The sequence below is a fragment of the Microcebus murinus genome, chromosome 2, assembly GCF_040939455.1.
Source record: "Microcebus murinus isolate Inina chromosome 2, M.murinus_Inina_mat1.0, whole genome shotgun sequence".
NCBI classification, from domain to species: domain Eukaryota; kingdom Metazoa; phylum Chordata; class Mammalia; order Primates; family Cheirogaleidae; genus Microcebus; species Microcebus murinus.
In genome coordinates, this window is record NC_134105.1 from 30030928 (window position 1) to 30319285 (window position 288358).

At 41.3% G+C, this 288358-nt stretch overlaps 3 protein-coding genes, 1 non-coding gene and 2 pseudogenes across 9 annotated transcripts; 2 read left to right on the forward strand and 4 right to left on the reverse strand.

Annotated features, from left to right (window-relative positions):
• The first annotated feature begins 1471 nt into the window (after nucleotides 1-1471).
• On the forward strand, nucleotides 1472-1526 carry LOC142869813 (uncharacterized; annotated as a pseudogene).
• Nucleotides 1527-19979: 18453 nt separating this feature from the next.
• Nucleotides 19980-47025, forward strand: CTPS1 (CTP synthase 1). Of its 3 annotated transcripts, none has more exons than XM_012735830.3 (19): nucleotides 19980-20134; nucleotides 23277-23455; nucleotides 24943-25113; nucleotides 27290-27390; nucleotides 28181-28297; nucleotides 29539-29622; nucleotides 30141-30221; nucleotides 33322-33473; nucleotides 34925-35057; nucleotides 36960-37048; nucleotides 38223-38317; nucleotides 38991-39053; nucleotides 41022-41065; nucleotides 41671-41767; nucleotides 42691-42746; nucleotides 42835-42931; nucleotides 43500-43644; nucleotides 44237-44330; nucleotides 46117-47025. In XM_012735830.3, exons 1-18 carry the CDS (start codon nucleotides 20043-20045, stop codon nucleotides 44319-44321), a joined length of 1881 nt encoding a protein of 626 aa, XP_012591284.1. In that variant the 5' UTR covers nucleotides 19980-20042; the 3' UTR covers nucleotides 44322-44330; nucleotides 46117-47025. The 3 variants fall into 3 exon arrangements, with proteins under 3 accessions (XP_012591284.1, XP_012591285.1, XP_012591286.1); XM_012735831.3 differs by lacking the exon at nucleotides 19980-20134 and adding an exon at nucleotides 20314-20596; XM_012735832.3 differs by lacking the exon at nucleotides 19980-20134 and adding an exon at nucleotides 20314-20583.
• On the reverse strand, nucleotides 32849-32910 carry LOC142869803 (U7 small nuclear RNA). The gene has a single exon (XR_012918358.1). It is a non-coding gene; the product is annotated as a U7 small nuclear RNA (small nuclear RNA).
• Nucleotides 47026-48516: 1491 nt separating the features above from the next.
• On the reverse strand, nucleotides 48517-55473 carry SLFNL1 (schlafen like 1). Its single transcript, XM_075997105.1, has 5 exons — nucleotides 55395-55473; nucleotides 54134-54557; nucleotides 51827-52372; nucleotides 51417-51560; nucleotides 48517-50689 (listed from the first exon to the last, which is right to left on the reverse strand). The coding sequence occupies exons 2-5, from the start codon at nucleotides 54518-54520 to the stop codon at nucleotides 50567-50569; spliced, it is 1200 nt and encodes a 399-aa protein (XP_075853220.1). The 5' UTR covers nucleotides 54521-54557; nucleotides 55395-55473; the 3' UTR covers nucleotides 48517-50566.
• Nucleotides 55474-60510: 5037 nt separating this feature from the next.
• On the reverse strand, nucleotides 60511-234892 carry SCMH1 (Scm polycomb group protein homolog 1). 4 transcript variants are annotated; one of them, XM_012735822.3, is made up of 16 exons: nucleotides 234766-234892; nucleotides 195489-195569; nucleotides 179482-179611; nucleotides 169194-169262; nucleotides 168709-168732; nucleotides 159975-160045; nucleotides 149476-149710; nucleotides 125891-125979; nucleotides 120965-121208; nucleotides 90381-90613; nucleotides 86024-86150; nucleotides 76552-76752; nucleotides 74589-74780; nucleotides 68938-69132; nucleotides 62764-62906; nucleotides 60511-61671 (listed from the first exon to the last, which is right to left on the reverse strand). In XM_012735822.3, the coding sequence occupies exons 3-16, from the start codon at nucleotides 179492-179494 to the stop codon at nucleotides 61546-61548; spliced, it is 1962 nt and encodes a 653-aa protein (XP_012591276.2). In that variant the 5' UTR covers nucleotides 179495-179611; nucleotides 195489-195569; nucleotides 234766-234892; the 3' UTR covers nucleotides 60511-61545. The 4 variants fall into 4 exon arrangements, with proteins under 4 accessions (XP_012591276.2, XP_075853218.1, XP_075853219.1 ...); XM_075997102.1 differs by lacking the exons at nucleotides 179482-179611; nucleotides 195489-195569; nucleotides 234766-234892 and adding exons at nucleotides 160973-161115; nucleotides 167550-167756 and having other exon boundaries at nucleotides 60512-61671; XM_075997103.1 differs by lacking the exons at nucleotides 179482-179611; nucleotides 195489-195569; nucleotides 234766-234892 and adding an exon at nucleotides 160973-161115.
• LOC142864030 (eukaryotic translation initiation factor 3 subunit I pseudogene) lies at nucleotides 133251-142740 on the reverse strand (annotated as a pseudogene).
• Nucleotides 234893-288358: the final 53466 nt, after the last annotated feature.

Here is a 288358-nt window from a genome sequence, read left to right on the forward strand (position 1 = left end):
AAAGTGTGCAACTGGCTCAGAAATTGATGATGGAGAGATAAATGGAGTGGAATAGAATTCACAAATAGATCCAAATGTATAAGAAAATTTGGTATCTGATAAGGTGGCATTTCATTTATGTAAGGGAAAAACACATGTTAGGAAGGATAATTGATGAGCCATCCTGGAAAAAAAAATCAAACTGTATCCCTAATTTATTGCATGCACTGAAATAAATTCCAGATAGATTAAATATGTATGAGTAAAAAACAAAACCATAAAAATACTAGAAGAAAATATCAGAAAATATTTTTATAATCATGGAGCGGATAAAATCTTTCTAAAATATCACACAAATCCCAGAAGTTATCAAGGAAAAGGTGGACAGATCTGACTACATAAATATTTTTAAGCTTCTGTAGGGGGAAAAAACTCATACACAAAGCAAATGACAAACACCAAACTGTAAAAAACATTGCCTTGCTTTCCACATGACAGATGAAGGATAATAACCTGATATGCAAAGACTTTTTACAAACCAACTTTTAAAAAAAGTAGATAGGAAGAAACTGAAAGAAAGAAAACCATGAGTAAGAAAAATATGCAAATAACATGGGAAAATGCCTCTTACAGAAGATGACATTCAAATGGCAATAAACACATGAAGAGATGTTTCACTTCACAGAAAAACAGATCCAAATGAAAACAATGTGATAATATTTTTCATGTATCAGATTGGCAAAAATTAAAAGGCACTGATTTTGGGCAGACTGTCAATTGGCCTCTCATCACTGCTGGCACAAGTCCAAATTGGTAGATTATTTTGGAAAGAAATTCATCAATTTCATTAAAACTTTATGTGCCCTTTGATCGAATCAATTCCACCTTTTATGTTGTCGAAATAATGGCAAAAGTGAGCAAAGATAAACATACAGGAAGTTCTTTGCAGCATTGTTTGTAATAACAAAAGACAAGAAATGCCTGTGTATAAGCAGAGGATTGAGTAATTCATGATATGTCCATAGTATACAGCTAATAAAAAGAATGAGAGAGATCTGTCTACATGTGCCAGCATGGAAATATGTCTACAACTGACTGCTCTGTTTTGTAGAGGAAACAATTTGCAAAACATACATATGATATATCTATATATTACTACATAGATAACATAACACGTATTTTTATCTTTTAAATATTTTATTATAGTTTGAAAAGGACCTCTCTCTCACTCTCTCCACATATATTCATATATAAAAACATACACATATGTGAATCTATATAATTACATGTATTATATGTATCTGGATATTTACATACCAAGGTGTTAACAGTGATTTAGATTGAAGGCAAAGATTGTAATTCACATTAATTTCTTTACTCTATCACTTAAATCTTTTCTGAATAAGCACACACTACTTTTGTATTAATATTAAAAATAATTTTTATTAAAAATATTGTAACTGAGATTGTGGTTTGTATACCAGTTGGTTACTAAAGGTTACAGCTCTTTTAGAATTTGTCTAGCAGGTCCTCACTGGAAGACTCACCACCATGCTAAAAAAAAAAAAAAAAGTCTGACTGAAAGGACAGATGACTCCAAGACTGCTAACAAATACAGTTTTCTCTTGGATCACGTTTCCCTCCCCTGGCTATTTTTTTTTTTTCTTTCAGAAATGAGAGAGCCAGACAGGTCCTTGTGTTTGCCCAGTACTCACTGGGGCATAATAAGTGCAGTCCAGGCCCACCCTTAACAAGCAAGCCTTTTCATCACAGAGTGTGGTAACAGCAGCCTCTGCTTCCCACCCTACACCGTGAACTTCCCCAGGGCAGACACCAGGTCTACATGTGGTCTGTATTCCTAGGAGCCAGCACAGAAAAAAATGTCACTTGAACTAACTTATTCACACAAACACAGACCAACAGAACTCGACCACTGGGCAGATGGTGAAGCCTGGCTATAAAACTGCTATAAGGAAGAGAGAAATTGATTAGCAATAAATCACCAATGACAGGAGGGCGGAGGGGAGAAAGGGAGATCCAGGAAGTCAGTTACCAGATGGTCCCTTTGGAGGAAGGGGGAGGCAGCCAGTGCCCCCAAAGGGCTAATGGGGCATGGAGTCTGCCCATCTTAGGAAGAGAGCAGAGAGGTGGATAGGGATGGCAGGGTGGGGAGGTGGGACAGGCTGTATATACTATATTCTATCCCGCAACTCCGGTGGGTGACACTACCGTAGGTGTTGCCATTGATGACATCTGCTGGCAACTGCCTTTGTGGTGGAGGAGATAGCTCATATAGCATGTGACAGCAACATGCGACAGCCCACGAGAAGTTGAAAGAATGGTGGGAAGTCCCTATTTGTCCCTGTGTCCTCAGCACCAGGGTCCTGGCACAAAGCAGGGGCTCAGTAGATGCTTGAGAAGGAAGGAAGCCAGGGAGGGAGGGAGGTGACGGGCAGAATGACCCAAGGACCAGGGCGCTCTTTCTAGTTCCATGAGTTCAGGGGTGCTTTGAGGAGGCTCCTGGGAGGCTGCCCCCATAGCGCTTCACTGCCCCTTTTACATCCTTGCCTATCCAGCCAGTGTGGGAGCAGGGCGAGAGAAGGGTGGACGAGCTCAGTGATTCTGACCTGGAGTCCCAGAACCCTAGGGAACTCTCAAGATAGAATGGGTACCAGGAGCTATTTTAGTGCTTCTAAATGCATCACAGGGATTTTGCATCTGCCCAGGATGAGACGGTCGGTATGTGCTGACAGGCCAGGTATCTTTCTCTGAGGCTGGAAGCCACCGCTCCCAAAGAACAGGGAAGCGTTTTGGTCAAGTCCGCTCTGCAGGAGGACAGGCCGGGTTAGACCACACTCAGTGTGTGCCTTGGGCAAGTCGTGGGGTCAGTTTCCTTTTAAGTAAGTAGGGGTGATAAGATCCCGCACTCAGAGGTTTGTAGTGGCAACTGAGTGAATTCGTGCACGTGAAGCAGTTGGCCTGGCCCCCAGAGTGAGCCCCCAGCAAATGGTAGTTACCATCATTATTAATTCAGATAGGAAGTCTGGACATCTCATACTAATCTGAAACTCTGATTGGAGCTATATATTGATTAATAAATAGTAGGAAATGAATGAATGATTAATTATTTAAAGCAGCTTGTTTCGAAGACAAAGTCTTTTAAAACATGAGACCTCACTGAGAGAGAGAAGTCACAAGAGCGTACTTTGTGGCACTAAGGCTGAGTCCCTCTGCGTTAGCCTGAGCTGGGGTTTAATAAGAGGCTCACTCTCCTTCTTCTGAGCCTTGGAATTCTCCCCTTAGAATGCCTTTCTCTCTCCTCTGCGCCTGGCTGACAGACACCACCTCCAGCAAGTCTTCCGAGCAGGGCTCTGCGCATCTGGGTCAGGGCCCTTCTGCGGGAGCTCTGTCAATCCTTGTCGCCACTTACTACATTGCGCCCTGCTGTCTTAGACTAGTATCCCAAGCTTGACCTGCTCAGAATCACCCTAAAGGCCTGTTAGAATAGAGGCTGCTGGCCACCAACCCCGGGGGTCTGATTCAGCAGGTCTGCAGGGGTCCGGAGGCTGGGGGAGGGGCGTACTTTGAGAACAGCTGGCTTAGACCACGTGCTCCAAGACAGCCGAAGATCTTACCTGCTTGTTCCCCCTGGTTCCCCCAGCAGCACTTCACAATCTCAGCCATTACACAGAAAGAGAACATCAAATAACAAGACACGATGCACAAGCTCTTCCGAGGCCTTGTGTGCTAGAGTTGGACAGTGGGCGCGCCGGCTGCAAGCGTGAGCCGTCTCCGAAGGCTCCAGCGAGGTGCCCAGCGCCGCTGTCAGCGATGGCAGGAGCTCCTTGTCTTGAGTCGTAGCGCCCTCTGGTGCCCACAGCTCAGCTCTGCACCTGGAGCTGCAAGTGGATGAGTGACAGCAAGGGAGCCCCAACTGGCCTCCCAAACCCTGGATTTCCCCTCGACTTTGTCCATGTCGCCACCACCGGTAACTTGGGAAAACCCAGCTCTCACCATACTCCCCTGTGCCCCTCGCCCAGCTTAAACCCATTTATGGCTCTCCACTGCCTTCTGGACAAAGCTCAGTGCTCAGGGTCTCTGCTGTCCTCCCCTGACTCTCCTGCCTTCTGTCCCTCAGTATCCTGCAGCTCTCCCCAGGGACTCTCTGTTTTGTCCACACAGACAGGCCTTGGACTTTATGCCTTCCCACGAGCTATTCCTAACAGGACTGCAACCCCACCTTCTCCACCATGAGAAACTTATCCTTCTTTAATGTCAAACGTGGCCTCTTCCGTGAGGTCTTCCTGGACCGTCCCAGGCAGAAGTGATTGTGTCTTCCTCTGTGTCTGTATAGCCTGGTGCACAGACCACTACAGAGACCACACGGTCATTGGCTTTCTGTGACCTGCCACTGGGCACCCTCCCTAACTTATGCTCCCTCCTAAGAAGAGTCTGGTGAATCTACAACGCCTCCCACCTTGTATGAGAGCATCTGTTCCCACTCAAGTGCCCTGGGTGTTATAAAGCTTTCTCGGGTTTGCCAGTCTTCCATCTGACAATGTATGTCTTGTTTTATTGTGCATTTATTTAGTTATGAGTGAGACTGAGCATTTTTACATGTTTGCTGAACATTTGTGTTTATGTAAACTGTATGTTTCTGTGCTTTGCCCATTTCCACTTGGAGGGCAAAAAGGATTCACAATGTATGTTGGCATCTTAAAGGTTCCGAAGATTCCTGCAGTAGCAAACGTGCCATTTAACTTTGGCACTAAGTTATTTCAAAATTATTGAACCCAGAACATGTTCTGTCTTGGGATCCCTATTCCGATTAGTTAGGACAGAGCTCTCTATCTGGCATGCCAGAAATGAGCTACAGGCTTGTGGACCTGTTCAATCACTCAGAAATTTATTGCGCGACAGCTGAAATATAGTTGAAAGCTATTAGGTGGCTCCCTCTGCAAACTTCCTGGAGTCAGTAATGATTATTTTGGTGGCTAAGATTTTACTCAAAGCACCTGCTGCCAGAAAGGCTTTGTTGTGACCACACTGTGCTGCGCTCTGCAGAGGTGCCTGTCAAATGATCTCAGATAGTCTGATTGCCATCCTGATCATGACTTATCATCTGCAACATTCGTGTAAAAACATTACCTTTTCTTTTACTTAATTTTCTCTTATTTTTCACATTTTTCTAACACCGAAGAATGGATATCATTATTTAGTGTTAAGTGTTTCCATATAGAACATAAGTTGTTTTGTTAATTTTCTCAATTGTTATTTCTTGATTGGGTGAGTGACTTTTGATTTTTCATGCTAACATTGAATACAGTTTGATTCTCGATGGCATTTCAGGATGAATTATTGTTTGCTTTTAAAAGTGAGAAAATTTTTCTAAAGTTATTAGTAAATATTAATATATACCCACTCTGATCTAGTGTTTCCAGTTCTAGATATTTATTTACCCAATAGCAGGGAGTAATGCACAAATATGTATGTAGCAGCTTCATTCATTATAGCCCCAAACTGGAAACAATATAAATGTTCATCAACACATGAATGAATAAAGAAATTGTGATGTATTCACACAATGAAATATTACTTAGCAATAAAAAGAAACAAACTATAGCCACATTCACAAGGATGAATTTTCTGAACATGATGCTGAGTGAAAAAAGTCAAATAAAGAGCACATGCTGTATGATTCCATTTATGGGAAGTCCTAAAACAGGCAAATCTAACCTATGTGATAAAAATCAGATTAGTGGTTACCAGCAGAGGGATGAGGCCACCTTCTGGAAGGATGGACATTGTCTCTGTATCTGGTACTTATATAATGTAAAAATTCACCGAGCGTGAAGTGCAGATTCATGTGTACTTCATACACCTCACTATGTGTGTTTTATTTCTCAATAAAAATAATTGAAAATAAAAAATTATTTAAAATCTTATGTCTAGAAGACATTCTTAGAAATGCAGAAGGCTATCTATAGCCATACCACCCTGAACACGCCTGATCTTGTCTGATCTCAGAAGCTAAGCAGGGTAGGGCCTGGTTAGTACTTGCATGGGAGAAATGCAGAAGACCTGTAGGCATAAAGGCCTATAATAACCTTAAGTACTTTATATTTAAATAGATTTAATTTTTATGGATAATTATCTTTCCACCATAATGGACAACTTTTTAATTAGAACTGGGAAGTCATCAGAATCAGTAAACACTGTAGTATAAAAAATGTTTGTCCTTCAACAGGCAGTAAATATACCAAGGTGATCTCATATTTGTACTCTGGCCCCTTCCAGTTCTATCCCTTGGCCCAGAAGTCTTATATCCTGGAAAACTCCTTGTGAAACAAGGTGGCCAGACCATGTCTTCCTACACCTAACTATAAACCACTCTGCAGGAAAATGTTTGTTTGCTCTTTGGTAAATGTTTGTTATTGCAAAACAAGAAACAAAGTTCTTTATGAGCTCTGTTACACCACTTTCAGGTATAGCTCAAGAAAACTGCTTGCAAGGCTCTGCACTTAATAGCCACAGCCAATATATCTTACTCCATTGCAGACTTGCTCATTTTACCAGCTCATGTGAAACACTGGTACATTATCTGTACCAAGTTTGACACCAAAGAAGTAAATAGAAAAATTGCCACTTCCAAACAATCCTATGGATGCATTGAAAACATCTCAGACAACATAAAACCAAAGCTAACCCAGAAGCTCAGAAACATGCTCATTGCAGAATGATGAATCTACAGGCATCAGTAATTACGGTCAGTTGGAAGCACCATCATGATGCTCGGAATCCAGTGAGAAGGAAGCAGCCAGAGGTAACTAAGCACTTTGAATGGATGAAGATCCGTGACTACACCAGATAAATTTGTGTTCTCATAGGGCGGTTACAATGACAACAAGGTATCAAGCCTTCACCAGTCCATTCCAAAAATCCTGAGAGTCAAGCAACACATTCTTTTATGCACAGACAAGCTATTGTATGTAAGGTTTCCTTGAAGATCTGAATTCCACAATAGATGATGTGATCAAAAATGGGGAATTAAAACCCGAACCTTTCGGCTTTGTATGTTTTCAGCTTTGTGTGAAGAAATAAGACAATACAACTATTCTCTGTTGTTTTGTACAGAAATGGGTTGATTTTCCAAAGGAATAGTTTTGTCAAGAGCTTATGAGCTTAAGAAATGAAATTTAAAAGTGTAAATCACTCTCACTTTGCAATTTTTTTGAAGGATAGTAATTGGCTTCAAAATATGACTTACTTGATTGACATTTTTGAGACTCTGAATGAACCTGCTCAAAAATTCTAAGAATTATGTGAAAGTATATGTGTGTAATAAAGGGTTAACTCAGTAGGCCTGGGTTTCCCAAACTCTGCATGCTAGCTCCTGGAACATACCTCTGAGCACTTGGAATGCCTGCTTGATAAGAGAGTTTTTGTATGCCTGGCCTTGCACAGTGCTGTGTCAATTTGACCTCCGGGGGCCGGAGACTTGTAGCGAAGCTCAGCCATCCCTATGTGAAAGACCCCTAACTAAAAACCCCGGACACCAAGGCTAAGGGAGCTTCCCTGGTTGGCAACATGTCACCCATGTTTTCACATATCATTGCTGCGAGAACTAGGTGCTCTCCGTGTTACTCCACCAGACGATGAGAAGCTTGAGCCTGGTTTTTCCAGGACTTCACCATGCGCCTTTCCCTTTACTCCTTTTAATCTGTATCTATTCACTGTAGTAAACTCTAACCATAAATATAACAGCTTTTCTGAGTTCTGTAAGTTCCAGCAAATCATTGAGCCTGAGGGTAGTCTTGGGAACCCCTCCCAGAATATTAGTTAGCGCTGACAGCATTTATGGATTCAAAGGAAAAATGTGCCTTTGCAAAAGCGAAATTACAAATGGTTTCCCAGGGAACCAAGTTGGAGTTATTATTTGAATCCTGAAGAAAAATTATTAAGATTACTGAGGCAATACCTGTTTATGTTTGAAGAAAATTTTATCATAATTTAAAAATACTTGACTAGAAAAAATACTATTGTATTCTAAAGCCATTTATATATTATAAGAAATTTCGATGTTACATCTTGTCAGTGAAAGAAGAGGCGGAACTGTTAGATTTAGAGAACAATTACATTGTTAAAGTAAAATTCAAAGGATCAAAATTCTATTAAGGACAAGAAAGGAGTTCTAACAATTACAAGGAAATAATAGCTGTCGTTGCCATTTGCAGCACCTACTTGTGCAGAGTTTCCTGTCAATGGTGAAGATCATGAATTTGAGGAGAATATAATTAGAAAAACATAATCAGGAATTTTATAGCCATTTCAAGTAAAAAAAAAATCTAATATAATAAAGCATGTTCTTGGAAGAAAGCTGATTTCTCATGAAAATTTGAAAATATGTTATCTGAAAGTTTTATTCTAATTCAATATTTAGTATATTCCTAAATGCTTTGTATTTTCCCTTCTTTTCATAATTATGTTCTGTAAATAAAATGTAATTAGTATTTCACCAAGTCTTGTATAGACTTTCGTAAATCTCGAGTTTACCCTAATGACCACAAGTCTAACTACTGCCATTTCCCACATGTCCCAGGGTGTGAAAAATGTTGGAAAGCACTGAGTTAAAATAGTTTGATTACTGTAAAAAAAGATTCAACATCCTGGTGGCTTAAAAGTGTAGAGTTTTATTTCCCTGTCAGGTAAAAATGCAGATGTAAGTGGCCCCAGGATGTCGTGCGACTCCCTAGCTTAGCACACGGTTGTATTCCAGCCAGCGGGCAGTCTATCATCTCTCCAGTTTTATGTGCTTTACACTCAGTGCCGGCCATTCCCTTACCTGCCCAGTTTCTGCCTTGACTGGAGGCTCTGGGGGCAGGTAGCAGCTCTCCTTAGACGGCCAGAGAGAGCAGCGGTCTTGGAGCCCGGCAGATGTGGGTTTAAACCCCATCTCTGCTGATTACAAGCTGGGCACTTGGGAAGATGCTTATCCTTCCTAAGCCTCAGTTTACTCATCTGTGAAATGGAGAGAAGAGAATCAACCTCAAAGGGCTGTGGGGAGAAATGAATGAGGGATGTGAGTAAAGTGCTCAGGACTGGGGCTGGCACAGCATGTGCTGAAGGAAGCTCAGGCCTTTTCTCTGTCCGCAGTGTCTAGCACAGAGCCTGGCACAGCGAGCCTGCATTCCTGCGGGTTGAGATGAACAGAAGTGAATTGGGCTCAGGGGAGGGTGGTTAATTCCCAGCCCATCCAGCCTGCCCTGTAGGCACAGCCGGCTCTGGAAGCCACAGAGAGCCCTAGGTGAGGCTTTCAGGGAAGGATCTGGACAGAGCGCTGTGCCCTGGGGGTTGAGGGCACGGGCAGGGAGACGACAGCACCTGCTACGCTGGTTAACACCATCTTTCATTTACGGAGCAAAATCTCTGGGTGGACTCTAAATGGAGTTTGGGATGGGGAAGGAATATCACCAGAGTGGGCTGCAGCAAGCAGCGAGTAATTGTCCTCCAGGGCTGAGGCGGGCAGGCCGTGCTGGGCTTCGGGCTGTCCCCTCCCATCTATTCTCCACTCCTTCCCTTTGCATAGAGTTTACCTGGGGGGACGGCTTCAGGGGAAACTGTTCGTCCTTCGCTTCCTTTCCTTCCCCTTCCTGTGGGGATGAGAACACAGACAGGCAGGAACCCAGCCCTGACCACAGCGACAAGGACAACGGCCTGCGGGAAGGCAGAGTCCCCAAGATGGAAGGAAGATAGTCATCCTGTTGGCCAGGACCATCACACTAAGACTGTCACATAGGTGAGAGGTAAGTATTTATCTTATTGAAGCCACTGCATTTGTGGGTTTCTGTCACGGAAGCTTAGCTGTCATAGGCCCTGACGCAAGGTAGCCTTTGATTAAGGCAGAAGGGCGCAGCCTGGACCCATAGGAGCTCACTAAGCATTCGAAACCCTCCCCACGGCTGCCCACTAACGAAATGCGTGAGAGGCCACACTGGGAGGGGTGCTTGTTGCCAGGGGAGGGGGGCTACAGGGCAAAGAGCAAACTGGCAGCCAGCTCAGGGAGGAGGCAAGAAAGGCGGGGCTTACCACAGAAGAAAACAGAGGCTGAGCAAGTGGCGGCAGTCTCTCTTCTGCCTGCAAGAAGAGAGCCAGGTGGTGGCCGGTGAGGCCCTTGGAGGCAGTGGCAAAGCGTGGCTTGGACTGTGGCCGGCTGCAGGGTTGGGGGCTGCCAACCAGAATGGGAAGCCCAGGTGCTGAGGAAGAGTGAAAGGAAGTGGTAGATCTGCAACTTGGAGGTATTAGAAAGTAAAAATGGCCGGGCACAGTAGCTCATGCCTGTAATCCTAGCACTCTGGGAGGCCGAGGCGGCCGGATTGCTTGAGGTCAGGAGTTTGAAACCAGCCTGAGCAAGAGCGAGACCCCATCTCTACTATAAAGAGAAAGAAATTAATTGGCCAACTAATATATATAGAAAAAATCAGCCGGGCATGGTGGCACATGCCTGTAGTCCCAGCTACTCGGGAGGCTGAGGCAGGAGGATCGCTTGAGCCCAGGAGATTGAGGTTGCTATGAGCTACGATGACGCCACGGCACTCACTCTAGCCTGGGCAACAAAGTGAGACTCTGTCTCAAAAAAAAAAAAAAAAAGAAAAAGAAAAAAGAAAAGAAAAGAAAGTAAAAGTGACACTTACAAGAGGAAGAGTAGAGGGTATTTTAGTTGGGATGTGCATTCAGTGGAAGGAACAGATACCCCAAGTTGCAGTAGCCTAAGCAAGATAAAATTTCTTTCTCTCTTCCCCAAGTGTCCAGGGTCTTGCATGGTTGCTCCTTGGTAGCAGGGCCTGGACCCCTTCCATCTTGTTGTTCCCCAGCACGTGCTGGTGCAAGTTTTATTTTTCAGTTGGTTAAACTGGAGCTATATTTCCCAGGAGCCCCTTTCCTAGGTAGTGAAATTTGGCCTAAAGAGGAACTGTGATGAGAACGGGGAGGTGGAAGTGAAGCAGGGGTGGTTGTTCTCTGAAGGGGAACAGTGGTGACAGATGCAGAGGTACTCTTCCCATTCCTGGCCCAGGTGGCCACAGTGACCCCAGGCCCACCACCAGGGGCTTGGACCCACTGAAGAGGTGGCTACACAGAGGCTGCAGTTTCTCACAGACCTTCCCCAAGTTCCCCCTTCCCAGTGGCTGGACGTGCCTGGCTCAGATTTCCCAGCGAGATCCTGTGTGTCCACCATGACAGCTCTTCAGGAGGATTGGGACTGACCCTTTTTGCTCTCCCACACTCCCCAGCTCCTCCTGCTGCTGTGCAAAGTCTGATTCCTTACCCCATCAGTGGAAATCAAATGGGTCCTCAGTTTTCCCCTCTGCTGGCTGGGGTTTGAGCTTTTTTTGAGTATTCTCAGTTTTCATTCATTCATCTAATTTCTTGTTTCTAGAGTTTTTACTCCTGTCACCTCTCCTATTCTCCCTGCCTTTATAGATTTATGTATTTTTCAAACATTTCTTTACCACGATTTTTTTTTTTTTTTTTTAGAGTCTCACTCTGTTGCCCTGGCTAGAGTGCCATGGCGTCAGCCTAGCTCACGGCAACCTCAAATCCCCTGGGCTCAAGCAGTCCTCCTGCCTCAGCCTCCCAAGTAGCTGGGACTACAGGCATGTGCCACCATGCCTGGATAATTTTTTCTATTTTTGGTAGAGACGGGGTCTCGATTTTGCTCAGGCTGGTCTTGAACTCCTGAGCTCAAATGAGCCGCCTGCCTCAGCCTCCCAGAGTGCTAGGATTACAGGCTTGAGCCACTCGTGCCTGGCCTTTACTGTAGTTTTAATGAGGTTTCAGAGGGGAGGGAAATTCCGTGTTTGTTCAGTCTAACATCTTAATCCAGAAGTCTTCTCAACACTGTGTCTTCCTTCACAGGCAATAGACTGTTTGCAGTTTCCTGAACAGACTGAGTCCCCTGCCTCTGTGGCTCAGCACACGATCCCCTCCCTCCATTCCACCCTTAATCCCAGCCCCTCCACCAGCCTGGCCTCCCTTGTTCCCTGTGTTGATTTCAGCCCATCCTTACAGACTTTGCTCTGGGAATCTCCTTTTGGCGACCTGGCTGGGTTAGGTGCCACCCCAGTGGGGGGCTCCCCACCACATTCCTCAGCTACAACCCTGACTTCAGGAATGTGATTGTCTTTGTAACCCTGGTGCCCATGACAGTGCCTGGAACGTGGGAGATGCCAATAAATGTTTGGTAAATGAATGAATGAAGTAGATGACAGTTTTGCAGACTCCTTTGCTTTGTTTGCATAGTAAGAATCAGAAGGAAAGAATCTGTTGACCTAAAAAGAAAAAGGATCTGGCATGGAGAACGGAGAGAGGGGACAGGTACAATTTAAAGAAGCCAAATAAAATATTGTGAATCTTACCATTCTCAAAAAGTGATTTCAGAGCTTTAGTAGATAATCATATTATGTTAAGTTTACCTTTCAAAAGAGCCCTGAGAAAACTAATCTACGGTGCCTAAGGTCAAGGCTGTGGTTGTGCTGGGGGGATGGTAAGAGGAAGGGTAGCTTCTGGGGTGCTGGTAATGCTCTGTTTCCCCATCTGGGTGCTGGTTACATGAGTGTGGTCAAATATGATAATATTCATCAAGTTGTACGCCTACGATTGTTACATTTTTATATGTCTGTAATACTTCGAAGACAGTTTACAAAATATAAGTACATTTTTTTTTAAACTGCAGAAGAACAGAAATCCAGCCCTTAACCTCTTTCTCTAGAACAACATCACCCCTGCCACCTCATTCTCATAAATCTTTCCAGTTATTTAAACTCACAAACAGATGGGTGTTTTTTCCATATCCCCTTAAGCTCAGATTAAATATATGTTGAATGCAGTTATTTTAAAAGGTTGGATCATTTAAAAAACTCTCATCATGTGCAACAGGAATCAAAGTGCTAATTATGTAAACTTGGAGGTTGTTGCATACTTATGAGTCCCTGTTTTTCGCCAGGTTTAAAAGGTGCCTTTCAAGTGATCATAGTACTAATGACAGGAACATGAGTTGTTGCTTTTGGAGACAGAAATATACCTCTTAGATAGATCTTGGATACAGATGTCTGGAGCCTGGCCCTAGAATTTGAAATTATGACTATTGAGCTTTATATACATATTACTGCTCCATTGAGTGCTTGCTGGATGGAAATCTTTCTGAATCTCCCAGTCTCCTGTCTGTCCACTTTGCATCATTAGGTCATTCAGCTCTGCGGGAGGCGTTCAGTGGGTGCCCAGAGAACATTGACATACTGACCCCTTAGTAATCCTCTGTCCACAAAATCGCCCTTGGGAAACATTTGCCTGGAAATGTTTGAGACCCTTGAATTATTGATCTGGGCTGATGTAAGGATGGCCTTTGTGGTGTCTTCCCACCAACTGAAACGCAATAATTGGTTTTCTTGAAAGAATGCTCCTTTGTCTTGGCCAGCTAGGTGGAGAAAAGCCAGCCCATGAGGAAACTAAAAGTCACGAAGTAATTTCATAGTATTAATTCAATTCATCAAATATTTACTGAGGGCCTGCGGTGTGCCCAGGACTGTGCTAGCTCCTGTGGAGAGAATGCTCTGCTTCTAAAGTGGTGACACAGAGGGGTGCAGAGGCCACCATTTGTTTGGAAGCAAGTGGTGGGAGCTGTCTTGAAGCTCTGTCTGCACAATGAGCGCAGTTTTTGTGTAGACGGTATGCTTGAGGTGGTTCTGGAGGCTTGTGGGAGTTTGGGGGAAGCTTTACCACCCATCCCTTCTTGCAGCTACTACAGCTGAAAGGGGGCAGTTTTCTTCTTTCCAAAGGAGCCAATCCAGAGAAAGACAATAGGATGTCATAAATGCTGAGACAAAGGAATGAAGACAGGGCCCTGCAGATCAGGTGAGGGGTACCTAACTAGCACCCCCTTCCACAGGTGGGGGTGCTGGAAATGAGTCCTGTTTGCCATGATTTTTGAACCCAAAAGCCGGAACATACGATCTAAAAAGTATTCATTTCCTCATTTGCCTATTTCTTTTCATTAAAAGTCTCATAGGGCTACAATAACAAAATCACATTTAGGTATACATATAAACACATCACTTTTATTAAAAATAATAAAATTGTAAGAAATCAGAACTATTTCCCCAAATATGGGTTGTGTGATGATATTAACTAGGGTATATTTTTCAACTAAGATTTCGTTCTTATATTTGAGAGCATGTTTTTATAAAGTGGCTTCTTCTTTCTCTTTTACCATTAATACATTTTCCCCTAAATGTATTATTGAGGTACTAGTGTATGATTACGCCACATTGCATACTCACACATAATAGTAATATCCACTATTATGGGCTCTATGTGAGATAAATGTCTCTATCAGATTATTCTGCCATGTCATCATGTTCCCGATGAAGGACGTCAATTAGTTCTAAGGTGGAGATGAATTCCACTCCCAAGCTCAACTGCTTATTGAAAGCACCTGTATTTAACTTGACATTCAGAATAGCTTCATTCCATGTATTTTTCAGAGTGGTATTGCATTCACTGTCCCTCAAATCTATCCAGCACTCAGGTTAGAGAACAACCTTTGTAGATGAACAGAAGCAGATGCCTTATAATCAGGTGGCTTCTCCCCTGCACTGTGTCCTGATGGCATCCCATTGGTTCTCTGTAAAATCTCTTTGCCTGAATTACACTTTACGGCACTGCCATCAGCCTTTATTGAGAATCAGTATAGGGAACAGGCCTGTGACCCTCACCTGTATATCTGCTATATAGATGTTATTAAGACCTTTCATCCTTACATTACATATCCTGTATCCTCTTCATGAAGACTCAGGAGAAACTGATTTCTGAGCTTAGTAGCAGGAATAATGGTCTTTTTTGATTCATCCAATAAACATTTACTGAGCACAATATGAGAGCTGCCGGGGAGACACTCATCAATGAAATACAGTCTGCTGGAGAAGACAGACATAAACTAACCCATTATCCCACCAATTATTACCATTTTGATAAATGCTACCGGGAAAAATAGGCAGGACTTAGGGATGCCAGTAAAGGGAACTGGGGGTCAGTGGAGGGTTATTTGAGGAAGTGATACTTCTCAGCAATTGTTGTAGGTTGTGTTGATCCTCTTTACTTTGGTTGCTAAGAAGTTAAAAGTTAATTTGTGACTCGCTTCCAGAAAAGGTTTGTGATCTAATTTAACTTCTAAATTCATTCATTTGTGGAACACATATTTACCAAATGCCTACTATGTGCTGGGACCAGCTAGGCACTGGGCATGGAACAGTAAATAGGACAAACAGGTCCCTGACCTCACAGAGCTTATAGACAAGTGGTAGATTTGAATGGGAAATGAATTATTAAAACGTAATTTGGTAAATGCAATGCTCACGGAAGTCCAGGCAGCAATAGAAGAATTGGAGAGAGGGGCCAACCCCAACTTGAAAGAGGGAGGCTGTTCAGAAAAGTTACTTTAGGGCGTGAAGACCAAGCGGAGATGTGATGTTAATAAGACAAAGGCGGGAAAGGCGGGTGATGTGCCCGCAGAGATCTATGCGGAGATCCAGATGTGGGAAAGACCATAAATGGCATGTTCGGGAACCAAAAGAGTTCATTGTGGCTAGAGAGGTAAACTGAGGCCAATTTCTGCATTGCCTGATGAATCAGAGTGTGGTTTTGACTTTATCCCGAAGGCAATGGAGTGTCACTGAAGACAGAGAGCTCCTAGTCTTATTTTTCCTCTGCTTCATTTTTCTCATATTTCACACGCACGCGCGCGCGCGCGCACACACACACACACACACACACACACAACAGGCTTTGAATCCTTTCTTGAACAAAGTGAGGGTATAGCCAACTAATTCACTAAATAACGTCATTAAAGAAAGCCAGCTCAAGTGAGGAAAATCCAATGTAACACACTCATATTAAAACAACAAACAGCCAATAAGAAGGGTCTAGACACATGCACAAAGAATCTCTTAAAGGATAAGCATGAAACAGGGAATACTGGTTGCTTCTGGGAGGACCCCTAGGTGGCCTGGGAACAGTATGGGAGGAAGGCTTTTACTCTGTATTCCTTCTCACCTTTCAAATTTTGTACCAATTACATATTTATTAAAGGCTAATAAAATGTAAATTTAAAATCAATCTGGAGGAAAAAAATCCAACAAATTTGTCACTAGTTGCAGTCCCCTCATGCCCCATTCCCCACCCAGACAACCTATTAGAATGCTGGACTAGGGTGACAACATATTGCTGTGAAAGTGGAAAAAGTCACTCAAGGAAGCCTTGATGAGGAAACAATTAGCAAGATGTGGTGGTGGGCAGGATGAGGAGGCAGAAACCGAAAGAGGATTCCAAGTGAACCTTCCTGTGTGCTCTCAGGAGGGCGTTTACGTGTGTTCGGTGTTGGCTTCATCATCTGTGATATTGAATAATGACGGCATTTGCATCATTGAGTAATAGTGGGAATTAAACACGCTAGATGCTGGTTATGAAAAGGTCAACAAGACTGGGCCTGATAAGGAAACTGAGGCACACAAAGGTTAAGTAACCCTGAAGTGATTCCAATCTGGTGTGGAAGAGACCAGTAAGTAAACAGGCAACCTCAGCACACTGGGATCAGCACCGCAGGGTGAGCACTGGGTGCTGTGGGACATGCGGGAGGCGTCTGTCTTAGGCTGGGTTCCCTGAGAGCAGGCCCAAGGTGGGGCTGTCATGCGAGAGAATGAGTGCGGAATGCTCTCAGGTGAGGCCTGTAAGAGACAGAGCCGAGCACAGGGCAGGAAAGGGGAGAAGCTAGACAAACGTGTGTTTAGCCCAGGGGTTGGCAAACTGTGGCTTTTAGACCAATTCTGTGTTTCTGTAAATAAGAGTTTTAGTGGAACACAGCCACAGTTTTATTAGAATAAGTCACATTTATTTCCTTTATATGTTATCTAATTCTGCGCTATGAAGGCAGAGTAGAGTAGTTGCAATAGAGATCACCTGGCCCTTTCCAGAAAGCTTGCCTCAGGTGGGTCCCACGGGAAGCCATAGAGCATGAATGGCGTCGCAGACCTGGCCCACTTGAAGGCGAGGCACCTGGCTGACCTCAGGACCTCTGCTTAGAAGTGCACTTGGAGTTCAGGAGAGAAGTCCAGGCTGGGAATATAAATTTGGGACATAGCAGATGACAGATGGTATTTAGCAGTTAGAGTCTGGATGAGGTCATCTAGAGAATGATGTAGACAGAGAAGAGATCCTAGGATTGGGCCTTGGGGCACTGCAATGTTTACAGGTGAGAAAGAGGAAAAGGAAGGGAATAGAGGAAGGGAGACCCAGGAGGAGAAGCTTGTGAAATAGGAAAAAACTGAGAGAAAGTGGTTTCCTACAAGCCAAGTAAAGAACATGTTCCAAGGAGGAAGTGACCACCTGTGCTATTTGGGAAATGGTCAGTTTAGGAGCTCTGAGGGCAGTATGGCTGCACCCAGAAAGTCCTCAGGAAGACTGAGCGAGCCCAGGGTGGGGAGAGGAGCAGCCCAAATATGCAAACACACACACACACACACACACACACACACACACACGCACATGCACACACACACACATGCACACACGTGCATCCATGTCATGCACATACAGCTGCACTGCTGTCTTTATCTGGGAGTTGTGAACAGACATTAAAGATTAGAGTCTAGCTTGATATATAGTGAAGAGGTCTGAGAACACAGGCTCATTTTTGACAGGAGCAGTTTCGGGGGAATTACATGAGCAGTAGCCTGATTGGAATGAGTTCAAGAGAGAGGGAAGAAATTGGAGACGGCAAGTACAAACAACAATTTTAGGAGTTGTGCTGAGAAGCGACACAGAGAAATGAAGGGGCAGCTAGAGAATGATACAGAGTCAAGAGAGGGGTTTTGTCTGAAGATGGGAGAAACTGTAGCATATTTGCATCACACTAATCTAGTAGAGAGGGAAAAACTGATGGTGCAGGTGGGGAGAACTGCCAGGCATTCTTGAGTTGATCAGAAGATATGGCACTCAAAGCAATAAGGTTGACCTCTAGGAATATGGGCAGTTTGTCCACAGTAACAGGAGAAAAGGCAGAGCTGTGTGCACAGATACAAGTAGGTTGATGAATACCTAAGTTCTCTTGACAGCTTGTATTTTCTCTGTGAAATGGGAAGCAAGACCATCAGTGGAGACAGAATATGGGGAAGATGGCAGGGGTTTAAGGAAGGAGAAAAAAAGGTCAAGTGGTCATCCAGAAGAATGATGGGGTGAATGGCTCACCGCGTATCTCCTACAGCATCTTCATTGCTTCAGCAGGTATGTTCTCAGTGTCTATTATTTCCCAGGCATTTTGATAAACATCAAATGCTTCTTGGAAGAAGGTGTGGTAGAGCACCTTCAAAGACATCCCAAATGTTTTTCAGATTTGCAGCTGAGGGCAGCTTGGCCAGGATGTCAGGGTAGAAGCAGTGGTGATCTGGATTTGGATGGAACCAGAAGCCTCAAAGAGAGGCCACTGCAGGAGCCTCCTTACCTGGTTTCTTGGAATCATGTTTGAGTGATTTTCCTGAAACACAAAACTGATCATGTCATACCTTTAACTCCTTCAGTGAGGACAGATAAGAACTTGGGGGCAGCTCATGCCTATAATCCTAGCACTCTGGGAGGCTGAGGCAGGAGAATCACTTGAGGTCAGGAGTTCAAGACCAGCCTGAGCAAGAGTGAGACCTCATCTCTAACAAAAATAGAAAAAAATTAGCTGGGTGGCATCATGGTGCGTGTCTATAGTCCCAGCTACTCAGAAGGCTGAGGCAGGAGGATTGCTTGAGCCCAGGAGTTTGAGGTTGCTGTGAGCTAGGCTGACACCACGGCACTCTAGCCAGGGTGACAGAGCAAGACTATGTCCAATAAATAAATAAATAAAAAGAACATGGGGCAAATTGCTTCTAGGAAAGAAAACAGGAACACTGGGGTACAGAGGAAAAGAGAGACTTTTCATGGATACCCTTGTGTAATGTTTGGGGGCAAAAAAACTAACCATGTGCATATATTCACTACTTAAAAGAAAGACAAAACTCTCTCCTCAGAAGTTTCTATGGCTTTCCAATATCCTTAGGAGAAAGAAAATGCTTAACTTGGTCATAATGCCCTGCTTGGCATGGCCCTAACAACCTCTCCACTCAGCTACACTGACCTTTGAATTCAGCTGCGCCAGGCTCTTCCAGGCTTCTGCGCCTTTACACAGGCTTACAGGCTTTTCATTCGGCCTCACTTTCTTATTCCCATCTCTCCCTTCCCTATCTGTGCTGGTCAATTTAGGTCTAAGCCGCAAAGTCACTTTTTCAGGGAAGACTTCCCTGCCAGAACCGCAAGCCCTGCCAGCTGGTCAGTCCCCGTCTGGGCACTCACTCCCTGGGCACCAGTTTGCCTCACTACACCGGCAGTCCAAGGGCAGGGCCCCTTGGTGTCCAGCACAGACGGTGGCATAGAGTCAGTGCTCGGTGCCTGTCAGCTGGACGAAAGTGAACTTCTCAAGACCCGCGTCCACCCATAGCAGCCGCCGTCAGGGCAGATGTGGGGAAGAGGGAGCCAGCGCCGACCGGCCCTCTTGGACTTCCCTCTTAGCAGCCTGGCGACACTGCTGGCGGAGGGACAGGCTCGGGGGCACCGCCGCGAGCTCCCAGGTCGCACGCGTGAGACCATCAGGTGGGAGCCCTGGCAGCCCAGATGGAAGGGGGACACCAGAACTGCAGACGGCTGCTGCGGGGCGGGCGAAGCCAGGCGACCGATTTGCCAAGCGTGAGTCACAAAACGGCCTGTTCCCCCTCAAGTGAGGAAGCTCAGACCACCGCTGGGACAAAAGGCGAGAGGCGCAGACACCACAATCCGCCTAGCCCCAGGCAATCGGCAGCGCTGCCCAGCCGAACCAGGGTGCCGCGGCGGCATCCCTGCGCCTGCGCACTCGGGCCCCGCCCCGTGCCCTCCAGGGCCCGCCCCGCCCTCTGCGTGCGCACCGCCTAGAGCCCGCCTCCGCTAAAGACTGCTGGCGCATGCGGCCGGGCTTATTCACTGGCTGCCAGGGTCTCCGCGCGCGTCGCCTCTCAGCTCTGTGGCAGACGGGAGGGTCTGAAGCCGGCCTCAGGTAGGCTGACTTCAGGGATCCCGGGGGAACTGTTCTCTCGTGCAGGAGTCGGCGGCGTGAGCTGAGCCCGGCGCGGGACAGCCCCGCTGCCGGGGTGACAGACACCGCTCCCCACCAATCAGGGGCGAGATGGCTCGGCGTCCTGCCCAATGGGCTGCGTGCCTAACGGGAGTGGGGCGGGCAGCCCCGGCCGGCTAGGTGCCGGCTCCCGCGCGCGGGCCGCGTGGCCGGGCGCGGCTGGGGAGGGGTCGTCCGGTGGCTGCAGGCGCCGAGTGGCCGGTGCTGCAGCGCCCGGCGGCACCCTATCAGCCTAGCCTGCTCGTGGGACTGAGAGGGCCGTAGAGGCGCGGAGCCCCTTCGCTCAGCCGTCTCCGAGGAAGCCCGGCTGCTGCCACTCTGCTCTGGCCGCCCCGGGCCTCGGGCCTGAGGGCCCGGGCTCAGCCTCCCCGGTGCGGGTTCCAGGTCCGAGCGGGCCCACCGCGCGCTGGGGGATGGGATGGGCGGCCCAGTGCCGTGGGAGGAAGGGGCCTTTGAGCTCGCGGTGCCGACGGTCCCTCAGGCCGGCCTCTTTGGCCCCACAGCTCCCCTCCCTTCCTGGCGGCCGGGAGAGCGGATGCGGGCGTGTTAGAGCCCTCAGGTTTGCGCGGCGCCCTTAGGACCACACTCGTTAAAATTTTGAATTCTCAGCAGCCCTGTGACCGGGCGATGCGGAGATTCTCATCCCCATTTTACGGAGGTGAGAACCCGGGCTTCCGGCAGCTCGAGTGACTCGACTGAGGTCTCAGCACACGAGTGATGGAGCTGGAACTTATCTTACAGCATTGAAGAAAAAGGAAGCTTTTTAGTCCAAATCTTTGTTAAATTTCTCTGATGCATTGTGATTTATGTTACTTTCGTGCCTGAAAACCTTCTGATGTCTTCAGTCACCTTCAGAAAAAAGTTCAGATCGGGCATTTGAGTTTGTACATGATTTGGCCCCTTGCCTACCTTTACAACTTATTTTCCACCATCCTTTTCTTGGCCCTGCCTCTGTTCTCTGTAGATGCCCTCACCTGCCTGTTCACTCTGCTAAAAGTGTGTAGTCAGTCCTTCAAGGGCCATTGCAAGTCCGGCCCTGCAAAACCAGAGCAGTGTGGATCCTCCCCCACCCCCAGGATGTCTCTCCATTCTGAAAGCTTTTTGCTCTCTTCTTCCTCCTTTATAGCCTTAGTATGTTTTCCTCTGCTTTCCACCATGGCTGGATTACTCATTTATGTGTAAATGTTTCGTCTCTAACTGGACTGCCAGCAACTTGAGAGCTGTTGGGCCCAAATCTGATTAATATTTGCTGTCCCCAAAGTATGTGGCACAGCCACTCTCACAGTGGGTGGCCCATAAATGTGAGCGAATGAGCCTCCCACTTGATCTTTGTGTACATTGAATATTTATTGCCAGGCACTGTCGGACTGCGTGAATATCCCTGAGAAGTTACCCCCTTAGTAAAATTGGGCAAATCAAATGTAAGTGGATGAGATGACTCTTTTATAAAAGTAACCCATTCAGGGAGGCTGAGGAATTTCTAGGAACATCTAAAATTCAGTCAATGAGAGCAGGGTATAGTCTCAGTAAGGGGTCCGTCTGGTTAGGACATACCTAAAACGTAGCCAAGTCTGATATTCATGTGTCAGTATGATACTGTAAGGTGACATATTTCCTCCAAACTTAGAGTCAAATAAGTTTGGGGAAACTGCATCCTGTGTAGCCCTCTTGGGAGATCACAGTGTGGGTTAACTTATTAAATGCTCCCAGAGGTCATGCTTTAAAGAAAGCAAATGACTTTGTTTAATCAGCATTTCTCTGATTTATCTATCCATAAAACCCTTTTTGGGACTGTCATGCATTTTGCAGAAACTGAGGAGCAGCACTTTTGGAAATGCCACAACAAAGGATAGAATGGGAGGACAGTGTCTTCCTGGCTATCTCAGGAGGAAGACATTCTGAACATTTTATGTTCTTGCCAAGTGTGTTCATTCCTGCTCTGAGGGGGGAGTGGAATGGGGGAATGCTTCAAAGAGACCTCCCCAGTTTTCTTGTTCCTTTCTTAGCTTATTTTTATTATAATTTGGCTTCACATGGAACGTCCCTGGAGGAAGAAAATATCCTGACCGTGCCAAAGTAAGCACTTTGTGCTACTTGGCGATTGTGTTTCTCATTTTGGTCACATTTGGCTTTGCTGACCAAATGATATTTCTGGGCCTCTGAAGCTAGGGACAAGTGATAAATCTTCCCTGGTGAGCTGTCACTGTCTCCTCACTTCTTGTCTATGCTGTCCTTATATCTACCTCTTTCATATCTCATTAAGTCTGCTTCTTCATTTCCTGCCTTGATTGTTCTGCTCTTTGGATTTAATCTACTCTCCCCTCTTGAGTCCTCTGCTCATCATGTGCTTTAGACTGGTTTATTATCCGATGTTCCTTTCTCCCAGTATATACTGCCAGTCTCTGTTCATGGCATACCTGGGAGATTGCTGGCAAGGATCAAGCTGTTAAATTACAGACGAGAATTACCTTTAATTAAAAGCATTTTAGGTTTAGCTGCACCTTCTTTTAAGTTTTGAAGTTCTTTCCTTTTAGTCTATCTTCCATAACCTAGAGTGGCTGTGTTTTCTTGGCGATACATTGTAGTTTAGCCAAAGACATTACTTTTTCTTGGAGAATTGGAGTGCTTATCCAAGCTTGAAATTTTTTTCCCATATAGGGAAAATAATGAGGCACCTGCCTGGTATTCCAGTGTCTAGCCGTGATGTCAGACAACATTTGGGGGATAGTGTTCTGTCAGCCAGTTTGGAGCTGGTTTTTTGGTTTTATTAGGTTGACTCTTGAGGTTCTTAATTGTCAAAGCTTTAAACAAAAGCTATGTTATTTGAGTAGCAGTTGTTTTTCTACCCATATTTGACTAAAGCCATCTAGTGATCCAAGACATGTTTGTTATTCTATTTAAACCTGACAAGAACCTTCCGAAGGCATGTGACAGTTGAAGCAACTGAAAGGCTCTAAGAGGGTTCATAGCTAGTATTAATAATTGGCAGAGCCAATATTTGAACCCAGGTGAGTTTGGTTTGTTGAGATGTATTCATTTTATCTGTAATATTTTATTCTTCCAGGTCAAAAAGTAAAATGAAGTACATTCTAGTTACTGGTGGTGTTATATCAGGAATTGGAAAAGGTATCATCGCCAGCAGCGTGGGCACAATCCTGAAGTCATGTGGTTTACATGTAACTTCAATTAAAATTGACCCCTACATTAACATCGATGCAGGAACATTTTCTCCTTATGAACATGGTAAGCAGAATGCATTTTTCCCTCCCTCTCCCTTTCTTTTTCTTTCGTTCTTCCTTCCTCCTTCCCTCCCTCCTTTCCTTCCTTCCTTCCAGCCCTTGGGAATTCTGTGCACATTTTGCATAATTTCCATTTTTGCCCTCTAAAAAGGTTCTCAGTATAGCAGAATGATGCTTTTCTCACCTAGACAGGAAGAAGCAGAAGTCTTAATAGGCAATGTAGTGATTAGTCTTTAAAGGTGTCTGTAATAAAAATGATCTTTTTGGTGGCTGAATGAAAGTTTGTCACTTCTCTTGAAAAAAGATGTCTGGTGACATAATTACGTTCTTCTGACTATTTGAGAAGAGGGAGTATGCTTATTCTTTGAGACTTCAGTCTTTAGAAATAGGGTAAGTGGATATAAGTTGTAAGAAATAGGTTTTGGCCCAATATAAGGAAGACCTTTATAATAGTAAGCAACCCTCCAAGAGTAGGGTGACAGGCTTCAAGAAGTTGTTGAATTATCTTTGGTAAGATCTTGAAACAGAGGCTAAAGGACCACTTTGTAGGGATGTAAGTGACATCTAGATGCTGGATTTGGAGGACCTATAAGTTTGGGATTCTAGTTTGCTAATACTTTGGATAATATAAATGAAGATCTTTGAGGTGAGTGAAAAGTTGAAACCATTAAGGGAGGGTAGGAAAAACATATCTCTTAAGTTTTTAAATTCTGTATTCATACTCATACTGTTTTAGGCTGAGGTAAAAAGTCTATAAAGATTAGTGTCACTAGAGTAAAAGTCCTCATGTAACAAACAGTGTCAGGAAAAGATCCATATACTGGAGTGATAGTTATACAAAAATCTTGAGCAGAGGATTAGTTATCTCTGAGGGGGAAAATAAGGCATTTTTTCCTCTCCTATTTTTGAGCTTGTCTCCTATTGTGATGGTAGGATTGAATCATTCTGGGCACAGTTTCAAGAATGAAGTTTCAAGGAATGAATGTGAAACAAAGGAATAGGGGGAACGTGTGCAGTTTCCCAACTTTGTTGAGAACTAAAGCATAGCTTAGAAGCTGATTTTTATAATCATAAACCATATGCGTTATCTTATATAAGTTTTGAATCAAATCATACTTTTATCATACTTTAAACTTTATTATGCTCAATTGGGAGACTTTTCTGAAAGTTCTTTTTCTCTGGGCAGCAAATGCCATACTATTGTAAAGTCCTATATATTCCTGCCCTGGGCTGTCATCTCCTTTCAATTTATACTGTTTTATAATTCTTCCTGAAGAAGCGTGAGTTTGTTGACAGAAGTCTGATGTTAGCTTGGAAAATGGTTGGTAATTTTTCTTTTTTTGTGTCATAGTTTTCTAGAAATAAATTTCTCTGCTTCATATCAAGTTAATGCAGACTTTGTTCTAGCTGAATGTTTATATTTCAGGATTCAAGTTATGCCATGGTCTGTGTACTTTTCACCTCCCTAAATGTTTGCCCTGTTCACTGCAGGTGAAGTTTTTGTGCTGGATGATGGTGGGGAAGTAGACCTTGACCTGGGTAACTATGAGCGGTTCCTTGACATTCGCCTCACGAAGGACAATAATCTGACCACTGGCAAGATCTACCAATATGTCATCAACAAGGAACGGAAAGGAGATTACTTGGGGAAAACCGTCCAAGGTAAGACTGAATATACCTTTAAGATTAAAAAATTTTAACCAGTTTAATTTCTTTTGAGTACAAAAATTTACATTTTATGTGATATCAGCATGTAACTGTCAAGGTATTGTTACTAAAATACGTCTTGAGTTGAAAATACAGAATTGTATAGCCATTTACTAAAAAAGTAATTTGAAGAAGCCATTGCTGCTCTGCAGATGGCATAGGAGTCTCTGCTAAAAATAGAAAGAAATTAATTGGCCAACTAAAAATATATAGAACAAATTAGCCAGGCATGGTGTGCATGCCTGTAGTCTCAGCTACTTGGGAGGCTGAGGCAGAAGGATTGCTTGAGCCCAGGAGTTTGAAGTTGCTGTGAGCTAGGCTGACACCATGGCACTCTAGCCAGGGCAACAGAGTGAGACTCTTGTCTCAAAAAAAGAAAGGTGGGATTGGAAAACCACTGGTCTAGAAAAATGGCAGCAGCCCAAATTTTGGGAGTCGCTAAAAGGTGGCTTTCATCTGATTTATGAGAGCATATCTGCTGTTGGCTTCAGACTCTACTGGACTGAAAGCTGAGGGCCATACTGACCGCTGGCTCTGGTCTGGGGCCGGGCTGGCCAGATTTGGGACTCATTGGATCATGTTTGGATCTTAGCTCTGCCACTTACCAGCTTTATGAACATGAGCAGATTATTTAACTTCTTTGAGGTATGGTTTCCTTTCCTGTAAAGTGAAGATAACAATATCCACTTCTGTGGGTTGTTAGGAGGATTAAAGCAGCTAAGTCAATAAAGTGTTTCCCTGAGTTCCTGACACATAGAAAGGTCAATTAGGAATAAAATGATTTTGATCGTATAGTTTGTTGTTCTTGGCCTCCAATGTGTTCATTCATTTATTCATCACTCATCAAACATGTGTCGAATGCTCACTGCAGTCAGATCCTCGCTGGTGCCGGTAAAGCGAGTGATTCACAAGACCAGCGAGGTCACTGCATGGAGTTTCCCTATGGGAGAGACAGACAACTAACAGATAAAAAGAAACATCTGCTAGGAGCTGTGAAGGAGACAAATGTGTGAGGAAAGAGTGGCTGGGGCAAACCACTTTGGACAGACGGTCAGGGAGCCTCCCAGCAGAGGCCAGTCACGGGGAGGACGGAAGGAGGAGGGCACAGTAAGGGCAGTGGCTCAAGGCCACAGAAGGCTTGGTTGGTCAAGGAACAGACGGGAGGCCGGTGTGGCTGAGGCATAGTGACCAAGGGGGATGATCAGAGAGGCGGATGAGGGGACAACAGCCAGGTTCTACCTGGCCAAGGAGTTCAGATTTTACTCAGAGCACTGGGAAGCCACTGAAAAGTTTAAACATGGGAGTGATGAATTCTGATTTGCATTTTAAGAGATCACTTGGGCTACTGTGTATGGAACAGATAATGAATATCCCTGTGCTTGAGACACTGCTGTTTAACTCCAGTGACTAGAGTTAAATAGTAGTTGTCAGCCCTCAGGAACTTGCAGTATGAGCCTAATAACTATGATTTTTAAAAAGTATTTAGCAGTAGCTGGCATTTGTTGAGCACTGACATGCTAGGCACTCTGAGCATTTTATAAGTGCTATCATAAAATTTCCATAGTTATCACCTCCACTTAACAGATGGGGGAAACAAGCTTAAGGGTAGTGAAGTAATTTGCCCAAAGATCTACAGCTAATGAGTAGTGGAACTGAGATGTGGATCCAGACATCCTGACACCACATTCTGTGCTCGTAGCCATTCTGCTAATTGTACTGTCTCTGTCGTGGATTGTTTACCTTTCGGTAAACTGGAAACATAGGGAACAGGGTCCTGGCAGGCACTTGTTCCTGGAAAAGCACTCAGGTGTGGTGTGCCCACCTTCAGCCTTGATTTGAGCGGCCGGGGCGGCCGCACAGTCTGTTGTGTTGGTGTGTGGCCAGGACACTGTGCTCTGATGTGCTTGGGACACCTCTTTTGGCCTTACTCTCTTGCGGGGACTCCAGCAACAACTGGGAAATCTGGGAAAGATTAGTTGAGGCCAGTCAAAGGGGGCCTCAAGAGTATTTTTATAATCCCATTGCTACTCTGTCTAGGCAAAGAGTGCAACAGTTTGGTTTAACAAGTGTATTTGCCTCAATCAGTGCCGACGGACAAGCGTCAGTTGTGTATATCTTTTCTCTCTCCCAGTTGTCCCTCACATCACGGATGCCATCCAGGAGTGGGTGATGAGGCAGGCATTGATACCTGTGGATGAAGATGGGCTGGAACCTCAAGTGTGTGTGATTGAGGTTTGTATGAGAGCTGCATATGTGAACAGGTGTTATTCTTCTCCTCAGTCAGCCATCGACAACTGATAGGACAATTCCAGTGAAGCTTTGCCTTCCTGTCTCTGTCAGTGCAGTGTGTTGTAACGTGGCAGGTAAGGGCACAGTGACAGTCACAGAATGGCCACTCAGGAGAAAGCAGTACTTTGTCCAAACAATACTTCCTTTTTTTTTTTTTTTTTAGCATTTATAGATTTACTTAGTACCAAGTGCACCAATAAGAGTGGTGTGACACATCTTCATCCATCTTTGGAGAAAGTTGGTAGATCTTTTGCTTTCCTCTGGCAGGGACATTCCTCTCTGAATGAACTTCATTTGGTTTCAGTTTCAGTACTCTTGCTCTGCTGACCCTAGCTGTTGGATCTCAGTGTTTCTCTGATAACAGGAGACTCGAAAATTCTAGCAGTTTATAACTGATGCTTTTTAGTACAAAAGTTACAGTTGCTTATCTAAGGAGATTTAGATTTTTTTGCTTTTGATTCACATACAAATAAAACTCCTGGTCCCTCTCTCACCTGCCTTTTTTCTTGAAATGATGTGGAGAAAGACCCATAATAACCTTGGGGAATGATGAGCCTATCCAAAAAAGTAAGCTTTTAGCACAAAGAAATGTCTAATCACTGTTAACTGACGTTGTAGAAAGTCCATGTCACACTGTTCATGATCCCTGAATCAAGATGACAGAGCAGTTAGAAAACTAAGGCACCAGAGAAGGGTTTAGTGCTTACCATCTAAAATGACTTTGTTCTTCCAGCTGGGCGGCACCGTGGGGGATATAGAAAGCATGCCCTTCATTGAGGCCTTCCGTCAGTTCCAGTTCAAGGTCAAGAAGGAGAACTTTTGTAACATCCACGTCAGTCTAGTTCCTCAGGTAAGGGTTTGTCAGAGTTTTACTTTGGGGGAGTTAGGAGGGAGAAAAGGTTGATTTTCACTTGTATCTAGTAGTTTTCAGTAGTTGATGTACAGGAAGCTGGGAATAAAGAACTTCTTGGCCGGGTGTGGCTCACCATGCCTGTAATCCCATGCTAGCACTTTGGGCCTCCAGGCGTGAGGCTCGCTTGGAGCCAAGGGTTTGAGGCCAGCCAAGGCAAGAGCACCTGTCTCTACAGAAAAATTAGAAAAATAGTCCTAGCTACTCGGGAGACTGAGATGGGTGAATTGCTTGAGCCCAGGATTTCGAGGCTGCAGTGAGTGAGCTATGATCATGCCACTGGGTTCCAACTTGGGTGACAGAGTGAGACCCTTCCTAATTTTTGTCACTATTGACTCTTTACAATATTTGTCTTTATGAATTTTTGTCTTTAAAAAAATAACCCCTCTACTCTCTTATACCATATAGCAAAGACAGATGCCCATGGTCAATCTACCATTGTTAACTATACCTTCCTTGATTTTAATTTTTTGAATTTCCTTTTGATCTTTTAAAATGGTATGATTATAATAAAGTTAAGTTCACAAAGAAGTTGTTTGTTTTATTTAGAGTCAGGGTCTCACTCTGTCACCCAGGCTAGAGTGCAGTGGCATGATCATAGCTCGATGCAGCCTTGAATTCCTGGGCTCAAGCGATCCTCTTGCCTCAGGTTCCCAAGTAGCTGGGCCTATAGGTCCTCACCATCGTGCCCAGCTAATTTTTTTATTTTAATTTTTTGTAGAGACAGGGTCTTGCTTTGTTGCCCAGGCTGGTCTCAAACTCTTGGCCTCAGGCCATCCTCCCACGTTGGCCTCCCAGTGAACAGTATTTAGATATTCAAAAGTATGTCAACCCTGAAGAGGCTGCAGGCACGGGAGGGTGTCCACTGTGGCAGGGGAATGAGAGAGGGCGGGGTCCTCATTTAACAGGGTAATCAATAGAAAATGTCTCAAACGAAATGTCAGGAATTAGCAATAAAGCATGCCAGAGGGATCAGTTAAAAGAGTTGAAGAGCAGTTGTTCCTAGAATTTAGAAAGTGGGAGAGGGTGGAGAACTACCATTCGTTAGGACAAACCCTGTACAACTATTGGACTCTAAAATACATGCACTTGTATCTTTGACAAAAGTAATTCTATGGGAAAACTCATACTTAAATGCCTTATCATAGAGAAACTAACTTGTTTTTCTTTTTGTAAAATAGCCAAGTTCAACAGGGGAACAGAAGACTAAACCCACCCAGAATAGTGTCCGAGAACTTAGAGGGCTTGGGCTTTCCCCAGACCTGGTAAGATTTCTTGGTTATCTGATTTCAGCACGATCTTTTACATCTAATTAAAATCACTTCTCCATGACAGGACAAGATCTTTGTGTCTTAGAATGCTCGTGATGGTCACTGATGACGAGAGAAAGGTTTAGTGCTCTGAACTGGGGCTATTGTTGTAAGATTTTCTTACCTGGCTCGTGTGAGGTCTTATACTTTCTGTGCCTTATGTCTCCTCTCTGTCCTTCACTTCCTTTCCTTTTCCTTGCTGCTCATGAATGTTAATTAAAGAGGAAAACCCTAGTTACCTTTGTAGTTCATTATCTATTCATTTGTACTACCATTTCTCCAATTTGGGATTTAGGATTTCAGTTTTGAAACAGGCAATGATATTTTTGTGGATTACCTGCAGTGTGCTGAGAATTAACATTTTCATACCTCTTAACAATGTGATATCTATTTTCATTTCAATCATGAACCCCCTGCCCCAGTTGTATAATTCATTCCTTCTATTAAACCATCTTATTTTTTTTTACTGCCAGGTTGTGTGCAGGTGCTCAAATCCTCTTGACACCTCAGTGAAAGAGAAAATATCAATGTTCTGCCATGTTGAACCTGAGCAAGTAAGTAGAAATTCCATCTCTGTGTAGGTCATTTGTTGCTTCTAATTATCCTAAAGCCTCTTCGTCGGTTTCATGAGGCCTTTTATTATTCTGTAATCTGAGACAGTCACCTGTTCCCTAGAAGGATCTATTGCCTTTGGCTGTGATTCACCTTCACCTGCCTCGTGGTTCCCCGAACACACTTGGATCCCTCCTGCCTCCTCTCTGCCCACTCCTTGTACTTTATGCTCCACCAGGCTGAATGTCTTTCTGTTCCCCTAGTGCACTGACTGATTTCTGTCACAAATCCGTGTTGCCTGTCATTGGCCTGGCAGTCTACTCTGTTTTCATCCTTGGGGGCTAATGAGGACAGAGTGTTGTTGAGAAACTTTACCTGCCAAACCACTACTGGCCCTCAACCCTCAGGGTTAACACATCCTTCTCTGGGCTCCTTGGTGAGCCTATCCTTCTGTCCCTTGTGTGTGTGTCCATGTTTGTCCTCCCTCACAGACCATGAGCTTCTGCAGGGCGAGGACCACCTTATTCCATTTTGTGTTTCTGGTGCCTGGAATCTGGGGTGCAGTAGGCTCTCACGCATATTGTAGTCTTTTTGTTACTGTAACTATGGTACAGGAAACCCAAAATTCTGGAACCTGTAACTTATCTAAGTATGGTGCTTAGTATGGGAATTCTAGTGGCGGTAAGTTGAGACCTGGCTTTGGCCAGGTTTGGCTGAAGAAGAGTAGAAGGGAAGTTAGGGTCCAGGAATGTGCAGATTAGGCTATGGAGAGTTTATTTCACTACTAGATTATTTGAGGGCCAGGAGACTAAGTAGGAGAGCCCAGCTGGCCCAGAGAGGGCAGCAGCAGCACCAGGGTTACGATAAGAGCAGTCTATTTATTTACAAGATTATGAGGGGTGTGGAGGTAAATAGAAAGCAGTTAAAATCATTGGCCAGGCATTTATATAAACAGCAAGAGGAAAGTTTTTGGCCCCAAGCTTCAGGGTGTGAGGGCCTGGAGTCAGGGCTCCTGGATCTGAGCTCAGTCAAAGGAGTCTGCTTCTCACGGAGCAGGTGGAACACGGAGTAATTTTAGTGTGCTCAGCAGCCCTTTATCATGCACTTTAATCATTTTAGATATTTCTGTCCTAGCAAGTAAAGGGAATTCAGTTCTGTAGCAGAAAGAATTGTCGTTAAAATTATTTACTATTAAAAATGTAACAAGTACTTAAATTTCCACACTTCAATTTCAGATCTTTTGCCTGTTTTTTAAATTGGGTTGTAAGATTTCCTTATGTAGCCTGAATGCAAGTTTTTTATCAGGTATATGATTCATATATATTTTCTCCCTGCCTTTGGTTTGTCTTCCTCATTTCTTAATGGTGCCTTTTGGAGCACAACAGCTTTTAAATTTTGATGAGGTCCAATTTATCCATTTTTTCTTTTATGGATCTTTTTGTTTAGTCAAGGTCATGAAGATTTTCTTTTTTCTTTTTGAGTTTATTTTTGTGTATAGTGTGTGGTAAGGGTTGAAATTCATCTTTTTGTATGTGGATCTCTGGTTGTCTCAGCCCCATTGTTGAAAAGACTATCTTTTTATAATCTCCTATACTTTTCTTTATGAAGGTGCTTTTTAGGTTTATTAATCTTCATAAAGTTGTTTAGATTTACTTATAGCAATTCATAATTTTTGTTACAACAGTGAATGACGCTTCTGATTAGATATGGCCCACATGTAGAAAAGCCTGCTGATCTATAGCCATAGATCAAAATCTATAGCCAATTTCTCCCCATTGATCTATAGCCTAGCATCCTTGACTAAAATTCTATGTATTCTAATTGTTTATCTGTAAATTCTCTTGGTTTTTATGGATAGGCAATGATTTTTTTTGTAGAAAAGGAGAGCTTTATTTCTGCATTTTACATATGACCCATATTCACTCTGGGGTGGAAACTTACATGTAAATGTATCACAGTTAGGCCCTGTGTCTCAAAGGGTGAAGCAGGTGCATGAAGGTGCTCAAGTATACAGCAGCTCCTGGCCGGTGGCCTCTCAGGAAGAATGTTAGTGAAATCAGTCTCTTGTCCAGTTGAAGCTGTAGTTAACGGCTTGCGGTACAGGGGTCTGGCATTGGATGAGCTCTAGTTGCTTCAATATTGCGATAAGCAATGACATTGCATGCGTTATTCAGAGGCACTTTTTTCGTGTTTTCCAGTTATTTTTTTCCTTATCTAATTGTAATGGCTAACATTTCCAGTACATCCTTGAATAGAAGTAGTGAGAGCAGTCATTCTTGCCTTTTTCTGGACTTTAAATATTAAACATTAATATTTAATGTTAAATCATGTGATGTTTCTCTTGGTTTTTCATATTTTTAAATTTTCCATAATCTTAATTAACCAAGAATTTTTAGTATGGATTGGTTTTGAATTTTTATCAAGTCTGTATCCACTGAAGTTTTTTTTTCCTCCTTTAATCTGTTTCTGTGGTGAATTCCACTCTTAAATGTCCTAATGCAGTTGTTCTCAAACTTTGCTGCATATAGAATCATTCCGAGAGCTTTAAAAAATATTGATGCCTACCTCCCACCCCTAGAGATTCTTTTTTTTTTTTTCATTATTTTTTAAAATTATTTTTTATATAATAGGGAGTCTTCCGGTGAGGACCAGAAAACCTGCTAAACAAATTCTAAAAGAGCTATAACACTAACCCTAGAGATTCTAACTTAATAGGTAAGAGGTCTGGGGTAAGCATGGGCTTTTGTATTTTTATAAATTCCTCTGAATGCTTCCAATATGCATCTGAGTTTGAGAACCACTGTTTCATGAGTTCCTGGGATAGGTCCTCCTTGGATTTTTTTTTTTTTTAAACTCCATCTGTGGTTTGGATTGTGATTTTTTTTTTTTTAAGGCTTTTTGCCTCATTTTTATAATAGATTAGCTGCTAACTTTTGTATTCTTCTTGAGTTTGTTTTGGTAGTTTATATTTTTGTAGGAAATTGCCCTTTTTTCTGTGTTCTAATTCTGAACACTTATTTTCTCAAGGTTGCATGGCTAGTAGGAGGCTGCAAGCCCAGTGCGTTTTTGTACTTACTAAATGACTTGCTTTTTTCTAAACAGGTGATCTGTGTCCATGATGTCTCATCCATCTACCGAGTACCCTTGTTGTTAGAGGAGCAAGGGGTCGTAGATTATTTTCTTCGAAGACTTGACCTTCCTATTGAGAGGCAGCCACGAAAAATGCTGATGAAGTGGAAAGAGATGGCTGACAGGTTTGTTTTGCCAGGAGGAGCTGGGAGAGCCAGCCTGCTTTCTCTCTTTTCTAGGTGCTCACTCTTGTGGTAGCACTTTAGCACTCCTGCCATCAACTCATGTCAGAGAGGTCTTGGTGGTAAGAGATGTTAAGAAAGGATCTGGGCTGCCATGTAGCTGCGGCGTAGATGAGGTGCTGGGAGGGCTGGGTCAGGTGCCAGGCCTCCAAGCAGTGAGTTCAGGTTATGTTCTGTCATGCTTGTCTCTTACTGACTAGAAGATGAGTGCAAACAGGCATCCTAGTGACAGCAGGTTAGCGCACACAGCTGAAGCCCACACACTGTCTGACCACGGCTACAGCACTCCTGGGTAGTGTCCTGGATGTTTGAACTGCATTTGGGAACGTGCTGCTCACCCTGCACCAGAAGGGGTCAGTGGGGTGTACTGAGTTGCTGCTACACTCAGTACTTTAAGGACTGTCCCATTCCACTACCTTCTCTTAGAACTCTGCAGTGCTCTCATGTCACTTCAGAGTTTTAGTCAGTGTCGCAGAGCAACAGTTGAGCCTTATTATAGTTGCATAATCAATATGATATTAGAAGCATTTGGGGAGGGAGGACCTGTTTCGTTGCTTTTTTTTTTGGAGACAGGGTCTCACTTTGTTGCCCAGGTTAGAGTGAGTGCCGTGGCATCAGCCTAGCTCACAGCAACCTCAAACTCCTGGGCTCAAGCAATCCTTCTGCCTCAGCCTCCAGAGTAGCTGGGACTACAGGCATGTGCCACCATGCCTGGCTAATTTTTCCTATATATTTTTAGTTGGCCAATTTCTTTCTATTTTTAGTAGAGACAGGGTCTCGCTCAGGCTGGTTTTGAACTCCTGACCTTGAGCAATCTGCCTGCCTCGGCCTCCTAGAGTGCTAGGATTACAGGTGTGAGCCACCGTGCCCAGCCGTCATTGCTTTTTGATATTTACTTTCATTTTGACATTTTCCCTTTCAATCTTTGTCCGTTTATATGTAGCTACCAAAATGGCACATACTTTTATGATCCTTGTCTTCATAAAACATTCTAAGCATTTTGTTCTGTTAATAATTATCCTCTACAATGAAAGTTTTTAATGAGTACAGACTTTTCTATTGTGAACGTCCCATGATTGTGAATTGTCTGTTCATGTGTGTTAATTTTTCTCATCATTTTGTATTTAAAAAAAGATTTTTTTTGGAAGCAAATTTGTTTGAGATTTTGAACTATATCTTTGTAACAGCATCTAAAATCCTACTTTCTTTACAAAGCCTGCCATGTTGATCTGAAAATTGCTGCCTCTTTACTGGTCTGTACACAGAACTCAGATAACATCCACTCCCATTATAATCTTCTCGGACAGATTTTCTTCCTCTTCAAAAAGCTATTATGATCTCATGATGGTGTGTACATTCTAAGTATTGGATGTTTCTTGACATTTGTTTGACAGATATGATCGCTTGCTAGAGACCTGCTCTATTGCCCTTGTGGGCAAATACACCAAGTTCTCAGACTCCTATGCCTCTGTCATTAAAGCTTTGGAGCATTCTGCATTGGCCATCAACCACAAATTGGAAATCAAGGTAAGGAGGGTTGGTGGAGGCACAGCAGGGGTGGTGGGGTGGGCAGGGAAGCAGCATATATTCTCCTAGATGCTGTATGTGTATTTGCTTTATAGTTTTGGAGCTCTGAATTTCTTTTTAGGAATTAAAAAAAAACAAAAAATACTCTTGGTTGCTTCCTGGCTTTGGGAAAACAGTAGAGCATTTTCAGGAAATAGTGGAGAGGAAAGATGACCTTCAGAGAAGAGGGTGAGAGGGTGACCACATAAAATTGCTCTGTGGGAATGGGGGCCCTGGTGGACCAGAGGCTTGTTGCACAGTTGATGGCACGGCTTAGAATCCGTTCCAGACACCTGGCGGTTTTGGAAACTTTGCCACACGGGCTGCCTTTCTAACCTGCGCTGGTACCACTTACCTCACCTGTAAAGTGGGAATGAAAGTATCCACCTCATGGAGCTGTGGGGGTTCTCTGAGACGTGTCTGGTCACCCAGCCGGTTCCCGTACCATGGGTGGCACTCAGTTAATGGTAGTTCCTGTGTTCTAGTTGGTGCCATGGTGGGAGTGTCCGCGCACGACCCTGCCATATCTATAGGTAGAGTGTCATGGTTTAAGAGCATGGATCCCAGAGCCAGATGGCCAGGGCTCTGTCACCTGCAAGGTGTGAGACCTGGACAATATACTTGATCCTCTTTGTGCCTCAGTTTCCTCGTCTTTAAAAAGGGATGGTGATAGTGCCCTCCTTCTGGGGTTGTTGTAAGAGCTTCATGAATTAATACAGAGGGCTGAGAGCTGCCTGGCCTGTGGTAAGCACTGTCTGTGTCAGCTCTCCTTGAAAACCCTTCTTTCTACCTGTCCCCTCTGTATCTTCCAGCTCACTAGCTGGAGCTTCTCAGGAGGAGACGAGAGTCAGAGGTAAAGTGGACTGTGGTTCTGAGGCTGTTAACTAGACCCCATGGAGCCGTCCCCCCTGCTGGCTTTGGGGTTTGCTTCTCACTTCTCCAGGTGTTCCTCAGTGTGAGGATCGAGTTTGCTTTGTGCTGGTGGACAGGTTCCTGCAGAATGACCCATTACATGTGTTTTAAGAATTGGAGGATCCCATTACACTGCCCTGACTTATTTTTTGCTAGTTCCTCCATCATTCATTTATTCTGCCCAACTGGAGTTGGTCTGTGGCTACTAGATGTTAGATGGTGGGGGGGGGGGCCTGAGAGACGAACAGTCAATAGCCTCTGCCTTCGAGGGTTATCGAGCCTCTTAGATCAGAAGGAAACACAGGAGAGAGGAGGAGCCTGCCTTGGTAGACACAGAAGGAGGACAAACTTCCCAAGGAGGGGCCCCAGGGAAGGCTGGGAGAGATGAAGAAGGCAGAGGGAAGGGTGTTCCCGACAGAAGATAGATAGGCAGAGCATGTCCGAGGGCTTGGGGATGTGGAGCAACGTCGGCAATGCAGTGGACGGAGACCATGAATTGGAGGCTGTTTGGAGATAGGCCGGCAAGAGTCTGGTCTTGATTCCTGTGACCAGGGATCATGCCTGGATCTTACCCTGAGCTTAAAATGCTTGCATTTTATTATATGTAAATTATGCTTCAACACAGTAGGAAAAAATGAAAAACAACAACCACAAAAAAAAAAAACAACAGGTGGGGGACGGGCTGGGGAGAGTGTCACTTGATCAGAGAACGCTTCAGAGTCTGCTCCGGTGGCTTGGCTGAGGCCAGATCCTAAACAGACCAAATGTAGAGTGCAGAGAGCCGAGTTTGGGAGTGAAATGATTCTGAAGAAAACTGTTGTATATTAAGATGACCACTTTAAAGCCAACATTAGGAAAGATGGGACATCGGTGATAGTATTTAAAATTTATGAAAGTGCAGTCTGGAGTCATGAGCCTGTTTCTCTCCTTCCCTGTTTGAACAATGCCCAGTACATAGACTCGACGGACTTGGAGCCAGGCACCGCGCAGGAGGAGCCCGTGCGCTACCACGAAGCGTGGCAGAAGCTCTGCAGTGCTCAGTGAGTGGCGCTTCTGCCTGTGGCTTCCAGGGAGTTGTTTTAATGAAGTCCTGTGCTTGCTTGTACTCTAGTAGTAAGGAATGTACTTGTTAAAATATCACTTAATTTTAGCAAAGACTACACACCATATTTAATTAAGCCTCATAAAAATGCAGCTTACCAATATCATTGGATCTGAAGAAAACCTGATTTTTTTGATATTGTTTACTGTAGGCATCTATCAATGAGGCTTATTTAAAGATTTTTCATTCAGAACATTGGATGAGTACCCATCAGTAGTCTCATAAATTGTTTTAGGAAGCTTCCTAAATCCCCCTGGAATGTTCAGCAGAAAGAAATTTTAAAAAGGAAAAAATATCTGATAGTAAAAAATTAGTGGCCGGGCGTGGTGGCTCACGCCTGTAATCCTAGCACTCTGGGAGGCCGAGGCGGGCGGATTGCTCAAGGTCAGGAGTTCGAAACCAGCCTGAGCGAGACCCCATCTCTACCAAAAATAGAAATAAATTAATTGACCAACTAAAAATATATATACAAAAAATTAGCCGGGCATGGTGGTGCATGCCTGTAGTCCCAGCTACTCGGGAGGCTGAGGCAGGAGGATCTCTGAGCCTCGGAGTTTGAGGTTGCTGTGAGCCAGGCTGATGTCAGGGCACTCACTCTAGCCTGGGCAACAAAGTGAGACTCTGTCTTTAAAAAAAAAAAAAAATTAGCAAGGATTTCTGATTTGCTGGAGTAATTGAGTGTTACAGAGCTGTACGACTGCTGAGACTTGGTCAGTGTGGCCTACCAAGCTGATGGAGAAAGGCCCCCTTCCTTCTTGGGGGAGCACTTTAAGCCAAGAGGTAAAATAAATAATGTTTGTTAAAAAACAAGAGCAACTCAGTGTGTGGCAGAAGTGCTGTAGCAGTATTACAATTTTGTATGCCATCTTGTTTATCACTTGTAATATGCATTTTCTTGTGTTGCTAAGAAAAGTCCATGGTTAGGTTTGCAGTATCTAAGGTCAAGGGGTTTACACACAGCTCACTGATAGTCTTGGACACAGTGTAGTCCCGCTAGCAGAATAGATGAAGTAACGTCACGGCGTCAGTGTCCTGGGGCGGCTCCTTAGGTGGTTGCTGCAAGCTGGACTGATGAAAAGGGGAGTGGCTCTGTGGTGTGTTCTCTTATGCAGCGGCGTGCTGGTTCCAGGAGGATTTGGTGTTCGAGGAACGGAAGGAAAAATCCAAGCAATTGCCTGGGCTCGGAAACAGAAAAAGCCTTTTTTGGGTAAGGAGCTAGCCGTGCACTCTTCACTCAGAGTAGGAAGGAGTAAGAAGAGGTGCCACGTGGGAGCCTGTAAATAAAACAGGGAGGTTATTGAAATGTGCAGCTCAAGTAGAAAGAAGCCTTTTTGGTTCTTTCTGGGAGAAATTCACACTTTTTAAGTCGAAAGTTGTGCTTGTAAGCTACATGCAGATGTCATGGAATTCTGAGAGAGCGAACTAGCAATTAGGAAATCCTGTCCGCTTAACAAGCCCAGTTGTTGGTAGCACGCGAGGTTGAGTTGTACATCCTCTCACTTGGCACAGCAGCCGACTGTAACTGGATGATTTTGGATGCCTCCTGGTGCTGTTATGTTTTAGTAATTTTCAACTTGATCGATTAAATGAGAACTTAGAGAGGGTAAGGAAACTTGAATTTTAAAGTACTGAATAGAATATTGCTTATTTCTAAAATTGGATAAGTTTGCAGAACCTGGAATCTTCATGTACCTTAGACCCAGTTTTTGAAATCTCCTATAGGCAAAGCATAACAGCAGGGGATGCTTGTTTATAGCAGGGAATTATGAGTTTGTGGTAATAGTTCTGTGAGCAAGCAAGACACAGACTGGCGGGCTGGTGGGAGATGTAGGAGCTGCCTTTTCAGTGGAGTTTTGTTTGTTTTTCCCTCCACCTGGAAGGTGTGTGCCTAGGAATGCAGTTGGCAGTGGTCGAATTCTCAAGAAATGTGCTGGGGTGGACAGGTAAGTGTGTGTTTAATTGTTTAATTAAAACTGTTTAATTCCTGCTCCTTTGTTTCCTGGGGGAGCATGAAGACCATTGCATTGTGGGTGATTGGGAGCTGTGGAGGGGGGGCCTGGGCTCTCAGCACCTCCCAGCGTGCAGGAAAGGGGCTGCCTGGCTTACTGAGGTGTAGCACGGCTCCTCCACACAGGGAGGAGGGGGCACAGCTGGGCAAACAGTCCTTTGGCCTCCTGCCCCTGTATTTCCTGTTCTCGAGATGGTCTCCCTTTGATCACATGGCGGCCATCTGGAGTTGGTGCCCGGCAAGAAGTCCCTGGCCCAAGTGAGGCTTGTGCAGTTGTTGTGAACTTGGGCTCTGGAGCCATCAGACCTGGGCTCAAATTCTGACTTTATCATTTATAGGTGACTTTAAGCAAATTACTTACTTGGCCTTTCGGGGCCTGTGTTTCTTCTGTAAGATGGGAGTAGCACTAGTACCTACTTCACGTGGTTGTAAGAATTAAATGATGCATGCAAACTGTCCCTGGCAGTGCCTGGCAAATAGGAAATGCTAACTGTGTATTACTGTGTAACAGACCACCCTGAACCTCAGTGGTTTCCAGCAACAGTGAGTTATCATTTCTCAGTATTCCATGGGTCGACTTAGCTCAGTGGTTTCGCTCCATGTCGTGTCGTATCTGAGATCACTTACTCCTGCCTTGTGTTCATCCGTATGTGCTTGGCCTGGTAGGGATGTGGAGGTAGTCTCCTAGGTGGTGGCTCATTCTTTAATTCAGCCCAAGCTCCCTCACACATGGCGACCGTCTGGCTTCCAAAACGACAGGCCCAAAGCAAGTCACACGGCCAAGCCCAGCCTCAGTAGTGGAGGGGAGCATGCATAGGTGTGAATACTGGGCATATGGTTTGCAGGGCCGCTGATGGGATGATCTGCCACAGCCCATTTATTCTCTGTGGTCCAGCTGATAGATCTTCAGAAAGATCTGAAAGACCTCATAAGTTCTGTGAAAATGAACAATGCAACCTGAAGGGATGCAGAGGCAGCCTGATGGTACAAAGCCTGAGTGATTCTTCAGTGGCCAAGTTGGGGCTGGGGTTTATTTCACCTTTTTTCTGAGAGGCTGCTTCACAGTAACCCTGAGGTGGGGGTGGCTGTTTGGCAGGCACCATGCCCTGTAGTTGTGGCTTCTGAGTCCTGGCAGGCACTGTTTTATCACCTGCCACCTTAGAGCTGGCGTTCTGGGCTCCCTGGGCCCTTTCACAGCCCACCCCCCAACTCCAGTCAGGGTCCCAGGTGGGTGGGTGCCCTGGTGATGAGCTTACCCTTCAGTGGAGACCAGACTGGTTCAGGCCCAGGAGGGGGAAAATACCTAGCATTGACCAGAAAGAACTAGATGCAGCACCAGGAACTTGGTCCTTTCCCTTTTCGTCTTTGGTGGGTTTGCTTGTGGTTAGATGGTACATTCAATAAAGGGCAGAAAGGTTATTTCAGTTGAAACCAGTTAATTTCTGATTTAGCTACTGAGTGAGGCAGTTCAATAGGGCAATGCATTAGATCCTGAGGATAAAAGAAATGTAGAAGAAATAGTACTTGCTCATGTTGGAGTGAGAGAGGAGTCTGAAACAAAAGTGAAAACATAAATTAAAATGACAGTGGGAGGTGGGGGCGGGGGAAAAAGGTGACAATATAAAAATTGTTGTAAAGATGCATTATTTAAATAAAAATTTTTAGGTTATGCCAATGGTTTTGATCTCCCCATGTCCTAGAGAGTTATAGATTTAATGGAAAAAATTCACCTGCATTTGTGTGTTGAAGGTTTTATGTTTTAAAACTTCTGTCCCTAGTTTTTGTTCCAATCATTGATCCTAAACTGAGGAGGGGAATTGTGATTTGAGCTTAGCAAAGAAACTAATAAATAATCACTTTTGTTCGTAACCATTTTTGTAACACAAGTATTTTGATTTTTCAGATGCTAATTCTACAGAGTTTGACCCTAAGACCAGTCATCCTGTGGTGAGTTGAGTGTTGGCACCTGGGCAGCATCAGCATGTTTGCTGACCTGAAATTGAACTTTGCTAATACTAAGACCTCTTGAGGGGTTGAACAGAGGTTTCGAGTGTGGGGCTTTGGGGTGAGGGGGGAAGCAGGGCACAGAGAAGGCCCTGTGAAGGTTGGAAGGTTGGAAGGCACTCGGGGCACTGGGCTGAGAGGTGAGCTGGACTGTCCCTGCTGGGTGCCGTGGCCTGCCTGTTGCACAGACACTTGCTAAGCTCCTGCTGGGTGCCCGCTCGGCCTCCCCTGCCTTTGAGCAGCTCAGCTCATCAGGCTGCCAGGGGAGACAGGCATGTTATAACGTACCTAGTCTTGAATCCGTGCTACTGTATGAGTCGCTCTTAGAATGTGCCACTTACGAGCTGGAGGGCTGGAGCAGGAATAATCTCAGGAGGGAGCAGCTGCTTGAACCTCTGCAATAAAGGTTTAAAAATGAGTACTGGGAGGCATTTTCCCCCATTACAAAATTAGAACCTACTCACAGGCTTATTCATTCGTCAAAGGTGGTCTGCCTCCCAACACAGGCAGAGTTTTGTAGTTCCTGTGTGTTTTCTGAACATCTCCAGGTTATAGACATGCCAGAACACAATCCTGGGCAGATGGGCGGAACCATGCGGCTGGGCAAGAGGAGAACCCTGTTCCAGACCAAGAACTCGGTCATGAGTAAGAGCTGCTCCGTGCTGGCCTAGCCTTTGGCTTGGCATGTCCAGGACGTGCGTCTTAGGGTGGTGCTGTGGCTCTGAAGAGCTGGGATAGCTTTTAAGTCAACTGTATGAAATTGCTAATAATTTGATAATTTTGTCCCGTAAGAAAAGGCTACTTCAATAAGAGTCAACCTAAATAAATTTTATTCTAACAAAGTAGTAATAAGGGCCAAAGACTTAGGGAATTTTAGAAGGAAAACATTTATCAAAGTGACGCTGTTAGATGCATTTTTTTCTTTCTTGCCCACTGGGAAAATTCCACCTTTACTCTGTTAGCAGAGGCAGCTTGTGTCTGTCTGGAGGTTCCATAGCAGCACAGTTTGAGAGCCACTTGAGTAGGGGATCTTCGGGGTCTTTCAACTCTAATGTTCTGTGGATTGGGGGATATCATTAGATGACCATGAACGAGTCAGTACAGGAGCCCATTTCCAAATGCACTGCTTGTTCACTTGCAGCCACCAGGTGCTAACGACGTTTGACGCCTGTGATTTGAGCTGCATGGTCATCAGAGATCATTGGTGTAGCTTTTAACATGTCCCCCTTCCCCACATTATTCTCAGGGCCTTGACTGGGTGACATCCTGATTTGTTTTCCAAGCAGTTTCCAGCATCGAAGTGCTTGTACTCAGCAGTCAGGTGTTTTGAGGGTGGCAGTGAACATCTGTTTCTGTTAGTTTTCCTTGGTGTGGTCAGAAAGAGTCAAAAGCCCAAGAATTAGTCGAAGTTGTGCTGTTAAGAGCAGGTGACTATGGCAGAATTGTGGAGCTAGCCTCAAAAACACCTGCCACACAGGTGATGAAAAGTAAATTGGGAAGCAGAGCAGGGTTGTGACTCAGTCATTCTGTGGAATCAGTTCTTCACACCCAGCATGTTTGTTTGCCAGGGAAGCTCTATGGAGACCCAGACTACTTGGAAGAGCGGCACCGCCACAGATTTGAGGTGAGGATTTGAGCTTGCTTCTTCCTGTTACTCGGGTAAGACAATAAGCTGAGAGCAATAAGCAAAATTATTTTTCATGCTTCAACAGGTAAATCCAGTCTTGAAAAACTGTTTGGAAGAGCAAGGCTTGAAGTTTGTTGGCCAGGATGTTGGAGGAGAAAGAATGGAAATTGTGGAGTTGGAAGGTGATTACTTGGGCATTTCTATTTAATGGAAAACTTAGTAGGGTTTTGTTTGCGTGTGGGACAATATAAAATTGTATCTTATCACTCCTGACCTAAGAGAATTAGGAAGCAGTACTGTCTTGTGAGGGAAAGGGTCTCGGTGAACGAGGGTCTTGGAACCCTGAGAAGTTCATCTTTGTGCCTGGCCTTCCTTGGGCAGCCGTTTAACTTCTGGCCACAGTTCCTCCTCCAAAACGAGAGTCTGGACTTGGTACTAAAGCCCCCTCGGCTCTCCCGTGGAGCGCCCAACTCAGTCGGCAGGAGTCACAGGAGCCAGGGGCTCTCTCAGGCAGGACCCTGGAGGGGAGGCTCCTTCAACTGGAAGGGACAGCAGTCCTGGAGAAAGGGCATCAAGATTGTTCATGTTTTGGGGTTATCTTTACCTAGATTCAAATGAAGAAGTCATTTTCATATAATTTTAGGGTCTGTAGAAATGTAAAACCCTTAACAAGATTTTTTTTCCTTTCATCTTTTACATTTTATGCATAAAATACATAATGAAGCTGTTTCTTTTGAATTTCTGTTGCAGATCATCCCTTTTTTGTCGGGGTTCAGTACCACCCCGAGTTCCTGTCCAGACCCATCAAGCCCTCCCCGCCGTACTTCGGCCTCCTCCTGGCGTCCGTGGGGCGGCTCCCGCATTACCTGCAGAAGGGCTGCCGGCTCTCGCCCAGGTGGGCGCGCTCTGCTTCATTGATCCACTCCGCTTCTAGTCCTTTAGGGGGTCACTGGCTCATCACAGCGAGGTGTCACAGTCAGTCATAAGAAAAAGCCATTGGTGCCTGGGCTGGGTGTCCTTGGATGGGGTGTCATGTGCTCCTTCTCAGATCTACCCAAAAGCTTCCTGTCCTTTCTCCGTGCTCCCTCAGGCCACTTCCCAGTGTGCTAGCGAGGTCCCCTCTGCAGCATCCGAGCTGCAGCGGTGCTGGCAGGGTCGTGTCTGGTGAAGGACCTTTTGGCCCATGTTCAGGGGAAATCTGGCTTCTCGTGGGGTGGGTTTTTGCCCATTGCACCCCTTGTCTGAAACCAGTTACTCTGAGGTGGTGGTTAAGGGCATTACAGCTGAAGTGTAAATAGAATGTGTATCTTGTAACTAGAAGAAGAAAATCTCTCCCCAGCTTCATGCTGAATATATTATGCAGTAAGGAGCCTTTCTAATTTCTGCTGTGTGCAGATAAGTGTCCCTGTAGTAATGGTGGCTACAAAAACAGGGAAGTAAAGTGAGTTTTTGTGGCGAGATGATGAATGAACTATCTGATTCTACAGGGACACCTATAGTGACAGAAGTGGAAGCAGCTCTCCTGACTCTGAAATCACTGAGTTGAAGTTTCCATCAATAAATAATGACTGATCTTGTAATGTAAGTGATATTTTTAAGATTTAGTTTAAAAAAAAAATAACACGCTAGGATTACAAGAATACCATGTAAGTTTAGTGCTGAAATTTATCTGCCAGAGAACGAAAGTGGCAAGGTCAGTGTGGGTATCAAGTGGACAAGTCCCCCTCCCAGTTACAGCACACCCGCCCACCCCGCTCTGGGGGCTACAGGGGAACCCCGGTCACTGGGCAGTTGTGTCATTACTGATCGCTATATTCAGGTGCCAAACTGACCGATTTGGGCAGAACTGGGTTCTTAGACCCTGTTGTTTCATGTAGCTATAAACTTAGAGATCTTGAAAGAGATGACAGGTATGACAATGTGGCATTTCTCATTTTTTGCTTTCAAGCTTTCATCAGGAAGTACTTTAATACTGCTTGTAAAACAGTTTTGTATAGATGACTGCTTATTCTGGAAATCCTTCAAAATCCAGACAATCATTGAACACTTTGAACGTTTGGCTTCATAGTAACAGGGTTTGTCAGTTTACGAAGTGCACTAACTATGGGCACTGGCACAGATCATAAAAGCCCTTTAAGATGACTGAGTGGACTGTCGACAGAAGTACAGAGCATCAGAGAGCTTCTGAGAGCATCAGAAGCGGGTGGGGGTGTCGGAGTCTGTGGGGTCTAGAAGGAGAACCAGAGATATGGGTGTGGTCCCACTCCGGGGATCCCACAGATCCCCGGGCATAGGTGAGACAAGCTGCCGCCCTGTGGCATGGGCAGGCGGACTGCCCTGCATCCTCTGTGCCATATGTTCACCCCCGCGGGCCTCTCGTGCTGGTCCAGTGCTGGTCTGATCTTTTTTTTTTTTTTTTTTTTTTTTTTTTTTTTTTTTTTTTTTTTTTTTTTTTTTTTTTTTTTTTTTTTTTTTTTTTTTTTTTTTGAGACAGAGTCTCACTTTTGTTGCCCAGGCTAGAGTGAGTGCCGTGGCGTCAGCCTAGCTCACAGCAACCTCAAACTCCTGGGCTCAAGGGATCCTTCTGTCTCAGCCTCCCAAGTAGCTGGGACTACAGGCATGCGCCACCATGCCCGGCTATTTTTTTTTTTTTTTCTATATATATTAGTTGGCCAATTAGTTTCTTTCTATTTATAGTAGAGACGGGGTCTCGCTCTTGCTCAGGCTGGTTTCGAACTCCTGACCTCGAGCAATCCGCCCGCCTCGGCCTCCCAGAGAGCTAGGATTACAGGCGTGAGCCACCGCGCCCGGCCTGGTCTGATCTTTTGAATCATGATCTTTTGATCATGACCGCTTCCCCTCTGCCCTGGCGGATGGGCCGCCTGACCTGTGATAACCTTGAATGGGCAGGTGGGCGTGGGCAGTGAGATAGGGTCAGCAGGAAGAAGCATTTAACACAGATGGACTCATCATCTCCTGACCATACAGTTTGCCGTAGGCTGTTAGACAATGTAAGAAACTGATATAAAAAGAAACTTTCACAGTACAGGAGGTAGATACTACGTTCATTATATGGAACTTCTGACTGCCTTACCAGTGGAGAATTGCTTGTCAATGGCACTTTTAAGAGGCTTGGTGCTGTGGGAAAATAATGCTTGTGTTAGGACAGCTGTAGAGGTTGATATGTGAGGTCTTGAAAATGTACGGCTCTGTAGGAATTACAAATTAGGTTCTAATTCTTCTTATTAGGCTCCTGTTCTGCCATGAAAAGCAGGCATAGTTTCCCATGGCGGCTGACTAAATTCTGACTTTTCTACTGTAACATGCATCTTATCATTGCTAAAACATTTTTTTTTTTTTTAAACAGGGATGATTCTTCAAGAGAGCCTTCAAACTTCGGTAGCGTTTACAGCTTTGATTTTACACTCGGCTTTTGACAGTTCCTTTAAATTATGTTTTTACTGAGATTATTTTATTATAGGGGAAAGGTTTGGGGAAACTTTGTCACTTGCATGTCCCATCATGTGTACTGGCTCCTTCTACGTGGTGTACTGCCTGCTGCGCAACAGTCTCCTTTACGGTTGTTGAGTTTCTGAGACGAGAAGCGGAACGTCCGGACGGGGTCCGAGGGTGGCTGGGGCTGGTAGAGTGCCCCATCGATGACCTTGTTCCCCCAGCTACCTCGAGTCACTGCCTGTTGCTTTCTCTTGGACGCCAGACCGTTATAAAGTGTGCCACGGGGACTGGATGAGCACAGGATAACTTTAGCTAGTACTTCCGATGCTTGGTGCTGGGAACCCGAGGGCTGCTTGCCTCTAAGAAGCAGTGAAGCCAGGGACAGAATCTCGATACTGCCCTGAGTTGTGGGGACTCTTAGTGCCAACTTTTGGTTGGTCCTCGTCATCTAAATGGACGGTCAGTTTGGTGTCACATGAAACAGCAAGAAGTCTCTCTCTCTTTGAAGTGTGATCTTAAATCTCCCTGCCTCTGGCTGCCCTTCCATTCCTGGGCTGGGAGACACTCCTTGCATCAAGGGGTCACTTTAAAAAGAACAAAGAGTCTTTTGGAGAAATTGCCTCTAACACCCTCTCATAAACAGCTTTGACTCGAGGGTACTTTTTTCTTTCTGGATGGTGTTATTACTGCAGTCAAAATGCAATATAAAAGCTATTTTCTTAATGTGACATTAACAATAGGCACAGCCATGTGCGTACTATATTCTGGCTGGACTCAATGTGTACTCTAACTTAAGAAATAAATAATGCAGAACAAGAGACATGCTTTGTTTTCCGTTCTCTGTGTTGCTGGCTGGCTGGAAAATGCGTGAGCGCCGGGCTGGGCGTGCTGTGCACAGTCGCCTCACCGTGGGGCCCGGCGCCCCTCCAGGCGAGCAGCCTCGAGTGAGTGAACAACCTGATAATTTGTTTACAAACTAAGAAATGAGCCCTGATTTTAATAGGAACCAACATTTTCTAAAAAGCCTTCAAATATAGGTTCTTGACACATAAAGAGAGCAATTAGACGACACATGAGTGCTGAGTATGCTGCTTGCTGTTGAGAACGGGGTGGGAAAGAACATGTGTTATTTAGGAAGGTCTTTTCCTCTGCAGCTCACTGGACTTGGGCACTCCACGTACACAGCCAGGGGGCGGCAGACAGACTGCTTTGTGCCCTGGCTCTTCCTCCACCGGTAGCCTTCTGAGGCCCAGCAGCTGAAAGTCACTGTCCTTCACAGTGACATCGTGGGGTGTTGGGGACACCCTCTGGCCTCTGAGCACAGCTGCTCAGATGAGCTGGCTCCTCTGCAGACTCTGCGGGAGGCAGGAGCTCAGATCTCAGGCTTGATTGCTTATCAGCGCTAACAGCCTTTATTCCTCACTGATATTTGAGAAGTTGGAGGCTGGGGAGGAAAATGTTTCCTTCTTTCACCATCTGGCCCAGCCCCTACATCAGAGAGATCTAGAAAAGAACTGGGCTCTCATTTATCCTTCCACTCACTGGTCCAAGGCCCACCACCACCCGAGGCCCAGAACCCGGTGTCCCTGCCTCCTTTCCAACAGCAAGCCACCTTTATCTTTCTCGGAGACAACATACCTTCACTCACACAGAGATCTTCATACTTGCCTTGGTACTTGGAATGTAGCTGATTGAGCATAATTCTAACTTCCTTTCCTACCTGGTAGTCTCATCAGTCTTCATTTTAAAAAAAAAATCCCCAAACTGAGGGTCTGACATGCCCACTGGTGGCAGTAAGTGCTCCATAACATGGGCACTCAGATGTGCAGTAGGTTGGGAAAGCCTCCCAGTGGTCACAGTCCTGCCCCTGCCTTTCAGATGGCGTCACTGACAACTGTCACGTGCTGGCCACTTGCACAACCATTTGGAGAGAAGGGACCCCACGTGGCTCTCTGGAGCTTGCAAAGCCCCGCCAGCCCTGGCTGTGGCAGACAGGACTGTACTAGGGATGGCCAGAGTGGACTGCACAGCCCTCCATGCCCGGTGTTACTGACCAGTGCCTGGACGCTTCTCCCTGGTGGGGAGGAAACCCAGCATTGTGGTTCGTGTCCTTAGAGTAAACATCCTTCAATCTATGGGATCTGGGTAGGTTCTTAGCAATCTGTAGCAGCTGAACTGAAGCCTGACTTCACCCTGCTTTTGTAGAAACCCGCTGTTTCCCAATAAAAGCATTTCCAAGGACTGTGAGGCCTGGACTAGTATCTAGCATTGGGCCTGGCACGTGGAAGGTGCTCACAAATGCCACTCTTGATTTCTCGAGTAATGCATTCTTTATTTATGTAGTTCTCAAGTAGGCTTGGTGACCCTGGGGCGGCTCAGTGGGTGGGTAACAGGGGTTTGGTAACTTGTCACGATACATGCGCCCATTATCGTATTTGGTCTCTGTGACCAGCATGAGTGGTAGCCAAGGCAGGGGTTGTATCTTGTTTGCTAAGTGGGAAAACCAGGTCTCAGAGTAGTTTTGTTTTGTTTTGAGACAGAGTCTTGCTCTGTTACCCCAGGTAGAGTGTAATGGTGTCATAGCTCACTGCAACCTCAAACTCCTGGGCTCAAGCAATCCTCCTGCCTCAGCCTCCTAAGTAGCTAGGACTATAGGTATGTGCCATGATGCCTGGCTAATTTTTCTATTTTTAGTAGAGACAGGGTCTTACTCTTGCTCAGGCTGGTCTTGAACTCCTGAGCTCAAGCAATCTGCCTGCCTTGTCCTCCTGGAGTGTTAGGATTACAGGCGTGAGCCACCGCACCTGTCCCCAGAACACTTTTGACTGGTTAGGACATGTTACTTGGCTGGCAAGCGGAAGGGCTGGGATCCCAAAGCTGTTCTTGTCTGTCTACTCTATGGATGTGGCCAAGGGCCTCTAGATCAAGGAAATTGTAGAGAATCAACTGAAATGTGTTCCATGGGACCCCAGTCCTGTGAAATGCCGTTTGACAAGGTTAAATGCCTTTCTGGTGGCTCACACCCCAAATTTAGGAGTATCCTTGATGTTTCATCCACAGATACTGGGTATCTACCACATGCCAGCCATACCCAAATCACTGTCCCTCAGAGCATGTGTTTTAGTGGGGGAAACACCAATCCACACAATGTGACAAAAGATGGAGAAAAAAGATGGAAGTAGGAAAGGGAGGCATGGCCATGCTGGGAGGTGGTGTAATTTAACAAGGGCAGAGGAAAGTTGAGCATGGACTTGAAGGCAGAGAGGAAAGGAAATGGGAGCCATGCAGCTATCTGGGGGGTGTTCCTGCCAGTGCAAAGGCCCAGAGGCAGGTGTGCAAATGAGACAAGCTGGTTGGTAGCTGGAATGGCTTGTGCAAGGGGCAGAGGAGGTCCAGGTCAGGTGGGCTGGTTGTGGAGAACTGTGCGGACCTTTGTTGGGCTTTGCTTTTGATGAGGTGGGGACCTTGGGGGCTTTGGGTGCAGGCACAGCATGACCGGACTGGCTTTCTGGGGCCTGGCTTGGCTGGTGGAGATAGCAGGGGAAATGGCCAGAGCAGAAATCCTCTCCAGTGGCAGGAGAGGGCTTGGAATGGGAGTCGGACCCTTCCTGTGCAGGTGCTGCTGTTTGCCATAGCCAGCACAGATGACAAATGCCCCTGCCCATTGTCATCGTCTTAGGTGAAGCGGCTGAAGCAGAGGTACAGCACTTTGCCCTCTGGCTGCAGGTCTTTGACAGAGCTGGACTGCAGCCTGACTGCCCCTCTCCCCAACAGCCCTGCGTGGTAGGAGCCCAGGGCTGGGGGCGGGGCTAACCAGCTGACCAAGTGTCCCAGTAAGAGCCATTCTTGCCCCAAGCGCCTGTAATTTATTAAGGAGCTTTGACAGCCACAGGTTCTGGCAAGTCTGGGGTGCGGACTGCAGGGTGGCCTGTTTGCCCTGTAACCACAGTCACCAAATACGTCTCGCCATCTGCGAGATGACACGAGATGCGAGACACGAGATGACGTGTCTTTTCTGGCACTGTCTAGGCAGCTGGAGTCACAGACCCCAGCCTGGGCCAAATGAGCATTTTAGGGAGAGGGACAGTCCCTTAGAGCGCAGCCCTAGGGTAACTCTGGCCAAGGTTTTACAAGTTCTTAGTGAAAGTAAGGTTCCTTGGAGACAGTGCTGAGAGCAATTTCTTAGCTACACAGACCAGGGTCTGCTCCGGGTTGAAGCCGCGTGGGGCCCAGCCGAGGTGCAGTGTGGAAGGAGCTCCGAGTGGCCCGAGGGGTTTTATTGGTAGGACTTAGGCTTCGACAGGCAATCCCTGCGTCTCCCTGCGGAGGGCGCAGCGCCGTCCTGCCGCTGGTGAGAGCCCTCACAGGACGCAGCAGGTGCAGGACACGGGCCAGTGCCGCCGCAGCTGCTGCTGGAGCTGCTCGTTCTCCGCGGTCAGCGCCTTCACCTTCTCCTCCAGCTTGCCCAGCTCCACCGTCCACTTCTGAGGGCGTTGCAGAAGCAGGTGGCCGAGCCGGCACCATCTCGGCCAGCCCACCCTCCTGCCTGGGCTCGAACTGAGGGAGGCAAGGCCAGGGAGCCTGGGGGCCTCTCAGCTAGGTAGGGACCAGGTCCCTCGGCCATTTTGCCCCCATGACCACGTCAGCTCTGGGGGGCTTGAGGGGAGCGGCCAGCGAGCCGGGCCTGGGGACAGGGCCAGCCTCCGCAGCCTCCCTGTGTGGGGCAGGCATAGGCTGGCCAGCCCCCACGCCGGCCACCCTCTGCTTTGCCACCACCCGATGTTCCCCTCTTGAAAAGGCTTTTCCTTGGGACTGTTCCAGCACCCCTGCCTCCTTTCTTTAGGGCCTCCCCTAAAATGTAATACATGGTCCTTGGGGTTTTCTGGTGACTTCGCAATACTCAGATCTCCCGGCTTCCTCAGCCACTCAGGATTGAATGCCTAACCGCCCGAGGGGGCTACTGCAGGCACCACGGGAAGTGGGACACTAGATTTTAAAGGGGAGACCACTTGGGCCCCTCCCTCTCCACCAGCCATGAAACAGTGGAGTGGGGGATGTGAGTGGGGTAATTTTAATTCCACCCCCCTAGGTAATCATGGGGTGATGCAGGACCCAGAGAAACACGAGGGCTTGCCCAAGACTGCTCGGTGAGTGGCCCAGGGGCTTGGGGTCACCTTGGCCCCACCGCACCCACCCCCTTGGCTTCCTTACCTGCCTGCACCACTCTTGGATGGCGCTGGCGGACAGTGGGCCCTGGATGCTCCCCTCGCGCCGCAGGAACACCTCCCCCTGGTCCGTCTGGTAGAGCTGCGGCTCGCCCTGGGCCTTGGGGCCATGCACAGTCAGGCGGATCACCTTGGTGAGGGCGACAGCAGCTCTGGCAGGTGCTGCACCTGACAGTTGGCAGCCCCCAGTCCCACTCAGACCACGCCTCATTTCCCTCTGGCTCTGTAGGGCAGCTCGGCGGGGCTGGCGCAGGGGCCGCCCCAGCCTCTCTTCTGTGCCCTGCTCCCCCGCTCCCTGCCCTGGCACACTCGGCAGAGTCGCATGGGCCACCGTCTTGTTGAGTGACGACAGACGACAAAACTAGACCCGGAGGGCTTCCTGTGCGGCAGGCTCACCTTGAGGGGCACACTGGGTGTGGAGGTGCTGACCACAGGGATGAAGGTGAGGGTGTAGGCGTCGGGAAAGACCTGGGGCTTGAAGCCCTGCAGGATGGAGTCCACCAGCAGGCGCGTGCGGTCCTCATCGCGGTGGCTACAGCGGATGCCCTGCACCAGGCCGCTGTCCTCCACGCCCACGAGCAGGCTGCCGCCCTCGCTATTCAGGAAGGCGCACACGTAGCGCCGCACGTGGTGCTTGAAGGTCAGGTTCAGGTACTCGCCGCCGCCCCGCTTGAACTCCATGTTGCGTGTCTCGCTGCCCAGGAAGGCGCCCTGGAAGAGCTGCTCCTGGCCCAGGATCTCCTGGCGCATGATGGCGCTGTCGGAGCACACGCCGCTGGGCCGGCTGTGGCAGCTCTGCTGCTGCCGGGCCCGGGGCCGTTTAGGCGACGTGGCTGTAGGCCAGGTAGGCATTGGGAGGCTGGAGTCTGGGCTGGGGCTGGGGCTGGGCCTGGGGCTTGGGCCGGGGCTGGGGCCTGGACTCAGGCCAGCGTCTTCCTCCTGCTGGGGTGGGGATCAGAAGCAGAGTGTATGGGTCCAGGCAGAAGTTGGGACCCTCAACCTTGAGACAGACTGCAAGAACCCTCAGTTGCACCCCTCTCTGGGGTCCAGCCCCCACAGGTATCCTGATACCTGCTCCTAGGCCTAGCGCCCAATTCCGCCCACCCTCCTGCAACCAGTGCAAGGAACCCTGCTGGATCAAGGGTTCGGACCAGCCACCGCTCCCTCCCCTGCGGGCTGGGCTCTCTTCCTGGGCAAGTTGTGGGGTGCCTGGTAGGTAAGAAGGTTTCTGCTTCCTGAGGCTGGGAGCTGGGACACCTGTGGGCCAATCTCTTCCCACCGGGGTTGCAGATGGGCCTGCAAGGCCTAGGACCAGGTCATTCCAGGAGGTATCTCAGCACCGAGTCCCCTGTGACAGAGCTGCAGGTCTCTGAATTGAGAGGGGCTCCCAGAGCCCCCACCCCCTTCCTGACCTCTCTGGAACCTTAGCCCACCACTTTCCAGACTATTGAAAAGTCCCCCCGAAACTCAACTTTCCTCTGCCCCTCCTGAGTCCCCTTCCGTGGTTTCTGCCCTGCTTGAGGTCTCCGGGCATGAGCCTCCTCACGGCCACTTCTCAGCCTGGGCCTTCCCAGCCAGCCCCTCCCTGGTCTCCCTGCCTCCAGGCTTCCCCCTTCCCAGCCACCCTCCTCACTGACCCTGCGTGCAGTCAGATTGTCACGGCCCCGCACAGCCCTTTCCTGAGTGTGAGCGGGAGCATGTCCCTACCACCCTGCAGCTCCACAGAGAAGACAATTTTATCAGTCTTAGAAACAGGAAAATTGTCATACAAACGTGACATCAGGCACACGTGTTGAAACGTGAGTCACAGACCTGGTTAGTTCTGCAACAGTTTAAACACCATGGGTTTTCACTCCGAAAGAAGAAAAACCAAGATTGTCTGATTCACGGAGTGACCTGCCCTAACTTCCCATCCCCCAATAAAGCCAGCCTTTTGGCCCTGCTCTGCCTTGGTCTACAGCCTTGGTGACCTGGTCCCTCCACTCTGGCCTAGCTCCTTCCTTGGTTCCCCACCTCCAGCCTTCATCCTGAGCTCCAACAACAAGAAATGGCTTGTCCTTCTGCAAATGCAACATTCCTCTTCACCCCCAGGGTTCTTTTGCATGTCCCTTGCCTGGAATGTCCTTCCCTCAAGTGCCTGTCCAACTCCCTAAGTGCCAGCTGGGGTTTCACTCCCCTGTGACTTTGTCCTCAGAGAGCAGTGTGAACACTTTCTGTCCTCCCACAGCTCCGAGCACAGCCACCTCGCAGCTGTGTGACCAGCTGTATCCGGCTCTGCTCACAGACGCAGGGCTCCCGGAGGGCAGGACCTGGGCCTGTAACCTGCCTTCCTCCTGGCACACAGTGGGCATGTCTGTCAACTGAGCAAACGAGGGGGGTCAAGGAGAAGTGAGGACCCCTGTGTATCCTACGGCCTCCCACGCCCGGAGGCTGAAATGTAAAAGGATTTAAGAGGAGGCCACCCTTCGGCCTTTCTTCACGCAAGCACCTGGGCTGGAGTTACACTGCAAGGGCCAGTGTCCCTCTGGGTGGAAGCTGGTAGTACATCCTCAGGCCACGATCATTTGAGTAGCAGCCCCCAAGTTTGCAGATTTGTCCCCATTCCTCAAAGACACCCCTCCACCCCCACGCCACAGGCCATTTGACCCAGGCCTCTCCCGCAGGGTGAACCTTTGGGGCTCGTCTGGGGAAAGTCCCACTCACCTCTTTGCGGTTAAAGGGCCCCCGGCCCTCGCCCAACACCAGCTCCTTCCCATGGGCTGCCAGCTCCTTGAGGATTACGTGCTCCTCCAAGGCCATCTGCAGGCGCCAGGGGAGGGAGGCCAGGGTGGCCTTGTGGATCGGCACCTGCACCAGTGCGTAGGCCTTGCGCGGCCGCCTCACCACCTCGATGTGCTCCCGCGCCACCGGCAGCTCAAGCCGCTCCAAGGTGTCTCGCAGCAGGCAAGCAAGCACAGGCACTGAGAACTGGGGGTTCAGGTGTCCCACATACAGAGTGTGCATCCTGGGAGCCGCCTTGAGGCCCGAGTCCTTGGGCAGGGACTCTTCTGGGGGGAGCTCTTGTAGAGGCTGCTCACCCCGAGGCTCCATGAGGGGCTCCCGCACCTGTGTTTATGCTGATCTCTTCCTGGGGACCATGGGAGTGTCCCTCAGCAGGGGTTCGGGGACTCCTCACTGCAGGCCGCTCCTGCCAGGGCCTGGACTCTCCGCTTGGCCCTGGGCCTCCCAAGGGACTCAGGGCGCCAAAGCTCCTGGGAGGCTTGCAGATTGGCAGAGCCGGGCAGGGGCAGACAGAGGGAGAGGGAGGGCACAGAGGGCCAGCAAGAAGGGGCCTGCCACCCACCAAGGCCTAGGATGGGAAAGAGGAGTCAGGCAGGACTGAGCAGACACAGCCTGTGGGAAGACAGAGGATTTGCCCAAAGAGGGGCAGAAAAGACCAGAACTCAGGTCTCTGAGGGCCCCAGTTTCCTCCCAATGGCCCCAGGGGTCCTGTCTTCCCTCCCAATCCACAGGCCAGGGGCTTCCTAGGTGCCTTCAGGGTTTCCTGCCTGCTGGAAGATTGCCCCTGGGCACCAGAGAAACCTTTTCAAGAGGGCCTTTTGGAGAGGAGGCCTTAAGCCCAGACCCTCAGGACTGGCCAGCAGCTCCATTGCTGGAAACTTGTCAGGGCAGGGTCAGAGGGTTTTGGAGCAGAGGTTCTCACACTGTTGGCACACTGATGAAAGCTTGGCCCCTCCCCAGAAAAACGCCTTTGCATATGTACATATAACGTGAGGACACCCACAGTCCCTAAGAACTCCCAGTCTAGACTGAGTCTGCCATTTTTGATCCAGAGAGCAGAAGTGAGTAGGGGCAAAACAGTGGTTAGAGCTGGGGCTTTTGCACCCCCTACCCCCAGGCCAAGAAGCCTCACTCCTAAGCTAAGGCCGTGTGGGGTTGTCCCTCTACTGATGACCCCACATACCCAGCCTCTGGTTTGCATGGTAGGTACCCGCAGTCTGCATCTTTTCAGACAGAGTCCTTGAGGCAGTCAGGGCCTGCGGCTACCATGGCTGGGGGCGGGCATTCAGGTCAAACAGAATAGGAGGAAAGGGGAGGCCTATGACCTTCATGTCCTGATTGCTCCTGGGGGAGCATGGGAGGTGCCTTCCCTGAGCTCCCACGGCCCCCTGAACCCTGGCCAGCAGCTCTCAGGGCACTCGGGGGCTTGGCATGCGGGCAGTAAGAACCAGGGTTATAGGAAGTGGGCGGGGCCTGCGCAGCTACCTCTGTGATCTCATGAGCATCAACAATGCCTTCTTGGCCAGCCTCAGGCAGACAGGAGACTCCCCAGCTCCCTGTACACCCCACCACACTGGAAGAAGACACAGCTGCCCACCCACCTTGCAGCTTGGCCACGGGGCTCCCTCTCTTGACAGCTTCCAGGACCCAGGGGCTGAAGACATGTTTCCGCCATCCAGAACATCTCTCCAGGCCCCAGTGCCCACGCAAGCTACCAGCTGCCACCTCTTCCAGTCCCGTCCCCTACAGCCTCCACCTCTCTCCGGTCACCAATCCCAGGCTCCATTGGGCACTGACAGGACCCACTGACGGATCAGAATGCATGTGGCAGGGTCCAGGGCTCCCCCGACACCAAGTCCTTATCTATGCCAGAGATAGAGGCTGCCATCCAGAAGAGCCCTGAAAAATAGGTCAAGCACTGCCATGTCTTCAGGACAGGGTTGTTACCTGCTGTTTGATGGGAACCAAGACATGGGTGGTACACAACTTTTATTAACAAATTAACTTTTATTAATCTGTTCTGGGACAGGTGGGGGCTGTGGTACATGCTGTGCATTTGTAGCCCACACTGCTTCTGGAAGCCCTCACTGGGGGGAATGAGGATGGAGGCCAAAGGCAGAGGCTTCAACTAAGGAAGCTGCTTGACATGGAAGAGAAGCTGCTTTCCTTGCCAAGCAGCCATTCTGAAGAGGTTGCTGAACGTTCCTGTAGGGATTGAGGGAGTAGCTTGGGTGGGGAACTTGAGAAGAGAGACAATGGTGTGGGGGCAAGGGAGAGGCCCAGGTCCCAAATAATGGCAGTGTGAGGCCCTGGGAGAGCCTGTCAGGTGACCTCTCTTTGCCCTTCCTCAAATCCAGGGGGGACTCAGCTGTGTCCATAGCTCCAGTCAGGGAATGATGGCTCTGAGCTCCCCATGCCCTCTCTCTTCTCCCTCAAGCCTTTCTTGTTTCTGCCATCCACGAGCTGCTCTCACAGCAACTGGATAACTGAGGCTGTAGTTTTCAGAGGGTCAACTTAAGTTGTGTTGAGGTTGAGTAGTGCAGAAACAGACAGCCAGGAGAGGCGCCCTGCAGATGGAACAGCTGAACACAACCAGAGGTGTCCCCCCTACTTATCTAGAGACCCTGCTATTTATTGGGTGGCTGTTCTGCATCAAATTTCCGAAAGTCACTTGAGTGCTAAAACATCCCCGACTCTCACTGGCCATCTCTTTAAAGGCACTCTGTACGTATTTCTCTGGAGCTTTTAACTGCTTTATGGGGGCTGGATATCAGTTCCACTTCTTTTTCAGGTGGGGGTAAAAATTGTCTTTCATTGTAAGCACTAAATACATTTACAAAAAATTTTAAATACAGAAATGAATTGCAATATAGTAGGCTTATTTATGGCATCTCAGGCTTTCTAATAGTATTAGAAAGCACAGGTGCTCTGCAGGCAGCTCAGAGCGGTGAGTCTGGGGCTGTCGGGTAAGCAGCCCCGTGACTCCTCCTGCTGGATGTCTGTGACCTTACTGACAAGCTGCCTTTAGCATTGGAGGGAAAAACCCTGGAATTTAAGGCTGTTTATGAATGTGAGGTGTGGCGTAAAGATGAGGGCAGAGACATGCTGTGGAATGCCTCTTTTCATGTTATCTGGAGAATGTCCACTTGGTGGCCCACACGTCCGTGATCTCTGAAGCCGTATCAGGACAGGTGTCTACCTTCCTGCCTTCCCCCAGCTCCAAAATCGTAGTCTTTGCTAACTGCCCAGGGAGGCCAGCCAAGGAGCAGAGGGGCAGGGAAGCGGCGTGAGCTCAGCCAGATGTGGGAGAAGACGTGGCTGTTAGAGAAGAGCAACTCTGAGAAGGTGTTGTGGATGCAGCCTTCAAGGTCCTGGGACCCACGTCACTCCTGCTTCACGCCACCAACTGCCCGTAGATTCAAACCAGACTTCTGGCAGGACCTAGCCCCAGCCACCATGGGGTATCTTTGAGACCAGAGTGGCTCTGGCCGTGTCTGTGCTCTGGGTACTGCTGGCCTCTGAGAGCATCTCCAGTGCTTTGGTATTGCAGGCACAACACCTGGCTGCGACTGTCCCTGGCCTGGAGGTTTGAAGCTGAGGCCACCCGTGAGCTGCTCTCACAGGAATGTGGGAATGAAGGAATGTGGTGGCAAGGCTAGATCCTGTGACTTAGGGTTTTAGGGTGAAGAGGCTGTAAAAAGCCGAGAGCTGGCAAGGGGAGGAGTGTCTGGACTCTCTTCTTCTCAAGGTTTTCCACGTTTTTATCTTTGGTGGTAAGGAGAGGTGAGTCACCTTCATGCTCTTCCAAGGAGAGAGTGTGGCACTCGTCGTGAGGACAGAAACAGTGTGTCCACTTGGCCCGCCAGTGCCACACTCCAGAGAAAAAAGGGAGTTCCTCAAGGATGCCAGTGAGTAGCATCTGGACAATGGAGGAAGAGTGGAGGGCTGACATGGACCACATGGCCAGCAGGCAGGGAGGAGCCAGGATGGGGAGGGGGTAGAGGGTTCCAGAAAAATGCCCTACCCTACTTTGGATTGAGCCTTAAGTGGAGCCTGGACTCTCAGTTACCTCCTGAATGCGTGGTGTTTCCCTCCTGGGCTCAGCACAAAGTCAACGTCGTCTCCCCGTCACAGCGTGGAGGGTGGGCACGTGAAGCTGATGCCATGAGGCCTCTGTCCCGCAGTCCTGCTTTCTTCCCACATGCCTTCCCCCTTCATGGCTGCTGGCCCCCTGGGGTCCACAGAGTAGTCTCCTGCGCACCGCAGCACGTGCGCCCTGGGCCTGCCTGAGGCCACTTCAACTGCTTTTGATGACTCTGGGTCACTATTAAAAGGCTTGGCTCTGTGGAATTATTTCAAAAGTTGAGGGTTTATTTTTTTTTTTTAAACATTCAATTCTGACCCAAGAGGTTATGGCAGTATGAATAACGGGTGAAATCCTCTCCTTTCCTGCAGAACTTGACATTTGGTTATCTTTCTAGTTCTTTGCCCCTGGAAACCAGGGAAGTGGAACATTAATTGTTTCAAGGCAACATTACTCATGGTAAAAATGACCCCCAATAGTAAATTATCTGGAGTTTACATAGTTAATACATAGAACTTGGAGTTCTATGTATTAACTACAAACACTTGCTAAAATGCCACAACTTTGGGCTTGCTACCAGTAATGACTCAGCCAGGCATTTCCCTTGCAGAGTTGCTGGAAGCTATGCCTATGGAGTCGCTCAAAAAGGTATTAGTTCCTTTGGGGTATGGTGTCTCTAAACCAAGACAAGCCCCATATTTTCCTGACTGACTCATTTCCTTGTACCTGAGCTGTCACCTGAGCAACCAAGAATAACTCCTGATGACTGGGCTTGGTAGACTACCCTCCCCACTGAGGAATGCTTCATGCTGCCCTGCTAGCAGGCTGTTTCCTGTGGGACAGCCTTTAAACGCCATGCACAGTGCTACACAGCCTGTGGAGTCCTGAGTCTACAGGTAGTTGGATCTAAGACAGGTCCCTGGAGGGAGCTGTAAGCAGTATGATGTATTGTATCCCTTAATAGCTATGGAGTTTTGGGCATCTAAGCACCTCTAACACTGGGGTAACACAGTAGTTGTGAGGTTGAAATGAGATAATGTACATAAGCAACCCAGCACCATAAACCCTCAAAACAATGTTCACTATTAAGTTACATACTCTTGGTGATAAGAGGGTATAAGGCAGGGCAGGTGCCACTTTGCTTCACAAGGCCCAACCTTGCAGCATGTCTGGCCAGCGTACATGTGCCAGTGTTACCTTCAGTTCCTGTGCATCCTGGGTGAGGGTCACATCCATTGTTAAGGTTCAGCAAGGCCTCTCTGAAAGTGCCCTGAGTGCACAGCACAGCCTACAGAACCCAGGGGCCAGGAGTCTGCAGAAAATGGGGGCCTGTTCTGGTTTGGTGGTCTTGACCCTGATTATTTCACAGTGACTATGTGAGAACCTCCCAGTGGCCAAGAAGAAAGGTAAGTTGGTCATGATGTCAGAGCTGACAGGGCCCTCAGGAATCTTATCCAAACCTCCCATAGCCAGATGGGCCCAAAGAAGGGAAATGACCCCATGAAGCTTCACGGCAAATAGGTGCACTCGCTAGAACCTTTCCCTTGGAGTCAAATGCCTACTTTGGCACTTCTTGCCTGTGTGACCTGAGCTTAAGTTTCCTCATCTATAAAATGGGTTTGTGGTGAAGATTAAGTGAGATCATCCTAATTCATGTAGAGTAGTTCATGTGGCACATAGTGACATATAAATGTTATTGTCAGGTTGTACTGCACTGAGTTGCTGCCCCTACACCTTCTCTTCCTCCTCTTCCAAACACTCCACCCCATTATAAAAAGGGATGTATGGTCCTGAACTTGAATAACCTGGTCCCTGGTCAGAACAAAGGGTACGGTGCAGGCCCACCATGGAGAGGTTGGTGTGTATCTCTCATCACCCCATGAGGATGAGGATGAACCCAGCCAGGGAGGCTCTTTGGAGCTACTGACCCCAATATTGCTCCTTCCTGCTGTCTGGCTTTGCATGGCTGCTGCTCTTACCACTGTCTAGCTGTCTTTCCAGGGGGCCTCCCTGACGCTGGGGCCGCAGAGGGCATTTGGAAGTCTGTTCTTTAGGGACTGCTGGAATTAGAAGAATTCTTAAGGATAATCTTGTCTAAGATACTCATTTTGTATATGAGAAAACTAAGATCAAGAGAAGGGGAGTGATCTGACCATTGAATGCATAGTGATTTGGCTGTCAACTGATTAAAAAGACGCTGGCATCTATATTGGCTTTTATTTATAAACAAATTGACATAAAATAAATCCAGATGGCAGTGGGAACAGCTGTGCTGCTGACTTGCTTACAAGGAAGCATAGGGACAGCAGAGTGGGTGGAGACCCTTCCTTCCCATCCCCCTTAAGGCCTTCTTGGCCTAAAATCATTGGGACCATCTTCTTCGGCAGCAATTCTGGCCAGAGCAAGGAGCTGTGGTGGATGACAGTAAGAAGCAAGGGACTCTCATTCCCACAGATGAGGCCTAGGGCTACAAAGGTCCCAGTAGAGAAAGACAGGGGAAGGTGACAGGAACCTGTTCCTTACCATACTGAGTGACATGGTCCAGGCTTTACATGTCTGTCCATTCCAAAGAGAAAATGCCCTAGAGCAGTGTCCTCTGAAAAGGGGCCGTGCCTGCATGGAGAGGGCCTCTGGGACCAAGGCAGGCAGTCTCCCTCCTCCTGAAACCCAGTGTCTGGTGTGAGAAGAGTATTAACTAGAGGGTTTGCCCAAGTGCCAGAAACAATAAATTAACAGTAAGAAAAGATTTTATATATTTTTTTAAAAGGTAGAGGTCTGCACCATGAGTTTAGAGTCTGGGGATCTGGTGAGAAGGCAGGGGCTGTGGGGCGATGGTGGTCACACCAAGCCCAGACAGTGGTTGGGGGCCTGGGTGTGAGCGTCAATTCAGGGACCTGTCTTCCAAGGCCCTAGAGCTGGCCTCGTCCTCCAACACTTGGAAGGTGTTCAGTCTAAACTCCTGGTGAGAGGCTGGCCAGGTTTGAGAAATAAATAGAGGGGGACCTCAGAGCCCTGGCAGGGCTGAGGGGAAGAGCAGCGCCAGCCCTGGGCCCCACACTCTCCCCTCCTCAGTCCTTCATGGAAGGACAAATGGAAGAGTAGCAGTGGTGGCTCCGCACAGCCTCCTAGAGTCCTGAGGTGGTCTGGAACCCCACTGAGGCGCCTGGGAGAGGGCTGATGGCCCTCCTTCCTGGGAGAAGACTGCCCCCACCTGTGTGACTGCTCAGTTGTTGAGGCTGCATCTCTCCGTTCAAAACTTGCCCTGCTTTAGCCGGTCAATGTGGTAGGAGAGCTTGAGTGCGGGCCCCAGCTTCAGACCCATGTACTTCATCATCATGTCACTGCGCAGCAGCAGCAGGGCCTTGCCATCAATCTCCTAGGGGGTTGGGAAGGGGGCAGAAGTGGAGGGGGGGGTTTCCATCAGAGTCTGATTAAAGGCCACCCATGGAAGTACCAAACAGATAAGAGTCCAGTCTGGTTAACCTGCTGTGACACTGAAGCCTACCTGTTCTCCTTACCTTTTGTCTCTAAGTGTCTCTCCTTTGCAAACATCTACTGCTGAACCCACCAGGTTAGGTTCTCCACACACACTTGTACCACCTCCCTTCTCTGCTGCCTGAGAGGCAGTCTCCCACCCGCCCAACCCGCTGAGGCCCAGCTCAACCCCAGCTCGCCCAGGAAGCCTCCCCAGTCTGTGGGCCTATTCTTGTAATGTCATCAGTGGTTTTCCTATTGACCTTCAATATAAAATTCTATGAGTCACTATCTTTGCTGAGCAGCAGAGACCCCTTTGCATGAGCTAGGCACAAGGGAGGCACATACTGAGCAGCTGTGATCAAAGAGTCCCCTCCATGCCCATCTGGTGTGAAGGACTGAAGTGATCACAAAGGTAGCAGACCTGCTCTGCTACCCACACGGAGGACAGCACCAAGCAGCAAGGGCTGTGGGAAGCGGCTGGAGACCCAAATCAGGAATATGGTCACAGCAGGGGAGTCAGGAGCAATCCCTGGCCATGGAGCCAAATGGTCACTTGAATAGATGTTGGGAATTCATGGAGTGGAAGCAGATGATGGGGGACCAATGAGGGTGGAGAGTTGGGGGTCACCTGGCAAGGGACTCTTTAACTTGGGCTGAGGCCCTTGATTTTCATGCCAAGGCAGGCAGATGGGAGAGCAAGCACTCCTGGGAGAAGAGACTGAAATCCCTGTCCCTGGAACTGAGTACCCCAAGCCAAACACAAATCCAGTAGCAACGAGGCTGTATCACATCCTACACTAAAAGAGTGAGCTGAACACAGTGTTTGATGAGGTCTGTTTGAGACCCAGGATTCTGTTTTTAAGTGTTTACGATATCTCTTGTGTTTAGTTTCAAGGGACCTGGAATACGTAGCCAATGCCCCTTCAGAGTCTACAAGTTGCAGAAGCAAAACTCCCAGTGAATGTGGGAGAGGTCAGGGAGGGGCACCTACGTGTTTGCGAAAGAGGTCAGCGTGGGGTCCAAGCTGAGGATCAGCTTCCCGGACAAACTGCATCACGTCCTCCACTGTCCATGAGGAGGGGTCCCGGCCACTCAGTCGAGAGGCATCCCGGCTTTCCAGGTATCGGTCCGACCCTGCAGGACAGGAGGGCACCTACCATAACAGGTGGGGACTGGTATGTAAATCCCCACCAGTCTCCTTGGCACATCTCAATGGCCTTACAGGTAATGCTCACAGCAGTGCTAGACCACGAGCAGAGGAACTGGAGAAAGCCTAGGGAGGGAAGAGTTTTTCCACAAAGGGAAAGTCAAATCTTTGTTATTTAAGGGTAGTTTGATTTTTGGAAATAGAAGAAATCTTGCATGGAGGCTGTGATTCAGCCTGAACCTGAGATAGGGGTACAATGTGGTAAAGGGATTACTTGGATTCAGTAGGGGGCTGGTGAGTGGGGCTGCTTTTGCCTTGGCTCTGGGGAACCATTTCTAGGGAGACCCTGGTAGCTAGGTAAAATTGGAGACAAATCTTTGGTATGTGGGGAGAAAAATATAGCAGATAATACCCTGGATTCTCTTCCAATGCCTGGAGAATTAGCTGACCTCACTACAACCTGACACACTAAGGCAGAAAACACTTTTTGCTTGGCTGCCAGGAATCTCAATGGTAATTCAGTGCTATGCTTAGAGCTTTTATCTCAATTTTGGCTCAAATATAACTCCGCCCCCTTCCCCTGTGGGATTTGGGAATCTCTGTATTTTGATCATCATCTGTCACAGATCTCCTATATGTTTTATCTCCTCTGCCTGGAATATATCTCCTCTCCTTTCAATTTCTCCATTTCTTTGGGCTAACTCCACCTTAGCTAAGCAGGTGTTGGCTTCAAGTACCAGCTCGTTTATGAAACTTCTCATCTAATCTGGAAATAAATGGTCTCACAAAGTACTTAGTGTATCTCTCGATTATAGCTCATTCTGTATACATTTTCCTACCATCATACCACCCTAGTAATCTATTCACCATAATGCAACCAAAGGAACCTTTAAAAAGCAGTAATTAAATCACATCAGTTATCTTCTAAAAACTCAATGCAATGGCATCTCATTGCACATGAAATGAAATCTGAATTCCTTTCCACACTTACCATGGTCTGCGAGGCACTCCACTGTGAGGTCCTTCCTACCTCTGGCCTCATTTCACACTCTGCACCCACCTCACCTCATGAGTCATCCTTCCTCGCCATGCTATAAACACACTAGCCTTCTTTCTGCTTCTTGAATAGGCCAAGCTATTTATTCTTTGGTTTGCAATTTCCTCTGTCTAGAATGCTCTTTTTCCTTATCTTTTCATGCCTGACTCCTTCTCAACATTATGGTCTCATCTCAAATATCAATTCCTCAGAGAGGCCTTCTCTGATCTCCTGGTACAAGTACTCTACTCAATTACTCACATAATCATTCTCAATCCAATTACCCTAGTTTTTTTCTTCCACAGCATACATTATTACATAAAGTAATTTCATGTATTCATTTATTTTATGTTTATGATCTCCTCCCTATAGAATGTAAGCTCTGTCTTGCTCCCTTCTATATCTCTGACATAAGAGAGTGCCTGGTCTGTCATAGATGTTCAAACACATTTGTTAGATAAATGAAAGATCATATAAAACAGTTACTTATGTATTTTTCTGTCTCTCCAACCAGAATGTCTTTATTGAGGCAGGGTTCTTGCCTTGCTCATGTCTACATCCTCAGCATCACGAGATGCCCTGTCACACAACTACCAAGTGGCAGAGCTAACATACCTGTGAAAGTAGAAGGGTCTAATCTTTAACTATCTCCTGCAAAGGCTAAGACTCTCCTCCCATGTTCCTTCATTCTGGGTCTCAGGTCTAAAACTTAAAGCATACTTTGCCTGGCCTGGCCCAGTGCAGCCCAGTCCCTGCTTTCTGGGGAAGAGATTCTCTAGCATATTGTCTTTCAAACTTGCTGCTGGGCACTGACTAGATTGGGGAGAAGTGTGCTATCCTAGTAAGCAGGGGCTGTTTAGATTAGAGCCATAGAAATCCCAATGGCTTTTTAGAGGTGTTAGTAGACAGGAAGCTGAAGGGGGCTCTGTAAGCCAGTCACTTCTCCCTGACCTAAAAAGTCCACCGTGATTCTAAGAGAGAAACCAACTGCAGAGACTCTGGAGAGCAGAGAGAAGGCACAGGGAGAGAGTGTATATGCATGTGTCTTCTTGGACCATCTTAGTTAATTCCTCTAATCAGGGGCTAGGAATTATATATAAAATAGTACTATATATATAAACATATATATATATACACACACACAGTATGCTGTAGACTGAATATGTATTCCTCCAAAATTCTTATGTTAAATCCTAACCCCTACAGTGATGGTTTTAGGAGGTAGGACTTTCGGGCAGAGCCATCATGAATAAGATCAGTACTTATAAAAGAGGCCTGAGAGAGGTCCCTTGCCCCTTCAGCCGTGTGAGGTTACAGTGAGAAGATGGCCGTCTATGAACTAGGAAGCAGGTCCTCATCAGACAGCAAATCTGTTGGTACCTTGATCTTGGACTTCTCAGTCTCCAAAACTGAGAAATAAATTTCTATTGTTTATATGCCACTAAATTTATGGTATTTTGTTATAGCAGCCCAAACAGACTAAGACAATCCACGTATATAATACTTTCATATATTTATGTGTTTGTCTGCCCTACTCCCATTAGAGTATAAACTCCATGAGGGCAGGTGGATGGGAAGTAGCTCATTTATACGGCGGTCAAGAGAGACATCTCTGAAATGATGACATTTGAGCAAAGATCTTGAGGCAGAAGAGTGAATGGCATGTTGATGGTTTAGCAGGAACGCCAACGGGTCAGGGCAGAGTGAAAGAAGGAGAAAGTGGTATGAAATAAGATCCAAGAGGCATGTATGTGTGTGTTGAGTGGCAGAAGGAAGTGGTGGTACAAACAGTAGAGGACCCTGTAGACCACTGAAAACCACTGGTTTTTCTGAGTTAAACAGGTAGATTTTGAGCAGAAGAGTAACATGAATCAACTTACAATGAGAAGTGAAAGGGGCAGCCTTGCAAAATTAACAGGAAAATATCTAATCCTGCAATTTCTTAGTAACAGTTAAAGATCAATCCTATGAGTTCTTTCACTAATGGGCACTCTGAGTTCTCTTTTGCACAACTTTGAAAAGAGCTGAATAGACAGAAAAGAGATGTAAATCTTTCTCTCTTAAAATTGCTTTTGAGGATCTGTTTTTACAGAATTCCTGAGTGAACAGTAGGGTACAAGCTTCAGGCTTCAGCCATATCTCAAGGGCAGAGTCATATCTCCTGCAATGATCCCGATAATCCCTTCTCCAAGGAAAGACAGGAGGGCCAACTCTTGCACTTTGATATCCTCACTGTTTCTGTTATCAGCTCACCCCCAGGAAGAAAGTAAGTTTCTCACAACAATCACTATTTTTTTCCCTTTCTCTTTGTCCTCATAAAATCAGCAAGCCACTGGCCTCAGTGCTAGTGCCCCCTTCTCTTTCTTTGGGATGCCACATTGTCTCCCTGCTCTCCCTCTCTCATTCTGTCTCTCCTTCTAAGAAGATAAAATAAACTTTTTAACATATCTATATCTATCTCCTAAGCTCTGCGTGAGAAATTTTTCTCCATTTGCACTGTGAACACCTACTAAGTTCGCCACCCTAACAAGACGATTCACGCTCATGGTCCATATCAACAGTAGACTTTGGGGAGCAAGGACAGAAGCAAGGGAGACCAGTTAAGAAGGAGGCTGTTGTAATAATCTAGGCAAGAGACAACTGGGGCATGCGCCAGGGTGGGAGTGGTGAAAAGTCTCTGATGTTATGAGTAATATTCTAGAAATTATAAAGAACCCCCACCATTGTCAGCTCATCTGACCTTTACCCTAGTCCTTCAAGGAAGTATTCTTACCATCTTTAGTTTAGAGAGGAGGGAACTGAGGGAACAGAGAGGTGAAGTGACTTCCTTATCTGTCTTCAATTCCCATTTCTGCAGACATCCTAGCCCAGGGCACTCCCTTATAGGCCCTCAATGTGTACAGCTGGCAGTTGCTCTTCAAGGAGGAATGATTGTCTCAGTCTGAGAATGATTAAGGCAGGTGAGGCACATTGACAAAAGGCTAACTAATATGGTCATGCCTAACCATCCTGGATTAGTGAAATAAGAGTGGGGACAGACACAACATCTAAATTCTTTGAGATAAACGATTCTAGGGCTAACCAAATAGAATCCTCTTGTAGCCTTAGGAGGTTATCAGGGTCAAAAGAGATTGAGACCATGACTAGGCAGAGAGACTCACAATGGGTTCCAAAGGAAAAGAGAAGACGTTTAGGAGACAACAGCGTCATGTGAGGCAGCCTATTGTGAGGTGCTCCTACCAGAAACAGGGCATTGGGAAAGGTAACAATAATGGTAACTCCCGTCATACCTGAGAATGACTTAGTTTCCAAAATGATTTCATATCCCTTCTTTGGTTTAATTCATTTAACATTCCTGTGGAAAGGCCCAGCTGGTATCACTACTTCCATTTTGCATATGAGGAAGACCTGAAAGGTGAGAAGACTCACCCAAGTCTCAAGGCAAGGGAGCTGAGGCTAGAATCAGCCCTCAGCTCTACCTCTTCTTGAGAGCTCTTTATACTCCATTTTGCTGCCTCACTGGGGCTACAATGGGGTGAAGGGCACCCCAGGCTTCTTCCTCAGTGTCAACCTTCAAGAAAGCTCTCTCCCCGCTGAGACCACTTTTCATTGCAGGCTTTGCCAATGGAGTCTTCTTATTCTTTCAAGCCTCACACACCCCTGGGCTGGGGGAGGGCAGAAAAGAGGTGTAGAGGTGACATTATTCTGGCTTTTCACTGCTGCTTCTAGACCATCCTCTTATGAAAACTCATGGGCTTCAGAGACTGTTCATGTACTCAACTAACTGCTCTTCCTGGTCACTGTTATCTATAGATCTCTGGATTTCTACTCTTGTTAAATGAAGACTTTTTGGTACTTAGCTCACTACACCTTCTGTTCCACCACAATTCCTGCCATAATCCTCAGAGGCAACCCATTCACCTACCATGCCTCCAGGGGCTTTCACCTCCACATCTAGAAACCTAGGAGACATTGCCCACTCCCATTTTCCTCACAATCCTGAACTCTGATTAAATATGCCTTATGAACAGTTTTAAAATCCATTTTCTCTTCTCCAAACCTTCTAACTTGCCTTACTCCAGACCTTTGTCACTTCTGGCCTGGCCTACTCTAGGAACCTCCCAACTGGTCACTCTAGTCTTATCTCTCCTCAAATCCACACTCAACACAGCAGTGAATGATCTATTCAAAACACAAAACTGTTCATGAATTACCTTTAATTAAAAGCCTTCAGTAGCTTCACAATGCCTACAGGATCAAGTCTAAACTCTTTAGCATGGCATTTAAGGTCTTCCATGATATAAGCTCTCACCTTTCCAGGCTTTTCTCTTTGAAGTCCCAGTATTACATTTTATGTTTCGGCATTTTCAAATTGCATGCAATTCCTGTTCCAATCTGTGCTATTTCATATCCCTTTGCCCTTATTCATGTTGTCCCCTCTTCCTGGAAAACTCTCCCTCCTCTACTTCCCCTGATATGGCCATCTATATAGTGTCAGGCAAGTTGTCACTTCTTTAAGGAAGCTTCCCTTGAACACTAAGCTTGGGTTAAGTCTCCCTTCTTGCTGTTTTCATACTACTCACAGCATATCTCTGTCACTGTACTTGAGACAGGGTTTTACAATGATCTGCTTAAGTGTTTGTCTCCCCCATGACACCTGAGGACAAAAAGTGATCGATTTTTGCATCCCCATGCCAAACACAGATGGTGTTCAAATAAATGGCTAATGGATGAATGGATGAATCCTTTTTTGTCCCTTTTGGCTCTAGGTCTTTGGCTCTTAATTTACATTATTCTCAAGCCAGTCCCAGAGCTCCAATTACCTCTCAGGTGCCTGGCCAGGTACAGGTAAGCCCAGTCCCCAATCTCACCACCAGGTGGGGGGCAATGGAGCCAGGTCCTCTCTGGCCTCCCAGAGCTCAGGAAGGAAAGGAAGGAAGGAGTAACGGAGGACAGGAGGGCCAGAACTCTGGTAAGCTTACCCTTGGAGCACAGCCTGCGCATAGCTGAGGCCGTACTCAGTGGGAGTCCACAAGATGGAAGCAAGGGCCGGTAGGCAGGAGTTCGAAGATTCTGGGAGGTGCTGACAAGGTTGGTGGGATTCAGGGTGGAGTCCATTGAATCTGAGTGTGGCTCCAAGGACCGGGCTAGACTATTCCCCAGGACAAAGGAGTCACCTGAAAAGCAGTAAAACCAGGGTTAGAGCTTAGAAGAACTGCCAGAGTGCTGGCTCCCAGGTACCTGTTTGCGTGGAGCAAGAGATAGCAAAATAGAAAACTCTAGGCTGGGACGTAGGAGGCCTGTATACCGGTCATGGCTCTGGCTCTCAACAGGTGATCTCAGTCAAGTTCAGTGCCACTCTCTGGACTTGGATCTCCTTAGAATCTTCCTCTTAGACTAGATGGTCTTTGAGGTTTCTTCTGGTCTGGATGCCCTATGCTTTTTCTGGACAAGGGAAACCTTTAAAAATGGAGCTATTCTAGGTTAGAAGAAACTGTCTTTGACATGAGATGCTAGAGCAGCGATTAGAGGTACTGGAGAAGAAATACATTTGCTTAGATGTACTTTAGAAGAATTCAGATGTACTTTAGAAGCTGTCCCCTGCTCCAGCAGCAGGACATCTCAGAAATGTTTCTTTCTTTCTTTTTTTTTTTTTTTTGAGACAGAGTCTCTCTTTGTTGCCCGGGCTAGAGTGAGTGCCATGGCGTCAGCCTAGCTCACAGCAACCTCAAACTCCTGGGCTCAGCGATCCTACTGCCTCAGCCTCCCGAGTAGCTGGGACTACAGGCATGTGCCACCATGCCCAGCTAATTTTTTGTATATATATTTTTAGTTGGTCAATTAATTTATTTCTATTTTTGGTAGAGACGGGGTCTCGCTCAGGCTGGTTTCGAACTCCTGACCTTGAGCGATCCGCCCGCCTCGGCCTCCCAAAGTGCTAGGATTACAGGCGTGAGCCACTGCACCCGGTCAGAAATGTTTCTTGATGCCTGGTTAAAGGCTTGTCAGCAAAGGATCTGCTCCTGTATTCCGTCCCTCCTTTTGTATTTTCCCTGTTCTACAGAAACGTTTCAAGGAATCCGGGGTTGTACATTGCTTGGGCATGGAGACCAGAATGAGTGTTAGAATTTGGCTCTGCCATGCAGCAGAGTGCTTCTCTGAGAACCTCAGTCTCCTCATCTATAACATGGGAACCCCTTTCTTCCCAGGGGATTGTGAATATTAGAAGAGAATGGCTATGAAAACCTTTGTAAATGGAATCTCACCCTGATGTTTCTATACCAAGTCCATAGCCCAACTAGTCAGGCAGCAGTGCCCAAACACTGTGCTATGGAACCTGAAGCAGACTCATGATTGGGTTCTACTGAAACCAAGTCAGTTCCTTAGCTCTGGCCACAGCATTCTCTGTTTGTGGTGTGGGGTGGCAGGTTGTCTTGGGTACTGATCATAACACTGTCCTTTGTGATTTTTCTTAGAGATCAGGTGTTTAGATAATGCTTGGGATTTATTCAGAGCCTCTGATGAACACTAAATTCAAGCATGCTGTTGTCTGGCATGCAGTAAGACCTCAGTGGCAAGATGGTTTAGGATTTTAGGAATACTTTAATACTCACCTAAAATTGCTTGGTTACCATGGTCTCAAAGTCAAATCTAGCATTAGACAGCTATTCACCCATATCTCAGGGAGGTTAAATTGTTGAAGCCCTTTCCTAGAAGTGGTTCTGAAAAGAGTAGTCTCTGAGGCTCCATGATACCTAAACCATCTCCCACCCTTTTCTGCAGGATGAGGTTTCTGATTCCTGCTTTCCAGGAAAGATGAACAGTGTTCCACTTTGAGACATGAACAGGAACCCAATCCAGGAGGCAGGAGAGCTGGGTTCTACACCTGGGCATTTGCCTTTCACTAGATTAGTGATCCTACACAAGTAGCTTGTCTTCTCTGAGCACCAGTTTTCTCATCTGTAAGATGGGGAAAATTCACCCCTTTTCATGAGAAAATGGAATGGGCTAGACTTTATGAATATGAGGAATTATTTTGTTTTTCAGAGTTGAAGTGGCAAACCTCAACTCTCTGTGACAATTCAAGGTTTTATTCAGTTTCTGCACTTACCAGCAGGGTAATCTCATCTTTTTAGCCATCACTTTACTCAGAAAAAACTGGGGATAGTATACCTGCCTCACATGAGCTAAAAGATGTGAAAAATAATTATAGTGATGATGGCATCATTATCATAGGGGCTCACTAGATGCTGATGCAACTCAGTGGGTGTCTCTTCCTCTTAGCAATGGTAAGAATGCTAACTGAGATCTGGATTCTGAGTTGAGAGGTCTAAAAATCTGAACTGGTGGCACCTGGACTAGGCAAGGTCATTACATCACTGGGACCAGCAACATCAATACAATCTCCTGCCTAATACTGTCAATTTTTTAGGGGGCCAGAAGAAACTGCTCTTACTTAGTCTTCACAAGCCTCTTATTGGATCCAGCCATGTGTGTAGTTCTGCAAAAGGGACTCTGCTTTGACATTGCCTCCCCCAGGAATCCTCCCCTGACCACTTCTTTCACCTTACTCGAGGCTCATCACACCTGGCTGGCCGAAATACCACTGCTCCCTGCTCTTACCACTTACATGTTTGCCTATTTCTCCCTCTCTCAGCTCTTTTGAGTGCAGGATGGAGTCTGCTTCATCTCTGTCTCCCTAGAGTCCAGGATAGAATCTGGCACAGAATAAGTATTTGATAAATGTTTGATGACCTAAACCAAAACACTTGGTCTAGATTCTTCAAAATACCAACGTCATGTCATGCAAGATAGGAAAAAAAAAAGGCTGGAGAACTGTTCTAGGTAAAGAAAATTAAAGAGAAAGTACAATGTAATGCAGGGGATGATCCTTTATTGGATCCCGAATTAGGAAAAAATCAGCTATAAAAGATATTATTGGGATCGCTGGGGAAAATTCTAATAGGTACTGTATATTAGCTAGTAGTATTTTATTAATCAAATTTCTTTAGTAGTTTATTAATGTTAAATTTCTTATAATATTATACTCCTTATTCTTATGAGATATACACAGAAATATTTAAGGATAAAGTCTCATCTGCAATTAACTCTCAAGTGATTTGTACATAAACAAAAAATATATATAAGTGTACAGATACAGATATATATATATACACACACAAACTTAGAGACAAAGTAAATATTGCAAAACGTTAAGTGGTAAATCTAGATAAACAGTTCATGGTTCCTCACTGTACTATTTTTGTAACTTTTCTGTAGGCTTGAAATAATTTTTCAAAATAAAACACTGGAGAAAAAGCTAATAGTTTCAACTTAGGTATGGAAGTTAATGGGATATGAAATCTACCTCAGCTTTTAGTGACTATCTGCTATATTGGAAGTACATGGTCAGTTGGGCTAAGGCCATAATTGGCAGGTAGTGCAGAGACAAGGTTGTAGAAGGGGTAGAAGGTTCCAGTAAGCACCCAGATAACAGAGGTGGTACCTGTGGATGTGAAACTAGTAGAAGGGTGTAGCCAGGCAGAAGGACAGGAAAATACCAGATCCAAAGGGCAAAGCAAAAGACAACTCTTGTATAGATTGAGCTCTTTGGCAGAGGTTTGGGTAAACAATCAGAAAAACGCAGGAAGTGATAAATGATCAGAGGCGGGGCCAAGGGTCAGTAAGGCAGGTAGGTGGGTAGGTAGGCAGAAAAGATAAGCTAAGGAACACAGAGTGGTTTAGGCAAGTCTCTGGCTTGTCTGGGCACAGTTAAAATGCTCATTTCAGGGAGGCAAAGAGAAACTAGGGTGAGAGCAGATAAGTTGCTGAGCACCCGTTATGAGAAACAGAGCTTAGAGAGCAGAGGAGGATGCACAGGGTTGGCTCAATCTGTCTGAAAACAGGGCAAAGAAAAGGTGTCAGCCAATGGCAGAATGTGATATCCTTGGTCTTTGTCTCTTTCTTAGCTGGTGAGGCAAGAAGAGGAGTTTGGTTAAAGCTCACTTCCTCTTATCTAGTAATTGAATCAGAGAGATGTAAAATTGAACAGAATTCCCAGGAAAGGGCATGCTTCAATCTCAAACCTTCAGGACTACAGGCCCATGAGGTGTACCCCTACCAGTCTCTGAATGCTGCTACCAGTATATTTCTCTCACTTCTTAATGACAGTATTCTATTTAAGAATTTTGAGTTCCTGTTTCTTTGAGAAATCTCTCTTTAGACTAGCAGTTACTCCCATAGACATCCTACCTCCTCTTTTGTTTCCATTCTTTCAGAATCTCAGGTAGGCCTAACTTTCATAACTGAAATACAGACCAGAGTTCCTGAATGCCAACAGCTGGGGATATTTAACAACTTGCCTTTGTCTGTATCACCTCCACCATGCCCCATCCAGACTCCCAGTGCAACATTCTAACTGCAAGTAAGACACCTTTTTTCTGTTCTTAGAGATTCTGATGCTGAAAGAAAGCAGTCTAGAGTAGGTTAGGTGAAAAGAAGTTCCCTCTGAAGAAAAGGATTAGCCAGGAAGTCACAGAAATAGCTGCAGGGACCAGATGATTTGGCCTCTACAAGGAGGATTTCAAATTCAGGTATCTTTTTACCCTGCTTGCAAGTCACAAAAGCAATATCTGGGTGCAGAAGTATAATCTTGGGGAAAGGGAGAAGAGTGGGACTTCTTCTCCCACTCTTGGGGAAAGGGAGAAGAAGGACTGGGTGAATAGTCACTTCCCAGCACTTTTATCGGAGATGATTCTATTGAGACTATGATGAAAAGATACCAGGGAAGACGATGTGGGCACAAGACTTGTACAGAGGAAGGTGAGAAGGGGCGACTTTTAGGCTTGTGCCCTCTCATCATCAGACAGGACAGCCCCGCTCTCTACTCCTCTGCTGAGAACACAGTCTGCAGGACTCTTTAAAAGGGCCTTTCTTCCCTCTCTCAACAATGACCTACCTTGCTATGTTACCTTCCCTCTCTCTTGTTCTGTGTCTTGGGCTCCAGGTTAGAGAAGCCGAGTTCCATTTCTTTAACCTCTCAGAAGTAGTTAGTCACTGATCTGGCCACGTGGCATCCACTTTCCCATTGTGGGTCTGGTATGTTAACCGAGAAAGTTATTTTTCAGCCTAGTTAGAAACAGCAGGAACTTGAATCAACTTGCTAGACTGGCAGTGCTGGGAGAGTTAGGGCCATGTGCCAAAGGAAAGAATGGATGGCCAATCACCAGGGAGCAAATTTCTCAATCTGTAGCCTGAGACTAAACCTTCCTGCTGGCAGGGGAAGTCACTGCTAGGCCTTTGCTGCTACATTCACATTGGGTATGTACTGTGACTTCACAGGGGTCCACATGCAGTCTGGAGCTCAGAGGAGGAATCATAAATCACCTTTTTCTAGGGATAAGAGTCCAGAAGAGATAAGAGTAATCCTAGAGATAGAAAACAAAATCCTGAAGAGAAAGTAAAGATGAGAGAAACCTAAACGTTCAGATATGGTAAAGGTAAGGGAAAGAAAACCAGACCTCTGGATAGTAGGTACCAGGTCAGCAGGTCTGAGTGCTGGCCGTGGGCCCCCACAGGTACTGCTGCTAGCCCCATCCCCAACTCTCAGCCCAGGTCCCATCCCAGCTCCTACCTGGTAGGTACCTGTCGTGCCTGTGGCCGTACTCTGTGGAAGTGAGTGACAAGTGAGTCTGTGTAAAGGGCTGGTTGCCAAACAGATTGTCACTACGAAGGTTGTGGCAGAGTTTCTCCAGGAAGCGGAGGACGTAGGTGATGCTGTTGACTGCTGGGAGGTTGAGGGTGTGCTGTTCCCGGTCAAACACGGCTGTGAAGTTAAGTAAACAGAGCCAAGCACGTCAGCCCAGCAGTGCAGCGCTGGGCAGGAGGAGTCCGGCCCACTGCTTGTCTCAGGCTTACCTGGTTACACAAAGGGAATCAGTGCCTCAGGTTTTTTCCCTCCCTCTCTCCCCTCCCTCCCTCAAGGGCTTTGATTTTTGCCTCCAACTCCAAAGGGCTTGCAATTATGGGAGTGGCCAGGCCAGGTCTGTTGCACTCAGGGCTCTGGAATGATTTCATTCAACCTGTGAAAACAACTGCGAACATAATTGTATCTGCTCCATCACTTGGCTGGGCCTCCTCCAGGAAATTCACACTGGGAGAATTCACACCTGTTCATTTAGGATGCTATTTTCACAAGAACTGCCTAAGAACAGAGAAGCTGGGAAGAAGAGGGGAATACAGCTATTGCCAGCAATGTTTTGGGTATACAATTGCAACATTTGGAACTGTTTCATGCTTGGTTTTACTTTACTTTCTATTTCTATTAAAATATGTATTAGTATAATTCTTAAAAAGGAAAAGGCCTATGTATTTGTCTCTGAGGACAGCAAGAAAATGGGGATTGGGGGAGATAGGTCATTCTTGGGAACCAATTTTGGGGCAGAGGAAGAACCCTAGGGGGTAAAGGTAACAGCAGCTGAAGAGAGGTAGCAAAGAAGGCCGGTCTCTGCGGACTGCTGCACAGAAGCAGAAAGAGTCCAGGGAGTAGCTTGGGCTTCAGAAGGGACATGAGGCTTAATTTCCCAAGCAGTTCCTAGTCTCCCATAATATTCCATCCTTGTCTGCTCCATCTATCAATTACTCTGTAATCTGGACTCCCACACCACTCTGCACACATTTCTCTCTTACAACACTTCTCACAGTTAGCTATTTACATTCTTTCATTTCCACTGGTGCAGAGCCTAAGCCTGACATCCTCTATCTCCTGCCTCTCCCTGCCAGCATCTGGCAATAACCTGACACACAGATAGGGCTCAGCAAATGTTTGCTGAAAGAATACAGTTTGGTTATTTACGGGGTCTTTCATGTCAGCTGGGTTTCCTGAAGCTGGTTACTGCAACTGGTTAGGAAGGAGGGGCAGGGGATAGAATAGCAACACAGTTAAGATTGAAAGCCTCTCTGTCTAGTTTTGATATGTTTAGTGGGTAAAGAATAAGGTTTTGGATTTAGAAGAACTGAAACAGAAGCAGGGCACAGCAGAAAAAAATGAATATTCTCAGTGAGAGCAAATAAACTCTTATAGCAGGAAAGAAAGAGGGGATGGCTCTTCTCATTCTGCCCTAGGATTTAACCTTCTTCTATTGGGCCTGGTTTAGGACAGGGTAGCTAAGGAGCTAAAGGGATGAGAGAAGAGTTCAGTGGTTAACTGAAGCCGGGTGGGAGGCTGTGGTAGTCTGGAGAAAGTTGCCATAATATAGCCTCTTCTAAATTCTTTCTTCTGTAATGGCTTAAAAGCAACACACGCCTATATTTTCTGTATGGGAGAAGTTAAAACAGGCAGACAGAAAAGGAATCTGTTTAAAGGCTCAGTTAAGCAGAATCTGTGCAGGTATTCTCGTTGGCAGAGCTATGGGAAGGCTCAGAGGGCATCTGGGAGTTGGAAGTGAGGATTCTCTGGAAGTGAGGGATGGAATATCTTCATGTTTCTCCAGAGCCTGTAACTGTGAAATAGGAACCGGGATGTGCTGTCAGAAATCAGCCAATGGAGAAGGCCTGCTTCTCTGACTTGGAGGCAATACCAACCCCAGGGTGCTTACCTGAGATAACCTCACCACCGTGGCCCTGTTTGAGGAAGCTGAAGACAGTTTTCTGGTGATAAGCACAGTCGATGCAAGCCTGGACAGCCTGTTGTAACACCACAGAGGCGCGGGCTGGCCCAAAATGGTCAGGGAGTTGCTGGATCTTCTTCTTATCTAAGTGGGGGCCTGTGCTGCCATTCTTGTTCAAGTAGATACAAACTACAGGAGACAAAGAATCAAAGAAGCTCAAGGAGTCTCTGGGGTAGAGAAGTCAAAGAACAGTATTCTATTCCATCTTTTACACCCTGGACCCTGGTCCCTAGCAGAATGCCTAGCAGCTAAGCTGGAGAAACACTGTGGGTGTGTGGGTCAGGAAAAGACTGTGCCCAGCTGTTGCCAATCAAAATTGCATGACCAAAGGCTCTGGGAACACAGTCCACTGGGAGAACAGCCCAGAAAAAAAGCCAAGGCACAAAATTTGCACTTTGTCTTCCATGTACTGAAAAGAAAATCTAAACAATTCCCCAGATGTACGTATTTCCGTTTTCTGTACTTGGTTGCTTCATATATTCTTTGTACCTTTCACCTTATATGTATAAGGGATTATGGGGCCATGGAAATATTAGCAAGAGTGTTCATGTGTGTGTGTGCATATGTTTAGCATTGGACTGAGAATGGTCATACCACTGATCACTTGCCTGGGCCTAGAGTCACTTTTTTTTTTTTGTAGACAGTGTCTTGCTCTGTTGCCCTTGCTAGCATAGCCTACAGTGGCCTTATCACAGCTCACGGCAACCTCCAACTCCTAGGCTCAAGTGATCCTCCTGCCTCACACTCCTGAGTAGTTGGGACTACAGGTGTGCGCCACCTCACCTGGCTAATGTTTCTATTTTTTGTGGAGATGGGGGTCTTGTTCTTGTTTAGGCTGGTCTCAAACCCCTGGCCTCAAGTAGTCCTCCCGCCTCGGACTCCCAAAGTGCTGGGATTACAGGTGTGAGCTGCCACACCCAGCCACACTTTCTTATCTTCTGCATCAACATTCAGGCCCAAAGAAAGTAGTAAAAATTAAAAAAAGTTAGAATAAAGAAAATAAAGAAAGGAAAAGAGCCCAAGTGTCCCATCTATATATTTGTTTGATTCAGTAGTTTCTCCTGTCAAGTCAGCCAGGCATCCTCCTAGTTGCTGTCCTACACTTGGCCCTGTGGTGGGGATAGGTAGGGTGGCCACAGAAGAACGAGGCAGTCCTAAATGGAATTGTTTCCTTGTTCTCTGGAGAAGACCCACAGCAGCCTGGTCAGCGCAATGGCATTCTCTCCTCCGATCTACCTTCTGGGCTCCCATTTGAGTAGGGGGTATGCTGCTTTCTCACACAGCTGTGGCTCCTAACTGAAGGGATATGAAGGTAAAAGTCCCTTTGCTATTAAAGGCAAAAAATATAACAGTAGTAAGTGTGTGGCCAGTGGATGGTCTGTCATCCTCTTTGGGTCTCAGGTTCAAATGAAGGGGGCTGAGCCAGATGCTCTCTAAGGACTCTCCACCTTGTAATTCTAAGGAGAAGCAACACAGATGGAAGAAAATAGAAAATGAGAGGCAGGATGTGGAAGGTGACAGGAGAAAAAAAAAAGCAAAAAAAAAAAAAGCAAGGGTAAACAGGATGCATTGGACATATACATTTTACTCCCTTCTTTCCTTAAAACTCACTAAAATGATCTAGATACTAAGTGAGGAGACAGCAATAAAATTTTGGAAGCTGGAAAGCAGACTGGAAAGGTAGCAACTGATTTAGGAGACCCAAGAAAGCTGCATACCTCAAAGCAGGAATGTGGAATGATGAGAGCCATGCTATTTCATCTTATAATTTACAAAAGGCCTAAGAATTATCAGAGTAGATACCTCTGAAAATGAGTGTGAAGGGAGATATACAAAGAGAAGGACTGACTGAGGTCTGTTAAACAGGATTTCTATGTCTGATAATGTGACTTTTCTACTGAAGACAACTAAAAATGCAGGAAAACTCAAGGAGATAAGAATAATAATAAAAATAAGATAATTGTCTATGAAAAGATACTTACAAAAATGTTCATAACAGTTTATTCTGTAATAAACAGAATTTTGATATGAACGCTAACAGTATTCAAAAAAAACCCTTCAAATTTCTAAGAGAATCATTCCAGCAGATGCATTGACAACTTGGATGAAAAGGAACAAAGATGGTACAAAATGTAAAGAATCCTTTGGATGTACAACGTTTTCCAGGCAGGAAGAAGACTAAGAAGGCAACCTCAGTTTTCTTATGGAAAAGGAAGGATGATTCAGAGAACAAAACCAAAAGCCATGAAAAATACCTCCCAGGTAATTTTGAACTTTATCAAGGAGTTAGCAACACATGCCCAGTTGGATTTCAGAATTTCTATAGACCAGTGACTGCTGTGTGCCTCCAGTTTTTCTCCGTTTTGAATGGGAGATAAAAGTTTCCTTATGCCTATCCACCACTGTATGTTGGGCATGTTGTGAGCACACAACTTATTTCTTTAGTTCACAAGTCTTCAGACAGAAAAGAACCACACTCAAGGAGAAAACCTGAGAAACCACACCCAAGAGGCCTTATATTTACCTGGACCTGATTCAGATGATGAGATCCTAGACCTTGAGCCGGATGCTGTAAAGGATGAGACTTTTGACGGGAAATCTTGTGGGGGAAGAATAAATTTTGCAAGTGGGAAAATGTTAATAATAATTTATATCCACAGTGTAGTGGTTTTAAACTATGGTCTATAATTCTTTGACCTCTCTCCCATTGACGGTGGGGTCTATTCCCCTCGACTTGTATCTGGGTTCTGTGAATGGTCAATAAGGTGGAAATGATGCTATGCTAAGTCTGGGGCTCAGGCCTGAAGAAAATGGTAGTTTCCACTGCCTGTTTCTTGGGACACTTGTCCTTGGAACCCAGCCACCATGGTATGAGGGAGCCCAAGATACCTTTTGGAGAGGTCCTTGTGTAGAAGAACCATTAGACAGGACCTGTTTTGCTATTTATGTGAATAAATGATCCTTAGCCTCAGTTGAGCCACCCCAAATGATACCATGTGGAGCTGAGATGAGGTGTATTAATTTTAATATAGTAGAATATACTGATATTTTCTTTTAGTTTATGCTTATTGTCTGGTTTTAGAAATCCTTCCTGATCTTGAGGTCATAAGGATATTTTTGTATACTGTCATGTTTAGGTTTTCTACTGTATCCATAAAATCAGAATTGGAAACTGTTAAAAAATTCAGAGAAAGGTCTGGCACATAAGGAGCCTGGAATACACCATTCCATCCTAACAACAAGTAAAAAGATGAATAAACTTAAAAATTAATCTTTCTTAGATCTGTTAGAGAAGCGAGGTTACAGGGCAAACCACCGCCCCCAAAATCTGAAGAGACAGAGAGGTAAATATAGAGAATCACAACTTACTGGAGCAGAAACCTCTGTTGAATTCAAACCTCTGTTGAATTCAAACCTCTATTGAATCAGTTTCTGCTGGGGCAGAAACCTCTGTTGAATTAGGCAGGAACCTAAAATGTACTTGATGAACTGCTAGGGGCTCAGTGTGGACAAGTCTGATGTTAAAAACTCCAGGGAGCCCCAGTTATGCGGGGATTTGGGGAATGGGCACACTTTTGTTAGTTTTAACTCGAGGAGCTCAATCAGGTTCTCACAATAAATATTGGAGGAAAAATCTCCTTATGCTTCTGGCAGGGGGAGGGGAAAAGGAACCATTTTGAAATAGACCAGAGAACTCTGTTCTTCTTAACAAGGTCTTTCCTCAGGAGAAACTATTTTACCACAGCCCAAACTACGAAAGGTTTTTCAGAGCCTAACTGACTTGAAGGAAGAGGAATAATCAATTCTAGCCAACTCTAGCCCGCCATGTGGGAGAAGGGAAATACCCTATTCCAGGTCACTCTAGCTATTCTGTCCAACATAAGGGAGGTTGGGGGTGGGGAACTGAGAATCTCTTGTGAAATTCACAACCCAGGGGGGCACAGGCTCACTAAAAGACTAGCACCTAATCATAGGACTATAGAATGCTCTCCCTTTCCCCACACCTTACCACCCATCACTACAGGCCCATTTGCCATAGTTACTTTTACCAAGTACGTCGTGTCTAATGATCACAAAAAAATTACAAGGTATAGGTGTACTCAAAGACAAAAAAACACAGTTTCAAAAACAGAGCAGGTATCAGAAGCAGACTCAGTTATGGCAGAGATGCTGGAATGATCAGATTAAGAATTTAAAATAATTATGATTAATATGCTAAGGGCTCTAATGGATAAAGTAGAGCACAAGAACAGATGGACAATGTAAGCAGGGAGATGGAAATTCTAAGAAAAAATAAAGAAGAAATACTAGAGATAAGAAACACTGTAACAAAAATGAAGAATGCCTTTGACTGGCTCATTACTAGAATAGACATGGCTAAGGAAAGGATTGCTGAGCTTGAGGATATCTCAATAGAAACTTCCAAAATTAAAAGCAAAAGAAAAAAAGACTGAAAAAACCCAGAACAGAACATCTAAGAACTGTGGGATAACTATTTAATACAAAAGGTGTAATATATGTATAATGGTAACCACAGAAGGAGAAGGAAGAAAGGAACTGAAGCAATAATTACTGAGAATTTCCCTGGGTGCTTATTTATAAGCGAAATAATTAACATCAATCACACAGGGATAGGAGATAGAAATTAGTATTATAAGGTAGTCATACTACCTGTGAACTGGTATAGTGTTATTTGAATGTGTACTTGGATTAGTTGTAGGTGTATATTTCAAACTCTAGAATAACCCCCCAAAAAGTAAAAAATATACTGCTATGCTAAAAAAGGGGAGAAAATAAATATATAAAATGCTCAATTAAAATCACAAAAGGGCCGGGTGTGGTAGCTTATGCCTGTAATTCCAGCACTGTGGGAGGATGAGGTTTAGAGAACTGCATGAGGCTAGGAGTTCAAGACCAGCCTGGGCAACATAGTAAGACCTTGTCTCAAAAAAAAAAAAAAAAAAAATTAGCCAGGTGTAGGGACATGTGCCTGTAGTCCCAGTTACTTGGGAAGGTGAGGCAGAAGGATCACTTGAGCCCAGGAATTTGAAGTTACAGTGAGCTATGATCATGCCACTGCATTCCAGCCTGGGTAACAGAATGAGAACCTGTCTCTTAAAAAAAAAAAATTAGGCCGGGCGCGGTGGCTCACGCCTGTAATCCTAGCACTCTGGGAGGCCGAGGCGGGCGGATTGCTCAAGGTCAGGAGTTCAAAACCAGCCTGAGCGAGACCCCGTCTCTACCATAAAAATAGAAAGAAATTAATTGGCCAACTAATATATATATATATAAAAATCAGCCGGGCATGGTGGCTTGTGCCTGTAGTCCCAGCTACTCGGGAGGCTGAGGCAGGAGGATCGCTTGAGCCCAGGAGTTTGAGGTTGCTGTGAGCTAGGCTGACGCCACGGCACTCACTCTAGCCTAGGCAAGAAAGCGAGACTCTGTCTCAAAAAAAAAAAAAAAAATTAAAAAAAATCACAAAAGGCAGAAAAGAGTTGAAGACAAAAATAGGAACAAAAAGGGGCAACAAATAGAAAACAGTAACACATATGATAGATATTAATCCAATTGTGTCAATAGTTGGTTTAAATGTCCAAATATCAATTAAGAGAGATTCTCAGACTGGATCATAAAACAAGACCTAACTATTTATTGTCTACAAGAAACTCAGTTTAAATATAAAGACGCAGATTAAAAGCAAATGGGTAGAGAAAATATACCATGCTAACACTAATGAAAAGAAAGTGGAAGTAGCTATATTAATTTCAGACAGAGCAGACTTCAGAGCAAGAAGAATCATTAGGAAAAGAGAGGGACACTACATAATGATAAAGAGGTCAATTCTTCAGGAAGATACAACAGGAACTATCATTCATTGCTAGTAGGAATACAAAATTGTACAGCCACTTTGGAAGATAATTTGGTGGTTACTTACAAGACTAAACATACTCTTACTATTCAATCCAGAAGTTGTGCTCCTTGGTATTTATCCGTAGGAGTTGAAAACTTACATCCACACAAAAACTTGTACACAGATGTTTACAGCAGCTTTATTCATAATTGCCAAAACTTGGAGGCAACCAAGACATCCTACAGTATATGAATGGATAATAAACTGTGGTACATCCAGACAAAGAAATATTCTTCAGTGCTAAAAAGAGATGAGCTATCAAGCCATGAAAAGACATGGAAGAAGTTTAAATGCATATCAGTAAGCAAAAGAAGCCAATCTGAAAAGGCTATATACTGTATGATTCCAACTATATAACAGTCTAGAAAAGGCAAAACTATGGAGACAGTAAAAAGATCAGTGGTTGCTTAAGGTTGAGGGGGAGAGAGTGATGAACAGGCAGGGCAAAGAGGATTTTTTAGGGCAGTGATACTAGTTTGTATGATATTATGGTGGTAGACACATGTCAGTATATATTTGTTAAAACCCATATAATGTAAAACACCAAGAGTGAAGCCAAATGCAAACTATGGACGTAAGGTGACGATAATGAGTCAATGTAAGCTCATCAGTTTGTAACAAATGTACCACTCTGGTGGGGGATGTTGGTGGAGGGAAGGCTATACATGTGTGGGGGCAGGGAGTATATGTAAAATCTCTGTACCTCCCATCAATTTTGCCATGAATCTAAAACTGCTCTAAACAAATAACATCTATTTAAAAAATTCAGAGAACAAAAAAATGCTCTTAATAGCAGATGTAAATCTCCAAGCATGGGGAAGGAGAGTGTAAACATTTCCTACATGTACATGACTGAATTACCAAAATGTATGTAAAATCCTTTTCTGTAGAGAATTTTGCAGGACTGGTGTTTTCACCACTGTGGAAAATGCCACTGGGGTAGTAAATAACTATAATTTAAAAAGTAAGATGTCAGAAATGAAAAACTCAATACAAAGTTTGGAAGCTAGAGATGAGAAAAACTTGAAGAAAGTTGACTAGAAAGACAAAGAGAATAAGGTTAAGAATAAAGAAGGATATAAGTATTAGAGGACAAGTTCAAGAGGTCCAACATCTGAATAACAGGTATGCCAGAAAGAATGAATACAGAAAAAGAAGTGGGAGAAAATCATTGATGAAAGAATTTTTTAAAATTTCATAAAATGAAAGTGTCCAGTATAATAGGTAAAAATACTATCCAAAGTGAATTTTCAGGATACTGGGATAAAGAGAAGCTTCAAAGAAAATAAATAGGTTTCACAAAAAAAGATGCAAATTTAAGAAAGGTATACGTGAGAAAACAAAGACATGCAAAACAGCAAATTGGGAATCTAAAGAGAGAGGTGAACAGAATCTAAAGAAACCAAGTCTCCAGGAGAGATTTCTTCTAGTGTATGACATGGATAGAATATATAATTGTGCTTGGATATGAAGAGAGATATATATACTTTGCCAGCAAAGGAGGAGGGAAAAAAAGAGAGAGAGATAGTAAGAAAAGAGTTTAAGATTGAATTAATAACAAGTACACAGAAAAATAGACATATAACAAAGAAATCAACAAGATTGCCTGCCCCTGAAAACAAAATGTTGCGAAACAAATGAAAAGTAATCATAGTATACATGGCTCAACCGAGAATAGTATTTGACTAGTCACAATAATAAAACACCAAATTTTGATCTATTCAAAATTATAACATCATAGAATAGGGGTAGCAAAGTATATGTGAGTGGGTAAGGGGCAAGGAAATTAAGAAGAGTTAAATCCTTATCTTTTAAAGTGGGTAGTCAGTAGAAAAATGCCTAAAGTTAAAAAAGATAGCAATATAAACATGTTATTTAGATACAGAGATAAAGTATCAGTTAAATTGAAAGTGATTAGTTTTGGGGAGAAGTAATTGACAGGGGTCTGTTTTGTTTTGTAATATGTTTTGTAGACCTTTCATTCTTTTAAACTTTGAACGTGTATAACTCTGATAAAAATCAAAATACCTTTTAAAAAGTGTTATATAGTTAAAAAAAGAAAAGTAGATAATAAAGAATACAAGTGTGGGTCATAGAATTCCGTTTAAATAATGAAGACTATGAAGAACTGAAGTTTAGACAAGTAAGTCATGTCAAGGTCACATAAAGTGAATAAAGGGCCAACAAAAGATGGTGAAACAATTATCAGTAAAGACTGTTATAGCCTGACCATAAGACACAGATATATTACAGAGTAAGTTCCCACTTTGAGCTATGAGATTCAGGCTAATGGAGGGACACCAGCCCAGTGACTGCAGGCAATGGTATGCACCATTTAAAAGACATAGTAAGGCATAGACACGAAACACCTGCTGCTATGGGTCTTCTAGGTCTTGTTGAATAGGTACCTAAGTGGTATCTACAATGATGTGGGATAAACTAAGCAAGTATACAGGCTTCTAGGGAGCATGTCATGAAGTTGGGAAATGTACAATCAGTATTTTCACCAAGGTGCTCATCTGTCCTTACTTCCTTATCTATTGAGCTCAGGGACAATCTAACGATACTCTTGGACTAAGCCAACCCAATGACTGGCTGGAGCTAGATAGAGATGACACATTTGGAAAAGTCATGTGATAGAACCCTGAGCTGGACATACATGCTACAGGCAGGCTCTGTAATTTTCTGAAGATTATTTGGAGAGGAAACTATGGCCGGGCCTTCCCTTCAAGCTCTAACATTCTAGGATTTGGGCAGAGACATATTCAACTTCTTCTAAGAGAAAGACTACCTAACTTCCATGGGGATGATTCCAATAGCTTAGACTTTCCAGAAGAAGACAGAGTGTCTCCACAGTAACAGAGCAAGGTTTCACACATGTATCTTAATTTACACATAAAAATGAGTATTGTTCTTTACAGTTACCTCTTTGGTAGGTTGTGTATCTATTCTAAAGGGGTAGTTCTTTTAGTACTGTCATAGACAGTTTATGAAATGGGAACAGATATGCATAATCCAGGTTGATTACCCACCTACTTCAACCACTAGATTTTGCTTTAAATCAACCATTCATTGGCTGGTCTCCAAAATAAAGTTTACTCTCACTGTACCAAGGTTTGCCAACATGAATGATTGTTTAAAAAAGGATCAGAGGAATTTCACACATATTTGAACAGTGACACCATTATTGGAATGCTGGAAGGGTTCTGGAAGGTGGAAGGAATCACTAAGAAGGATGAGAATTATTCTAAACTGGGCAAAAGAGCTCCTGGCGCTGATCCAGCTCCAGTTCCCCAACCCTGAGTTCACAGAACACTTATCAAAGTTTCTTTGTTTCTCTGAAACTATTTCAATGCCAAAGATAAAAAGATTTTAAAAGATTCTACCTAGGTTTACAAACAGAGAGGGGGCTAATTTGGTGTAAGACAAGAAAAAGTGCAGACACTGGGGCCTGGGCTTGTTGTAGGTAGTCCCATCATCTGCTCTCACCTGTGGGGGCCTGCATGGCTGAGCTGGGGATGGTGGCAGCATCCTGGGGTACAGTGCTGGTATCCGGTTCAGGGGTGCTTGTTGTTGGTGAGGTGGGTGGTGGGTTCAGCAAAGTCCGAGGTTTCCTCTGTCAAAATGGATGGGGAAAAGTTTGTTATTCATGACAGGTAACTTGTCTTTTCATTCTTCTATTCTTGGCACTAAATTCACCCATGAAACAAAAATATATTTATGAATGGATTGTGTGTTATATTTGTTTTCCACACACCCACCTGGCCTAAAGCTATACATGTACCTGGAGTAGATGCTTAGTAAACATTTTCTGAATCTATGTACAAGATTCTGGTCTTCTGTAAAGCCAGAGCTTAATGCACTATCTTTTATACTAGATTCAATATTATCATTTGAAGTTAACCGTTAGGCAGACAAAAGCAAAGTGGAAAAAAATATGTTATGGTTTAACTCTACCTTGACATTACTTTTTACTTTGTTCCCCTGTCTTTAAAAATGTAAACGACTCTTTTCCTAATTCTACAAATGACTTTCTTCTGCCTACCTCCCTCTTCAGGAATGACTTACCTGTCATTCCTTCCCTTAAACCTCCCACTCTAGTAAATCTCTATTACTTCTCTAAAAATCCTGCAGTTTGACCTAGTCCACATCTTTACAATAAATAAGCTATCCCTTCTGCCTGAAATGCCCTTTCTTCTTTTATTTATCTTACAAATATCTGTTCATCTAGGAAGCTTTTCTAGTTTTCCTCTTTTCCTCTAATTATTGTTTCTTTTGTGCTACTCTGTATTTTGTATTGTTGCATTTGTCAATGTATTGTCATTGTATGTTTACAAACTGGTGTCCCTATTAGACTGGAGCTCCTTGAAGGTCTGATTCTGAGTTTCATTCTTAGCACGGTACTTGGCATGTAAGTGTTAATCATGTTTTTTATGATGCATACAGTGTAGATAACCAATACTAGGGAAGTGATAAAGATGATTTGAGAGAAATCTAATATCTTCTCTATGCTGTACAGGGAAGTTCTGGGGGAGAAAGATCTCAGAAAATTTTTTCTAGAAAAAGTTTTCTAAAAGCCTTTCTGAATACAAGGAAAACATAACTGTCATTGGGATCCCAAATTCCTTTTTTCTACATGCCTCATGCAGGGTCCACTGCTAGAGCTACATAAACCTGTCTACCTTCTAGGAGTGTATTCTCTACAGAGACAGCACTGGTAACAGCAGGCATACATAAGATGGCCTTGCCTGTGAAAACAATCATGCAAACTCTCATGAAGCATTCATAACACACATTAAACATGGACACTTGCTCATATTTTTTGATATTGCTAAAAGTGAAAGTCCAAAAAAGTAATGAGTCAGGGAAGAAGGGAAATACCAGTTCAACTTCAATAAGGTGGTGGTAGGATTTCAGGGGGTCCCTAAAGGAATAAGCCTGGTGAGTTAGGTGTCTGAATATTGTAGAAGAAAACAGAGAGATAGAAGGCATTATTACTATTTGAGATAGGTGGATTTAACATGCATTATATCTATTCATACATTATTTCATCTCCACTTTATAGGTGAGAAAACTAGGTCTCAGAGCCTCAAAGAAACTTTCCCAAAGTCATCCAGGTGGTAACAAACAGAAATGGGATCTACACTCAAGTCTGTCTGGCTTCTATGCTCTAGCCACAGACTACTTTATTTCAAAAAGGAGTATAATGCTCACTGGTGAAGTGGAAGGCATGTACACCTGTAGGAGTAGGCAAAAGAACAGGAAGGGGAATTAAGGAGTCAAATGCTAGGACATAAAATACAGGATGAGAATGATTTTTTAAAGTGGGTTGGAAAGAAAGAGGACTTTGGTGCTATGTTCAAGACTTCCTGAGGGACCAGAGCAGAGGCAATCACAGGATCATAGTTCTTGGATTTTTTTTTTTTTTAATTTCAGCATATTGTGGGGGTACGGATTTTAAGGTTTCAATAAATGCCCATTCCCTCCCTCCCCCCACAAGTCTGAGTCTCCAGCATGACCATCCCCCAGATGGTGCACATCTCACTCATTATATATGTATATACCTGCCCCCCTCCCCCCTGCCCAATACTCTATTACTGTAGTACCTATGTGTCCACTTAGGTGCTGCTCAGTTAATACCAATTTGCTGGTGAGTATATGTGGTGCTTGTTTTTCCATTCTTGGGAAACTTCACTTAGTAGTATGGGTTCCATCTCTAGCCAGGAAAATATAAGATGTGCTATATCACTGTTATTTCTTAGAGCTGAATAGTACTCTATGGTATACATATACCACATTTTATTAATCCATTCTTGGATTGATGGGCACTTGGGCTGTTTCCACAGCCTTGCAATTATGAATTGTGCTGCTATAAACATTCGAGTGCAGGTGTCTTTTTTGTAGAGTGTCATTGGATCTTTTGGGTAGATGCCCAGCAATGGGATTACTGGATCAAATGGTAGATTCACTTGTATCGCTTTAAGGTATCTCCATATTGTTTTCCACAGAGGTTGAAGTTCTTGGATTTTGAAGGATCTTAAAGACCATTTAATCCAACCATCTAACCAATACTTCCAATTCACTCTCCCTGAAAGCATCCTTTCCACAGAGTCATCCAGTCTGTGATAAAATATCAGTAGTCATAGGAGCTTACTACTTTCATTTTGGGATAGATTTAACTGTTCTTATGTTGAAACAAAGCCCGTCTGCTTGATTTTCTGTTTATTAGTTCTGATTCTATCTTTGGAGCCCCCCAGATAAGTTTTCTCCTTTTTCTGATTGTCCTCAAGATGTCTTCACATCATCTAAAGCATGGCTCTCTGCCCTTGTTATCCTTAGGGCTTACAGCCTCTCCTCTACAACATAAGAATGAGAGGGGAGGGTAATGGAGACAAAAACAAATCAGGACCCAGTGAGAGCTTAGTGGTAATAGTGCAAAAGCAGCACTATGTGTTACACAGGGAGCTCAGGAGGTGACATTCAGAACTCAAAGCCCAAAATAAGAGACAACTGAGATTAGTAACATCATCACTAAAATCATCCATTCATCCATCCATCCATCCACTCACCCATCTTGCATATTCTGAACATTTCCCAAGAGATTGAGATATAAGGCACTGCAGGAGAAAAAGAGAAGAAAAGGCTCCTTGAGGAGCTTATATTCTACATGGACTGAAGTCAGCAGGAGCTAATAAACAAACAAAACAAACAGACCAACCAACCAACCAACCAACTCTAGGGAATAATTTATGAGATTGGAGTGGAAAGTCCTGGGAGAACTGGGTATGATTTTCCACACTGGAATTCAGGTATTTTTGTTCAGGAAGGAGATTCAGAGAAATTTCTCTGACAGTGAGTGAGGAGGTAATGCTGAAGCAGGCCCTTTAGAAGCTGCAGAGAAGCCTTCTTTCCCTATCAATGCTTTCCCTAGGGAAGAGGCCTGTGAAAAACTAGCCAGGACTAAAAGGTAGTACTTTCAGTAAGCAGTGCTCAGTGAAGCTGACTTAGCAGTCTTTCCCAACACGAGAGGTGAGTGTTTATGTCCCTCAGGAAATGTGAAAGATTTTCACATTTCACACAGTAGGGCAGCAGTCATCTTGGAACTAGAAGATTTGGGGATTACTGCAGCCTTTGCCAATTACTAGCTATGTGACCTTAGGATCACATCACTGCAGCCTTTGCCAATTACTAGCTATGTGACCTTAGGGAAATCATTTCACATCTCTAAGTCTCAATTTATTAAACTATAAAATAATGTTAACATTACTTATCTCCTAGGGTTTTGTGAAGATCATATAGGATATATGTATGTGTGTGTGTGTATATATATATATATATATATATATATATATATATACACATATATGTAAAATGGCATCCAATACAGAGCCTGACATTTAGTAGGCCTTAAATTTATTTCTTAAGAAGGGGTAGAGGTAGTAAAAAAAATACATTTATGGAGTTAATCTATTCTTTGTGTTCACATGCTAGCATCCACTCTGGGAAAGTTAAAAAAGAACAGGGTCTTCCTACATTAGACCAGAATCCATCTGCATTAGACTAGATTCCGGTCTATGTAGACTTCCATCTACATTGGACCAGAATCTGCTTGAATGCAAGTACCTTTCAAAGTTAAGATTTGTTTTCCATTCCCACTATCCTATCTCTCATACTACCTACTCCTAGGTATGTAGCTAGGTAGGAATGACAATCTAGGAGAGTCCTCTTAAAAGCATACATAAGATGGAGAGGGCCAGATAGGCCCCTTTCCAAGATGGATGGATATGAATGAATTACCCCTTTGTAGCCCCTTATCCCTTTCTGGGAAACCCATATTTTTACCTACCTTACTGCCAGGTTTGGGACCCCTCTTCTTTGGGAATTTCAAAGGTTCAGGTGACTTGGATGGGGCAGAGATGGGATGGGGAATTAGGGTCTTGGGTGTCCGGCCCCGCTTCTTTGCTGGTTTACGTCCCCTCTGCCCTGGTTGATGCTCCAAGACAGATTTGGTGCTGCTGTGGATGCTGGGCTTCTCAGTGTTCACATCAGACGCAGGATAGGGATTCTTTGGAATCACAACTGCAAGAAAAAGACTCATTCTATCACCCTCTCCTTCCCTGCATTCTCATCCCAGCCAAAAAGTAAAAAAGGACTTGCTACTTCTGCTTAGTTTTGTTCAAAGAAGCTAGTTTCCTGGCATCTGACCTATATGTTTAGAAATTCTCACAAGAAAACTGAATTTACATTGACTGGAATTGGAAGTTTTAAATTATTTCTGGCAGATGCAGAAAAAATATTGAATTTTCTCCCCAAGCCATCTTAGAGAAGTATTGTGACCAAGTCAAAGTTGAAGCATATAAACAGAACCATAGGCTCAGAGTTGGAATGGCTCTTAGAAACTCTCAACCTAACTTCAAAACTCCAATGTGCAAGCCTACAATTCAGCAGATATCTCATGGAGAAAACTGGCCACATGAATGGGACTCCTCAGGTTTCCTGTACATCCCAGTAGCCTCTCTGATTTCTCTTGCTCCCTGTAGTGCTCCTCTACACAGGCCAAAATTGGCAAATGCCCTCAGGAAATAAAAGTGTCAGCTACCTTAGAAGCCACCTCCCCCACCCCCAGTCTAGCTCAATCCATGATTAGGCTGAGGTGATCAGGCCCTTATCCTATTAGCTTATCAGAGGAAACAAAAATTTCTTTATGATGGAAAATATCAGCTGAAGCCTCAACAGTTCTTTTATATAAAATATCCAACACACAATAAAAAATCATTAGATATAAAAAGAGGCAAAACAGTGTGATCAGTAATCTAGAGAAAATATAGGCAATAGAAGTAGACCCATATATGATCCAAATAATGAAACACATAGATTAAAAAACATAATTAATATGTTAAAGAAAATGGGGGATAAGATGAACAAAATTTAAGAAAAGATAAATAATACCCACAAAAAGTTAGAATCCATATAAAAAATTAAATGGACATCATAAAACTAAAAAAAAAAATATTAGGGAGTTAAAAACTCATTGAATGGGTTTAAGGACAGACAAGACCCAGCAGCAGGGATTAATGAACTTGATGAAAAGTCAATAAAAAACATTCAAAGTAAAATATAGTGAGAAAACATGGAAAAACAGATTAGAACATTAGAGGCAAGTGGACATAATCAATAGATCTAAAATATGAATGGCTGCAATCCCAGAGGGAGAAGACAAAGAATGAGGAAAAAACAATATTTGAAAAGACAATGGATGAGATGTTCCTAAGACTAATAAAAGATATCCAAGGAACTCCCAATCCATAAGCAGCAAAAATATAAAGAAAGCTATACCAAGATATATCACTGTCAAAATACTGAAAATAAAAGATAGATAAAATATAAATGAAAGACAGAGAGGAAGACAAAGATAAATTTTTAAAAGCAATCTGAGAAAAAAGAAGCATTACTTTTAAAAGAGGAACCATAAGATTGATGACTTCAGGCTTTTTGTATTAATAGTTATTAAGAAAACTACAAAAGGCTGAAGCAGTAGTATGGCATCTTTAAAGGACTAAAAGAAATAAACTGGCAATGTGAAAATACCCCTCAGAAATGATGGTAAAATAATGACATTTTCAGACAATCAAAGCTAAGGTCTGGCCAGGTATGGTGTCTCATGCCTATAATACTACCACTTTGGGAGGCTGAGGCAGGAAGATTGCTTCAGGCCAGGAGTTTGAGACCAGCCTAAGCAATATAGCCAGACCCCCTCTCTATAAAAAAATAGAAAAATTAGCTGGATGTAGTGGTGCATGCCTGTAGTCCCAGCTACTTGGGAGGCTGAGGTAGGAAGATCTTTTGAGCCCAGGAGTTTGAGGATGCAATGAGCTATGATGATGCCACTACACTGTAGGCCAGGCAAGAGAGTAAGATTTTAGCTCAAAAAAACAAACAAACAAGCAAACAAACACAAACAAAAACCAACCTAAGGTTTGTCATCAGCAGACCTAACTACAAGAAATAAAGTTCTTCAGGCCAAAGGAATTCCAGCGAAATATGTGCAAGACAAACATTTAGTGAAATAAGTGCAAGACATCTACATAGAATTACAGGAAGGAATGAAGAGAGTAAATATGAATAAGAAGGGGTAAATATGTGAGCAGATATGACAGAATATTAATTATTTAAAACAACAATAAAATGGCTTATAGGTTTTACAATATATGTATTAATAAACTATGTGACAGCAATAGCACAGAGGATGGAGAGTTCGATTTTAATATATGGTTTCTTATAAGATAGCTACTAGATATCAAAATATGTAGATGTTAATTAGGCAATTGTATACATGAGTCTGGAATTCAAGGGAAACACTGGGGCTGAAGATATACATTTGAGAATTATTAGTATATAACTGTTATGTAAAGCCATGAGACAAGGTAAGATCTCATAAGGTATGAGAACATAGTCAAGAAAAGAGAAAAAAGATTGTTCCTGAGTCACCCCTAGCATTCAGAAGTTGGAGAATAGAGGAGGATCCAGCAAAAGAGATTAAAGAGTGGCCCGTAAATCCAGAAGAAAATGAGAAGAGTGATGTCCCAGAAGCCAAGTTAAAAAAGGATTTTAAGAAAGCATGAAAGGCAGCATCTCAACATTACCCCAAATGGGACATACTGACATCATGTGTCTCCTGATGTGATATACCGAGGATACCATATTACCTATGCAGTATCTCTGCCAAAAATCAGTATCCTGAATCAGACAAACCAAAATTGAGAAATATTCAACAAAACAACTGACCTGGTACTCATTAAAAATGTCAGTATCATGGAAAATAAAAAGACAGAGGAACTAGTTCAGATTCAGAAGACTGAAGTGGGACAACTAATATAATATATGATTTTGTATTAAAGCCTGAATTGAAAAAAAAATCTTTGAAAAGGATATTAGAAAAATTTGCAAATTTAAATACTGACTGTTAGGTAATATTTGATGTCCAGTGTGGCCTATTGAGTCTGAATGTTTATTTGAGTCCAGACAAACTCCCTGGGGGGAGGCAATGCATGCATTATCTAATAAATCTGAAGATATATATATCCTATGATTCAGTAAGTCCAATCTTAGGTATAAACTCCAGAGAAATTCTTGCACATGTATACCAGAATACGTGTAAAAGAATGCTCATAGAAATGTTGTTTGTAATAAAGGAAACTTGAAATGACCTAAATGTCCACTATTAATAAAATGAATTTTAAGAATTTCATATAGTTAGCAGTTCTCAGAGTATGGTCTAAGGAGACGCAGGGGTCCTCAAAATCCTTCCGAGGGTCTATAAGGGCAAAACTATATTCGTAATGATACTAAAACATTATTTGTCTTTTCCACATTCATTCTCTTAGTGGAGTTTTCCAGAGGCTACATGTGATGTCATCACTCTGACAAATAATGGAATGTATGTTTGTATATTCTTTTCTTATTTGAAATATATTTATTCATTACAATTTTTTTTTTTACAAAAAAGTTTTCTGTATACTTTTTGGTATATAAACATGCACATGTTTAAGGTACACAATTTGATGAGTTTGGACATACACATAAACCTATGACACCACAATCAAGGTGATAAACATATCCATCACCTCTAAAAGATTCCTTGTTTCCCATTGTGAGATTTTTTTGTGTGTGGTAAGAACATTTAACATGGGATCTACCCTCTTGGTAAAATTTTTTTCTTTAGCCTAGCTCACAGCAACCTCAAACTCCTGGGCTCAAGCAATCCTTCTGCCTCAGCCTCCCAAGTAGCTGGGACTATAGGCATGCACCACCATGCCCAGCTAATTTTTTAAATATGTATTTTTAGTTGTCCAGCTAATTTCTATTTTTTTAGTAGAGATGAGGTCTCTCTCTTGCTCAGGGTGGTTTCCAACTCCTGAGCTCAAAGGATCTGCCCGCCTTGGCCTCTCAGAGTGCTAGGATTATAGGCATGAACCACCACGCCCAGCCTGACAAAATTTTAAGTACACAATATCTTACTGTTATCTATAGGCACTACGTTGCACAGCAAATCCCTAGAACTTACTCATCTTGAACTGAAACTTTATATCTATTAGACAACAGCTCCTCATTTCCCTCTCCACCCAGCCCCTGGCAACCACCATTTTATACTCTGGTTTCATGAGTTTGACTATTTTAGATACCTCATATAAATGTAATCGTTGTATGTGTTATTCTGTGATTGGCTTTTTCCACTTAGCATAATGTCTTCCAGGTTCATCCATGTTGTCACAAATGGTACGATTTCCTCTGTTTTTTTTTTTTTTTTTTTTTTTGTGACTGTGTCTTGCTCTGTGGCCCCGGCTAGAGTGCAGTGGCATCACAGCTCACTGCAACCTCAAATTCCTGGGCTCAAGTGATCCTCCTGCCTCAGCCTCCTGAGTAGCTGGGACTATAGGTGTGCACCACCATGCCTAATTTTTCTCTATTTTTTGTAGAGATGGGGGTCTCACTCTTGCTCAGGCTGGTCTTAAACTCTTGACCTCAGTGATCCTCCTGCCTCAGACTCTCAGAGTGCTAGGATTACAGGCGTAAGCCACTGTGCCTGGCCTTTCCTTCTTTTTTGAGGCTGAAAAATATTTCTTTGTATGTACATATCACATTATCTTAATCTATTCATCCGTCAGTGGACATTTGGGTTATTCCTATGGAATGTGTGCTTGTATATTCCTGTTTCAAAAAGTTCTAAGTTGCCGGGCGCGGTGGCTCACGCCTGTAATCCTAGCACTCTGGGAGGCCGAGGTGGGCGGATTGCTTGAGGTTGGGAGTTCGAAACCAGCCTGAGCGAGACCCCGTCTCTACTAAAAATAGAAAGAAATTAATTGACCAACTAAAAGTATATATACAAAAAATTAGCCAGGCATGGTGGTGCATGCTTGTAGTCCCAGCTACTCGGGAGGCTGAGGCAGGAGGATCACTTGAGCCCAGGAGTTTGAGGTTGCTGTGAGCTAGGCTGATGCCACAGCACTCACTCTAGCCTGGGCAACAAAAGTGAGACTCTGTCTCAAAAAAAATAAAATAAAATAAAATAAAATAAAAATAAATAAAAAGTTCTAAGTTTTAATTTCTAGTATGATGATATGGAGAGATTTAACCCACATAGACACAAGCTCTTTGAGGTCTTTAAAGATGTTAAAGTTTCCTGAAATCAAAAGGTTTGAGAACCATTGATGTACTATTATAATAACTTCCTCAACCTTTTTCCAATACACTAACCTAGAAAAATTCCCAACTCACATTAAATTCAACTCTCTACCTATTCCACACCTAAGCCTAAGCCACTGAATAATCTCACTTTAAATTGATTATCAATTAAATCACAAAGGCTGTCCTATATTTCGCTAGTAATAGATCATGGATCTAAGCTGGGTACATTGGTATTAATAACTGATTCACTTTGGAATTCCTGCTATCACACAACACGGTGTTGAGTTCTTAGATAGTACACAGGTACATGTTTACAGAATAAAAAATGAAACTGACATAAGGGCAGAAAAAAACAGGCTTTACTTGGCTCTTGTAACAGTCAGAAAATAGTTTTTCTTCTTCTCTTGTTCCTTAAGGCTAAACATAAAAGTTCATGATGCCAACTGGCAAAGAAGTTGCCCTCTCTGGCCTGAAATACCTGGACAGAAGAAACCAACAAATTATATTGAACAGTTCTAAAAAATCAGGTTATGCAGGTCATGTGTGAGTCGCTAGCACTGAGATTAGGCCTCATGCTAATTTAAAAACTTCTTAATAAATGGATTTTCTTAAGCAATCCTAAGGGACTGTGGGATTTGGAAGTTCTTTCTATTAGGAAGCTCTGCCCTGCCCTATTCTAACTTAATTATCCTAGTTGAAAAAAAATTGGGGTGATGTCAGGGGACCAGGGATCTAATTCTAGTTCTGTCTCTTATGATGTGACCTTGACTTTGTCATTAAAACACAATCTTTTCTTATTTTTCGAAATGTAAATAATTAAATAATTTAATGACTGTCCTACTTCAGAGAAAGATGAAGGATAAGAATATCATCTAACACATTTTGATACTACTCTCGTTGACAGAATTAGACCCTTAATCAACAATGATACTTTGACAAAATTCTTGTACATCTGTGGTTTCATTTGGATTTCAGGACAATCTTAAGGAGGCTGACCTTTATCATCTTCTTTGACAAATGAGGAAAGCGAGACTTGGAGAAATGAAAGTGGCAGAACCAGGCATGATTCTAGTCTTTGGAGTCTTTGCTGCACACACTCTGTCATACAGCCTAGGAGGAGGGAAGAAATCTCTGGACTGGCAGGAGCCCAGGAAGTGGCAATTTGTGTGTTAATTAATTTGACTACATCAACTTAAGATTAAGTAAATGCGAAGTATTGAGGTTTGCTAAGTGTCTAAGATGAAAAAAACCCAATGTAATTCTTGCCCTAGAGGAGTACACTCTTGAGAAGGTTAGGGGTAGATCTTTGCACAATCAATCATAAACTGGGGTTGGGAAGGTACAAGATAAGCCTGGAACACCTTGGTCAGAAAGTAATGAGATGCTCAAAGAATGACGGGGCCACGTCTAAAGGACATAGGAGCCAACTTCAAGAAGCTTTTACTGCCCAAATGTGGGACAATCTGAGCATGAAAATAGTAATAGTATCAACTTATAACTCACGGAATATAAGAATCCATGAGTCTACACTTGTGTAACTGTAAATAAGGAAGAAGGAAAAACTCTTGCTTACAATACAATTCTACTAATGAATGTGTAAGAAATGAAATTAATTAAGAAATAATTTAGCAACAATTGATTCAGGCGAGACTCATCAATAGACGCTGAAGCTACTAGATGAAAGTTTGATGGGGAATAGGACATTTATAGTCTCTAAGTATTTCTCTACAAGATAATTAATTACAAAGAAAAAATAGTAACTCTATAGTGAAGAAACTTAACAGACACAGCCTGAACTAAATAAAGTTAATCTGTAGTAATGGGACAAATAGATATCATATAACTCCAAATATGATGCATTGAGAAGAACACCTTAACTCATATAAATAAAATCTAATCATGAGGTAATATCAGAAGAACCCAGGTTGAGAGCCAATCTATAAAGTAACTGGACAACTATTTATAAAAATTTATTGAAGTCATGAAAGATAAGGAAGAGGACAGAAAAACTGTTTCAAGATTAAAGGAGACTAAAGAGACATGACAATTGGCCAGGTGGCTCACACCTGTAATCCTAGCACTTTGGAAGGTTGAGGCAGGAGGATAGCTTGAGGCAGAAGTTCAAGACCAGCCTGAGCAAGAGCAGGATCCTGTCTCCACAAAAAACAGAAAAATTAGCTGGGCGTGGTGGTATGCACTTGTAGTCCCAGCTACTTGAGAGGCTGAGGCAGGTGGATAGTTCCAGCCAAGGAGTTTGAGGTTGTAGTGAGCTATGATGATGCCCCTGTACTCTAGCCTGGGAAAAAAACCAAACCAAAACAACAAAAAAAGAGACATGACAATTAAGTACAATTCGTGATGCAGAATTTTCTTTTTGTAAAAGACATTATTGGGTCAAGTGGAAAAATATGAATAAGGGTCATAGATTTAGCCACCGATACTGTATCAATATTAATTTTCTGGTTTTATTAATAACTGTATGAGGTCTATAAATTAGCTCTTAATACTATATCAATATCAATTTTCTGATTTTGAAAATACTACTATGCCTATATAGGAGAATGGCCTTGTTTTTAGAAAATACATACTAAAGTCTTTAATAGTAAATGGATATTATGTGTACAGGTTATTGTCAAATGGTTCAGAAAAAAATATTATATATTGAGAGAGACTAATAATGCAAATGTGGTAAAATTTTTATTTGGTGAATCTTGGTGAAAGGTATAGGGGAATGCTTTATCATACTGTTGTAACTTTTCTGTAAAGCTGCCATTATGTCAAAATAAAAAGTTTTTAAAAAGATTCAGTGGGTACAGTGCCAAAATGTGTACATACAGAAAGTTATAAGGACACAGAAGAGGAAATGACTAATTCTGCAAGGGAATGGGAAAGGACAAGGGAGTCAGGCCAGTGAGACTTGTCAGGCAAGATTTCAGTGTAAGTGACATTTTAACTAATCTTTCAAGAATGAATAAATTTTGCATTAGGAAAAGGGCAAGGGTAGAGGGTAAGGGTACTCTAAACAGAGGAGATCCTGCAGAGAGAGAGGCATTGCAATTGTAGAAAGTGTGGTTATAAGAGAACATGTGTGTAGTGTTGTGTGGCTTAAGTCTATAAGAAGGAGAAGCAACTGAGGTTAGAAAGAGATGTGATAGCTATCTTGAGAAGAGTCCACATGACATTTAAGGAATCTTCTAGCTCTGATACACAAAGTCTCTGCCAGGATACACAAGGTGGGTACTATGCCCCTACATATGGAAAAGATAATGATGATGTTCATTGTAAAGTAGTGGTCCCCAAACTTTTTGGCACCAGGGACCATTTTAATGGAAGAAAATTTTTCCAGGGATGGGGAAGCTAGGGGAATGGTTTTGGGATGATTCAAGCATTTTTAATAGAATGCAATATTTATTGTGCACTTTATTTCTATTATTATTACATTGTAATATATAATGAAATAATTATATAACTCACCATAACATAACTCATCTTTACATTCTGCTGTAAAGTCAGAGGCACACTTAAAGCAAGACAGAAGCACATAAAGATTGTAGAACTGTTTTCCCAATCTTGACATATTTCTGTTGATTTGTACATTTATGTATGTATCTAATTCTTATTCCCTTGGCCACAATAGTGACCAATAATGCCACTAAAAGGTAGACCTAAACTGATAAGACCAAGAATGGAGGGAGGAGATAGCATGCAAATGGAGCCCCCAATGATGGAGTTAATTTTGCTTAAAAGGAACTAACATTTATTGAGCCCTTACTATGAAAGTAGTGTCATACTATGTGCAATGGCATTATGAACGTTGCCACTAAAATTTACTAGGGTGCAGTAGAAGCAGTATGTAGTATTAGCAGTTACAACAATAGCCTTTTAAGTTGTGCCTAAGCAGCATATATTATTTCTGCTTAACAGACAAGGAAACTAAAACTTGAGTAACTTGGCCAAGGTCACATAAGTAAAGAGGCAGGTCTGGGATTTGAATCTAGAAGGTCTTACTCCAAAGTCTTTGATCTTTCTACCATACCATACAGCTTTCCTCTTGCCAACTTGGGATTAATTCATTTACTCATTTGTTCACTCATTCATCCAACAAACACTGTGTATTAAGAATATACTATGTGGCGGATCCTAGTGCATAAACTAGAGTTTAATATTAATTTTCAGTGGTGTACAAAGATTCTGCTGAGCTGAGACTGATTGGCATGACAAGAAGGAATCAGGCATGTGAAGATCTAGGGCAGAGTGTTCCAGGCAGAGGAATCAGCAGATGCAAAGGCCTTAAGGGAATAATGAGCTTGACTTGTTTAAGAAACAAAAAGAAGCAACAGACTATAGCTGGGTAAATAAAGGAAATAATGGTAGAAAATGAAGTCAGAAAAATAGATGTGGTCAGATTATATAAGGCCTTCTTGGTTATGATAAGGACATGATCTAACTTACTTTTTCAGAAGATCACCCTGGATACCTTGTGAATGAAAAATGGATAACATGAAGGCCAGAATGGAAGCAGAGACATCAGTTAGGAGGCTGACTATAGAAGTCCATGCAAGAGATGATGGTAGCTGAGATTAAAGTGATCGCTGTGAGGGTATAAAGAAGTGGATAAACACAAGGTACATTTTGTAAGCAAAGCTGACAGCACTGCTAACCTAGATGGAGCAGGGGAAGGGAAAGAGCAATTCAGGATCAATTTTAGGTTTTTGGTCATTTACTGAGACAGGGAAGACTAAAAGAAATACAGGTTTGGGTTGGGAGAAGGCAGGTTAGGAATGAGGAATATGTTTTGGCTATATTATGTTCTAAACAACTCTTAGATATCCAGAGATGACAAGTAGGTAGTCAAATAAACAAGTCTGGAGTTCCACAGAGAAGTCAAGGATGGAGATACAATTCTGGTAGTCATTAGCATACAGACAGAATATAAAGACATGAAATCACTTAGAGAGAGAGTGTGTGTGTACGACAGAATAGGAGAGGGCCTAGGACTGATCCCTGGATCACTCCAACAATTTGAGGCTGAGAAGTGGAGAACGCCAGCCAGAGGAGACAGAGAGGCATTGTTAGTGGGATAGGAATTGAAAACCAAGAGAGTATAATGCCCCAGAGGTCAAGAGGAGGTAGTGTTTCGTGAAGGAGAGAGTGATTAATTGTGCTGAAAGCTACAGGCTGAGCAAGATGAGGGCAGAGAAGGCTCTGTCAACAGGAAGGTCAATATGTTCTTGTTAAGAGCAGCTTCACTGGAATGGTAGGGGCTGAAGAACAACTGGAGAAAACTGAGAATAGAATTGAATGGAACACAGACATAGAAATAATTATTATAAGTCAGTTTTTAAAAATTTCAGCATATTATAGGGGTACATATGTTAGGGTTATGTATGTTGCCTTACCCCCCCATCCCTGAGTCAGAGCTTCAAGTATGTCCATCCCCCAGATGGTGTGCATCCCACTCATTATGTATGTATATACCCATCTCCCCCTCCCCCCTCCCATCTGCCTGACACCGATAAGTGTCATTCCTATATGTACATTTAGGTGTTGATCAGTGAAACCAATTTGATGGTGAGTACAAGTGGTGCTTATTTTTCCATTCTTGGGATATTTCACTTAGTAGAATGAGTTCCAGCTCTATCCAGTATTTTTAAAGAAGTTTTACTGTATGTAGTGGGTAAAATGACTATTTAAAGATGTCCACACCCTAATCTCTAGAACCTGTGAATATGTTACATGGCAAAAGAGATTTTGCTGATGCAATTAAGATTAAAACCCTAAAATAGGAAGATTATCACAGATTGTCCAAGGGGCCCAATCTAATCACATGAATCCTTATATGTAGAGAACATTTTCCAGTTCGAGGCAGGAGAGATGAGGCAGAAAGGAAGATCAGAGAGATCTGAAGTATGAGAAGAACTTGACCCACCATTGCTGACTTTAAAGATAAAGAAGGCCATAAGCCAAGGAATTTGAGCAGCTCTAGAAGCTGAGTATGACCTCTGGCCAACAGTCAGAAGAAAATAGAGACCTCACTCCTACAACTGCATGGAATGAAATACTCCCAACAATTTTAGCTCAGGTTAAAACCCTTGTAGTCATCCTTGACTCCTCTCTTTTTCTCATATTCCATGTCTTATCAGCAGTGCATTAGCTACAACTTCAAAATCCATCTAGAATCAGACCATCTGATGGTCCTCCCCTTCTACTTCCTTGGTCTAAGCCATCATCATCTCTAATATGGGTTACTTCAATAACTCAACGTTTTAAGTGGTTTGTCCCTGCCCCTCTTGTCTAACTAATTTCAACACAGCTAACAGAGTGAGCCTTTTAAAACAAGCCTCAGATCTTGTCATTACTCTGCTCAAAACCTCTAATGCCTTCCTATTTCACCCAGGGTGTATAAGCCAAGGTCCTTTCATTGACCTACCAAGCCCAACATGATCTCATTCCTCATTACTTCTCTGACCTAGTTAATACTTTCTACCACTCTCCCTTAATTATTCTACTCTAACAATACTGTCCTTTTTGCTGTATACATTAAACTAGTGATTCTCAAACTCTTTGGTCTCAAGATATCTTTACACTATTAAAATTTACTAAGGTCCATAAAAAGTTTTCGTTTGTGTGGGTTTACCTATCAATATTTATTACATTAGAAACTAAAATAGAAATTTAATGTTAATTTTAAATTAACAAAAACATGTTAACATCTTTTATGGAAATTACATTTTCCAAAACAAATAAAATTAGTGAAAAGAATGGAATTGATTCACATTTTTGCAAATCTCTTTGAAGTCTGACCCCTAGTAGAAGATAGCTAGGTTCTCATATCTGCTTCTGCATTCAATCTGTTGCCATATAGCATTCTGGTTGAAGTATATGACAAAAATCCAGACTTATGAGATATGTGGCTAGAAAAGGGAGGAGTATTTAAATAACCTTTTCAAGTGATTATGGATATTTTCCTTTGATATTAAATCAAAACTCAATAAGTGATGTTAATAGTTTCTTAAATGTTAGATAAAATATGGAATCTCAAACCATACTAGTGAACTTTTCATATTCTGTTAATACTAAAGTCCACTGATCTATCTTATCCTTTGAATAACTATTTTTTTATCCATACATGATTTTGTAACATCATGCATTGGACATTGGAAAATACTGTTTCACTGAATTATGCAGATTTTTCCAAATGTTGACATATTTCACTATTCAATATAAAAAATTCACATTACTTGATATCACCACAGTCTCATCAGAAAAGTCATTAAAGTACAGGGAAGCTGTCAAGATCATGGTGGCAGACATAGTTTCACAAAATTTTAATTTTCATTTCAAAGCTCAAATTTTATAATTAGCAACAAAGGCTATTAGTTGTGAACTTGAAGTGACAGGTTCACTTAGTTAATTTTTGAGAAAATGTCTGCCAAATACTCAAGTCTGAATAACCACAGTTTGTCTAATAGTCATTCTTTTAAGTAAAAATAAAGTTTCACAAAAAAGTGGCTAGTTCACCTGACAGCTCAATTGTACAAGTGCTTTTTCTTGAGGCACAGTACGTCAACATGTAGTAGAATTGCTCTAGTCATACTTCTCATTTCATCACATAGAATGTTAAAAAGGTATATAGTACTAAAAGGTTGGGATTTAATAAAGTTAATAAATTTTACTGCTTCATCAAGGACACTCTTAAATAAGCTTGGCTTGTTTTTTGTTTTGGTCCCTCTGCAATGTGGCAGTGAAAGATACCATTACTATTACTATAGTTGGCGCTATTTCCTTGATTCGTTGTCAAGGTGCCAGCAGATTTATTCACCATCGCTTTTGTACCATCAATGCAAGTATCAACCCAGCAAAAATGCAGACAGAGTTAATAATATTATGAAAATGGTTTTGACCTCAAAGAGCCTGTAAAGGTTGTTGGGGATCCCAAGGATCCAAGGAGCAGAATTTAAGAACTGCTGCACTAAGCAACCTATTGCTTTCATGCACTTAAACTTTTAACTTTCCAAACCTCTGGCACTCTCTATTCCCCTTTTCCTCCTTACCCTGCTTTGTTTTTACCCAGAGAAATGATCATTACCTGTTTGCTTGTTTATTTTATGTCTCTCCCACCTAGAACATAACTTCCTAAGGACAATGCCATTATCTCTACCTCCTAGAATTGTACTTTATACATGGTAGGTGCTCAATAAATATTAGTTGAGTGCATGAATATAATCCATAATCTAGCATTTGATTTTAGGATTCTGCTTTGCTTTGACTGTTTTTTCGGTCATTTATATCTTACTTCCCTGGCAAACTACACAGTCTCAGAACAGAGGATAACCTACATTCCATGTAGTCCCCAAAGCTTCAAGCACAGGCCTCAGATATACTATGTGCATTCTTTACCTTAGGGAATACTGGCAGTCTCATAGTCACAATTCTGGGTAAAGCCTGTTCCCAGATGACAGCACACACATGGAATGGTAGAAAATTGGCAAAAAAATTGACCTAGTTTTATCTGGTTTACAACAGTTTCTTTTTTTTTAATTTTCTTTTCTTTTTTATTAAGAGATGGGGGTCTCACTCTGTCGCCTAGGTTGGAGTGCAGTGGTGCGATCACAGCTCACTATAATCTCAAACTCCTGGGCTCAAACAGTCTTCCTACCTCAGCCTTCTGAGTAGCTGTAACTACAGGTGTGTACCACATGCTCGGTTAATTTTTAAATTTTTTGTAGAGACAGATTCTTGCTACATTGCTCAGGCTGGTCTCAAACTTCTAGCATAGAGTGATCCTCCCACCTTGGCCTCTCAAAGTACTGGGATTACAGGCCTGAGCCACTGTGCCTGGCCTCACTAATTTCTACTATAGTTAGGACTGCTGTAATTGGCATATAACAATACTGGACTCTTAGCTCCCTGGTTCTGTTTCCTATACAAAAACATGCTGGGAGCAGGGAAAAAATGCCATTCTTATGCTATTTTCTGGTTGGTTTTAAGGAAATGGTTCTTGGTTGAACATGCAAAGATAAAGTTTTAAAATGAACAGCTCTGGCTCTGTGTAGCCAAGATTCTTAAAAATATTCTATTTCTTTCACATAGTCTTGTATTTCTGAGAACCTAATTCAAGGATATGTTTCCTCAGCACTGAAAAAATGCTTAAAATATGTTTATAATACCATTATTAAAAAATAAAATGTGGACTGTCAAACTAGGGGAATAATTGAGCAAACAAATGTGTATCTGTTTAACCAACTATTACATAATTATTAAAAATTATGCTTATAAAGATGGTATAATAATACAGAATAAGATGGATGATATAATGTTAAGCAAAAACCAATGTAACTATATATAGTAAAACATACAGTGTGATTAAACTGTATTTTTAAAAAATGTAAAGAATAAAAATCAGAATAAAACACACAAAATATTAACAATAGCAAAAGGAGGGGAAGAAGATAGGAAGTTCAGGTTAATGGACCAGATCTAATAATAAGAGCAATTATATGAACAGATACTAGCCTCTTATGCCTTATTCCAATTACTAACTGGGTGATTTACCCAACATAGAGCATCAGGATATTTAGAGTTGGGAGAAACTTTACATATCATCTAGTTTAACCTTTTTTTTTTTTTTCTTAATAGATGGACAGATTAGAGATTATAGAGGAAAAATAATTGCTTAAGATATTCCAGGAAATTAATGGCAAAGCTGGAGCTGGAACCATAGACATTTGAACATGATGTGTGATTCTGAGGAAGTTATTTCATTTCTTTTCATTGCAGCTTTTTCATTTGTGAAATAGATGATAGTACTTACCTATGTGTTATTGTCAAGGTTATATGAAATAACATACAATGGGACCAATACAGCACTGGCCACATAGTGTTCAATAAACATTAGCCTTGTTCTCTTCTGACTCGTGAACTTTCTGCTTCTACATTGCTACATGGGAGGTGGAAGAGCAGAATAGATTGGAGAGGAAAAGAGAGAAGCATCCAGGGGCACCTATGGCAGATGATGCTCATGACCCTGATGGTTCTGGGATCCTGAATCTCTGCACTGGTAGAAGATACAGCCAATGGCAATCCTGTCCTATGGGTAAGTGGGCTAACATGAGACTGCAGAGTGCAGAATCCAGTATCTTTCTTTCCTTTCCCGCTTTCCCTATAATTTTGCTCATACTTCTCATACTAATAATTAGTATGAAGCAATCTTAATGCTTTCCACTTTACAGAGGTAACTGGGGCAGTAACTGAGACCAGTTGCTATAGGGATTACACACATTAGCAGCAATTTTTAGCTTTTCAATCAAGTTCAATGAAACATCATTTCCAGTTTTTTTTTTTTTTTTTGAGACAGAGTCTCACTTTGTTGCCCAGGCTAGAGTGAGTGCCATGGCGTCAGCCTAGCTCACAGCAACCTCAAACTCCTGGGCTCAAGCGATCCTCCTGCCTCAGCCTCCCGAGTAGCTGGGACTACAGGCACGCGCCACCATGCCCGGCTAACTTTTTCTATATATGTTAGTTGGCCAATTAATTTCTTTCTATTTATAGTAGAGACGAGGTCTCGCTCTTGCTCAGGCTGGTTTCGAACTCCTGACCTCGAGCGATCCGCCCGCCTCGGCCTCCCAGAGAGCTAGGATTACAGGCGTGAGCCACCGCGCCTGGCCATTTCCAGTTTTTAATCACTCTAGGAACCTTCAATTCTGTTCCAACTTTGGCAATGTGCACTATATCTAAGTATACAAAAGGTCAAGTATACCTTACCTAAAATAATAAATGAACATATAGTAATTATGTTAGTGTCCCTGAAATAAAAGGTTTATCTAGAAAGCACGCTAGCCTGTCAGAGGCTGGTTTAGAGTATTTTGCCTTTAATGTTATGAGAAATTGTATCTTTTACCACAAATTCATCTGGACAATCGGTTGTCTTTATTTGCCAATTCTGTAGACTGATTTCAGATTTAACTTCCTGGTTTCTATACACGCTCATGGTTAGATGTGGAATATTCTGCTGATAACATGGTCTACCTCCAACTCAGTAGTTACCTTATTTGCTTAGCTTAGCATCAAGTCCATGGTTTCTCCAGCATTGGATTTTAGCCTGCTTTCAGTTCTGGGATTCTCTAGCACTGAAAGCTTAGAGGAATGTGGCTCAAAAAAAGAACATGCCTTTTCCAGAGAAATTGTCTCCAGAATGTCTCAAATTCATTTTTTTCACTCCAAGCCCACTGCCACTACCTTAATACAGACCCTCATCATATCTTGCCTTAATCACTGAAATGGCAAACTAAGTCTTCCTGCCTTTATATTCCTTCCCATAATTACCTCTATCCCTTACCTAACAGGTCAGAAGGATCTGTCTAAAATACAAATGTAATCACCACTCCTTTGGTTAAAACCCTTCAATGGTCTCTTCTTACTTTCTGGGTAAATTCAGAATAAGCCCTGCAAATTCTGTCACCTCATCTGATTTCAGTTTCCTGACATACACCCTATGTTTCCAGTTTTTGGAACCATTCTTTTTCTCAGCTTGTGCCTTACATATTTTAGTCTCCCAGGAATTGCCTTTCCATCTGGTTACCAACTTTAGGCAACCTTCACCAAATGACACATATTCTAAGCAGTCCTCTTCATTCTCCCTTTTTTTGTGTCTATTCAGTTTATGTGGTATTATTTTGAATTTTATCTATTTATATATTTCTGGGTAACTCTTAAATATTTCATTCTATTTTGACTACTATTTTACAAGTGCATGCTTTTGTAATAAAGCTAAACTTTTTAATACTATTCATGAAAGACTCACCTTATTTATTATCATACAAATAACATACATCATCTGATAGCTAATTCAAATAAAACCCAAGGAAGTGAATTACTTTTACTGGGCTTCAGTTTCCTTATTTATAAAATAATAGCATTAAATTAGAAAATGACTCAGATTTTTTGAGTGACTTCGTAATGTGCCAGCTGTTGTTCTAATATATAAACTTATTTAACTCCTTATAATAGCCTTATGAGTAGGTATTATTATTGTTCCCCAACTTACAGGTAAAGAAACTAAGGCAAAAGGAAGTTAAATAAATTGTTATGGGAGGGTAACTTGATAGTAAATCTCTAAAAATGTTCTTCTATTTTGAAAATTAGCTTTTTTTCCTCCACAAGATGGCAAAGAAGGAAACTCCTGCCCCTCCCAAAGCCAAAACCAAAGCAAAGGCTTTAAAGGCCAAGAAGTCAGTGCTGAAAGGCATCCACAGCCACACACACACACAAAAGATCTGCACAGCACTCACCTTCTGGTGGCACAAGACACTGTGGCTCTGGAGGCAGCCCAAATATGCATGGAGGAGCACCTTCGGGAGAAACAAACTTGACCACTGTGCAATCAAGATCCCCCTGACCACTGAATCTGCTGTGAGGAAGACAGAAGACACCACCACACTTGTGTTCACTGTGGATGTCAAAGCCAACAAGCATCAGATCAAACAGGCTACGAAGAAGCTCTATGACATTGATGTGGCCAAGGTCAACACCCTGATCGAGCTTGATGGAGAAAGGAAGGCATATATTCCACTGGCTCCTGATTATGAAGTTTTGGATGTCACCAACAACACTGGCATATCTAAACTGAGTCCAGTTGGCTAATTCTAAATATATATCTTTTCACCACAAAAGATATAGTAAATCTAAACAGGATACAGAAGAAAGTCAAATCAGCAACAACTCTTTCTTCCTAATATTATATTGGTGCTTTGAAGGATCTCTCTTCTACTCCTGATCCTTCTCATTTTACTCCCAACACACATTTCAAATGCATCTACCAGCCGCTAGTTTAAAAAAGGGCCCTGGAGTTTCCTGTAGGTCTCACTATACATTTGCAAAATCACTGATGGAAACCCCTCATATGAAAATTACACTTCACAGTTCTCAAAGTACTTTAACATTCATTAACTCACTCCACATTCACAATTATGTCAGCCTTATCTACCTAATGGTTATCCCGAAGCCTTCTTTGAAGCATAGAGAAGTGATGTAAAGTGTGGTATGGTAGAAAGAACACAGACCTTGATATTAGAAACTCCATGGAGCTAGGTTCAAGTCCTTGCAAATAACTTAACCTTTCTGAATTATTATAAGGGTTACTATAAGGTTTAACTGAGATAAAGTTTGAGGATGTGGATATGATAAATATTGTGTTTCACATGACCTAGAGACTCAAAAAATTTTAGTTCTTATTACCCCCTCAACTTTTCTGAGCCCAGGTTTCCTCATATGCAAAACAATGGCAAAGATCTAATACTATAAACCTCACAGGGGGGTTGTGAAGTGTAATAAGATAATGTATCAAAATGTCTTTGGGACCCTGTATGATTCACCTTACATATGTGAGTGAATTCAGCTCCAAGGTAGGCTTCCATGTTTCTAAAGGACAAATACTGTATTTCTCTACTGATTTGAATGAAGAAAAGTCATCACAGAAGAAAGAGGAGGAATTCCCTTATCTGATGAAAACTTTTACTAAGGATAATACTCAGTTTATTACAACCTGGGTATTGTGATAAAGGAGAATTGTAAAAGCATTTTCTATCTAGCCTGGACAACACAATGAGACCTTGTCTCTGTTTTTTTTTTTTTTTTAAAAAAGGACTTTCCAAATCATGTAAATTACTATCTCTACCCTTCTGCCCCAGGTAGCAAAAAAATGAACTATCAAAAAATCCTCTCACCTAATATGGTCATATGCCCCAAAGTTTGGTATAACTTATGCTGAGACTAGACAAAATGTAACATTAAGCACCTACAGTGACCATTACTGAATATAAAAATGTAAAAAGCATAATCCTTTATCTTTAAAAAGTTGAGTCACAATATAGACCTTTTTCAAGAGAAATGAGAGTGCTCCATTTTGCACTAATGAGACCATCACTGCAGTGTGGAGTTCACTCTAGGCACAGCACTGTAAACTGAAATGGATCAAACGAAGAGAGCCCAAGATGATAAGGAGCTTAGAAACTACCCAATCTCAGAAATAGAGGAAGAAAAATAAGACCTGGAAGAAAAATAGTATCAAGAGCTATGTCAAAAAGTTTCAGATGAAAAAAGAAACATATTAGAGCCAGTGGATAGATACTGGGAAAAAGCATATTTCAGCTCAAAATAAAAAGGAATATTTTTAGCCATTAGAGCTATCGCAAATGGAAGGTCCTCCTTTGGAAGGTTACAATCTCTCTGTGTAAGAAGTTAAGTAAAGGCAAATGAATAATTTATAGGGATGCTTTCAAGGTGAGTCCTGAACTGGGTTGAATTGGTTGAATTTGATAAGCTTTGAGGTTTCCTCTAACCCTGGGATTCTATCATTTTTTTTTATCTTTCAGATATCTCACATTTAACACTAAGGCAACTAACTGAATCTTAACCAAAGTAACTTCTAGATGGGAGAGAATATGGTAAATAGTGACTCTGTAGTCTTTACATATGGGGAAGATGTTAATTCATGTTGGTGGATACTAGTTTTCTAAAATTTTAATCTTCACTCAAAAGCCTAAACTGGCCAGGTGCAGTGGCTCATGCCTGTAATCTTAGCACTCTGGGAGGCCAAGGGGGGAGGATTGCTCAAGGTCAGGAGTTCAAAACCAGCCTGAGCAAAGCAAGACCCCGTCTCTACTAAAAATATAAAGAAATTAATTGGCCAACTAAAAATACATGGAAAAAAATTAGCCAGGCATGGTGGTGGTGCATGCCTATAGTCCCAGCTACTCGGGAGGCTGAGGCAGGAGGATCACTTGAACCCAGGAGTTGGAGGTTGCTGTGAGCTAGGCTGACACCACGGCACTCTACCCAGGCAACAGAGTGAGATTCTGTCTCAAAAAAGAAGAAGAGGAAAATAAAAAAAGCCTAAATTTATCATTGACAGTAAATGCTTATAGGTTATTTGCCTTGAAATAATTAGCTTATTTAATTTTGGAGAAAATGTCTGCCAAATATCCAAGTCAGTTGTTCTTTCTAGTAAAGATGATATTCCATGAAAAAAGTGGCTAGTTCAGCTTGCAACTCAATTACACAAATGCTTTTTCCTAAGACAACCATCATACTTGGAGATTTTAAAAATGGAGAAACTGAACTCAGAGAGATTAAAAGATTTGCCAAAGGCCACATAGCTAACTAAAGCTAAGATTTGAACCTAAATCTTTTGATCTCCATAGTCTATTCTCTTTCCACTACATTACCTGAAATCCAATAAACAAGAGTGTATCCCCAAATAAAGGAAAGAAGATAGAGAACTAAACATGCCTAGTTATAATAATGAAGGACAGTACAGCTCTATCGCTTGTCCGTTTCTCTAAATAATCCTTAGTTAGGTGTCTCAGCTGCCCAGAAGTATCCATCATCAGATTTTTCTTCTCTGTAACAGCAATAGAGCATATGGAAATGGCAATGAATTCATAAACTCTAAGACAGCCCAGCTTGGGGGTGCATGTATGTGTGTGCCTACACAACATAGGAGAATATAAACAACAGAAAGGAAAAACAAAGAACAGGGGAACCCATTTATTTTATCAGTTTTCTGGACTGGAATCTTATTTTCATTCATAGCAATGTATCATTGGCCTTGGCATAGTAATTTAACAGCTATGTACTTTATTAGTTTTGCTCAACTTGGCTGAGTTCAGCTGTGTGCTGTCAGCTGGGCTGATGCCAAGGTTGAAACTCCACTCCTCTAAATTCCAGTTCACTTAATAAAGCATGGCTTGCCTCCTGCTCTATCTAGCTCAGTTAGCACTTTTGGTACTCCATACTGAGACTCCTTTTTTTTCCCTCCTGACTTATTCTAACTGCATGGGTAGAGGACCTCTGTAACTACAAAGACATGTCACATTTTCCTGGAAACTTTTAGGTTGATAAATCTCTACAGAATCGGGTAAACAGAGGGATACCTAAAAATCATGCATCATGTGGCCACAAGTCACTTTCAAAAGCCTAATATTAGTGAAACTCAAAGGCATGACTGACCTTAGTTGTATGGGGCAATAGGTAAGAGGATTCAGAAGCAATTCCAGCAAATGGAGGGCTATATCATCCTAGAAGATGGTCTGCTAAGATGTCTGGTCAAGTTTAGGTCACTCAGAAAGATGGGATGAAAGCAAATTGTGATGAAGCACCTACTAGTCAGCCAAACAGTCAAACACATCCCAGATTTCCATAGCATAAGACAATGAATGTGAAAAGCTTACAAACGCCTGGCCTTCTTGCCATAACACCCTCATAACCTCCTAGGGTTTTTTTGCTCTGTTTAAGAGTTTGCTAAATTTTTCTCATCTTTTTGATACACATGAATATTTAGGCTTTGCTTTTCCTCTAGTCTAGTAAGTCATTATTGAGACTCAGGAATTCTCATTTATAATTGTAATATTTCCCCTAAAATTTGTCTAGGGAATTGAAGGAAAAAATTAGTAACAGTTTATATATTACTGGTTTTCAATATGATTTTCCTAAGAACTACCTACACTTATTTAAAATAGGAAATTTTGCAAATCAATATGTAGTGATGCTGGCACACAGTAGGTGTTAGAACAAAAGCTTGCCAATAAAACCCCACATGGGTTCTATGTACTCCCAAGAAAACAGCAAGTGTGGTCAAATTTATGAAGTACCTAAGATACATTTCACTATTTTCAAGAGTTTGAGAGATGCCAGTTGTTTCATTACACATGCCAAAAATTGCTACCATTTTGACATCTGGAGTTTGTGAAGGCAGGAAAGAGAACAGGCAGAGCCAAAGGACTGTTTAAGGAATTGGAAGAGAGGCATGGGCAGATCTAGTATGAGTCAGTGGGAGAACCCAGATTCCCTGCTTCATAACCTAGTGTCACTCATTTCATTTCCCCATATTCCTATTTCTATGCCACAAGCATACAATCATAAAATCAGTTATGGGAGTCTAGGTTCATTGCACAAACCTTACCTCATAACTATATTTATTTTTCCTGACCAAACAACACTTTCATGGCTCTGTGTGTAGTTCCCTTTTTCTGGGAGGCTGGGCATCTTAATTCAGATATAACTAACACATGGTGAACATCTACTATGTGCTACATGGTACTGTGCATTTGCACACTTGTTTTCTCATTTCAAGTATTCAATAAACCTGGTAGGAAGTTAACCTCCATAACCTCTATAACCTCCACTGAGCCTAATGCTGCTAACATGGGCTGCTCTACAACTGTTGGATAGATGAATTAATAAAGGACAGAGTTACCAGATATGACTGGATCACAAGACTAAAGCTGGAATAACGACAGACTGTGTGTGTGTGTGTGTGTGTGTGTGTGTGTGTGTAAGGAGGAAATAGAATATTAATAAAGGCAAGATCTGGACACAGATCTGACAATAAAAGGGAAAATAGCTGAGTGGCTGCTCTCATTAAGAATTAGCTTCAATTTGGAATCTTCTCAACATAAAGAAATGATAAATGTTTGAGGTGATGGATATCTTAATTACCCTGATTTGTCCATTACACATTGCATGCGTGCATGAACATGTACCCCATAAATATTTACAATTATTATGTATCAACAAAAACAAATAAAAAAGAATTTACTTTACTTATTAATCAATGTGCCCATATCTTTTCTGACATGGCTAGTGAACACAACCTCTCAGAAGACAAGAGAGGCATACTGGCCACTAGGAGCTTCCTGTAGAGACCACATCCTCCTGCTTGTATTAGAAAAAGTTGGGTAGAAGGGCAGAAGGGGTGGTTCAGGTGTAGAAGTGTACAGGTGTTTAGTAATAGGGTAAATGTGGGCTCTGAAGACAAGTCTTAGTGCCCTTGCCACTCTTTTGACCACCAGGTTTCCAAAATTTGAAAAGCAGAACATTAGTTTAAATAGCTTTTAATCTGTTAAAATACTGTTATATCTAAGTAGTGTTCTCACTTCTGAAATAAGTGAATAATATGTGAATAATAACTTTAGATGAGAATAAACAGAAATAGAATCAGAAAATATAGTATAACCTATATTATTCAACAAATATTACTAAATAACTAGCATGTGTCTCAAGTGCTGGAGATACAAAGATGCAGTTAATAAATTAGTTCCATTTAACATGGACTCTAAGTAGAAAAGAATACTAACTTCCTAGACATGGCAGAAAAAATTTTAGGTCCTCTTTAATGCTTATACTGTAAAACTACATTATTTTATATATTATAGGGGCTAATTGTTAAATAAAATAGTTACAATAGGTGTTAAAACTTTTTTTTTTTTGAGACAGAGTGTCGCTCTGTTGCCCTGATAGAGTGCAGTGGCATCATTATCGCTCTCTGCAACCTCAAACTCTTGGGCTCAGGTGATCCTCTTGCCTCATCCTCCTGAGTAGCTGGGGCTACAGGCATGCACCATGATGCCCGACTAATCAATCTTTCTTTCCTTCAATCTTTCCTTCCTTCAATCTTTCCTTCCTTCAATCTTTCCTTCCTTCAATCTTTCCTTCCTTCAATCTTTCCTTCCTTCAATCTTTCCTTCAATCTTTCCTTCCTTCCTTCCTTCCTTCCTTCCTTCCTTCCTTCCTTCCTTCCTTCCTTCCTTCCTTCCTTCCTTCCTTCCTTCCTTCCTTCCTCCCTCCCTCCCTTCCTCCCTCCCTCCCTCCCTCCCTCTCTCCCTCTCCCCCTCTCCCTCTCCCTCTCTCCTCTTCTCTCTCTCTCTCTCTCTCTCTCTCTCTCTCTCTCTCTCTCTCTCTCTCTCTCTCTCTCTCTCTCTCTCTCTCTCTCTCTCTCTTTCTTTCTTTCTTTCTTTTTAGTAGAGATGGGGTTTCCCTCTTGCTCATGCTGTTCTTGAACTCCTGAGCTCAAGCAATCTTCCCGCCTCAGGCTCCCAGAGTGTTAGGCTTACAGGCATGAGCCACCGCACCCAGCCAAAATAAACTTTAAAAAGAGTTTGGCTTATTTATGCAGATAATATGTGCCCCCCACCATCTTCTTATCCTTCCTATCACAATGTCACTGCTTCAATTCTCTCTCTCACCTGTAATATTGTAACAGCTTGTTAACTGATGTCTCTGCCTCCAGCCTCTAGAAGCCACCTATCCTTTCACTGCTTCCAGAATGGTTCTTCTAAAACACAAATCTGAGCTGTAATTCTACTACCTAAAGCCCATTCAATGGCTCTCAATGTTCCTAGGGTAGAGACCCAGATCTTTAAAATGGTCTATAAGGAAAACATTTCCTATGTCTTATCTCTTTCTGCTTCTCTCCTTATACCCTACCATCTAGCCATTTGAACATTTTTTTAGTTCCTCAACCATATTTTTAGTTTTTATTTTTTAAACTTTTGGGCCTCCACTCATCTGCTTACACTGCTAGCTAGAATTCTTTCTTTACCTTACCACTCTTCGGGTTTTAGCTTAGATATCACTTCATTTGGAAATCTTCATTTGGAAGCCTTGTCCTTTATTTGTCCATCTACCCAACAGCTGTAGAGCTGTTAATTGCCATGTTAAGAGCTGTAAAGAGCCATGTTAATAGCACCAGGCTCAGTGGAGGTTATAAAGACCTCCAACCTCCAATCCCTCCAATCTAGGTTAGGGGTCCTTCTGTTCTTTATTCCAACAAAGCTTTAATTCTCTATTGGTCTATATACTCACAAAACTGTAAACTCTAAAGGCAGATCCCTATCAACTGATCAAATGACTAGTACTTACTCATAACTTGATAGTTAGAACTTGAATGAATGCATAGACAGATGAAGAAAATCAGACAGCCTATCATCAGCTAACCTCACGATGTGATCTGTTAGCCTTAGTTGTGTTACTCTTGTATCTAGCCTAGTTTTTCCCCTCTGAAGTCTAGGATTACAATTTAACCAACTCTTTCTGTCTCAGAATCCCAAAGTGATTGTAGCGTAGTTTTCCATGTAGTTTTACAACAAAAAGAGGAAAGTATGGAAAAAACTTCACCCCCCCCCCCCCAAAAAAAAGGAAGAGGCATTCTGAAAGTTTTGTTTTTAAGCATCAAATTTTTACTCTCCAGACCAAGGTAAGACTCCTGCACATTAGCCACAATACTGAGTCAGATTTTGAAGTTTTCTCTTTGTACAATGAAACCTGTTACAGGTAGAAAGGGTAGACTGAGAGGGTAAAAAAGGCCTGGCTGACCATTTACTCCAATAGATATGCTCAAGGGTAGTACCTCTACTGGATTTCCATATTGAGATTAGCATGTAGATAGGAGACAGACCCAGTTTACACTATATGAAGTCACAAGACATAATGTATTAATTCAGAATAGCAATATATTTATAATAAAACTATAAAGTAGTTTGGGTCTCATGTTGTCTTTCTGTTGTAAAACTACATAGGAAGCTAAGTTATAATCTAAAACTGGCTTGCCTAGCCTGAAATCAGAGCAAGGGGAGGTTAAGTGGATTATTATGATGGCTAAAGGTCTGATTAGCATCATAATCATGCCACGTGAACTGAATTCCTTACTTTACTTTTTAAATATAAAAAGTAAAGTGTGTATTTGTTTCAGTTTTTTTTTTTTTTTTGAGACAGAGTCTCACTTTGTTGCCCAGGCTAGAGTGAGTGCCGTGGCGTCAGCCTAGCTCACAGCAACCTCAATCTCCTGGGCTTAAGTAATCCTTCTGCCTTAGTCTCCTGAGTAGCTGGGACTACAGGTATGTACCACCATGCCCGGCTAATTTTTTTTCTATATATATTAGTTGGCCAATTAATTTCTTTCTATTTATAGTAGAGACGGGGTCTCGCTCTTGCTCAGGTTGGTTTCGAACTCCTGAGCTCAAACGATCCACCAGCCTCAGCCTCCCAGAGAGCTAGGATTACAGGCGTGAGCCACCGCGCCCAGCTGTTTCAGTTTTAAGTAACAAGAAATAAGCTAAAAAAAAAAAAGGCTCCTGCCTTTTATAAGGAAGTACTTTGGATTAGCTGGAAGCTTGGTATTTAGTCGTTGTCCATCAGAGTTGGCATGGCCCCAGGAATTTAGGAGTTAAAAGGGATAGTACTGTATTAGAAAAGGAGAGGCAGCGGGAGTCCTCTCAGATGAGCAGAGCTAGATGACAGGGGAGCTGATCAACCTGGAATCAAGGAGACAGAGTCCCAGGAGTTACTTGCTACCTACTCCTAAGATCATTAAACTACATGGCATTTCAGAGGTAAAAGGGCCCTTTAAGGATTATCTGGTTCGTCCTCTCACATATAAGAATAAATTTCTCAAAGACATAAAACAAGTTTGTGTCTTAGTTGGGATTAGAGCCCAGTTCAATGCTCTGACATTATGCCACACTGCTTCTTTCCAATTTCCTATCAGGATCTAAAAGTGAAAATCCAGAGTCTCAAATGAAGCTTTGAAGAAGAAAGCCCAAAGGAGAATGGGAAAGAGTATGGGAGAAATGTGTGAAGGCAATATGGCTCAGAGTGATATTGGACCTGATAGCTGGCTCTAGTGAAAGATGTCCATGGCCTCTCTCTCTAGACTCAGGTATCAACAGAGCCAAGTCATTTAATCATGTGAGTGTCAGGTTTCTTATAAATAAAATGTATCTGAAAATAATTATACCTATTTCAGAGTTACCAGGAAGATAAAATGAAATAGAAAACATTAAATCAATAATAGCATTTTAAAAATTTACCAAGAAGCATTCTCATCTTACTCTGAATTTTAAACATTTGCACACTAATGACCAGAAGGTAGGAAGGAAGGAGACCGTATGATTATAATGAGAACAGGCTTACACACAGAGAACATCTTGTGTTATAAAATGAATTGAGTAACCACATTTTTTCCACATTGTATCACTTGCTTCTTAGCCAGGACACTGAGATGGCTAAACCTCTGCTGTTACAGAAAGCTCTGTTGCAGGACCTACTGAGGGTATGAGGTTGGGGAGAAGAGAGTTGTGGGAGAGTACAACCAGATTACTGGAATGATGACTAAAGGCACTGGTCTGGAAATGTCATCTGGAAGAAGGTCTCTCTCTACCTTCTGAACCTGGTCCTTCTGGTCATTCTCTGTTAAAAATCTAACGTCTCCAGTGAGACACAGAAGAAGAAAGGAAAAGAGACAACAAGCTTCTCTGGAAGCATGAACCACATAGTGAGTCATATTTCTTATCAGCATGTGTGCAGTCAGAAAGGAATGCATGTCCAACAATTCCTGGACACAAAGACTCTCAGCTCTTTTGGCTCGGGAGAATTGTCTAACTGCTCAAAATAACAATCAAAATAATAGAGAATTCCCTAGGCAAGGAGGTGAGAAAATCATGACTGAATAAAGCCTAGAGAACCAAAGCTTATCCTGTTTTAGCCTCAAGTAAACAAAAACGACTCTACTACCAGTTCTAAGGCACCTTCTTGCTGCTTCCACAGAGGCATTATCTCACAGGGCTTACAGAGAGAAGGTAATGTATTTCTCAGACGAAATCAAGGGCACTTGTTTCTTTCAGCATATAGAGGAGTGGCACTTCCCTGAGCCAAGAAGTGTGAATCTTCCTCACCTTGCCCCCAAGTCTCCTCCATCTCAGTGCCACTATCCTAATCCAAGCAACTCTCACTTCTTTGTCCACAATTATTACCATACAACCCATTCTCCAAAGAGTAGCTCAAGAGAGTTTTTAGATAACAGCTTTATTGACATATAATTCAAATACCATAAAATTTACCCTTACAATTCAGTGTTTTTAAGTATATTCACAGAAATGCGAAAACATCACTCCTATCTAATTTTAGAACATTTTCGTCATCTTGAAAACAAACCCCATACCTATTAGCAGTCAATTCCCATTTCCCCTTCTTCCAGCCTCTGGCAACCATTAATCTACTTCTCCCTTTATGTATTTGCTTATTCTGAACATTGCATATAAATGCAATCACATAATGCATTGTCTTTTGTGACTGGCTCTTTTCATTTAGCATAATGTTATCAAGGTACATCTATATTGTAGCATGTATCAGTACTTTATTCCTTTTCTTATTGCCAAATAGCATTTTATTCTATAGATATACCACATTTTATTTATTCATTTATCAGCTGATGAACATTTAGGTTGTTTTGGCTATTATGAATAATGCTGCCACATTCATGATACATTTTTGTGTGGACATATGTTTTCTATTCTCTTAGGCATATCTATGAGTGGAATTGCTAGGGGATGTGGTAACTCTGTGTTTGACATTTTAAGCAATTTCTAAACTGTTTTCCAAAGTGGCTGCAGCATTTTACAATCTCACCAGCAATGTATGAGGGTTCCAATTTCTCTACATCCTCAACAACACTTGTTATTGCCCATCTTTTGATTACAACCATACCCATGGGTATGAAATAGTAGCTCACTGTGGCTTTGATTTGCATTTCCCTAATGACTAATGATGTTGAGCATCTTTTCAATTGCTTATGGGCCATTTGTATATATTCTTTGGAGAAATATCTATCCAAATCCTTTGCCTATTTTTAAATTGGGTTGTCATCTTTATTGCTGAGTTGTAAGTGTTCTTTTATATTCTGGATACACATCAAGGTGATTTTTAAAAAATAAATCAGTTCTAATCATTCCCCTGCTTAACACCCTCTAATGTTTCCCCAATATGTTTAGAATAAAATCCAAAATTCTCACTCTGGCTTACAAGGCCCTACATGATTGGCCCTTGACCATTTCTCCAACATCATTTTGTACCACTTTCCTGCTCAGGCAATGCATTCTCGTTGGAGCAGTCTGCTTACTGCCCTTGAAACATCGAGCTTATTCATATCTCAGCACCAATGTATTAGCTGTCCCTTCTGCCTGCTTAAAATTCTCATCATTCAGGTATCAATTCAAATATCAACTTTTCAGATAAATTTCCTGAAAAGAAATTTTAACTAAAGAAGTTCTCCTTCCACAAAAAAAAAAAAAAAAACAAAAAACTTTTGGGGATGATAGATATGTTCATTATTTTGATTGTGGTAATGGTTTTGTGGATGTATATATATGTCAAAACTTTTCAAATTGCACACTTTAAACCTGTGCCATTTATTTTATGTCATGTATACTGCAATAAAGCTATTAAACAAAAACCTCCTTTTACAACCACACCTTTACTGTCCCTATCCTAGCATACTTTATTTCTTTGGGAGACATTATCTTATTTCTATGTATAAAAATTATTTATCTGAAATTATCTTATTTCCTGATTTAAATGTTTACTATCTGCTTCACCCCACTAGAATGAAAATGAAAGTACCATGAGAGCAGGACCATTGTTCATCTTTGTCACTACTGTATCCTCAGCTTGGCTTACAATTAGGTGTTCAATAAATATTTGGGTAATTGAATAAATAAATTCAATGGAGGTTTAGAAAAATACCCTCTGACAATAGGATGGGTGACTTTCCATTCCCTCAGATTCACCAGTACTTTGCAGATTTGAGAGGATGAGATTATTATTATTTTCTTTACTAAAAGCAGCTATTTCTAAATCTTTAACATCATCACCATCATCAGAGGAATTATTTATCGTTTATTTAGTCTATGGCACTATTCTAGTACTTTATATATACTCTCCCATTGGTAGTGGTTAGTTTTATAATAATAATATAATAATAATATAGCATATTATAATAATCATACAGTATAATATATTAATATTTGTTTTACACTTGCTGTTTGCCAGATGTAAGCATTTTACTCATGTAATCTCATTTATTCCTCACAATAATTTTATGAAGTAGGTTTTCTTTTACAGACATGGAACTTGAGGTTTAGAGAGGTGAATTAACTACCCAAAGCCACACAGCTGATAAAAGGCAGAGATGGAACTTAAACTACATTTATATTACTTCAAAGCCCATGCTTTTTCCTTTCTGCTACAGCGCTTTGCAAGTATTTTTAAACATGATGTTAATCCAGTTCATATACAAAGCCCCTACAGTCAGAGGAAGATGTGTGCCTTGATAATGATGCTACTCAAACTTTTAAATGGGTTAGGGACAAAAGAAAGTGAGATGAACAGCTAGTTGCCTGAAAATAAACCAGGATATTTAGAGCAAGGAATTTTTACTTACTATTTCTGATTACTTTCTGGTAATCAGAGGTCTACTCTCTGATAGACCTTAGTTATTATCTAAGCTGCTAGCCCCTGCTTCTCCTCTGCCTACTAGTAAAGTTTCCTGGTGAAGATATGCTGACCATGATAGACATGGGTAATCTCCCTTATCATCTGGGTCCTAGTTTCAAGAGCCTGTAGATGGGCCTTTACCTTTGGTGCCGGGAGGCTGCAGGTTGTCTCCAGTCAAGGAACACCAGCCCACAGGGAAGATGTCCCGGGAGTCGAAGCGGCACCAGTAGTCAAAGGCCCCTCGCCACCCATCAAACGTGACAAGCACCTCTGGGCCCCGAACCTCCCCAATAGTAGCAGGGCAAATGAAATGAGGGTTCTTCCTGTCCACAGCTTCTAGCTTCATTCCCATTTTGAAGAAGTTGTGGGAAGGCGATGGTGGCTCCTAGATAAGAAACAGAAATATATAGACCTAGACACAAAGAGAGGCTACGTATGCCAGTAGACTGCTATCTCATCTGGATGATTAAAAAGTGACTGCTATATAAGATTTATTTAATATATGGAGATTTAATATTTCTTTTAAATTAATTTCAAAGTATACCAAAGTATTACATTATTAATTCTAACATTTTGACATCTTTGCTTCAGATTTTTAAAAAATAAATAAAAAGTTACAGATAAAGCTGAATTTCCCTTTGTGCCCTTCCCCTATTCCACTCCTTTTCTACCTATCACAGAAGTAATAATTACCCATGTATGTTTTTATACTTTACTATATATGTACAAATCCATTTGTCTGCTTTTAAATTTTATATAAATGGTGTTATATTATACAAATCATTCTACAACTTGCATTTTTTTGTGTAACATTATGCTTTTGAAAATTACCCATGTTGATGAATTTAATTCCACTTCATTTTAACTCCTGATAGTATTCCAATTTATGTATATATTACAATGTATTCATTTTCTTTTAATGGATATGTATAGTTGTTTCCAATTGTTTACTATTTAAAAAAGAGTTTTAATGACCACTCTTACAATTCTTCTTTTGTACATATACAGGAGGGTTTCTTTAGGATATATATCTAAGAGTAGAACTGCTGGGTTATAGGGTAGATATATATACATCTTCTCCTTTATGAAATTTGTTAAACTGCCCTCCAAATGGGTTCTAACACTGTACACTCTTACCAGAACTGTGGAAGTTCTTGGGTGCTGATTTGTTGCATAGATCAAGTTTCAAAAAATTTGTTGTACACTCTGTTCTGTTCTGTTCCCTTAGTCTTACTGTTTGATCCTGTACCAATAACAGTCTTATAAAATGGATATCTGGTAAGAAAAATCCACCCAGCTTGTCATTCTTCAATATTGTTTTGGCTATTCATTCTCCTTCACTTTTCATATGAATTTTAAAGTTTTCAAGTTCTATAGAAAAACCCTTTTAGGATTTTGACTGGAATTGCAATGAATTTATAGATTAATATGGGAGGAAACAACCTTTGTTACATATGATATTGAGCCTTCTCACCCATAAATATGATAGTCTTTTCCATTTGTTAATATTTCTTTAATGCAGATTTCTTCTTTAACACATTGACTATCATACTAGAAAAAAAATTTCATTGGGGCCACAATGTTTTATTATGAAAATAGAATAAAAATTTCAAAAACAAAACGATCCTTTCTAATTTAATGAAAAATTTGTTTTTTATTGTTTTCTGTTCATCAGTTATATGCAACTTGAAAAATAGTTCTTGAGGCTCCAAGGTGAAGAGACATGTGAGTTACATATGCTTCGTGATGCCCCAGGCTCAAAACTAGTGTGAGTTAAATACAACTCACATGGGAGTTAATGGGTTAACATAGAATTTTAAATTTCCACTATAAATATGCTTTTTTTGCTAACATTTTTTCTAGGCAAATTATAATACTACTGCTATCACAAATAGCATTTAAAAATTTTTATTTTCAAACTATTTGTTGTTGTTAAATAGGAGTGAAGTGATCTTTACAAACTGATCAAGAGATTTGATACTGATGCTTATGCTGATTGATATACCAATTTTTATCTGCTTGATTTATCAATTAGAAGATATATATTAAAATATTCACTAGTGATCCATGGATTTTCCAATTTTGCCATGTAATTTTGACCAATTTTGCCTTAAATACTTTCAGATTGTTTTTTAGATACATGTACATTTATAACTGTTTTATCTTCTTGGTGAACTGAATATTTTTAATCATTAGTTAGTGACTTCAATACTGTTTAGCATGAAAGTCTCCTTTGTCTGATTTTAATATAGTTTACACCAGCTTTATTTTGATAAGTTTGCCCAACATATTTTTTATATTCTTTTACTTTCAACGTTTTTATGTCATTATGTTTAAGCAGTATTTCTTATAAACAGCATATACCTAGATTTAAAAAATCTGACCCACATATTACTAAACTGGCAAGTTTAAGCTAATTTCATGTAATAACTGATGTATCTGAATTTATGACAACTATTTCATTGTCTACATTTCTATTTAACTTGATTCTTCAAGGTCCTTTTTTCTCCTTTTCAATCAACTGAGTCTTCTTCCCCCAACCCATTTCAGCAGTTAAATATCCTATTTATAGCTTTTTGGTGAATCCCTTTAGGGTTTTAACTGAATAGCTGACATAACAAAGTCTAAAAGCCATCTTTATTTCAGTCACAAACAACATAACTACTCCTGAGTTACACAGGTATTAGAAAATTTAGTTCTACATTGTTATACTGCCAATTACTCATGTTTGTTATTGTACTTCATTTATACAGTAATTGGCAATGCTTGATTAGCTTTATCCACGTGTTAACCAATCTTTTTCCTCACCATTACTTCTTGTATCTCATTTTTATTTTCTGATTCGATTACCTTCTTTCTGAAATATATTCTTCAGTTTTTTCAGTGGATATGTTAGTACCCACTTGTATTGGTTGTTTGAAATGTTTGATTTTATCTTCATTTCAAGATTAACAGTATAACTAGATATAGAATTATAGGCAGATGATTCTTTTCTCTCAGTGCTTTGAAAATATTTCATTATTATGGCTTGTCTTGCTGCTGTCAAGAAATGTGCTGTCAGCCTAACTATAATCCCTTTAAGAGTATTTGGTATGATTATATGTTCAGATGTTTTCTTTTGAGTTTAGTTGCCTATAGTTATATCATGATGTTTTAAGGTATATATTTGTTTTTATTACACACTCTGGAAAATTCTTAATTATCTTTTCAAATGTTGTCTATTTTCTATTCTTTGTAATTTATCTTTCTGGATTTCATGTTCAGTATACACTGGACTTTTTAATATAATTTTCCTTGTTTCATCCTCTTAATATATTTCCTCTCTTTATCTCTCTGTGCTGTAATCTAGGGAAATTCCTTACACATCTTTCAGTTAATTTTTCTTTATGCCTAAGCTACATGTACATTTGCCTATTAATTTTTAATTTAAATGGTTTGAAATCTGCATAAACTTCATTTCTAGATGTTTAATTTAGTCTTTTTTCAAATCTGCCTTTTTAAAAATAGCATTTTGTACTTTTCTCTTTTTTTATTCCTTCTTTTAATTCCCTAGTCATTTTTAAACTTTTCTCTTTTTTTATTCCTTCTTTTAATTCCCTAGTCATTTTTAAATACGTAATTTTTAATCCATATCTGATATTTTAATTATCTGAAAGTCCTTGAGGTTATGTTATTGTTTGTTGTGTCTACTCCCCATCATGTCAGATTTGAGAGTGTTTTGCAATTCCAGATTAAGTATGCATCTTCAGTGGTACTTCACTTTGGGAACTTCTTTGACATCAAACCCTTTAAAGAGATTTTGTGTTTGCTTCTTCCAGGCACTGAGAAGTATCTCCACACAATTTTGCAGGTTCTAGACAACACAGGAACCATAACTGAACTACAAGGAAGAAGGCATTATTTTATCAGAGGAGAGAACTCCATTTCCACCCCTGCCCAGAGGCAGCAGAGACTCTTCCTCATCAATGTAATAATCTTTCACTAAAGGGTGAACATTTGAGGGATCTGATCTAGTTTTTCCACAGCAGTGTCAGGTCCATTTCCCTACCTTGCATGGGCTGCCCAGGGCCTCATCTGTGTCTTACTGTGGCTATATAAAGATAAGATTCTTGGAAAGTAGGACAGGCAAAACCATGTAAGGTAGCTGCAGGTTCAGCACATACATTTAACACTCTTGATTTTCCTTCTACGTTTTTGGCTTCTGGAGATTTTTCTTATTTTTTGGTAAGTAAGCTCAGCAAAGCATTGAAAAGAGTATTTGCTGGGTTTTTTTCCCCCTTGGTATTATGTAGTAAAAATATTTTAAGTTGCCTAGTATACTATATTTTGAGAACCAGTATGCTCTCAGGGTTTAGACTTAACTAGCAGCATAGGCAAACTTAATTCAGTTCCACTTTGCAGTAACTCTCACCATATCAGAGAATTCAACTAATAGCAGACTGACTGCCTCACCCTTTGAGAAACAAGAGAACAAACACAGGTTTTGGATCCCTTTTCTGCCACTTACTAGCCATGTGATCTTGAGCAAGTTCCTCATTCAAAAGTATATGTTTTCTTAACTATTAAATAGAAATAGTAATTCCTAGTCCATAAAGTTAGCTGTGGGTATTATATGAGATAGTATATATAAAGTTCCAAAGGTATTGTACGTACTCAAAAAATAGTCTCCTTCCTTTCTCTGTTTAGAACATACTCTATAGAACTCCAAGCTCTATAATAATAATAGCTTCTTTAGATTCATATTATATTTTATATATTCTACTAATAACAAATTTTAACTTTTTAACCCAGTGAGGTACAGTCCCATTTTACAGATGAGGTAAAAAAGACACAAGTTATTGGCAGCTAGGACCAAAAAATCAGGAGTCCCACCTCACAGCCAAATGCATTCCTCTGGGGATAACTGCTGCTTCATATGAAGTACTAAAAAATCCAACTGAACTACTTTCTGAGAAGGTATCCTCAGGCCATAAATATAAGGCAGACATCAAAGGCTCAGTAGTTAGAGGAATTTAAGTATTTGACCTCAAGTACCTTGGAGTTAGTGATATCTGAGGGATAGCATACCTTGTGGAAAATCCTGATGGGAGCCATCTCTGCTCCATTTAGTGTCTTCAAAAGGAACATGGGCCAAGAGGAGGCATTTAGCCGAAATCCTGCAGCAAACATAATGGGCAACAGATTAAAAGTATACTTCAAAAGATAACCGTGATTCAAGTTCTGCCTCTGGAATCCAGCTACTCCCATGCTATGATAGTCATGGAATCACAGACTGTTAGGAAAGGACTTAAATGTTAAATGGAAGAAATGCCTCATGAGACAGATGAGGCAAATGAGGCACATAAGAGGGAATGCAACTTGTCCAAGGCAATGCTGCAAACTCAACAGTGGGATAAAGTTTCCAAACCAAATTTCCTGACTCCAAGACAAGTATATAACAGATTATATTATGCATCATAATGCCTAGAAAACTTTCCTTGAAAAATCCAAAAATGATGTGAGATAAGATTAACTATTTCTTAGAAATGATATCCAGTGGTACCCAACCTTTTTAGGCACCAGGGACCCAGAGACTGGTTTCATGAAAGACAATTTTCCCATGGACTGGGGGTGGGGGAGGTGGAGCTCAATTAGTGACATGCTGGCTGCTTGCTCACCTCCTGCTGTGTGGCTCCTCCCCTTCTCCCCTGTTTCCTAAATTTCATGGAAAACAATTTTAACAGGATGGGGGTTGGGGTGTGGGCAGCAGAGCTCTGTGGCCTGGTCCGTCACAGGCTGTGGACTTGTGCCAACCTTCCCAAGGTCAAGAGATTTCTTGGGATAGCTTACCCATGTCAACAATGGTGATAGCAATGAGGACATTCCTGTCATGTAATCTAAAACTGCCACCACTTACTTTGTGCTTGTCTATCTTTTTTTCCCTTTTGGGGGAAAAAAACCAACCCAATTCCATGTGATTTGGAGCTGATCGCATGGCCTTACCTCCCTGGCCATGGGTTAAAAATAATGCCATTTAAGAGTACTGGATTCCCATAGACCAAGGGTATATATGTTTTCTGATGTGATATTGATTTTGGAGGAGAAAATCTTTCTTCCTCTGAGAACATGGCTATAAGCATGTTCGTAGATTGGGCACTACCATGTGGGGAGCATAGCTGAGAATAAAACCAAGGTAGAGCAAGGGATGGAGAGATGTGATAGGGTTTAAAACCTTGTATTCAGACACATTCAACATCAGATAAATGCTTAGACTTCTTGGTTATATGAGTCAATAATTCATGCCTCCTCCTTTTCCCTCTCCCTAACCTGGTATGAACTGGATTTTTGACTGCTACTCATCTTTTGACTATGGCTGAGAAAAAAAAAATTAACTCTCTCCAGAAATTCAGGCCTGGTGTGTATGTGGGAAAACAATTCGCCTCAGGTCAGGGAAGGGCTAAAGCAAAACAAACCCAGGGTAGCTTTGCTATGAATGGTTTGGTACACCTGTGAAGAAGGTAAATCAAGGCACAACTGTTCTACATAAGTGGTCTCTATACCTTAGTAAAACAAAGGAACAGGGAGCCATGGCTCTACAAATACAAAATTCAGGTTTCATGTCTTTAGTTCCCAATGACTACAGTATCCAGCTATGTAATTCCCAATTCCATTTTTGAGGAAGGGATTACTGAGGGCCTTCTATCTCATCTGGAACTTAAGGACAAAAAATCCTCTCAGTTCTGGGAATCCTTATAGTATAGTATTAGTATTATATCAGATAATATATATTGAATGCTTTTCTTAATATTTGAAATAATACCATAAAGTAGGTATACCATAAAGAATACCATAAAGAATAACTACTGTTATTCTTAGTTTACAGTGATGACATGGAAAGAGAAGTAGCTTGTCCAGGGTCATGCTAATAAGTGGTAGAGACAGATTTCAATATATTGTGATTGTATGCCAGACCTCATGGTTCTTTACTGTTTCATTACCTTCTAGCAAGCTTCTTTAAGAGTAGAGGGGCAAAACAGAAATGTTAAGAACTCAAGGAACTGCTAAGATATTTTATTTCCCAAACTCCAAGGTTATATAGGACTCTTCCCCCCCCAAATTCAGGTGTATCCATAATTTGTCTCAATATTCTTGGGAAGTCATAGATAGCAAAGACCTTTAACATTAAAAGGGACCTCAAAGGCCATCTAGTCCAAAGATTTTACATTGCAGATGACAAAACTGAAGTCTAGAGAGGCTAAGAAATTTGTTTGTGGTCACACAAGCTAATCTTACAGAGTCAGGCTGGAACCCAGGAATTCTTATCTGGTTCTCTTTCACTACACTATACTACCTCCCAAAGCTAACGTTTATTATGTGCACATTGTGTGCCAGGCTCCATGTGCTAAGTACTTTAAGTGGATTATCTCATTTACTCACTACTACAAGTCTAGTCACTATTTACAAATTAGATACTAGAAAAGTAGCACTGTTTCTGGAACCAGGCAGCCTAGATCAAATCCAGCTCTGCCACTTAACAGGTGTGTAACTTTTGGCAAATGATAAAACCTCTCTCTAGCTTAAGCTTCCTCAAAATAATGTGGGATAAGACTAGAAACTACCTCATTGGGTTGTTCTAATGATTAAATAGGTTAATACACAAAAAAAGATTTAAAACCTTCCCTAGCATATAGTGTTAATAAATGTTCCTATTATTTTTATAATTTTAGATGAAAAGATTAAGACTTACAGAAATTAAGTAAAATATCCAAAGTTAGCAAGCCAGTAAGTAGTTGAACCAGAATATGAACCCAACTACTGTGTCCAAGCCTTCATTACTAATCATCATATTAATATCTTCAGATACTTCATCACTCAGTCCTATCATACCAGCTCTTGGTAAGAACAGTTGGAGTCATAAACTTGTGAAAGAGGGAAGAGAAGGAGAATAAAAATAATAATTTGAGGCTCTCCTCAAATTAAGCAATGACTTGAGGTGCTTGCAAGGAAAGGGATAGGTGGGTAAAAAATTGTAATCTCTCAATGTACAGTACCTCGGTGCTCAGTCATTGGTTCTTCCTTCTTCTCGGTTCCTACTCTCTTCCTGTCAAATGATGACTGCCAATCTATAGCTCTGGCCCAAACCTCTGCCCTAAGGTTCATGCTCATATATCTAACTGCCTTATTCTATAACACTACTTGAATGTCTAAAAGATCTCACAATGAGTAAGTGTCAAATAGAACTCTTGATTTTACTGCTCCTTCCAAACCTTTTATTTCCTCTAGTCATCCCATCTCAGGTAATGGTACCACCTATTAAACCTAGGTGTGCTTGGACCAAAAGGTGTAGAAGTCATCCTTGATTCCTCCTTTCCCATCACCCCCACCCCAATCCAATTAATCAGCAAGTCTTGATGGCTTGTCTAAACAATATGTCCTAAATTGAACCATTTCCCACCATCTCCACTACTATATGACCCTCATCTAAGCCACAGTAAAAGCTTCCCTAGACTATTGCAACAGCATTCTAGCTGGACTCCCTACTTCTACTTTTACCTCCCTACTGTGTGGTCTCCATGTAGCAGCCAGACTAATATGTTTATGTTTTTTAAAATATAAATCAGATCACATCACTCTTATGCTTAAATCTCACAACATAAAATAAATCTAAACTCTTTACTCATGTTTACAAAGCTTAAATGATCTGGAACTTGCTTACTCCTCATTACTCATCTTATATCACCGCTTCCCCCCCCTCCCAATCACTGGTATTTCCATTCCTCAAACACACCAAGATGTTTTCCTCTGCCTCAAACACCCTTTCCTCGAATCTTTACAGTTAGTTCTTTGCTTAAATATCACCTCCCCAGAGAGTCATTCCTAAACTACTCTACCTTAAATAGCCTCCTAACTCTACCCTGCTTCCTTATTTATTCCTAGCCCTTATCACTATCTTTTTTTTTATTTTAATGTGTCTGTCTTCTCTGACTAGAATATAAGATCCATGACAGTTTTAATGAATTAAGGAAAACCACCACTTATTAAATGAGCATCAAGAACTGATGGATGCTTTATCATCTTACTCCATTTAATCCTCACAAAAACCACGTGTGGTAGAATTTATTAATGATCTTGCAGGTAAGGCAACTGAAATTAAAGGTTAAAACTCACAGTAAAACAACTTACCAGTGGCCACACAACTAAGGTAGTGAGTGGCTAACCTAGTAATATAAGTCAAATCTCCTTTAACTCCAAACACAGGCTGTAAGTCCTCTGTGTTTACCTAGGATTTATTTTTAAAATATTCATAAGGAACCAGTTCTAAGGAGTTTCCACGTGCTCCCAAGACTGTGGGACCACTGAGGTAGTAGTTACAACCTGATGAAGCTCTGAATTTAAGTGCAGAGCAGCAGGTCTATAAGCCAATCACAGTTCATGCCCTCTGGTGGCAGGAAACAGAACAGCATCTACACCAGGTACCCACATGTTGTGGGCCCCAGGCCCCAATTAGCTGTTGTCCTACGTAACATAATAATTCTAAGCTTTGTGGAGATATTAAACTCTACTGGTGTCATTATGATTCCAATATGATACTCCAACTCATTCTCTGTTCCCAGAAGAGCTTTATGTATAAATATATGCTACTGACTCACTGTATAACCTTGGACAACTCACTTCCCTTTCTCTGTTTCTATATATCAGATGAGGACACTGAACTAAAGTAGTGTTTCCAAACTTCAGTTTGGTGGATTACTTATATTTCACACCAAGAGTGAGAGAAGTGAGAAGTAGAAATGGAAGAGAGGCTCTCCCTTGATGAAGAGAATACTCAGCCTGATGGTATTTGAGAAGAACTGTTAGGATTCCTTTTAGTTCTGACATGACTCTTAACACCACTTCCCTGCTCCACCCTCATATACACACACAAATATGAGTTAATTCAGATTAATTTAATTGGGGGTGGGGGGTTTTGAGGAGTCTTGAAGATAGGTAAAGGTATAGATGTGGATAGGTATAGATGGTTCTGGCATTAACCAGTGCCAGGAGCCTTGCTGCAGTGAAGAGAGTTGAGTAAAAATTTTTAAAAGTATCTTCATAAAATAAGCATTTAAGCCATCATGGTCAAAGTCTCTTCTCTTTAAAATTTTATTTTGTTTATTTTTTCCCCCACAAATTTCTACATAGTTCAAAATTCTATGACCAGGAGATAAAATATACATCTTTCTAACCCCCCCTGTCCACTGACCCTGGAGGCTACTTAGCAAATGAAAAGACTGATCAGTGAAAGGAACATCTAAAGAATTCCTTTCAAGTCAATGTATATACTAGAGGATGTGAACAACTTTGCAGAGCAAGCAGTTGATACAGGGATCCTGACACACTTGACTAGGGGCCTTGCTAGAGGCTAGCTTCTGTTCTAGACCAATGAGTCTCAAACTTAGACATTGGGACCCCTGGGATCATTAAAGATTACATCAGTTTCACTCCCAGAAATTCTGATTTAACTGATCTGAGGTAAGGCCTAGATAGTGAAAAATTTAAGAGCTCCCTAGGCGTCAAGTTTGAGAACTTGAGAGAGCTCCAGACAGTGCTCTTTAGAAGAAAGAATCACAGTATTAAACAGCAGAATTGGTCAGTAATAACAGGGAGCTTTGAGGAAAAGACGGGCAGCTTTGAGATAACTGAGGAGAATCAACCTATCTGGCTACCTTTTTTCCCTTGAAGACTCCTCCACAAGAGAGTAATCTCCTGTACTAGAATACACGTATGCACAAATACACACACACACCCTATAAGATTTTTATGGAGAAGAATGCTCTTCTAGAGGAATGCTTCCCAAATATAGACCAGCTGTGTTAGAATATTGAGAAAGCCACTTTGCCATGCAGAATCCCAAGCCCTATTACCTAGAGATTCTGATTCAGCAACTCTAGGGAGAAGTCCAAAGGCCTGGGGAACATGAACACACACACAATTATATATATGATTTTATTTTACAAACTTCATTTTGAAAAATTATACACCTAGAAAAAAGTAGCAAAAACAATATAATGAACAACTATGTACCCTTCCCCTAGATTCAATAACTATTATATTAACATTTTGCCACATTTGCTTTCCATCTATCTACACATACTTTTCCCACTGAATATGTGAAAGTTGGAGACATCATGATACTTCACCTCTAAATACATCTGTATATTTGAACAAGGACATTCTCCTACAAAACTATAATTATCACACCCAAGAAATTTAATTAAAAACATTCTCAATTATTCCCAAAATGTTCTTTGTATCTCTTTGATTTTTCAAAAAATACAGTATCCAATCAAGAATCTTATATTGCATTTGGTTGTCATGTTTCTTTAGTTTCCATAATCTAGCATAATCCTATTGCATTTTGTTTGTGTTTCATGACACTGACATTTTTAAAAAGTCCAGGTTAGCTGTTTTATAGAATGTTCTATGATTTGAATTTTTTCTGATTATTTCCTTTTTTAATTTTTATTTCATCATATTATGGAGGTACAAATATTGTTAGGGTTACAAATATTGCCCCTTCCCCTCTCCCTCCCCCCAATGTGTCCAATCCCCCGGTGGTGTGCGTCACACACGTTATGGAAGCATACACCCCTTTCCTCCTCCCCTCTACCGCCTGCCACCACCCGATAAAAAGTTTAGTTTTGATTTTTTTTTTGACATTTTGGTTACATTGTATATCTTTGCCTCTCCCTAAGAAGGGATAGCGTTATGCCCTTCCCTTCCAAAATACTCGCCACCTCCCTAAGATTGGGTTCTTATGATTATCTTCATGCTAGAATTTTGATAAAAATACTACACAGGCTATGTCGAGTGCTTCTTATTGCACTGCTTCAAGAAGCACATAATGTCAGTTTATCCAATTATTGATGGTACTAAATTTGATCACTTGTTAACGGGTTTCTTCATTGTAGAGAGAAACTTTGAGACTGTGAATTTCCTATTCCCCAATATTTCTTTTTTTTCCACATGATCTTGCAAGGTGATGGACCCAATGTTTTTTACCCTTTTTTTTTTTTTTTTTTTTTTTAGCATTTATTGGTTACTCTTGCCTGAATCAATTAAAACAGTGGTTACAAAATAATGATTTTTCTCTCATTTCTTCTATATTTATTAGCTGACATTTTGTAAAGGAGACTTGTCCCCATCAACTTTAAAATTATTTTTTTGTGTACCACATGGACCCATGGATGCTATTACTCTTTAATTTTTATACTTTTTCATACTCATATTTTCCAATTTTGGCTAGTCAGAGCCCCTTCAAGCTGCTCCTGTGTCCTTTTGATATGTCCCCATCATTCTTTGAGACTTCTTTGCTTTCTGGTATAAGATGTTCCAGATTCACCTTATATTTTTTCTTCTGGTCAGCCTTGGAATCAGCCATTTCTCCAAGGAGCCATGATTCCTTTTAGTGGAGAATGAGATTCATAAACCAAAATCAGGGTGTACTCATTGCTACTGAAGTGTAATTGCTTCTAGGTTTTCTTGACAGAGCAACAAAAATATATATGTACATTTACATACATATAAAAATGCATAGTACATGAATGCGACACATATATATAAAGTCAAGAGTTCATATAGATACTCTCCAATTCAAGTCCAGTACTGCAGGATTCTTCCTCATCTTCCCTCATCCCACAGTGGTATTCACTCATTTGTTCTATTATCAAAACATGCAAAATAGTTTCAGATCATTATGCCAAAAAGCCTAAATTTCTTTGTAGTTCTATTTTTTTTCTTTAGAATATGCCACATTGAGAATGTATTGCAAAGATTCTTTATTCTAAAATTATTTGATTACTTTTTTCAATGTGGTTATGATCTCATTTGATATACAGCTCAGTTTGCTTCTAACCGATTTTAGGGTTTTCTTTGTTCATTTTTTTTAGTTTAATTTTATTAAACCACTTATGTAATTCAAAAGTCAAAAGAATATAAAATGGTATTCTCAAAAGCCTCACTCTCATTCTTGCATCTTTTATCTTATTCCGAGATATACTCAGTAGGTATATTGAGTATATCTTTTCATTATTTTTTCATTATTTTCATTATTTTTTGGCTTGGCAGTCTGTATTTCTTTTTCCAAAAATAAGTTAAAAATATATAATTTCATGTATATTATATATGTGTATGCACACTCATTTCCCTTTCTCTTTCTCATGAATTAGTATATTATGTATACCTTTTTGCAACTTTCTTTTTTTACATTAATGATATATCTTGGAAATCATTCCATGAGTTTATAGAGATCTTCTTCATTCTATTTTATGGCTAATGGTACTTCACTGTGTGAATGTACTATATTACATTAAATCTCTTAATAATGTTGCAAAAATAACTATGTGCATGTTGCTTTATTGTTGTGAAAGCATATCATCAAATTCACATTCCTGTAAGTGAGATCACTGGGTCAAATGATAAATGCATATGAAGTTTTTCTCAGATACTCCCTCCCCAATACGGATTGTGCTATTTTGATGTCCCCAGAAAAGAATGAGAGTTCTTGTTTCCCCACAAGCTTGCTGTGTCCTTAAGCTTTTGAATTATTGTCAATCTGGTAAGTGAGGAAAAATATCAGTGTGGCTTTAATCTGCATTTATTTTATTATGCAGAGGTATATTTTCATATGTTTGGGGACCATTTGAACATCTGTGAACTGTCTGTTCATGTTGTAAGTCCATTTTTTCTATAGGTTTTTGAATTTAAAAAATTTTCAATTTATGAGTATTGTTTATAAATTAGAGAGATTAATCTTTTATCTGTGTTATATGTTGCAAATATTTTCTCTCAATCTATCTTTTTTTTTTTTTCTGACCAGACACTATTACCAAATTAATATGTTTCTCAGAATCCAAAACTTTCTGTGAGCAGCCTCCCTGGCCTGGATGGAGATCCAGCTTCTTAAATGTCAACCTCAAACTCAAAGTACTGTGAATCAAAGTAATAGATGTGGTCATAACCATCTTCTCCATTCCTGCTCTAGCTCTTGCCATCAGGATGGAAGGCAACACTGCTGATAGGTCCAAAGTGACCCTTGACTCTTCCAAACTCTTCTTCAGAGGCCAAATGGAAGAACCTGGCCTCAAAGTGGCCAATCTGGTGGAGGTTACAGCTATATCCATGGATTCCTGACTGCCACCCAGCACCACGTGGTCATAGCTTAGGGAGAGGGCAGCTGAGTTGATGGGATATTCTGTCTGGAAAGTCTTCTGATGTTTGAGGATTGCTGAGTCAAAGAACTTAGCTGTGTTGTCCTTGGATGTGGTGACAAACATGGTCATATCCCTGCATAACTGGATGTCACAGATCTACAGGGAGTACTCCTTAGCATTCACCAATACCTCTCTAGACTTGGCACTACACTGGTTGAGTTCTCCACTCCCATGGCTGCAATGATGCATTCCTCCAGGGTCTCCAAATGGCACTGGTGATCTTGGAGTCATTGCAAGGGGATCTTCATGTAGGGCTGGCTGTCAGTCTGGCTTGGATCCCACAGGTCAAAGAAGCTCACCAAGCACTGGGAGCCCATCTGCTTGTCCATGGAGAACATGATGATGTTGCCCCCTAACGTCAAAACTACAGCTGAACTGGTCTTTAGTAGCACCAGCTGCTTCCAGAGTTCTTGGCCAAGTGAAGAGGTCTCTCTCACGGTTATACTTAATCTGCCTAATGGACCGCTCATGGCCCTCCCTGCAGCAGTACTGGCTTAATCCTGGTGGTGATACTAGGGGAGTGGCAATGTAAGTCCCAATTTATCTTTTAACTTTGCCTGGAGGCTTTTTTATCCCTAAAAAAGGTTTTCTTTCTGATATTTAGATAGTCAAATTTATAAGTATTTCTAGATTTTGAGTCATATTGAGAAAGGCTTTCCCCACCCCTGAGTTTATAAAGGAATTTGTGATTTTGGTCCTAGTACTTATATGGTTATATATTTTACATTTTTTAAAAATACATCTACAGATTTTTCTGATATATGCTATAATATATGGATTCAAATGTATCTTTTCCCAAAAGGCTACCAAGTTATAAGTGGGATCACTGGGTCAAATAGTGAATGCATATATAGTTTTTCTCAGATACTCCCTCCCCAATGTGGATTGTATCATTTTGCTATCCCCAGCCAAGAATGCAAATGCTTGTTTCCTCACAAACTTGCTGTGTCCTCAAGCCTTAATTTCATAATGTCATTTATGAAAAAGTACATTTTACTTCCGATTTAATATGTCATCTACTATGGACTGAATGTGCCATCAAATTCATATGTTGAAATTGTAACCTCCAATATAACTGTATCTGGAGACAGGTTGTTAAGAGATAATGAAAGCTAAGTGAGGTAAAGGGGTGGGGCCCTAATCTGATAGAACAAGTGGCCTTATAAGAAGAGGAAGAGCTTTCTCTTTCTCCCTTCCCTTCTCTTCTCCTCACCTTCCCTCCCATGAAAAACACAAAGAGAAGGAGACCCTAAGGTGGCAATGTACAAGCAAAGAGAGCCCTTACCAGAAACCAGACCCTGCCAGAACGCTGACCTTGGACTTTCCAGCCTTCAGAACTGAGAGAGAATAAATTTATATTGTTCAAGCCAGGCAGTCTATAGTATTTTGTTATGACAGACTGAGAAGAATAAAGCACTACCTCTGTCATATATCAAATTTTCATATATAGTCAGATTTATCTGTGGATTTGCTATTATTTCCCACTGCTCAGCCTGTCTATTGACATGCTAGTTCCATATCATCTTAATCATAGAGTCTTTATAGTATGTTTTATTAGCTGATAGGACTAGTCTCTACACATTGCTCTTCTCTTTCAGGATTTCCTAGCTATTTCTGAATTATTATATTTATCTACAAATGCTCTTCATTCTTATGCAGAGATCCATTTTTCCAACCAGTATCATATTCCTTCTGCTTGTAGTACTGACATGCTCATTAATACTCTAATCACCAGTACATCTTCTGTACATTTGCAAATGTATTTCACCTTTTTTATTTTTTTAGGTTTGTGTATTCATTTTTAATTTTGAAAGACATTTTTGCTGGGTATAAAATTCTAGCTTGACACTTTTTTTCCCTTTTGAGAACTTAAAAATGCTGTTCCACTGTATTCTCACTTGCACTGTTTCTAACAAGAAGTTGCTGTCATTCTTTGTTCTTCTATATATCATGTACCTATTTTTCTCTGGCTACTATTAAGATTTTTCTCTTTATCACAGGTTTTCAGCAATTTGATAGTGACATGCCTTGATATGGTTTGTTTCACATTTCTTCATTAAGCTTCTTCAATCTGTGAAGTTATAGTTTTCACAGCATTTTGAAAAATTATAGCCATTATTTTTCAAATACTTTCTTCCGTGCTCTTGACTCCTTCGGGGCTCCAATAACGCATATGTTAGGCTGCCTGAATTTGTTCCATGGCTGATGCTTTATTTCTTTGTCAGTCCTTTTTCTCTCCACGTTTCATTTGGATAGTTTATATTGCTTTTTAAGTTCACTGATCTCCCTTCTGCAGCAATCCCAGCAGTACTACGCTGTTGATTCCAAGTAATTTATTTTTCACTTAAGATGTTATTAGATCATTAAATACCAAATGTCCGATTTTGAATAAAAAGTTTAGTTTATTATATCTCAAACAAGAAGTGGTACAATTAATCACAGTATGCGCCTAAACTATTAAAACAATTTTGCCATCTTAATGCTAGCTTGCTTATGCTAGCAGCGAAGAGCCCTGGAGAACAAGTGGTGATGAAATTGCAAAAGGCATTTTCCACAGCTTGTTGAGAAGGAAATATTTTTCCTTGCAAAAAGTGGTTCAAATTCTAGAAGTGGTAGTCAGTTGGTGCAAGGTCTAGTGAATATGTTGGATGACAGTTTCTAAGCCCAACGTCTGTAGTTTGAGCAGCATTGTTTTTTGTGACATATGGTCTTGCAAGAGGATTGGCTTGTCTCTACTGACCAATCTCGGCTGCTTAATTGTAAGCATTCTCATCATTTTGTCCAATTAGTTGAAGTAGACATCCACTGTTATCTATTAACCAGGTTTCATGAAGCTATAGTGGATAATACCAGTGCTGGACCACCAAATAGACACCAATAGCTATTTTAGATGAACATTTGGTTTGGGACTGCGTTTTGGCACTTCATCTTTATCCAACCATTATGCTGAATGCTTATGATTGTCAAAAAGAATCCATTTTTCATCACATGTAACAATATGGTGTAGAAATGGTTCACCTTTATGTCATGACAACAAAGAAGGTCAAGCTTCAAGATGATTTCTCTTCTGATGCTTGTTTAATTCATGTGGTACCCATGTATCCAGCTTCTTTACCTTGCTGATTTGTTTCAAATGGTCCAAAATTGTTGGAATAGTCACGTCAAACCTTGATGCTAATTCACGCATAGGTTGAGATGGATTTGCCTCCACTACAGCTTTTAGCTTATCATTATCCACGCTGGTCTCAGGTCACTCATATGCTCATTTTCAAGATTAAAATCACTAGAATGGAACTTCTCAAACCATTGATGTACGATGTGTTCATTAGCCACATCCTTCCCAAACACTTTGTTGATATTTTGAGCTGTCTGTGTTGCATGGGTTCCACAACAGAACTCACATTCAAAAATAACATGAATTTTTGACTTATTCATGCTTTCACAAAAATTGCTCTTAAAAAATTTGAAAGATAATCATAAGCCAAGATGTGTGTTTAAAAGGATGAGGTGTACCTTCATGATAAAAAAATAAACAAGAAGTGTCAAAGTGAAATGTTAGATATATCAACTGTCAAACTTAGTACTTAAGGAAATTGGACTTTTATACTTAATGACCTAATAGATTGTATTTTCCATCCCTAGAGTTCCCTTTTTAATCTTTCAGTTCTTTACTCATGATTTTTACACTTTCCTCTACCTTCTCAAACATATGCAGTATAATTAAATAACTGCTTTAATAGCCTTCTCTACTAATTCTATCATCTGTGTGGTTTCTGGGCTCTAATTATAATTGGTTAGTTTTTCTCCTGCTTGTTGGTATGCCTGGTAAATATTTTTATTGTGGTAAAATATACATAAAATTTACCATTGTAACCATTTTTAAGTATACAGTTCTGTGGAATTAAGTATATGTACACTGTTGTGCAACTCGCCAACACTTATTTTCTGTTTTTTTGATAATACACATCCCTAATGGGTATGAAGTGGCACCTCATTGTGATTTTGATTTGCATTTCACTAATGATTAGTGATGTTGTATATCTTTCTGTGTGCATATTGTCTATCTGTATATCTTCTTTGGAGAAATATCCATTCAAGTCCTTTGCCCATTTTTTGTTGTTGTTGCTGAGTTTTAAGAGTTTTTGAAAATATATTTAGAATATTAATCCCTTATCAGATAAATGATTTGCAAATATTTTCTCCCATTCTCTGGGTTGCCTTTTCACTCTGTTGATAGTGTCCTTTGATGCACAAAAATGTTAAATTTAGATGTAGTCTAATTTACCTATTTTTCCCTTTTGTTGTCTATGTTTTAAGTGTCATATCTACATCCAATATGTTTTTTTCTAAGAGTTTTATGGGTTTAGCCCCTACATTTAGGACTCTGATACATTTTGAGTTAATTATTATAAAAATAAGGTAAAGGTCCAACTTCATTCTTTTGCATGTGGATATCCACTTTTCCGAACACTTTTGAATCAGATATGTGGGTTTAAAAAAAACAACAGCTTTATTGAGATACAATTCACATACCATAAAATTTACTCTTTTAAACATAAAATGTACTTTTAAACCTAAAATTTGGTGTTTAGTATATTTGCAAAATTGTACAAACATCAAAACATTTCATCACTTCTTCAAAAAGAAACCATGTACTATCAGCAGCCATTCTATATTTCCCCTTCAAACTAGTCTCTGAAAAACACTAAGCTACTTTCTGCCTCTATGGATTTGCCTATTTTCCCCATTGTGTGGGTTGTCTTTTTACTTTTTTCATGGCGTACTTGGAAACACGAAAGGTTTTAATTTTAATGAAGTTCAATTTATCTATTTTTTCTTTTGTTGTTTTAAATGCTTCTGGTACAGTATCTAAGAAACCATTATCTAATCCAAGGTCATGAAGATTTCCTCCTATGTTTTCAGCTAAGAGTTTTATAGTTTTACCACTTATTAATACACGTAGGTCCATGATCTACTTGGAGTTAATTTTTGTATATAGTAGAGAGGAAGGGTCCAAATTCGTTTTTTTGCATATGCATATCTAGTGATTCATGTACCAGTTGTTGAAAATCCCATTAAATTATCTTGGCACCCTTGCTGGATATCAACTGACTATAAATTGATGGGGTCATTTCTGGACTCTTAATTCTAGTTCACTGATCTATGTTTCTCTATTCATGTCAGAACCACAATGTTTTGAGTACTGCAGCTTAGTACTAAGTTTTGAAATCAGGAAATGTGAGTCTTCTACCTTTGTTCTCCCTTTTTGAGATTGCTTTGATTCTTCTGGGTCCCTTGTTTAGAACCAACTTGTTACTTTCTGCAAAAAAGGCAGCTGGGAATTTTTTCCCATTTATTTTTTATTTGCATATATCTATGAGGTACAAGTACAGTTTGCCTATATTGATATATTGCATGTGGTTAAGTCAGGGCCTTAAGTGCACGTATTACTGAAGCAATGCACATCGTACCCACCAAGCAACCTCCCGTCATCCACTACCTTTCCACTACCAAACTCCAAGTCTCCACTGTACACATTATTTAGCCCCTACTTATAAGTGACAACATGTGGTATTTCCCTTTCTGTGCCTGAGTTGTTTCACTTAAGAAAATGGCCTCCAGTTCCATCCATGTTGCTGTAAAAGACATGATTTCATTCTTTTTTATAGCTGAATAATATTCCATTGTGTATATATACCAGATTTTCTTTATCTAGTACTCCGCCGATGGACACTTAGGTTGATTCCTTATCTTTGCTATTATGAATAGTGCTGTGATAAAGATACAAGTGCAGATATCTTTTTTATGTATTGGTTTCTTTTTCTTTGGATAGATACCCAGTAATGGGATTGCTGGATTATAGGGTAGTCCTATTTTTACTTCTTTGAGAACTCTCTACACTGTTTAACATAGAGGCTGCACTAATCTACATTCCTACCAACAGTGTATAAGAGTTCCCTCTTCTCCAAATATATGACAACATCTATTATTTTTTTGTCTTTTTAATAAGAAGCCATTCTGACTGGGTAAGATGATATCTCATTGTGGTTTAAATTTGTACTTCTCTGATGATTAGTGACGTTGAACATTTTTCATATGCTTGTTGGCCATTTGTCTTCTTTTGAAAAATGTCTGCTTAGGTCCTTAGCTCACTTTTTAATGTTTTTGTTGTTGTTGTTGTTGAGTTCCTTGTATATTCTGGATATCAGCCTCTTGTCAGATGTATAGTTTGTAAATATTTTCTCCCATTCTGCAGGTTGTCTATTCACTCTGTTGATTATTTCTTTTGTTAGGCAGAAGCTTTGTAGTTTAATTAAGTCCCATTTGTCTATTTTTATTCTTGTTGCCTGTGCTTTTGAGGTCTTAACCATGAATTCTTTGCCTAGACTGATTGTCCACAAGAATTTTCCCAAGGTTTTCTAGTATTTTTATAGTATCAGGTATTAGATTTAAGTTTTTAATCCATCATGAATTGATTTTTGTATATGGTGAAAGATAGGGTCCCAGTTTCATTCTTCTGCATAAGGCAATGCAATTTTCCCAGCACCATTTATTGAAAAATGTGCCCTTTTCCCAGTGTATATTCTTGTCAACTTTGTCAAAGATCAGTTGGCCATAAGTATATGGATTCATTTCTGGGTTCTCTATTCTGTTCCATTGATCTATGTGTTTATTTTTGAACCAAGATCGTTCTGTTTTAGTGTGTTTTGAAGTCAGGTAACATGATGCCTCCAACTGTGTTCCTTTTGCTCAAGATTGCTTTGGCTATTTAGGCTCCTTTTTTGGTTCCATATCAACTTTAGAATTATTTTTTTCTAATTCTGTGAAAAACTACATTGGTATTTTAGCAGGGATTGCACTGAATCCATAAATTGCTTTATGAAATATGGTCATTTTAATAATATTCATTCTTCCAATCCATGTGCATGGGATGCTTTTCCATTTGTGTCATCTACAATTTCTTTCATCAGCGTTTTGTAGTTTTCCTTATAGAGATCTTTCACTTCCTTGGTTAAATATATTCCTATGTATTTTATTTATTTTTTTGTAGATATTATAAATGAGACTGACTTCTTGATTTGGTTCTCAGCTAGTTATTAGTATATAAAAATGCTACTGATTTCTGTATGTTGATTTTATATCTAGAAACTTTGCTGAAATCATTTATCAAATCTAAGAGTCTTGGTATAGTCTTTAGGGTTTCTAGATATAAGATCATATCAACAAACAGTGATAATTCCACTTCCTCTTTTCCAATTTGGATTCCTTTTATTATTTTCTATTGCCTGATTGCTCTGGTTAGGACTTCCAGTACTATGTTGAATAGGAGTGGTGAGAGTGGGCAGACTTGTCTTGTTCTAGTTCTTAGGGGAAAGGCTTTCAACTTTTCCCCATTAAGTATGATGTTGGCTGTGGGTCTCCCATACATGGCTTTTATTATTTTGAGGTATGCCACTTCTCTGCGTAGTTTCTCCAGGGTTTTTATCATGAAGGGATGCTGGATTTTACCAAATGTTTTTTCTGTCTGTTGAGATGATCATATAGTTTTTGTTCTTAATTCTGTTTATGTGATTTATCATATTTATTGATTTGCATATGTTGAACCATCTTTGCATCCCTGGTATAAAACCCACTTGATCATTGTGTATTATCTTTATGATGTGCTGTTGGATTCAATTTGCTAGTATTTTTTGAGGACTGTTACATCTATGTTCATCAGGGATATTGGTATGTAGTTTTCTTTTTTTGTTGTGTACTTATCTGATTTTGGTATCAGGGTGATACTGGCCTTACAGAATGAGTTGAGGAGAATTCCCTCTTCCTTGGTTTTCTGGAACAGCTTCAGGAGGATGGCTATTTGTTCTCTTTTTGTATGTTTGGTAGAAGTCATCTGGTGAATCCATGGTGTGAATCCATCTGGTCCTGGGCTTTCCTCTGTTGGGAGATTTTTAAATTAATGATTCAAGCTCACTATTAATTATTGTTAATTATTGTTCTGTTCAGGTTTTCTATTTCTTCCTGGTTCAATATTAGTAGGCAAAATGTTTCCATAAATTTATCCATTTCCTCTAGGTTTTCTACATCATGAGTATATAGTTGTTCACAATAGTCTCTGATGATCTTTTGTATTTCTGTTGTATCAGTTGTAATGTCTTCTTTTTCACTTCTGATTCTGTTTATTTGGATATTCTCTCTTCTTGGTTAGTCTAGCTAGTGGTTTATCAATTTTATTTTTTCAAAGCAACTTTTTGTTTTATTTATCCCTTGTATTGTTTTTTTGGTCTCTATTTCATTTTGTAGATCAAAGATCTTTTTTGGTCTCTATTTCATTAGTAGATCAAAGATCTGCTCCAATCTTTGTCATTTCTTTCTTTAGGTTTGGTTTGTTCTTGCTTTTCTAGTTCCTTGAGATGCAATGTTAGGTTGTTAATTTCTGATCTTTCTACTTTTTTGATGTAGGAATTTAATGCTATAAATTCCTTCTTAGCACTGCTTTTGCTATATAACACACATTTTGCTTTGTTGTTTTCATTTTCATTCATTTCAAAGACATTTTCTTTCTTTTCCTTGTTTTTTTTTTTTTTTTTGGACACAGGGTCTCACTCTATTGCTAGGGCTAGAGTACAGTGATGTCATTATAGCTCACTGCAACCTCAAACTCTTGGGCTCAAGCGATCCTCCTGCCTCCCAAGTAGCTGGTACTACAGGTGTGTGCCACCATGCCTGGCTAATTTTTCTATTTTTTATAGAGTTGGGGTTTTGCTATGTTGCTCAGGTTAGTCTTGAACTCCTGGCCTCAAGCAAGCCTCCCTGCCTCAGCCTCCCAAAATGGTAGGATTATAGGCATGAGCCAGAATTTTAAAATTTCTATTTTAATTTTGTTGTGGACCCTGTGATCATTCAGGGGCATTTTGTTTAATTTCCAGGTATGTGCATAGTTTTTGAAGGTTTTCTTTGCATTTATTTCTAGCATTATTCTATTGTGGTCTGAAAAGATATTTCATATGATTTTGATTTTTAAAAATTTGTTAAGAATTTGTTTTGTGGCCTAATGTGGTCTATTTTGGAGACTGTTCTATGTGCTGGTGAAAAGAATCTTTATCTGTAGTTGTTGGTAGAATGTTCTATAAATGTCTGTTAAGTTCATTTGGTTTAAAGTCCAATGTTTCCTTGTAGTTTTTCTGTCTTGACCTTTCTAGTGCTGTGAGTGGAATGCTGAAGTCTCGCTCTGTTATTGTATTGCTATTTCTTTTTTTTTTTAGGCCTAGTAATATTTGTTTTGTGAATCTGGGAGTGGTGGTGATAGATGCATATATATTTGGCATTCTTACATCTCCTTGCTGAACTGATCCATTTATCATTATATAATAATCTTGTCACCCACTCCCTTTTTTTTTTTTTTTTTTTTTTACTGGTTTTGACTTAAAGTCTGTTTTATCTAAGTATAGCTACTCCTACTGGCTTTTGGCTTCCATTTGTGTGGAATATCTTTTTCCACCTCTCTACTTTCAGTCTTTGTGTGTCTTTACAGGTAAGGTGAGTTTCTAATAGGCAGCATATAATTTGATCACATTTTTAAAATTCACTCTATATCTTTTAAGTGGGGCATGTAACCCATTTACATTCAAGGTTAATATTGACATATGAGGCTTATTCCTGTCATACTGTAAATTGTTTCCTAGTTTTATAAATTCTTTGTTTCTTTCTTTTTCTTTTTGTGGTTTGAAGAAATTCAATCAAGTTGCTGTCTGAGTCTTTTCTCTTCCTTATGTGATTGTTTTATAAGTTCTGGAGTTTTATGTTTTTATGTGTTTTATCAACCTTTTGTTTCCAGACTCCTTCGAGCATTTCTTGTAGGGCTAGCCTAGTGGTGACGAATTCTCTCTGTGTTTGTTTGTCTGAGAAAGACTGTATTTCTCCTTCATTTATAAAGCTTGTTCTAGCACAATATGAAATTCTTGGCTCACAGATTTTTTCTTTCAGTACTTTGAAAATGCTTCCCATTCTCTTCTGGCCTGCAAGGTTTCTGATGAGAAGTTCACTGTTAATCTGAGGGGATTCCCTTTATAGGTGGCTAGATGCTTTTCTCATGCTAATTTTAAAATTATTTCTCTCACTTTGACTTTATACATTCTGAATATAATATGCTATGGTGAATTCCTCTTTGCAATGTAATTAATTGGCTGGGATAGCTGGGCCTACTGTATCTGGATGTTGAACTCTCCTGATAGATTTTGGAAGTTTTATTTACTTAAATCGTTTATCTAAGCTTTTTGATCTCTATTACTCCTAAGGAATACCAATAATTTGTAACTTCAGTTGCTTTATGTAGTCCCAGATGTCTTGAAGGCTTTGTTCATCCTTTTTCTTGATTTTTGTCTGACTGGATTATTTTGAAAGACCTGTCTTCAAGTTCCGAAATTCTTTTTTTCTGTTTCATTTAGTCTATTATTGAAGCTTTCAAATGTATTTTCCTTATTGAGTTTTTCAGTTCCAGAATTTGTTTTTCTTTCTTCTTTCTTTCTTTGGTAAGATATCTATATTGGTAAATTTCTTATCCATATCTTGAATTGATTTTCTGATTCTTTCACTGGTTTTCAGATTTCTCGGTGAGCTTCTTTAAAATCAACACTTTGAATTTTGTATCTGGCATTTCAAGTTCTTATTGATTAAGATCTGTTGCTAGACAACTGTGGTCCTTTAGTGGTATCATATTTCCTTGCTCCTTCTGTTATATGCGCACCTGGTGTAGTAGTCACGTCATCCAATATTTTGAAATTGCTTTCATAGGAGAGAATTTTTTCCTAAAGACTTACATATATTGTTGTTGAGTAGGGCAATTTGGCTTTGATTGTTGGTGTCTGAGTAGTGTGATCTTTATATGGTTTCTTCACCAGTACACAGGGTGAGTGCTAACTGATTTCCTTGTTGGCTTAGGGTATGGTTATTAGTTGAGGTTGTAGTGAAGTTTTGGCAGGGACTTAGATACCAACTGAACTAGTCTTTGTGCCCTGGTGGTGGCAGTGGTGGGCTGAGTGTGCCCGTTTTTAGACCCCAGAACAACACTGGCGTTAGTGGGTGCTGGAGGACCAGTTCTTGGACCTCCAGGTGGCTTGCTTAGAAGTTAGTAGTGGGAGATATGAGCTCATTGTATGGGCGGGTTCTCGGGTCTCTGGGCAGTTGGTGTGATGTGGATGATGGCAGTAGCAGTGGTGGAGCAACCCACTGGGCCCAAATGGTCTGTGTTGGTATTGCTGGTAGCTGTGATATGTTTGGCATATTAGTCTCCAGTTCCATAGGCACCCGAAGCAAGGGTATGGTCCTAAGTGTGCTTAGGAGAGCCTGGTCTTCTTTGTACCTCCCCAGCTGGGTGGCAGCTACAGCCACATTGCCTTAAACTCAGAGGGCACAGCTCCGTGTTAAACTCTCAAAATGGTATTGGCTGTTGGCCTGTGACCAGAGAGAGCAGGGCCCTGCTCAGGCAAGTGGCAGCTGAGATTTTGATAGGGATTGTATTGACTATGTAGATCAATTTGGGGAGTATTGTTATCAGCTATGCAATTTGCAAATATTTTTTCCTAGTCCATGGCCTGTATTTAATTCTCTTATCAGTGTCTTTTGAAGAGCAGAAGTACTTAATTTTGACCAAGCCGATTCTGTGATTTTTTTCTTTTTTATGGATCATGCTTTTGATCAGGTGTTTTAAATTTTTCTTTATATAAGTTCTGCATATTTGTTAGTTTCCCCCACCCTATGGCTGCTATTTTAAATAGGAGTTTCTCCTTCATTATATCTTTTATCAGGTTATTTTAAACCATTCAGTAAAATTCTGGCTTTAGTACTGAGGTAGAAACATACTTTTTTTCAAGTTAAGGATATATTACTCACTTTTTAGTTTTTTTTCCCTCAAGAGTGTGCTGAATTTTGTCAAAGTTCATATGATTTTCTTCCTTTTATCTTAACTTGTTCATTTCTGTTAACAATTTTTCTGAAGTTAAATCTTTTCATTTCCAGAAAAAATCCCCAACCTACTAAATCTTGATTAACTGTTGTTTTAAATATGTTAAATTTTAATTCCTAATGTTTTATTTATGATTTTTGTAATAATATTCATACATGAGTTTGTGTTGTGTATGTGTTGCGTGTGTGTATAAATCAGGTTTTGGTATCAAAGTTATACATGCCTCATAAAAAGAATTTACATGTTTTCTACATTTCCTATGATTTAGAACCATACTGTTTAGTACAATAGTCACAAGCCACATAAGGTCTTATGGCTATTGCGGTCTTAACTTGTGGTCTTAACTTGAAGTTACACTTTTAAAAAATTAAAAATTCAGTTCCTTAGTTACAGTAGCTGCTTCAAGTACTCACTGAATAGCCATAAGTGGCTGGTGACAACCACACTGAATAGTACAGATGTAAAATATTTCTGTCATCAAAGTAAGTTCTGCTGGGTATTGCTGAACTACAACTCAACTAGTACTGAGATTATCTGGTTCTTAAGGTTTTATAGATTTCCCTGTGAAATAATCTGCATACAGTGCAGTTCACTGAAAACTTTTATGTTTTCTATATATTTGTTTACACATTGTAATGCTACTCGAGTCGAATTCGGCAAGTAGTATTTTCCCATTTCACCTAGCTTTTCAAATTTATTTGCAGAGTTATTTCCCCTTTGCTATTTTTTTATTCTCTATATTGTGTTTACTCCATTTTTTATTATGCTGATGTTTTATCTATTTTGTTGATTTTTTTTCCACTAAAGGACCAGTACGATGATTTATTGCTTTCTTGTGTTCTACCTCATTAATTTATTATTTTTTCTTCTTCCTTTGTATTTACTTTGTGATTTTTTGCTTTGTGATTCTTTTTCTAGTGTTTTGAGTTAGAAATTTAAATACTTAACTCCTTAAATCATTCTTTCATTTATGTTTTGTCTATGGATGCTTTTGTATGGTTTGCAAGCCTAAAATTTTTACTATTTGATCCATTAAGAAAATCTGTCAAACCCTGATCTAGACCATGAGCATCAATGGCTGCTACATTATAAAATAAGACACAACCAGACCATATATGCTTCAATAAATACACCATCAATTAAATATTCTTATGAAAAAATTGACCCTGAGTCTGATCAAGTCTCTAGATCTAGCTACCAATTTCTATAGGACAGAGAAACATGTTTAATGGTATCTAAGGTATACAATCAGCAAAATATAACTGTGGGAAATTTTAAAGACAAATGACTTGGGTTTTTCAACAAGTAAATTACAAGGAAAAAAATGAGAAAGGAGAAGAACCAGTAGATTGAAAGAGATTTAAAGGATATAACCAACTGTAATGTGGGGATCTTATTTAGATTCTGATTCAAAGAAAATGTTGAGTGAGGCCAGGAAAAGAAAGGCAGAGGCAGAAACAAACAATTGGGAAAATTTAAATATTGACTGTCCTTGCCTATGAGATAGACATACTAAATATTAATATTTCATGATAAAATGATACTACATTTAGTAACTGGGCAGGAGGGGAGCAGGGAGAAGTATAGATATAATTAGATTGACTATGTATTGGTAATTATCAGCAATGAAGGATACATGGGCATTTACTGTGCTATTTTTTTCTGCTTTTGTATATGTTTGGAAGTTTACATAATAAATAGCTTCTTTAAATAGGAGAAAATGTTAAACAAGCACCTGGAGAGCTCTTTCAAATGATACATCCTCTCTAACCTTCAATTAATCTAGTACAGCTTCATGAGGAGAATACAGTCCAAAGGCTATAACCCATCTCTCTCCATCCCCCATTGAGACTCACTGCAATAGTGACTGACAGTAACTGATAAGATGGGCTAAATCCCTCAGGTATATTAAGGACAAAAAAGAAAAAAAAAGTGAATCTGATCTAGAAAAGAAAAATCTAATGAGGTTATTAAGTAAAATAATGAATTTTATTTAATAATAGATTCAAAGTGAGAAAATTCCAAGGATCAAGCGAGAATTTGTGAGAAAGAGATAGGAGACCCTTATAACAGTCATCCTTTCTACTGAGAAATTTTTTTCTCACTCCTTGTCATTATTAGAGGATTTTGTGAAAACTTTATGGTTTTTGTGATAGGTTAAGTGGCAAGACTTCCTTCCATTCTCTCTCTCAGGTAAATCAACACTGACAAAGAACAAAGGGTGTGGTTTCCTGTTAGAAAAAGAAAGTTTGGGAGAAGTTTGGATATCAAAAGCTAACACAGAGATGGAGATATACAAATTTTACAGCTCTTTTCATTTGGGTGTGCCTTTCTGTGGGCCCTTTTTAAATATATATATAAGAAGGAATAAGCAGGGAACCCTAGGCTTTGCCATAATAGAATGGTCAATTTTGGAAGCTAACTAATTGGGTAGCCAGTGCTTGGGTTTACTTACTCACCCAGGGGGGGCTGCAGCATACCCCCATTCTTTTCACAGTTCCCAATGGGCTGGATTTCAGCTGAGTCAACCAGCCGCCAGAAGTCATTCTTGTTGTCACTGCCATCAAGGCGCAGGCGAAGGCGGGCACCTGTCAGTCCAACTACTGTGGCAATACAGGTGGATGTGGTGTTCCTGGGGTCCTGTGCTTCCAATTTCATGCTGATCTTGAACTCGTTGCTTGGAGGTGTGTAGGACTGAGGAGAACAAGCCATGAAAATTAGGCAGACTAAAACATCAAAATTTATGTTTTGAAATTAAATTAGTTATACTCAGGTTAGGGACAACCCCTCTGAAACTACTCCCTAATAATAGGATAGGTTTCATGCAAAAGAAACACTGAAAGATAATATGAAGGGGAAGGAAAAAAATACTTTCCACAGAAGTATCAAATAGATCCATACCAGTAAAAAACGGACAAGGGTGTCTTTTATAGTTCAGTTACTTTAATGTTTTCTACCCTATTTTCTCCAACTCCCTGTCCCTCTGGGTATAACATTTTCTTTTCAGGAACACTAAAATCTATTTAACTGTCATAACCTTAGTGTCTTTTCATGGAACATTTCTGTATATTGGTCTGTATATTCATCACACAGACTAACTACTGGGAATTGATTTTTTTCTTATTTTGACAATAACTTACAAATTAAATCATATAATTGATATACAACAAACTACTTTAGCAAGTCTTAACATATGCATACACCCATGCCACCACATGCACCCCTGAAAGAATCACCACAATCAAAATAATGAACACAGGCAGCACCCTCAAGTTCTCACATGATTCTTCTTCTGGCCTCTCAAGAAACCCTGTGCACAGGCAACCACTGATCTACTTTCTATCACTGTAGATTGGTTTGCATTTTCTATTAACAGTTTCAGATGGAATCACAGAGGATGTACTCTTTTTTTGTCTAGCTTCTTTCACTCAGCATAACTATTCTGATATTCATCTATATTGTTGAATGTATTAATCCTTTGCACTCGGATGTAGAATATGACTCGACACAGTTAGCGAAAATTATAGAGATTAAAATTACTCTTTGAGGCCGGGCGCGGTGGCTCACGCCTGTAATCCTAGCTCTTGGGAGGCCGAGGCGGGCAGATTGCTCAAGGTCAGGAGTTCAAAACCAGCCTGAGTAAGAGCGAGACCCCGTCTCTACTATAAATAGAAAGAAATTAATTGGCCAACTGATATATATATAAAAAATTAGCCGGGCATAGTGGCTCATGCCTGTAGTCCCAGCTACTCGGGAGGCTGAGGCAGAAGGATCGCTCGAGCCCAGGAGTTTGAGGTTGCTGTGAGCTAGACTGACGCCACGGCACTCACTCTAGCCTGGACAACAAAGTGAGACTCTGTCTCAAAAAAAAAAAAAAAAAAAAAAAAAAATTACTCTTTGAATGTATCAATAATTTGAAATATAAAAAAATCCAAATAAATAAGTTTGTATGAAAAGAAACTCCAGTTTTTTATTCTACTGCTGCGCTTTGTAAAATCTGGGGTATTTAAAAAATTAAATCCCGAGTAGAATAAAGGAATTGAGAAAAAAGCAAGTGAGTGCAAAGGGCTAATAATTTATTTTTATTGCTGAGTAGTATATCATATTGATGGACATTTCGTTTGTTTCCAGTTTTTGGTGATTACAAATAAAGCTGTTGTAAACACTATGCACAAATCTTTGTATGAAAACAAACTTTTCTCTTGCAACAATATCTAAGAGTGGAATGGCTGGATCATATAATAAATATATGTTTAACTTACAAATAAGACAATCCTCTTAAAGTGTATAATTCAATGATTTTTGGTATATCTTTGGAATATTCTCTATATTCAGTATATTACACAGAGTTGTGTAAACATCACCCCTATCTAATTTTATAACATTACCATCATCCCCCCAAAATAAACCCATAACCCTTAGGGAGTCACTCCCTATTGTTCCTTTCAGCCGTCCCTAGAAATCATTAATCTACTATCTGTTTTTATGGATTTGCCTATTCTGGGCATTTCATATAGATGGAATTACATAATATGTGGCCAATATGTGAATGGTTTCCTTCACTTAGCATAACATTTTCAAGGGTCACCTACATCATAGCATTTATCAGTACTTCATTACTTTTCATTGTGAATATTCCATTATACGGATATACTACACTTTGCTTATTCATAATCAGTTGATGGACATTTCAGTCGTTTCCTCTTTTTGTCTATTACGAATAATGATGTGATGAACATTTATAATGTATTTTTCTGTGGACATGTTTTCTATTGTTCTTGGGTATATACTTATAAGTGGGATTGCTGGGTCATGTGGTAACTCTATGTTTAACATTTTCAGTAACCACTGAACTGTTTTCTAAAGTAGCTATAGAATTTCATAATACCACCAATGTACGAGGTTCCAACCTCTCCATATCTTCATGAATACTTGCAATTGTCTGCCTTTTTGATGTTAAGAGTCACCTAGTGGATATCAAGTAAATTTCATTACAATTTTAATTAGCATTTCTCTAATAAGTAATGATGTCGAGTATCTTTTATGCACTTATTGATCATCTGTGTATATTTGGTATATTTGGAGAAACATCTATTCAAATTAATTGCCCATTTATATAATAAATTATGTTGTCTTTTTATTGATGAGTTATACGAGTTCTTTATATATTCTGTATATAAGCCCCTTACCAGATACATAATTTGCCAATATTTTCTCCCATTGTGTGGGTTGTCTTTTACTTTCTGTTTTTTTGAGACAGAGTCTCGCTTTGTTGCCCAGGTAGAGTGAGTGCCATGGCGGCAGCCTAGCTCACAGCAACCGCAAACTCCTGGGCTCAAGCAATCCTACTGCCTCAGCCTCCCGAGTAGCTGGGACTACAGGCATGTGCCACCATGCCCGGCTAATTTTTTCTATATATATTAGTTGGCCAATTAAGTTCTTTCTATTTATAGTAGAGACAGGGTCTTGCTCTTGCTCTGCTGGTTTCGAACTCCTGACCTGGAGCAATCCGCCCGCCTCAGCCTCCCAGAGTTCTAGGATTACAGGCATGAGCCACCACGCCCAGCCTGTCTTTTCATTTTCTTGATGGTGTCCTTGGGAACACAAAATGTTTTAATTTTGATGTTCAATTTATCTATTTTTTCTTTTGTTACTTATGCTGTTGGTACGATGTCTAAGAAACCATTATCTAATATGATGAAGATTTCCTCCTGTGTTTTCTTCTAAGAGATTTATAGTTTTACCTCTTACATTTGGGTCTATGATCTACTTGCAGTTAATTTTTGTATGTGATAGAGAAGAAGGGCGCAACTTTGTTATTTTGGATATGACTATCAAGTTGTTCCTAGTTGTTGAAAATTCCGTTGAATTGCCCTGGCACCCTTGTCAGAAATCAATTGATGGGTTGATTTCTAGACTCTCAATTCTAATCCACTGATCTATACATCTATCTATCTTCATTCCAGAACCACAATGTCTTGAGTACTGTAGCTTTGTAGTAAATTTTGAAATCAGAAAATGTGAGTCCTCTACCTTTGTTCTCCCCTTTTAAGACTGCTTTGACTATTCTGGGTCCCTTGTATTACATGAAATTTAGGACTAACTTATCAATATCTACAAAAATAAAAAATAAAAAAAGCAGCTGGGATTTTGATAGGGATTGCATTGAATCCATAGATCAATTTGGGGAGTACTACTGTCAGCTATGTGATTTACAATTACAGTCATGCACCATATAATGACATTTAGGTCAATAATCAACCACATATATGATGGTGGCCCCATAAGATTACAATAGAGCTGAAAAATTCCTTTTACTTTGTGACACTGTAGCCATCCTAAGGTCCTAGCACAATGCATTACTCATGTGTTTTGTGGTGGCACTGGTATAAACAATCCTATTGTGCTGCCAGTCATGTAAAAGTATAGCACATACAATTATGTACAGTACATACTTCTTAATAATGACAATAAACAACTATGTTACTGGTTTATGTGTTAGCTATGTCATACTTTTAATTGCTTTTTTAGAATTTACTCTTCCTTCTACTTATACAAGAAAAGTTAATGTAAAACATCTTCAGGCAGGTCCAGAGGTATTCCAGAAGGCATTTTATCACAGGAAATGATAGCTTCATGAGTGGTATCTCCCCTGAAAACTTTCTAGTGAGATAAGATGTGGAGGTAGAAGACAGTGATATTGATGATCCTGATTCTGTAGATGTCTATGGTAATTGTATGTGTTTTAGTTTTTTAATAAAAAAGTTCAAAAGGTAAACAAAAAATTAAAAAATAGAAAAAACCTTATAGAATAAGAATACAAAGAAAGGAAATATTTTTGTACAGCTGTATAATATTTGTGTTTTAGGCTATTATAAAAGAGTCAAAAAGTTTAAAAAGTTTTTAAAGTTACAAAGTAAAAAAGTTAGATAAGCTAAGTTTAATTTATTACTGAAGAGAAAAACTTTAAAAATAAATTTAGTGTAACCTAAATGTACAGTGTTTACAAAGTCTACCCAGTAGTGTACATTAATGTCCCAGGTATTCATGTCCATTCAACATTTACTTACTGACTCATCCAGAGTAACTTCCAGTCCCCGCAAACTCTATTCATGGTAAGTGCCCGATAAAGGTGTACAGTTTTTTTTTTTTCAAGGTCCAAAGACAGTAGTATGGGTGTACAGTTTTTTAAATCTTTTATACTGTGTTTTTACTGTACCTTTTTTGTTTAGATATGTTTAGATACATAAAGACTTACCATTTTTTATAACTGCCTATAGTATTCAGTACAGTAACACGCTGTACAGGTTTGTAGCCTAAGTACAACAGGCTATATCATATACCATCTAGGTTTACGTAAGTACATTCTATGTTTGCACAACTACAAAATTACCTAACAATACATGTTTCAGAATGTATCCCCAGCACTAAGTGACTATTTTCTCCTAGTCTGTGGCCTATATTTTCATTCTGTTACCAGCGACTTTTGAAGGGCAGAAGTTTTTAATTTTGCCAAAGTCCATTCCATTTTTTAAAAATGAATCATGGTTTCAGGCAGGTGTTTTCCAAAGTTTTCTTTGTAAAGTTTTGCATTATTTGTTGTTTCCCTCCCCCCCACACCCTTTGGCTACCATTTTAAATGGGAGTTTCTCTTCCACTATATCTTCTATTAGATAATTTCAAACCATTGTATAAAATGCTAGCTTCAGTATTGGCATATAAATACTTTAAAAATAATATATTACTCAATTCCTAGTTTATTCAGTGCTTTCTTTTGCTCAGTAGTGTGAGGAAGTTTTTCTGCCAAACTATTTTCTAAAGTAGTTGGATGATTTTACCTTCATCAGCAGTGTATGAAACTTTCATCTGCTCCACATTCTTGCCACTATTTGATATAGCCAGTCTTTTATATGAGAGTCATTTAAATAAATGTATAGTGATATCTTACTAATCACTTTTAATTTGTATTTCCCTAATGAAATAATGGTGTTGAGTATCTCTATTCAAGTGCTTATTTGCCCACTAAATATTTTCTTTGGTGTTTGTTCTAATCTTTCAATCCAGATGCCTTTTATTTCTATTTTTGGCCTGTGTGCATTAGTAGCACAATACTTAATAAAAGCAGCAAAAGTAGACATCCTTGTCTTGTTTAGGATCTTAAGAGGAAAGCATTTGGTCTTTCACCATTAAGTATAATATTATCTGTAGATTGATCATAAATGCCACTTAGGGTTTATTCATAAATGCCCGTTAGGGTTTAAGATTCAGGTGGTTCCCTTCTATTTCTAGTTCACTGAGGCTTTTTATTAGTAATGGAAATTGAATTGTGTCAAATGCTTTTTCTGCATCTATTTAGATAATGATATGTTTTTTCTTCTTTAGTGGGTATGTACATATGGCAAATTCCATTGATTTAGTTTTGAAATTTAAACCAATTCTAAATTCCTAGGATTAACCCCACTTGGTTATAATGTTGATATTTTTATATATTGTGAGATTTTTTTTCCCTAAAAAATTTTGCTTGAAATTTTTGCATATATTTTCATGTGGGATATTGCTGTGTTATTTTTTCTTCCAACGTCTTTGCCTGGTATTGGTATAAAAAATACTTGTCTCATAGAACGAGTTACATGGTATTCTCTTCTCTTAAATTTTCTAGAAGAGACTGTGTGGAATTTATAATAATTTTTACTTAAATGTTTGAAACAATTCACCAGTGAAGTCATTTAGGCCTGGAATTGTCTTTCTGAAAAAGGTTTTAGCCTACAAATTTGATTTCTGTAACAGAAATAGTACCATTCAGGTTTTCTGTCTTCTTGACTAAGCTTTGGTAATTTGTGTCATTTGTGAAAGTTATCCATTTTATCTGAGTTGTTAAATTTAAAGGCATAAATTTGTTCATAATACTCCCTTAATTATTTTAATATCTGTAGAATCTACAGTGATGTCACTTTTCTCTTTCCTGATATTGACAATTTGTATCTTCTCTTTTTTATTCTTGATCAGTCTGGCCAGAGGTATATCAATTATATTTATCTTTGCAAAGAACCAACTTTTGGTTTCAGTGATTTTTCTCTATCGTTTTTGGTTTTATTTCATTGATTTATGCTTTAGTCTTTATTATTCCTTTCCTCTGCTTTGGAATGAAGTTGCTCTTTTTTCTCTAGTTTTCTAAAGTGGAAGCTGAGTTCATTAATTGAAACCTTTCTTCTTTTCCAATATAAGCATTCACTGATGTAACATTTCCCGTAAGTACTGCTTTAGCAGCACCCCACAAATTCTAAAATATTCTTTCATTTTTATTCAGTTGAATATATTTTTCCAATGTCCCTTTTGGTTTTTGCATACTCATTTAGAAATGGGTTAATTTCCAAATATTAGGAGATTTTCCAGATAATTTTCTGTTGTTGGTTTTTAATTTAATGTCATTGTAATCAGAGAATATACTTTGTATTGTTTAATCTTTTAAATTTCTCAAGCTGTACTTCATGGCCCAGAATGTGGTCTACCTTGATAAATGTTCTGTGTATACTTGAAAAGAATGTGTATTCTACTGATATTGGATAGCATTCTATACATGTCAATTATGTCAAATTAGTTGATAGTGTTGTTCAGGTCTATATACTTGAAGATTTTCCATCTACTTGTTCTTTTATTATGAAGAATAGAGTATTAAAAGTCTGACTATATGTCAAATTTGAATTTGTCTATTTCCTCTTACAGTTCTACCAGTTTTGCTTCATGTAAGGATTGTCTGACTCCTTTATCATTACAGCATTAACTTCTTTATCCCTGCTAATATTCTTTGCTTTGAAATATACTTTGCTATTAATATAACTATTTCAGTTTTATTATGGCTAATGTCAGCATGGAATGTTATATTCTTTTACTTTTAACCTATTGTGTGTCTTTATATTTAAGACGTAATTGTTGAAGGCAATATATAATTGAGTTTTGCTTTTTATCTAATGTGGCAATCTCAGCCTTTTAATTGGAGTATTTAGACCATTTATATTTAATATAATTCTTGATATTGTCAAGTTTAAATCTATGATCTTGATATTTTTTTCCCAATTATTTTAGTGGTTGTTTTAGGGTTTACAGTAAACATCCTTAACTTACCACAGTCTATCTTCAAGTAATATACTTACTTCATGTATAAGAACCTTATAACAGTATAGATTTCTCCCCTCCTGCCTTTATGCTATTGTTGTATTTTAGTTATACATTTGTTATCATCCCCACAATACATTATTATTTATAAAATTATCTTTTATAGAGATTTAAAGAAGAAAATAAGAAAAAACATCATATGTATTTACCCTTGTAATTATAATTTCCAGTGACCGTCATTCCTTTATGTAGATCTGTTATTCCATCTGGTATCATTTTCCTTGTGCTTGATAAACCTCCTTTAACATTTCTTATAGTGCAAGTCTACTAGTGATGAATTTCTTCAGCTTTTGTATATTTGACTTCTTCTACTTCTTCTTCTTCTTTTTTTTTTTTTCTTTTTTGAGACAGGCTCTCACTCTGTTGCCCAGGCTAGAGTGCTGTGGCATCAGCCTAGCTCACAGCAACTTCAAACTCCTGGGCTCAAGCAATCTTACTGCCTCAGCTTCCTGAATAGCGGGGACTACAGGTGCTCACCACCACACTGGGCTAATTTTTCTATTTTTAATAGAGACGGGGTCTCACTCTTGCTTAGTCTGGTCCTGAACTCCCGAGGTTAAGCAATCCTCTCGCCTCGACCTCTCAGAGTTCCAGGATTACAGGCATGAGCCATTGCATCCGACCAGCTTTTGTATATTTGAAAATATCTTTATTTCACCTTTGCTTTTAAAATATATTTTTGCTGGATACAGTATGCTCAGTTGCAGTTTTTTTTCTTTTAGTGTTTTAAAGATGTTACTCAACTTTGCTTGTTTGTACTGTTTCTGACAAGAAATACATCATTCTTATCTTAGTTACCCTGTATGTAAAATGTCTTTTTTCTCTAGCTGCTTTTAAGTTTTCTCTATCAATGGTTTTGTGCAATGTGATTATTTTAGAATTCATTGAGCTTCTTGAATCTGTGGACTTATGGTTTTCCTTAATTTTTGAAAAATTTTAGCCATTATTTCTTCAAATATTTTTTCCGTCTCCTATCTCTTTTCTCTTTCCAATTACATGTCTATTTGGCCAGCTGAAGCTATCCCTACAGCTCACTGGTGCTCTCTTCATTTTTTCTAAATTATTTTTCTCATTTTGAATAGTTTCTATTGTTATGTCTTCAAGTATACTAATCTCTTCTTCTGCCATTAATCCGATCCAGTGGATTTTTCATTTGACACATGGTAGCCTAATGAGAGTCTTTTTTTTTTATATCTTCCATGTCTCTGCTTAATTTTTTAACATAATGAATAAAATTAAAATAATTATTTTAGTGTGTCTGCCTGCTATTCTATGATCCATGTAGTTTCTGAGCTGGTTTCAGTCAACTGATTGTCTTCATTATTGTTTGCATTTTCCTGCCTTTTATGTGCCTGTTAATCTTTGGAAGCCAAACATTGTGAATTTTACCTTTTGGGTACTGGATATTCTTGCACTTCTATAAATCTTGTGTTTTGTTCCCAGATGCAGTTAAGTTACTTGGAAACAGTCTGACCCTTCTGAGTTTTACCCTCAGCCAGTCTGATGCAGTGTTTAGATTAAGGCTAATTATTTCATACTACTGAGCAAGACTGTCCTGAGTATTCTATCCAATGTCCAATGAATTATAAGATTTTCCAGTCTAGCTGGTAAGATCAGGAACTATTCCTGGCACTGTGTGAGTGCCAGGGTCTATTCCTTCAAATCCTTTCAGATGGTTTTTCCTTCGGCTTTAGGTAGTTTCCTCATATGCATTTACAAAAACAGTAATACTTTCCTGAATACTTGAAGGGAACCCTCCGTAGATTTCTGCCATTTTCCTTCTTCTCTCTCCTCTCTGATAATTTGTCCTGAAAATTCTAGCCACCTCGGTTTACGTGGACTCTCAGTTCCATTCCTCAAATTAGAGAGTCTGCTGCACTCAATCTGGGTTCCCTTTCCTTGGTCCAAGGTCTGGGAACTGTCTGAAGGCACTAAGCTGATAAATTATAGGGGACAACTCATTTGTTTTCCATCTCTCAGAGATCACTTCTTGATTGCCTGATCTTCAGTGAATTAAAAATCATTGTTTAACATATTATATCTTTTAAAAAATTGTTTCAGGTAGAAGTATGAATTCAGTCCATATTATTTCAAATGAGAAGTCCTAAATTTTTATTTTAACTTAGAAAGTCGACAAAATTCAAACTCAAAGTGAAATGTTGGCAGTCTGAGAAAATAACCATTGAGTACTAAAGGAAAAGAGATGTAAATAACTTCCTAATGTTTAGCTCCGTTTAGCAGTATTATGCTTCTTTGTTTACCAGCCTCATCATATACTGATACAGTCAACATTATCTGTGTATTTAATCCTCATGGGAAGCTCTGGATGACCTCTGATGACCTCCTAAAATGCTCCCTAATGGGGATCAGTGTTGACATTCTTATAGAAAGGTAAGATCGTGACAGGATTGTTGAGTACAGAGAAAGGAATATTGCTCCATTTTCAAGAACTCCTATGGGGTATAACTCTTTTCTTCTGTCTGAATTAAGAGGTACAGTAAAAATTAGCAATTGTTTTCAGTAAAACAGAATATCCTCAAGGAGGTGAAGAAGGAAAGGGTGTTACTTGGGATGAAGCTGGGAAGAATGTCTGTTGCCAAAATTCACAGTGACCAAATTTTACTCCTTGAATTGTGTTCTTCCCATGGAAATTTATTCTGGGGCCCTCAAGTGAGAAGCCCAAGGGCTCCCACCTCATGTTTTGATTTTCTAAGAAGCAGGAAAAAAAACCAACAAAAAAACCCTACTTGTCTCCCACCTACTAAAGATGTTGAGAATCAATTACCTGCTTGAAGCAATGGACAGGCGCTGGGACTGAACATGTTTCTTTTAGGTATTTGTCCCAGGTAAAATGACCTGTAAAGGAAATAGAAATCTCTATCACAGTCAACTTCCTAAAAAAGTGCTTTTGGCATATAATCTACACTAAACATTAAGCCATCTGCAGACTAGTTCTGAGCATAAGAAAACTTATTTTTTTCCTGTTTGGGCTCAGAGGAGTATTAGGGGGAAGAATCTAGGTGATCTGAGTGGATCATTTATATTAATATTTTAAAATCATGGTCTGAAAGATGACCTGAGATGTTTTTCATGTTAGTTCCAAAAGTGATCTAAAATGCCAGACCAAGATATACCAGTATCTCAAAGAAGTGGCCAGGAAGCTCATGGAAAACAGAAGAGGTAGAAAGTGGGTGGGGAGATAGATTCCTTTTGAATAACCTGACTCCTGGAGAGGTCCCTTATTGCCATTAAGTGACAGCTTTTAACACCCAATATGGTTAGATCCCACCATCTCAGCTCAGGAAGAATGAAGAAAAGGCTATCTAGAGATATGAGGTGACAAGGTTGAGGCAGGGTGGGGGAGGGGGGGAGAAGCCAGATAAGTGGGATTGTACTTGAATCCTCACTCTAAAAACTGGACCTTTCTCACCTTCCCCCACCCCAGTCCTATCCTAGTCACAGGTGCATTGCTCTGAGGTGTAAAATGACAAAGACCTGGTAACTTAGAGAAAAGTAGAACCTGGGAAGCATTTCTGATGACAGTAAATAAGAACAAGTTGGGGAGTGTACAGAATCTTTTAGCCTCTTGAAGTGGTCTTAGAGCCTCTCAAAGTTTGAAGAATACTGTGCTAGAGAAAAAATCTTTAAGGTGACACTATGCCAGGGCCAGGGAAAACATTTTAAGGGACAAACTATTAAATACAGATCTTATTAGCTCAAAAAAGATTATCAAGTTTTTTATTTAAAGGTTAAAGCAATTACCAATCTCCCCCTAATACCCACCTAGAGGTGACCCCATGGTGGAGCAGGGAAGGTCCCAGAGAATCTCACAAGCTAAAACACTGTAGCAAACCAGCATTTCTTGAAGTTTCCTCTGTAGTGGAGCAGCACAGGGCCCCTTTGGGCCATGCAAAAAGCACTAGATGCTGGGAATAAAAATGAGTAACTGAATGATGAAATCTAAATCACTCCAAAGATGATGCCAAGACTTTACACTCTATTGACTTTTTATAGCTTCTGTTTTAGAACTGGTTCTATTCCCACCATCTTTAACTAAGCCTAATAGATTTGGCCAGAAATCAGTCAGTTCTGAACCATTTTATGAACTGGCTGATAATTAATAATCATGACTTAGTCCCTAGGGTAAGTGAGAATATTTCCTGAAGTCAAGATTTAAAGAGGTAAAAAAAAAAAAAAAAAGATTTAAAGAGGTTACAGAATTTAATGAAGATTTTGCTCCTGGCTGAGAGTGCCCTAAAGCAAGGACTGAATACATTTCATCACTGTTTGCTGTCAGAAAGAGAAAACATTAAAAATTATTGTTCCATCCTCACAAATGAAAGATTAAATCATACAGTAAGTCTTGGATTTCACCGGACTGAGAACCTTAAACTCTAGCATCTAGAGTAGCATTGTCCAATAAAACTTTGTGTTGACTGAAATGTTCTGTATCTGTGCTATTCAATAAGGCAGCCATAAATACATAGCTACATGTAACTACTGAACACTTAAAATGTGGCTAGGATAAGGAACAAATTTTTGAATTTTATTTAACTTTAATTATTTTAAATTTAAATACGTACATGTGGTCAACAGCTATTTTATCAGGCAGTACAGGTCTAGAGGTTTGGTCAGTCCTGAGTAATTGCTTGCACTAGTTTGAGTTCTGATCAAAAGCACCCAAGAGAATTTGGTTTTAAGAATTATGGCAGCAACAGGGGTACCATAATAATTAGGGTATCAATTACAGTTCTCTATTACACATATCAACTATGGCAATCAATTCCTATGCTGTAATATACACAGGGCAGAAACCTTAGACCTTCTACCACTTAGGAAACACTCTATTACTAAATGAAGGAAAAGGAATCTCTTTGTTTAAAGCAGTCTACCCCACTGTGGTGGCTGAGTGGCTTGAATCATACCTAGATTAGTATTTTCCTGTTATTTGACTGCTTATGCTATCTAAGATTTAGTCCTTTATTATCAGATAAATTGCAAAATAAGATTAATTTTTTTTTTTTTTTTTTGAGACAGAGTCTCACTTTGTTGCCCAGGCTAGATTGAGTGCTGTGGCGTCAGCCTAGCTCACAGCAACCTCAATCTCCTGGGCTCAAGTGATCCTCCTGCCTCAGCCTCCCGAGTAGCTGGGACTACAGGCATGCGCCACCATGCCTGGCTAATTTTTTCTCTCTCTCTATATATATATATTAGTTAGCCAATTAGTTTCTTTCTATTTCTAGTAGAGATGGAGTCTCGCTCTTGCTCAGGCTGGTTTTGAACTCCTGACCTCGAGCAATCCGCCCGCCTCAGCCTCCCAGAGTGCTAGGATTACAGGCGTGAGCCATCACGCCCGGCCAAGATTAATTTTTATTGACTCAATAAGAATACTTGAACACCTACTATAATGCCCATGATGAAGGCAGACATCCTATGTCTACCACATCTCCAAGAGCTAAAATAACCACACAAAAAATAGGACAGGCAGCAAGGTATAGATCAGAAGTTGGCAAACTTCTGTAAAGGACAAGATAATAAAAATTTTATGCTTTGTGAGCCATACAGTCTATATTATAATTGCTCAGATCTGCCATCATAGTGTGAAAGCAGCCATAGATAATATGTAAATTAATAAGCATGGCTGTGTTCCACTAAAACTTTATTTATATAAATAGACAGAGGGCTGGATTTGGCTCCAAATAGCAGTTTGGCAAGCCTTTGGTATAAATCATTTTTCACAAATAATACTCAGTTTTTCTCATTTCTTTAAAGAGAGTTCTGGGTCCTACTTTCGGAAGTTCTCATTGAGTAGGCTCCAAGTGTGGCCTGAGAATATGTATTTTTGAAGACTCTCTAGGTAATTCTGATTACACCTCTGTCTAGGAACTAACAGTGTAGCTGAAAGAATGTAACATTGGTTATCAAAAGATGTTGGTAAAAGTCTTGTTTCTATAGCTAACTATCTTGGGTAAATTACTTAATCCTTCCCAAGCCTCAGTTTATTCCTCTAAAAGATAGAGACAATACCTATTCTCACAAGATTATATATACATTCTTCATTCAATAAATATTTAAATTCCTTCCAGGTAAGAAGAACTGTATTAAATGTTAGGGTAATAAGATAGGCATGGTTCTTAAGTTAATGGCACTTTCCTCCTAGAGATAAGTGGAGATATTAAATAAATAATAACAAATAATCTGCTATAATTATGATAAATTTAAATTAATGAGGTAGTACATGTTGCCTTGAGAATGTAGAACTGGAAAATCTAGTTCATATTTGGGGTCAGAGATTACTGTGAAGATTAATATTAATAACTAATATAGGTATAATATTTTATAATTTAAACATATATAATTTGAGTGTTTTCAATTAAACATTATAATTCAGAACATTCAAATATTATAATTTGAATGTTTTCAAATACTCATTCAATATATATTTATTTAGTATAATGACAAGTAGGCTCCGTACTCATGGAATTTACATTCTGGTGTATGATGAGACACAACACATACATAAAAAAATAAACAAGGTAATAAGTGATAAGTACTTAAAGGGAATAAAATGAGGTGATGTGATATCTTAGTAAAGATATGGACAGAAACTCTACAGAGGAAATACTAGAGCTGAGACTTTACAGATGAGAAAAAACCAGCCATCTCATTTATATTAATAATGCTTATGAAAGTGTTTTATAAACTCTATGCACATCACATGATAGTTGCATTTATTATTAGGATAAAAAGATTTCTGCCCTGAAGGGACTTACAGATGGCATAAAACTACCTTTAAAAAATTAAAAGGTCCATAAAATGTAAAGCACAAGAGGTTACCTAGTTGAATGCATAAATTCCCTTCTCTATTATACATTCATTTGGCAAATATTTATTGAACACCTACTATATGCCAAGCCTGGTTCTAGGCATCGGTGGTATATAGCAAATAACAATACAGTCAAAGTCTCTGTTCACATGGAGCTTACCTTCTAAGAGGGAAGAGAGACAATAAATAAATGTCAGTTCATCCAGAGGATAACAGAGACCAGATAAATAATTATACAATTTCTAGCTCTTTTCAAATAAAGAAAAAAAAATAAAGCAAGGAAAGAGGGAAAGATGTGTGTGCTATTTTAGGCAGGATGATCAAGAAAGGTTATCTTGATAAGGTGATATAAAAGTTGAGACCTGAATAGTTCCTCTAAATACTGCTTAAACACTTCCAATCATGGGATACTCATTATTGGGTTATCATTCAATAGTGCAAATGGACAAACTAACCATTATAGTAAGCCAATGCCTGCCTTCTTTTAACTTCCACTGGTCCTAGATATACTATGTCTATTCTCTCCCCAGATATGTCCCAAATCCATCAGCTATTCCTAATTTGACATGCTGACTACTCATGCCTAGCTACTGTTTTGGTCACATTCCTTTATAAGAACTCTACTTTGTTCAACCTAAATGTGAAACCAAATTTCTAAGAGCAATAAAAATAATCAAAGTGTTTAGATCTGAAATCCTACTACACTATTACTGTCCCATTATTTATATATACCAAAATTTATATAACTTAGCAATAATATTTGTCATGTAAGTGTTTTCTAATTTTTTTGATGAGTATCTTTGTGCATATAACTTTGACCATTTTAAGATTATCTTCTTAGGACAAATCCCAAAGAGTGAGACTAATGGAGGTAGAACATGCATATTTTAGATTCTGATACAATATGTATCACCAAAATATCCTCTAGAAAGATTATGCCAATTTTTATTCCTACAAAAATTGCAAGAGAATGTTTCCCACATCTTTGCTAAAACTGTGTTTTAACAATCCCTATAATTTTAATAAACCTTATTAGTGGAAAAATGAAATATTGTTATACCTTTATTTGCAATTCTTTGATTACTAATAAAGTTGAAGATCTTTTTAGGCTTATCAGCCAGTTTGTATTTTATTTTTGCCGTTTTTCTGCTGAGGTATTCTTTTGTTTTCATACAAATCTAAGAGTTCTTGGTAGGTTAAGGAAAAGTCACTAGAGGTATTTTTATTTAATAGAAATAAAGCATCCAGAGCAGGTCCAGTGTTCTTTTCACTATATCACAGGTACCTCTGAAAGGACACAGATTTTAGGTAACAGAAAGAGAGGATTAGTAAGGGAGAAAAAAATCAAAGGCTTTTTTGAGGTTCTAGGAAGGTATCCCAAAATGAGAAAGGTTTGGATTTGGGTGATTCACAGATATAGAATAACAATATTCAAACTACAAAGGACCCTAGACATTCCTAAAACAAACTTTTGGCTTTCTTGGCCTCCTACCTTTGCCCATGTTATTCCTACTCAGTGACTGAAGTTCAGCAAAAATGCTACTTTCTCTGGAAAGCCATCTGACTTTTCCTGTTTCCCCAGAACAAATTCTAATATTTCCCTATGTCCTATAACATCCTGTTTACACTTTTATTTTTATACTCATCATATCCTATCACTGTAATTACTTATGTAAGTTCTTTACAGATAGGAGCTTTATTCATTTTTTTATATTCACTGTTTACCACAGCACATGAGATTGAATAGAGGCTCAATAAATGTTTTTGAGTTAATGAAAAGAAGCAGCACACAAGTAATAATCCTACTCTTGCTTTCCTGGACTAGTAGTAAATCACACCTAGGATATAGTTCTGGGAGCTACACTTTGAGAAAGAGAAAAAGCCAGAGCCTAAATGGTGACCTAGTGGTTAATGGACCCAAAACTATGTCATCTGAGGACCAGTCATCTGAGGACCAGAAGGAAAAATGAACAATTAGCATGAGTAAGAGAGCAAAGTCTCAGAGCCATTCCTCATCCATCCATCCAACAAATATTTACTGTGTATCAAAGCATCATGCTGGGTGCTAGAGATGCAACCATGATCAAAATATTATCCATGACCTTGCAGAGCTTCAGTTTAGCTAGGGACAGAGACTAAAAGAGTCAACTATATGACACTGTGCTAAGTGCTACATTTGGAAAGACAGAGGGTGCTATGGGAACACCTAGAGCACTTGCAGAAGGTTTCCCCAAGGAAGTAACCTTTAGGCTTCTACACTAAAGTGTAAAAGGATAAGCAGGAGTCAAAGAGAAAGACTCGCTTCTTTGTTTCAGACAGAAATAAAAATATGTGGACAGGCTTAGAAGTGAGAAAAAAACAGTTCTAAAAACTGGATCTTCTGGTAAGGTTGCAGGGTGGAGTTTAAAGAAAAAGTAGTCTAGAAAAGAGGTTGTAGATAAAGGCAGTGTTTAGGCATCAGAGAACCTCATGTACCACATTGTCGAGAAGAGGAAAAATTGAAGGGTTTTTAGTAGAATCGTTGTGGGGGGGGGGAGGATAAGGTTGAAGCTAGGAAGACTAGTTAGGAAGCTGTTATAGTAATCTAGGTGTGAGATGATGTTAACTTGAACTAGGAAAGTGACAGAGCAGCAAGTAAAAAGGCAGTCCCTAGACCTGCTTTCTAAAAACCAGAGGCCAATGAATAAAGTAGGCCAAACCTGTTCCATATATCCCTGAAAGTTAGAAGTATAACTAATAGAAATTACAAAGAAACAAATTTTGGCCTAATAAATATCTGTCTCAAGTCATCTGAGGAAGTTTTAAGTCCTCAACAACTTGAGGAGTTCAAGACAAGATATTTTAGAAGAAATTAAAAATGTCAAATTTTGAAATGCTGGGCTAGGGTAGATTATTTTAAGGTCTTTTCCAATTCTGAGATTCTACAGATGTACTGAATTTCATTTCAGTTTGATATTTGGGGCTGCTCTCTATAATTGATGGGAAAAATGAAATATGCAGGATTAATTTATATCAAAGGATATGACTGTGATCAATACTCTCACAAGGAAAAATATGCTTTCAAATTTTAACATACTTTAGTAACTGATAAGCTTTATGTTAAATTGAGTATCCATGTTTTACAACTGCCTGTCAACAATTAGGTTGTTTACAATATGCCTTAATTTGTCATTGAACTACAACTGTTATTATCACTCATTTTAGCAACAAAACCCAAAACAGAAGCAGCTACCACTGAATATCTTCCATTTGTCTATACTGAGCCAGACTATATTCTATATCTCCCATGTTCATTATAACCTGAAAAATAGGTTTTATTCCCATTTTAAAGATGAGGAAATAGGCTCAGAAAGATTAAGTAATTTGCCTGAAATCACAAAACTCTTAAGTGGGGAATAGGAATTTGAACCAAGGCCTGTCTGACTCCTATGTCCATACTTTTTCTACCACATACCAGCACTTTAGAAAGCTTGAGGAAAGTTGTAAGGAATCATAAAAAATAACTATCATTTACCAAGTGCCAGGCATCTTTACCTGCATTATTTCATTTCATTCATTTCTTCAGCTCACATTCATAGAATGCTTCACTTCAAAGAATGTCAGAAGATTTGACTTAGAGTAAAGTCTGAGTATAGCCGCTGAACAGAATGAAAATCATAATAATCCTCCAAAGTTGAAAAGTATTTGAGAGTTTTTAAGATGTTTTCACATCCATTAGCTCATGTAATCTTCTTTATAACCCTGTGAAGTAGGCAGAATGGGATTATTATCCCCATTTTACAAATAAGAAAACTAAGGATCAGAGTCACAAAGTTATTATGTGGCAGAATTGGCTCTCACAAAACTTAGGAGTTCTGACTCCTAATCTAGTGTTCTATGACTTTATGTTATCTTCTGTGTCAGTGGGCAATGGAAAGTAGTATGTTATAGGAAGAAAAGGCAAGAGTAGGCAAATAGACAATGATAATAAGAGCTGAACACATATAAAGTTGCTATAATTAAATCTATAAAAATATTAATACTTAAAAACTGACAAACATATCAGGATATCACTATTTATGTAACACGCAGAAGGATTTTAAAAGACTCTAAGATGTTAAGAATGATGTTTATGTAGGAACCCTGAAAGCTCATTGAGAAATATTAGTACTAATTTTATTCCTCAAATCTTAGTCCTGAAGTACACCAAGCAGGGAGGAAAACAAAATGTAGTATCAGTCTGACTTATTACTTATAATATTTTAATATTTTGGTTTTTATTTAGTTCAGAAAGGTAGAAAATCTCTAAGTTTAATTTTAGTTCAATTTATCTTATGAGTAACTTCTTTTGGGACAATCCCACCAAACACTGATTTATAGAAAGTGTGGGTTTATTAGTTTTGGATTCAGTAAACTAAAAGTTACTTCCTCTTGAGTTCAGTTCCTTTTCCTCCCTGTACTCTGTGTAATTAACCACCTCCCCTCTCTTTTTGTTAGCCTGGTCTGTGGCCTTCTGATAAGTAAGACTTTACGTGACAGCTGAGATGAACTAGATGGGCCGATTACACAAACAAGAGCACAGGATTCACTGATTTATGAGACAGAGACACATGGAATTCTTTTCCTAGTTGATTACAACTAGTTCTAATCCAATTCCTAGTTTAGCAATTCTCCTCATTTAACAGAAACCTAAGAAAAATATTTAATATCTTACCTAGCTCCAGGATGTCAGCAGCTTCTATTAAAGAAAAAAATGTAACAGCATTAAGTCATCATGACAAACATACCAAAATGATAGGTGAAATACTGGGGTAAAATAGGGGCTTGAGCATTCTTCTAGTCCAATTATCTCATCTTGAAAGAGTTTCTCAGTAGTAGTTGTGGAAGTACATGACCCAATTTTGCCTTATTCCCAAGATTAAACTTGTAAAAATGATGGAAAAACAGAGAAGCTAAGCAAACGTGCTTAAAACTATGAAGGTAAATTGGGATTAACTATATACTCAGAATCTAGGTTTCCTAATTTCCAGTTCAAAACAAAGAATATTACTATTGATAGACTACTTTTGTTAACTGCAATATTTGATTTTGATTTAATTAGTAAGTTATTTGTAAACTCAGACCTCTAAGCACAAAGGTTTTACAATAAGAGATGTCAAATAAAATTTTCCCATGCTAAATAGAGATTTTTTTCCTTACCTTGATATTGGGATGCCGACTCTGACAGGTGACCATATTTATGTTTTCTAAAATCATTCCAGTCTATCACTGCAGGAGGAGAGAAAATAGTCACGTGGAAAGAAAACAAAAGACTCACTATTTCTCCAATTTGGCAGTATGTATTGATAATTTTTTATAATAAAGTAATCCACTTCTGAGATTCTATTCTAAGGAAATAATCTAAAATGCAGAAAGAAGGTTTTATTTTAAAAGCTTTAGCATTATTTACAATAACAAAAAAAGCAGGGAGGGAATATCTAAATGCTCAAAACAAAGACTGACTATGATTCAGCAATTCATCACTTGACAAAGTATTTTGCAGTTGTTTAAATTTTACATAGGCTAAAGAACAAATGGGAAAATGTTTAAGTTATAACATTATCAAGTAAAATATGGGAACAAAAATATATTCATAGAATGATCACAATTATGTAAAAAAACCAAAAACAAATAGCACCCTGTTATGGATTGCATTGTGCCCTCCAAAACTTAATGTTGAAGTCCCCATTCCCCAGTATATCAGAATGTGACTGTATTTGGAGAAAGGGCTTTTAAAGAAGTAATTAAGTTAAATTGGGTCATTAAGGTGGTCCCTAACCCAGTATGACTGGTGTTCTTATAAGAAGAGAAAATTTGGACCTAGATAGGTACAAAGAAAAGATGATGTAAAAATAGATGGAGAAGATGGTCATCTATGTGTCAAGGAGAGAGGCCTCAGGAAAAAAAAAAAAACAACAACCAACCCTACCAACAATTTGACCTTGGACTTCAGGTCCTCAGAACTGCAAGGAAATAAATTTCTGTTGTTTAAGGCACCAGTCTGTGGTATTTGTTAGGGCAGCCCTAGCAAACTAATACAATTTCCAAGAATTATCACTAGAAAGGAAACCGAAGTAAACACAGCAAATATAAATGATTGGTTATCTTTGGGTGGTGGTACTTGGTTTCACCCCCTTTCTACTTTCTAGTCTTTTATATTTTCAAAAAAATTTTTTTGAAAGAGGATAGATTATTCATATAATGGGAACATATTTTCCTTGTTTGAAAATTTAGATTCATCTACTGACCCTACCACTTTCTCAATCACCTAGCATGTCTTCACTTATCTTCTTGCCCCCACTCAGATTCCATGGTCCCTCATTAAAATCATTCCCTGACAAACACTCTTACCTCTCTCCCACCTCTTTTTTGTCAAACTTACCCTAGTAAAGCTTCAGTCTTAACTCTGATTAAAACCACTTATCAACCTACATTGTACCTACCCCAATAGCTCACTAATGCTGAAGAAAAAAACGAATGCAAGCTTACTGGTCTCACTTTAAACTCACGGCTGTAATTATCAAATGCCACTGTACACTGCCTAGAAATCACACCACATTTCCCCATTGTTTACTTTTTCACTTTCTAAAAAAAGTTTTATATCTTTTTCTCTCTCCTCAAACTCCAAATATTCTCTCCCCCAAATTCACTCTTAGTGGATGACTTTAATTCAGGATTCACTGAGAAAACAGAAATAAGGGTAGGACTCTTCTGCTAATTTCATGAAGATAGAGACTTGATCTTGCTTAGTGGTGAATCTCCAGTATATAATATAGTAGCAGGTGCTCAGTTTATGTTTGGTGAATGAATTAATCTACTCATTCATCATTCTTTCTGGACTTCTCTTACTGTGAATGAAGTGTCTCTGTTTTTATCAAAAGACAGAGGTAACTTATCTGTAAACAGATGTTTATTTGGTGTGTCCATGGGTGGAAGGACAGTCAGGAACTTCCTATTCTGCCTTGTTGCTGACCCTGCTATCAAGTATCCTCTTTCTAATAGGCCATTTGTAATGACATTCTTACTGTTCCATTAACTCCTATCAAAACAAAACAAAACAAACATCACCACACCCATCTCTTAATTGCACACATATCCATCCTCTTATATTTTTCCATTTCTCTGGCTCTCCTTCACAGAAAAACTTAAAGAGCTGTGTACAGTTACTGCCTTCTTTCTCTCATTATCTCTTCATTCAAAAAGGGTTTTTCTGCTCACCATTCAATTGAGATCACTCCCAAATTCACATTTCTAGCATTGGCTTCTTAGAATTTCATGCTCACATATACAACTACCTATAGGCCATTTCTACCTGGTTCTCAACCAGATATTAAAAACTTAACAGGTGGCCGGGCACAGTGGCTCATATCTGCAATCCCAGCACTTTGAGAGGCTGAAGCAGGAGGATCATTTGAGGCCAGGAGTTCAAGACAGGCCTGAGCAACATAGTGAGACCCTGTTTCTACAAAAAAAAAAAAAAAAAAAAATCAGCGAGGTGTGGTAGCATGTGCCTATAGTCCCAGCTACTCAGGAAACTGAGGAGAAATGATCGCTTAAGCCCAGGAGTTCAAGGCTGCAATGACCTATGATGCCATTGCACTCCAGACTGGGCGACAAAGTGAGACACTGTCTCTAAAAATCAATCAAACAAACAAATAAACAAAAGAATTTAACAGTACAAAACAGAATGCCACCCTGTTCCTCTTTTTGTCTTCCCCAGTAAATGGCACCTCTAACACCTAGTTGCATGGAACTTATGCATAAGCTCAGCAGCATGAGCCTCCCCTCACCAAGGCCAACCTAGCTATGGCCACTGTGAGTGCCCAATCTGCCATCAGCAGAGACCAATACTGAGCCGCTGATATGGCACCATCCTCCAGGGTAATCAGCCAGCTACACAGTGGTGGCAGGTGGATAACACTGGACCACTTCCTTCATGTAAGAAACATTTTGTCCTTACTATAATAGACTCTTACTCTGGATAAGGATTTGCCTTCCCTGCATGCAATGTTTTTGCCCAAACTATCATCTTTAGATGTGTACACTGCCTTATCCACCATTATGGTATTCTACACAGCATTGCTTCTGACCAAGTCACTGCACAAGGAAGTGTGGCAATGGGCTTATGCTCATGGAATTCACTAGTCTTAGCATGTTCCCCATTATCTGGAATCGTCTGTCTTGACAGAACTGTGGAATGAGATGCCATTACAGTGCCAGCTAGGTGACAGTACTTTTACTGACCCCCAAAAGCTGCAGAATATGTACATTCTTTTCATCAACACATGGAACATTCTCCAGGTTAGAACACAAGTTTGGCCACAAAACAAATTTAAAAGAATTGAAATCTCATCAAGTATCATTTCTGACCACAATGGAGTAAAACTGGAAATCAGTAACAAGAGGAACTTTAGAAATTGTAGAAATACATAGAAATTAAACATGTTCCTGAACAATGAATGGGTCAATGAAGAAGTTAAGAAGGAAATAAAAAAAGGTCTTGAAACAAACCAAAATATAAACACAAATATACCAAAACCTATAGTATAGGGCAAAAACAGTATTAAGAGGGCAGTTTGTAGCAATAAACATCTACATCAAAAAAGTAGAAAGATTTCACATAAGCAACCTAACTATGCATTTCAAGGAACTAAAAAAGCAAGAATAAACCAAACCCAAAATTAGCAGAAGGAAAGAAATAATAAAGATCAGAGTAGAAATAAGCAAAGTTGAGAGTAAAAAAATACAAAAGAACAACAACAAAATGAAAAGTTGTTTTTTTGAAAAGATAAATAAAACTGAGAAGCCATTAGCTAAACTAATCAAGAATAAAGAGAAAAGACCCAAATGAATAAAATCAGAAGTGAAAAAGACAACATTACAACTGATATCACAAAAATACAAAGGGTCATTAGAGACTATAATGAACAACTATAAACCAACAAATTAGAAAGCTGAGCAGAAATGGAGAAATTTCTGGACACATACAATGGCAAGATTGAACCAAGAAGAAGTAGAGAATCTGAACAGACCAATTACAAGAAACAAGATTGAATCTGTAGTTCAAAGTCTCCCATAAAAGAAAACCCGAAGACACAGCTGAATTCTACCAAACATTTAAAGAACAAACACCAATCCTTCTCAAACTCTTCTAAAAAACTCAAGAGGAGAGAATTCTTCCAAACTCATTCTATATGGCTAGCATTACCTGATACCAAAACTAGACAAGGACACACACACAAGATAAAACTATAGGCCAGCATGCCTGATGAACATAAATGCAAAAATCCTCAACAAAACACTAGCAAACTGTATTCAATAGTACATTAAAAGGATCATTAACCATGATCAAGTGGTATTTACCTAGGGATGCAAACAAAGATGGTTCAACATACACAAATCAATAAACATAATGTGTCAGTAAACATCATATTAACATAATGAAGGACAAAAACCATATGATCATCTCAATAGAAGCAGAAAAAGCATTTGGCAAAACTTGACATCCCTTCATGTTAAAAATTCCAAACAAGTTAGATATAAAAGGAATGCACCTCAACACAATAAAGACCATCATATATGACAAACCCACATCACACTGAACAGGAAAAAGTTGAAAGCTTTTCCTTTAAGATCTAGAACAGTAAAAGGATATCCATTCTCATCACTTTTCTTCAACATGGTACTAGAAGTCCTAGCCAAAGCAATTAGGTAAGAGAAAGAAATAAAGGGCATCCAAATCGGAATTGAGGAAGTCAAATTGTCCCTGCTTGCAGATGACATGATCTCATAAATAGAAAACTCTAAAAGCGTCACCAAGAAACTCTTAGAACTGATAAACTAATTTAGTAAAGTTGCAGCACACAAAAATCAATGTGCAAAAACCAGAAGCTTTTCTATATACTAACAATGAACTAGTGGAAAAAGAAACCAAGAAAGCAATCCCAATTATAATGGCTATAAAAAACCAAAATACCTAGGAATAAATTTAACCAAGGAGGTTAAAGATCTCTTCAAGGAACACTACAGAAATTGAAGAGAACACCAAAATAATGGAAAGACATCCCATGTTCATGGATTGGAAGAATTAATATTGTGAAAATGACCATACTATCAAAAGTGATCTACAGGTTCAATGTAATCCCTGCCAAAATACTAATGACATTCTTCACAGAAATAAAAAAAAAAAAAATCCTAAAACTCAAATGGAACCATAAAAGACCCCATAGACTCAAAGCAATCCTGAGAAAAAAAGAAAAAAGCTGGAGGCATCACACTATCTAACTAACAAGAACAGCATGGTACTGGAATAAAAACAGAAATGTAGACCAATGGAACAGAATAGAGAACCAAGAAATAAATCTATGTATTCACAGCCAATTGATTTTTTTTTTTTTTTTTTTTTTTTTTTTGAGACAGAGTCTCGCTTTGTTGCCCAGGCTAGAGTGAGTGCCGTGGCGTCAGCCTAGCTCACAGCAACCTCAAACTCCTGGGCTCCAGTGATCCTTCTGCCTCAGCCTCCCGGGTAGCTGGGACTACAGGCATGCGCCACCATGCCCGGCTAATTTTTTTTTTTATATATATATATCAGTTGGCCAATTAATTTCTTTTCTATTTATAGTAGAGACGGGGTCTCGCTCTTGCTCAGGCTGGTTTTGAACTCCTGACCTTGAGCAATCCGCCCGCCTCGGCCTCCCAAGAGCTAGGATTACAGGCGTGAGCCACAGCGCCCGGCCTGATTTTTGACCAAGGTGCCAAGAACATAGCTTAGGGAAAGGGATAGTCTCATCAATAAATAGTGCTGGGAAAACTGGATATCCAGATGCAGAAAAATGTAAATAGATCCCCTTATCTCTCACTATATATAAAAATTATATATATATATAGGTATTACCAATATCTTTTTACAGATGAGGAATCTGGGGTTTAGTAATTTTAATAGTGCCATGGATGGGAAGAATTGGTCATGCAAAAGCAATGAAAAATATATAACAGTTCACAAAGGGAGTAGATTCACAAATAAAAAACTGAATTGAAGTAATGCCCTAAATCCTGCTTATACAGATTCATTCGTTCAACAAATAATTATTATCTGCTATTTGTCAGTCACTATTATGGGCACTGGAGATATATCACTGAACAAAAGAGATAGAGACTCCTGCTCTAGCTTATATTCTACTGGAATGTTCACCAAGGGATTACAAAAAATGTGGTCTTTTGGTTGGAGGCATTTGAAAAAACATCCTCTGGAGGGAAGTAGATGTCAGAGAGAGGCTTCCTGGTAATGAGAACTGTGTTGTGGAGGATTGGTTGGTTATTCATGCCCCAAAATGTATAAGCAGAAAAGTTGAATGACCACTTAACACGAAAGATGCTGAAACTTTTCCAAGCTGATAGAGAATTCACGGGTTGGAAAGGCAGTTTAGGTGAACTTCTAAGATCCTATTCAACCTTGGAATTCTCTTTCACCAAGCACCAAACAATATTATGGGAGCTAAGATAGTAACAATATATCCATGTCCTGTATGTGTACTTGTGTTTGAGCACATGTATATATCTTAATTATTAATTATTTATCAGCATGAATGTCTTAGTCTTCTTTATATCTCACACATCTAGGTCAATAAAATGAATGAATGAATACAATGGCATAGGTTTAAAGAGCAGTAGATAGCTTCCTATCCAAATCTTGTTCACTTTGACATTTAAATTCCATTTGCTGGCCGGGCACTGTGGCTCATGCCTGTAATCCTAGCACTGTGGGAAGCCGAGGCAGGTGGATTGTTTGAGCTCAGGAGTTCAAGATCAGCCTGAGCAAGAGTGAGACCCCATCTCCACTAGAAATAGAAACAAATTAGCTGGACAACTAAAAATATATACAAAAAATTAGCCAGGCATGGTGGTACATGCCTGTAGTCCAAGCTATTCAGGAGGCTGAGGCAGAAGGATTGCTTGAGCCCAGGAGTTTGAGGTTGCTGTGAGCTAGGCTGATGCCACGGCACTCTAGCCTGGGCAACAGAGTGAGATTCTGTCTCAAAAAAATAAAAAATAAAATAAATTCCATTTCCAACTTACTATTTTCAAAATAATCCTATAAAGTCTTTGTTAGTTCCATATTGAAATTACACTCATTCATGCTTTAAACAAAAATTTACTGACTGCACATAGTTCCAGCCCTGTGCTAGGTAATAAGGATTTAAAAAACAACAAGGCATTCTCTCTCAGTCTAGAAGGGAGCAAAAGATATATAAGCATGATGAAGTCTTATGGGTGCTGTGTTAAAAGTATGTATGGGGGTTCAGTAGAAACAGGAGAGGGAGGAGCAAATTCTACCTGGGAAGGGGGTGGGAAGAGAAGTTAAGACTTTACGGAAAACACTTGAATTGAGTCTTGGGGATTAGGAATGGGATAGTAAGAAAAGTATACCATGGGGAAGGAATAATATAAAGAAACAATGCCATGAAGCACTATATTAGTTAGAGCTGCTCTAATATGGGAGCCACTAGCCACATGTCGCTATCGAGTACTTGAAATGTAGCTAGTGTGACTGAGGAAGTGCATATTTAATTTTAATTGTTATTCATTTATCAATAAATTTTTTAAATTCACAAAGTTCCTGGGAACACTTTTAAGTATATTTGGAACAAAACTAGGTAGGTGAATTTGCAATACTTTTTCAACTGTAAATTTTTTGAAATCTAAATACAGATCAAATATTTCTGATAAAACTTAGTATCTGAATTGAGATGTGATGTAAGTGTAAAACACACACCAGATTTCAAAGACTTTTTCATAAAATTGTAAATATAAAATATTTATGCAGAATATTTTTATATTGGTCACATGTCAAAATAATATTTTAGACACACTAGATTAAATAAAATTTATTATTGAATTAATCTCCCATTTCTTTTTACCTTTTTAAATGTGGCTACCAAAAAATTTTAAACTACATGCATGGTTTGCATTGTGTTTCTATTGGACAGTGCCATGCTGGACAACTGCATTTCAGTGTGGCTGGGGCACAAGGCATGTAGTCGAATATGATAAGAAGTAAAAAGTGGTCAATATCTACCCAAAGGAAAAAAAATCATTATATCAAAAAGATACCTGCACTGTTATGTTTACTATAGGGCTATTCACAATAGCAAAGATATAGAATCAATATAGCTTTATCCAACAGAGGATTGGATAAAGAAAATGTGGCATATATACACAATGGAATACTATTCAGCTATAAAAAAGAATGAAATAATGTCTTTTGCAGCAACATGGATGGACTGGAGGTCATTTTCTTGAGTGAAATTCAGATACAGAAATACAAAATACCGCATGTTCTCACTTGTAAGTGGGAGCTAAATAATATATACACATGGAAGCAGAGTGTGGAATGATGGACAATGGAGACTCAGAGGGGTGGGCAAGGGTAGACGATGGGAGGTTGCTTGGTGGGTACAATGTGTATTGCTCCAGTGTGTGGATGCACTGAAGACCCCACAATGCAATACATCAATGCAGCAAAATTGCACATGTACCCCATGAATATATACAAATAAAAAAGTGGTCAATATCAGTGGCCAAATTTTTTACTATAATAGTGAAAGTAGAGCTACAATAAGCAAGAAGCAGCTAATGGGTAGAGAAAAGCAGAAGTAGGTATGAAGGACAGAACATATCAATGGCTTATGGGATTTTGGTTCTGGAGGTCCATTACACCCTTTCTTTTCTTTTTTTGATTTCAGAATATTATGTGGGTACAAACATTTTGGTTACATATAATACCTTTGCCTTGCCCAAGCCAGGGCTACAAGTGTGCCACGCTCCGCATCCATTAGTTGAGTGTTTACCCACCTCCACTACCCCCCTCCCACCTGACCAGCACCCAGTGAATATTATTAACATATTGGCACCTTAGTGTTCATCAGTTAGTACCAATTTGATGGCAAGTACATGTGGTGCTTGTTTTTCCACTCTTGTGATACCTTACTTTGAAGGATGAGCTCAATCTCAATCCAGGATAATATAAGAGATGCTAGATCACCATTGTTTTTTGTAGTTGAGTAGTATTCCATGGTATAAATATACCATATTTTATTAATCCACTCATGTATTGACAGGCATTTGGGTTGTTTCCACATCTTTGCAATTGTGAATTGTGCTGCTGTAAACATTTGAGCGCAAATGTCTTTATTACAGAGTGTCTTTTTTCCCTTTGGATAGATGCCTAGAGTGGGATTGCTGGATCAAAAGCTCTTTGAGATATCTCCAAATTACTTTCCACAGGGGTTGTACTAATTTGTAGTCTCATCAGCAGTATAACAGTGTTCCAATCTCTCCACATCCACACCAGCATTTGTTGTTTTGGGACTTTCTGATAAAGGCCATCCTCACTAGAGTTAAGTGATATCTCATTGTGGTTTTGATTTGCATTTCCCTGATAATTAGAGATGTTTAGCACTTTTTTATGTTTGCTGGCTATTATTCTGTCTTCTATTGAAAAGTTTCTGTTCATGTACTTTGCCCATTTACTGATGGGATTGTTTGATTTTTTTCTTGTTAATTTTAAGTTCTGTATAGATTCTTGTTTTCACCCCTTTATCAGATGTGTAGAACACAAATATTTTCTCTCATTCTATAGGCTGTCTATTTACTTTAATGAGAACAACCAAGCCTTTATTTTGATGTGGCTTGGTTGTTCAACCTCCCCAGTAATTATAATAAAAGATCCCTAACTATTGCAAATGTAAAGGTAGAAGAATAGGTTTTAGAGAAAATATGACAATTTTAGTGTCAAATAGAAGAGCAAGATTGACTTAATCTCAGACAAATCATACCACCTTAGTAAGTCCTAAGCAAGGGATAAAAATGGAATAAGACATAATAAACTAGAAAACTATGCTTAAACATAAAGAGATTCTCTTTTAAAGCTATTTGATAAGGTTCTTGGTTTCCATTAAACTCAAATTTGATTTAGAATCTAAACTTTAAAATTTGTAAGATATTTTTCTAATAAATTCAACTATTACTATTACTAGTCATCAAAAAAACAGCAAAAATTCATACCTTCCAGAAATGACAGTTTCAATGATACCTAACTAAGGTAATAATATACTGTCTAGCATGTGCCTGATATAGGGTTTTCTTTCTTTTATAATAATAACCTCTTTTATAATAATAATAACCTCTTTATATATATAATCTATATAAAATAATAACCTCTTTTATAATAATAATAATGTGGCCAAACTGTTACAAAAATATTTTTAGGTATTTTTAAAAAACTTCAAATCCCCTCTCCCAACCTGGAAAATTCATGCTAATGACAAAAATGACATCATAGCTATAAATGAATGAATGATCTAATTAGTAATGAAGAATTCCTTAAATTCAGTCTTTGCTAGTTCTCTTAATCCCTCTTACCTACAGGATAGGGTAAAAAGATACTTACCACTAGGCTGCATAGTCAATGGTCTAAAAACTGGTCAAGGAATTAAGAGGTTTGGGATTTATCCCTGGATCCACCAATACCTTGCCCTGACCTCTGAGAAGTCAGTTTCTCTGTATGCTAATTTCTCCATCTGTAAAATAGAGGGGATGGGGAGCAGGAGATGAATACTTATTACCCTGTAAAGTAGTGAGATCTGCAATTATTAACAAATTGGGCTACATTATAAGAAAATTAGGACATTTAGATACACATTTTTTGCTATTAGAATATCTCAGAGTTAAAAGGTAAGTACTATATAGCAATTATAATAATATATAATAGTACTATATAATATAATGAGTACTATAGGTTTAATTTAATTAAGCCTCTATATTCACAGAAATAAAGAATACAGATATTTGCAAATATCCAACAGAGGATATTGGGTCCCATGCAAATACTAAATATAAATATAGTTTCTAACAAACCAGGTTAAACCAGAAAATAAAAAGATACTAAAAACCCATTAATACGGTGTTATGACTGAACTGTATTCCTCACTCCACCACAATTCATGTGTTGAAGCCCTTATTCCCAATGTGACTGTATTTGGAAATAGGGTATTTCAGGAGGTAATTATGGTCAAATGAAGTTGTAAGGGTGGGGTCCTAATATCATAGGACTGGTGTCCTTAAAAGAAAAGGAAAAGACATGAGAGAGAGCTCTCTCTTGGCAGAGAGAAAAATGCCATGTGAGGATACAGAGAGAAGATGCCATCTGTAAGCTAAGGTGAGAAGCCTCACCACATACCAATCCTGCTGGCAACTTGATCTTGGACTTCCAGCATCCAGAACTTTGAGAATATAAATTTCTGTTATTTAAGTCACTCAGTCTGTGGAATTTTATTATGGCAGCCCAAGCACATGGTCACAGGACAAATGAGACTGTAGCAATTCTTTAAGAGTACCTCAGATTCCTTAAAGAACTTTCATTTTTGGCCGGGCACAGTGGCTCACACCTGTAATCCTAGCACCCTGGGAGGCAGAGGTGGGAGGATCACTTGAGCTCAGAAGTTCGAGACCAGCCTGAGCAAGAGTAAGACCCTGTCTCTACTAAAAATAGAAAAAATTAGCTGGGCATGACATGCCTGTAGTCCCAGCAACTCTGGAGGCTTAGGCAGGAAGATCACTTGAGGAGTTTGAGGTTGCTGTGAGCTAGGCTGACGACACGGCACTCTAGCCTGGGCGACAGAGCAAGACTCTTGTCTCAAAAAGTAAAAAAAAAAACAAATAAAAAAGAACTTCCTTTCTTTCCTTCACTACACTCTGAGTGGTGGTAAAGCAGAGCAAAACCAAAATAAAACCAAAATAAAAAATGTTGAATTTGAAGTTAAAATTTTATCCTGATTTGAATCTCAACTCTATTTTCCATTAAATATTATTTTCCCTTTAAGACTTTAGGCAAGTAACTTGAGGAAACTGAACCTCAATTTTCTTATCAAAATGGGAATAACGGGAATAATCCTAATGCTACATACTGGCTTCACTGGGTTACTGTAAAGAATAAATTACAAAATAGCCTTAAAAGTGTACGATGTATAACAAGGATTATTAAAGAAAAAGTTGCTCTTTACTACTTTCCTCACAGGGATAACTCAGACCCTGAGTAGCACAAAGTACTTACCAACAACAACAACACAACCATAAGCCGGGCATGGTGGCTGACGCCTGTAATCCCAGGACTTTCGGAGGCTGAGGCAGGGAGGATTGCTTGAGGCCTGGAGTTCAAGACTAGCCTGGGCAACATAGCAAGACCCTGTCTCTACAAACATTTTTTTTTTGCAGAGATGGGATCTAGGTACTTAGGAGGCTGAGGCAGGAGGATCTCTTGATCCCAAGAGTTAGAGGCTGCAGTGAGCTATGATTGTGCTACTGCACCTCCAGCCTGGGCAACAGACGACCCTGTCCCTTAAAACAAAAACAAAATTACAATTTCCTGTTACTAGTTAGCCCCTGAGGATTCATTCTACTCTTCACAATTCAAGTAACTACAGAATATCTGCTAGAATTACTTCTACTTTGCCTCTTCTTCCTTTGATTTCCTCTTACTGTTGACTGGGACCTTTAAAAGTTATGGTAGCACAATCTTCTTGGGGGAAGTGAAAGTACCTCTGTTTATTCCAAAAGACAGTAATAACACTGGAATAAGAAGAGTAACCTGAATTCTCAAAATGGATGTTTAAAGACCTGAAACATTAAGAGAATAGTCTCTGGAACACTCTAGAAAATATATCCTCTCTGGCCAGGCATGGTGGCTCACACCTGTAATCCTAGCACTCTGGGAGGCCGAGGCAGGAGGATCACTTGAAGTCAGGAGTTCAAGACCAGCCTGAGCAAGAGTGAGACCGTGTCTCAAAATAAAATAAAATAAAAAATATATATACATCCTCTTTGATTTCTGAGAAAAGAACACAAGAGCATAGACTACTAATATCTAAAGCAGTGCAGTCCAATAGAATTTTGTGTGATAACAGAAATGTTCTATATCTCTGTCATTCAAGAGTAGCCACATGTGGCTATTCAGCACTTGAAATGTAGCTAGTGCAACTGAGGAGCTGCATAATTAATTGTATTTAATTTTTGTTAAATTTAAATTTAATGAGGCACATGTGGTAGTGGCTACTGTATTGCATTGTGCAGATCTGGAGAATGTAATGATTCTGTCATTTCTGGAAATCCTTTAAAAAAGGATAATATGTAGTAGAAAAATCTATAAGGCCATGGAAGTACCCTTTCAAAATGTGGCAAAATAATCATAACGGGCCACCCCTTGAAGCAAGGAAAAGTAGAAAGAATTCTTCATATATTAAGATATTAAGAAAAACTTCAGTTATAAATTATCACTTGTATATTAATAATAGTAATTATTAACAATATATAACTGTCATTTTAAAAAAATTTTTTTAAGAGACAGGGCCTTGCTCTGTCACCCAGGCTGGAGTACAGCAATGTAATCCTAGCTTGAACTCCTGGGCTCAAGCGATCCTACTGCCTCAGCCTCCCAGGTGGCGGGGGTAACAGACACATGTCATCGTGCCCAGTTCCATTCTTAAATGTTTATTATGTGTTGTATATTGTATTTTTAAGTATTTTATGATGCTATCTTGTCAAATCTTCACCATTTAGCATGGAATCATTACCTCATTTTATTAATGAGGAAATGACAGAAAGGTTGATCAACTTTCTAAAAGGTTACAGTCAGTAGAATAGCAAGGATTTAAAGACAAACTATACTCTTAACTACACTGCCCCTGACCTTCCTCTTGACCCCCCCAAAAAGAAACCCTACAAATATTTCTAACATAAAATAGCTCAGCTTAGGGAACACTATAGCCACGTATGAATGTGGATATTCTACTCATTTTACTACAGTAAAAACTGAAGCACTGCTGCTTATTAGCTTGATCTGGATATTGAACAAGATTAGGCATAGTGTGGGATTCAAAGAAGTAAAACAAGATCAAATATAAGATATCCATAGGTACCATGTTTTATTCATAGAGCTTGGAAAATACAAAAGAAATAATGCAAGCTTGCATGCACATACACATAAGAAAGAAAGGGTGGGGTGAGAAGATAGGGAGGAAGGGAACAAGGAAAGAGGAATGTTTCCCCTAGAAATGGAAACTGGAAAACAGAAAAAAGATGCACTAAATGTACTTCTGAAAACCCATAAAGGACAAAACTATTTTACTGGTAGGGAAACTATAATCCTATGCCAATACATACAGAGATTAAAATGGAAAAGCTGGAAGCAGAGCATCTGCTCACTGTGTCATAGAGGACAAGCTACATGGAGGCAGGACACAGACAGAGGACTGGTCTGGGATGTGCCACTGATTAGCCACTCTCTCTTATTAGCAAGTATTCCTAGTGTATCTCAGCTGATTCTCTGCCTGCAGCTCTCCTTCAATTACTTTTACTTTATTAGGAGATAAGTATGATGAGATGTAATATTCCTCTGGGATGACCCATCAGAAGAGGGGGAAGGAGAGGCAAACTAGGCAATCCTTTTCTCAAAGACTGCAATAAATCCTGTCTCCTCTCTGTAGCAGAACAATGAAGATGGAGCAGAGCTCTCTTTGGCGGTTGTCCTTCCCACCACTTGCTTTGTAGCAACTAATAATACACATCTCTGTGTACATAAAGAGAAGAACTCCAAAGAACACCAAAATTTCCTTCAACAAGCAAGGCAGTTAGCAATGAATGGCTAATGAAAATGCAGAGGTCATGACCCCTTTTGTCCTACAAGTGGTCCTTGCAGATTTCAACTATGTACAATGTCTACCATTTCCAGAGGTTTACAGAGGTATGATACAGAGCACATGAAAAGCTGATGTTTTTTAGAATGCTTCTGGCTCATGCTTCTTGAACAGGGAAGAAGTTTAATGATTCCTGTGGTGCCACATCATATTTCCTGGCAAACATATATGGAGCTAATGTCATGAAATGACAGTAAGTAAGGCATCATCACTATCCTAATCATTATTATTTCAGTCAGTAATTGGAATAAGGGAGATGACAGACCTCAATGCTCCACTCTCTGACAGTCAGAACATACTGGAGGTAGAATTTTATGTTCAAATCTAGGTCCTAAATTCTGAATGAGATATAAATATTCAATCTCATTTAAAGTAAAGAAACAAGGAGAGTGAGGGTTTAAGAAATGAGAAAAGTTTAACCAGGAAAGAAAAGACTCAGGGGAAACATGAGGAAAGTCTGAAAATATCTGGAGGGTTTTTATGTAGGGGAAAGATGAAATTTGCTCTTCTGGTTCAATATTACCCCAAGGGAGAGAACTAGGACTAGTGGACGGAGGCTATAGGTAGATGGCTTCAGTGCATTACTAGGAAGAACTTTCCAGCAGTCAGAGGTATCCAAAAGTGGGAAAAACACTCTGGAAAGGAAAGGTATGAATTTGCCATCATTGACGGTATGGAAGCAGAGGTAAGATAACTTCTTGTTGAAGATACTAAATCATTAGGATAAAGAGGGAGGCTGGACTGGATAACCTTTAAAGTCCCTTCCAGATCTGAATTCCAAATCTGAGTTCTGTTTCATCATTAAAAACAACAATGTGCAACTCCAGGTTTTGAAGCATGGACAATATGTGTGTGTGTGTGTGTGTGTGTGTGTGTGTGTATACACATATATACGATACCAATATTCTCTCTCTGAAGGCTAACACAAGTGTGACATGGGAGCAGAAGAAATGACTACAGCATCATCACCATCATCTCTCTCTCTTATCATCATTATCTTCTCTCTCTTCTGCTTCTTCATTGCCTTTACTGGCAATGTGGTAGGTACTTTACACACCTATCTCTAAGGTCCCTTTAAGTTCTATCATACTGTGAGTCTATGGGCAGTAGTGACAGGGCCCAGCTCAATTATTTCTTCCATATCAACTACAGCATAACTTGGCAGATGGTATGAAATCTATTCCTTCTTTGATACAATGAACAATGTGTGCCTGTCTTATTTTACCCAGTAAGCATAGTCCTGAAAAGTTAAGTGTAAAGGAAATTAAAAAAAAAGTATATTTTGAGTACACCAAGAAGGCTGGTTAGTCAAAAGTAATCTTTATAAAAATAAATTCAGTGTTCACTGCAAAGTAATCTTCTCTATAAAATTAGATTCTATATATTGGATTTTCTCTTATATCACTTTGTTCTCCATTCAAGTTAACCATGTCTAAATCATACTGGAGTCTTCTCCTTTGTCCTTGGTAATCAGTCTACTGGTATAAATATAGGACTATAGGTTTAGAAGCAATGTTAAAAGTTATTTAGTTTAATGCCTCCTCCTTTCTCTGTTTCCAATCCTACCAATCCTAGACAATGCTTCAATCTTTTTTCAAACATTTCAAACATTCCTACCAGGTCTTTGCTTATAGTTCGGTAATGAAGATCTAATACTCCCCTGGGAAGTTCCTTCCATTCTTGGCAATGGCTCTTGGCCATGGGGTAATAATTCTCAATAATGTTTTTTTCTTTTCTTTTTTTGTTGTTATTCTATATTGTTTTTTAATTGGTATTATTTTTTATTTATTAATTTCTTTTTTTTATTTTTATTTTTTTCATTTCAGCATATTACAGGGGTACAAATGTTAAGGTTACATATATTGCCCATGCCTCCCTTCCCCCCTCGAGTCAGAGCTTCAAGCATGACCATCCCCCAAACATTGCACATCTCACTCATTGTGTTTGTATATGGCCATCCCCTCCTCCCCCCTCCCACCTGCCTGACACCTGATAGATATTTTTCCTATATGTCCACTTAGGTGTTGATCCATTAATACCAATTTGCTGGTGAGTACATGTGGTGCTTGTTTTTCCATTCTTGAGATACTTCACTTAGTAGAATGGGTTCCAGCTCTATCCAGGAAAACACAAGAGGTGCTATGTCACCATTGTTTCTTAAAGCTGAATAGTACTCCATGGTATACATATACCACATTTTATTAATCCACTCATGAATTGATGGGCACTTGGATGTTTCCACAACTTTGCAATTGTAAATTGTGCTGCTATAAACATTCAAGTGCAGGTGTCTTTTTCATAAAGTGACTTTTGATCTTTTGGGTAGATGCCCAGTAGTGGAATTGCTGGATCAAATGGTAGATCTACTTGTATTGCTTTAAGGTATCTCCATATTGCTTCCACAGAGGGTGAACTAGTTTGCAGTACCGCCAGCAGTGTAGGAGTGTTCCTATCTCTCCGCATCCACGCCAACATTTATTGTTTGGGGACTTTTTGATAAAGGCCATTCTCACTGGAGTTAAGTGATATCTCATTGTGGTTTTGATTTGCATTTCCCTGATGATTAGAGATGTTGAGCATTTTTTCATATGTTTGTTGGCCATTATTCTGTCTTCTTTTGAGAAGTTTCTGTTCATATCCTTTGCTCATTTTTTGATAGGGTTGTTTGTTTTTTTCTTGCTGATTTTCCTGAGTTCTAAATAGATTCTAGTTAACACTCTTTATCGAAAGTGTAGCTTGCGAAAATTTTCTCCCATTCCGTGGGTTGTCTGTTTGCTCTCTTTAACAGTTTCTTGGGCTGTGCAGAAGCTTTTTAATTTGATCATGTCCCATTTATTTATTTTTGTTGCTGCTGTGATTGCCTTTGGGGTCTTCTTCATAAATTCTTTGCCTAGGCCAACGTCTGGAAGAGTATTTCAACATTTTCCTCTAGAATTCTAATAGTTTCACACCTAATGTTAAGTCTGTTACCCAGCGTCAGTTGATTTTTGTGAGAGGTGAAAGGTGTGGGTCTTGTTTCAGTCTTCTAAATGTGGCTATTGAGTTTTCCCAGTGCCATTTATTGAATAAGGATTCTTTGACCCAGTGTATGTTTTTGTCTGCTTTGTCGAAGATTATTTGGCTATATGAGGATGGTTTTATATCTGGGTTCTCTGTTCTGTTCCACTGGTCAATGTCCCTGTTCTTGTGCCAGTCATAAGCTATTTTAATTACTATAGCCTTGTAGTATAGTGTGAAATCTGGTAAACTGATACCTCCTATTTTGTTTTTATTGCCTAGGATTGATTTTGTTATACAGGGTCTTCTCTGGTTCCATATGAAGCGTAAAATTATTTTTTCTATATCTGTGAAAAATGATGATGGTATTTTAATAGGGATTGCATTGACATTGTAGGTCACTTTGGGTAGTACAGACATTTTAACAATGTTGATTCTACCGACCCATGAGCATGGTATATTCTTCCACCTGTTTACATCCTCTGCTATTTCTTTCTTCAGTGTTTCATAGTTCTCCCTATAGAGGTCTTTTACCTCCTTAGTTAAATATATTCCTAGGTACTTTATTTTCTTTGTTGCTATTTTGAAGGGTCTGAGTCTTTGATTTGGTTCTCCCTTGTACTGTTGTTGGCGTATATGAATGCCTCTGATTTCTGTGTGTTGATTCTGTATCCTGAGATTTTGCCAAATTCATTTATCAGTTCAAGGAGTCTCTTGGTTGAATCCTTGGGGTTTTCTAAGTATAATAGCATGTCATCAGCAAAGAGTGAGAGTTTGATCTCTTCTGCTCCTGTTTGGACACCTTTAATTCTGCTCTCTTGTATGATTGCGTAGCAAGGACTTCCAGCACTATGTTGAATAGAAGTGGAGATAGTGGGCAACCCTGTCTTGCTCCAGTTCTAAGTGGGAATGCTTTCAATTTTTCCCCATTCAGTATGATATTGTCTGTGGGTTTGTCACACATGGCTTCTATCATTTTTAGGTAGGCCCCGTCTATGCCTATTTTGTTGAGTGTTCTTATCATAAAAGGGTGTTAAAATTTTATCAAATGCTTTTTATGCGTCTATTGAGAGGATCATATGGCCTTTGTTTTTGCTTCTGTTTATATGGTGAATTACATTTATAAATTTGTGTATGTCGAACCATCCCTGCATCCCTGGGATGAATCCCACTTGGCTGTGATCAATTATTTACTTGGCAAGCCCCTGGATTCGATTGGCTAGGATTTTGTTGAGAATTTTTGCATCTATATTCATAAGGGATATTGGTCTGTAGTTTTCTTTTTTTGTTGCATCCTTTCCTGGTTTTGGTATCAGGGTCATGTTTGCTTCCTAAAATATGTTGGGGAGGATTCCATCCTTCTTGATGTTGTGGAATAATTTCTGCAGGATAGGCACCAGTTCTTCCTTGTAGGTGTGGTAAAATTCGGTGTGAAACCATCTGGTCTAGGACTTTTCTTTTTAGGAAGGTTTTCTATTGCTGTTTCAATTTCAGTACATGATATTGGTCTATTTAGGAATTCTATTTCTTCCTGGTTGAGCCTAGGGAGGTTGTGTGTTTCTAAGAAATTGTCCATTTCCTCCACATTTTCCAGTTTGTGCACATAGAGGTTTTTGTAGTATTCATAAATTATATCTTGTATCTCCAGGGCGTCAGCTGTAATTTCTCCTTTATTGTTCCTGATGGAGATTAGAGATTTTTCTTTTCTGCTTTTCGTTAGTCCAGCCAAAGATGTGTCAATTTTGTTTATTTTTTCAAAGAACCAACTTTTTCTTTTATTAATCTTCTGTATGATTTCCCTGTTGTCAATTTCGTTTAGTTCTGACTTGATCTTAATAATTTCACTTCTTCTGCTGGATTTGGGGTCAGTCTGTTCTTCTTTCTCCAGCTCTTTGAGATGATTCATTAGGTTGTCTATTTGTGATTTTTTTGAATTTTGGATATAGGCATTTATGGAAATAAACTTTCCTCTCAGGACTGCTTTAGCTGTGTCCCACAGGTTTTGGTAACTTGTGTCTCCTTTGTCATTTAGTTCAAAGAATCTTTTGATTTCCATCTTAATTTCCTCATTTATGAAGTGATCATTCAGCAGAAGATTGTTTAGTTTCCATGACTTTGCGTAGAAATGAGAACTCCTGTTAGAGTTGATTTCTACATTTATTCTCTTGTGGTCTGAAAAGATACATGATATAATTTATATTTTTAAAAATTGAGACATGCTTTGTGTCCTAGGATATGGTCAATCTTAGAGAATGACTCATGAGCTGATGAGAAGAATGTATATTCAGTGGTTTTGGGATAGAATGTCCTGTAAATGTCAGTCAGGCCCATTTGTTCTAGAGTTCTGTTTAAGTCCATTATTTCTTTGTTGATTTTCTGTTTGGAGGATCTGTCCTGTGTTGTCAGTGGGGTGTTAACATCTCCGGCTATTATGGTGTTGTTGTTTATCCATTTGCTTAGATCAAGTAGAGTTTGCTTTATGAATCTGGGTGTATCAAGGTTGGGTGCATATATATTTTGAATTGTTATGTCTTCTTGTTGAACTGTACCCTTCACCATTATATAGTGACCTTCTTTGTCTTTTATTACTTTTGTTGATTTAAAAGCTAAGTTATCTGTAATCAGCACCGCCACACCAGCTTTCTTTTGGCTTCCGTTTCCTTGAAATATTGTTCTCCACCCCTTTACCTTAAGTCTAACTGCATCCTTGCAGGTTAGATGTGTTTCCTGAAGGCAGCAGATGCTTGACTTGTGTTTTTTTATCCATTCGGCCAGCCTATGTCTCTTGATTGGGGAGTTTAAGCCATTCACATTTATTGAGATAACTGATAGGTGGTGCAGATTTCTGTTCATTATGTTGGGTTGAACTTTGTTGCTTTGTTTTCTCTCTTGAGCCATTGTGGTATCTGGGCTTTGATCTTTTAGCTTTGAGTAGATTTACATTCGTGAGTGTTTACTGTGCTGATCCGTGGGTAACACTGTTTTGAGTACTTCTTGAAGGGCTGGTCTTGTCTTGGTGAATTCCCTCAGTCTTTGCTTATCTGAGAATGTCTTGATTTCTCCTTCATATACAAAACTTAGTTTTGCAGGGAATAAGATTCTAGGCTGGCATTATTCTGTTTCAGAAGAGTGAGAATGGGGTCCCAGTCTCTCCTTGCTTGTAAAGTTTCAGTAGAGAAGTCTGGCGTTATTCGGATTGGCTTTCCTTTGTATGTTACTTGCTTCTTTCATCTTACAGCTCTTAGAAGAGCCTCTTTAGTTGATATTTTGGTCAGTCTGATGAATGCATGTTGTGACGTCTTCCTATTTGCATTGAATTTCCCAGAGGTCCTTTGAGCTTCTTGAACTTGTATCTGGAGATTTTTAGCAAGGCCTGGGAAATTTTCCTCTACTATGTCTTCAAATAGCTTGTCCAACCCTTGAGTGTTTTCTTTTTCCCCTTCTGGTAACCCTATGACCATCACATTAGGTTTCTTCACATAATCCAACATCTCTTGTAGGCTTTGCTCTTTTCTCTTGTTTCTCTGCTCTATCTCTGTGACTGATTTATTTAATTGGAAGGTGTTATCTTCAATCTCTCAGATTCTTTTTTCTGTTTGATCTACCCTGTTCTTGAGGCTTTCCACTGTGTTTTGCAGTTCCCTGAATTGATTCTTCATTTCCAGGAGTTCAGTTAGACTTTTCTTCATTGTTTCAATTTCTTTAGTGAATTTTTGTTCCAGGTCCTGGAATCTTATTGCGTTTTCTTTGTGTTGGTTATCCAGTTGTTCTTGCAAGTCGTTGAATTTTCTTACGATCCACATTTGAAATTTCTCTTCTGACATTTTAGTAGTCTGATTTTGGTTCATGTCCCTTTCTAAGAGGCTGGTGATCCTCTTTGGGAGTGTGCTTTCCGTTTGGTTTTTCATGTTTCCAGAGTTCCTTCGCTGATTTCTTCCCATCTGGATCAGTTGTTGCTTCTTGCCTTAGGTTTTTGTTTGGAAAGTGACATGCCCTGTTTAGTTTCTGATCTAGTAGGTGGTGTTTGTTGGTGAGATTCGACCACTCCCTGTATGATGAGTCAGTAGGTGCCATGAAAAGGGTGTGCAGAATGTCCTCCCTGTCAGTAGGTGGTGCTTGCTCGAAGGAACAGGCTACACTTGCTCTTCTAGAGAGGCACTCTGGTGCCTCAGGAGGTGGGCGGGGCCCTGGGACTTCCAGGTATGTCCTTATTCTCCACCTCAGTGAGGGCTGGTCTGGGAGTGGGTCTGGGCGGAGCTGGGTTGGGCAAGCCTGTCTTCAGGCACCACAAATGCTGCTAGCAGGGGTCAAAGTTCTGTTCTTTGCTTTCAGGAAAAGCTGTCAGGGAGGGGCTGGAATGGCCCCTCTCAGTCAGAGAGTCTGTGTGTGGGGGTGGGGCCGTCTGAGACCTGCAGTCTAGAGCGGGCCTCGCTCCTTTCTACCCTCCCCAACTCCACAGCTACTCCTGGGCCTCTGCCAGCAGGCCAGACCTCACGCCTCTGAGCCTCCCCTGGCTGTAATGCCGGCCAGGAGGTTCCCTGCGCAGGATCACTGCCTGGGCTGGGCACACGGCCCCCCTTTGGGGGGAGGGTTGCCCTCAAGCAAGCTGATCTGCCCCTGAAGGCACACACACCTTACTAGGCTGTTCATGAATATCCCTTCTGTGCCCCAGGCAATGCGAGACCTGGGTGCACAGATCTGGTCTGCAGGTCTGACCTCTGGGCCCCGGAGTTCAATCCCTAACCCCACCAGGGTGAGAAGTGCCAGTCCTAATTCATCCATGGGGAGCCCAAGCTGGGTTGATGTCTCTCAGCCTCAGGGTCTGCCCCGTTCTCCTGGAATCACCTGGCCAACAGCACCTAGGAGGGCTGGCGGGTAGGGAACTCACCATCTGAGTATCCCTCAGTCAGCAACAGGGCCCCAAAAGGGAAGGTCCCATTGCTTGGAGATGCCTCCAGCTGGTGGCTATATTGTCTCTCTTGGCAGCCGCGGACAGGGACGAGGGAGGGGAGAATGGTGCAATATGGCGCCTGCCGCACGACTTGGGTCTGTGCACATGGAAATGCCCTGAGGGAGCCGGGAGCCTGGTGCCATGTCTGATATAGGCTTACCGCTCACTGGTCGTGGCTGTCTCTGGGGTGGTGTCCACAGGTCTCTCCAACCACTGGGGAGCCCACAGCAGTCCAAGATGCAAGGGAAGGGAGAGTTACTCACTCCACCTACCCTTGCTGCTGGTCTCCAGGCTACTCACTCCACCTACCATTGCCGCTGGTCTCTCTAGAGGTCTCTGCTTCCAGTTCTCCGCAACCTCCTCCCATGGAGTCTCCCGTAATCTCAGGTACCCCTCCGTCCCACTCTCGTCCGATGTATGCTCCTCTGCTAGCTTCTTTCTTCTAATTTCTCCTAGAATCTGTCTTTTCTGCAGAGACACTCTGTCTGGTGGTATTTCTCGTGTGCTATCTTGCTCCACATCCCTCAATGTTTTTTTCTATCTGAATAACACTGAGGGAATCCCAGCACACTTCTATCAATACCAATAGTTTCATATACAACAAAAAAATATTTTTTTTTGAGACAGAGTCTTGTACTGTTGCCCAGGCTACTAGAGTGCCATGGTATCAGCCTAGCTCACGGTAACCGCAAACTCCTGGGCTCAAGCAATTCTTCTGCCTCAGCCTCCCAAGTAGCTGGGACTACAGGCATGTGCCACCATGCCCAACTAATATTTTATATATATATATATATTTTTTATTTTATTTTATTTTATTTTTTTTAGTTGTCCAGATAATTTCTTTCTATTTTTTTTTTTTTAGTAGAGACAGTGTCTTGCTCTTGCTCAGGCTGGTCTCAAACTCCTGACCTTGAGCAATCTGCCCACCTCAGCCTCCCAGAGTGCTAGGATTACAGGCGTGAGCCACAGAACCCAGCCTACAACCAAACTTTTAATAGAGGTTTCCTTTAGAGAGCAGGATGGTGACAGAAGGGAAACTTCCCTTTTCATTTGGTATATTTCTATTGGCAAAATTTTCAAAATGCGTATGTATTACTTTAACATACATACAATATACATACATTAAAAATGGTCCAAAGGGGTAAATGTTTATCACAGCAGTCATACAGAGTTAGACCAGAAACTGTCCCCTTAAGGGGACAAAATCAAATGAGAGGGAATGGTGTGTGTTATGATTTGACATCTCCACTAATTAAAATATACTTGCGGTACAGAAGTACGCACATTTTTGTGTGGGGTTCGAATGCCTCCTACCACCTTGAAAGTCACTGCTAATCTCTATGTCAACTGGATATGGCAGCTCATCAGGTATGTTAAGACAGCTTTCATGTGTGCAAGGAAAGTTAACTGCTTTCTGGTCTCATCAAGGTTAAACTGAATGACTAAATATATAACACGTCTTATTATATAATGTATCTCCTCCCTTCTTCCTCTTATTCTGCCTAATCCATAGTATACTCTTCTAATTGGACAATCTGCCTCCCAACATTACTCTTCTACTGTCTGTTCATTTTCTCTTTACCATGTTGGGACAGCACACTTCCTAAGTACTAGGACTAAGTACCTTATTCCAAGCTTAAGGTAAATATTTTACCAAATATTTCCAGGTTTCCCCTCTTCGTTCAGGGAACTCCAGATGCCTGGGTTCAGATTTAGTTTCATCACTTACTAGTTGTATAATATTGGCCAAGTAATTTAACCCTCTGCCTCAGTTTCCTCATCAGCAAAATAAGGACAATAATAGCAATTATCTCATTCAGTTGTGAGGATTCAATAAGAAACAGATAAACACACACAGAGCACTTAGAATAGTACTGGCACATAGCAGACACTCAGTCAATGTTAATTTGTTTTGTTGCTTCCTCTTCCTTTATCATCATTATTCCCTGCTACTACTTAGGAAACTAATTTGCTATAGGTCCAAGGTGTTTACTGGATAATTTTCTTTCCATTATATTTTTATATTCCCTTTTTCTCAATCCAAAGCATTTTTGACATTTCATTTTTTCAACATAGCTCTCTCTGATAAACTGGATCAGAGTAGAACTTTCTTACATACCATATCTACTACTATTATGGCCGGTTTTCACTGTATTATCACGCACACTCCATCAATTCATGTTCCTCTTCTTTTCATAATCAAAAGCCATCTGCTAAAGGCAGAGGTTGGCAAATTTCTTTTGTAAAGGGCCAGTAAGTATTTTCAGCTTTATAGGACATATGTTCTATGTTGCAACTACTCAACTCTGTCATTATAGCATGAAGGCAACCATAGATAATACGTTAACAAATGAACATGGCTATCTTCCAATAAAACTTTATTTATAAAAATAGGTGGCAGATAGGATTTGATTACTAACCACTGACCTAGAGGAATCCTTCCCTAAATAACTCCACTTGGCTCTGATCATTTCACTATTCTACCTCAAGTATAAACTATATTGTTTTACATATATATATATATATATATATATATATATATATATATATATATGCTTCTAGGTATTTTTATGTGGGCAGTCTCTCACTTAGAATAATGCACAGATCCTTTAAGGATCTGTAGTTGGAAGGAACTGTAGTTGTTATTTTATTAATTGAACAAAATGTATCTAAGCCTACTAACAAAATATATCTAAGCCTAGTAGTAACATGTGGAGTTAAGGACAAAAAGACAAATAAGTCCCAGTCCATGCTCACAAAGAACTCACTGATTAGTAGGAGAGAGAGCAATTCAAACACACAATCATAATGTGATTTTTGCTGTAACAGAGATTCATATACAAAGTGCTCTGGGAAAACAGGAGGGAATGGTTAACTTTACCTGGGAAGGTAAGAAAAACTTCATAGAGGAGATGAAGTTGAGCTGGGATTGTCAGAAGAAAGATGAATAGGCATTCTAGGCAATGAGAATATAGTACAAAAGTATCCAAAATTCTCTTCCTAATTATATGGATCTGAACATGGAAATGGAAATGGACAGTGTGTTTGAACAATAGCCAACCATTTATTACAGATGAAAAGAGGTAGGATAAGCTACAGAGACAAAGGACAAAGGAACAGAGTGAAATGAGGCTAGAAAAGTAGGTAAGAGGCAATTTATGAACTTTATTTCACATACTAAGCCAATGGTATATTATACATTGAGGACCCTGGTATAATCCCAAAGATTATATATATGTTAGGCATTCAATGTCAGGATCTGATTTGTTAGTGATATTTTACATCCATAAAGGGGCTTAGAAGCTTTTTCGTAGACTTTTGCATACATTATTTCCAATGCTCATACAGCTTTCATAGTTAGATGTCTACTAAATTCTGATATTGATTATGAACTTGTGATGTAGAAAGGAGGGTAATATTTATAGGCAAAAGATCTGGGACTAGGTCTTGCAATCAACAGCTCAAGATTCTGAGTACATCTCTTAACCCATCACTGTTTCTATAAAATAGGAATAATAATAGCACCTTCTTCACAAGATTACTGTGAAGACTGTATGAGATAATTACATGAAGAGTACTTTGCAAACTATAAAGAGCCACATAAATCACACAGGATTTGTTAAATTCACAGGATAAGTTGGCAAGAAAGAGTAGGATTTTTTTATTCAGTCTAATTGTTTTTTTGTGACACACACATTCATACACAGCTTAACAGGGAACAAGTCTCCAGTTCTACTACGTATAAATACAGGTTCTGACCTTTTCAAGGAGCTGATTTTTGCATGGTACCAACTGCTATATGAAATAGGAAATCGTTCTTCCTCAGCATGATGAAGAAATCTAAAAGCAAAAGATAGAAAAAAACATAAATATAAACTACCGTAGATCAAAGGATACATGCAGTGAAATTTGGTTTTTATCAGGGGAAGCAGCAGGCTATATACCCAACAGGGCTGCCCAAGGGTAGCAATTTGTTTAGGTTTCCAATTTCCAGCATCATTCCCTCAACTTTTGTGCGTTCAGAACCCTGATTCTATTAAAAATAGAAGACTCCTGAGGTCAGATCTCTAGGTGATTATACAATGATGGATAAATTAAAATGCTAATTTATTAATTTACTGTGAGAAATATAACTGCCATGTGACCTAAAATATTCACTGGTGCATGACCAGGGCCGTTCGACTCCAAAGGTACACCTTCACAGAAAACCAAATGAGAACCACAAGTTTTTTGGGCAGGGTAGGGCCACAGTAAGGAGAGTTACTTATCTAACTCAGAGGTTGGCAAACTTATTCTAGAAAAGGTACTTACTTATTCCAGATAGTAAATATTTTCAGCTTAGCAGGCCATGTGGCCTCTGTTGAAATGTGCAAGTAGCCATAGACAATATAGAAAGAATGGGCATGGCTATGTTCCAATAAAACCTTAATTTCCAAAATGGGCAGCAGCCCTTAGGAATGCAAAAACCCACAAAAAATACTAAAACTAAATTCAGCAGCATAGTAAGAGGATTATTATATGTAATTACCAAATGGTGTTTATTCCCAGAATACAAGAATGGTTCAGCATATGAAAATCAGTCAACGTAACATAATACACTACAGAAACAGAATGAAGTTTAAAAACCACAGGATAATCACAGGATCATCTCAATCGATGTAGAGAAAGCATTTGACAAAATTTAACATGCTTTCATAATAAACTCAATAAACTTAGAAGGGAACTTCCTCAACATAATAAAGACCATATATGCAAAACCCACACCTAACATTATAGTCAATCATGAAAGACTGAAAGCCTTTCTTTCCCCTAAGATTACAACCAAGACAAGGATGTCGACTTTCCCCACTTCTGTTAAAGTACTGGAAATTCCAGCCAAAGAAATTAGTCAAGAAACAGAAATTAAAGGCATTCAGATTTGAAAGGAAGAAGTAAAATGGTCTCTGTTTGAAGATAATATTAGGTCATTAAATATGAAATATCCAATTTCGAATCAAAAGTGTAGTTTATTATATCTCAAACAAGAAACAGTATAATTAATCAAAGTATGCACTAAAACTATTGACATGGTTTTGCCATCTTAATGGTACTTGTTTATGCCAGCAGCAAAGAAACCTAGAGAGTGAGTGGTGATGAAATCGCAAAGGCGTTTTCTACAGCTTGTTGAGAACTGAATTATTTTTCCTTGCAAGAAGTGGTCCAAAGCATGGAAAAAGTGCTAGTCAGTTGGTGTAAGGTCTGGTAGATGACAGAAAGTTTCCAAGTCCAGCCTCTGTAGTTTGAAGCAGCACTGTTCGTGCAACATGTGTTTAAGTGTTTTCTTGCAAGAGGATTGACCTGTCTCTATTGACCAATCTTGGCTGCTTAATCGCAAGCATCCTCATAATTTCATCCAGTTGGTTGAAGCAGACATCCACTGTAATAGAATGACTAGTTTTCATGAGGCTGTAGTAGATAATACCAGCGCTGGACCACCAAACAGACACCAGTAGATATTTTTGATGAATATCCAGTTTTGGACTGTGTTTTGGCACTTTATCTTTATCCAATCATTGTGCCAAAGGCTTGCAGCTGTCAAAAAGAATCTATTTTCCATCACATGTAATAATACAGTGTAGAAATGTTTCACTATTCTGTTGTGACGGCAAAGACAGACAAGCTTTGAGACGATTTCTCTTCTGATGCTCATGTGGAACCCATCTATCCAGCTTCTTTACCTTGCCGATTTGTTTCGAATGGTCCAATATTGTTGGAATAGTGATGTCAAACCTTGATGCTAATTCATGCATAGGTTGAAATAGATTTGCTTATACTACAGCTTTCAGTTCATCATTATCCACGTTGGTCTCAGGTCACCCAGCTGGCTCATTTTCAAGATTAAAATCACCAGAATGGAACTTCTCAAAAGAGTGACGTACTGTGCATTCATTAGCCATATCCTTCTCAAACAGTTTGTTGATATTTTGAGCTGTCTGCACTGCATTGATTCTGTGACGGAACTCATATTCAAAAATAACACAAATTTTTTACTTGGTTTCACAAAAATTGCTCTAAAAAATTTTGGAAGATAATTACAAGCCAAAACATATGTTTAAAAGACTGAGGCTGTACCTTCACAATAAACATAAAACAAGAAGTGTCAAAGTGAAATGTCAGAGATATCAACTGCCCAACTTAGTACTTAAGGAAATCAGACATTTCATACTTAACAATCTAATATAATCTTACACATAGAAAACCCTAAAAATTCCACACACACAAAAAGCTGTTAGAGCTGATAAAGGAATTCAGCAAAGTTGCAGGCTACAAAGCCAACTCACAAAATCAGCTGCATTTCTATACACTAGCAATGGAGTGTCTGAAAAGAAAATTGAGAAAATAATTCCATTTATAATGGTATCAAAAAGAATAAACTATTTAGGAATAAATTTAACCAACAAGGCTAAAGACTTATAAACTGAAACTACAAAACAGTGCTGAAAGAAATTAAAGAAGACAAGTACATGGAAAGACATCCTGTGTTCATGAATTGGATGATTAATATTGTTAAGATGACAATACTATCCAAAGAAATCTACAGATTCAAAGTAATCTCTATCAAATTTCAAATGATGTTTTTGCACAAATAGAATAAGTGATCCTAAAATTTACGTGGAATCTTACAGGATCCCAAATAGCTCATACAATCTTGAAAAAGAAGAACAAAGTTGGAAAGCTCACACTTTCTGAGTCTAAACTTACTACAAAGCTACACTAATCAAAACAGTATGGTATAGACATATAGACGAAGGGAATGGAATAGAATAGAAAGCCCAGAAATAGACCTTCACATATATAGTCAACTGATTTTTGACAAAGGTGCCAAGACCGTTCAATAGGAAAAGGACATTTTTTTCAACAAATAGTGCTGAGAAAATTGAATATCTACATGCAAAAGAATGAAGTTGAAACCTTATCTTGCACCATATACAAAAAATTAACTCAAAATGTATCGAAGACTTAAACATAAGAGCTAAAACTATAAAACTCTTGGAAGAAAACATAGTGAAAAATCTTCATCACATTGGATTTGGCAATGATTCTTAGATATAACACCCAAAGCATAGGCAGCAAAAGAGAATATCAACTGGACTTCATCAAAATGAAAAACTTTTGTGCATCAAAGGACACTATCATGATAGTGAAAAGACAACCCAGAGAATGGGAGAAAATATTTCAAATAATATATCTGATAATGGATTAATATCCAGAAACACTTACAGAACACTCCTATAGTTCAATGACAACAAAAACAAAAAACTGAAACAATCCATTTCAAAAAAGAGCAAATGGGACTGATAACTAGAATATACTTAGAACTCACGAAAATTAGGAAGAAAAAATCAAATAACCCCATTAAAAAGTGGGCAAAAGACTTGAACAGAAATTTTTCTAAAGAAGACAGAAGAATGGCCAACAAACATATGAAGAAATGCTCAACATCTCTAATCATCAGGGAAATGCAAATCAAAACCACAATGAGATATCACTTAACCCCAGTGAGAATGGCCTTTATCAAAAAATCTCCAAACAATAAATGCTGGCGTGGTTGCGGAGAGAGAGGAACACTCCTACACTGCTGGTGGGACTGCAAACTAGTTCAACCTCTGTGGAAAGCATATGGAGATACCTTGAAGCGATACAACTGAATCTACCATTTGATCCAGCAATCCCATTGCTGGGCATCTACCCAAATGATCCAGTGACACTCTACAAAAAAGACACCTGCACTCGAATGTTTATAGCAGCACAATTCATAATTGCAAGGCTGTGGAAACAGCCCAAGTGCCCATCAATCAAAGAATGGATTAATAAAATGTGGTATATGTATACCATGGAGTACTATTCAGCTCTAAGAAACAATGGTGATATAGCACATCTTATATTTTCCTGGTTAGAGCTGGAACCCATACTACTAAGTGAAGTATCCCAAGAATGGAAAAACAAGCACCAGATATATTCTCCAGAAAACTGGTATTAACTGACTAGCACCTAAGTGGACACATAGGTACTACAGTAATAGGGTATTGGGCAGGTGGGAGGGGGGAGGGGGGTGGGTGTATACATACATAATGAGTGAGATGTGCACCATCTGGGGGATGGTCATGATGGAGACTCAGACTTTTGGGGGGAGGGGGGGAAATGGGCATTTATTGAAACCTTAAAATCTGTACCCCCATAATATGCCAAAATAAAAAAAATAAATAAATTAAAAAAAAAAAAGAGCAAATGAGATTTCTTCAAAGAAAGAACACAGATGGCCAATAAGCACATGAAAAGATGTTCAGCCTTACTAATCATTAGGGAAATGCAAATCAAAACCACAATGAGATACTACTTCATACCCCTTAAGATGGCTGTTATGAAAAAATGAAAAATAACAAGGGTTGGCACAGATGTAGAGAAACTGTAACTCTCACGCATTGCTGGTGCGAATATAAAATGGTACATCTGCTGCAGAAAACAATTTGGTGGTTCTTCAAATAGTTAAACATAGAATTATCATATGACTCAGCAATTCCACTCCTAGGTATATATCCAAAAGAACTAAAAACAGGGATTCAAACAGATATCTGTACACCAATGTTCACAGCAGCATGATTCACAATGGCCAAAGGGTGGAAAAAATACAAGTGTCCATCAATAGATAAACAGATAAACAAAATATGGTATGTGTATAAATAAAATATTATTCAGCCATAAAAAGGAATGAAATTCTGATACAACATAGATGAATCTTGAAGGCACTGTGCTAAGTGAAATAAGCCAGACACAAAAGGCCAAATATTACATATTGTATGATTCCACTTATGTGAGGTACTTAGAATAGGTACATTCATAGAGATGGAAAATATTAATAGAATATAGGTTACCAGGGGACTGGTGGAAGGCAGAGAGTTATTTAATGGGTACAGAGTTTCTTTTGGGGATGATAAAAAAGTTATGGAGATAGATAGTGGTAAAGGTTGCACAACACTGTAAATGTACTTAATGTCTTAAAATGGTTAAAATAGTAAAATTTAAGTTATGAATATTTTACCACAACTAAAATAACAGGTAACAGGTGGCTGTGGATCAGGGTTTGACAGCCTCATTCAATCATCTCACAGCAGGAAAACAAGAAGCTTCATAGGGACTTTGAGAAATTTAATCTTTGAGCCATAATAGTCCCTTTCCTGGGTAGTCTTAAGATGTAACTCTCTACCAATTTTCTTTATGACTTACCATTTAGCATGTTTCCAAGCTGACTATATTCTGATAAATACATTCTTTCTCTGGATAATGTTACTATCTATTCATAGTATGTGGTACAGATGGGCTCTGGGTTTGAAAATCAACTCTGTCACTAGCTATGTAAACTTGGACAAGTCGCTAAATGTCTCTAGGCCTCTATTTCTGCAGCTTTAAAGTGGAAGTAATAATGCCTACCTCAAAATGTTACTGAGGATTGAATGACATTATCTATTTTAATGAATTAATATAAATAAGTAACTGATATACAAAGGATGCTTCCCCACCTCCCTAACCCTTTGTCATATTACTGATCACTGATGAAGTCACAGTCGGTTCTTTGTCTCTTGGCTCCAACTTCATCCTTATGATCTCCACAACAGCTCTCTGTGGCTCAGAAAGCCTTGCTACTATCTCTGTCAGAGACCTTTCAAAAGCCAGTGTCTAAAAGACCAAAAACAAATGTGGACAAATTCATTTTCTACCTATCTCACAAACCAGAAGCCTCTCTTCTACAGGAGTCCACTCCTGCGGGGGCAGAATCTAACATAGTCTTATTTTATATTCTACACATTGCCTAACAGAAAATAACTTTCTCAATTTTTAAAAATTGAATTCTTCACGCATCAGTTCTGAACTCTCCTCTATCGTAAAAAAAAAAAAAAAAAAAAAAAAATTGAATTCTTGGCCGGGCGCGGTGGCTCACGCCTGTAATCCTAGCACTCTGGGAGGCCGAGGCGGGCGGATTGCTTGAGGTCGGGAGTTCAAAACCAGCCTGAGCAAGAGCGAGACCCCGTCTCTACTAAAAATAGAAAGAAATTAATTGGCCAACTAATATATATAGAAAAAATTAGCCGGGCATGGTGGCACATGCCTGTAGTCCCAGCTACTCAGGAGGCTGAGGCAGGAGGATTGCTTGAGCCCAGGAGTTTGAGGTTGCTGTGAGCTAGGCTGACACCACGGCACTCACTCTAGCCTGGGCAACAAAGCAAGACTCTGTCTCAAAAAAAAAAAAAAAAAAAAAAAAAAAATTGAATTCTCAAGAATCTTCAGTTTTTTGTAACAGGATCTTGCATAAATTTCCTAGTATACAAGTCTACTTTTATACTTGTATTACAAAAATAAGACAAAAACAGTAAGTATGGTTCTCTTTCAGCAATAAGAACTCAAACAAAAAATGTAAGGTGCTACAGGGTATGATAGTGACCATTTCAAAGCCTGCTACACTATAATTGGCATGCATTAAAAGTGCAAGAAATAACAAAGTCCAATATTTCACCATGAAAAAAGTCACCAATAAAGTTGATCTGATATCAGACAAAATATTACACAAATCAGAAAAATCTCCATTTAATTTCCACTTAAAAAGTAAAACATCACCAAATCACTGAAAGAACCAAGAATAGTATCAAGTTAAAATTCGTATTTCTGATATACTCCTAGATCACAATAATCAGACATTCAATTTCACCTTGTCTGACTGTCCTAAACTACTCCAACTACACGAGCTGGGATTATTATCAGTATATATTTATTAAACATGCCTCGGTATGAAATTGGAATTAGGAAACAGAGACCATTACAGAACAAAAAACTAAAAGGTTCAAGGAAAAGAGGCTAGAACCATTTTGTTAAAATAAGCTTTCATACTGTTAACTTATGGAATCATCATAGGAGAAGGGAATCAACTATGTGTTAGGTACTTTAAAAACAACTTTTTAGTAAAGTATAATATTCAGCCAGGTGGTGGCTCGTGCCTGTAATTTTAGCACTTTGGTAGGGTGAGGTAGGACGTTTGCTTGAGTCCAGGAGCTCGAGATGAATGTGGGCAACACAGTGAGACTTTGTCTCTATAAAAAACAACAACAACAACAACAAAAAAAAACCCAGCATAGTGGCACATGCCTCTAGTCCTAGCTACTCCGGAGGCTGAGGCAGGAAGATTGTTTGAGACCAGGAGTTTGAGGTTGCAGTGAGCTATGATGATACCGCTGCACTCTAACCTGAGCAACAGAGCAAGACTCTGTCTCAAAAAACTAAACTAAAATAAAGTATATTATGCCAAAAAGTGCACAAATCCTAAATATAAAAGCTCAATGAACTTTTACAATGTGTCTCCAAACTAAGAAAGAGATCGTTAGTAGCACCCCTATAAGTACCCCGTGCTCTCTCCCAGTCACTAATTCACCCAAGAGTAACCACTATCTTGACTTCTTTCATTGTAGATTAGTTGCCTATTTTAAACGTCATATAATATAAATGAAATTATATCGTAGGTACTCTTTTATGTCCACCTTATTTCACTCAACATTTTGTTTATGGGATTCATCCATTGTGCTCCTGGGAGGCGTTTTTATCTTCACCACTTGATTTAAAGCACCCCAAAATTCTGGCATTATTGTTCCTATTTAGAGTTTTTTTAAAAAGCTGAGGTTCTGAGTCAGGCGTGGTGGTTCACACTTGTAATCTTAGCACTTTGAGAGGCCAAGGTAAGAAGATTGCTTGAGGTCAGGAGTTCAAGACTAGCCTCAGCAAGAGCAAGACCCTGTCTCTACAAAAAATAGAAAAATTAGCCAGGTGTGGTGCACGCCCATAGTCCCAGCTACTCAGGAGGCTGAGGCAGGAGGATCGCCTGAGCCCAGGAGTTTGAGGTTGCAGTGAGCTATGAGAACATCATTGCACTCTAGCCTGGGCAACAGAGTGAGACCCAGTCTTTATTTAAAAAAAAAAGAATAATATGAGTGACTACAGGTATGTTATCATGACCTATTTTTGATAAATATTTTTCTACTGGATTCTTTAAAACTTTGCTTTCATTTCTTTGCTGCTTCAACAATAAAGAGTAAAATTAGATCTCAAAAAACAAAACAAAACAAAAAACAGCTGAGGTTCTAAAGTCAAATGAGATTAATTAACGTATCCAAAGACACATAGCTTCTAATTGCAAAGGCTAAAATTAAAGATGGTCTGATTTCAAAGCCCATCCTCTTTTTGGTTTCATTACATCTGCCTAGTATAGTTTAGAACAACAAAGAGACAATCCCTTCCCTAGTTTACTTATCACAGGCCATATACAAAGTATATATAGATGCTTGGCAAACAGTCAAATCCTATGCAATGTAAGAAATTATCATTAATGCAAGGAAGGAGGTACCTAGGGCAGTGGCTTTCAAATCTTTCTTGACTGTGACCCAAAGACTTACATCTAGGTGTTTTTTACAACAGTATATACATTCCTGGAAACCTCACATTCTGTAAAAAGTATGCACTAAAAATAGGCTTGTAGGATAAACAGGAATAGATTACTAAAAACCCATGAAACTTTGTATCCTTCTCACATACACACACAGGTTAAATTAGGCTCATTGAACTAAATTAAAAGGAAGAAAAGGTACAACCCATTTTAGAACAACTTCCAACTAAAATAATTTTTTAAAATAAAGCTCTCATCAATAATGGAACAAACCTGTAGCTCTTCATAACATTAAGCTTCTAAGAATGACTTATTTCCCCAGGTTTCCTGGAGTGAACATCTGAATCCATGTCACCATCTATAAATAAGAGCTGCTTAATACAAGCTTTTCATGGTGACAAAATGAAAATCTGAGGTCAGAGTTATATGACTTTGGGGACCAATAAGAAATTATTAACCCGCTTACCATTTTTTAAATCAGTTTATACACTGCTCAAGAAGACCTCTGCAAGATGTCTATGCTACAAGGGACCAGAAATCTCAAGAACTTTAACCCATTAGAGTCTAATAGGTTAGAATCCTATATAGAAAACTAACTCCTTAGGCACAGAGTCCTGAGAATAAATAAATCCTCAACAGCTTGGGCCACAGAGACAGGTAAATAAAGCAATTTGGGCTAACTGACAGAGTGGCATCCATAAACCATTTTGTGAATCCCCACTGAAGTCTAAAGTTCTTATCTTTAAAAAAGTATCTCCCCCACTGGGGCCCTGTGTGTGTTATTTATCCAGTACTATATCCCAACACTGGAATAGTGCCTTATTTAAGAGAAGGCATTCAATAAGTATTTATGAACGAAGTGAATGTGTGCTAATCAGTAGGGAAAAAAAGGTACAAAACTCAAAAATTACATGACCAGAACAGTGACTATTTTCTGAATTTAAAAAATATTATACTTGGATGACTTATAATTAGAACACATAAGTTGATTCTGAAATAAACATAGTTAAGGAAAATCTCTTAAAATGAAAACAAGCTGGGCACTTTAGTATTTGTAAGTCACTCTCAAATTCCCCAAGATCATTACATAAAGGTAATGAGAGGATGGAAGAAGTTGAGAAACATAATCATGAATATAATTTAGCTTTTCAAAGACTTTTCTGAATATAATTCTCACAGCTTATTAAGGAAATCCAGTAACACAAAGGCAAATTCTATTTGATTAAAACTCATTTTAGAAACATGCATTGAGATGATGAAAGATTTTAAAAATGTAAGTACATAGCTACTTAGCACCAGAAACTGGGGAAGAGTGCCATCAAAGAACCAGAAATTCTGAAGAATTGCTGTCACATATAATCTAAATATAGCTTTATAATGGAGAAAAATCAATCAAAGCTGACAGCCTCTAACCAGATATAGGCAAAAGACTGTATTTACTCCTTGGGCATACTAAATAATCCTGTTTTCCTGAAAAACAAACCAACCAACCTAAGCTTGGAAACAAGAAATGGGAGTTGATAGAAAGTATTGAGATACCTGAGATTTTAAGACCTGTGTTGACATCCCACACTATGCACACAAAGCTTCTAGCTGCAGTGTTTGCCACTAGGCACAAAATCTGCAGTTATTATTTTCATTAAATTTTTTTTTTTTTGAGACAGAGTCTCACTCTGTTGTCCGGGCTAGAGTGCTGTGGCATCAGCCTAGCTCACAGCAACCTCAAACTCCTGGGCTCAAGCAATCCTCCTGCCTCAGCTTCCCGAGTAGCTGTGACTACAGGCATGCGTCGCCATGCCCAGCTAATTTTTTCTATATATTTTTAGTTGTCCAGCTAATTTATTTCTATTTTTTTAGTAGAGACGGGGTCTTGCTCTTGCTCAGGCTGGTCTTGAACTCCTGAGCTCAAACGATCCACCTGCCTTGGCCTCCCAGAGTGCTAGGATTACAGGCGTGAGCCACCACGCCCAGCCTATTTTCATTAATTTTTAAAGATACATGTTTTAAAAGGAGAAAAAGACAAGGACTAACATAAAGAACCTACTCTAAATTTGACACTGAAAAAAGATTAAACAAAAATATTCCCTGGAAAATGAAATGGGATGATCTGTATGCCAACAGATGAATTAAGGCTACAAATAATAGTTTAGGAATGCAAATAATACAGATAGATCCAAATAATGAATAACCGGGTAAATAAAATTCATCATAGATACAAAACAATGTAAATAGGAAAAGTATAATTTGATTAAAAATATTTGAAATGTATTTGCATTCCTGGCCTTTACATTAGTTATAGATCTCTTACAGAAAAGTCCCAAAGAATCACCAGAGAAATTTCAATACAGCTGGTGGGTAAAAGGAAGATAAATAGATATGTGATATTTACAAGTAATGATAAAATTTAGGTGGGGGACATAATAAAGTTTTTCATTATAAAATCCTTTCACTTTTGTTGTATGTATGTGATGGGGTTCAGGATACATTATCCCCCGAATATTTTAAGCTGAAGGAATTTGAGAAAATAGAAGAAAATCACCCTTCACCTTCCCCCACTGTCCTCCTCTGAATCAGGTCATAAAACCTAGGATTTTCTGACCTTTCTATGAAGCAGGTCATAACACCCTCATGTGACAGGTCCTTCCCTATTACTCAGAGGAAAGGAGCTGAAGACACAGAGACACCAGGAAGAATCTGAACAAATAGGCCTTGCTAAGTTTCCTTGCAGTTTATTACTGTTAGATCATAGTCCCTTGGTCCACTTCTGTTTCTCCCTAACTATCTACTTCATCATCAAACCTAGTGTTAAAAATACATAAGTTTAACCTTTTCTTTAAGTTTTCATTTCCTTATGAAAGCTCCTATGTCATACAAAACTTATATTAAATAAATTGATAGTGCTTTTATTAGTATGTCTTTCGTTACAGGGGCCTCAGCTGTGAACTTATGATGTGTGAGGAAAAATTATTTTCCTTTTCTACAGCTGCATAGTTTAAAAAAAGAAAAAAACTCTATATTATTTCAATGAAGCTGTTTTCTCAAAGCTGAAAGTGAAAAGATGGGTAGGCTACGGCAAAGAGACTGAAGGAAAGAACAGACATTTATTATTAGCATTTTTCCATATAATGATCATTTTATCACAATCTAAAAGTTAGGTGATATCATCTCAATTATATAAACACAGTTCTTTTAGCAATATAATTCACTTAAAATTACGAACTAGATCTGATTAATTTCTACATTCATTGAAACAGGGCCTTGAATATTAGCTATTTAGTAAAGGTTTACTTAAGGAAAGAACGTGATCTTCACAATAAATGTGCAAGATGGCTAGGACAACTATTTACATTATTCTTACTAAACACTTGAAGAAATACAGGCAGAACAAACTCTGATGCTATTTGTCAGCTAAATAGCTCATCTGTTAAGTTAGGGCTCCATTCTTTTTCTATTACACCAGACTCAAAAAAAGACATTAAGCCTGATTCTCCAAATGAGGGTCTGACAGGATGTCCAAACGAAAAAACTTTAATTATGTTATTTTTAAATGTTTGGAAAATTCTGAGATATGGATCTTAATATGGATATAAAATGTTTGTAAACTTTCTGATTTCTGCGTTTTATTGGGACAGATGGTACAAGGAAAATGAAAGTGTTTCTTAAAATTCCAAACTTGGTTATAAGTTACCTAAAGCTCAACAAAAACAGAATTTTTTTTTTTTTTTTGAGACAGAGTCTCAAAAAAAAAAAATTGTTGCCCAGGCTAGAGTGAGTGCCGTGGCGTCAGCCTAGCTCACAGCAACCTCAAACTCCTGGGCTCAAGCGATCCTCCTGCCTCAGCCTCTCGAGTAGCTGGGACTACAGGCATGTGCCACCATGCCCGGCTAATTTTTTCTATATATATTAGTTGGCCAATTAACTTCTTTTTATTTATAGTAGAGATGGGGGTCTCGCTCTTGCTCAGGCTGGTTCTGAACTCCTAACCTCAAGCAATCCGCCCGCCTTGGCCTCCCAGAGTGCTAGGATTACAGGCATGAGCCATCGCACCCGGCCTAACAAAAATAGAATTTAAAATACACCATTTATACTCAGCTCTTTGGAGCAATTCCATGTATATGTTATTTCATGTGATTTTTTTCATAATATCCAGTGAGAGATTACTATTATTCCTATTTCACTAATGAAGAAGCTTCAGAGAGAATTAAGAGTTAGTAGGTAGTTGAATCGGGATTGAAATAATCTAGTTCATACTCTTTGCAGCGTACTATGCTGTTCTTTACACAGAACTAGTCAACAATCTTCTAATTGGTTTCTTTCTACTTCTACTGCATCCTGTATATGGCAACTAGAGTAATACTTCTAAAATGAAAATCAGATCATGTGACTTCTCAGCTTAAAACCCTTTAATAGACCTATGTAGTATAGGATAAAATCCACCAAAGTTCTTGGCATAGCATATATATATAGTACTTCAAAACATAAACCCTTTATAATTTGGTCCCTTTCTACTTCTCCAGGCTCATCTATTGCTCATCTTCTTCTCTTTACCTTCTTCCCCTAAGTTATTCCAAATGATCTGCAGTCCCTCAACTTACCTATTATTCAATGAGCTTAAGTCGACAAGTTGGGTTTGGTGTATTGAAGGTAGCTTATCCATGGCACTGCTAGTGAGAGCCTAGTTCTAGTGATAAATAAGAGATGTTAGTGGCAACACTATACACAAAACTCAACTTGTCAACTTACAACTCATCCTTCAAAATTTAATTTAGAAATCAATGAATCCTCTCTGCCTCAGCTTTCCTAGCTCTTTTCCCTAGATAACCATTTCTTCTTGTATGGTACATTTATATCTGATTCATACTTACAGCATATAAATTCCTATTATAATTATTTGTTTACATACTTTTCTCTCTATTTGATAGTGAAGTCCTAAGGGATGTCTTATTCATCTTTATATCCCTAGGATCTAATACACTGCCTGACAGTAGTAGGCATCAGGTAAATGTTTGTTAAGTTAAATTTAAATATATTCAACTCAGAAAATACACAAGTGTTAAAAATAGGATTTGGATTTTGTAAAATATAAATGCTTCAAGGGGAGGGGGGAAGCCTGAAACCTTTTAGATGAACTGTGTACAACAATGGCAGTTACCCTGAAGGTCCCTGCTAGCACTCTGTGCCGCAGCTGGGCCTCCAGAAGGTTCATTACTTTCACATTACCATTGTGGCAATGTATTAATGAGCTCAGTACAAGCAAGACAAATTGAAATGACAGCCCTGGCAACTAATATCTCTTATTTATCATTAGACCTAGTCTCACTAGCAGTGCCGTGGATAAGCCTTCTTCAACACAAAACATTTTTTTTTTACAGAGTATCTTCTAAGAGACCTGCAAACACTATGACTGGCATTCAGGGAAATCCAAAAAAGTATAGGTCCTCATTAAGACAGACAAAGGATGGCTCTTGAAAAATAAAACTGAAAAACAAAGATATCCATTGGCAGCAATAGTAAAGGATCCATTATGTAAATCTTCATTTATGGGTCCACTGCCTATCCTAGAGCTAACTGAAGTGCCACTGGGACTCTTCTAGCTTCACCACAATGGAGGCAGGCATTACAAGAGTATGGATGAGGAGGAAACCAAGAGCCAGTACTAGGCATTCTGGCAGAAGGAAGGTCTATAAAATTGAAGTCCCCACTCCTCTAAAGGTTTGAAGGCTTCTTGGTACCAGAGCATCTTTACTTAAGAGTAAGCTCCTGAGATAAAACAAAGCCAAATCATAAGATGTTAACACAACAAGTGTAAATTGTATAATAAAACTAGACACAAATATATCCTAAGAGGGAAAGAGAAAAATGACAGGAAATCCTGTAGATGAAGAGAGATACTTCATAGTCTGCTTTTCAATGATGACTACAGTACCTCTAGGTTAACACCTCCATTTCACCTTCCCAGGGCTACTATAACAATGTACTATAAACTGAGTGTCTTAAAACAAAAGAAATTTATTCTCACACTTCTGGAGGCTAGAGGTCTGAAATCAAGGTGTTGGTAGAGTCACATTCTTTCTGAAGCCTATAGGGGAAGATTTTTCCTTGTCTCTTCCAGCTTCAGGTAGCCCCAGAAATTTAATACAGATTTTGGTAACAAGAGTGGGATGCTGCTCTAACAAATACTTAAAAATGAGGAAATAGCCCAGTGCAGTGGCTCACACCTATAATCCTAGCACTTTGGGAGGCCAAGGCAGGAAGATTGCTTGAGGCCAGGAGTTGGAGATCAGTCTCAGCAAAAGTGAAAAAATAGCTGGGAATGGTGGTGTGAGCCTGTAGTCCCAGCTACTTGGGAGGCTGAGGCAGGAGGATCGCTTGAGCCCAGGAGATTGAGGTTGCAGTCAGCTATGATGACACCAATGCACTAGCCTGGGTGACAGAGCGAGACACTATCTCAAAAAAAAAAAAAAAAAAAAAAAAAGGAAGTGGCTTTGGAATGGGGTAATGTGTTAGGGCTAGAAGAATTTTAGCCTAGACTTTAGCCTAGATTGCTTTGAAGAGATAACTGGCACAAATATTAATATGAGCATTGAAGGTGCTACTAGTAGGGCCTTACAAGGAAATGATAAACATGTTATTGGACACCTCAGGAAAGGCAATCTTTGTTATATAGTAGAAGCATACTTGTTTGAATTGTGTTCAGCCACTGGGTGGAAGGTATAACTTGTAAGTGATAAACTTGGATATTTAGCTGAGGAGATTTCTAAGCAAAATGTGGAATTGTAGCCTAGTTTCTCCTTGGTCCTTACAGTAAAATGTAAAAGGAAAGAAATAAATTGAGGAATGAACTATTAAGCAAAAAAGAGAAAGGAACCAATACTAGAAGCTTTGGAAAATTCTCTGCCTATACAGACAGTGTGCCCTGGGCATGTATGGATGATCATCTGCCTGTGACACATGGATCCAGCCAATCACCTCAGCAGAAGCCAGAGTTAGAGAGACAGTTAGATAGGAAAGATGTATAGAGGACCCTCTTGTCAGATGGCTTGGACTCCCACGCATTGCACAGAAGACTAACAAGATTTTTGAGGTTTTTTTTTAAGAGATGGGGTCTTGCTTTGTTGCCCAGACTGGAGTGTAATGGCACGATCATAGCTCACTACAGTCTCAAATTCCTGGGTTCAAGTGATCCTCCTGCCTCAGCCTCCCAAGTAGCTGGGATCACAGGCATGTGCCACCATGCTAGGCTAATTCTTTTTAGAAATGGTAGCTCACTATGTTTCCCAGGCTGGTCTCGAACTCCTGACCTCAAGAGACCCTCTGACTTCAGCCTCACAAGTAGCTGGGATTACAGGTGTGAACCACCACACCTGGTGGTTTTTAAGAATTCTATACCAGCAGACACACTGCCACTCAGGACTGAAAGGGATAGAGACAGAATGATAGGAAGACTGACTGACTCAGGGCAGAGCCACAGATGCAGAGGCCTAGGACTAAGGGACCTTCTCAAGCTAAAAGGGTAGAGCTGCCCCAGCAGTCCAGAGGACAGATAATTGAGCCAGAGAGGATTATTCCCAGGCCCTGAAATCTAATGCAGTGTCCCCTACTGGTGTGTGAACTTGCTTTAGACCAGTGACTCCTTTCTTCCTTCCATTTTCTCCCTTTCGTAATGCAAATCTTTCCTATGCCTGTCTTACCATTGTTTCTTGGAAGTAGATAACTTGTTTTTAAGGTTTCACAGGTCCACAGATGGAGAGGAATTTTATTTCAAGGTGGGCCATATCCATAGGCTCACTCATACCTGATTTAGAAGATGAAATTTGGAACTTTTTGAATTTATTATATTCAGATGAGATTTTGGGCTTAGAGCTGATGCTAGGAGTTAAGATTTTTGGGGACGTTGGCATGGAGTGAATATATTTTGCATATGGGAAGGACATGGACTCTGGGGGGCCAAAATTGTTAACTGTGTTGAATTGTATCTCCCAAATTATTACCCCTGGTACCTTTGAATGTGACATTATTTGGGAAATAGGATCTTTGAAGATATAAACCAGTTAAGATGAGGTCATTAGGATAGGCTATAATCCAATATGACTGGTGTCCTTAAAAGAGTTAAATTCCATGTGACATAGATATACACAGGGAGAACACCATGTGACAACAGAAGCAGAGACTGGAGTGATAAAGCTGTAAGCTAAGGAATACTAAGGATTGAAAGTCACCACAGAAGCTAGGAAAAGGCAAGCAAGGATTCTACCCAGAGTCTCAGAGGGGTCATGGTCCAGCTGATACCTTAATTTTAGACTTCTAGCCTTCAGACTATAAGAGAAAAAATTTCTGTTGTTCTAAGCCACCCAATGTGTGGTACCTTGTTACAGAAGCCCTAGGAGTTAATGTATATTTAAGACTTACCCTGTACCAGGCACAGTGTTGAGTGCTTTACACTGATGATCACATTTAAACCTCACCACAACTTCATGAGGAAAAGAAATTAAATAGCGTTCTACTCTACTACTCTTAACCACTACACTAAACTTTCTCTTATGTACCATGTGTTATACAATAAAGAATTTGTCTGGTCTTTGTCCTAGGTTCCTGGCACAGAACTTCTAAAACCCTTAGAATTTTCCAAGTGATATGATTATCTTTATTATTCATGAGCTCCTGAGATAACACCTGAGTTTCTGCTAATGAGATGGCTCAGAATGGGGGTTAGTTACCAGAAGGACAAATCATATGATTAGAGGGTTGGGGTTTTAAGCCAGCCTGCCATCTGGGGAGTGATGGAGGCCTGGAGACTGAGTTATCAATTATGCCTAAATAATGAAATCCAAAGCAAATTCTTGACACTAAAGCTTAGTGCAGCTTCTTAATTGGTGAACACATTGATGTGCTCTGATTCCATGGAAAGAGGACACAGAACTTCTGCATTAGAGACTCTCCCAGGTCTCATCCTAAGTGTCTCGTCATTTGACTCCCTAATTTGTATCTTTTGTAACAACCCTGTAATTATAATTACAGCACTTTCCTGAGTACTATGAGTTGTTCTAGTGAATTACTGAACCCAAGAGAGGTCATGGGAACCCTCTGGATTCAGAAGTATGGGTGGTCTTGGGATTCCACTTGAGGCTGGCAGCTGAAATGTGGGCAGTCTTATTGGGGACCATGTTCCCTTAAACTTGTGGAGTCTGACACTAACTCTGGGGGGTTAGTGTCAGAATTGAATTGCAATACATCAGTTGGTATCAGAACTGGTGGGTTTACAAAAGAATATTGTGAATGAGTCCTACGGTAGCTCAGTATACCCAATAGTAACTAGTGAGAGTAAACAGAAAAGCATGCTATACAAGATATAAGCTACTTAGCCTTTCAGATATTTGACTTTCATACATTATATATTAACCAACAAACTTTTTCTCATATGCAGAATTGAGCTTTCCATTATTTCTCTCAACAAATAATAATTTTGAGCTGATACACAGTGACATGTCTATCAGAGAAAAGAGTTGAGGTATTTGCCAGGTATTTGGGGGATTGAGACTTATTTGTCGATGCAAGGCAAGAACACAAACCCCAGTAGCAAGACCCCTTGCCTGATTCAATCACTGCTCACTGACCCCACATTGTAACAAGCACCAACTGCATTGTGGGCAGGAAGACATTGGGAGAATTTCACCAGGGGATATGTACATGTGTTTAGAGGGACTACCTCCAACTTGACTCATGGATAATGATAGTTAATTTTCCCAAAAATGTTCTTTATTGTGAACTAAACCCTATAAATGACTGAAATACCTTACAACATTTTTTAACGAGCCATTTAAAGCCAACATGTTTAGTGCAATTACTAATTCAAATAGGAATTGATTCTGATGAGGATTTCTTTATATGTCTCATCTCTAACAAGTCTCCAAGCTCCTTGAAAACAGAAACTGTATTTATAGCTTTCTTTTATCAAAAACCACTTATCTGGAGAGCAAAGGAGGGACAGATTCAGAGCATACAATTTGTTCAGCTTAGTTAACATGTGTTTTGGTGACTTCTAAATACTAGGCTAATGGTAAGAATATAGAAATGAAAGACACCTTTTTTTTTATAAGAGTTCATAATCTAAAGAGGTCTGAAAATAAAGTTCATATCTTTTTACTGGAACCTTCCTCATGCTATTTTTTTTTAATATTTGAGCAAAGCAAACTTGTATATAAGAGGATTAAAAAATCATGAAGCATATTCAATCCTTTTCCAGTGCCATCTTGATATAGGTTGGAACCAGGACTACTGCATCAACTTTTGGTGTAATGGAAGACAGAAGCCTTAGTCAGAGAGAAAACACAGATCAAATTCTGAGTCTAGTGCTTCATATACCTATAACCTTGGATGAATTATTTAATCTCTTTAGCCTCATCTTTAATTGTCAAATGAGGATAAAGTCATTTATTGGCACAGATTGAGAAGATTAAATAAATAGCAGCCTGGCCAAAAGAACAGTAGTAAATAAACAGTAACCATTATTATTATTACCATCAGAATCATCAATACCATATTTAAAAATTCAACAGGGCATGCAGTCAGAAAATGACAAATATTATGATTCCTAATATATGAGGTTTTAAAATAGTCAAATTTAGAGACAGAAAGTAGAAGTGGTGATTGCAGGGCTAGGAGGAGTAGAGAATGGGGAATTATTATTTAATGGGAACAGAATTTCAGTTGGGGAAGATGAAAAAGTTCTGGAGATAGATGGTGGTAATGGTTGCACAACAATGTGAATGTACTTAATGCCACAGAACGGTACACTTAAAAATGGTTCAAATGGTAAACTTTATGTTATATATATTTTGGAATAGATACATACACAAAATTCAACAGGCCATGGCTAAACAAAGCAAAAAAAGGATGGGCAACAAAAAGACTGGAGTCTGACATCATTAAGCAATGATAAATCTTGAGACAGCAGACCTATCTACAGATGATATGAATAGGTAAATAACCTTACGCTGGAAGCATTAAGTCAAAGAGATATATCCGTATCTGGTTTTAGGAAATATTATTTGCATCATTTTAAATACCTTATGTGGAATATAGAGAGGGAAGAGGCAAGGAGGAAGTGAGGGAAGGGAAGGGAAGAAAGAAAGAAAAGGAAATGAAGGGAAGGGAAGAAGGAGAAAGAATGAAAAAAAGAAAGGAAAGAAGGAGAAAAATACTAGAAGTGTAAAACAATTGCTTCAAGCGACTTAGCGTTTTTTCATAATAATGGGCAATAAAAGCAATAAAATAATGCTAGTAGAGATATGCAAGGAAATATTCTTTTCCAAAAGTTAAATAAAATCAAACACTGGATTTCCTCAAAATTTTTAGATTTTATAGCCATATAGTTAGAGCTATATAGCACCTTTATTTTCATACTGGGGAAAAAAAAAACCCTTGAAACAATTATTACTATATATAAGACCTCTTAGGAAGGTACCTATTATATTACAGCAAAAAGACACTGTATGGAGACATATCATAGTGCTAAGGGGGAAGACAGCATACGCCAAGGAACTCTACAGAAGTAATGCTTGGAAAATCCAGATACCTGGCACATACAACGTATTTTTTTTCAACTTGAGTATAAGGGCTTGAATAACTCAGGCTGGTGGGTTTAGAGGCAGATTTTTATTTTTGGGAAGGGGTAATTCAAATACTCAAGAAGGGTCTTGGGCAGGAAATCTAAACATAAAGTGAGAATGAGACCAACATTGCAAAATGGGACTGCATAACTCAGCCATTTTCCAAAGGACATTTTTGTTGAGATAAAGAATCACTGATTTATGCTGATAGGGTAGCAGGAAAAACTGGGGAAGATCCTGACTCACAGCAATCTGGTCCAAATCTATAATTTAACCCTTAATTTTATGATATCTTTTATTAATCTGAATTCTCTGAGAATTAGTCCTAAATCCCTGTAGGGTAAAGTCATGGAAGGTTTTGAAATGGGTAAAAGAAATTACTGCATAGTCTATCAATGGAATTGGGAGCTTATCAGGAATACCTGACCCTATAGGGATGTGCTACTTAGTCTGGCTTTAATTAGCTTTCTCACAGCTTTATTAGAAAAAAAAAGACATTAACTTATTGAAAACTGATAGTAATGCAGAAAATTCCTGTCCAGTGAAGTGCAAACTGTGTCCATGGAATGCGACTGATGCCCTATGGCTATTAATAAATTTTGTATCCATTTTTAAATTAATTTCAATTTCAGCATTCCTTGACTATAATTACGTAGTACTTTGAGTTCTCTGAATTGTCTTTGTTCCACCTTTCCGTTTCCTGTATTAATTAATGAGCTAAAATTTTGTTCATTTTATATTAATATTTGTATGAGAGTTATGATTTTACTTTTTGTAAAGAAAATTACCCTTCAACATCCCCAACAGGTCTTTAAATTTCATTTGGGGCAGAGACTATGTTTTTCAATGTGTTGTGGTAAAAATAAGAGTAGATTTGGAAAAGGCCAAGAGGTTTAATCCTTATTCAATAAGTACTGATTATATTATAAATGATGCTGGCTAATTTCCAGGGCCATCTCTCATTCTAACTGGTTCGTGTGTTAGATGGGATAATTCCTGCCATGCCAACTTTCAAAGACCTGTTGTAAGAATGAGATGAATAAACAACCTGAATGTATTTGGGTAATTTGTAAAGCTCCCTGGTCTGTCACTCACAATGCCATCAAAGCAGTTTTCCTATGACACCAAGAGATCATCTTTGTTTTCTGCTCAAAACTCTTCATTGACTCACCTTGCCTACAGCATTCTGAGTACATTTAAGCTCCTCAGGATGGCATATAGGATTGTGGGATGATTCAGCCCTTGCCTACCCTATGGCCGCACCTCTAGTTACCTCTTCTCAACCTTAATACCACAGCCATATTCAAATATTTATATAGTCCCAAACACTGCATATGCTGATTCCTTCTATCTGGAATGCCTTCTTTTTCCCCCTTAGTCCACCTGAGAAGCTTATATGCATCCTTTAAAACCAATTCATATATTATCTCTTCTGAGAAGCCTTCCTCACACTCTCAGACAAAAATCATTATCTTTTTCATGAAGTGTATACATTTATATTATTGCACTATGCTATATTACGATTTATTTGTATGTCTGATTCTTCTATGAGATTATGAGCCTTGAGGGGTGAGGTTGCTTCATGTTTATTTCTTTACCCTCTATACTCAGCACATGGTGGGTAATATAATAAATAATGAATAGCTGAAATGAAATGTAAGTTGTTTTTTTTTTTTTTTTTTTGAGACAGGGTCTTACTGTTGCCCAGGCTGGAGTGCAGTGGCACAATTCCAGCTCGATGCAGGCTCAAGCTCAAGTGATCTTCGTGCCTCAGCCTCCCAAGTAGTTGAGATTATAGGCATGTGCCACCACACCTAGCTACTTTTTAAATTTTTTGTCAGGGTCTCACTATGTTGGCTAGGCTAGTCTCTAACTTCTAGGCTCAGGTAATCCTCCTGCTGGGATTACAGGTGTGAGACACTGCACCTGGCATAAGGCATTATTATATCTCCGTTTTCCCCTTAGCAATTAGCATACACTTAAGCATACACTAGCATTTAGTAAATAAATAAATAATCTCCACTTACTATAATGCCATTTCTTCTTATTATTAAACCCCAATACAGGGTGAGGGCTAGGAAATGGTGTGATGCTAAAGCAAATGTAAACTGACTGATAATCAAACACCTAGATCTATCTACTAGACACTTTTTGTTTGTTTGTTTGTTTGTTTGTTTGTTTGTTTTTGTAGAGACCGGGTCTCACTCTACCACCCAGGCTGGAGTGCAGTGGTGCAATCACAGCTCTATAAAACCTCAAACTCCCAGGTCAAGTGATCCTCCTGCCTCAGCCCCCTTAGTACCTGGGCCTAAGAGGTGCATTCCAAAACACCCAGCTTTTTTTTTTTCATTTTGTAGAGAGGAGGTCTTGCTATGTTGCCTTGGCTGGTCTCAAATTCCTGGCCTCAAGTGATCATCCCATCTCAAAGCGCTGGGATTACAGGCATGAACCATTAAGCCTAGATGCAGACACTTTTTTATAAATATGTATAACTTAATTCACACAATAAACCTAATGGTACAGGTACTGGCATTCTCATTTTATAGGTGAATAAACTGAGGTACAAATAACTTGTCTGAATTCAAGGAGCTAGTAATATATAGCACAAATTCTGTTGTATAGTTTCTGGGATTTACCTGCACTTTCATATCCTCTACTTCATTTAGTCCTCACAATCTTGTATGGTACATAGGACAAATGTTAGTTATCCCTGCATTACAAATGGAGAAACAAGACTTACAGAGTTGAAATGACTTATAAAGGTCACACAGCTAGTAATTACTGGATCTAGGATTAGAATATCTTGGTCACAGACTCCAAACCTTATACTTTTTCCATATGCCAGTCTCTCTTGGAAGAGATCACTTAAGAGGTCACTCATAAAACTTGAAGAACAAATTCAATTAAAATAAAACAAAGGTGGCATTCGAAGGATCAAATTCAAAATCTTGCAATCAAACCAACTTCATGGCTAATCCAATTTTAACCTCCTTCTCTATGGACTCCCAACACACACAGAGCTTCAATTCAGGTCCACACAAGACATGTGGGTAGGAGGTTCACTACTTGCATTTTCTAAGACACATATTTCAACCCTTAGTATATATGTCACATGCAACATTCAGGGATAGGTCCCCTAAGTGAGGAGAATATCATAAAGCTTGTCCAAGACCAAATAAAAAGCTTCTACATATGAGATAGGTACCAAATATTGATGGATGCCCCAATTTATCTAATCAATATTTATTGACATGCAAATACATTAACTATAACAAAATGTAATATGTAGTCATTACAGGTATGTTAAACATGGAGACTAACTTTGTCTAAAGAAATTGAAAAGGCTTCACAGCGGAGGTGATTTTTTCAAGCAGAACTTGGAGAATATATCTTATTCCAGACAGAGAGGGAAGTTCAGGAAATTCTAAGCAAACAGAAGTAGAAAGGTTGTAAGTAGTGAAAGTAGTGTAAGTATGATGGCCTATGGAAAATGGTGGATGGTTCAAGTAAGATAGTGACTGAACTAGAAAACTAGGCTGGAATCATCACATCATGAAGAATCTTAAATGCCATTATAAAGAGCCAGGAATAAATCCTGCAGACTGGAGGTGTTTTTAAATGTTTTACCTCTAATTATTAGGGGTACACACTAGGTATATGTATTTATAGGGAACATGTGATGTTTTGATATAGGCATATACTTTGTAATGATCAAATCAAGGTAACTGGGGTAACTAACCATCACCTCAAGCTTTTATCATGTCTTTGTGTTAGGAACATTCCAATTCTACTCTTTTAATTATTTTTAAATGTACAATAAATTTAGAGGTTTTTAAACTTTTTTTGGTCAAAGAACCATCTTCAAAAAAGTTTTTATGCAAAACACAACAATTATAACTACAGAGCTTATCTGGTAAAGGGGGAGCAAGGAAGCAGCCTACCCTGCCTCATCATGACGCCCCTTCTCAGATGTCAGAGACCTGAAGCAGTGCTACTAATCAGTGTATGGTCTTTATCAGCAAATTGTTTGTTACCTGTTTGCAGTAACTAGAGAATTGAGTAAGCACTTAGAAATTTTCTATAGCAATTTAAGAGAATTGTATGTCATTAAACCTAATAAAATTTTGAGGATTATATTTTGTCTTTTCAAAAATTTCATCTAATATTAATAATTCACTTTTACTGCATTTACAAAATTATTAGTCTGAGATAAACAGAAAATAAAACTGTTCTTTCAGCACATATCATTTAAGAAGCATTGACCCAAAGGTTCCACAACTGATCAAATTTGTAATTTACAAAGTTAGAAAATAACTATAGTGGCTGTTTAGAGGGGGAAGAGCTATTGGCAAATATAAAGCATAAACTATGAAAAAATAGAAAATTTCAGATTACATAAGCATTACTTATGTAAATGTTAAACATCTGGCAAACAATAAATAAGGACTTTTAATTTAACAGAAAAAGGAGATCCCTACAAGCTAAAGTAGTCATGAAAGGCTTAGATATGCAAGTAGATGTTTAGAGAGAAAGACCTTATGCCATCAATTTACAGACCCAAATTCATTTAGTCAACAAATTTTAATATTATTGTATATGTTACATTATTTACTCAAACATCTACTTAAATACTAGGTGCGGCCGGGCGCTGTGGCTCACGCCTGTAATCCTAGCTCTTGGGAGGCCGAGGCGGGCGGATTGCTCAAGGTCAGGAGTTCAAAACCAGCCTGAGCAAGAGCGAGACCCCGTCTCTACTATAAATAGAAAGAAATTAATTGGCCAACTGATATATATATATAAAATTAGCCGGGCATAGTGGCGCATGCCTGTAGTCCCAGCTACTCGGGAGGCTGAGGCAGAAGGATCACTCGAGCCCAGGAGTTTGAGGTTGCTGTGAGCTAGGCTGACGCCACGGCACTCACTCTAGCCTGGACAGCAAAGCGAGACTCTGTCTCAAAAAAAAAAAAAAAAAAAAAAAAAAAAAAAAATACTAGGTGCTAAGGATATCATATTGAACATAAGACACAGTCCCTGCTACTACAACAGATATTAATCACCCAAAAGGTATAAATAAGACGGCTTCATTTAAAACTATTATAAGTACTACAAAGGAAAGTCACATGGTACTATAAAATCATGCAACATAGAGATTATTTTAAATAGATTCTGGGAGACCAAGGAAGGATTCCAGGAAGAAGTTATATCTATATCTCAGTTGAAATTCAAAGAATGAATAGAATTTACCAGGCGAGGAAAGGGAAAGAACATTCTAGGCAGAGGGAACAGGCGTGAAGAAAAACTGAGGTGAGATGATTGGCCCATACAACAGAGAGAAAGGCAGTATGGCTGATACACAGAAAGCAAGAAGGAAAGTGGTAAGAGGTCATATGCCAAGCGTTGTTATAGGTATTAGATATAACAATAAGATTAGCAAGACTCCCCCCACCATGGAACTTGTTAACGGTAAACAAATAAATAAATAATTACATTTTGTGATTAAGTGCTATAACGAATAAAGAAAGTGACAGGGCAGTCAGGGAGGCCTCCATGACGAAGTGATTTTAAACTGAGAGAGAACTACCCAACAGTCAGGGGAGACCCTCCCAGGCAGAGCAAACAGCATGTACAAAGTCTCAGATACAGGAAAGAGTTTTATGTATTCAAGAAACAAAAACGGAGCCAGTGTGACTGGAACTTAGCTAGGGGATGGTGGCACCACCTGAGGCTAAGAAAGCAGGCTCCGTGTCATGTACACCACAAGAGAAAATATCATTTGTATATGCAATGCAGTGGGAAGCCATCGAAGGATTTTAGGCAGAGATAACACAATCTATGGTGACAGTGTTGGTAGGAGCTAGTGTTCAGAAGAAGCAACATGACAACCATTTCAGGAGTTGATACAATGGTCCAAAAGAAGAACTACAGTAGCCTAGAATAAAGGAAGTGATAACAGAGAGGGATGGAAAGATTCACTAGATATTTAGGATATAGTCCTAAGGGGTATCACATCAGTGAACTAAAAATGTAGAAAAAGTAATTTGAGAAATGACTTCCAGTTTTTAGGCCTGAGCAAACAGATGAATTACAAGGCTGTTCACTGAAACTGGCAACAATGGGCAAGTGTCAGATTAACCTAAATATTAATTCCTATGTTCCATCCCCTTAGAGATTATAATTCAATACATATTTTTGGTGCATGGAATTTTTAATTTAAAAAATCTCTCCAGGTGATTCTGATAATCAACAAAGTTTGGGAATTGCTGCTGCAGACAAAGTTAACCGGAGTAGGTTTCTATATTGCTTGCAACCAAAAGAACCCAATATGATACAAAAATTGGTATGTGGAAGAGAGATGGTACAAGTGACAGTCACTGAAATGCAGAACTGTCTGGATCAAAGTTGAGGACAGAACAGTGCAGACTTCTCTATACCATGTTGAGGTTGGCCATCCTTATAATGTAGATGAGACAGCTGATCAAATTGTAGTCTGTTTTGTACCAATACTCACCATTACTGAAGCATACTGAAAAAAGAAACTTGGTAAGAAAAACGCAATACATGATGTCCAGTGACTATGGTCTTCGATCAAGTCCTCTCCAAAAGATACTGCTTAATTTGAAATAGTGCAGACATTCAAAATATTTAACAACCAGTACAGTCTGGATACCATCCAATCAGAAAGATTACACTGACCAATTCAAACAAAGGCCAGCTATAAGCAACCTCGCCATACCAATGCATACTGGAGAATAGCAGCCCTGGGGTAAACTGGTCAATCTGAAAGCATTGGGAAGAAAACATAGCTTTTCTAAAAAAGGTTCATTCTGCCTACAGCCTGCAAAGGAGCCTTGCTGAATTGAAAAACTTTACCCAGGTAAAATAGTAGGAGCAAAGGCAGAAAGGCAGGACCTATAACTACGAGTAAGACTGAAACTCTGGAGAGTCTTGATTCCCTTATGGTCCCCCCAAGCACCTCAGTTATGTATGCATTCCTTGCCCAATAAAGCTGGGACAGAAGCTAAAAGCAAAAAGTAGATTATTACCCTCCCCTTCTCCAGGCCCTATTTTAAACTTAGTGAGCCAGTAAATTCCTTTTTTTCCTTCAATCTATTTAGGCTGAGTTTCTGCCCTTTGCAACCAAAAAGTGTTAATATACTACCAATATTTAAAAACAAGAACACTGCTTTTTTTTTTTTTTTTGAAAGAATCACCAGGGAAATAACCTAAACTTACTGAAACAGAATCTCCAGGTCAAGTATCTGTCATTTCTTAATAAATGTTCCAGATGATCCATGTGATCAGGCAAGCTGGGGAAATATTAGCTTAGTTTTCTCCCATAGTGTATGAAATGGTAGTTCTGTTCTTTCCCAGCAATACAAAGGAAGGACATTATAATGGTATTTATTTAGGATACACTATGAACCCACCACTGTCTCAGGTATCCACTGAGAGTCTTGAAACATATTCCCCATGGATAAGGGAGGACTATTTTACTATGTGGTAAGGATTTTTTTACATTTGTCTGAGTCTGCTCTGTTGAAATTCACTTGGCATATTTTTGACACGACATGTATAAGACACTGAGGTAGAAAAAGTTTATGTGATATCTACCTAGCATACACTTTGGCAAATGAATCTTATCAACAGACTGCAATTTGTCATTCCTATCAAATGAATAAACATCAAATAAGGAACATCATTTTATGAAGAAATGTGTTTTAATTAAATCTCAAAGAAATAGCATCTAAAATTATTTTACTTTGATTATAAAAGTAAACTTTTTCTATCAGAACAGTTTCAGATTTATAGAAAAATTGCAAAGATAGTTGCCATATATCCTGTATCCAGTTTCCACTATTACTAACATGTTACATTAGTATGGCATATGTGTTATAATTAATAAACCAATACTGATATATTATTAAAGCCCATACATTATTCAGACTTATTTAGTTTTTACCTAATATCCTTTTCCTGTTCCAGGATCTTATCCAGGACACTATATTACATTTAGTCATCACGTCTTTGTAGGCTATTCTTGTCTGACAGTTTCTTAAGCTTTCCTTGTTTGATGACCTTAAAGTTTAGAGGAGTACTGGTTGGGTATTTTGTAAATGTACCTCAGTTGAGAGTTGTCTGACATTTTTCCCATGATTAGACTAAGGTTATGGGTTTTGGGGAGGAAGACTACTTAGGTAAAGTTATTATACCTGTCACCTGAATGGTAAACTTACTGAGGAAAGAAACCATTATCTTATTCTCACCTTTGTATGCTTAGTAGGTAGCTAGTAAATGTCTGTTGGTTGAGAATCAAGAACTGGATGCAGACCAAAGGTTGAGGTGGTACAGACATGTTTGCAATTTACTAAAATACAAGCACTGACACTTATACAGAAACTATTCACATATCCACTCAAATTAAAAAATAACCATGATGCTGATTCACTAAATCATTTAATTCTTCTATTCAGGGGTCTTTCTGATTTGCCTACCTTATTTGGTGAGATAGGATATATTCAGTCAAAAAATATAGATGTCAATTTCTGCATGTAAACTTTGCCTGTACTAATAAAGTTTCAGAATTATATAACGCTGCTGTGGGGAGTGTACACAGTGAAATGTAAAGAGGACTGGCGTTGACGTCAGGCTGGTGTGGGTTTGAAACTGATAAATTGCATAATTTTGGCCAGATATCTGCATGTCAATTTATGTATAAAACAGAGCTGATAAGGCCTATCTGCATGAGACCTATATTATAAGGCCTATAATATATGCTATATGCTTGCATGTTTCAATGTATCTGACAGATACTCAAAAAAGGTTATTCCCTTTCTTATTTCATTATATAGTTCATTACATAGAGGAGTTCTGCTTTAAATACATCCTGGAACAAGGCAACATATATATAAACAAACAAACATAGGAAATACTGGGTACTTTTATACATTGCATCCATGAATTCTGAAACACTTTCACATGCCTTTATGTTTTCTTAGGTACCTAGTACTTGCTGGATATATAGCAGCCACTCAAATGTTTGATGATTCTTCCATCAGATTTCTTGGACCAAGAGTCAAGGGAACCCAAGATACCAGTTTTCATGAGCCTGGACAAACCATCCCCTTCTTTAGGCTTCTGTTTCTTCACTAAATGACTGACCTAATTGTCACAGAACTTGAGAGTTGGAAGAGATCTTAGAAATCATCTACTGCACCCCTTGCCTCAATCACAGAGCCAGTTAGTGTCAAATTGGGACTTAAATCAGGAATCCTAACCACCGAGCCATATAACTCTTTCTATATATCAGGTTGCTTATAAGGTCTCTTTCACCTTCTTATCTATCATCTATGATCTCATCTATTGATCTTTAGAATATCATCCAATTCTGAAAATCCATTAAACCAACAATAGGCTAAGTTCTATCTTTATCAAAAGCAGCAGGTACAGAAGAATAAACAAAATTGTCATTACTAATCCTAGTTAGCTTAAGAGTAACTATAACTATATATAGCGTAGGATTACAATTCTTTCAATCATGTTGATACTTCAGATCTCCACACTTAAATATAGAGATCTATTTTGAATAGTCCCTGACTCCATCTACTTCATAATTAAATGGAATCATAATCACTGGCTCACAGAAATGTTAGGTTGAATCATTAGTATTCTGAAATATCCATATCCCTATTATCTTGGTATCCCTTACCGTACTTTAAGCACAATGATTTTTTTTTTTTTTAATATCCAGTGGCTTCTTTTTTAGCGTCCCTATTTTATCTCCCTAGGGCCTTTCACACTAGGGATAGTCACCCTGCTGACTATTCCTTTCTTTTTGAAATTTACTGTTGTTCCCTGGGCATTCAAAAAAATTTTCCCTGATTTTGCTCATAATATAATGATTCAGAATATAGGTTGCTGGCAAAGAACACAGACTCTTGATCCAGACTGCCAGAGTTCAAATTCTAGTTCTACCACTTGCTAGTTCTGTGATCTTGGACAGGTTACTTATTTTCTATGAACCCATTTAGTAAGTGCTACATTGTTGTTCCCCTTCTTAATCTTCCTCCACATATTCCAACTAGCAGATTCCTTCATTCAAAGAGGTCTTTGCCTCTGTCTATCTGGAAAGCCTTCTTTCTTCTCCTCACTATCTGATGAATTTCTTTTCAACCTTTAGGATTCAGTCAAGTATCATTCTCTCTCTCACTCTGGAGCCTTTCCAAAGATCACTTCCATCCTACTGCTTTAACCATCAGCTGTTCCTGCTCTAGCTTTCCCATAGTACTTTGAACATATTTCAACTAGAGCACTTGTTACATTAGATCGAATGCGGCTAAGCCATTTGAAATTGTCTATATGAAACCATCTTACACCTATAAAATCAGAAAGTTTATGACTCACCCTACTAACATCTCTTTATACTTCTGCTACACCTCCCTCCCTGCATTATACTCATCACAAGGACTATATGCTATTTTTTCCTTAAAAATACACATATGTTGAAAAGTTCAGATATATAAAAAGCTATAAAGAATAATGAACACCCATATTTCCACAACTCAGTTGAAAAAAAATACTTACTAATATAATTTAAGCCCTCTGAGTGCTCTTCTCCACATTTTTCCTGATCTTTTCTACCCACCCTACCTTTCAGAAATACATGGCATCCTCAATTTGATATTTATCATTACAATGTATTTCTTTAAACATTTATTACATAAGTAAGCCTCCCTAAATAATACATGCATGTTAAGCTTTATATAAATCTGTTCTGTAATTTGCCTTACTCATTTAACATTTTATTTGTGAGATTTACCCATTACTATATAGATCTAGTTCATGCATTTTAATTATTGTATGGCATTCAACTAGATAAGTATACCACAATATTTTCATTCTTTTATTGATAGACAATTGGATCAGTTCAAACTTTTTGCTATAACAATGTTTCATGAATATTTTTGTACATATCTTTATGCATACACTGGAGAGTTTCTAAATGGCATATACCTAGAAATGATATCGCTGGACTGTAGGTTATATGCATTTTAGTTTTAACAGATATCGTCAAATTATTCTTCACTAAGGTTGTGCAATTTTTATTCCTATCAATGCTGTCCAAGAGTTCCCTTAACTTCACATCTCCACCAATATTTGGTATTATCAAACTTCTTAATTTTTGCCAATCTGATAAGTGTGAAATGGTATCTCATTAGAGCTTTAATTTGCCTTTACCTAATTACTATAGAATGGTTAATAAATATTTAGGTTGACTCATTTATGCCTTGTCATTTTTCTATTGATTTGTCTTTTCCCAAACTATTTTTAGGAATTCTTTATTATTACAGATAGTAATATTTAGCTATTAAATGTACCACAAATATATTCGTCAACTCTACAGCTTATTTTTTCATTTTTAAAATTATGGCAATAATCTTTGTCACTGTACATAGCACAGTGCCTGGCAGTTAGTAGACATTAATAAATATTTGTTCAATGAATGAACAACAAAAAAATACACAAAGAAATTAGACAATGTTTCCAAGTTCCTATAGTCTCTTAATTTGGAATTGTGACTCTCAATGCCTTTTAGGTGTCATATTATATTCCCAAATTCATTTACTTTTAAAGAAGTAAATTTAATATAATTTGGAGACCTTCTGGCTGACCGTGAGGCAACTGGAGATATGGCAAGGCACCACAAAATCAGGGTTAAAAATCTAAAATTCGAAATACAAATGGTTGCCTGTTCTCTTCTTAAATATTTTCTAGAACTAGTATGCTGGCTCCTATATTTTCTACTATAATTAATAGAACATAATGGCTAAAATAGCTTTTATTTCCATCATGTTTGAATGCTTCAGAGGAAAGTCAACATAAGCATGAGTGTAAAGCAATTATAAAAAATAAGAAAACGTGGAAATGTGCCAATAAATCAATGAGCAATAATAGATATAGTGATTAAAATGAATATATAATATGTATATGCTTTAATTTTAGAAGTAAATAATTACAATATTGTAAGTAAATATAGGGGAAAATAATGCACCAGCCTTTATATGCTTCAAATTTTAGAAAAATTAATACATGATGACTTGCAATAGAACCAGCAAGAGGATCAAACAGCACAGGATTTTTAAAGTGAGGTCAAATGAGGCAATGGAGTCATTCTAAACAAAGCACTAAACCTATGGTAAGAAGACCTGGCCTTACGGAGTCGTTCCAACATATATACTAGCTGTTTGCTGTTAGGCACATATTTACTCTATTTGTATCTCAGTTCCTTATCAGTAAACAGGGTTTACAATGACTTGGCATTATGCCTGACAGTATTATGACATGTTTCAAATTATTAATAAATAGGAAAAATATGACATCCTTAATACTATACAACTGTAACTATCTCTCCTTCCTACCCTTCCATATCCCCAATGCTACCTACACTATTCCTGAAGCTCCTAAGCAGATCTGGAAACTCCTAACTCTTCTGGAATGGACTTTATTAATATATTTGTTTGCTAGGCCTGCCATAACAAATACCACAGACTAGGTGGTTTAAACAACAAAAATGTATTTCCTCATAATTCTAAAGACTTAAGTCTAAGATCAAGGTGTCCACAGGGATGATTTCTTCTGAGGCCCTTCTCCTTGCCTTATAGATGGCCATCTTCTCTCCTTGTCTTCATGTGGTCTTCCCTCTGTGTCTGTACCCTAATCTCTTCTTACAAAGAAACCAATCATATGATCTCGTTTTACATTAATTATCTCTTTAAAAGCCCTATCTCAAAATACACTCACATTCTAATGTTCTAGGGATTAGAACTTCAACATGAATTTTGGAGGAAACATAATTCAGCCCATAACAGATATATAGATATCTTACCATACTACAATTACCACTACTATAGTACTTACTACTACATATTGTAACATATTGCCATTTTTGTCTCTTGCTTACACAGCACTGAACATTCTCTAAATGTTTAGTACTCAATGAATGCTCCAATAAACTGCCGATAACTGAACCTAGTAAACTTTGTGTCAAGAAACAATTAGAATTGATCTATCCTATGAAAAGTTTTATCTTAATGGAGTTTGCAATATTCCAAGGATTTAGGAGAAAGGAAAGATTTTCACCCTTATCTTTCCAAAAGCAGCTCTGCTCCCAAATTCTCATACTCTCCATCTCTACCTTTATTCTTGAATTACCTATGTTGAGCCTTCCTTAAGCAATGAACTTGAAGACTTTATATGATCAACCCAGAAATCAGTGACCTCTCCTTCCACCTCTGAATTTCTAAAGTGTTTTATGCAGTTATATAGCATTTAACTTTAATACTGTTGAAGAATTAATTATGTATTTTATCTTCCCCTCCTAGACTATGAGCTCCCTGAAAGGATGGATATCTTATTTATCTGAGTAACCAATAATAACTATTTATTGAAATAACATAAATTTCTCTAAACCAGAAATACCCTTCAGAAAGAAATTTTCTCAAACATGAGGTGGGCAGGGAAAGTGGCAAAAACATTGGGTTCAGTTTGGGACATACTGACTTTGATGTAGATATGGTACATAGCTGTTTGTGAAGCTGTCTATAGGTAGCTAAAAATAAGGTCTAACACTCAGAAGAGATATTTTGACTATAGATAGAAATTTGAGTCATGGGTATATAGGTGTTATCAGAAGCCAAGTGAGTGGATGACACTGCTAAGAGAATGCAGGACCAAAGACAGGCAAGAGAAGATGAGCTCTCACCCAAAGAATACTTGCAATGAAGTAGCCAGAGATGAACCAAAACACTGACATTATATAAAGTACTTTACACATACTGTCTTAAACATTTTATAAATGAGGGAACAGAGAATCAGAGAGTAAAAGTGCCTAGGGCTATACAGTTAATCTTCAATGACATTGAAGAACCCAGGCTTCTTTTCAAATCTCAATCAGTATGGCGGAATGGAAAAGGCAGAATTTGAAATCACTTTCTACCAGTGACATCTTGTATGTTTCTTAACCCCACTAAGCCTATCTATCAAACAAGGTTATTGTAAAGATTAAACTATAAAACAAGTCTTAGTAGTTATTTTTTAAACCTAGAATTGGCCTACATAGAAACTTATTTTCAAATGTGGAATTTCTTACTTGGTTCACTTCAAACAAAAATCTGAAGTTTCTGAATTAATGCTTATAAATTTTACAGATAGTAAACTGAGGTAGGGAAAGGGTGTACAATCTTGGCTCCCTAGTTTATCCAGAATCAACTCTAAACTGCATAGTTTCAGTTCTTTTAATACTATGGCCCCAGCCCACCTCTCCAGTCACATTTACCCCTATTAACTTATATAATCACAACACTCAAACCTGTGGAAGCTATCAGCTTTTAACAAGCATATCCTATACTTTCTCTACTTTGTATTGCTACCTAAATTATTATTTAATCTACTGAAATTTGCTCTCCAAGGCCCAAATGAAGTTCTTGAATGTGAAGCCTAACCTTGTTTGCAAATGTTAAGAAATGGTATCTCCCTCCTCTGAACTGTTGTATCACTTTCCTTCTACTTCCCTTAGAGTTTCTTAACCTCACTAAGCCTATCTACTGAAAAATTATATCCTGTCTTATAATCTAGGTAAACATGAAAAAGTTTCATTTCTGCTAGCAAAGCACAAGCCCCTTACATGTAGGTGGAAGGAAACTAACATTTACTTTGTATCTATGAAACACCAATTGCTTTCCTAGTGATTTTACATGTGTGTATACATGTTTTTTTATGTAATATTTCTGTGACACCCTACAAAGCAGGAAGCTATTTTTTATACATAGGGACACTGAAGCTCACAGAGACCAAACAGTTTGTTTACAGTCATAAGACTAGTAAGTGAACAGAGTCTAGATCTGAATCTTGATCTTTCTAACTTCAAAGCCTAGCCTCTTTTCACTATAATCTGCCCAGACACCATGGTATATCCTCACTGTGTTAAATGACTATTTCCTATCCACCCACTAATAATCATCAGAGGACAAACCTCCACTGCCTTTTGTCATTAAGTATTAGCAGAAATGATCTGATATGGGGTATCTGCCCTCCCACTTCCTAAGACTAAGAACCAACTCTTCAGGGCAAATAGAAGAATTAATATGCATCCTGAATACAGATAAAGAGATCAGAACCCTATTTCTAGGAAGGAAAAGTCAAAAACCATTACGTTTCCACTCTTGTGTTTAAAAACCCATCCTCCTTTGAGGTTTGCACCATCTGGCTATATCACTCTTGACCCCACCTCTTCATCTGTCATCTACCACCCTCCCGATTAATCTCCTATCTTCACTGCACCTGGGTCACAATCTTCCTATCTTCCTTACACCGTGTCATCCTAAATTACTTCACTATCCACATGGATGACATTCAATACACTAGCCTCACAGTTCCTTGTCATATTCAGCTTCACTGACCTTCAACTCTGCTGTATATTTCAGCTAGAGAGACCTAGCTGTCACCTAGAACAGCTCCCCATCAGACAACTTATCTCCAATATTCCACTTTCTGACCACACCTTCCCCCCCAGCTTTATCCTACTCCATTTGCTCATTGATCTAACTCAAGAAATTGCAAAATATTGAAGTTCAAAACTGAACTCAGCCCCCATAATACTCTGAAATAGGAAAAAAAGAAAAAGAAAAAACCCCACTAAACTCATCATCCACTGTTTCCTGTCTCAGTTAATATTTCCACCATACTCCTGGTCACCGAAGCCAAAAACCTGAGCATCACACTGGACTCCTCACCCTTTTGCCTTCACATCCAATCAATTATAAAGTCTCACAGATTTTTCTCAAATTCATCTCTTTCTCTTCATTCCTATGACATTTCTTTTCTTTCTATTTTTTTTTTTTTTTTTATTTTTGAGACAAGAGTCTTGTTCTGTCACCCAGGCTGGAGCGCAGTGGTATGATGGCAGCCTTGAGCTCCTGGTCTCAAGCAATCCTCCTGCAGCCTCCCAAGTAGCCAGGACTACAGGTACTCGCCACCCTGTCTGGTTAATTTTATTTTTTATAGAGATGGGGTCTCACGGTTGCTGAGGCTGGTCTCAAACTCCTAGTCTCAAGCGATCCTCCCACTTTGGCTTCTCAAAGTGCTGGGATTACAGGCATGAGCCACTGTGGCTGGCCTCACCGCATTTTAAAATCATGTCTGATGAAAACCTTTCAGTGATCCAAAAAAAAAATTTAAAAAAATCACCTTTTTTTCTTTTACTATTTCTCAACAACAACAATAAAAACCTATGAAATTTCAAGATACTTATGCATACAAGGTCCCCTATGACATGGCCTCTGCTTGTTTTTCCAGCCTCACAATTTACCACTTAATCTTTATTGTTATATTCTCAGCAGTCCTAACCTGCTTGTGATTCACTATGCAAGCCATTCCTTTTCTCATATTGATGCCTTTGCTCAAGCTGCTTTCTTTGTCTGAAACACACTTTCTACTTAGCTTTGCCTAGCTTACTCCTATTTACCATTTAAGATTTGGGTCAAGTGTCATCTCTTTCCAAAGCCTTTCCTCAACTCCTAAACTAATCTAAGTGCCCTCACCTTTGGGCAACTGCAGCTCTCACCTTGCATATCTCAGCTATACATAGTTCTCACCTTTTATTCTAAGATACTATATTTAAGCATCTAATTTACCAGCTCCATAAGGATAGGAAAGGTATTTTATTCATCTTTGTATACTTAGCTAAGCACAGTACATAGCATAGTACCTGACCCACAGTACGTACAAAAGTGTACAATGAAGGTTAAAACATACTAAGTTTAAATTTTCCATGAGATATTCGCACAAGTTTTTTCTCACAGTTTAGTACCTTTTACTCCAAGTCCTTTGAAGGGAAGGAACCAGAGCCTTTCTGGATCTGTATAGTTCTGTACAGAATGGTGCTATACAAATTTTTACCCATTTTACATAAAAGGGAAACAGCATTTGCACAAATATACCAGAAATTAAACTTGACATATATGCTATAAACTTCAAAACTACTGACCAATTTGAAAAATGAAGACATAAGAACAAAGATAAAGAGCCAATTCTGACTGCTGGTATGCGCTTGTCTAAGTTATAAAAACAGTGAAACTTTGCTGAGAACTTGAACAGGGTCCCAGAAACAAGAGCTAGACATTTTATCTACAAGGCCATGACATCTCTGCTGGGCTTAAAAAGTTACTAACCTGCAGCTTAGGCAGGAGTTTAGGGGGTTGGTAAAAGATTCTTTTTAAAAACTTAACCCCAAATACCACCAAGGCTAAGAGATTAAAAAGTAAAAAATAATGCTGGTGAGTAACAAAAAGTGTTCTTTTTCATAGTAATTTTGGGCCTTTTGCTGGCAGTTAGAAATAGAGCAAAGAGTTCAATGTAATAAAGCATTTTCCTCTCCAACCAAATATTAAATTGCAGTTTGGCACCAAACTAAGTCTCAATTCTTTTCAGAGTAAAAGTAATAAATTATTCTATTTGTAAGGCACATTACACTTTAAAAACATTTTAATGTACATTGGCTCACTTGATAAATTATTCACAGACATTTTAAAAAGAAAAAATCCCCAAATTTCCACAAAATCAGACCTCTTTTAGTTTGAACAAACACTACTAGATGCCTTCTTTAATTTTTTAAGTTCAAAACATAGCACAAAAATAAGGAAGGGAACAGAGTACCTTTTATTTAAACAGGTCAATCCTTGCAGCCAAGGAGCTTTTTGGAGAAACTTAATAGGCTTTGTCTCCTCACTCACATTAAGTTCTCCTTTAAAGGGGATATGGGCAAACTAGAGCTCATCCCGAGGATGGTTCAGGGAGCCAAGCATGAGAAATAACTGAAAGAACTGGAAACGAAGAGAAGACAAGACTCGGGGGACATGATTACTATCTTCAAATATCTTAACGGCTGCCCATAAGGGAAGGGAACGAACTAGGAAGGATGGGAGACAGCTGTTTCTTTCAACTTATAACCAAATCTGTTCAGGAAGAGAATGGGTTCCTCGGGAAGAGATTACTTTCTCATCACTGGAAGAGGTGTCCAAACAGGTTCGTCAAATTATTAGGGTGGAATTTGGGATTATCAAACATACTTTGACACGAGATGGGAGAAAGAGACCCTAGATGACTTTTAAATTCCTTTCGGGTCAGGGGATGTTCTGGGGTTCACTCATCCTCTGGAAACTCCTTTTAACGCTAACTCACTTCGCTGCCCCGCTGCTCCCGCCGCATCCGACGTTTGAAACCTGCTCTCCCCACCCGTTTCCGGCGGGGCTCGGGGCTGGCGGCACACGTGAGTTGTCCCGCGCAGCTCTGCCGCCGGAGCCCAGCCCCGAGGACGCTGCTGACAGCTCTGGGCCCCAGGCGCCCCCGGCCCTCGCTGGGCCATGCCGCCCCGCCGACCCCGGTCCTCGCCTGCCGGGAACCGGGACTGGGCCGGCCAGGACCACAGGCATCCGCTCACCTACTGACCTGCGCGCAGACAGACATCGCGCCGACTCCTGGCCCTCGGCCCAGAGCCCTAGAACCTTCCCTGGCCCACCCCAGCGCCGCCGGCCTGGAACCAGCGACCCCTCGGTGACCGCCCCGCGATGCCGACCCTCCCAGGAGCCCCTGTCCTTGGTTTTCCCGTGCCGGCGTCCCCGGGCCGTCCCCGCCGCTTCAGGGCCGCCGGCCGGACACTGGGCCCTGCCGGCGCGACCACAGATGCAGAACGGGCTGCCGGGGCTCCGGGCCCGGCTGACACCAAAGGGGAAGGGCCGCGGCCCCGCGCGGACCGCAGACGGGCGGGCAGGCCGGCCCCACAGACAGGCGGACCCCGGGCCGGGAGGGGCGCGCGCAGCAGCTGCGCAGGTCCCGCCGCCGCCTCCTAGCCCAGGGCGGCCCCTCAGGCGCGGGCTACTCCGGCGAGCGGAGGCTGCCGCGAGGCGCTTACCTGCGGGCGCGGCGGGGGCACCGGCGGCTCACTCCCTTCCCGCCGCCATGTTTCCGCTGCGCAGGGAGGGAGAGAGGACGCGGGAAGGGGGCGGGCGGCGGGGGGCTCCACCGAGGCGGCGGCAGTGGCGGCGGCCGAGCGGGGAACTGGGGGGCGGGAGCTCCCCGGCCCCGCCCCGCCCCCGCGCCTCCCGCCGCGAGGTGGCGCGCGCCTGGGCCGTTGGGCTCGCGCGCGGGGGCGGGGCGGGGCGGGCGCGGCGGAGGGCCCCTGTCTGGCAGTCCCCGCCGCCTCCGGCTTTCTTGGCTGGGTCCTGCTGGCGTTCCTTCCGTTCCTGGCTGTCGGGCTCGCGTCTCACGGATGGGTAAACTGAGGCCTGGAGAGAGCTCGAGGACTCGGGCTCGGGTTCTGATCCCGCCGCCGCAGGTAGCCGGTTCCGAGGCAGCGCTGGGCCCCGAAGGCCAGCTGACCCGGGGCGCGGCTTGGGACGAACCCCAGCTCTGCTAGTGGCCGGCTGTGCGATGCCCTTGAGCGAGTTACCCCGCACCTCCCCGCGGCAGCCCTTGACCTGGAGGGTTGACGTGAGGAGAATAAGTGAGCGTTTGCTAAGCCCACGGAACGGTGCCGGGGACCGAGCGTCCAGGGTTCCTGCGCTGCTCATCCCTTCAGCAAGTACGCACCGAGCCCGCGGGGGCCGGGCGCCGTGCGGGGTCACTCGTTCAGTGCCCCCCCGCACTGTGGGCGCCACAGTTGTTTAACCGCCACTGCATTTAGCAGTGAGGAAGCTGGAGCCCAGAAGGCGAAGTTACTTGTCCAAGGTCACCCAGCCAGTCACTGAGGGACAGAGATTCGTCTCCAGCCTGTGCTCCTCAAAGGAGGCATCCCGCAGCTAAGCGCGTTCAAATCGGGTCTTTGAGGAGTCTGGGAGGGGGAAGCTCACTGCAGGAGGGCGGAGGATAAAGGCGAGTGACGGGGCTGGAGGGGATAGTGTGGCCGGAGTAGGGAGATGTGGCTGTGGCGGTGATGCTGCTGAAGTTAGGAAAAGGAAGCCAGAGCGTGGAAGGAGGTCCTTGCGTGTCTAGATGAAGAGCTTTGAGTTTATTTTATAGATCAGCGGTTTTCAAAGTGTGGTCTGGAACCCCTGGGTGTCCCTGAGATCCTTTGTGGGGGGATCAGGGAACTCAGTCTTATTTTTCTAATAATGCTAAGCGGTTTTTTTGGGTTTTTCATTCACATTCTTTTACAAGTGTACAGTGAACTTTTCTGTAGGACGTATGATATCACAACAGAAATACAGAAACAGATTTTAGAATCCAGCTCTCTTCTTTTAAGCCAGACATTAAAAGAGATGTGCTCAAATGTAAAATACTACTCTTATTAATATTTTGTTTTAAATAGTATATTTTTCATTAAAAATGTGCCTAGGTTACCATGTAATGGGTTTATTATTGTAATTTTTAAATGAATTAATAAATTTTTAAATTTTTTTCAGTTTTAGTTTCTAATATGGTAAATATTGATAGAAGTAACAGACTGCACATAAAAAAGTTCTCCGGGTCCTCAGTAATTTTTAAGAGTAGAGAGGCATCCTGAGATCAAATGAATGCCTGCTATAGGCAATAAGAAGTATTGAAGAGTTTTAAGTAGCAACTTAGTAAGATACGCTTTTCAGAAAGAGCTTTTAAGACCCAAGCTAGCCCCTGTGAGATGAATCCACAAGACACAGGCATTCCAAGCAAAGGGATAGAAATATGAAAACAGATGACTTTCTAAACCTCTGTATTTCCCATTTCAGATAATGGCACCACCGTATTTCCAGTCACCCAGGCTTAAAATTAGGTAGTGTACCTTAAAATGCTTCCCTGTCCTCCCCACATCCAAGGCTCACTGCCTTTGCCCTAGTGGAGGCCCCTCTCCCCAGGCTGTTGGAGTTATATCTTAATTCTTGACATTTCTCTCAAACTTGCCTCCCACAACTGCCAGATCTTGGAAGCTTACGTCATTCCTAGTTCATAAAACTAATAAGTCCTCATTATCTACAGGACAAAGTAAAAACTCCTTAGCCTTGCATTCAAGGCTCTCCATGATCTGGCCACAACCTTCCTTTCTAAATTTATTTCTCATTATTCTCCTTTACTTTCCTTTTGATTCACTTGTAATTTTCTCTCTATATATATCCTTTGCTACTCTAGGCTTTTCCATACACTGTTCTATTTTCTTAGAATGTCTTCCTTTCCATTTCTGTATGTCTAAGTCCTACCCATCTTTTAAAATTCTGATTTACTACTTCCTTCATGAAGCCTTCTGTGATCTTCTAGCTTTAATAATCAAAACTAACATTTATATCATCCTTATGATGAGCCAGTGCTCTTCTAGGTACTTTATATGTACTATCTTTAATTCTTGTGACAATTTAATTTTCACAACAAACCTATGCAGTATTATGATCTGCATTTTACAGATAAGAAAACTGGGGCACAGAAAGGTGAAGTAACTTCTCTAAGATCACATAGCTAGTGAATGGTGGAGCCAGAAGAGGAACTCAGGCAACCCAGCTCCAGAGCCCATTTCGTCAGCTACTGTGGCAATGTGAAACGAGCTCTTCTGCCACCACTCCTGTTAGCGCTCATGGCAGCCCATACAAACCTCTCTTAGAGCTTTTATCACTTTCTGTGTTATTATTGGTTAATATGTCTTATCTTGCCTACTTACACACTAAATTTCTTAAAACCGGGATCATATCTGATCTACAATAGTACCTGGTAAATGCTTAATAAACAGTTTTTAAATGAATGAACATAAAGCACTCTATAGCAATCAGAATGAATAAACTGGAGCAGGATTGACAAACAATGGTCCTTGGGCCAAATCTGGCCTCCCTCCTATTTGTGTTTGGTACAGGAACTAAGAATGGGTTTTACATTTTTAAATGGTTGAATGATACTTCTATGACATATGAAAATTACATGAAAAGTTTTATAGTAACACAGCCAGGCTTTTTGAGGCTGCCTTTGTGCTACAATAGGATCTTACAACCTGCAAAGCCTAAAATATTTACTATGCAGGCCTTTATGGAAAAAATTGCCAACCCCTGATCTTGAGCTAAGAACAATAATAACATGTAATAACATGAAAATATCTTAGAAACAGTATTGGACAAAAAGAATAAGCAGTATGATGTCACTTAAAGTTTTAAAAATAAACAAAATAATATGAGTTTGGTTGAGGTACACCCATACACCTGTACACCTGTATGTCCCTGTAGTAAAAATATAAAGACATACACAGAAACAGCAAACACCAAATTCAGAGTAGTGGTTATCTCCAGGGGTTTGGGAGTGGGGATATCAACAAGGAGGATCACATGGGAGATTTTCAGTATTTGTAAGCAAAGTAGACAGTACATGAGTGTTCACTATTATTCCTTTTGTGTCGTATTACAAACACAAAACATTTCATAAGAAATGAATATATGAAGTTCAAATACTTTTCAACTTATATTTTGGCTGCTTGAAAATACTTAGCATTTAGCTTTCACCTATAGCTAAGGTATTACAGTGAAATATAAATCCTGAGGCCCCTCCTGAGCTGGGTGAGGGCTTCAATTACATGTATCATTTTTAATTCTTGTGAATTAAAATTCTTGTGAACAATTTTCACAACAAACCTATGTGATATTATGATCTGCATTTTATAGATCAGAAAACTGAGGCACAACAGGGAGGTGAAGTAACTTGTCCAGGGTCACACAGTAAATGGTGGAACCATGCTCAGGTCACATGGGGGTGTCCTAGTTAGTGGTACTTCTAGGAGCAATGTCCTTGGAAAGATATCCACCTAAGCTGAGATTGGACCGGCAGCTAGGGCAGCCAAGGCTGGGTTGGTCACTTTGCCTCTGATATAGGCCTTGGAGCATTTGACTGAAGGGGAGCCTTCTCCTTTTGTCCTGGTATTGGTCTCAGTATCAGTCAGCCCATCTTTGAGAAAAAGAAACGAACAGAGTGTGTCTAGGTCCTGATCTGCATCCCTGGGTCTCATTTAACCTTTTATTCACTGGCATTTTAGGGAGTACCTGTCTTATGAATAAGCCTAATGTTACAAGGATAATTAGATACAGCCTGAATCCAAGGAGCCAATAGTTGAGGAAACTAATATATTAACAGCTAATGAGAGCACAGTGTTATAAGTGCTCATATTAGTTTTCTATTGCTGTGTACAAATGATTACAAATTTAGTAGCTTAAAGCAACACCCAGTGGTTCTGTAGATCACAAAATTGGCATGGTGTCGCTGGGTTCTCTGCTTAGGGTCTCCTAAGGCTGAAGTCAAGATGTCTGGAGGCTCAACGAGGAAAAGGTCTGCCCCAAGCTCCTTCAGGTTGCTGGCAGAATTCAATTTCCCTGTGGTTGTAGGACTGCCGCTAGATTGTCTTGCTAGCTATCAATTGGGGACCACTCTAAGGTCCTTGCCACATGGTCCTCTTTGTCTCATCAACAGAGAATGTCTCTTACATCAAATCCTTCTCATTCTTTGACTCTGTCTGACTTTCCCCTTCTCTAACCAGTCAGAGAACACTGTGAGCTTTTAAAATACTCATAATTAGCTCAGGCCCACCCAGATAATTTCCCTACTTTAAGGTCAACTCTTTCATATCACACATCCTAATAACCAGAGTAAAATTCATACTAGTCACTGTTTCAGAAATTATTTATGTGGTATATGCCCAGGGCCAGGTGAATACTATATCCAATGAGAAATGTTCTTTTAAATAGTTCTCGAAGGAAAAAAGAAATTTCTCTGTGAACTCCCCTGGCAGTTTGTTCTCTAACTCTCTGCATGGCACAGTATGCATTGTATTGCATTATTGGTATATATTTTTAAACTCCATGTTTAGGCTGAAAGCTTGTTGAGATCAGGAACCTTGTTCACACCTGTAGCTCTGATGCCTTTAGATAAGGCTTGGCATGAAGGAGACATTCCTACGTGTTTGCTAAAAAAAAATGAAAAGTGCACACATCGTCATTCGGATCCCTGCTTCTTTTTCAGATCCAGCTCAAAACTTCTCCAACACTTTTCAGGAAGAATTAATTGATCCCTCCTCTCTGCTGCCACTTGGTAAATATCTCTGTATGAAATGTATCACATGGTAGTATTTTAGGTTAGACTGTCCTTTCCTTGAGCATAGTACTTCACTTTTATTCCACTTAGTATCCCAGGGCACACAGATGTCATTAATTGTTTAATGTTTGAATTTTTAAAAGGGGATTTAAAAACCAAGAGGCAGATGGAAAGCAGAATTAGGCTATGACAGACCCTGTGCCCCTTAAGAAGGGTCACAGGTGGGGGGAAGCCCAGAAGTACATAGACAATGGAGAGGGAAGAAGTAGGCAAATTAATAAGGATGTAATATTTCTTTAAGAAGGGATGCTAGGAAACCCCAGGTCTGCTGTTTTATATATTACATTAAGGAATAAAACCTGGCAGAGCTCTTCATAAGGAACAGCAAAAAGGAGTGATTATTCGACACTGAAAATCGAGGGAACAGTATTTTACTTTTACCATGTTGTTGATGACCCAGGCAAGAGTTGAAGAAGGAAGTGGAAGAGATGCTTTCTGGTGCTTAAAGAAATTGGAGGTGGTGGGGGAGGGTGCTGAAACACATAAGAGCTCTTAATCTCTTCCTGATTTTGATGTTTCCCTTTCCTACCTGCTTCTGGCTGTTGGCCTTTTATGACTCCTCTTCTGTGTCAAGGCTGCCTAAGATCATTAAAAATGGGTAGTTTAAGCAGATTTCATCTGTATACTAAGTCTGGAATCAGAAGTAGGGTTGGAAATTTTCTGATCTTATTCACCAGGAACTTGAACCTCTTAAAAAGGATCTGGGTCTCATGTCCCCTCACAGGCAACTGTGATGTTGAGTGACAGTTGTGATAAAGTAGAGAATGCATTAGGCCTGACCTCACGTTTTAGTTCTGCCATGTACCATATGACTCCAGGCAAGCATCTTAACCTCTCTGAGCCCTTGAGCTCTCTGAGTTTGTTTACTTATAAAGCAAGGATAATGTACCCACATCACAAGAGTGGTAAATTTTGACCAAATATTGGCCTCAAACACTCTTCTCAGGCCCATTAGGATGGATTTCTTTTGAATTAATCAGTTAGACATACACCTACTCCATGCCTCCATCTCTGCCCCTCAAATAGCTGCATCCTTGGCTCCCATTCCTGAAACAGGATGATAAGCTAGCCAGAGTGCGCTGCTGGAACTAGAGGTGGGCCTAGTACCCCCTGAGCACTTGCCTGAGTTTAGAGGAGTGATTGCTAGCATAACCAAAGGATGACAGAATAACAGTTCCAGCACTCCTTGACTGATGATCAAACAGCAGGTTCAGTTAGACTCTCTCTGACCACTTTGCTCATAGCCCGTGTGCTTACTGGGGAGCTGGCCTTCTGGGCATTGCTACTGTGTGCAAGACCCTTGGGAGAGATACCTACATGGCATAGCACTTTTCCTCAAGGAGCAGACAGTCTTTTAAGGACAGATATAACACAAGGCAAGAAGTTATAAATGCTACATGAGGAAGGCATTCAAGATGTTGCAGTATTTGGAAGAGATTCAGGCAGGGTTAGAGAAGATAGTATTTTAGATGAACCTTAAATGATGGGTGGGCAAAGCTGACTGGAGGCAGAGGAGGGAGTAGTAGGGAAGTGGGACATTGTACGGAGAGGTATAGTGAGGGATAGCAAACTGAGGGGCACATTTAAGAAACGGCAAGTAGCTTTGTGTGGCTGGAGCAGGGGGTCTGTATAGGAGAAACATGGGACTGAAAGCAGGACAGAGAGAAGGGGCTTAACTATGGAGAGTCTCAAATGTCAGCTCAGAATTCTGAGGGTAGGTAGGGAGAGCAGAGGGTATGGAGGGGAGAGGGGGCGTCTGGGGGAGCAGAATATATAGCATTCATTTGACTTTTTCAGGCCTTTGCTGCTTCCTTTGCCTAGAATGCCTCTGCTGAACCTCTTCCTCAACACTCTGTGTGCTGTGGCCCATCACAAATGCCCTGTCCTCTGAGAAGCCTTGCTCCAGTCTCCACGCCGACTCTGGTCCCTCCCAACCCCGGGCTCCCCACAGCTCATCTGATCCTTCCCAGTGGCATTTATCGTAGCCTACCCTGCTGATAGATATTTTAATCTGTATCTTTTCTGAATCCTGCACACATTATATGCTTGGCAAATGTTCTTAAGTTTAATAGAATCCTCTTGAATACTGTGCCTATAACTTGGGTAAGCAGGGATGATGCATGATCCACCTGACCAGCATCCCTGCGCGCACAGCCCATAGATTAGAATGCCTTCCCACTCACTTACATCCCGGGCTGAGATTAGATGGGACCGTAGGATTCATCTCGTCCTCATTTTACTAGTGAGGTCCAGAGAGGTGCAGTAACTTGCTCAAGATCACAATGAGTTAATAATGATCTGGAATAATGTATGTCTGTTAAGGGTTTATCGAGGTACCTAACACGCAACAGGCACTTAATAACCCTATCTACCACCCCAGCCTCTTGAATTTTAGTTAAACACTGAAATTCTTTTAATTCTTCCTACACTATTGGACTGTTATGCTATTTCTTGCATTTGAGGCTCTGCTCATACCTGGAACATTTTCTTCTTTCGTCTCTTTTTCCTGCCTTCACCAGGTTAAGTCCTATTCATCAATTAAGACTACCCCACCCAGGAACTTCCTCTGCTGTCTTCCAGCCTCATCCCAGGATGGGTTAAATGCTCCTTCTCTTGCTCTACCAGTAGGCTGGGCACATTCTTTTATCATTGCATTTACTCGGACGTGTCCATATCAAGTGCTTGTGTGCCTGGCTTCCACCTAACTATAAGCTCCAGAAGGTTGGAACTCTGTTCTTCATTACATCCCCAGCACCTCACACCATGCCTGGAACACAGCTGAGGCTCAGTCTATATTAAAGGAAAGAATGTGCACAGCGGGGAACCTCTCAGACCCAAGCCACAGACCAGAGAGGCAGCCTCCTTATTGTCACCTTGTGACTTACAGGACTCCACTGGCTGCTCAGATTCTGATGGTGTGAGTGCTTTGCAGAGACGTGCTGAGCCCCAAACCTCATTGTTTATCTAAGACACTTCTTCTGCTCTTGCTCCTCTTGTAAAATACCAAATAAAAATAGTTCCAGGAAGCTATGTGGTTGAGAAATTCCAGGCTCTGTCTGAGCTCCTAGATAAAGGCTGTTATTGTTAGGAAGTTGGTCATTAATCCAACCAGACTTTTCTCTGTGCTTTGGTTTCACACCCTTCTAAAGGCACTGATTCTTTTTGTCCTCAGTTGCCCTTAAGCCTGTCACTAGTTGGTAACTGGAAAAAATAATAATTTGCCAGCAGCTAATGTAAAAATAATCTAAAGGTATTAGCTGACTACAAGTTCCCTTTGTGCTCTCAGCTTGTGACTGTAAGTTAACTTACGGAGAAATGATACCTACAGTGGCTCACACCTGTAATCCTAACATTCTGGAAGGCCGAGACAGGAGGATCACTTGATGTCAGGAGTTCGAGACCAGCCTAAGCAGAGCAAGATTCCATCTCTACTAAAAATAGAAAAAATTAGCCAGGTGTGGTGGCACACTCCTGTAGTCCCAGCTACTTGGGAGGCTGAGGCAGGAGGATCCCTTGAGCCCACAAGTTTAAGGTTGCAGTGAGCTAGGCTGATGCCATGGCACTCTACCCTACCCCAGGCAACAGAGTGAGACTCTGTCGCCACAAAAAAAAAAAAAAAAAAAAAAAAAAAAAGAAAGTAAAAAGAAAAAGAAAAAAAAGAAATAACACCTACCTCACCAGGTTATTGGAGAATGAAAGAAAATTCAGTTGGCAGAGGCTCCTGGCACACAGTAGTGGTTAAGGAAATGTTACCTCTAAATCATAGATTGAAATCCTCTCACTTTGTTCTGCTGTGGCCAGACTTTGTTCGGGCTATTTGGTTTTGTCCTAGGCATCATGTTTTAAAAGAGGGATATTGACAAATTATCACTCAGAAGCAAATAACCAGATAAAGGATCTGGAAATCAGACTTTACAAGGAATAGCTAAAGGAGTTGGGAACATTTAACCTAGAGAAGAAATAGCTAGGAGTAGAGCAGGATAGGGCAAGGCCTTAAAACAGTCTTCAAATAATTGAAGGGCTAACACGTGGAAAAGGATTAGATCTCAATTCTATTCCATAAATATCTATGAAACTCCTATCCTATGCCAGGAACTGGAATACAAAGAAAAGTAAAATATAATCCGTGTCCTTGAGGATCTTAAACTTCAAAGGACCAAGGCAGTACAAAAGAGGCTATGACTGAGGCCCTTGCCATGTGCTAGAGAAAGCAGAGTTCATTTTGCCCAAAGGGACTGCGGAACACTTCACCAAGGAGATGACATTTGAATGGACCTTAAAGTAAAACTAGGATTTCTTTAGGCAGAGAAAGAGGGCAGGGGCATGTAGGCAGCAAGTACAGCATGTGTGCAGACAGAAAGGCATCCTCATGGTAAACCCAAGATGAGCAGAGGGAGTGAGCCTGTGAAGTCTGGTTGGAGCCAGATTGTCAAGGACCTTGATTATTAAGCTAAAGAGCTTGGGCTATTTACCTTGAGTGGATGTTGAACTATTTACCATGAGTGGGTATTGAAGAGCCATCAAAAGCGTTTAAGCAGGGGAATTTTATTTTAAAAGGAAAGCTCTAGCACAGACTGCTGAAAGAGCTGTACTGAAGAGAGATAGGAGGCAGGGAAGAGAAGGCATCTCAGCACACCAAAGACGGTCCAAAGGCTTGGATCTTCCACTTATCGTGGATGAATTTGGGTGCATTATTTAAACTGTATGAACTCTTATTTTCCAGTCTGCAAATTGGGATAATGGCATCTACTTTATAAGGATGTTTTAAGAGTCCAGTGAGGAAAAATATCTAAGGCCCTCACATATGCCTGGTATCCAAATGGTGCTCAGTAAGTGAGTGCCATGCCCTCTCTTCCCTTTCTCTTAATGGACAGAACAGACAGAGAGACAGAGTTCTACTCAATGGAGCTTGGATCCATGGCCAAACAATGGGATAAATTCCCTTGGGAGGAATGAATGCATCACTGGATACATTTCAAAAACGGTGTTTCTTGGTAGAAGGGGAGTTGAACCAGATGAGCCCCTAAAATCCCATTTTTACTCTAAAAGTCTATGATTCTGTCACCTTTAGGGTTCTAGCATTGGGGAGATGGTTAAGAACCTCAGGTTTGACATAACCTTTTATCATTGACCTTGTTAGAAGCAAAAGTATTGGACCCAAAGGGAATGAGTCTTCCTCAAAATGAACATCTATCTATAACTGAAATGTGCAATTTGAAAAGACCCTACCCTAAACTTTTAACAGTCCCTCAAGAGTGACTATCATATAGGAGAGAGAGAATTGGATTTGAAGCTTAGAGGCCTATGTTCCAGTGTCAGAAATTAAGAATTTTGCTGCATGGATTTGGACAGGTCATTCCTCATGTCTTGATCTCAGTTTCTCCATCTGGGAGATGTGGAGGTTGAATCTTTAAGGGGTCTTCTATTACTAACATTTTGGGATTCTGGGAGTCTAAATTAAGATTATGACATTTTGGATGTAAAAAAATGTTAGGAGATTTCAAGGATTCCCACAGCAACTATATCACTGAGGTTATATATGTCTCAATTTAACAGCATCAAACCCTATCTAGAATATATTTTAAAATGTGTCACATGCATTGAGAGTGAGATTCACTTGACATTCTTCTAAGAATGAGAACTTTGGAATTCATTGCATTTCAATTCTCACCATTAACTTATTGCAAATTGAATTATGGTTCATATTTATGGTAGAGAAAGAAAGCACTTTCTCTAGTGTGGTAAAAGGAATAAAAATGTCAGTCATCTGTTGCAGAAGGAAGAGATTTCTTCATCTCTGTGTTAACTTCAAGGCCTAGCTGCCACCTCATCTAGGAGCAGACAAATATGAAGACTGGGGGCTTCATATTCCTACTGAGGACACTCTTGCTTTGGTAAACGCCATCCCCCTGACTGAAGGTCCTTTTGGTCAGTTCCTGCCGATCCTTTCTTTGAAGCCTTCCCCTTCCCTCTTATCTGCTTAATAGAAAGAGTCTCTCCATTCCCTACGTTTTTTTCCCTAGCACTTTGCATCTGTCACAGCTGATCACAGTGCATGGTAGTTATTGCCCATGTGGCTATTGATTCTCCATGAATGGGTAAAGGGCACAGCACTAACATTTGTTGAGCACCTGCAATATGCCAGGTGTATACACCATTTTATGTAGTCTACACTGCAACCATTATGGCATAGGTATTGTTATCCCCTCTTTAACTGAGGAAACTGAGGTCAGAGAAGTTATTTAACTTGCTCAAGATCATATAGTTAGCAAGTAACTGAGTCTGGCTTTGAAGAAGAGTTTTTTGGTTTCAAAGCCCTTGTAATTTCAATTGTTCATGCCCTTTTCTTATCTTGTTCATCTCTGTAACCTGAATTTTTTATTTTTATTTTTATTTTATTTTTTATTTATTTATTTTTTTTTGAGACAGAGTCTTACTCTGTTGCCTGGGCTAGAGTGCCATGGCGTCAGCCTAGCTCATAGCAACCTCAGACTCCTAGGCTCAAGCAATCCTGCTGCCTCAGCAGCCTCAGCAGTCCGAGTAGCTGGGACTACAGGCATGTGTCACCATGCCTGGCCAATTTTTTCTATAGATTTTTAGCTGTCCAAGTAATTTCTTTCTATTTTTAGTAGAGACGGGGTCTCGCTCTTGCTCAGGCTGGTCTCAAACTTCTGAGTTCAAGCGATCCACCCGCCTTGGCCTCCCAGAGTGCTAGAATTACAGGCATGAGCCACTGCACCCGGCCTGTAACCTGAAATTTTAGTATAGGCCCAACCTTTGGTATACAGTTGACACTTGAACAATGTGGGGGATGAGGGTATCAGCCCCTGTGTAGTCAAAATTCACATATAAGTTTTGATTCCCCCAAAACGTAACTACTAATAGCTTACTGTTCACCAGAAGCCTTAAACAGTCAATGAACACACATTTTGTGTATAAGAGTTATACTGTATTCTTACAATAAAGTAAGCTAGGGAAAGGTTAAGAAACTCATAAAGAAGTGAAAGTATATCTATAGTACTGTACTATATTTATTAATACCATAAATTTATGTCATACGTTTACAAGATGAATCATCTATCTGAAATTGTGGGCAACTGCAGCTGCAGACCTCAATCTATGAAACATATCAAGCAATTCAACTTTTTATTGTAATGTCATGACTTTCTCTGCTTCTTGGGAGCCCTTCCAGCATCTCTAGTGGCACTTCATATAGTTCCCATGGTGTTATTCAAGGTTTATAGTATTGCACTAAACATGATGAAAAATACACAAGAACCACGAGAGATCCCTTTTTCCTGCAATACTCAATTTACTGGAGAGATGAACTGCTCAGGTGGAGATGACCAGTGTCACATGGCATTTTAAGAGATACTCACAACATTTGAGCTCACTGCAATAACAACAAGAGGTGGCTACATAACTACTACAGTAATACAGTATGTACTGTAGTTAATTTTATGCAGTTATGATTTAATACTGTGTCTTTACGTTTGTTTACATTTCTCTAAACTGCAAATGAGGCCATGTATGGTCTGTGTTTGTGTAAGTTTTGATAAATTTTAACCGTTTATAATAGATTTGTGTGTATTTTATGGTTGTAAATGATAAAATTGACTAGTATCTACATATATTTTATGCATTCATGACATACCTAACTTTTTCTTAATTTTTTGACATTTCTAAGCTATGCAGTTTGCACTTTTTTTAAAATTGTCACAAATTTCCAAAAATGTTTCCAATATATAATATTTATTGAAAAAATTTGCTAGTAGTGGACCTGCACAGTTCAAACTCATGTTGTTCAAGGGCCAACTGCACATAAATTAAGATTATTGAATGACAGTTCAATTCTGTTCCCTCGACCAGTAAAGAGTTACTGGCTGGAGCAAAGTGCCGGAGGAGCTACAAAGGAGAACGTAATTGGATGGGGATTGAGCTAGCCTTTCCTTGACTTGCAAGGAGCTTCTGGACACATCTTCTTTGAAATAAATACTCTCATTAGTCTTGTTAGGATCTCAGCTCAGTGGGAGAGGCTGTGATAGTCTCTTGACAGGGCCAGCTGGCATGATAGACTTCTTTAAACCAAATTGGTTTCCCATCTTTCTAACAACTCTGCTTTAAGGTCCTAGTGTTACAGGAGGGACAGAACTCAAAAACAACGGTCATACATATGAAAAGGGTTATAACAGAGGCAGTACAAGAGTCTAAGGACAGAATGTAGGGAGGAATTAATTTTGTGTATAAGAATTAAGAAAGGATTCACAGAGAAGGTGGCATCTGAGCTGAGACTCAAAGGATAAGTAGTTTATTTTCCTGTTTGTTTTATGTATTTTCTAAGCATAGAAAGTGAAGGGCATTCCTAGTGGAAAGTATGTAAAGGCAGGGAGGCACCACTGGGAAGCCCCAAATAGTTTTCTGTGATGGAACATTGGATGCTTCGGCAAATGGCAAGAGGGGAGACAGAAAAGCTGATTGGGCCAGGTAGTCAAAGGGCCTTGAATGCCATGCTAAAGATATGGATTGATTCTGTAGGTATTCTAAAGAATTCCAACATCCACTGAGCTACAGCCTCAAAGTGTCACCTAACTTTCTGTCCTGTGGCCCCAAAGTCCTGACAATAAGCAGAGATAAAAATAGTAGAGTATGGGCCGGGCGCTGTGGCTCACGCCTGTAATCCTAGCTCTTGGGAGGCCGAGGCGGGCGGATTGCTCAAGGTCAGGAGTTCAAAACCAGCCTGAGCAAGAGCGAGACCCCGTCTCTACTATAAATAGAAAGAAATTAATTGGCCAACTGATATATATACATAAAAAATTAGCCGGGCATGGTGGCGCATGCCTGTAGTCCCAGCTACTCGGGAGGCTGAGGCAGGAGGATCGCTTGAGCCCAGGAGTTTGAGGTTGCTGTGAGCTAGGCTGATGCCACGGCACTCACTCTAGCCTGGGCAACAAAGCGAGACTCTGTCTCAAAAAAAAAAAAAAAAATAGTAGAGTATGTTGGAAATTGGGAGTCAGAGGGTCTGGATAGTTGGCTGTATTGTGTGCTTATGTGACTCAGTCTTTCTGGGCTTCTGTTTTCTCCTGGGTAAAGTGAAATTGTTAGACATGATTCCCCAGAGCTGTGTTATCCCACAAGTCTGAGGCTACCAACTTCCTAGGGAACATCCTGCATAAGGGTCATCTCAGTTCCTGTGGCAAACAGACTCTTAGGGAGTTGGCCCATCATCCCACCTGCTGTGTCATGGCTTGGTGCAATTCCTTGCATTTGCGTGTGGGTGGGACCTGTGACTGACTTCTCACTGGTAGAATATAGCAGAGGTGACGGGATAGATGAGATGGATGTCCTCACGTATGTGTGGCATGGGTACATTACATAAAAGTGTGGCACCTATCTTGTTGAGTTTCTCTATTCCTCCCTGCTGGTTTCAAAGAAGCAAGCTGCCATGTGGGGTCTGCCTATGTTGGGAGGTCCACACAGCAGGGAACTGCAGCATCTCTTGGAGCTGAGGGTGGCCTCTGACTGATAGCCAATAAGAAACGGAAGCTCTCAGACCTGCAACTGCAAGGAATTAAATTCTGCCAACCACCTGAGTGAGCGTGGAATCAGATGCTTCCCCAGCCAAACCTTGGATAAGATTCTGGCCCAGAAAAAACAGTTCAATTCTGTTGAACTCCCAAGATGGCAGTCTTGGGAGACCCAAGGAAGAGGACTCGTCTAAGCTGGGAACCTGTGAGATAATAAACATGTGTTGTTTTAAGCCTCTGAGTTTGTGGTGATTTACTATGCAGCAGTAGATACCATTCCCCACCCTAACACCTGAAGCTCCTGACCCCACCCCTGCTCTGGGGACCATTGCATGCTGCCTCTCTGTGAACAACGCCATAACAGTTTCTGTGTGTCTATATGTGGGTGGCTTTATCTATCTATATTTACACACAGATCATGTGTACTTGTGATAGTTAATCTTATGTATCAACTTAACTAGGCTGAGGGATGCCCTGTTAGCTGATTAAACCTTATTTCTGGGTGTGTCTCTGAGGGTATTTCTAGAAGTGTTTAGCATTTGAATTGGTAGACTGGGTGAAACATATGTCCCTCAGCATCATTCAATCTGCTGAGGGCCTAAATAGAACAAAAAGGCAGTGGAAGGCTGATTTTGCTGTCTGCCCTACTGCTTGAGCTGGGACATTGATCTCCTGCCTTTGGCAGTCCTGGTTTTCAGGTCTTTAGACCTGGACTAAAATCTACATCATCAGCTCTCTGAGTCCCATGCTTTTGAACTACCCTTCGGGGTATCCTGGGTCTCCAACTAACAGATAGATAGCAGATTGTAGAACTTTCAGCCTCCACAATCATGTGAGCCAATATCTTATAATAAATATCTGTCCATTTATCTATCCATCTGCCTATATCCTATTGGTTCTGTTCCCTGGAGAACCCTAATACAATTCATATTCAATCACAGACCTTTAGAAACTAATTAATATTAATATGTGCCAGGCACACACACAGATGGGTGAGCTCAGGGTCTCTCTGAGGTGCTCACAGCCTGGGGAGGGAGAGGGTCCCATGATGCTAGAGTGGAGGAGGGCCCACCTGCAAGGGCGAGGCAGCCAAGGAAGTGAGTGTGTATCTAGCACTTTACACATGAATTTGCTCTCCCCACATCATCTCATTTGATTCTTATAAACCTCTAAGGTGGATGCTAGTTTTAAAAAAGAGGCAACTGAGCCCCAGAAAGGTTAAGGGACTTGCCTCAGATCCACTTAGTGTGGATCAGGTCTAGGACTCTAACCCAGTTCTTCTGACTCCAACTTGTTTGTATAGTTAAGAATTGACTATACATTGCCTGTGTGTTAATAGATTCTACTGGAACTTTTAGCAAGCAAACTCACCTAGAGCTCTCTGGGAGGTGACGTGGGTGGAATTCTGATTCCAATGTCTACACACCAATGAGCTCTCTGCCATCACCTCAGAAGACAGAGGAGACCTAGTCCTGTCTTCATCTGCCCTCAGATAGCACATTCAAGAAACAGAGGCTGGGCCAGGTACAGTGGCTCATGCCTGTAATCCCAGCATTTTGTGAGGTTGAAGCGAGCTGAACACTTGAGGCCAGGAGTTCAAGACCAGTCTGGGAAATATAATGAGATCCCTTCTATACACACACACACACACACATACACAAATAGAGCCTGAATCACATTTTCCTTGAGGGTCTAAACTTTTCCCTCTGTGACTGAGATGTCATTCTATATGACAATGGGAACATAGAGCAGTGATACTCAAACTCAGGAACCAAAAGAATCATCTGAACACACCACCTAAAGTGCAGATTCTAGGGTCCTACCTCCAGAGATTCTGATCCAGTGGGGCCTAGCAAACATTTTAAACAAGGCCTTCAGAATATTCTGACACAAGTAAATCATAGGCCACTTAGACATTAATGATAAAATCGCAGCCAGGCCAGGCTGAGATCCAACTCGCCCACATTCCCAAGCATCCCCACTAGTGTTTACAATTCCTTTTCCTATGGGAGGGAAGGAGCCCGTGGTGCATTGGTAAATGTTTAGTAACTGGGTCTCTGGGGGGAAACCCAAATAAAAAAAATAAAACCAAGCAATAGTCCCTGATTTGTAGCATTTACCAATGGTAAATATGGTATAAATGCTCTCACTGCAGCTGACAGCAAGCTACCAATGGTGTATCAGTCAATACTGAGCTGGGAAGAGTACATACCATGGACCCTTGTGAGTCAGTAAGTGCCAGCTCCAGCAGTCACTAGAGGAAGCCCAGGTGGGAGAGGGGACTTCTTTCCCTGGTAAGTTTCCCCACTTATAAAGTTAGAATTCATGAAGGGCTTCCGCTCTCTGATGGATTATGTTTACTCAAGACTAATTTTTAGGCCTTATCCCAGGGACTGCGGGGCTAGAGAAGGCTGCCTTGGAGTGGCCGGGGTACCAGGGCACTCAGGGACAAGGAGACAGAGTTGGCCCATCCCTACGTCCACCTCCTTCCTTGGGTAGGGTGGAAGAGATCTCCCTGGGGGCACAGAGCAGGGACTCTGGAGTCAGTCCTGCTTCAAATCTTGGTCCCAATGCTTACTAAGCATCCATGAGCCCACGTTCCTCTCTGTAAACTGGGAACATAACACTGTACCTACCCCATAAAGTGGTTGTGAAAATTAAATGTAGTAAAGTCTGGCACATGGTCAGATTTCTATAAATATTAATATTAATCTCTCTCCTTGTCACCATTTCTTCCTCTGCCCATGACAGTTATTTCCCAAATTCTACTAGAGCCTAGTTAGACCAAGGGCCAATTTCATTCATAGCAGAGTAATAAGTCACCCCCACTATGTAATTTAAGGGGAAGAGCCTTCAGATAAAACATTGTGTGTGTATATAATATATACACATAATATCTATATCTCTCTCTATATATAATTGTATGTTCTGTGTGCATGCATATTTCTCCAGTAGTCTACCATGGAGTCTGAACTTCCACCATTTAAATCTTTGTCAATGCCCCATAGCAAAAGGCCACCAAGGCTGCACCTGTAGTCAAATGCAGTTGGGATTATTACACACTGCATAAAGCACTTGACACACCTTGGAAAACCATGAGGCAGCTTAGATAGACGGTATTAGGAAAGGTTTGCTCTGGGCTAGGTGCTGCCAAAGAGCAGGGACAATTCAGTGATTGGATTATTTTTATTTAAGAGTGGGAAGAGTGGAGCAAGGCTAAAGCTGTAATTGGTAAAGAAATCACCCCAATCGTGTTGCCCAGGAGAGGGGGCTGCTTGGTCATTTTAACGATTTTGCACAATGTTCAGATTTTTGTCTGTATTCAGATGTGGTGTGGAGGTGTCTTTTTTGTTTCACTGTGTCACAATTACGGTGGCCTTGTCTGTTGCTGGTATTCTGTGAACTTGCTTATGTTTGGCATGAGACCCCCGTGGCCTCGCTGTGAGCGCCAGGCCGGCAGAGGGCTGGTGGGGGCTGCTGGTTTCTTCCTCATCTTATTCATGCGCAAAACATTTACTGATGGCTTCTAGACACAGTCACGCATATTATCTCATTTAACCCTCCCTGAGCTCTCTGAGGGATCATTATCTCCATTTCATGGATGAGGAAACTGACTCTGAGCGATGAGTGACTTTCCAAATTTACCCAGTTGGGAAAAAATAAGGAAGTCTCTAGGGACTTGAATCCCAAACCATCTAGTTCCAAGTCCAGGGCTCACTCTATTAAGCTACTCTACAAAAAGGGGGGTCCAAGGAATACCCTCAGTCCCCTTCTGCCCTCTGGAAGAGATTGCTATTCCTGGTGGGACTAGCATGCCCTGCCCAGGGCCTTGCCCACTGAGAGTCAGCGTGGGGCCCACCGGCTGGCACACTGGTTAGACATGCGGCTGGCTTTCCACTGGTGCAGTGGTTTGGCAGAGTTGAGAAGGTGGTCACCTGGGCTCTAAGTCCCAGACCTGGAGTAACTCCATGTGACCTGGAGTAAGTCATCTCCAACTTCAGGCCTCAGTTTCTTCTCCTAAAGATCTAAGAACTCCTGAACTCAGGAAATCTGTGAATAAATATTTGTTGAATGAATGAGTGAAATGCATGAATGAATGGGAGTCTAACCAGAAATGGATTTTCCATAGTTGCTATTTTGTTGTAGTTTTCTGCCTTTCTCCTCTTTCTGGGGTGCTGGTTCTGTGCTTTTCCTCTCTTCCCCTTGGCTCCTACCTGAGCTGCTCTCCAAGCGCCCCCTCTACCGTGTCTAGGGGCCTGGACCCTCCTGGCCCAGTGGCCCAGGAGCAGCTGCCGACACAGCTGCATCTCTGGCAGCTCTGGGTCCAGAAACCAGCTGCTTCTGCCACAGTCTGATGGCCACCTCCACCACGTGCCCAAAAACCTCCTCTGGAGACTTCATTTCAGCTACTTAATTGATGAGCCAGGAGCCCCTTGGTCACACCCTTACAGAGGCTGGGCTTGCCTTACAAATGACCCAGTCCAATCCCCTCAGGCCCAGAAAGGGCACACAACGTACCCATAGTCACACAGCAACTTAACATGGGTCACAAACAGAACCCTGACTGGCATCCTGATTGCTGGTTACACCTTCCTTATCTTCTGGGAAAGGTCTGTTTTTATCTGGAGCCTATAAATTGTAGTACATTCAGGATGTTGATCCCAGACACGTTTGTTGACCATTCTCCTGTGCTGGGTTCTGGAGGCAAGAAGAATAAAATACTGTCTGTGCTTTTAGGGAATTCTAGTCAAATGGGGGAGATAAATAAACAGATAATTACATCATAGTTACTCTCATAGCGAAGTAGACAAAATGCTACAAGAGAACAGGAAAGGAACAAGGAACTGCCACCAGGGATGGGGAGAAGGTTGTAATATTTGAGTTAGATCTTGAAGTATGAGTAGGAGTTTACCAAGCAGAGAGGGGCTGGATGCGGGTAAGAAGGGTACTGCAGTTAGGCATAACTACGTAGCTGAAGAAAGGTATGGAGCCATCGTAGAGCACTGTAGAAGTCTCTACGTGCAGCACTGATGCAGGGAAAGAGGGCTGTTGTGGAGTAAGGAGGACCTAGGTTTTGGGTTCAATTCTGTCACAGAGTCACTGAAAGCCTTCAAGCAAATCGCTTAGTCTCAATGTGTCTCAATTACCTCCTCATCTCTCCAGGAGGATGCCTGTGAGGCCTTATAGCTCTAGAGTGCTATCCAATACAGTAGCCACAGGGGGCTGTTTACATTTAAATTCATTGAAAATAGATACATTTAAAAAATTCACTTCCTCGGTTGCACTTGCCACATTTCAAGTGCTTGAATGCTACTAGTGACTCATGGCCGCCATACTGGACAGCACAGATACTGAACACTTCCATTGTCCCAGAAAGTCCTGTCGGACTGTGCTGCTCTAGAGGCCTGTGACTCTGAGGGGGGAGGGGATCTGTCGCATCACATAGCAAGGTCTCCAGCCTCCCTACCTGGCTGTTTAGGAGGAGACCCCAGAGGATAAGACGAGAGGATGCACTGTTGCACTGCCCAGCCTCAATTCCTGTCTACAGTGACCCAAATGACAGGGCAAGGGTTCCTTGCCCCTTCGTCAATGCACACTATTCTCTGATTTAGCCATGTGACAACCCACCACAACACCTGGCCCATAATAGGAGCCTTTGTAAATATTCAACTAGTCCAATCCCATTTTACAAATGAGGAAACGGAGGCCCAGAGTGGCCTAGTTTAGGACTCAGGTTGCACAGATTTCGAAGCTATCTCTTTATGATGGAATTTAGCATACAATAATGGTCTTTGGGCCTTATTTTGTTTCAAGAAATTCAAGTTTTATCCAGATGATCCTATGAGGAACCTGTACAACAGACATCTGACCTCTAGTATCGCTTTATCCGTGACTACATGTACGACTGTGTCCTGGATCTTGGAGAATTAACCAATGTCCAGCACTGTTTGCAATGCACAGACTTGCATGTGATCTGGCTCAATGGTTTAACAGGAAGACTTAGGTAGCAGGTAAAATCGATATTTAAAAAAATGAACACAAATGTATTACCTTCTGTATACCAAACAGAGTTTTAAGAGGCTCTAATGGATAACTCAACAACCCTATGAGGCAGGGAGGTGACTACTCTCATTATCCTCATTTTATAGACAAGGAGATGGAGGCAGAGATGAATAACTGGCCCAAGTTCTCAGGGCTACTAAGTGGGGAACCTGGGATGCACCCAGGCAGTGGACTCAGAACCCACAATCTTAACCCCTATCCAGAACCCTCTCCTCAACTTTGCAACTGCAGAACCTCTGGACCGCAGGGAGCCTTTGAGACCATCTAGTCCAGTGCCTTCCTTTTACTCACGTGGTGACCGAGGGCCACCGAGGGGTGTCGTTCCACCCAAGGTTACTCCGCACGTTTTTTAAGACAGACCTTGAACTTGAGTGTGGATATCCTGACTCCTGTTCAGTGTTCTCTTTGCCTCATGACTTCAAAAGAGTCTAAGAACTCAAATGGCCCCCTGAGCATCTTCTGGATACCCAGCTTGTGCTGAATGTTTTTGCGGGGAAACCCTTCGGCTTGCAGAGAGAGGCCCTGGAATCAAAACTTACCTCGGTTGCTTACCCCGTGACCTTAAGGCAGTCACTTTCTATGGCTTGGCCTCAATTTCTTCAGGTAAGGAATAAGGATATAATTGCCTTAAGGATTAAGTCAGAATGCCTGGCACAAAGTAGTTGCTCAAGAAAAAGGAGTGGATGCTGAAGACACAGGTCCTGCCCTCTACAAAGTGGATGTGGAGGTAAGACTGACATGCAGGAGAGGGCTGGAGCAGCAGAGATCAAGCTTCGTTAGGAGGTCAGACAATTAATGTTATAGGACAGTCAATGTGCTGTTAGCTCTATCTGGCCAACAGGTCTTTAACCTTGAGCTGATTTAGGATGAAGAAATCATACAGGGAAAGGCTGGCCTGCAGGAGCCCAAAAGGGACACTAGGTGGCGCTGGTAACACATCCGGAAACTGGGAGAGCCCAGAAACCAGCCTTGGGAACGCTGTGACGTGCTGCAATGTCACTCTTGCTGCTTCTAAGACATGAGCCCACAGCGGGAGGGACCCTGTAGGGCTGAGGGACAGGGCGCTGTGCTCCAGGAAAGAAGGATAACAGGAATTTCACACTCCTTATCTCTTCACAGCTACCGGTTTAGGTACCATCACAGTTTTACACACAAGGCACTGTGATGCAGACAGGTCCGCAAGGGACACTATTGACAAGTGGATCCAGGCCTACTGATTCCAAATCCTATCCTTCTTCCAGGAAAATATGCTTCTCCCAGGCACTGGACTCAGTCTATCAACAGAGGCTAGACATGGTGTAAGGGAGGTAATACCAGACAGAACCCAGGATCAAGACTGCCCCCTCCCCTGGGACCTCCCTAGACCAGTCCCCCATCCCTTGCTACGACAATAATCCCTTAATCCATTTCCCCGCTTCCATTCTTGCACCCCCAGGCTCTGCTCTCTACCGCGCTGTTGTTAGAAGGAAACCTCATCACACTACTCCTCAGTGCAAACCCTCCAAAAGCTTCCTATTTTAACTGGAACAATGTCTGAATTTCTCACCACGCCTACACGCAGTGGTGTGCTGGTCCTTGCATAACCGCCAGCTCTCAGAGGTGGGAAGCCCCGATTTGTAGCGTTTGCCAATTGTGGCGTGCATTCTCACTCCATGGCAGATTTCAAGCTTCTGACATGACATCACTGGGCTGAGAGGTGGGAAGAGACACCGATCATCAGCACCCGAGGAGCCAGTCTGAGTTGGCACCAAGGCGTTGCCACCCAGGGCCCCACACATGGGGTCGTGCCTGGACGACTTCTCTAGACACATTCATTGCTCACCCCTCCGTCTGTCTGCTCACCCTGCTGGATGAGCGCTCTGTTGCCGTTCCTTGAACATAACAAGCACAAGTCCACCCCACGGCCTTCGCACTTGCTGTTCTCTCTGTTTGGGAGGCTCTTCCCCCAGAGATGTGTATGACCTGCTCCTCAATTCTGGTCTCTGCTCAAATGTTACAGAGAGCCCCCCACCCCCTGAACAACTCACCTAAGATATCTGTCCCCACCCTCTGTCACATTTATCCCTCACTCTGCTTTTTCTCTAAGTCCCCAATCCCTATCTGATGATAAGTGATAGACTTATTTAAATTTATTTGTCTAGGTCATCACTGCATTGACACCCCTAGAACAGACCTGGCCCAAAGAAAGCACTAATAAATATTTGCTGGCTTAAAAAATGAAAATTTGCCTTTCTTCTACATGCAATATCTTTTTGCTGCAGTAGCTTTCATGTTTTCTCTTTATTCTTGATATGCTGTGGTTTCACTACACTGTGTCTAGGTGTGGATTTACTTTGATTTGTTCTGTTCAGCACTGGTATGCATTTTGAATGTGAGACATCATGTCTGTCTTTAACTCTGGAAAATTCTCAGTTCTTATTACTCTAATCTTGCTTCTTCTGCATTGCCTCTGTCCTCCTGGAACTCCTACATCGCAGTCTTGTCAGTCTATATCTATGTCTCTTAACTGCTGGGCATTCTATGGGGTGCCATTTGTCCCCTCGTATCTGTTCTTTTTTTCCTTTGTAATAGAATGTCTGATGTTTAGGCAGGTGCGTGGCTGCTTGGGTAAGGACAGCACTTCTAAGTCTTCCATTTTGCTACATAAGGGCATATAACGGAGCTCTGGACAATGAGTCTAAGCATGAGTCTTGTGAAATTTTCTTGTAATGGCTTTAAAGCAAGGAAGTGTGCTGTTCTTTGACTTATCTTTCTTCCTGCTATCTGAAAAATACACGAGAGGGCTGGAGTTGGTGCAGCCATCTTGGACCACAGGGTAGAAGCCAGAGAGAAGGAGCCTGTGTTTTGATGACTTTATGAGATCTTCCTCTTACCCCCAACCTTGCTAACACTGGGTCACTACATGAGAGAGAACTGGGTTTGTGTCTTGTTCAAGCCATGATTATTTTCCTATCTGTCTTAATTTGGGCTTCCCACAAATAGACCTTGAGACAAGGATTTGGATGCAAGTAGTTTCTCTGGGACTTGATCCCAGGAAGCAGAGTGAAGAAGTGGGGAGGAGAGGCAAGGAAAGGGGAAAAGACAGCAAAAGGTTTGATCTTGAGTAGGTTGCTGCTAGAAGCAAAGACAGACTCAGCCTTGCTGTGGGAGATGCATGAAACAGGCTGTGGAATTGTCCTATCGAGGAGAAAGGAAGCTGGAGCTTTTACCATGAACTAATGGCCCCTACCAATTGAGGGTCATTTCTGGGGCCAACTCTCCCAGTAGTCTGTCTGTCCTTGTGCAAACTGACCATGCCCCTGTGGCCAGAAATGCCCTCAGGATGCTGCCATCCTGTACAGAACTGTCTTCAGGTGACTGCGGGACTCAGCCAAGGGAACATGGGCTGGCCACCGACAGTACCGGCAACCTGTCCCTTGCATGAGGTCCTCCTCTAACTCCTACATGGCTCGTTCCCGTAATTTATCTCTTGTCGCATCCTATGTGACACCCTAGTTCTCTCTTCCAAATAATGGATCCTGTCTCCTACCATGTCCAATCCAGATTTACTCCGTCTCCTCTGTTTAGTTCAATAACTCTATCTCCCATTCCCAGTGTTTCTAAATGGTTTTGTTTAGTTTCTGCCTGTTTTTAATTTATAATTTATTATTCTATTTTTTTAATGGATGGATGTTATTCCTGACCATTTGAAGAGCCTTGAACACATTTATTTTGAAGTTGCTTTCAGATAATTCTACTATTTTACTTTTGTCTGTAATGGATTCATTTCCCAATTATTGGTTTTGTTGGCTGTCCGCATCAGCATTCATTTCCTCATGTGTTTTGGAATTTTAGTTCTAGGCTTTTCTTAAGTGGGATTAATTTTTCTGTACATACCCACCCCGCTTGGTGGTTTGATGGTTTCTGCCCACACTCCTGGGACCCTGTCCAGAGCCAGGTTTCATGCTGGTGACTCAAGGGCTCTCATCCTGTGATGACAGCGTGTATTTCACATGTCCTGTCACTGAACCTCCATGAGGCTTGGCGCTGGCCTCACAGGGGGCTCGTTTAGCCCCTTATGCCTGGACAGAGCCAAACTCCTGGCTGCTCTCCCTGCTTCTGGAGCCAGACCCCTGGCTGCAACGTTATGTCAGCCTCGTGTTTCTGTTGAATTTCTGATCCATAAAGACGTTTGTCCTGAATTTGAGCATGGCTGTTCCTGTTTTGAATTTATCTTTTAACATTGCTGCTGTGAGTTTAGTGCATGAGAAAGGGATGGAAAGCATGAATTTGCAGCACCATCTTGACCAGAAGTTTCTGGAGCCTTTGAACCTCCCCAGGGTAAACGCTCTCTGATGTGGATAGGATTGTTTCCAGCAGCCAGCCTTGCGGATACAGGAAGGAAAGGAATCTGCCCTTCTGGATGCTTCTGTTTTATTCCCAAGGAGATGCAGGCCCTGGAGGACCCACGGAGCCCCCTGTATAAAGCGCATTTGGCCCTCCTGGCCTCCCGGCCCTCGGCTTTGTTGCGTCCTGGCTGTCCCGAGTCATCCCATCACAGGGCCTCCTGCCAACTCTCCACCTCAGAGGTCCTCACTGATGTGGGCTTTGGGTGTTCACGGCCACATTTGCATTTCAACAAGGGGCTCATAAAGATGTTTTCATCTTTAAAATGTGCAGCCGTGGAACTCAAATGACGGAGTGACAGGCTGTGCGTGGGGTTGATCGTCTGGGTCAGAGACATCACACCTGGCTGGCGAGGAGAGCTTTCTGACGACAGGAGCTGTCCAACAAGGAGTGGGCTGCTGTCACCGAGGAACTCAAGCGGCTGACGGCTGACCTTCCACTGGGCACTGGGCAGGGCCCTGGATGGAGGAAGTCTCATAGCAGGAGGGAGAAGCAGAGGAAGCGCTTTGTACACTGAGAAGTGTCACTGAAATGCTAAATGTCCTAAGAGGCTACATCGCTGCTGTGACAGCCGGCCTCACGCTCCACGCTGCTGTGTCTCCAAAAGCATAGCCCACGCTGCCACTCGCAGGCCCTGAGCGCCTGAAGCACATCGCGTTCCCTTTGTTTGGGTCTCGTCTGTGAACGAACCACTCAAAACTAGTGGCTCACAGAGTCTCTGCGGAGTCTCAGGCAAAGCACGGTCCCCTCCCTGCTCCCGAGAACCCAGCCTCTTCAGGCCGCCCCACACAGGGCCACCCACCTGTTCCGAACAGGTGACCCTACCTGCCAGCATCGCTACACTTCCAAACCTGAGTTATCGCTAGGGTTTTACGCTACCATAGCAGAAAGATTTATCTTCATCTTTTATAATTTAAAAATACTAATGGAAGTCCTGCTTTTGTCTCTTTCTGTTTTAAAACCACACCATTTTCCTCCCAATGCTACCACATGGGTGACAGCCTTAAAAATTACTCTTAAAGATTAATAAGTCTAGGCCGGGCGCTGTGGCTCACGCCTGTAATCCTAGCTCTGGGAGGCCGAGGCGGGCGGATTGCTCGAGGTCAGGAGTTCGAAACCAGCCTGAGCAAGACAGAGACCTCGTCTCTACTATAAATAGAAAGAAATTAATTGGCCAACTAATATATATAGAAAAAATTAGCCGGGCATGGTGGCGCATGCCTGTAGTCCCAGCTACTCAGGAGGCTGAGGCAGCAGGATTGCTTGAGCCCAGGAGTTTGAGGTTGCTGTGAGCTAGGCTGATGCCACGGCACTCACTCTAGCCTGGGCAACAGAGACTCTGTCTTAAAAAAAAAAAAAAAAAAAAAAATATATATATATATATATATATATATATATATATATATATATATATATCTAGAAAGATCTTCTCAGGGAAAATGAGTATTTTTTTCCCCAACTGTGATGGGGCTCAAAAACTTTCATAGCATGCTTGGTGGCTCACATGGAATTCTCCTAATGGCCCTTTCAGCCCCAGCCTCACTTCCTGGCCCAGCAGGTGAAGGCAGGGTCCTCCCAGGGCAGTGACTTGTCATGGCTGGTGGCTGCCTTAAGGAAGGAAGGGACTTCATATCAATTGATTGTGTGTTTTACAAGTGCTGTCTTCTTTAATCTGTGTGGCAACCCATTATACAGATGAGGAATCTCAGCCCAGAGAGGTGATGTGACCTGCCTAAGGTCACACAGCCAAGAAGAGGAAGAGTACACTTCTCTCTCAGCTACACTCTCTCCAAACCATCCAGTTGGTTTCTGTTCAGCCTCTACTCATCCCCAGGGTAAATTTTAGCTTAGGTAAGAATTTCTTTGTGGATTATAACCCTTAGGTCATGATATTTTGTCATGTGTATTTTAGAAGCTTTCATCTGTGTTGCACTTAACATTTTAGGGTAACTTTTCTTTTCTTTTTCTGTTTTTTTTTTTTTGTTGTTGTTTTGGAGATAGGGTCTCACTCTGTTGCCCAGGCTAGAGTGCAGTGGCATCATCGTAGTACCTGATCTATTTTTTGGTAACTTTTTGTTGGTTAACTTTTTAGTTTAAAACAATTATAGATTCATAGAAAGTTGCAACAATAGTAGACAGAGAGGTCCCACGAGCCTTCGCTCAGTTTCCCCCAGTGGTACCACATCTAAATCAGGAAACTGACATTGGCACAATGTGAGTGTGTAGTTCTGTGTCGTTTTTATCACACGGTTGGATTCACGTAACCTCCCCGAGGTCACGTGCAGAAGTGTTCCATCACCACAAAGACGCCCCCCTCCCAGGGCTGCCCCTTACAGGCTCAGCCAAGCCTTCTCCCCCATCCCTAACCCAGGCACTCTCTGACCTGCCCCCAATGTCTACAATTCTGTCATTTCTCGAATGTCATAGAAATGGAATCGTACTCTAGGTAACCTCTGGAGACTGACTTTTTTATCCTGCATGAAACGCTTAAGATTCATTCCAGTTGTCACGTGTATCAATACTTTGTTCCTTTTTTATTGTTAAGTAGTATTCCAGGGGTGATCAGTTTTTTAAAAACTTAGAAACGTAGAAAAATACAGAAAAAAGGCTCCAAGGCCCCAGATTGGAGGGGAGAGGACTCCTGGTTTCCTTCCTGCCCGAGCCAGGAGTGGCTTAGGCCCATGGGATTTGCTGGGCTGGTCCCCTGCAGGCCCGGGTGCAGAGACGGAGGGACGCAGGGAGAAGACAAAGGCGTTTGCCCCAAGCCCCACCGCGCCCAACCCTCTCCTCGGTGGGGCTCCGTCTGGCTGCTGCTGACTCTCCCTTTGCATCTGTCTCTTTCCTTTTTTCCTCTCTCTTTCTCCTCACCCCGCGTGTCTCCATCTGTCTCTCTGAGTCAGTCTCTCTCTTTTTCTCAAACCACAAAACATGGCTAAATGCAATTTCCATTGAGTGCAAAATCTTGTGTCTGTGCTTCATTATTCTGTCTGGATTGGTACATGTTTTCAATTGCGTAATTCCCCTCCTTCCTCATTTTCTCCCCAAGACTTTCTCCCACATAATATGAACATTTGGGGGCCAGCTTTCAGCAGTTCTGCTTTTGAATGCTGTGAAAAGTAGAGCGAGTGCCTTTTTCAGTCCTGCACCACCAGGGAAGCTTGGTTGGCAAGTTCCCGGGGTTCCTGCAGAGCTTTGTCCCTTAGACCAGATCTGGGGAGGGGGCACCTCTTCACCAGCACTCCCAAAGCCAGGATTTTGCTGCAGCACCTGCCTCAGAAGAGTTCAAGGGCATTCTTATGGCTGGCTCCAGATCTTCCACCCCATGGGTGACCACGGCATCAGGGCCAAGCTCGCTTCTCCAGCTGTTCACACCCTTAAACACCTGGACTGACCCTATTCATTTGTTTATTCCTTCATTCATAAATGACTGGGCAGTATAACTTCTTGCCCTAACAGCCATTGCAATTTTGAAATAGGGTTAATAGAAAATCATCTAAAGATCCAACAAGTAGAGAATGGTTAAATATATCATGAGGTGTTCTATAGGATCAGACATGACAAGGTCATTAAAAACCATGGTTTGGAGAGTTTTCGAAATGGGAAAATACTTGTGCTATACAGTACTGTTAGAACCCTAATCATGCGAAAATACATAGGCATGGAAAAATGGGTTAGGCATGAAAGGCACCAAAGTGTTAACAATTTGTATTTCTGGATTGTGGGATTATGGATGACTTTTAAAATTTTTCTTAATGTTTGCAATAAGCAAGTTTTATCTCTATAATCAGAAACAAACACGCATTATTAAAACTTAATGAATTCTACTGGATAAAACGTCGTGTCTACAGCTCTCCACACAAATAGAGTTATAGGGATCCAGGGCCTCCTCTCCCCCCGGAACTCATGAGAAGGCAGACCACTGTCCAGGCTCTTGTCCTTGAGCTCAGGCCTCTGCCACTGTGCCAGGGGGTGGGGGTGGAGCAGAAAGCCATCTCAGCATTGCAACTGAGTGGCTGCCTTGTCTCTCCCCCGAGAGTTTTCAAATGGAGTTTGCAGAATGGGCAGGTCCTGCTTAACGTCCCCACAATTCTGCCCTGCATTTCTTCTTCGTTGTTTTTTTTTTTTTTTTTTGAGACAGAGTATCATTCTGTTGCCTGGGCTAGGCGTCAGCCTAGCTCACAGCACCCTCAAACTCCTGGGCTCAAGCGATCCTCCTGCTTCAGCCTCCCGACTGGCTGGGACTACAAGCTTGTGCCCAGCTAATTTTTTCTATATATTTTTAGTTGGCCAGTTAATTTCTTTCTGTTTTTAGTAGAGACAGGTTCTCACTCTTGCTCAAGCTGGGTTCGAACTCCTGACCTTGAGCTATTTACCCGGCTCGGCCTCCCAGAGTGCTAGGATTACAGGGGTGAGCCACCGTGCTCGGCCTCTGGCCTTCATTTCTAAAGCCAGGAACTGCCTCATCCCCTGATGCAGTGTCCTTGGTCCTCCTCATAAGCCTTGAAGTAAATCAGAGGGTCCCTGTGCCCCCTACATGCTCAGCACACACCCGACACATGGAGCTAGCACAGACCCGGCCCTCCAGACCGTGTGCGTGGAACCCAGGGCTCCCTGGTTCCAGCCCAAATGTACTGAAAGAGCATGAGCTCTAGAAACTTCAGCTCTGTCATCAACTCCTGCCTGAGAGAAGAGGCTCGACAATCCCATTCACCATGTGGAAGGTTACATATAGTGTAGGGGACGCCTTTTGTTGACAAAGGGACATTTGAGCCAGTTCCGCGAGTGCAAGCGACGGTTTGCAGTTTGGCTGTCTCAGTCATGGTTTAGGGACAGGCCCTGGAGCCAGTGTGCCTTCATTTGAATCCCAGATCTACCACCTTGGGCAAGTTCTTCCCTTCTCTGTGCCTTGGTTTCCACATCTGAAAAATAAGGCTGATAACATTACCTACTTCATAGGATCATTGTGAGGATTAAATAAGTTACCTCATGTAAAGTCTTGAAAATGGTGTCTGACTCGGAGTAGCCCACAGTGGATGTTAGCTATTGTTATTATTCCGAGGTGTAGTCATGGGATTGAGAAGACAGGATATTTGACACTAGGGTGCTCCCAGAAAAACCCAGAAGTAGGTCTCTGTGATAAATGCCAAATGAAGATCACCAATTACAAGACTTGCCTAAAATCCCTTCTGCAGTCAGGTGAGCTGTAAAGAAAGGCAGGCCACAGTGTGGGGGGCCCAGGGAGGGGAGCAGAGCTGGGATGTTGCTCAGAAGGGGGCACCCTGTGCTTGGCCTTGAAGAAGGGCAGGAGGGGAATGAAGAGGCTTGGTCAGAAGGGACAGGAGCACCCCCGGGAGCAGGGTGGGGTGCAGCAGGCTTCCTCAGAAATGGTGGAATCCCAGCCAGAGCAGGGGGTCACGGTGGGGCAGGGACGAGGGATGTTTTTGAATCCGTATCTGTGACTCTTGCCCTTTTCTGTCCGCTGTCATTTCCCAACCGCCCTGCCAGGCAGGCTCCCTTATAAATGAGGGACAGAAGACTCGGGCTGGGAGAGGGCGTGCTGCAGACTCTGCACCCAAGAGGGATGGGGCTGAGGTTTGAATCCAGGGCCAGGAAGCCTCTGCTCCAGGGGTGGGGACAGGGAGGGCTGAAGCCTCAGAGGGGACGCGTGGCTGCAGGGAAGAGGGAGAGCGTGAGGGGAACCCTGCCCCAGGTGTGGGAGAGACCCAGCAGCCACGTGGGGAAAGAGCAGAAAGTAGGTCAGTCACGCAGGAGACGGAGCGTGAAATTAATGAGCGCGCAGGAGCTGGAGTAGTCACCTTCCAGAAAGGCGGAGGGGGAGGAACTCGGTCTCTTTGGGAGCAGTGGTGGGGGCTGGGGAAGGGCCGGAGCAGGTGGGGGAAGCAGGGTTGTTATTGGTGTTTTCTCTCCTGTTCCCAGCGCTGGGGAAACGTCAGTGGGGCAGGATGGGAGCTGATGCGAGGGTATAAAGGGGACAGACTGGCAGGGGGGCCCCAGCTGGAAGTTCTATGAGGGCAGGGATTTTGTTTGTTTTCTTAACGCTGACTGTTCTTGCTGCTTAGGCCCGTGCCTGGCAGGGAACGGCATATTTGAATGAATACGCGATTAGAGACAGCTCTGCTGTGGATGTCATTGTGTGACCCGGGGGAGTGAGGCCTTTCGTTCCTTGTTTGTATCCAGGGACATCAGCTGAATTCGGTAGTTAGCGTTTGCTGAGTACCTGCCACGTGCTGGGGACATAGGGATGTATAAGGTAGAGCCCCTCCCCTTACAAAGCTCGCCATCTAAAGGAAAGACGGGTTTGCAAATGACGATATCATGTGCTAAGCACAGAAGTGGATAGCTAGTGGGGACACAGAGAAGAGACAGTTCTGTTGGGGTGTGCGCAGGGCCACACTGCTTTGAGGAAGTGACTAAACAGGAGATTTGAAGGTTGAGAACAGGGTTACCTTATGATTTCCTGGGTCCTAGGTCTGTTAGCTCTTGCCTTTGTGCGCCCTTTCCTACACACATGCCCCTAAAAAGGATATTTATGACTTCATTAGTATAAAAAGAAATATATTAATATTACATACTAAAACATTTTCTTTGACCTAAAATTTCATTTTTTCCTTCTGATTTTAAAAGAAATTAAAATATTTTCATAGGTTCCTAAAGGTGTTGTTGGCCCAAGGCACTAGCCCACCCTGCCTAATGGATAGTTGGCCCAGGTTGAGAAGGAATTTGGTTGACCAATGAGACAGAGAAAGGCATTCCCAGGTGGCGAGAACAGCATGTGCAAAGACACAGAGGTTTGAGGTGCCAGAAAATTCTAGCAAGAGCAAGGTGGGGCAGTAGGTATTTGAGGACATTGGCAAGAGATGGAGTAGGAATGTCAGATGGAAGCAGATGGCCTTGAATGCCCTGTGTGTGCATCCTAGGAGTTTAGCTAAGGGCTTTACATCATACCAGAGGTTCTGGAATAGGGTCCAGAAGTTGCTGGTGAGAAGGGAAGATTCCTGGACTTCAAGTCCAGAAACTCTGCCGGGAATGGTGACAGGTACTTACTAAAATCTCTCCCAGCTCTAGGGACACCCCCACACTGGCTAGGACACGGTGGGGGGGGGGGTGGATGCGCTGTATGAGAAGTGGGAATCCTGGCTGCTTCCCTTTTCTCTCTACCGTGCAAACTGGAGCTCCTTTGGGCTGGAGGGGCCTTCTCCTAGAGCTGCTTCTCAGAAGAGCTTCTTTTGAGAACTGCATAGAGGGAGGCAGGGTGGTTTGGTGGAAAGGCTGTGGGCTTTGGTAAGGGTAGGTCTGGGCTCAAATCCCAAGGTGCTACCTTCAGCGCTCCCCCTTTGTGAGCCTCAGTTCCTTTGCTGATATAGCTCCTCCCCAAAGGGCCATTAAATGGCATTGTGTCCAAACGCTAGGACAGAACACAGACACAGTCAGAGGCAGCAGTGAAGATGATTTGTTCCACCAGCATTTACCAAAAGTCTACCAGGTGCCAGACATTACAGCAAGCACCAGGATGTGCTAGCAAACATCGCAGATGCACCCTGCTCTCAAGGGGCTGCTTCTCTTACTCTGAACATCTTCCTGGATCGTTACATTGGGGTGGCCTGTTGCTGACTCGGGCCAGATCCTGCTCTTGGGGTACCCTGGTTGGCCATAGCTTGACAAGGGCCTTGGGGGCAGGGTCTCTCCAAGAACCTGTCCTCTCCAGCCAGGCCCTTGAAACGCAGGACTCTCCAACTGGGACCAGCCAACTCATCACCATCAATAGTAAGATTTTTTTTTCACGCTGCTTCAGCACTTTGTGCATATCACAAAAGCCCCAGGTGGGGCAGGGATTGTGCCTCTGGTTTACAGATGAGAAAGGAAAGTTGCGGGATCTCCAAGAGCACAGACAGTGAGTGCGGGGACAGCTAAGACTTGATCTCATGTTGGTCTGATTACAAAGCCCAGAATGCCTCTGAGAACAGAGCTGGGCACTGTGAACCTAAGGGAAGTGTGGTGCCACAGAGAGTGCCACCTCCTGGGGATGACTTCTGACCTCTGGTCCCAGGTCTGTCAGCCCTGCCAATGAGGAATGCAAGGCCTGCAGGGTGAAGTCAGGGGGCTTAAATCATAGACTCGCAGGGTCAAGACAGACCAGCGGTTTTCTCACCTGGTCCACAGCCATCAGCAAAGACTTATGGGAGTCTTTATTGGCACCACGGTGGGCCCTGGTATGTAGAAAAGACTTCGACACCTCCCATCCCTCCAGAGGCTCACGGTCTAGAGTAAGCTTCCTTTACCTGGGCACTATTGACATTCTGGGCTGCATAATCCTTGGGGGGGGTGCTAGCATTGTGGTATGTGTAGAAGCATCGCTGGCCTATACCCACTAGATGCCAGTAACATCCCCCAATTGTGACAAACAAAGATGTCTCCAGACATTGAGGACCACTGGCTTTGGGAAAGGGGAGGCAAACATCAATGCAGTGCTGAGTGCCCTGCTGTGAGTAGGCCCAGAGGGAGGAGTGGGCAAGAGAGGAGAGGCTCTGGGAAACAGGGCCCGTCCCCGACAGAGTGGGATTCAATCTCAGCTTCCCTGTGCCTTGCTCCATGCCTTGGCCCCCTGACAGAAGCTACCGCTGCTCTGGGAAGCTAACACCGCTTTGAGCAGTCTGGCTTTCTCTGCCTTGGATTGTTCTCCTGGCCTTGCTATGGCAAGAGCTGGTGCCCAGTAAGCTTTCATGCATGTTAAGAAAGGCTCTGCTTGTCCCCTGGGATAGCCCTCTGAGAGCTAACTGGGTGGCCACTTAAGTACTATGCTTATGCAAAGAACAATACTTCAACCAAGTGCTTCAGCATAAGTACTTCCAGGTCCCCCACTCACTCTGCAGAAGCCGCAGCGTGGGAAGGAGGAGGCTCTGCAGCCTCCGAGCCCAGAGACTGGGTTCTCCTGGCTCTACCCTCCACCCTTCCATCTGCAGAGCCTCTGCCTTCTCATCTATGAAGTGGGCATGGCCATCTCTTCCCTGTCTCCTCACAGGATCTAGGGGGTAACCTTTTTTTTTTAGTAGAAACAGGGTCTTACTCTTGCTCAGGCTGGTGTTAAACTCCTGAACTCAAGCAATTCTCTGGCCTAGGCCTTCCAGAGTGCTGGGATTACAGGCGTGAGCCATCCCGCCTGGCCCAGGGTGTAACACTTAATATTTCATAGGAAAAGATTTTATAAAGGCGAAGTACTGTACATGTCAACCATGTTCTGAGTTCCCAAGCAGTGTTGGGGGAGGTCAGTGTTTTAGCTTTTTTCTTTCTTTTTAAAATTATTTGAATAGTCATCCGTACACTTAACAAATGTTCACTGAGCCCCTACTATATGCCAGGAACTCAGCAGCGAACATGTCAAACGGGAGGCAGGTAATAAACAAGTGGATGGTGTCAGATTTAGTACGTGAGACCGTAACACTACAGGAGAAAAAACAATCCTGCCGGGAAGGGCGGGTATTGAAATTTCAGATAGGGATGACCCCTCTGGAAGGTGACATTTGAGTAAGAACTCGAAGGCAGTGAGGGAGCAGGTTATGCAGGTGTTATTCCAGGCAGACGGAATGACAAACACCACACCTGGGGTGTCCAGGCTAGTGGGGGGTGGGGTGGGAAGTGAGGCTGAGAGTGGAGGAGGAGGAAGGTCAGGGAGGTGAGGGAGGCAGGTCTGAGTAGCCTCAAGGCCACTATGGGGACTTTGGCTCTTTGCCTGGCTGGGATGGCAGTGGCCGGTTCTGGGCGGAGGAGTGACAGGACTTCCTGAGACCAGCAGGAGTCACGTGTTCTCACATACTTTGTTGCTAATCCGCCAGAGAACCCAGTAAGAAAGTTAACCCGCTTTGCAGCTAGTTCAGGGACTTCCTCCTGGAGGGAGACTGGGATGGCCTGGCCACGTCCTTGATGGAGCCAGCACGTGGTCCCCAGCCTCTCAGGCACCCCAGTCCTTGGAGTTCCCACTAGGCCACTCCACTGCCCATGGCCAGACCCACCCCATTATAAACCCTTACTGAAGCAAAAAAACCCCAAAAAGTTTCTCAATGATTGAAGATGACCTCTGCCTCACCAAAGAGCGGTTGCTGAAGACTTACTCATCTCTTACGGGCTCAGCCACTCCACCCAGAGACACCCAGAGACACCCTTGGAATGCCGGGGGGGGGGGGGGGGGAAGCTTGCTGGAGTCGGGAGGCCTGAGCGCCGATTTGGACTCTCCCGCATTGTTGATGCTTGGCCTTCTCGGTTTCCCTGTCTCAGTTTCCCTGAGCTGCCCTTCCCAGGGTGTCAGTGCCGACCGGCAGCAGATGAGAAGGGGCTCTGAGAAGAGAGGCGACCCCTCCACCCTGCCTTCCTCCTCTCCCAGGCGGCAGTGGGAGCCGAGTACCGCTAGGTGGCGCAGGTTTCCTAGGCTGAGTCCGGCAGCTGCTGCCTAAGGGAGTTGGAAGATTGGGGGAACCGAGGGGCAAAGCAGACGCTGAAAATGAATAAAGTGAATAAAATGGGCTTTAGAGGGAAAAGCCTGCGGCTGGTGATCCCTGCTGCTCCTCACTGGGCACTGTGGGGTGAGTGGTGCAGGGTGCCCCGGCCACCCTGGTCTTCAGGTCCTGCCGTGGGAGGCTGGGGGCTGCGGCCCTTGGAGTTGTGGAATGACGGGCCAGGGGGTCTGCCTGCTGCACCCACTCTCTTTCACAGGTGAGGAAGTGGGAGGCCAGAGAGGAGGGGCTCTCCCGGTCACCCTGGGAGTCAGGGACACAGCTGCCGTTGGGCTGACTTCTCTGAGGATGAAACGCTGCTGGGAGGGACCTCTTGCAGAAAGCATGTGTGCTGCCCCCTCAATTTTGGTCAACTTCTCCTAGCTGGTGGCCCGCCCTTCTCCCAGCACTTCTTCTTGGGCTTGCGGTCCTTCCCGCCTCCACAGATGTTCCCAGGAGAGGCCAGGAGAGCAGTCACTTGCTCCTCCTATAAAGAGCTATGTCTCGGGGTGGCAGAAGGACACTGGGCGAGGGTCAGGAGACTCGGATGTACAGCTGAGCTTCCATTACCTTATCTGTGAAGTGGGGTGGGCAGGCAAGAAAGGGAGGGTTGGGCTGGTGTTGCCAAGGCCACTTTCTAGCTGGGACAGTCTGAGTTGCATTTGAAGCTTCCCATCGGTCCATCAGGGCACAGGTTGGGGAGGGATGTGGCAAGGATGAGAGGCAGAACCAAGGCCAGAACCATCCCCACTGAGCTGCCAACACATGACGATCACCCCTGTCCTGGGAGGTGCTGACCTGCTTCCCTCGGTGGCCTCCTGAGGAGGCGACTCGAGTGGAACTGCAGGCCCCGAGTGAGACTGGCCTCTTTCAGAGCTGGCTCCTGAGCCTTCCGCTGCAGGGCTGAAGCCCATCCGCACCTCCAAAGGGTGTTCTTTCCTGAGCTTGACACTAACCATCTGCCTCCCTGGCGGGACGAGCCTCCTGGTGACCTTGGGCTCTTTCCAAATCAAACCCTCCTTCAAAGGAAGTGAGAGATTGGTCACCACTGAAGAAATTCAGAGTGTGACAGCTGGAGGGAAGGATCTGAGGGGAAGGGGAGAAAACTCCCACTCGTTGTCAGCCAGCCATGTGCTAGGCACTGTGCAGTCCCCTTCCTGTACATCAACTCACCGAATCCTGCCAACTACAAATTAGTTATTTAATCCCCTGTTTGCAGATGAAGAGCCATTGAGGATGTGAGCTACGCTTCCCGCAGTTGCACAGCTAGTGAGCTGTGGGTTGGGGTCTGAGCCCAGGCAGCCCACTGCAGCACACGGAGGCAGGGAGGAGGAGCAGGGCATGGGGCGGGAGGCTGGGCTTCTGGCTCCAACTTTGCAGCTGAAGGACAATGTGGCAGCTAACAGTTGACTGCACTTTGCAGCTTCAAAGTGAACCGTGTAATCTTGTTTGATTCTCAGATTAGTCCATTGTACAGATGAGGAAACCAAGGCTCTCACAGGTCTAGTGACTTCCCCAGTTGTGATCATACAATATCTAGTCTGGCTTTGAATGAAGTCTTTTCAACTCAGAGTCTGTACAACTCACAAATTAAGCTGATCCTTTGACAAGTGAAGCCTCTTCTCTTGGATTCATTTTTCCAATCTGTGACAATAAGCGGTTGGATTAGATTAGCAGGCAATCACTAGTTCCCAGACCTTGTTATTTAAAGGAAAAAAAATGGGAACCCATAGAACTGACAGCTTAAAATTTTGTCAAATAAGAACTTTTTTGTTTTTTAAAAAAGAACATTTTACTTTCAAAAATTAGGAGGATATCATCTTAGTGTAGCAGGGAGAAAAAAAAAGTAACTGAGAAGAGAATTTCTCTTAGGAATTAACGAAGCTGTGTTTAGCACCCACCTTGATGAACCACTGCGGTTGTACTAGAAAGCTCTCTGGGGTGGGCCAGGTGGGAAATGGAACTAGAGTGATTCTCTGCAGAAGAATGATTTGCAGCTGGGGAAGGCTGGGTAAGCCAAGGACGTGAAGAGGACCGGCTGAAAGAAAGAATCGTCCAGACACAAGGCAGGGAGTTACAGTCTCAGAGGTGACCAGTAAAAGTCCCCCAAGTGAGAGGCAGAGAATGACCAGGGGACACTGAGGAGCGGGATGGCTCGCATTCCATTTCAACCAGCAGGTGTCTGCTTTCCTGGTGTCAGTCAACCCTCTGCTACCCTGGGTCTCCAGTCACAGTGCCCTTGCGCAGTGCAGAGCTCAGGGAGTGCAGCATGGCAGTCCAAGGCCGGGGTCCCTTGGTTAGGACTCGTTCAAATCTGGCAGACATGAGTTTGAGGCCCAGCTCCATCATTTGGAAGTTACTTGAGCTCTCTAAACTTCAGTTTCTTTCTCTCTAAACTAGCTATATTAATAATAATCCCTATCAGGGTGGCTGACATAAGGAATAAGTGGAACCATGGGCTTTGCCCAGTACCTGGTACTCAGGCACTCTGTAAGTAGCTACTTAGCTGCCTTTATTATTGACCATGGTTATTTGGATATTCACAATTTTACTTACTGTGGCAAGCTTATAGGAGGTTTTTGTGTTGTTTGGGAAGAGGGGTAGCTTTGCTGCTGTTAAATCCAGTGCAGGATCAGACAGGAGTGTCATCTGGAAGAGGAGGAGGGGGGAAGGGCATCAAAGTTGACCACCCCCTCCAACCTTAGCCCCTTCTGTTTTTTCAAGGCTGAGTGTTGTCATGTCTGAGAATCCGCTCCCTTGGCAATGACAGCATTTCTTTCCAGGGCCAAGCCCACAGGGCAGGGCTCCGGCCAAGGACAGGCTGAGGGCTGGGGGCAGAGACACAGAGAAGAGGAGGGGAGTGAGTAGGAGGAGATATGGAGAGGAAGGGGAAGCACTTCCAGGGACTGATAGTCACTTATAGAGGCAGAGAGCGGTGTGCGTGTTTGCATGCACACAAATATGTGATCACACATGTGCATCAGGTAGCAGGTGCGTGCAGTGTGCGTGTGTAACTGTGTAATGGTAAGTGCATAAAACTGTCAACATACGAGCGTATCAGTTCGTGACCGTGCATGTGAGCAGATGGCTGCGAGCGTGTGTGTGTGTGTGTGTGTAAGAAGTTCATATGCACGTGTGCCTCGGGTAAACTTGGGCGTGCTGGGCTGGAGTGTGGGGTTGGCTGCGTGACTCTGAGTGATAGTGGGGAGGCGTCTGTCCTGCGAGGGTGTCTGGGCAGCGCTCAGGGTGCATGCGAGCCCCTGGCGCGCAGGATGTCTAAAGGAAAGACCTTCTGCAGCTTCTCTGGGAAGCCCCTGACGCCCCCTCCACGCCAACCAACAGACTTTGTGTCCCTTCGCGGTCCACACCATCACCTCACCACCGGCACCACTGCTGACACCTCCTGCTGGCTGCTGACCTGGACACTCCGGCGGGAGGAGATGGGGAGGGGTGGGAGGCAGGGGAGGAGTGACCGGCCTCCTAGCCCCAACCCTTGGTGCTGCCAGGGAAACGTCCTCCTCCCACCCCGCCCCCCAATCTCTGTGATTCCTGCTGTGAGGGAGAGAGGAACCCTCCGTTTCCATGGCAACATAGCAGCCCTGCTTCTCAGCCTGAGCCCAGGCTCCTCTGAGCCATGGAAGGAGTGGGAAGAAAGCCCCTCCTCAGGCATTGGAGCCCCCACCAAGTGCCCTGACATCTACACTTCCCACCCCTACCTCGAACCCCCCACTCCCCTGATGCTCATGACCCCACCGGGCCTCCCGAGCCCAGCCCTGCCCCGCTCCCAGGGTTCTTACAGGAAGGGCCGGATCTGAGCAGGAGCCCCAGGGAGTGGCAGGATGGGGTTGAACTCCAGCCTCCACCTGTGAAATGGTACTAACGTTACCAGTTCTCAGGGTCCTCATGAGGGGCAAATAAAGCAGTGCTCGTGGAGACGCTTTGTAAATCCAGGGCATGGGATCAGTGCACGGTGCCACTGGCAAAATGTAAATTGGCCCAGCCTCTCTGAAGGGGCAGCCTTTCCTTGCAAGTCCACTTCCAGTTCTCGCCCATGAAGACGCACAGGTGCTCAGAGAGGTACGCACGGGACTGTTCGTTGCGGGGTGCCCTCTGATAGTAAAAAATTGTAAACAACTGCAATGTCTATCAATTGAGAAGTGGTTACATGAGTCATGGTGCATCCACAGTCTTACAGCTCTTGAAAAGAGAAAAAAAAAAAAAAAGAGAGACTGTTGTGTGCTGACGGGGCGCGATCGCTAAGACAAATTGCTAAGTAAAAAAATCAAGTTGAAGAATAGAAGCAGCGTGACCCCATCTATTCGTCATTGTTTTGGGCATGTGAGCACAGGTGGGCGTGTAAATGCATGGAAGGGGGCTGCGAATGGCCAGTCTAGACTGCTGGCCGTGGTTACTCCAAGGGGCACGGGATTAGGGGAGCGGGCAGTGAAGGGGAACTTTGATTTTTTCTCTACGTATCTCCGATCTGTTTGCTTATATAGCAAATGTAGTTTTAAAGTTATGTGTCACTATTGTTGTAGTTGATGAGAGAAAACATACAGGAGACAATCAGAAAACAGGCCAAGAGAGTATAAAATCTAGCACCAGAGAAGCTCGGAGGAGAGAGAAAAATTCAGGAGGGCTTCCAAGGGGAGAGGAGGAAAGTGAGCAGGATCTCAGAGGATGAGTAGAACTCAGAGACTTGAAGCAGAGAGGAGGGCAGTCCAAGTGCAAGTGAAAGCTTAGATGTGAGAAAGGGTGCTGCAGGGAGAGGGATCGGAAGTAGGAGAAAGAGAAGAGGGGTTGGCATAAGATGTTGGAGCAGTTCCCATCCTGGCCACACCCTGAAGCCATGGTCCTGGGTAAACCACCCACCTGTAAATGGGCGCAGTGGTGCATACCTCACTGGATGGTTGTGAAGACTGTCTGAGGTCAGTATAGAGGAAACTGTAAAGTGTCCAATAGATGTGAGATTATTGTTGCCAGTTTCTTCCAGGGGACAATGAGCAGACAGATCTGATAACAGTCTGGCTACTTTTCAGCCCTTGGCTGATGCTGGTCAACCCTCCGCCAGGCTGGTCAGGTGGAAACTCATACTCAAGGTGGTGGGAGATATGGAGCCAGCATGAATTCTTAAGGGAAGGAAGATAAGATCTAAAAATGACCAAAAAAACCCACACCACTTTATTTAGGATCCACATTATGCCAATCATGAGCTAAGTATTTTAAATGTGCTTATTCAGTCTTCATGGTTATTTTATGAGATGAGTGTGCCCATTGTTACAGGTGAGGAAACAAAAGTTCAGAGAAATTCATTCATGCATTCATTTATTCAGCAAATACTGATTGAACAGCTCCCATGGCAGACCCTGTTCTAGTTGCTGAGTGGATGAACAGTCCCTGCCCGATGGAGCTACAGCCAGCCTGGGAGGGGAGATAGACAACACAGCTTACAGATCTGCCATGTAATGCCAGGTGACAATGAGTGCCATGCAGAGAATGAAGCTGAGTAAGGAACTTGAAAGCACCAGGAGGTGGTAGGACAGGTGGCTCTGACTTTTCAGCAGAGAACTGAATGGAGCAATTGTGTGCCCATTCTGAGAGAGGGATGTCATGTGCAAAGGCCCTGGGATGGGAGCATGCTTGCTGCAATGGGGGTGAGGGCAAAAAGGCAGGTGTGGTAAGAGAGTGGTTGAGGATGGAGAAGGCATATTGGGGTGTAGACTGTATGGCGCCTTGCATAGACTATACATTTGACTTGCAAAGACTATGCATTTGACTCCATATGTATTGGAAAGCCACTGGAAGGGTTTGACTAGGGGAGTGACAACATCTCAGAATTAGATTTTTGAAAGCTGGCTCTGGCCACAGAATGCAGAGAAGACTTGGAGAGAGTGTGCGTGGGAGCCAAGGGGTAAGTTAGGGAGCTACTGCGCACCTATCCAGGTGAGAAGAGAAAGATAGTTTGGAGCACAGTGGCAGCCGTGGGGGTGGTAAACAGCAGTCAGCTTTGAAATATGTTTCAGAAATAAAACCAACAGTGTTTCCTGTTGGATCAAATGTGGACTATTCGATAAAAAGAAGAGGAAAGAAAGCATGACTCCAAGACTTTGGGGCTGAGCTACCAGGTAAATGTTGGTGCTGAGATGGGGAAGATGGGGGAGGAGTTGGTTTGGGGACATTGAGGATTCACTTTAATTTTGAGATAGCTTTAGCCGTCTAAATGGAGATGTCAGGTAGGTAGCTGTATGTATGAGATGGGAGTTTAGGGGAGATGTCAGGACCGAAGATATCAATTAGGAAACTGTCAGCATATAAATGTTGATTAAAGCCACAGGGTGGTATGATATCACCCAGACAGAGAGTGTACTAGAGGACAGAAGAAGTCCCCGGGATGCTTGGGCATTTGCAGGCCTGGAAGATGAGTCCTTTCAGCAGACTTGCCCAGCCTCACCCTGGAAAAGAATCCTCTTCTATTCATGGAGGGAAGCACTGGACAGGGTAGTGGTTCTCAGAATTATCTGGGCTTGTTAAGACAGATTGCAGTGGATCTGGGTGGGACCCAAGAATTGCATTTCTAGCAAGTGGCCAGGTGATGCCACTGTTGCTGCTGGTGGTCTGGAGGCCACACTTTGAGGGCTACTGGGCTAGAGGGAGGAAGCGTTGCGGCAAGAGCATAGATTTGGGAGCCAGGTGGAACTGGTTTCTAATCCAGGTTCTCTCACTAACTTGCTATGTGATCTTGGGTGAGACAGTGTCTGTCCCTGAGCCTCAGTGTCCTTATCTGTCAAATGGGACCAGTAACACCAATTGCTCATGGTTGTTGTGAGGGTCAGATAAGTCAGCTTCTAGCAACGTGCCTACACAGGCTGGGGGGCAGGAAGTGTCACCTCTGTACCCTGGAGAAGCCCTGGGGTAGGCAGGAGTCAGCTGACCCCTGCCCGTTCAGATGGCTCCAGGTAGCCAGCTGGAACCACCGGACGGGTGGCTTGGCAGATAGACATCTCCGTGTGATGCTTTGCCACAGTACCCTACCAGGTCCCTCACCCTGGGCTCCTGCCGTCTGCTGTCCTCTGATTCTCTGCCTCCATGTCACCACTAAAGGGGCCTTCCCACCCTGGTTCTTGGAGAGCTCATCGTGTCCCCTCATCTCCACCTGTCTCCAGTGACCAGTGATCACTTCTCTCTCTCCCTTACTCCCCCGCCCAGGACCTTGTCACTCAGCTTCCCCTGAAAGGGAGTGTGTCCTGACAGCAGGAACCTGGCGGGGAGTCAGGCAGACGAGGGCACAGCAACCAGGGACAGGGGTGAGCTGTCATCTCCACAGCCCAGTGAGATGGGGTCCATACGCTGCCTGCCTGAGGCTAAACGGGGACTAGCATAGAGAGCGTGTAGAAAGCACCAGACTTCCAGCAGGTACGTGATACATGCTCATTTCTTTTCCTCTGTCTCTTCACTCTGTCCCCACCTCATGCCAAAAGCCTCCCTCTCCGGTGGCTGCAGAGGCAGCCCAGGCCTGGATGCGCTGAGAGGAGAAGGGAGGCTGCCTCCCCCCACCCGCCCCCCTGTTGCTTTTAATGCTGTTAACAATGGATTCATTAACTGGGATTAATCTCATATACCAGCTCTGTATCCCCTTGGCTATTAATCACTCACTTCATTAACAGGACAGCATTAGCCAACCTGGGAGCCAGGACATGGTGCCCATACCAAGTACCTGCGTCTGCCCCTCCTCGTGTTTCCCCGCGCTGGTCCACCTCCCTGCCTCTCTGCGTCTGGCCTGGTTCCTGTCACAGTCATGCAGACATTTGTGCCTCTCTTCCCACGTTTCCCGCTGTGGCCCTGTCTCTGCCCGTGATGCCCTCTAAGTCTCCGTTTTTCTCTTTTCCCTCCTCACCCAGGGCCAGACACGTAGTAGGTTCTCTTTCTCGGTCGCCTGCACAAAGCACTGAGAGATACAAGTAAAGAGATGCCAATTCTAGGAGGCTCGTTTTTTAAAACTGCCTTTTCTGTTTACAAAGATAATATATTCTCACTGTGCAAATTCCAAACAACACAAGAAAGGAGAAAATAAAAATTCCCTGAAATCCCCGCCATCTCAAGACAATAACCTTTAGCGTCGTGGCGACCGTCCTCTCAGATCTTGAGTGATATATATTATATTTATACATAACTTTACCTAAACGGGATCATACTATGCATGCTGTTTTGCAACCTGCTTTTCCACTCAACAATATGTTGTCGAAATCTTTCCATATCAGTGAATATAAATATACATCTACTTTTTAATGGTTGCATAGCATTCTGCTTTATGAAAGTAACATAATTTAGTCACTGGATCTCCTATTGATGAACATTTATATTATTTTCATTTTTTTCACTGACATATTTGACATGGAGAGCATCATTCTTGTTTGTACATCTCTGTGCACTTGCCTAATAAATTAATCTTTAAGATTAATTCCCAGAAGTAAAATTTCTAGGATAAAGGGTTAGCAAAAGTAACCTTTTGGTATAGAATAGCACAGTAGATAGAGCTAGATGCCTAGATTCAATGCCAGTTTTGCCACTTCTTAGCCAAGGGATCTTGGGCAAATGACTTAGCTTCTCTGGGCTTCAGTTTCCTCATCTGTAAAGTGAGGATAATAATCATGAGATTACTGTTTGGATTAAACAAGTTATTTACATGCAAAGCACTTAGAACGGTGCCTGGCGTTTTTAAGGGCAGTTTATATTAACTACTGCTGTGGTAACCTTGGCCCACTGGCTTCCAGAAATACTGGACCTGTTTATCTCTCTCCCCCCAGCAGTGTGGCGGAGAGCCCCCTTGCCTTACACCATTGTCAGTTTAAGAGAAAGCTTTTGCCCACCTGCACAAGGTGACAGTTGACACCTCTTCCATTTGCATTTCTTTGGTCACTATTAGACTGGAATGTGGTCTTAGTTCTTAATGGATATTCATATTGCATCTGTGAGTTGTCTAGTTGTGTCCTTTGCCCATTTCTCTATAGGAGTATTTGCCTTTTATCTTGTTTGGGGGGAGCTCTTTTTACTATTAGAGATAGTATTCCTGATATTTTTCTACTTTATCCTGACTTTCAACCTTATTATTATTATTTTTTTTGTCCTTCATAAGTACTTGATTTTTATGTGGTTAAGTCCCCCAGGGTTTTCTCTTTACAACTTTTATATTTCACGCTGTACTTAGAGAGGTCTCTTCCCTTTAAATAATACAAATATTCACACTTTGCTTTACTACTTGTGTGGTTTCACTTTTTACACCTTATATTTTTATCCATTTGAATTTATTTTTGTGTAAAGAGTAAAGCGTCATTCTAGCTTTCTTGTTTTCTAAATGGTTGGTCAGTTATCTTGACAACGTTTGATCATTCCATCTTTCCCCCAGTGACAACCAGAGAGGGAATGAGGGTAAATAAATACTATTCCGAGGCAGAAAGGAGTGCCACTAGGTCAAAAGCGCAGTCTGGACCAGGCTCCCGCAGTCTGCTAGCAGCTAATCCCCCGGGGAATCCCTCTTCACTGTGGTTCTGCTTGGCCTTAACAGGCACCGGCTGGCTGTCAGGGGGGCTAAGCCGGACCCCGTGTTATTATCAAAGCCCCTTTCAGAGAGCTCTGCCTGTGCACGCCGGCCTTGTTCCCAGATCTCAGCAATTAAGAAGAAAATCCTTCCTTCCAGTTTTGGAGTCAATAGCCAGGGGCCTTATAACTTTGGATTGTTGTCCTATAACCTCACCACCCTCATCACTGCAGCCACTCACCCAACCCTCCACCCTCCCACATCCACACGTATGTCGTCCATCCTGTTTTCTTCACCAACACTGCCACTGCCCTCGCAGTGAGCCCCCGGCATGGTTCAGGAAGGGCCCCCTCCGGAAGGCAGGCCAGAGCCACAGCAGCTTGCGAGCACACGTTGGAGGTGGGGGAAGGGAAGGCTGGGTGGTGGGAACAGTGGTTTCCGGCTGTCCGAGCTGGAAGAAGCCCGGATTCTCACAATCGGGGCCTATGCCCCAGGCTCAGGCTGCTCGGTCCTCTTTGCAGATTTATTTAAGGCAGCCTGGTCTAGGCACAGAGAGGGTTTGTCCTGGAGTTTCCTGGTCATGTGCACAGCACAGGGGATCCTGGAAGACACAGGGGTGATGGATGCATCTCTGTGGTCTACTCTACAGCCTCGCTCTTTCCTGGGAGACAGAATTCTTATGTGACCTCCAATCCCCACTGCCATCCCCAGCTCATGGACATGGCCTGGCTCTGGGGACAAGAGGACAGGCACAGGCAAGCTTGGAGTTTGGGTTAGGCAAAATGCCAGGCTGGGCAGTCATCCTATGGGCCCTGAAGGTGAATTACGGCACTAGGGCCCACAGAGCACACGCAAATCACAGGGCTGTCAGGAACAGGGGAGAGGCAACGCCTGCCTTCCTCCCCTGGCAGGATTGATGGATTCAGGTCCTGGGTCTGGGTTCAAGGTGATTGGACTTTAGGATGTTTTGTTTCCCTAGGATGCTCCAGGACTGCGTGTGGGTACAAGGGTGTGCGTGTACTTGTCATCGCACATGCCTGGCTGTGAGAGTGAGTTTCTGCCTCCTTCTCTGTACAGTTCTGATTTTATTTTTGTGTAACTGACCAGGCCTCTAAATTTTGTGTGAGCTCTGTAGGAGTGTGTGCTTTGTGTTAAATGACCGAATGAGGCTATTCACAAGGATGAAGATCTCGTGGAGCTGTGGAGTCTATGAGTCTTGTGTGTGGCTGTAGATAGTGTGCTTGTGTCTACCGGAGGATGAGCTGGGGGTCTTGGGTTGGTGTGCCTGCATGGCTGATGCGGCTACAAACCAAAAATGGGGAAAGAGCAGGGAGAGCAGGTTGGGAAGGATGGTTTTGGGTGGGATGAGTCTGGGGTCTTGGCAGGACATCAAGGGGAGACATCCAGAAAAGCAGGACAGGGACGCAGGGAGACAAAGGGCAGGAGGGCTTTGGCTCAGGCTGCTTCCAAGCGCATTCAGATAACAGCATCTTGGGGGACGTGGCCTTGGGCCGGAACACACGCACTCACACACTCATCTCCGAAGGCTGAAAGGATATATGCCGTAATCCCAGCTGGACAGAGTTCAGTAGGAAATTTCCAAGGTTCCTGGAATGGCATAAAATGCACCCGATGGTGAGAGTCAGGGGAACTTCTTGGCAGAAGTGAATATTCAGGGGTATCATAAGGAAAGCAGAATGCAGAGGGAAGAGGAGAATGTTCTGGATTTAAGGATGGGGGATAGGGACAGATCCTGCAAGACTCAGGGCAGGGACAGCAAACCATTTTGATGACAAATGAGCTCCAAGAAGGCAGGGGCTGTTGATTATTCATTGAGGTATGTCTAGTCATGTCTATGCCTAGCACAGGCATAGCCGATCTGTATATTGGATTGACTTGAATTGAGTTGACTTGGAGTCAAATTCTGAAGCACTATAACCGGGGACAGTCAAGGTGGCTTACTGAAGGAGGACTACAAAATTTATACAGGACGCTGGGTGAGGGCTGACAGGAGGGGTACGGGAGTGTTAGGTATCTACAGAGGGTGCCTGGTCCTGGTCAGATCCTTCACTCTGGCAGGCCTGCCCCTACACCATGCACTGTTTTTTTTTTCCAAACGGGCCTCTGCACACTCACTTTTTCCATGACCTGCCTCCAAAGCTCTGGTCCTAAACCATCATATTGCAGTCTCCTTACTCATTGCTTTCCGATCTTCCCAAGCCCCCAACTTGACTCAATTTCCTGATTACAGCATTGCCAGGCTCAACACATGGAACAGCTTCTGTCTGATATTTTACTGAATAAGCCAGGGGACCAGACGACAGGGAGGCCAGCTGGGGAACACCAGGACTTGAGTAGAGCCTGTTTTATCCCCAGTTATAAGGACATGGACGTAATGCACAGAGGGTACAAGTTATGTTTCAGGGATCCAAGGTCTAAGACATGCTAAAAGGTCTAAAACTAGATTGCTGGGGAATAGAGGGAAGAGGGCTTTGGTGCCCTAACCAGAGTGCCGACAAAGTTCTGGCAGGCGTAGGAGCACTGTGACGGGAAATCTCAAAGTGTGATCTGCACAGGTGTACATGGATGGGTTCAGCCTCAGAGGCTCAGATGGTGAGCAGGGGGTGCCTGGGACCCGAGGTACAGCGTGCTTTTGAATGCTAGTAACAGAAGATCTCCAACTCAGGCTTTAAATGATAAGAAAATGCATTGTTTCACATAATAGGAACTCCCCCCAGAGAGGGAGAGTGAGCCCCTATATGGTGGCTCAATAGTGTCATCAAAGACTCAGGTCCTTTCTGTCTTTTGCTGCTACCTTGAGTTTGCTGACTTTGTCACCCTCCTGGTGACAAAAGGTCTGCCCCAGATCCAGGCATCCCAGACACCATAATATCCAGCAGAAGAAAAGGTATTCTCCTTCTGGGCATCTCTGAGTAAGAAACCTTTCTCAGAAGCCCCTGTCAGGCTCCTCGTCACATGCCTGTGCCTAACTCAGTCACCGGCAGGGGGGGATGGGCTCCCAGGACTGACTCAGGCCAGTCAGGACCCTCCCCTGGGGCTGGGCCTGGAACCAGCTGCTCTGAAGTGCAGGTCCCATATAGGAAGGAGAATTCTTAAACACAACCAGACTCCTGTTAGGAACAAGGCAGTAGACACTGGGTAGGAAATGAATTATCTCTGCTCCACCAGGCCTCCACCAGTGCCAGAGGGTAGTGAAGACAAGACAGAGCTGCAGGCAAATTGTTAAGGCAAGAGCTCCACACTGGGAAACCAAATCTAGCACCCAGTCATTTCAGATGAGGGTTTGTGTCCAAATGGAATCAGCAGACAAGTCGAGATGCTAATCGAAAACTCCTCATCACTGTCTCTGTCTCAACACCTCCTAGGCCCACTTCAAAACCAAAATCCCTCACAAGCCCTGTATAAACTAGTCTCTACTTTTTAAGCCTTATCTGGAGTTTCTCTCTTCTCCTTGCACATGCAGCACTCCTTCCTGCCTCAGGACCTTTGCACATGCTGCTCTCTCTCAACTTTTTCTCTTCCATTCTCCTACCTCCTTCTCCTCACTCATACAGTACATTCCCATAGCTCTCTACAAATCTCTTTGGTGCGCTTAGGGAACTTATAATTACTTGTTGTCTGTATACCCTGCCAGACTGCAGGCTCCTTGAGGTCAAGGAAGGTGTCTATGGTATTGTACACTGTACTGTCCTCCCTAAACAGTGATTGGCACACAGTAGGCATTTGATAAATATTTGTTGGATGTATGAGTGAATGAATCCCTGCAACTAGGGACAGGCTTGGTCCTGAGCTTTCAACAGGGCTTATGGGTGGGGGAGTGATGATGAGCCTGGTTTGTTGGAAGCCCCTGATGCTTTCTGAGCACAGAAATGACATGACTACAGCAGGCTCAAGGGCAGGAAGGATGCCAGTGTGCACAGGAGGGGTAAGAAGGCCAGCCATGTCCCTCATCCAGTCACTAGATTCTAGCAGCAGTGTCCAGAGAATCGGTAATGACATTGAGACAAGATGGGTTGAAGTGGTCAGTGTTGGGGGCAACAGCTCTGAGTGGCGGGGCTAGATGCCTGGTGCAAAATGAGGATGGCAATAGGATCGACCTTGCAGGGTAACCAGGGAGAGTCAATGAGGTGAGGTGTGTAAAGAATTTAGTGTAGCCGTCAGGAGGCGCTCAGTAAATCACTAAGCCTTGGCTTTGCCTTACCAACTTGTACTAAGCAATTTATTGCCCCAGTCCCCATCCCAAGCCAGTTATGAATTAGTCCCAGTTCTCTTTCTCATCCCAACAAGAACTCCCAGCCTGCGACACGCCAAGGCTACACTCTCTACCACTCTTAATCTTCCTGAGTCTCTATTTCTTTGTCTACTTAAATAGGAGTAGTAATGACACCCCTAGCTGACAGGAGGGTCAAATAAGATAACACATCTCAGAGTGCTTTAGAAACTGTAAAGCACTGTGAACTCTAAGAAATTACTGTTCTTCCTATTTTGTTGGAGTTGGGCTCGTTCCTGGGCCTGGCATCTGCTTTGACTTTCCCAGTTCCTCTTTCTTGCCAGTCTCCGTTTTCTCGTAGCCACCCACGATTCTGGCACTGACAGTGTAAGGATATAAGATGACATCCAGGGAGTTTGAATGTAGAAGGAAAAAAAAGAAAAAGGAACGTGACAACAACTAGCAGTGCTCTCTCTTGTTCCCAGACCCGAGGATGAGCCCACCACCTTTCTAAGTCAGCAGACCCCAAACCTGGGGGTCACCCATGTTCCACTCAGCTGTTGCTGCATAACGAACCACTCCACAACTTAGGGACTTAAAACAACAATTTATTATCTGTCGTGGTTTCTGAGGGCGGATTCCGATGGGGAATTCTACCTGCTGGACTCTGGTTGGGTGCTGGTCAGAGGGTGGTTGAAGCTGGAATCCTCCCAAGGCTTGACAGGACTGGACATTGAAGAGGGCTTCCTTCACTCCCAAGTCTGGCGCCTGGGTCGGAATGGCTGGAACAGCTGGGGCCTGGCGGGGCGGGCATCTCTCCCCGTCCACACAGCCTCTCTAGGTGGCTGCCTGGGGCTGTCTCACCGGGGTCTTGGCGTAGCTGGACTTTTTACACGGCACTTGGCTTCTCCCAAAGTGAACATTCTAAAGACGAAGGTGAAAGTTTTCTGGCTTCCTTGACCTAGCCTCAGAAGTCACCAGGCGGCACTTCTGCTGCATTTATTTGTTACACGGGGTCAGCCCAGATTCAGCGTGGGAGGGGACTACAGAATGGCAGGGCTGCAGGAAGGCGTGGCTCCCAGGGGAGCCATCTTTGGGACTAGCTGGCCAGCCCCTAGTCTGGTGATTGGAACACTGCTCCCTGGAGCCCTCCCAAGGTCAGGGCGCGGGATGGGGACAAGGGAGGCAGCAGTGAAGGACAGCGAGCAGGACTCCTGGTCCCCAACTTTATGTAATACTTATTTATTATTTAATATTTTGGAGTTTTACAAAGAATTCAATGTGAATTAAAACTTCTGAGGCTCATGTCATCAAAGAAGAGATATGGATGATAAATAAAGAATATGGAAATATGCTCAACAACATTAATCACTGCGGAAATGCAAAATAAAACCTCAATGAGGTATTACCACACACCGATTAGAATGGCTAAAAGAATAATAATTTTTTAAAAACTGATAATAGTAAGTGCTGGCAAGAATGAGAATAACTGGAATTCGCACACAATGGGAATGCAAAATGGGACAGACACTTTGGAAAACAGTTTGGCAGTTTCTTATGAGGTTAAACACACACCATATGATCCAGCAATTCCACTCGCAGGTCATTTACTCTGGAGAAATGAACAGATACCTCCACACAAAGACCTGCACACAAATGTCCCCAGCAGACTGAGTCATAATAGTCCCAAACCCAACCATCAGCTGGTGGTTGGATAAACTAATTGCGGTGCATCCATACAAGGATTACTTCTCGGCAGCAGAACAGAATGAACTACTCATACACGCAACCGCATGGATGAATCTCAGAGAGACTGAGCAAAGTGAACCAGCTATATACTGCACGAATCCATCACAGCAATCTCTGGAAGAGGCAAAACTGTAGTCACAGAGAACAGATGGGTGGTTTCGGGGGCTTGAGTACAAAGGGGCCCACGAGAACTTGCTGGGGTGATGGAAACGCTCTATGACTTGATTATGGTGGTGGTTTCGCAACTGTACACATTTGTCAAAACCCACAAACTGTCTACCTAAAATAGGTGATTTTTTCTAAATATAAATCATACAGTCCTATGGCTAAAGGAATTCGAAAATCTAGAAATGACTGTCCCTTATGTCTAATCACAGAGCCCTTCCTGGGCCTGTTTCTGGCTTCCAGTGCACCAGGGCTCTCCACACGGAGTCCTGTCCCCATCCCCTGCCCTGCCCTACCCCACCCCTGCACCTCAGACCCCTCATGCTCTTCCCTACTCTCTGCTTGTACGGCTCGGATTTATCTTTCAGGCTTTAGCTCATTCTCACTTTCCCGAAGAGGCCTTTTCTCCTCGCCAATATAAATTAGGCATTTCCTTTTACTTGCAGATAACACACTTGCTTTTCCTTCTGTAATAGAAGGTAAGCTGTATGCAGACATGGACAATGTTTTGCTCATCTTTGGCACACAATTAGCATTTAGTTCGTTTCGTAAATTGATAAATGTGGGAAGGATGTCCATATCTTCCTCTATACAGTTCTGTATTGCATGAGTTTATCTATAAGCATGTACTACAGTTTTTCATTTTCGTGTATTTTTAAACTACTTGTTAAAAATTGAAATAATTCAAAAGTATTATATAGGAAAAAAGGTGAAAGTCTTTCATAAACACAAAGAGTTTTTTGAAAAATAAAAATAAGGCTCTGCCCTTCCCTGTTGGTACATAGAAATCTCACTTATTCTTTTTAACAGTTGTGTAACGTTCCAGGGTAGGGTTACGCTATTTTAAACATTATTTAGTCACTAATGGAAATTCCCCAACCCCACTAATGTCTCAATGCTTTCTATTTAAAATGCTGCATTATACATTGGCACATATTGTGTGAGTATTGCTAAAGTTTGGATTCTTAGAAAATTGAGCCATTAGGAAAGAGGCTATGTGTAGTTTAGATGAAGGGTATATTTACCTTACTCCAAAAAGACATATCCAAATAGCTATTGTCATTGCAGTGTATGAGGGAGCCCATGTGTCCAAACCCTGACCAACTTTGGAGAGAATCAACCTTGCCAAGTTTCACCACTTAGGTGAAAATGCTATTTCATCGTTTTAATTTACATTCCTTGCATTATTTACTGAGGTTGTGCAAATTTACATATGATTATTATCTATTTGTATGTCTTGTACTGTGAACTCCTGGTTATATCCCTTGCCCATTTTTATGTTTTTGCCTTATTGATTTGTAGTAACTCCTTATGTATGTATGACATGGAAATAATCTGTTTGAAAGTTATAAATAACTTTTAGGTGTGATGGATATGTTCATTCTTGATTGTGGTGATGGTTGCACAGGTGTGTACTTATGTCAAAACTCATCAAATTGTACACTTTAAATATGTGCAGTTTATTGTATGTCAATCATACCTCAATAAAGCTGTTTAAAAAAGAAAGTTATAAAATTTGTAATATAAATATTTTCTCCCAGTTGTATTTTTTCTTTAAACTTTATTTACTTTATTTTGGTCATGTAGAAACTTTTTGTTTAGATGTCAATTATTTGTATTCTCTTCTGGAGTTAGCTGTGTGACTTAGGCAAGTTACCTAACCTCTCTGTGCCTCAGTTTTCTTCGATAAACTGAAGATAAGACTACTTACTACATAGGGTTGTGGTGAGGATTAAATGAACTAATACACATTAAAAATTCTTAAAATGGTAACCACTATAGAACACAGTGCAATAAATATAATATTAACTATTACATGATTTGTGATCTCATATCTTACTTAGGAAAACTTTCTCCATCTCACTATCATAAGAATATTCTACTTTATTTTCTTCTAGTGTACAGTTTTTAATGTTTAGTTCTTTTAGCTTATTTAAAAGTCATTTTTGGGGGGGAGGGGAGCGGGTATATACATACATAATGAGTGAGGTGTGCACCATCTGGGGGATGGTCATGATGGAGACTCAGACTTTTGGGGGGAGGGGGGAAATGGGCATTTATTGAAACCTTAAAATCTGTACCCCCATAATATGCCAAAATAAAAAAAAAAAAGAAAAAAAAAAGAAAAGTCATTTTTGTAGAGGTTGTGAGGCAGTGGTCAATTTTATTATTTTCCCAGTGGGTACACAGTTGTTCCAATACTATTTATGGCATAATCCATCCTTTCTGCATGGATTTGAAATATCATCTTATTTAAACAG

Coding starts and splice junctions, on each gene's coding strand:
- CTPS1 (XM_012735830.3), top strand. CDS start 20,043: ATGCGGCCGGGCTTATTCACTGGCTGCCAGGGTCTCCGCGCGCGTCGC. Junction 29,623..30,140: donor TTGGGCTTTCCCCAGACCTG/GTAAGATTTCTT, acceptor TTTTACTGCCAG/GTTGTGTGCAGGTGCTCAAA. Junction 41,066..41,670: donor CTAAGACCAGTCATCCTGTG/GTGAGTTGAGTG, acceptor GAACATCTCCAG/GTTATAGACATGCCAGAACA.
- SLFNL1 (XM_075997105.1), bottom strand. CDS start 54,520: ATGGAGCCTCGGGGTGAGCAGCCTCTACAAGAGCTCCCCCCAGAAGAG. Junction 51,561..51,826: donor CACCCAGTGTGCCCCTCAAG/GTGAGCCTGCCG, acceptor GCCCTCACCAAG/GTGATCCGCCTGACTGTGCA. Junction 50,690..51,416: donor TCCAAGAGTGGTGCAGGCAG/GTAAGGAAGCCA, acceptor CAACGCCCTCAG/AAGTGGACGGTGGAGCTGGG.
- SCMH1 (XM_012735822.3), bottom strand. Junction 90,614..120,964: donor GCAGCCTCCCGGCACCAAAG/GTAAAGGCCCAT, acceptor TTTTTCTTGCAG/TTGTGATTCCAAAGAATCCC. Junction 76,753..86,023: donor AGCCATGCAGGCCCCCACAG/GTGAGAGCAGAT, acceptor TGTCTCCTGTAG/TTTGTATCTACTTGAACAAG.